The sequence below is a fragment of the Sander lucioperca genome, chromosome 2 (assembly GCF_008315115.2).
Source record: "Sander lucioperca isolate FBNREF2018 chromosome 2, SLUC_FBN_1.2, whole genome shotgun sequence".
NCBI lineage: Eukaryota > Metazoa > Chordata > Actinopteri > Perciformes > Percidae > Sander > Sander lucioperca.
Genome location: NC_050174.1, coordinates 37,402,253 through 37,624,861, shown reverse-complemented (window position 1 = coordinate 37,624,861; position 222,609 = coordinate 37,402,253). Strand labels below are relative to the sequence as shown.

General features: G+C 39.5%; 6 protein-coding genes and 1 long non-coding RNA gene across 14 annotated transcripts; 5 read left to right on the top strand and 2 right to left on the bottom strand.

Moving 5' to 3' along the window:
* Nucleotides 1-725: 725 nt before the first annotated feature.
* Nucleotides 726-62,570, top strand: znf608 (zinc finger protein 608). Of its 3 annotated transcripts, XM_035996956.1 has the most exons (10): nt 726-1,012; nt 2,099-3,101; nt 32,951-33,221; nt 45,654-45,741; nt 51,292-53,743; nt 54,735-55,173; nt 55,742-55,911; nt 56,701-56,848; nt 57,664-57,720; nt 59,965-62,570. In XM_035996956.1, exons 2-10 carry the CDS (start codon nt 2,190-2,192, stop codon nt 59,982-59,984), a joined length of 4,557 nt encoding a protein of 1,518 aa, XP_035852849.1. In that variant the 5' UTR covers nt 726-1,012; nt 2,099-2,189; the 3' UTR covers nt 59,985-62,570. The 3 variants fall into 3 exon arrangements, with proteins under 3 accessions (XP_035852849.1, XP_035852857.1, XP_031161282.1); XM_031305422.2 differs by lacking the exon at nt 726-1,012 and having other exon boundaries at nt 1,961-3,101; XM_035996964.1 differs by lacking the exons at nt 726-1,012; nt 57,664-57,720 and having other exon boundaries at nt 1,959-3,101.
* LOC116054091 lies at nt 31,900-40,849 on the bottom strand. The gene is made up of 3 exons (XR_004105997.1): nt 40,839-40,849; nt 33,826-33,831; nt 31,900-31,988 (listed from the first exon to the last, which is right to left on the bottom strand). It is a non-coding gene; the product is annotated as an uncharacterized LOC116054091 (long non-coding RNA).
* Nucleotides 62,571-64,288: 1,718 nt separating the features above from the next.
* Nucleotides 64,289-87,387, top strand: LOC116054208 (centrosomal protein of 120 kDa). Of its 2 annotated transcripts, XM_031305637.2 has the most exons (21): nt 64,291-64,376; nt 64,477-64,541; nt 65,713-65,869; nt 67,249-67,363; nt 67,477-67,621; nt 68,381-68,529; nt 68,943-69,140; nt 69,217-69,441; nt 70,242-70,467; nt 70,795-70,984; nt 71,243-71,392; nt 72,266-72,448; nt 72,530-72,626; nt 73,451-73,621; nt 73,955-74,044; nt 74,206-74,298; nt 74,789-74,950; nt 75,524-75,646; nt 75,765-75,863; nt 85,717-85,862; nt 86,069-87,387. In XM_031305637.2, the coding sequence occupies exons 2-21, from the start codon at nt 64,493-64,495 to the stop codon at nt 86,283-86,285; spliced, it is 2,985 nt and encodes a 994-aa protein (XP_031161497.1). In that variant the 5' UTR covers nt 64,291-64,376; nt 64,477-64,492; the 3' UTR covers nt 86,286-87,387. The 2 variants fall into 2 exon arrangements, with proteins under 2 accessions (XP_031161496.1, XP_031161497.1); XM_031305636.2 differs by having other exon boundaries at nt 64,289-64,541.
* Nucleotides 87,388-100,444: 13,057 nt separating this feature from the next.
* On the bottom strand, nt 100,445-207,722 carry prdm6 (PR domain containing 6). Its single transcript, XM_031305460.2, has 8 exons — nt 207,031-207,722; nt 197,220-197,368; nt 196,698-196,856; nt 169,657-169,784; nt 130,660-130,784; nt 121,714-122,086; nt 106,360-106,536; nt 100,445-101,465 (listed from the first exon to the last, which is right to left on the bottom strand). Exons 1-8 carry the CDS (start codon nt 207,710-207,712, stop codon nt 101,351-101,353), a joined length of 1,908 nt encoding a protein of 635 aa, XP_031161320.1. The 5' UTR covers nt 207,713-207,722; the 3' UTR covers nt 100,445-101,350.
* Nucleotides 135,076-140,695, top strand: LOC118494156 (GTPase IMAP family member 8-like). 2 transcript variants are annotated; one of them, XM_035996932.1, is made up of 3 exons: nt 135,076-135,307; nt 135,967-136,018; nt 137,755-140,695. In XM_035996932.1, exons 2-3 carry the CDS (start codon nt 136,009-136,011, stop codon nt 140,094-140,096), a joined length of 2,352 nt encoding a protein of 783 aa, XP_035852825.1. In that variant the 5' UTR covers nt 135,076-135,307; nt 135,967-136,008; the 3' UTR covers nt 140,097-140,695. The 2 variants fall into 2 exon arrangements, with proteins under 2 accessions (XP_035852825.1, XP_035852826.1); XM_035996933.1 differs by lacking the exon at nt 135,967-136,018 and having other exon boundaries at nt 135,083-135,307.
* LOC116054028 (trichohyalin-like) lies at nt 138,092-154,947 on the top strand. Of its 2 annotated transcripts, XM_035996938.1 has the most exons (5): nt 150,366-150,466; nt 150,587-150,667; nt 151,293-151,340; nt 152,067-152,086; nt 152,592-154,947. In XM_035996938.1, the coding sequence occupies exons 3-5, from the start codon at nt 151,335-151,337 to the stop codon at nt 154,405-154,407; spliced, it is 1,842 nt and encodes a 613-aa protein (XP_035852831.1). In that variant the 5' UTR covers nt 150,366-150,466; nt 150,587-150,667; nt 151,293-151,334; the 3' UTR covers nt 154,408-154,947. The 2 variants fall into 2 exon arrangements, with proteins under 2 accessions (XP_031161172.1, XP_035852831.1); XM_031305312.2 differs by lacking the exons at nt 150,366-150,466; nt 150,587-150,667; nt 151,293-151,340; nt 152,067-152,086 and adding an exon at nt 138,092-138,118 and having other exon boundaries at nt 152,606-154,947.
* LOC116054027 (GTPase IMAP family member 8-like) lies at nt 159,594-165,190 on the top strand. Of its 3 annotated transcripts, XM_031305309.2 has the most exons (4): nt 159,600-159,699; nt 159,830-159,932; nt 160,267-160,344; nt 162,318-165,190. In XM_031305309.2, exons 3-4 carry the CDS (start codon nt 160,326-160,328, stop codon nt 165,113-165,115), a joined length of 2,817 nt encoding a protein of 938 aa, XP_031161169.2. In that variant the 5' UTR covers nt 159,600-159,699; nt 159,830-159,932; nt 160,267-160,325; the 3' UTR covers nt 165,116-165,190. The 3 variants fall into 3 exon arrangements, with proteins under 3 accessions (XP_035852820.1, XP_031161169.2, XP_035852816.1); XM_035996927.1 differs by lacking the exon at nt 159,830-159,932 and having other exon boundaries at nt 159,594-159,695; XM_035996923.1 differs by lacking the exon at nt 159,830-159,932 and having other exon boundaries at nt 159,615-159,695; nt 160,259-160,344.
* Nucleotides 207,723-222,609: the final 14,887 nt, after the last annotated feature.

Genomic DNA, 222,609 nt, shown 5'->3' with positions numbered 1-222,609 from the left:
GAAGGTTTTTAGTTTCTATTCTGTGAAGATCAGAGCAGATGAATCCACATATTATCTTAGACGTGTCTACAGGTTTAATATTTATATTTTATGATCCATATTGACATACTGTTTGCATCTCCTTATAATATATGTATTACTACCTCTGGTTCTTTATAAATAGCATTGTTCGCCAATAACTGCTTCACTGTAATTGTTGTGCATATGACAATAAAGACACTTAAACTGGTATACTTTGTTTTTTGACATTGTGTATATTTTGGATTTGGACCTTATTGTTATTTTAATATTTTACATGTTCTCCCTTTCCTACTTTGTACTGCAACTGCTGCACATGTATGTCCCTTGGGATAATACAATTCTATCATATCTGTCATATGGGGCAAAGCGCCACTTGCTGGCAGCAGAAAAAAAGTGTGGTTTTAGTAGTACTGAGTAATTTAGAAATTAACATGATTCTGGATAAATGCATGTCGGAAAATCCTCATTATTATACAATGTAAAGGTGCTTTGAGGCTTCCAATGTCAAGTGCTTAGTGTGGGAAAACCATAATAGGGGAAAACCAAAACAAAAATAGACATGCTCAAAGCTGATTGGCTATGGTCCCCGCTGCATTGTGATTGGCTGTTTGCCAGGTAGAGTTTCCGTCATTGGCTGGTAGCTGTCAGAGGTTGTTTATAAAGTATTTTAAAGAAAAATTTAAAAAACACCTCAGTTCCTACTAGCCGCGGGATATGTTATAAACCAAACCTCTGATAAATTTCTCACATGTAACTTTGAGAAATTCTCCAGGACAAAGTGGCTAACTGCTAACGCTAGCTAGCTTTTAATTTGCTTCCCTGTTTTATTCGGATTCGGGATGGTAACGTAACCAGTCAAGAACTATATGGTTAAGAACAGACTATGGGAAACCTTAAACATGTTTCTGAGAGGATAGCCAAACATGAAAGCAGAAGGACAACTGGCAAAAATTGGCAAAACATAGCTAGCTAACGTTACCAGAAACAACAGGTAAGTTAACGTTAGCTAAGTGCTCTCAGTCAAATCATCACCTGTGTTATACTTTGTAAGAAATGTGAAATAGTGCATAATGTTAAACTGTGTCATTTTCTGGTAGTTGATGCTGCACCACTTTATTTCACCTAAAACTGCCACTGATTCTTATACTTTATTTTGAAAAGGATGTTCAGATAGGCTAAACTTAATTTCAAATGTTTGGATCTATTCTATTGATGTTTTTCTTCGTCATCTTTATAATTCATCTGAAACATGTTCAGAAGTGTTTTGGGGTAGTGACTGCACACTTAGCTCTCGAATGTATGTTTAATGATCTTTTATCAACATTCATCAGGCTCACAACAGCATTATTTCCTATAGTAATTTGTAAAAGTGTTGAAATAGGAGCAAATAAAGAATAGCCTGATTGCCGGTAGTATAATTTCCTGGATATTATTGTTTTACTAAAATTAAGAGTACTGATACTGATCACAGTAGGTGATTATAGGAATGTTGGAGACTACTAAAAATGTTCTCATTGTTTGATACTGAAAAATAATCAGTAGACAGATGTTATAGCTCCCCCTGTGACCAATCAGGGCCATTTCAAAGATTCAGAAAGGAGCAGCCGATTAGATGCATCAGTCCATTACATTTAGTGGACATCCAATAACAATAAAGCAAACGCTGCAGCGCTCCCTTGTGGCCAACCCCTGTAGGCCTACTTCTCTGACAGGAATCAGATTCATTTTCTTTCAAAATCAAATTTGTGCCTTTTGAGATATTTCTCAAGCTATAGTGACATAAAACATTGGATTCACTCTCTAAAATATTATTACAGAAAATAAACAATAAGAATACATTATATTGTCTTATTTGAAAACAGATATTGCAGTGTGATGGGATTTCTTTTGTTTTTGTGTTTCATTATTATGTTACATTTCTTTATTTTTATTTCAGATGGGACCTGGGGCTACATAATACCAAGCACCTCTTGTCTCTGTCAGAAATCCCCAGCTGTCATTCATCCTGTGTTGTAGTTTGTAATGGACCAGGCCTGATCCGGCAGCCTATAACAGACCTGCATGTGTCCACCTATAGCTCGGTGCTGTTTGCCACACTGCGGCGGGCTGACAATGACTTGAATGCTGATTATTGTGAAGATCGACAAAGGACACAAGGAAAGGAGGAGATGAACCGTTTCCTGAGAGCTGGGGAGAATGGAGGGCTGGTGACGGACTGCAGGGAGCTGTCACCCAACCACACCGCCTCCTCCTCCTCCACCGCCTCCTCCATCTCCATCACCTCCTCCTCCTCCTCCTCCTCCTCCTCCTCCAGCGCCGCTGGCTCAGCCAACAGACACGCGGCCCTGCCCTCGCTCCAGACCCGGGGACCTGTCGGCGGTGGCGGCAGCGGCGGGTCGGAGCCGAGGAGATCCGCGCTTAAACGCAGCCGAGCCGGCCGGGAGGGACGAGAGGAACCGGAGGCGGCGGCGGCGGATCTCTCAGCGGCTGCCGTTGCGGTGTGCGTCGGGGTCGGTAAGCAGCAGCAGCGTCGGGAGGCTCAAGGACGCAGCGTTGGTGGAGGTGGAGAAGGTCTGGAGATGATTTCAGCGGTCAGCAGAGACGCGGGCGGCGGCAGGAGCGATAGCAGCAACAACGGTGTCTCCGAAGTGACCACGGCCTCACCTGCGACATGCGCCAAAGGCAAGGAGGAGAGGAAGGGGAAAAACGTGATCCGGGGCTGGAAGAGGGAGAGAGACAGGGACTCCGCCGCTCCTCCTGTCCGGACGAGGAAGGAGAAGCCCGGCGATGGCTCGTCTCCTCCTCCCTCCCTCTTCCTCCCGTCGTCCGCCCTGCCTGAGCATCATCTGTGCCGCGACGGCCCCGGACACTGCCACTGCGCCGCGCCGGAATCTAGGATCATGGGAGATAATAGCAACATTAACAACGTAAACAATAACAATAATAGCGGGAGTAACGGCGGCGGTGCTGCCAATAAAACTGCGCTGGATTGTGGAGTTAAAAGCGGCGGCAGCGCTATTGTTGTCAGGCGGCAGCATGACGACACGCCGGCGGCCAAGAAACACAGAGGAGCCGAGAAGGTAAGCAGCTTTTATTGTCTGGAGGCCAATAATACAAATCAACAACACAAAAACAAACACATCAGATATCACCTCACACCTGCAGCTGCTTCATCTATATGTTAAACATCATGTTCACATTTAAAGGCGGAAACCATTCAAATAAAAGGGTAGAAATGAAATAGTTTTGATATTCAGAGCACACACAATCAGTCAGATGCAGGTGTGAAGGCCACAAAGACGCCTGTACAGCAGCAGACACACAGCAGGAATGTTTAAATGGATGGAGATTGAGGTGGAGGTGGAGGGATGACCGCCTGCCTCCCTGCCACATGATATTTATTTCCTATTGTTGTTGCCCAGCTGGTGTCATTGTTCCCAGTCTCCCTGTCTGTCTGCTGATATTTACCATGCTGATGTACAGAGATGAGATTTTTTATTGTTGTCTTTTTTTTTTTTCTTTTGGAGGGGAGATTAAGAGAGAAGGAGGAGAAGGGAGGCAGCCGCAGCAGTGTGTCCTCCATCTCCATCCTTCTCCTCCTCCTTTCAGTGCCATTTAATCTAGTCCTCCTTGTTTTTGCTGGAGATTAAAGGAGAGAGCAACTATTTACATGTGCAGCAGCAGCAACTCAACAAAGGCTTGAGGGAATAAGAATGTTCCTCTTCTGTAAATGCTCTTTTTTTTGTTACATCTGCACAGGCTTTGTTTGCTTATTTCATTTGGGAAAATACCCATCATGTCAAAATGGATCAGGTGTTAGAGTGCGGGTCAAAATGTTTTTAAATAAGACATAATTACTGCAGGGTGACAGGTTGCACTGCTGAGGTTTAACAAACCACTCTGAGCTCCATTTTCGAGTCGTTTTTAAGGGTCTTGCAGGGATGTTGCCCCTTGTGAAATCATTTTTGGGGGTTTTAATAAGTCATCCGCATGAAAGACAAAGATGGAGGAAGACGGGTGGAGAGGTGAAGTGGGTAAAGAGATGTTTGATAGAGAGGGAGGAAATGGACGTGACAGCAGAGGACATAGGCTGGAAGAGTCTAAAAGAGATAGGAAGAAAAAAAAAAGAAACCTATGAAGGATGTCCGGAAGGAGTTTTTTTTTGGTTGTTTTCTTTGTGTGAACGCAGGATGAGATGAGGCAGGAAAAACTGAAGCATCCTCCCTGCTGCTGGCAGATGCTGCTGACAGGAGGAACGCTGCCCCGGCTGCTTTGTTTATTTGTTGATCTGAAGGATTCCCATTTGGCTGTGAAACACACACACACACACACACACACACACACACACACACACACACACTCCCCCTGAGCTCTGTAGTGACTGTAATTCATTCTCTGTCAACAGTAATCTGGGCTGCACTGAAGAGTTTAGTGTCCTGTGATGGTTGCAGTGGAGCTTCAGAGGCAGTTACACCTTGAAACACTAAAATCTGACATTAAATTTGACATTAAAGGGATCATTTAAATCTTTTGAAGTGGGCTTGTATGAGCTACTTATCCATAGTCAGTGTATTACCTAGATGGCTGTCGGCACGCCCCCATTTTAGAGAAGCAGACAGGAGTACCGACACAGAAGCTAAGCAATGTGAGTTGAGCGATGTGAGTTTGCTCTGGCAGACGCATCTGCCAGAGCAAATAAAACACAAGCTCGCAGATTTGGTTGGTTCCCAGGCTATATCATTTTGGTATCAGTTCCAAAATTTTAATCGTGGGAGATACAAGCAACAAGACAGATACATACTACTTAGAGTTAAATTGCATTTTAGGGGTTTGGAAAAATGAAAGACTCGCCCTGTAAATTTTTTTTTAAATAAAAGACGGACTATTCATTATTCATTCATTTTTTGTCAAAGAGAGTGCTTGCAAAACTTGGGCAATTTTTTCTCTTCTTATAGACCCTCCTGATGGCAGACATTTTCCACCTGTCATGGAAAAAACTGTTCAGGTTCAACTAATGAATAGTTATAAGTTAGACCCACGTTGTAAAAATGTCAACTCAGGTTTGTTGTTGTCAGGAAATGTTTAAATGATATCTCCTTGGGAAAGGAGCCTTTTCAAGTCAACTGTCTGGTCAATGATTGGCAGTTCTCTCCGTCGCCCCTGCAAGCATCAACATGAACCCTTCCTACAACTGATTGGTTGAACGCACTGCTCGCTACACTGTCATCGTGGTCTTTGCTTCGGCTTTGAAAACCGCAAAAGTGTACGGCGGCTGAAAAAAACACAACATTTCTTTTCTTTTTAGTTAAACTCAATCCAGACTGCTGCCCACCTGCTCTGACATGCTCATGTCTGCACTCCTCTTCCTTTCCACATACAAACTGAGTTGCTGAGTTGCTGTTGATCGAGGCTGAAGTTCGTAAACGTCACTTCTCATTTCGCACCTTGGTGTGAGCAGCTGGATGTGTTTTAATTATTCTTAAAACACTTCCATTTCTGTTTCCATTTTTACAGTTTTAGAGCTGTAACACCTTGTAAGATTCAACTCAATCAACTCAAGAATGTGAGATTTGATGATGCATTTAATTTAAATTGAATGGAAATTGGATTAAATAGTTACACCCCTGCTGACAGGAACAGAAGCGCTGAATACATGATATAGTTGTACAAAGCCTGGATGTTACACAACGCTTACAATTGACATTCTAATTACTATACAGAACCATATATGAAATATATTTTACAGATAAGGCAGAGGTCCTTGTGTCCTCAGTTAAAAGTGATACCTTATAGCCTTTTTTGTGTCTACACAAATTAGGGCTGGGCAATATATCGATATCGATATATGAGGCTAGATATCGTCTTAAATTTTGGATATCGTAATATCCTGATATGACACAAGTGTTGTCTTTTCCTGGTTTTAAAGGCTGCATTACAGTAGAGTGATGTAATTTTCTGAACCCAACAGACTGTTCTAGCTGTTCCATTATTTGCCTTTACCCACATAGTTATTATATCAACATAACTGATGATTAGTTATCAAAAATGTCATTGTGTGCATATTTTGTGAAAGCACCAATTGTCAACCCTACAATATCGCCACAATATCGAGGTATTTGGTCAAAAACATGGGGATATTTGATTTTCTCCATATCGCCCAATATTGCTCTAACAAAAATGGCGTTTCAGCCACGTTTTTCAGTCTGTCTCATGCACATCTGATGGAATAGATCTGCTTATATTTTAAACCTACAGCTGTCTACACAGGCTGTGTAACGTATTTTTTAATCTTTAAGTCTATTTTCTGCTTCCCCTCCTTGCAAAATGCCAAATTCACTCCCCACTCCTCCCGGTACCTGCATAACGTGTTTTGGCTGTCCCGGGATACCCGGCTCCATGTCAGCGATGGATGGTTTCATTTCCCTCCATAAATGTTTTAATCTAACAACGTCATTGCTATGCGTCACTTCTATGCATAGATGTTTATCAATTTGCGGCACTAATGTATGGCTAAAAAAAAAACTATAACAGCCATAATTCATGTAAGTTACAGACATAACAGTGCCCGTCTGTGGGCAACACCAAAATTATGTTTCCTAACTATCTGTATTTAATGTTTTATTTGGCTATAATACTATCTGAGTGTGGTTTTGTCTAATTTTTTAATTAGGAACAACTGCTAGTAATATGGGAAGGTCCCGAATTTTTCCAGACGTCTGGTCACTCTAGGCGCAGCGATGCTTTGAGCTAAATGTTAGCATACTGACATGCTGAATATATAATGTTCACCATGTTCACCATTTTAGTTTAGTTAGTTTGTGATGTTAGTATTCTAACATTTGGTAATTAATTAGCAGTAAACACGAAATCCAGCTGAGGCCGATGGTAATGTCATTAGTTATGCAGGTATTTGGTAATAAACCAAAACTTATTGGACAAATCAAAATGTTGACCTGATGATGGCGCTAGATGAAAAGTCTGAGCATCACCAAAGTAATTACATTTCATCCTGAGGGGAAGATGAATGATGAGCCACGTCGTGTTTCATTCAATAAGCTGCTGAGACAATTCACTTAAAACCACAAAAGTAAACCTCATGATGGTGCTAGAGGAAAAGTCAGAGGATCACCAAAAAGTCAGTAGTCTTCAACCTCTGGGAACCATGAATGTCTGAACCAAATGTCATTACAATCCATCCAATAGTTGTTGAGATATTTCAGTCGGGGCCACCAGTGGTGGCATGACTGACCCTCATTGGAGTTGTGCTGCTAATGCTATCATGGCTAAAAATATACAAAGAAAAGATGTAAAGATCTTTAAAAACGACGGAAATTATCAAGCTTCCATTTAAAATCTGATGCAGCCTCGTTGGCAGAAATAAAAAGCAGTTCTTGTGCTGCTGAAACGCAGACTGCCATCTGCATGACAATAAGATGCACTTGGGTTGTTCGGTGAATGACAGCGGCTGCTCTGCTATCACTTCCTGTCTGTCAGCGTGGATCCCTGCAGGCGGGATGAGGATGAATCAACAAACACAAATCCTGCTTCTGTTGGATCCGATTGGTTTATCATAAATTCTGATCACTTCACAGGAGCGTTGACATGCACATCAATATCCGGTTATTCCTCAGGACTCTTAAGTGGTTTTAACATTGTATCCTGTTTACTGTAACTGCGGTGAGCTCGCCTGACGGCTGTGTTGAGATGTTGTGAAACCAGCATCTCATGAGTCGTCCCGTTTTCACCTGATGGGGCTTTTAACAGGTTTTGCACAGGCTGGGTTTCCATGGCGACTATGACAGTGTTTAGTTTATTCAGGGAGAGTTGCGACCAGGGTGTGATGTCGCATGTAAACAGTTGATCCCGAGTGAGCGAGCATCAGGACGGAGAGCGATGAGGAGAGGTGCGCATAGTGTTATAGCAGCATCACAGCTGTTATTATTCACCTCACCAGAACACAGAGGAGGAAGACGTACTAAAAGTAGCAATACAACAGTGTAGAAATACTCTGTTACAAGTAGACAGTTACAAGGCTGCACACTATATCGTTTGTTTATCGTCTTCGCAATATCAAGTGGCGCAATACACACATCGCGATAGGCTGTGACATATCCAGATAGACACTCACGAGATTTTTTGTGTTAGTTGAAGGAAAATATCGGTAGATAACTGCTCTGGAAAATGTAACTGTCGTTCTTTTTTAGTGGTGCCTTTTATGTTAATTTCAATGTTCAATTTGTTCAATAAAATAATTTTGTTTTAAATTCAACATGCAATTTGTTGTATTTTAGCAGAATATTGAAAGCAGCAGAAATGCAGAACTGAGTACACTTTAATATGTTTATTTATCGCAAGTAATATCGTAATTGCGATATTCAACAACGGTATCAGATATTGCACATTTTCCTCATATCGTGCAGCCCTAGTTACAAGCAGGGCTGTAGTACTCGAGTCCGGACTGAAGACGCTTTTCTGTTGTCTCGGACCCGTCTTGGAATTGTTGGTATTTGGCCTCGGACTTGCCTCGGACTTGGCCACTGGCCTCGCCAAATATTGTAGTTGGTCTTGACCGAGTCCAGCACTATTTTCTTTTGTTCTAAAGTAACTTCCTCCTTCAAAACAAATCCATTGATGAAGCGCGCTTGTTCAGAAAACCGATATTAGTTTAATTCAAAATCCATCTAGAACGGGCATCAAGACTGGTCGCCTGGCTGCATCATATACCTCAATCATCAGGTATCAATCATTTTCATTTTGGCCACAGACACAATGTCAGCGAGCACGTTGTACTATGAACAGTGGCGGTTTTTGGCACGGGCGAACCGGGCAGCCACCCGGGGCGGAATTTTTTCTCGCCCTGGGTGTAATTCAATGTAGAACCGCCCCTGACTATGAATTCTTCAGGACAAGTAATAACTTCCAGAATGGGAACAAACTTTTTTGGACTCGGTCTTGACTTGGATTTGAACCTCTTTGGACTCGGTCTCGACTAGTCCCGGTCTTGAATTTGTCTTGGACTTGACAAAGGTGGACTTGACTACAGCCCTGGGGTCTCATTTATAAAAGTGTGCGTAGGATCCTTACTAAAAGTGTACGTACACCCAAAAGCCAAAAATGGCGTACGCCAAAAAAAAATCAGATTTATAAAACCGTGCTTAGGCACACCTGTAAGCAATGCTCCCTTTATAAATCACAGATTACCTACAAGTGTGCGTATGTGAATCAGCCTCATATCCCGCCCTCCACACGGCCATTTTTAACCATAAATAGTCAATGCAAAGCTCCTCATAAATGCTGATAAGTATGTTAATGACCCTGGCTGTTGTTCTTTCGTCAGATGCTCGGGAATTGTGCAAATCGAATTATATTTTTGGTCTGTTCTCGCACAGTGTAGGGAAACCTGATCTATAGACTACCTATATTAATAATACCGTCCAAATTGGCAGGCATTACAGTACTCAGGGACAGCTCTGATATACCAGACCTATATGATAAGATTAAACAGAACTTTATATTATATCCAAACAAGCCTTAGTGATGAAGTTGAAGATTATATATTATATTTATAAAAAAACACTTAGCTGTCTGCCATTTCCCTCTGGAAACAGCCGGTTGCCCCCAGAGTGGCGGGGAGCTGTATTTGGACCGGGATGGCACGGTGCCGGCGCGTTGCCCTCTCTACTGGACCCAATTCAGTACATAGGTCATCGTCATGGTCCCTGAAGCCTCTTTCTCTCCTGATTCTTCAATTGGCGTAGTCCTCCAGCAGTGTCAGCAGTGCCATCATGCAGCGTGCATGATGTCAGTATGGATGAATATTAATTTGGTGACATGAAGCTGCCAAAGCTGCGCCACATGTAGAGTCGATTGTGATTTATAAAGGGAATCTGGCGTAGGACGTGCGTGGGAACGGTTTTATAAATCAGAATATTTCTGTGTGTACTCACATCCTATGTTTTGTCCGTATGCCACTTCTGACGCAAATTCGCCGCACAGTTTTATAAATGAGACCCCTCCATTCAAATTTTTACTTTAGTAGAAACACAAAAGTATGAACATCAAGATGTACTTGACAATGCATATCAGGTAATTAAAATGGTTTTGTCTTTGTGTTTGCAAGCTCATGTCAAGTCATGTCGGTGAACAACAGCCTGGAGCGACGCTTGCTGAGCAGTGATGTAACACAAATTATTTTGAGCCAAAGCTTCTCCCAATTTCACAGCTGAGGAAAGCAAGCTTTAATGTCTGCATGTAGTCAAAACATCAGATTCATATTCGTGAACACATTAAGAATAAATAAAAAAACATGCTCAGAAACACAGATATGTTCTTTATGCTGCAAATTTAAAATGATTATTTAAAGTTGTTGATTTGATGTTAAAATTCAGCGTCACCAGATCTTTCAGGTGATACTTTCAACACAGAGGTTCATTAACAATTCACCTTTCTCACGTTCACCACATTACACTTATGTGTTAATGATGCTAAAAAGACGAGAGAAAAAAATCCATGTTAATCACGCCTCTTAATTCAACATAGATTTACAGTGTGACAAAGACTGGTATGTTGTGAATTAAGTTTTTTTTTTGTTCTTTTGGCTCACAATATTCTTTATCCGGTAAATTATTTATTTAAAACGATTTAATTAGCACTTAATACCTAGTATGACATGAAAATAGGCATTTTAAAGAGAAAAATGCAACCATAAATCTTTATGTTTATTAGCAGTTGTCTTTTTCTGTAGCGTCTTATCATCAAACAAAAGTCGGCGGCCCTCAGCAGGATTCAAACTCACCCCACACGTGTCCAGTCTGCACCTGATAATCATCAGCACTTTGATGTTGTTTATCCTTTCATTTTCACAGAATATTGGCTGGAGCGAACGTCAGTCAGCGTCGTGCAGACAATTAGTCACATGTCTTTCAAAAACACTTTTTCTCAAGGCACAAAATGTCTGACTCCTGACTCTTGATCTGGATTTCTTAGCGGGGACAAACCCGCCGGGGATCTGACTCATGTCTGCTGAGACGTCAGATCTGTCATGTGTTAAGCTGTGAGTCATACCCATAGAATTTAACAAGGAGTGAGCATTTTATTTAAAAGGGTCTGTACCTCTCTGTGTAAAACGATGACAAATGTCAATCACAGCGGGCAACAGTGACTAAAGAATCACTCAATATGTGATCGTGCCAGACTAGAACATTGATATTAAAACATACAATATGTCATTCTCTGCCACTAGGGGTCTCTCAATCAAAACAATAACAAAAGTCGGAGTTTGCCAATTTCACATGGAAAAGCACGATCATACGATTAATTATCAAAGGTTGGCGTTTCATTTTCTGTCAATCTGCTAATTGATTAGTGATTCACGGTTTACCTCTAATACAAACTCTCTCTGTTCTGTATGAGGGAGGAAACCACAAACTAGTTGCATGTTGCAGAATCTGAACACTGTGCTCGACATCATGTTGTTCATCAGGATTTGGCTTCTTCAAAAGTCAATGCTTAATAATCCACGAGCCACGTCGCGACTCGTCCCAGAAGCGTGTGTGAAGCGTCTCTCCGCTTCGCTAAAGATACGCGCCAGGTCAATTTTCGCGCGAGCCGCGGGCCGTTCACACAGCTGGGCAGGAAGTGAAACAGCGAGAATATCCAGTCAATTTACCAGGTTAGTAATTCAAGTGATTTTGGAGCGTAGTCTGCTCTGCACAGCACGTAGAAGATGTATCTGGCTGAATAACTTCAGTATTAGAAACAAGAGGTGGCTCAATCATCAATTTTACCCCAGATTTGTACTTTGATTAGAATATTGTTGGAAGAGAGATGAACCTTTCAGCTGAGTTATTGATGGGAACTGCTTACCATGAGCTTTTGGGAGAATCCTGTATTGAATTCAAAAAACAGAATTAATGCTGCTTCTGACTTGACTCACAAATGAGCGAGCAGGATGTATTCAGGGTCATGCTTATTCCAGAGCGACTGAAGACCATTTTTTAATCCTTGAAGACGATTTTCTTGTATTTGACCTTGTTGGGAAATATTTTTCCGTCATTTTCTTTCTCTTGTTAAAGAAGGAAAGCATCAATTTAAAGCTCAGTGTAAAATCCAGCTTTAATGTCAGTGTTACAGCTAGGAGTGTAACGATACATTGATCTCAATCGATTCAAAGATCCACGATCCAATATCATTGATGCAAAGTGAAAATATTGGTACATATACATACATGCATACATGCCCCTTAATTTAGATTCCCACTTTATATTTACTCTTTATATTAAAAGTCCCATGGCATGAAAATGTCACTTTATGAGGTTTTTTAACATTAATATGTGTTCCCCCAGCCTGCCTATGGTCCCCCAGTGGCTAGAAATGGTGATAGGTGTAAACCGAGCCACGGGTATCCTGCTCTGCCTTTGAGAAAATGAAAGCTCAGATGGGCCGATCTGGAATCTTCCCTTTATGATGTCATAAGGGGAAAGGTTACCTCCCCTTTCTCTGCTTTGCCTGCCCAGAGAATTTGGCCGTCCATGAGAAAGAGCGGGACATCATGGCTTGCAAACGAGCAAAGCATGGCAGTTGGTCAAGGCCACACCCCCACCCTCCACCTTGCCCCCCCTCTCTCCTCCTCAATAGCATTTAAAGCTACAGACACAGAAATGGCACATACTAAGGAAAGCTCATTGTAGGACTGGCTCTAGTGGCTGTAATTCTGCACCAAGGCTGAATTTCAGGAAATAGACTTCAGATACAGTATTAGAGGACCACTAAGGTCTATATAAAAGATACTTCAGATACAGTATTAGGGGACCACTAAGGTCTATATAAAAGAGACTTCAGATACAGTATTAGAGGACCACTAAGGTCTATATAAAAGAGACTTCAGATACAGTAGTAGGGGACCACTAAGGTCTATATAAAAGATACTTCAGATACAGTATTAGGGACCACTAAGGCCTATATAAAAGAGACTTCAGATACAGTATTAGGGGACCACTAAGGTCTATATAAAAGAGACTTCAGATACAGTATTAGGGGACCACTAAGGTCTATATAAAAGAGACTTCAGATACAGTATTAGGGGACCACTAAGGTCTATATAAAAGAGACTTCAGATACAGTATTAGGGGACCACTAAGGCCTATATAAAAGAGACTTCAGATACAGTATTAGGGGACCACTAAGGTCTATATAAAAGAGACTTCAGATACAGTATTAGGGGACCACTAAGGTCTATATAAAAGAGACTTCAGATACAGTATTAGGGGACCACTAAGGTCTCTATAAAAGAGACTTCAGATACAGTATTAGAGGACCACTAAGGTCTATATAAAAGAGACTTCAGATACAGTATTAGGGGACCACTAAGGTCTATATAAAAGAGACTTCAGATACAGTATTAGAGGACCACTAAGGTCTATATAAAAGAGACTTCAGATACAGTATTAGGGGACCACTAAGGTCTATATAAAAGATACTTCAGATACAGTATTAGAGGACCACTAAGGTCTATATAAAAGATACTTCAGATACAGTATTAGGGGACCACTAAGGTCTATATAAAAGAGACTTCAGATACAGTATTAGGGGACCACTAAGGCCTATATAAAAGATACTTCAGATACAGTATTAGAGGACCACTAAGGTCTATATAAAAGATACTTCAGATACAGTATTAGGGGACCACTAAGGCCTATATAAAAGCATCCAAAAAGCAGCATGTCATAGGACCTTTAAAAAGAATAGTTTGTTTTGAATTTAAGTGTCTGGAAGAGCTTGGTAATAAAATTGTCAAATCATATTTTAGTTGCTTTTTTGTGTAACTGTGTTAAATGGGCATATGTATCGTCTCATATCAATCGCAGGCCCATATATTGACTCAAATCAAAATTGTATCGTAACAGACTTTAAGATATCGGCAGATTTCGTATCGTTGTCCAAAGAATCAATATAATAGCGTATCGTGATAAAACCTGTGATTTACACCCCTTGTTACAGCCCAGACTGTTGCTGGTGGAGGAGTTTTGCTTTGGTCTTGTGTGTCGGCTCCACTGTGCTGTGATTGACAGGAGATTATTGGTTGGAAACATGGAAATCAGACAGGCAGAAGGCAGAGGTAGCCCCCCCCTGGTGAATTTTAAAAGAAACCTGAAGCTTCAGAAGTTTAGCAAAATGAGCAGGTGACCTTGATGGTCTTTTTTTTCTTTTTTCTTTAACATCTCAGTATGCCTCAGTTCCTCTCGCCATCCTGAGGAGAACTTTATGATGGAGATATGCAGCAGAGGCGATTTCTTTAAGACTGCAAGGGAAGCTCAGCTTCCCTTAAACTGTCAAAAAATTAATGGTCAAATATGTACTATTGTGTTAACATTTTATTGACTAAAAATGCATTAGAACACATTCATCTCGAAGACGAGCTCGTTCAATATCAGCTACTTAAAGCAGGTCGACTGACTCAATTTCCTTCTCATACAGTCACAGTGCATTTCCCTGTTGAAGCCTAGCGTCCATTGACTTCAATGGGGCTGCTTTGAACAGTTTTTTTCAGTGCTTCGAAACTAGACGGTCATTGGATAAATGCTGCGATTATGTCCCGCCCACGTACGCTCAGCGTCTCTGGGGGTGAATGGAGCAGTGGGCTGGCCTGGACTCCGGGCTTCTGCGTGATGATTGGAGGGTCTGTCGAAAGAATGCATCTCCTTTTGATTGACTGCGATTTTGTACTATAAAAAGTCGCCGAAGCTATTCGAGCTCACAGCTCAGTCCCATCTAGCCAATTTTCATCATACATTTCATACAATTATACACCACATTCCTTGTTTCAGTTTAACCTAATTCCCACATTTCCTCCTCCGAGTTTAATAACGTTTTGTTAGATTGTTCGTTCATTCATTCAGACGGTAGGCTAGGCTAGTGTTGTAGGGGTGAACTAGCCAGCTAGTAAACAGCAGACAATGCTAATATTGTCGACCTGATTTTGGCAAAGCCATTTGAAAGTCTTCCTTACGAGGAGAAACTTAGAATTAAACAGCAGGGCAGATCAATACCTAAGATTGATTTAGTGCAAAAGATAGGGTAAAGTAACCGGTCTTTTCAGCTCTCCTGGTATGACAAAGTTAGCTGGCTGACTGGAAGTGCCGTGACAAAGAAAATGTACTGCTGGCCATGCCTCTTGATGAAACCATCTCATGGATATTATAAATCATTTTTATAATAATTATTATATATTATTATTATTATTATATAATATAAATTATATTATTATATATAGTATTATAAATAAATGGACAATTTTTATTATGTAGGCCGAAAATGAGCTTCCCCTCTTTGAAAGACCAGCAGCCGCCACTGATCTGCAGGCTTCTGTTCTTCTAGTTCGGAACAAAACCTGTTTCACCCCATTAACATGGTGGGGTTCATATGATGAATTTCAACAAACAATATGTTCAGAGTCAGTGAAGATGTTTACGTAATCAATTCCAATTAGATATAGTCTCGTCCTGTTGTAGCTTCAGTTTGCATTTTTTAATATATTTTGATTCTGATTCATATTACTGTTAAGGTGTGTTCAGACAGAAAGCAAAGCAAATGTGTTTGACCGTGTTGTGTCGCCAAAACAACCAGTGTAGACGGAGGCACCTACCGTGTCTGTGTTCAACCATGTCTCCCTAAAAATGATGTTCCCATACAACAAAACTGCATTCTCGATTAACGTTTTGAGGGTAACTAAATTTTCCAGCGACCAGCGCACGTTGTGAAACAGTCGCTGTTTAAAACACGTGCTTAGCGTTATGAATTGAAACAAACCTACTTGGTTAAGTTTAATAAAAGATCATAGTTTTGGTTTAGGACTTTGGCAGACTTTCATTAGATATGTTACTGAGAATACAGTTCTGTCGAACGGGAATGTAATTTTTAGACGATAGGGCTGCTGTGTCTGTGTTCAGCTCAGCTTCAGACTGATCTGAGACCTCAGCAGAAACTGCAGTTCCCTTTCAGTCAATCTTTTTTTTCCTAATGTCTGTGTTTCTTTTTAAAGTAGATTCATGGGGCGACCTCTAGCTCACCCAGTAAGAGCGTGCGGCCCATGTAGGCTGAGTCCTTTGCAGCGGTCCAGGTTTGAGTCCGACCTGTGGCCCTTTGCTGCGTGTCATCCCCCCATCTCTCTCGCACCTTTCCTGTATATCCACTGTCACTCTGAAATAAAGGGAAAAAGCCCCCCAATAAATTATCTTTAAAGTAGATTCATGAAGCACCACGATAAGTACACATTTTTTCTCTCAAGTTGAAACATTTTCAGCTTGCACAAATTGCCTTAGCATCAGTCCCTGGCAAATTTGCATGTATTGGTGCCCATCCACCAATTTCCATTGTGCAACGCGCTCTATCTGAGTGTGGCCAGAGTCTCTCCAGATAATGGGGCAGAGATTTGTCTGCCAATTGTCTGTCATAGGTTTTAATTCACTTGTCAAACCTGAATGCACCCAGATCAGGACCACCATGCTCAGCATGGCTTTGTGGACCAGCACAAACAGGAGACTCTGTTTCTGCTCTGGTGTTATTTACTTTTACCATCAGTTTAATGCTGTAAAGCTAGAGGCCTACAGCTTTCATAATACTGGAAACAAAATTAAACTGCAGTGTTGGCGCCAGATTGCAGCCAAATGAAAGTCATGTTAACTTTAAAAATACCAAATGTCTTCTGTCTCATAGTTAGCGTTGGATTGTCAACCTCACCCGTCTGAATCTTATTTATTCTTATGTTGGGACAGCTCAGTCGATTTATGGTAAGTAACCTATACGGTCTTTATATATAATATACTCAACAACTACGGACTAGATTCCTAATAAAATTGTTGTTGATATTCATGGTCCCCCGAGTGAGATCCCGAATGATTTTGGTGGCGCCCTGAACTTTCCTCTAGCAGCACCATCATGGTAAAAAAGGCCAGTTGGATATATATTTATTAGGGCTGTCAAAATAACGTGTTCATTTCGATTAATTAATCTGAGAAAAAATAACGCGTTAAAAAAAATAACGCAGATTAATCCATTCCATATTGACGTTTGATCCGGAGCCGTTCTAGCCACCATTGGACTGTAAAATGAAGGAGGGAGACGAGAATGTGCTGCCTGGATCATTGATTGGAACATTTACTTGTAAAAATCTTCTTCCTGCCAACCCTGGCTACCGAAATCTGGTGCCACTGATATGTCTGCACTTCTCTCTGATGCTCTGAAACAGACGGCAACACAAATACCGCTGCATGTGACGCTAGTTAACACTATACTCAACAGCAGCTAACGTTAGCCTACCGCTAGCTAGTTAACACTATACTCGACAGCAGCTAACGTTAGCCTACCGCTAGCTAGTAGCTGGATTAAACACGGTTAAAATGCTGACAGCTAACGCTAAACGGTGTAAAGTTTGACTGTGTTCAATGAAACTGGTAAACTACAGCCTCGTGGTGCATTTGAAGTTATTGTAAATTTCCTTTTCCTATCTGGTGGTTGTTTTTGTCGTTCAACAGCAATTTACTAGTGAAATAAGTTATTGTTATTGTTATACATTATTATTAAATCATTTAATTTTGACCATATGCAATAAACAAGCCTTTCTTTAATGTCATCAACTGTTGTTTAGCACCCTTTTTTTTCTTTTCTTTTTTTACTTTCTTAAAAAGTATCGGTTCAGGCACCGTTAATTATGTATGCGATTAATTTCGATTAATTAATCACAGAGAATGTAATTAATTAGACTACATTTTTTAATCGATTGACAGCCCTAATATTTATATAAGATAAAAAACAATGTTCAGATTGCCATGAAATGTAATTGTAACTCACATTCGTTATTTCTGCATGCCACAGTGAGGCTTTGCAAATGTTATGGAAAAATAAATGCCAAAAATTGTAGTTATTAGAAAAGCTTCATAACGAGGTGTAGTGTAACCAGTCAAAATGCTTAGTCCCACAATAAATAGGCTATGTGATCAATCATCTGCATCAGTAGAGCTACGTGGTTGAGACTAAAATGCCAATATTCGCTCAATATATTGGCATTTTGATTAATTGGCAAAAACATTTGACTTGGTAATTAGACAGACGCTCAAATACAATAGAAGAAGAACAAGTGTACGAGGATTAAAAGTCAGTGCTGACAGCATTGTTCTCTAATGGAGGCACAGAAGAGAAGTGTGTTTTCAGAGCAGTACAACAGGCCATGTGGAGGCTGAGAGTCCATTAAGTATCAATGCCAGCCGGTGTGAAAGGGCTTCATGGTACGATGTTACGCCCACGCGCTCGGCTCTGCGTTCATTCACCACAGCCTCCACTTCTGAAGGAAACACTGAAATACAGAAAACAGCCAGCATCTGTCGTTCTAGGAATCACCTCGTATCCTCCTCTCTGCTGCCTTTCATATTTTATTTAACTGCAGCTTTCCTAACATCTTGTTCCTTTCTACACACAGGGGGGTTCTAGTTCTCTCATCTAAAATCCGATTAAAGATTCTTTCATCTGAGTCGATCAGTGTGGTGAAAAATAACTGAGGAAATGTGGTTCAGTTGTGGCTAAAAGCTGCTAGTATGTGTTGTTGAAGCGTTCTTCACAGCACAAAGGAGAGTTTGTACATAAAACCTTAATTTTCTCAGGTCTAATATAATGTTTTTTTCCAGATGTTGAGCATCAATGGGCTACAAACATCTGTTTGTTCAAGGTGTAGCTGCATTACATTTTGTGCAAGTTTTTTTACTTTTACCAGAAATATTATGTTAAAAACAAATAAATACAACTCCAGGTTTGTGTGTTATGATTAGACACCACAGTCTGTAGACAACAGTCTGTTTTCTGTTTTTACGGGAAAACAGATTTAGATTTATGGATAAGATAATCACATCAAATAAATTATACATATAAAAAATATGTACATATAATTTAAAAGGCCTGCCAATCATATTATACCAAGGCTAAGCTGTTACTTACAGTATTTTAGGTGATTTGCCAAACTTATTGTAGATTTGTTCACCAAATGCTTTCTCCTGGGGGGAATTGTTAGGTCTATTTATTACGAGTGTGGTCTAGACCTAATTTATCTGTTTGTGTCCTGATATAACTTCTGTTATGATTTGACACTATAAACAAAATAAAAATAAATTGAATTGATATACCAGTGTCCTACATAGAGCTGACCACCAGGTATTAGATTTAGGGAACAAAAGCTCTTTTATTAAAGGTGCAATATGTAATACTGACAGCTAGTGTTTAAAATAGTTACTGCAGTACAAATTCAAAATACTGGAGAGAGTCGTCTCCCCCGCCCCCTCCTCCCCAGACTTGACGTTCACGGAGGTTGCCAGGCTGAGACCGCAGCGTCTACAACAATGTTGCTAGACGCTTGTCTCACATAGCCAGACATTACTTCACAGCACAGCGGAGTAGCTAACGTTATATGATGGCTATATTGACAGTCATAAAAGCTTGTGCTCACACTGAGCTCTGTACCCAACTGACAGGCACACTTTTTCAGTTTAGAATTAGGGTAGGACCCGCTAAAAACACAACAACCTCGCTGTCCTCTCCACCCGACGGACAGACACACTTCATCAGCTCAGCATTACGGTAGCAACTGCTAAAAACACAACAACCTCGCTGTCTTCTCCACCCGACGGACAGACACACTTCCTAGGCTTAGAATTGCGGTAGGAACCGCTAAAAACACAACGGCCTCGCTGTCTTCTCCACCCGACGGACAGACACACTTCCTAGGTGTAGAATTGCGGTAGGAGCCGCTAAAAACACAACAACCTCGCTGTCTTCTCCACCCGACGGACAGACACTTTTCCTCGGCTTAGAATTACGGTGAGAACCGCTAAACACACTGCAAACTCACGGTCCTCTCCTCCCTATTTACAGCCCCCCTCTCTTAGCTTAAAATAATTCACCGTTGTTGGCTACGGCCGCTGAAAAGGCTACATGTTGTAAACAGCCGTGGCCCGCTTGCCTGGTCCTCCGGTAGCGTTAGCTAGCAGTTAGCAGGGTTAGCATGGTGGCGTTAGCCAGGACCAGTCGGGATCACTTTACTGGCCGTGTCTCAATTGTTTTTGCGAGTAACCAACTTGGGTACTCTAGCTATATAATTCAATGTGAGTACACAAATGTTGAAATGACATTAAATGCCGTCCCTTGAAGCCGTGATAAATTAGTCTGAAGCTAATGCTTACCTGTTCAGGAGGAAATTAGCCAACTCATCATCCTTTTGGGCTGTAAGCTGTCTCCATCTTTCAAATACATCCCAATATTATTTATTTATTGTTACGTCTCTTGTCACGCAACTGTTAGAAACATGCCATTTTTTTTTTAGGTCGGGTAGAATCTATCTCTGTTGATCCTGTTCGTTTGTTTGCTGCTTTCATGGCTGTACTAACGTTACAGCTGTAGCGCGCTAGGTTTACGTGTTTACAGATATATGTATATCTGGCAACCCGGCCTGGCTGTCAAACTGGGTAGTTGATACCAACACACAGGCCAAAACACAAACAGAAATTCTGTCACGGAACGGAAATTTCAAAAGGAGAAAATAGATAGTATTTCAACTTAGCATGTTTCCTTAATATCTGATGACGCATTGGGGTCATTTTTGGATTTATTACAGTAATTATATTACATATTGGACCTTTAAGATTAGTAAAGTTTTTGTTAAATGTTAAAAAAATAAACTTGTGCTGTCTCAAATTACTTTAGAATATTTATATTATTTATTTATATACCAAGACCATGACGTTTCCCTAACCTAAACCAAGTGTCTAAATATTTATAAACTATATAGTTTAATTAACATTTTGCAACTTGGCAAATATGTTTAATTAACATGTCCTTATTGTTTTGATAGAAAACATAATCTGGGAGGCATTACGTTTCCTTCAAAACATATTTACTGTTGCATATTAGCTGGATATAAACACAATTTCTAGGAGACAGGATTAGCAGTCCAACATCTGGGAGCTAACAGTCATATCTGGGGTTGTTGTGTTATTAAAGATAATAGGTCTCAATAAGCATAAATTTGCTCTTTACTTGTACTGTATGTTGTAAGTATGATGTCAGTGGCAGTTATTGTGATTGACCAGTTCACTCTGCCATCTTACAGATTTCCCTGTAGTAACCTGATTGAGTCTCTTGTATATTAAAACAGTCTCTGGTGTTACATCAGCTGCCAGATTGAAAGCCTGTCTCAGTTCAGATGCTTTAAAATGATATTGTTATGAAACACTCACAACTCTGGGAGATTAATTTATGCAGAATTGGGGGGAACATAATTGTTAATGGTTGATTGTGCGGCGCTGGTGTTGGTAAAGGAAAGAAAGTGGTTGTTAGTTTTGCAGCAGCAGGAGTTATTATGGCAGTGAGTAATGTCATGCCATTAGAGCTTGTCATTCAATAGGAAGGTAAGTGGCGTGAATGTGTGTGCGTGCGTGTGTGCGTGTGTGTGTGTGCGTGCGTGTGTGCTCTTATAGTGATACTGTAGGAGGGGGAAAAGAGAGCAGAGAGATGAGGAAAAGCTGGAGAGACAAAATGGGAAAAAAAAAAAGATGGCTACCATTCGCAAAAAAACACAAAACACGTGCCACACAAACACACACTCAACAAAACACACACACACACACACACACACACACACACACACACTACAATACATCCTCTTTCAGCAGCCTGACAATAAAGACAGGGATGATTTCTGTCTGGGAAAAAAAGACTGTCAGTGTGGCTGCTTACTGGGGGATTTAATAGGAGGGGATGAGGACAAGAAGAAAGAAAGGGAGAGGGGGAATGATAGCATGGAGGAAAAGAGGCAAAAGAAGCAGAGGAGGTGGATTAAGAAACACGGTGGAGTGAGAGGAGGAGGAGGAAAGGAAAGACAAGCAGAGTGGTGAATAAAAGGAAGAAGAGAAAACGGTAAATGAAGGAGAAGGAGGAGTAGAGGATGGCGCATAGGTGGAAGAAGAGGAGAGGATGAGTAGAAAGAAGAAGAAGAGATAAATGCAGACAGCAATTTCTCATCAAACAAGTCGACACAGTTCAGTTTTGCAGCTTCTGTAAATACTCCAATCCATTGACTGCAATCCATTAACAGAGCTGGAAGAGAGGGGGCGGATGGATGAAAAGATAGATGGATGGATGGATAAAAAGATGGATGATGGATGAAAAGATAGATGGATGGATAATTGGATCATTGGTTTGATTAAAATTCTTCATTGGCATTTTAGAACACATACAACAGGATTTTATCTGTAGTCTCTGAGTCGCATTAAAATGTGTTTTTTTTTAAAGCATAAAACCCAAAGATAAAAAAAATGTCTTTGTTTAATTATAGATTTTAGAGGCAGAATTAATGGAAAACTCAGCTGGCTCCCCTGGTACAATCCCCCCTCCCCCGATACCCTCCTTTTCCTGATTAATTTGGGTAAATCCAGCTCTGTATCTGCCATTTGTGATTCAACATCAGCACAAAGCTCTGGTGAGTCGAAGGAAATATTGAAGTCAAATCTTCAAAGATTTTTCTGCAATGTGTTTTCCTCTCTCCGGCTGCATCCTCTGCCTCTTACCACTGAAGTGGATCAATGTAAACACACAGCTTTTTATCTAGATTTAAGTGTTGTGGAAACAGATTTTCGTTTTTTTAAGTTTTATCTAAATGTCTGAGGTAGCCTTGAACCTGAGAGGGGCCGTGGTTGCAGTTAAACCCTCACTAATAATAGTGGTAGATTTGTCACTTGAAATTTGTAAAAAGTACATTTTCAAGCAATGAGTCCATTTCTCTCCTTGTTTGTTTTTCTCCTTTTTCCTCCTTTTCCCCTCCTTTTTATTTGTCTTTTTCTATCTTCCCTCCCTTTTCCCCATTACAGACTCTTGTTCTCCGCTTACTCAAATGGGAAAGTGCTTTTTTTGTCCATCATAGACCAGAGCAGCTTCTCATTTTTTTACCCAGAGGTTGACAATTCTGCTGAAAGGACAACTGTCATGGCTTATAGTGAGCCAACGTGAATCTGGTTCTGTTTCACAAGTAAAAAAAAAAACCTCATTCAAAATCACATAGACTTTTTTAATATCCTAAATAACTAGAAATCCAGTCTTGGAACATAACCTGATGTACTGTGACTCACTCAATTTGTCTAGACAGAGATGGATTGAAAAACCCATCTAATATTGTTGTTTACTTAACATTTCTGTTTTTGGCAGCCTTGAATGAACATTATTTACCAGACTATCACGGCTTAAATGTCACAGCTCAATGAAAGAGAGAAGTCCATGGATAGGACGAGGAGTCGTGGCGACTTTAGACATGTTTGTAATAACCGCAGGACAAAGGGGAGTGATGTTTTTCAGCCTGGGGTGCCTTTCTGTAATTGTTTTCAATGCTAGTCAGGGCCTCAGGTTTTTGCAGATCGTCTGAATGCCTGAAGTTGAAAATACTTCAACTCAGAGTAGAAAAGCGCCTAGTCTATATCCACGACGTTTCACTTCCGGGATTGTTTAGGTAGCGCCGGAAATTCCGCCAGATGTCCATCTTTTCGGCCGGATGTCTGTCACCTTCTGCTTTCTTTGTGTTGTAATTCTAAACTCCTGTGGATTTATGAGGACTATGGGTAACTGCTCCTCAGATATCTGCAGGGTAAATCCAGACAGCTAGCTAGACTATCTGACCAATCTGAGTTTTCTGTTGCACGACTAAAACAACCTTTGACCGTACACATGTTCCACCAAAACAAGTTGCCTCCCGAAGCTATTTTGCAGAGGTGCAGTTGCTCAGCATCACCTGAGACGATTGTGATTGGTTTAAAGAAATGCCAATACACCAGAGCACGTTTTTGTCTCATCCAGGAATGTTGTGTGGACTCGCCAGACCCTCCTCCGCAGCGCTGAGGTAGGTCTGGCAATGCAAGACTAAAAAGCACCGATGTGATTTGCGTTTTGTTCCCATTGTCCAATCGGATGAATTGAGAGCCAGTCATTTGCGGTGGTTACCTCAAAAAAGGTGCAGCAAGCAGCTCTTTTTTTAAATTCTAGGCTCCAACAAAAAAGGCAGTGCAATGTGCCTGGTGTTTTGCAACCTGCAAAAACGTAAGGCGCTCAGCACATTACAACTGCAGCTTTTGGCACTTGCGCGTTCCGGAGGTTGCTGCTTGGGACCACCTGATAAGTTGACAAAGTCATCTTGGACAAAACCCCAAATAAATACAAAGCAGAGCTGCTAATGTTAAACTAGACTCTGATCCAGGACCAGCTCTTACACAGTGGTTTGTAAAGTTACCTATAATGCCATAAAATATTGTAATCAGCTAATGATATGCTAACTCTGGGCCTTGGAAGTAGTCTAAAAGTAGGTAATTAATGGCTTCCCATCATCTCAAGAAAATGTCATTATCTTTGGATAACAATGTGTTAACAATATGGTTAACAATATTTGTTTTTCTGAGATAATTACCTCGTTATTGTGAGGAAAAGCCGTTTTGTTCCCTTGCGATATTGATCATATTATCACGACAAAACAACTTTGTTATCCCAAGATAATGCAAACAGTTTTGGGACATTTATATCTGATTTTTGCAAGAGAGAATTGGAAATAAGAAATCCACTAAAACACCTTTTTTTTGTGTGGAATAAAACAGAGGTTTGGTAGTTCGTCTGGTGATTCTGTAACTGACTCAGGATGGGGGAGGATATTGTCTGAAACAAAGTGAGGAAGACAGATTCTGTTTGTGCACAGCTCCAGGGTCCATGCATATTTTAGTGTTATTTGGGTCTTTGTGTGCTCCGTGCTCTGTGTGGTTTAATGAAAGCAGTACTTGAGTTTCTTTTTCTTTCTTTGTTGCCCAGCCACAGATACTGAAGGGCTCACAAAACAAGATATTGGAGACACAACTGAAATCGATGATCACAGAAGCTTGAGGCGAGAACAGTGATGCAGAGTTTTAATCAGCATAAGTTCCTGGTAGAGCAAAACACCGAACAAGAAGTGAAAGACTAATACTGTAAACATCACCAATAACTCTGGGATTCACCACATGAACTCCTCATACCCAAACAAAAGAACAAGCCAACATTGATCATGTGATTAAGCTCCTAACTCATAAAATCAATGCGATCGAGAAAAACAATTATTTTGCACATTATGTTTTGCATGTAAACGCTTAGTAACTGTCTTGTGTTCTGAAGGGGAATTCAAAAGGTTCGACAGAAAAAAAAGTGTTAAGGGAAATTTCACAGTTCAAAGTGTTTTCATTGTTTTCTTAAGTTCAATAAATGCAACATCTTTCCAAAAGTCAATGACTAATCGTGTTAAATAATCGTGATTTCAATATTGATCAAAATAATCGTGATTATGATTTGTTTTCCATAATCAAACAGCCCTAAGTTACAGTATATACTTAGAATATAAACATGATCACTTACTGGATCATGTAATACAGATTTTTTGGCTCATGGGATGTTTGTTCACCACATGAAATACTGAAATATCTCAGTAGCTGCTCTTGAAAGGATTTCCCATTTTTACGGACGTTGATGGCCACCAGTCTGCTAGCTCTAGCTTCATATTCACGGTACAGACATTAAAGGGTGGCTACTGTTTTTTTCAACCCTATGTTCCTATGTTTTTGTGTCTAAGTGACTGATGGGAACAACAATCTTTGACATTGGTCCAGTATTAAGCAAGATCGCTGCAGTCGGCAGCGGCGAAACAAGTTACAATCTAAGTTAATAGGGCATTTGTCCAGCTTGCCACGCCCCCATGTCACGTCCGGTCGGCTTGTCAAGCGAAAAAAAACACGTGTTGAAGTGCTGTGAGTCAGTTAACCTCTAACTTAGCTACAGCCAGTCAAAAGTTAGCATGGTAACTACAGATGCAGAGACCCATTGACAGAACTTGAGCCTCCTCCTCTTTCACTGAAATGTGTGAAAGTGTGGAAGTATTTTGGATTTCCAGTGAGTTATGTTGGTAACGTTCGCGTTGTTGACAAAAAAGCCACAGTTTGCAAGCTTTGGTATGTGCATGTACCATATTCTGTGTGTTTACCTTTGCACATTAGCCCAGCAGCTAGCGGATATTCCTTCTGCTTATAGCTTTATCCCGACAAAACCGTACGGTTGAATTTCAGCCTGCATGCACATGCAGCTTATATTGGTTATATTAGAGAGAGCAACAAGTTAGCAGACTGCCGAGTCACCCTCTTTGCTATCGGTCTGCTCAGCTGCTGTGCTGGCTCGATGGTGTTTTAAGCCCCCAACTAAGCCTTCAAGGCAGCGCTGCGACCGTCTTCTTCAACCATAACCATAGACATATATATGTCTATGACCATAACCATTGCCTAATCCTAGTGCTTTCCAGGCAGCGCTGCCTGGAAGACGACGTTGGGGGCTTCAAACACCAAACTCCGTGTGCCCTCAGGATTGTTGGTAAACTTTTTTTTTCTTTTTACGTTATTGACAAATTGTCAAGTTTCCAATTGACTGACGACATGTTATTGTTACATTATGTTGTTAATACATATTTTTAATTTGACAATGTAATGTGGTACATTGCAAACAAAGGTCAGATATTATATTGCATAAAAGTCTAGTCTAAAATGGCATAGCAACCTGTGCTTAAAAAAAAATAATGTAAAAATCGAGAATCGAATCGAATGGTGACCTTAGAATCGAAAATGTAATCAAATTGAGGATTTGGAGAATTGTGACATCCCTAATAAACAGTAATTTGATCATCGTAAAATACACTTCATTCAAAGTCGAATGAAAGCTATGAAAAGCTGTTTTGGGTCGTCTTTCCACTTTTCCAACACAATAAGAAAACCACATAGTTTACCGATTTACATGTGAAAATATGTTGGCTCTTTACACACTAAAAGTATTGCCTTTTTAAATGGAGTCTGGTGGGTTTAGCGCCAGCGACTTCAGAGCTGTTTCTGGTTAAACAGAAAGGTCTCAAAGAGGTTTTAAAGATCTATCTCTGAAGGGATCCTTTCCATAATGTTGTTAGACACTTAAAATATTAATCTGAGCCTGTCAGTGGCAAAACGAGCACTTTTGTGAAGGTAAATACAAGCTGGACAATTGCTCTATTAACTTAAATTGTAGCTTGTTTCGCCGCTGCCGACTGCAGCGATCTTGCTTAATACTGGACCAATGTCAAAGATTGTTGTTCCCATCAGTCACTTAGACACAAAAACATAGGAAAATAGGGTCCAAGTTGAATAAATCAGTAGTTACCCTTTAAGAGTGGTATTAATCTATCTGCAAGAAAGCAAATAAGCATGTTTCCCTTCAAACTGTCAAACTCCTCCCTCAAGCATTATTAACATCATCATGTTTACATCGTCGCATATCTCCCACAACATTCACAGGCCGGCCTTTTGTCTTTAATGCTAAAGCTGCCTGCCGTTCTCTGTTATGTTGCTGTGTTTTTTCTGTGTGTTTTGTGGGATTTTTTTTTAATTAAGAAACAGTGTGAGTAAAGATGATTTGTTTGAAGCATTTAACACACGAGGGAGCAGGCTTGTGTTGTTATTGTTATTTCGCTGTGCGACAATAGCTGCTGTGTGGATTGCGATCGAGCGTTGTTATTCTGGGTGTCTGAGGGAGGAAAAGGCGCTAACGACAGAACAGAAATCACCGGGGATCTGGGCTCTTCTTTTGTAGTTAATTTGCTTTGTGATTTGGTAGATGAAGTCCTGTGTGGTCTTCGTCAGCAGCTGTGTGGGAGTTAACAGACGGTTTCAGGAAGCACAGAGGATCATCTGTCTTTTGTTTTATTGCTCTTTTGCATGATGAATTTGCATTGTTTATCAGGGTTTTAACATACAGTAAATGCAGTGCAGCTGAAACAAAGCTCGTAATACCTGGAGTACAGACTGTTACTGGACGCCCTAGAATAGAAACTAAACCCTGAGTATTGGTGGGCTCCCGCTACATATTGAGCCCCGCAGGGACCAGAGGATGGAAAAGTGATTGTTGTGTAAGTCGCAAACACACTGTAGCTGTAACTTAATATAGGGACACAGGGAAATACCACACCGAATAATTTCAAACAAATCATTTGTCACATTTCGAAAAACCGCCGCACAGCTGATCAATAAGATAATCATGGGGAAAATTTAATTAAACATTGTCGCAAGCATTGCAGTTCAGTAGGGATCCAATCTGAGATCATTTGAATTGAATATTTGCTGATATTCACTGGAGCTGCACTGTAACCTCGGCAGTAGCCTCTGCAGTTTATTAAGCTGCTGTAGAAGAAAAATAGCAGAGGGATTTTAAAGAAAAGCACAGAGCACCACTGAGTCTTTTTTTTCTCCCCAAAGAAGTGAGAAAAAAAACTATTTCTTGTCAGATTTAAGAGTGACCTTTTGAGAGTAACTGATTGATCATCATAATAACACAACAGAAGCACAATTCAACACAGAAGACCTCTGTGTTGGACTTGACAAAGCGTTGCTGTTTTTACAGACACAGGCTTTTTTTCTCTTTGAAACTGAGCCCCAAAGCCACTATGCATTACTCCCTCTTTCTGTTTCTGTTTTTTCTGTTCCATACAATGTGATGAAATTGATATATTGCACACACGTGCCACATTTGATTATAGAGAGACACTCCCACGGATGGGTAACTGTCCCACACCTGTGTACGCAGAATCGGCGGAGCATTACCTATTTAAGATCATTGGTGTAAGCACTGTGGTAAATACTCTCGATGAAGGTCCAGAGGGGTCGAAACGTTAGTATCATCAATACATTGGGTTGCTGAGCAAGAGCAGAGTGCGGGATCTTCCTTTTTGAAACTGGGAAATCACTCAAGAATATTGTGCAGTGAGATATATGTCAAGTATGTAAACTTTATTGAGTCAAAATGGCTAGAAAAATCCCTCATCTCAGATTGCTGCTGCTCTCTCAGTATAATTAATTCCCAGAGCTGTTGTAATTGGGACCATAGTAAGTGGTGGAGTGAGGCTTTTATAGGCACTGATGACTTAGTATTTGAGTATGTGTAACCATGGTGATGACAGTGGTTAAGATCACTTGCACGCTTTGAAAACTGAAACACCGTGTTCTTTGTTTTAATGAAATTGGAGACTCGAAGCAGAGTCCTTTCACCCGTCTGCAGTGAGTGTTTTTACACAGTGTCTGTACCGTCAGTTAGAAGTCTTTACAGACCTCATGTTGGAACCGATCTGCTTGTCTTTGGCCGTATTGGGACTGCCACTGGTAATCCTATCAGCTCTTACGTCAATCTACACACTAGTGCTGTCCTCGACTAAAGAAATTTGCAGTTGACTAACTCTTATTTTCCACTGGGCACGTCTGCGCTGCGTTCCGGGTGCGTGGTGTGCATAATCATAATCATGCATAATCCACCAGCTGCGCCACGGCGTGTCCCAGAACCGTGCGTGAAGCGGCTCTCCGCTCCGCTAAAGATACGCGCCAGGTCTATTTTCATGTGAGCAGCAGCCCGTTCGGACAGCTGGGCAGGAAGTGAAACAGCGAGAGTATCCAGTCAGTTTACCAAAACACACCCCCCACTATCATTTATATCTCCTTTACAACACCACGGAAGAGAGATTCATCTTGGAGCTTGGAAAACATAATACTACATCATAGATTTTTTTTGTTAAGGACAACACCAGAAAAGACAAGGCATGGAGTTTACAACATAACTGCTACAGACGTGCCCAGTGGAGAATCAGAGTTACACTCATATGATTTTGTCAACTAATCGATTAGTTGATCTAATCGACAGATCTGTAAAAAATGAGTTTCTCCACAGGTAATCGTGCAAAAGCACCACTATGAATTTTGTTTTTACCACAGATTTGCTGATGAATCATTCAGCACAGAAAAGGATAAAAAAAAAGACTAATTTGTCATAGTATTTTATATGTTTTCTCTATGACTATTGGTATTGATATGTGTGAGTAACGCAGACTCCAGCAAGAAAGACCTTGATTATGGCGAGGAGCGCAAGCTGCCTACAGCTTTGTGAAAAACAAAAGAGAAATGATCTGGACAACGTTTAGTCCAATTAAAAAAGTAAACATTGGAAACCCTTTTAGCTGTTGTGTGACATGGTTTCTGTTACATTGCAGTTTTTTTGGAAAGGTGTCAGAGACTCTTGGAGGTGGAGAGTAAAATGGTCAATGATTAACAAAAATATGAGAATAATGCTCAGGTTTCCCTTTAATGTCTTTACAAAGCTTTAGTTCACAGAAGGTAAAGTACCCAAAAATGTGGCCTTCCTCACCTGATTGAGGCCAAATTGTGGGCCGAAACGTTGTGTGTCTCGACTCTACTCGCCTCGACACACTGTGCGTCCGTTTTCCATTGCAGATTTTAGTACCGCCTCAGCGTGGCTGGTCGTCTGCCGGCTCGACGCACACACCAGCGCACAAGTATAACATCAGGCCACTTGAGCTTGTTTTATAGTTCTGTGGAGGCTCCACGCAGAGCTTTCACCGTAGCCTATGTAATATGTGGCCTGATGTATACATTTGTCAGCTGGTGTGTGCGTCGAGCCAGCATGTGTGTGTGTACGTAGGATGCGGCGAAAGCTCTGCCTGGACTGGAGCCTCCGCAGAACTGTAAACAAGCGGCGCCGCAGTAAACTGCCGTGACCTAACGCGACACACACACAGAACGTCGAAGGTGTGTGTTGTTGCCAGAAGACACATTTCATTTCAGAAGAAGCTGGAGGCAGCAAAAAAACAAACAGGTGGCTAAACTGTTTAAAAATAGTGGGTTTGTTCAGGACACCCCCGTCTGTCGCTTTCACGTCACCTTTTGGTATCGCCTCAGCTCGCTTGGAACCTCGACTGAGGAGGTACTAAAAAAAGTACCTGTTAGCAGATACCAGGGAGTTTTTTTCGTAATGGAAAACCAAAAAAGGCGAGTAGAGTCGAGGCGAGTCGAGCAGGTACCATGTAATGGAAAAGCGCCATTATTTGCACTATTAACCTATTTTTCCAGAGCATTAAGCTGTTGTGTGGACTTTACCTTCTTTGAACATTTATTTTTTTGTCCTGCACCAGCAACTACATGGATGTGCACAACATCGTTGTTTTTTAACTCTTTAGAGCTTTAGACCACAACAATCAATAATCTGCATACTGCTTTTTTAAGAGAAACTAATGCCCAACAGAAAAACTTAAACAGCAAACATAATCCATTTCCTGTGTCAACACAGAAACCATTTTTGTGTTGTAGTCTGTGACGGGGCGCATGGCGGCCGTCACGGTAGAGATGCGCTGCCTATTTTATCTCAATGACTGAGTGTAAAGGTTGGCTGTATAGGTTTGTTTAGCGTGTTAATATGTTCTGTTAATTACCACACACTGTTGTCAAATCATCTGTTAACCTAGTCATTCATCTAATTCCCCATAGTAATCCCGTAGCTATATCATATATTTAACATCTAATACTGCGGTGATTTATATTCTATAGCTACATCCATTATTACATTTTCTATTTTTTAAAACCATAAAGTTTATTTCACAAACATGTCCAGTTATAATAATCACGCAACACTTATGTCTTTGTTATCTAGTGTCTGTTTATTGAGTTTAAAAGCTAATAGAGGGTAACATTTAATCTGTTTTACCAGCATGTGCTCTTTGTTATAAAGGAAAGTTTGCCGCGATCCTCACGTTTAAATGACTCTGACTTCCGGGGTAACAGGAAGCAACATGAATTTTAAGTAATACATTTATTAGCCATCAAGATGTCTTGTAGCTTTGTGTAATGTGAATGTGAATTATGTAAATGATATTCTGTAAATGTCTAGCTTCATAGATACGTTAATTTTGGCTGTATGGAGCCTTTATTGTCTATTCACCTGAGCCGCCCCTGCATTGTATTATATTGTTGGTATGTTCCAATTTTAGGGGCGGGGCTTCAGGCTATATAGAGTAGCAGTAGTATTTGCTCGGGGGGGGAGAGCTGTCGGAACACCTGAGGGAGTAGGACGTAAGTGTTGGATACCCTAGTGACTTGATTTAAGGTCAATTAGGAAACAGTTGTATGTTTGCATTATGTGATTGTTTTGACTCTCAAGTCAGTTTACTTTTATTTTCTTGAAAGTATATATTTTTCTGCTTTCCTTAATTTTTGTTAATTTTTATACCATGATTTTGCCTCATTTGGCCTTAATTGGGGTAAACAATAAAAATCCCATCTTGTCAACTTCATCTCGACTCATCCCGAGTGTTTACACCTGCTCACGACTACTCTTCGACATCTACCTTAACATAGTCACACTGGATGAGCGCCAGTAATGTTGCCTTATTATACTGTTACAGACTTTTGCCAAATCGCTCTGTGCAGAAGTGGCAGCTAATTATAATGTGCAGCTTTGTAATGTATGTGTTGATTGGAAACATTCGTCCCAACAAGGGTGAAATCTTTGCCTCTTACAGACTCCACCAGTCATGATGGAGAGATGCAGATGAATTGATATTGATGGGGTGAAAAAAAATATGAATATAGTTGAGAGATAATTAGCTGCCACTCAGTATTAGGAAGTTAGTAACTGCAGACTACGGGTGGAGTAATGAATGGTATGACATTTGAAGAAAATGTCTCGTCTTCTAAAACGTCCTTCCATTATACAGCGGGATCCAACATTCAAATAATCAGATGTCAGTTGGATTCACATCAGTCATATTAAAATGACATTAATAAACTTTGTACTGTATTTTTGACTATCTCTCTCCTCTCTTCCTCCTCCACTTTTTTCCTGGACAAGTATTCAGCACAGCCATGGACCTACATTTCATTTCATTTAATGAAACGTAGCTGAATTGAACTGACTGGAAAGTGGAATTGAAGTAAAATGACATGTAAGCATGCATTTTGGTTTTTAATTAACCTTCTTGTTTTCTCTCCAGGTGGACCCCATGTTTATGGTACCAGCTCCTCCTGCTCCAGGCCACCCCGTGGCCCCCGGATCCTCTCTGCCCTCAGCCCCTTCCTTCTCCCCTCCGACCCTGCCTACCTCCAACCCCAAGCAGCTGGCGGTGAGGACACGGTCTGTAGGCACCAACACCCAGGATGGAGGTGTCTCCGGAGCACTGGAGGGCGACTCTGCCTGTCTGGGGCCCTGCCAGCCCGGGACCAGTGTCAACCTGGAGGGCATCGTGTGGCACGAGACTGAGGAGGGTAAGGAGTGTTTCTGAAAAGTAAACGGTGGGCCTTCACTAGTGAACGTTCTATTGGTAGCAAGTTTAAAGGGCTCGTATACCTGCTGTATATTTTTAGTGGTATTTATGTCGAGAGACTTTGAGATAGCCACTTCTGAGGTGAATGGAATATACTAACTACCAGTGTATTGCAAGCCTGGTGGCCCACCTGGCCGAAGTTACCCCCCACCAGGCCTAAACCACCGGGAATTATTTTTTAATGTATTTTTAAGAAGTTTTAAACTACAGTTACAGTGGGGTGGCTCAGTTGGAAACTTAGACATAGTCATAATGTATTTTTAAATAGCCAGTTAGCTTTTAGCACTGACTTAATGTAGAGCCTATTTGGAATTTGTGTTATAGCTTTTTTTAATTCTCGCGATTCTTTCCATGATTCTGTTATCACAGGCTCTACATTAATGCTACCATCAGTCTGTGACTGGCCCCGGCAGAGCCCTAGTCCAAAAAAAGACACTTGCCCCAGGGCTAACAGCAGTCTCATATGCCAAACTAGAGTAAATGAAATGTAGTCGAGCCTCAGTGAAAGCCAAGATGGTGGAAATGCATCAGCAGCTTTTCTGAACTGCAAGCTTGACTTGACTTCGACCAAATGACTCTTTTTTTTTTTTTTTTTCCTCAACGTGTGGAACCAATCACTGCACTATTTCCATTGTTTTCACATTTGAGGATTAGTGGTCGTCATTTAATCTGTGGCTCTAAACAGGCTGAAAGGCTGACGATCACAAACTTTTTTTACTGAACGCAGGCTGAGTGGAAGTGAGGTGTGAAAATTCAGGTGCGAGTTTCCAGCAAATGGTTTGTTTTGTTCCTCCTCATTAAAACTAAAGAACGTGTAGTTTGCATGAATACATTTAACAAGTGACGCTGTAATTGGAGACTCTTCATTTTTAGAAGCTGTGGAAGGAAAGCATCCAAATTTCTGACAGCTCCACGGGAACCGTCTGTCTGGACTATAGGTCTGGACTCAGAGCTGAGTAAATATTTCTGCCTCCTTAGGTGTTGCTTTTCAGGTTTACTGGACTGTTTTGTGCTTCCAAAATGAGACTGACTGACCAGAAAAACAACATCATTAGTCGATTGGTTGGTTGGTTGCAGCTTGTATCCACATCTCAAGGTGTTAATCAGTGGATGAAGTTGGTTCATTGTAATAATGTGACTTAAATATGGAATATTATCGCGAGATGTGATATATCGTTACATCCCTAGTCTATATGACATGTTGTGCCATGTGTGTTTGACTGACACAATGCTCTGTGACACTGCCAATGTGAATGACTGTCAGCAAAACCACACTTTGACACTCAGGACCACTGTTTGAATCCCGTCTCCCACCAACAGTGATGGTTTCTTTTAACCCCACCAAACCTTCTTTTCCCAACCTTAAACAAGTAGTTATTGCACCTAAACCTTACCAAACCTTAATTATAGAGGTGGCTGATCAGAAAACGCATCAATCATTTTTTAACAGTTTTGGAAGGCAGTAACGTTGTCACGCCGATTGCCCAAAGAACTCAGCAGAGGCAGTTTTACGTTGTGTTACATCTACTGTACTTCTGCCAGAACATCACCTTTCAATATTACCTATACCTATCACCTTTTACATATTACCTTTTTTTGTTGAGAAAATGTGGATTTTAAAAGCTGGACGTCAGTGGGTAGAGCAGGCGCACATATACTGAGAGGTTTATGCCTCGACGCAGAGGTCCAGGGTTCGAATCCGACCTGTGACGATTTCCTGCATGTCTTCCCCCCCCCCTCTCTCTCCTTTCTCACCAGCTGTCCTGTCAAAAATTTAAAGGTGGAAAAGCCCCAAAAAAAATCTTGGAAAAAAAAAAGCTGGACATTTCAATAGAGAAAGATCATGGATTTATCCTGTTTGGCCAAATGAAATTGGGTGTCGTTGCTATGTGGGTCTGAAAAACATATGCCAGAAGAACAAAGAGATGCTTATCTTTTTCATTCCAAATTAAAATAATCATAGTCGAGTTTATTTTTAAACATGTCTGGATATCCCCATAGGAGCAGTTTTGGTGTTGAGCTGCACATACTCACGAGTCCAAAACAAGAAGAAAAGTAGAACCAGAAACCCGTCCAACACTACAAAACGATACCACGGGAGTACCGGGCGGTGTATCCGCCGGCCTGATGATTCATCCGCCAATTTTGACGCCATCGCACTTTGATAGGCCGTTAACGAGGACAGCGCTTAGCACCGCAGCCTCTCAGTGGAGGTGTAATACCTTACTGCAGGCTGCTAATGAATAATCCCATCTCTCGTTGCCCATCTCGCTTTGCCAGCCGCGGGGCCTCTAAAGTGGAGTGTTGAGTTTGGCAGAGAGGCGTTTGTATCCCGGCCCAGTATTAATTAACTTTCAGTTTCTCACTCCGCCCAGGCAAAACTAAAAAAGAGGAGAAGAAGTAGAAAAAACAAACGCAACACATGGGAATATATCCTGGGTGAAGGGTGATGCTAAACAGGCCAGAGAGGAGAGAAGGAAAGAGAGACTGTGTTTGTATAGAAGAGATGGAGCGAGAGAGAACCAGAGGGGGGGTAAAACTTCAGTCAGCACAGTGAAAACATTGAAATGAAATTGAATTAAAATGTTTCCTTGCAGACCTTGACAATCTTAAACAGGTAAAAACAAACAAAAACATATAGATGATAAACGCCGAAATTATTAAAATGAAGCTTTAATACTAAAGCAAACATTTAAAATGAGAAACCAGAGATGAATTCAATAAAAAAAAGTAGTGCTGCTGAGGAATTAGTCAATCAGGAAATAAATCAACTACAATTACAAAGTCATTCAGCAAGAAAAAAGACATCTACAAATGATTCGAAAAAGAAAGTAATCACAGTTTCAAATACATTTTAAAATCAAAATACCCACCATGACGGACAATCATGGGGCACATGTGACGTATTTCCAATTGACACTAAATATGTTTAGTTATGAGAGGGATTTATTTCAAATCATTCAGATTTGATTGGCTCGCTAAAAAGTGGGTGACCTGCATTGTTTGATGGAGAAATGAATGAAATATAAACAAAGTTTATGCAGACTGAGATCCAAACACAGACCTCTGACCCATAATATCTCTATTCTTCACCCTATATCAGATTTCATTAGACACATATATGTATATTCCCCCAAGTTATGAGTCCTCAAAATCAGTGTGTGAAATTAAAGACCTCATTATGCTCATGTTTAGGTTCATAATTGTATTTAGAGGTTGTACCAGTATAGGTTTACATGGTTTAATTTTCAAAAAAAACATATTTTTGTTGTACTGCAGATTGCTGCAGCTCCTCTTTTCACCCTGTGTGTTGAGCTCTCTGTTTTAGCTACAGAGTGATACATCACACTTCTGTTCGATCTTTGTTGGGAGTCGTACATGAGCTGTACCTAGGTAGGGACTACCAGCCAGTCAGAAGCAGAGTAGGGCGGGGCCTGACAAAACAAACCCGCTTCAGCACATAGACAGCCGGTAACCATGGCTTCAGCTCAGTCGTACATGTTAGAACCCGACTCTGATCCCGAAACATAAGCAGAACAACATGAACCAGCTTCGCAACCTAGACCGGAGCAAGGCGTTTCAGAGGGGGATGTTATTTAAATGTTAACAAATTAGTCTTTCATACGTAACATTTTCATTCTGCACTGTCTCCTGGACATGGCGATACAACTATCTGAACCTTCAGGCCTCTGCTCCAACTAGCTTGGTTTGAGGGCGTGCCAAACTAGCAGCTAGGCAAGCATTATAACGTGTGTAACAAGGTGACGCAAAATGACTTGCGTTGTGTCACGGAAGTAAAGGCTGGACTGCAATAGAGCTGTTTGGAGCAGTTTGTGAACAGTGTTTTCTGTTGGAGATGGTAAGTCCCTTTGGGGTGGACTTTGGGCTTTTTCACTTTGTAAACCTAATACATGCACAAAAAAGATATATAACACAATAAAGGAAAGGGCAAAGCCAAAAAGCATAATATAAGGCACTTTACCGGCCAAAATATGAAATTGCGTTTTCTTTTTAACATCACAAAACTCTCTTGTTGGAGTTGTGAGTCCTGCTGGTTTATTCTCCATTTTCATTGACTGAAAACTGACCGAAAACACACGACTCAGCTTCACCAAAATGAAGACTGAGAAACATGACCTATTTTGGTACAAACATTTACCCGCACATGTGGTGCCAAGAAAAAAAATATATATACTGTTATTAGGGGTGTACAAAAAAATCAATTCACATTCAAATCGCGATTTCAAGCTCTACCGAGCAATTTTTTTAATTGTATGTCTACTGCAATCACATGGGAAAAGTAACTACATTTACATACTGGGAATCGTCTTTTGAATCGAGAATTGTTTCTGAATCGAAAATCGATTTTGAATGGAATCTTGAGTCTAAAAATCGATATTGAATCGTGACATTTTCTGAATCGTGCACCCCTATACTGTATATATATTTCAGTGTTTTACAGGCGGAGAAAGGAGAGGGATTTTACATATTTGATAGATAGCGAGAGATAACTGAACAGGTTTTGAACTGAATGTATTTTATATATCACTTTGGTAAATATTTATTGAAAGTTAAGTATTCGAACATTCAACTCTCTGCCTCTCTTCGATACAGAAATTCATTCAAATTATAGCCAATAATCCTCTTTAGCACCTATTGCCAATAAAAAGCTGTGAATGTATTTAGATGTAGATGGGTTAAGGGATTGGAAGGCTGCTGGCGTTACAAAACCGTCCGATATATTGTCCGATATATTGTGTATATAGTATATTGTTTTTCTCGTCTTCTTGCTCTCTTCAAAGCCACCAGCCTCTTTTGACAAGTCATTTTAGCTCGCAGAACACGGGAGTTGCAGGTCTACCGCTGCCTTGATCGGTTAGTTTGTGTTATTGTGTGACTTTGGTGTTTTAAAAGACTTAGGAACTAAGCAAAACATGGGACTATCCCTTTAATAGCCGTGGTCCATGAGGGAATAGTTAAAAATCTTCAATATTGCCCTCAATAACTCCTTTTAAAAATCCCTGGATTCACAGAGGAAACAAATGACTAGTTCTGTGGCCTGTTGCAGAACTTTCCACCAAATTTCCCTCAAATGTGTTCCTCCTAAGAAACAAGCAGACAAGCAGGCCTGAACACATCGCCTCCCTGGTGGAGGAAATAAATGTGAGCAGAAAACATCAAAGCTTTGTGTTTCCAGGTTTATGAGAGTAAACAAACTGCAGCAGCATCAGTAAAGTGAAGCAGAAGAACAGAATATTAAAATAACATGATACATCTGGAGTTCTACATATGCACAGAGAGATGTAATATACTACCAAATACTAATATGCAGACATACAGTATTTTATTTAGTATGCAGGGAGAGACTGAAGAGCAAGGACAAAGATGGATGGACTGAGGAGGGATAAAAGAGAGATAAATATGAGAAAAGGAGCGAGAACATGAATCCATTGCTCAGTCTGACAGAATGGATAGATGAGGAGGAGGAGGAGAAAGAAGTGAGGAGATGGACAGAATAGCAACAGAGGTTTTTGTCTATTTTTAAACCACCCGGGGGATGGAGAGGAATGTAAAGACAGATGGAAAGAAACTGATGAAGAGGGATCATTTCGATGGACAACGTCAAGAGTCAAAGAGAGGCGAAGAACGACGAAGAGAGACATGATAGAGCTTCTTTTTTCTTTTCTTTTTTCTCGTGTTTTTCATCCCGAGGCATCTTCCCTGCCGCACGGGGACTACTGTTCAGGAGGCGGAGGGATAGCTGGAGAGCCCCCTCCTCGTGACGGCGGAGGGATACGACGAGGGGAAGATGCCGGTTGCATGTTAATTAAGCAGAATACTAATTGGAAAGACGGAAAGGAAAAGAAGAACACGAGACCACCATTTCAGCTTCAGACCCTCCCAACCCCCCTCCACACACACACACACACACACACCCTCCTCCGCCCTGCAGGACACCAGTCTGATGAGCGCTAATCAGATGGTGATTGGCCCGACTATTAGCTGAGCTCCTAAGACTATCTCTGGCATCAAATCAGACAGACAGACAGAGAGACAAAGTCAATTACAATGATTATAAATAATTACTGTCTTGTAAACACATGTAAAATCCTCGCGCGTTATAAACACGGTAATGTAGCTGATTTATGTTATTTGCTCTTCAAGAAAAGTGCATACTGTAGGTTGGGGGAAATATATGTACTCACCATCTGTTGGAGAGTTAGATGAACAAAATCAATACCACTCTCATGTCTGTCTGTAAATATGAAGTTACAGCCAGCAGCCTGTTAGCTTAGCTTAGCATTAAGACTGGAAACTAGGGGGAAACAGCTAGCCTGGCTCTTTTCAAAATGTTACACCTACAACCAACTTTTAAATCTCACTGATTGAACATGTTTTAGCTCATTAGTCTATTCTGTACAAAAACCAAAGTGTAAAGATGAGAATTTACAGTTTTATGGGGGTTTTTGGCCGTACTATTTCTTTTTTTTTTTTTTTTTTGGCTCTGAGCAGTTGCCAGGCAACCAACGGAGACTCCAGACCCATCCAATCATTCCTTTTTCTGCCTTCTTCTAAAACACACCACCAAGCACAAAACCAACTTATTTATAAAGTAGAGAAGAAAATATGGGGCACGTACACCACAGCAACATGTATCCTGTAAAAGTTTTGACAAAAGAAACATCACATGTGGCTTCACGACATTTATATACAACTTATTTGCAACCGAAAATACAGAAATTGAAGGCAACGTGATGCCGACCGTTTTTTTACAAACAAAGAGGAAATGTTAACTAAAGCATCAGTAAAATGTTCACTGCTAACATATGTAATAGTTTTCTGCCAAAATATCCAATCTTACAATACAGTATCCACTTTTAGTGACCACAGCATTATTAAACATTTGTATGGTTACGTTTAGTCACTGGCAGCATGTGGTTAAGGTTAGAGAAAGAGCATGGTCTTGGTTTAATAAAAAGAAAGTAAGAAGTCACTTGAGACCCAACGTGTTTAACATTTAATCGAAACCACCATTTTCCCCTGACTTTAACCAAAGAGCTTTTGTTGCCTAAAGCTGACCAAAGATGGGAATCAGAATGTGAACCCAGGTCTCTGGTGTCACAGTCCTGCGCTTTGTACGCCCGCCATCAACCCTGACCACCTCCAGTCAGCCATTATGTTTGGCAGCGAGGCACTGAGGAGACAGTGGGTTGTAGATGTGTCCACAGCGCCTGCTACAGTGTCAGCAACTTATGCACAGATGAGAGTTTGAGCAAATGAATGAACAATAGTTGTTGCCGATAGCGCATACACACCTACTGAGAGCGTAACGCAAAGCAGAAACTATGACTGCGAAAAAGAGAGCAGTGGCTAAGATGGGCTCTGAGCTTAAATAGACCAGCACACTGAAACAGCGTGTTGGACAGTTGATGCAGAGAGTGGGGCAGGTCAGTTTAGCAGCGTTTGCGCTTTCTTTTTCTTAAATCTTAGTTTGAATAGCAGTTGCAAAATCAACAGATTAATACAAAAGAAATCAGCAGTCATATAGAGGCTATACAAACACAGCTTACAGTAGGAATGAATGTGAACTTTGAGGGAATGTTTTCATGAATCTGTTTTGTTATGTGCAGTACGGGAGGAGTCAGAGCAGACAAGGTAGAAAAAAAGAGAGAAAGAACCTTTTAGTTTTTCACTGAATCAGATGTGACAAACTGCTCAATCTAAGCCTGAAGAAGACTGCTTACTGGAACTTGTTTAGTCTGAGGGGCCAAACACTGAAGAACACACAGTGTATTTACATGCACACTCGTTATACTGGTTTTGATCATATTGGGGATATGATGTTTACATGGAATATGAGAAACCTGCAGCTTTCTTTATGATTCCAACATTAACCAGGTTTCTGATCAGTCTAAGTCAGTGCAGGTGTGTGTGTGTTGACCTACTGTACCTCCATGTTTGTGATGTAAACATCTTGGTTTAAAGATTAACTAAAATGTAGTTCCTTTGTCAAGGTTGTCATAAAATACAGTTGTTCTCTGCTGTTAGTCACAGTGGGCTGCCGACTCAATTCCAGTGCCACTTATGCAGATGGCAGACATTCAGCACAAAGCTGGGTATGATGTTTGCATTCTGCAGTATCCCAGTTTCTTTGCAGTTGGAGTACTCAAAAAAGCATATTCAACAAGGATATGATGTTTACTTCCGTATGTATTATGTAGAGTATTTCCATTTCCATCTGCAGCAAGAATGTGATCTTGGGTTTAAATATTTCAGTCAGTGAATATAGTGAAACCGAATATGAATGTGAGGTTGTCGTACAATGTAGAAAATATATTTCATCAAACATCAAAGCTACTTAAAGGGATAGTTTTGGATCCTTTGAAGTGTGGCTGTATGAGGTACTTCTGGCACGCCCCCAGTTTGGAGAAGCAGGCAGGATACCAACACGGAAGATAAGCAATCCGGGGGCAGCAGCTAAACCATGTTTTAGCCACCTAAAAAAAAATCTATATCAGTTTAAAAGGTGCCCTGCCACACAAAAACGTTTTTACTTGTATTTTTTGAAATACAGTACGTTAGGTCCATGTGTGTTTGTGTTATGTCGTGAATGTGAAAATGAACTGCTACCTCCTGTCAGCTCTAGCCACTGAAAAGAAATAAGTAGAGAAATCAGGCCAATTACAAAAGCTGGTCAGTCTGACGTGGTGCTGCCTGAGCTCATTGCTATTCATGAGCTCGCCCAAATGCGCTGGGTAAAGGATGCTGATATCCAGGCTCTCATTGGCTAGCTGTTAGCCAATCAGAGTCAAGCAGCTTAGCTCGTTGAATATTAATGACAACTGGCACAAATCGAGCTGAGTCTTCCTGCAGGCTTTCTATACCATGCTAGAATGGCTTGAAACAAGGTAACCAAGGCATTTATTTCCACAAAAAATGTTAGAGTCCATAGTAGAACAGCTTTACCTTGCTGTCAGACAGCCCTTTACGACAGGGAAACTGAAGCCGTTATCTGTGCTCTTTTCGAAGCCACCAGACTCCTTTTAAAAAAACAATCATTTTACCTTGCAGAACACAAGAGTTGCTGGTCTACCTCTGCCTCGATCAGTTCATTTTTTTGTGTTTTGTTAGTTTCTAACCCTTTTAAAGCACCAAAGTACACAATAACATGAACAAATTAACCAATCAAGGCAGTGATCAGCAACTCATGTGTTCTGCGAGGTAAAATTACTGGTTTTGTCTAAAGAGTCGTGTGACTTTGAAGAGTGAAGTAATCACTTCCGTTTCCTGTGGTAAAGGGCTATTTGACAGCAAGGTAAAGCGGTGAAAATATTCTAAATATAGCGTCCACTTAGACAGATATTGATATTGACGCAGAGGGGTCTGCGGGGGTACGCCGTTGATTCGACGCAGAAGCATAAAACGGCCTTAACACATGAGAAATATGGAGAAATAGCTCATACAACCCCACCTCAAAAGATCCAAACTATCCCTTTTAAGAGGGCATTTACAGAAAATATTGGGAATATTAAGTTGTTGACTAATGAAATCCATTCAGTTCATTAATTGGAGATTTAAAAAAACCAGGGGCGGATCTACCGGGGTGGCAAATGCCACCCTAAAAGAAAGCCTTGCCACCCCATTTGGCAGCAATGAATTAAAAGTTATGGCCAATTTGACAATTTATGAGCGCGAATCTCCAATGTCAGCGTCATCTCGAGCTGCATTCACTGCAGTCGGAACTGCAGTGAATGCAGCACGAGATGACGCCAGAGCGGCAAGAGCCTGATTTATTTGGAAAACTGAGTGGCGCGAAGCGAGGGAGCCAGGAGTCGTGAGGAAAGGAGACACAGGAGGAAAGAGGTCAAAACAGATTAACTATCTATCAAGAAATGAAATTATAATGAAAGCACAGTGCTAGCATAGTTGCGATGCTGATTTTGAGATGATAAAAATCAGGTTGAAGAATGTTATTTTGCTAACTATACATATAATGTTACTTAGGTCTGACGTTTGTTCTGTGTAAAGTAGGCTACAAAAGCTAATATTGATTCAACGTCTGTCAAGGAAAACATTGTAAAATTACTTTTAATCTTACAGAAATGAAGAGGAAAGGTAGCATATGTAGTTTTTTCTCACCAAAGAGAAAGGCGAGAGAAATAGAAAATGAACTGAGCAAGGTAGACGGAGAAGATGAGGTGGAAGGAGAGAGAAAAGAGGTGGAAGGAGAGAGAGAAGATGAAGATGAGGTGGAGAGAAAAGGGCAACAGAAACGTGACAGAGAGACTACGAGGCAGAGGCGACCAGGGACAGGAGGAGGTGGGAGAACACCACAGCAGTGAAGATATGGAGGGAGAGCATCACCGAGATGAGGAGGGAGAAAGCGAGAGACAAGATACCGTGCAGGGCTCAGACAGTGAAAGGGAAAGCAGAGTGCCTGGGGCATCACCAACGATCTCCAGTTGAGCTGGTCCACATGGTATGGAAACTGTTGCTGAATATATACTAAGTTACATATGAATAAGAACAACAAATGACAAAGATGGACATTTTTATAAAATTTAAGAGACATTGCTTACACATCAAATAAATATAAAAATTCATGTTTGCTTAAATATGAATAATTAGGGAAAGTTGTCAGTGTGAAAGTGTGATGAGATGGGGAGATGAGTTTTTATATTTTGTGTAGAATGTATTTTAGATCTATTGCTCAGATTAAATTAAAAAAATAAACAAATGAACGTAAAAATACTCTCCCAGGCTAACATGTTAGTGTGTGTTAACACAGTCTGATGGTTATAACTAATCAATGACAGTTCCTAATCTTGTACACATGCTGCCTGCAACGCTGCCTCTCTGACACAGTCCAAAACTGTTTGCTTCCCCTCTCACACATCTGCCACTCATCACCTGTGTCTTACCTTAATGCCTTTCCTGTGATAATGCCCCTTACTTCTATCATACTTCTATCTCCTATTAAGTGAGATCACATCGTATGGTCACTTATTCCTAATATGAACTGTTTCACATGAAAGCTCAAATGCAAGATATTGATTGCATGAGATGGCAGCCTGTGCCCTTTTGTAGTGTGTACATACTATTTCTCATCAAACTGTGATAAAATTCAGTATATATACGTCTGTCAAATGTTGCCACCCCTCAGAAATTCCTGCCCCCCTCTCGCCACCCCATAAATATTTTTCTAGATCCGCCCCTGAAAAAAACTAAAATCTGCCTCATCACCGTCCACCTTTTGTTAAACTGAGCGACACACTTGGCCGTGTTCCTCAGCTCTCATTTATCTGTGAGAGTGTTTTGTGATGGCGGCGGCTTAATTGAAGAGCAAGAAGTCGTGTGTTGCAGTCAAACCTCGTTTTGAAGCTGTAATGCATCCAGGATTTGATTTGCTCTGCGTTGCCGCTGGCGCATTACAAAACGGAGGTTAATGGTTTTTAAATGTCAGTCTGAGAGTGTGTGAGAGAGAAAGACGAAGAGAGAGACATTTATTTGAGATGGCTGAAGGGTCATCAATTCTCAGATTAAAGTTGAAACTATGAAGACTACATTTTCCTTACAACCAAAAACCTGACGGCAACGGAAGACTGTATTTTCCTCCTGATGTTGCTGACTGATATCAGTTGGAGCAATTTCACAGAGGCTGTAACAGACAATCTGAGCCTCTTTAAACTCAGTCCCGCTGCTGCTCTCAGACGTCTGCTCGTCGCCACATTGATTTTCCTTCCTTGGTGCAGTTGCAGTGTGCTCCTTTTTTTCATTTCTGCGCATATGTCTTCTATCAGAGTTTCATTAGTTTCTTCATTAGACACAAGTGAGAAGAAAGGAATGAGTAGTTCTGCAGAGCTACAATACATGCAACAAAAGAAGTGCTGCTCAGAAAGTCTGAAAAAGGTGAACAAAAGGTGAAGAGCTTCTTTCAGACAGTCAGACATGATATGTCATCCTCTGTTTCTACAAACCAATCACACCTTTGAACACAGCTGTATCACTGTTTGATTTTGTAATAATCAAATCTTTTTTTTTTCTGTGATATGAAAAATCCTCATAATGAATGTATTTTAAGACCTGTATTTCCTCTGTAAATGACTGAAATCTTATGTGATAAATTAGTGACAAAAACCAACGTTCATGTTTTAAGGAGATGTACATTTTAGGATAAAACTTTAAATGTCACAAAAGATAATTTTGTCATTGAAGGCTGTTATAATCTCAATCCAACTACCCAGATTTCCTCTTTAAGTCCTGTATCCTGTGTTGCTCTAAACTCTTCACCCTGTTACTGATGCAGGAGCCTCTTCTGGTCCCAGTAGATCCAGTACTAACCCTTTCTGTCTCTGTCCCGTGTGATTGACAGGTGTGCTGGTGGTGAACGTGACGTGGAGGAAGAGAACCTACGTGGGAACTCTGTTAGACTGCACCAAACACGACTGGGCTCCTCCAAGGTGATGCTACACTACACACACTTTCTTTTTCTTTCTCTTCCTCTGTTTCTTTACAGAGAACTTTAAAGGCAAGAGAAAGGTTCAACCTGAGGACACAGCATCTGTTTGTTGTTGCAACTCTGTTTAGGTTGCAAAAAATATATGCCAAAAAACTGCTAACCGTGCTAGTAGCACACGTTTCAGAGCCAGTTAGTGTTAAGTTTGATCATTTTTGTATAGTTTTTTTTCAGGTTAGGAAAAGATCATGGTCATGTTAAAATATAAATATAGGAAGCACTTCTGCTTCCTGTTGGCGGCTTATTACAGTTATAGTACTGTGATGTTTGCAAGTGCACACGTCTGATGAAAAGTTTGTAATCTGCTGCCCCAAAGCTTGATTTTGTCCAGTCAGATGTTTGAGAGGACTACTCTTTAGTTTTGAAAGGTCTTTGATGCTTTTAGGTTGTAGAAAGTCCTCTTTACAAATCAACGTTATTCAGTTTTGTACGTGGCAAACAAAAACGCTGTAGAATGGTTTAACAAGAATGACAAATGGAAGTGCAGAAAGAGACAAAGATCCCACTGAGCAACAGTAACAGTAAAAATAGAAGAAATCAACAGTCAGTAGCTAAGTTTCCATCCACTTGTCAATCGAATTATCTGAAGTTCGGTAAAAAAACTCGTGAATAAAGCTGGTGAAAGTGTTTCCATCCAACGGCTTTAAAGCGAATAAAAACCTGTGCGTAATGACGTCACATGCTGTTTTGCGATCAAATTGGTATATTGAATTGATTTTAGACATTTTAAGGTGTTTCCATTAATCGCACAACATTCAAGCTAACTTTTGCGAACAAAGTTTTGCTAGACAAAATGGATCATGCCATCTACCAACAAATGATCAGTATTGCACAAGTTGTAATAGTGCGTATGTGCCAGCTGATAGCGACATATGAAGCTATAATAAGAAAACAACAATGCTATCAACACATTGCTATGATGATGCAGATGCAGATGCACGTAAATGCCCGACGACAACGGAGGCGGCCTGTGGTGTGAGAACGACTCCAAACAGTTCCGGGAGATCGTGGTTCAGAGACACTTCACAGAAACCCTTTGGTTGAAGCATTTTCGGATGACCAAGACAACATTTGACTTGTTGTGTAATTTTATTGGCCCGTCCCTTTCCCCAGATGTCGCAAGCTATCGCCCTCCGGTTCCAACCGAGAAGCGTATCGCCATTGCGCTCTACAAACTGGCTACATGCGCAGAGTACAGAGTGGTAGGCGAAACGTTTGGAGTCAGCAAAACCACCGTGCACCGGTGTGTTTACGCCGTGTGCAATGCCATACGAACGAGGATGATGCGAAGGTATATATACCTACCTGGAGTGGATGAGGCGCATGATATCTCGCTCCGTAACTCCAGAGCACACCCTGTGCCACAGGTGTATGGCGCAATAGACGGGACTCACGTCCCGATTAGACCCCCTGCTGAAGGCTACAGGGATTTTGTCAATAGAAAGGGCTGGCCATCAATCGTACCACAGGTTGTGGTAGACGATCGTTGCATCATAAGGGACATTTGTGTCGGCATTCCCAGTAGTGCGTCTCCTTGTTCGTCCACTTACATCTGTCTTTGTTGACACCCGCCATGTGTGCAAACAGAGCGGAAATACTGGGCGGAAATGAACTAAAACTTCTTCTTCTTTGTTTTGTGGCGGGTTGCAACCATAAAATGACCTAAAACTTAATCGCAATTTATTATTTATTCGGCAAATAACGTTTCCATCAGCGTTTATCACATAAGCCGTATATTGATCAAGATAAAATCCGATGAGCCCGAACGTATTTCATTTGAGTCGATATTCATGAAATTCAATCGAATTTTACTGTTTTTATAAGGCATTTTTCATTCGATATCACTTAATTCGGATAAAAACGTGTGGATGGAAACATAGCTATTGATAAAAGAAACAGGATTTTTAGAGCCCAGTTGCGCTGTTGTGCTTCAATAATAATCAAGGGTCACTTATGCTTTTCTGGACTGGAAAACAAATTCAGCATCCAGGTTCCAACAGGATTCTCCCCGTCATGCAACACTGTGGGGACCTCCACTGGAATGGAAGTGTGAATCATTTCATTCTTTTTTTTAAGGCCAAAACTATTTCACATGTAAGTAAAACATTGTGTGTCTGAATTATACCATTTCTTTTAATCTCTGTTAAAGTAGTTATTATTGAAGGAAAGAAGACAAAAACATCACTATAACCGCTGATTCATCACTTTTCAACGGCAGTATATTTGTTCTCATGTACACACAGTTGCAGCTGCCTTTGACTTAAAATTTTAATTCTAAAAACAGCTCATAATTTGTGCTCCAGTTGGATTGTGATTGGCTTGACACATCGCCACAGGGGCAACACGGATGTAAAAAAAATTAGGACACTGTTCTATTTTTTGGCCACAAACGACAAAGCTGTATGACGAGTTGATGCTTAGCAGCGTGTTTCCATTGTAAAATGTCATTATGTCCAACAAATGGTTTCATCATCAACATCTAGTGAGGGTCTGGCTCTCAGACTGGTGAAAACAGGCCTACAATTATATTTAAAATCAATTCTTATTCTAATTGTAAACACATTATAAGGACAGGCCTTATATAATTATTCTGACTCACTTCTGCTTGGTGTATTGCCCTGTTCGATCTATCATGTTTAACCATTTTATTGTTATTCTTATTGGCTTTTATTTGCTGGTGATCGTTTATTTGATAAACTGAAAAGAGCACTTAGTTGTTTTTAAGTGCTCTGATGTTGCTGAAATGATAAAAAGGCTGTTAGCTGTTGTTCCATGATGAGCTTTAACAGAAACGCTCTCCATCCCAACTGTTATACAAATGAAGAGTGTTTTTTGTAATTGCTGAGTGGAAAATGTGACAGTCCCTCCTTGAGGTGCTAAAACCTCTCAATTATTGCTGCTGTATGTGAATGTTTGTTGTCATGGCAATTACAGCTTAATCTCAGACACCAGGGACTAAATTGCTTTTTTCATTTGGATTTGACGTCTGTCAGTGGTGGCTAAATGCTGTTTTATTATATAATTCAATGGAATAAAATGCTTCCTCTTTGATGATGCATTATCAGTCTCTGCATGAAACTGTAACAAAAAGATAAAATCATGCAAAAACTACTAATGAGCTTTAATTTTTCAGCTTTAGTAGACAATGTTTGAATTGTAGGAAATCACCCGGACTAGATCACTCTATTAAAATTGATAACATTTTAGTTTTCTTGTGGTTATGTCCCTTAAAATGATAATACTGACCTGTATCTGTGCGACGTTTGTCACTAGAGAGGTGTTTTCACATTTCTCTCTTGAATGATGCCTGTGTGAACGTCCCTAAAATCTGAAATTCAAACGCACTCCGGGCAAGCTATAGTTGGTACATCACAGATTTGAAGTCGCTTCGTTGTCTAATACGCAAAAGCTGTAAAAAAAAACCTGAAACTTCCAGCGCAGAGCGGACTGTCAGTACAGAGTGAAAACACACTATAATCGTAGCTGTCAGTCACTGCCAGTTATAAGCTAACAAGCTAACAAACAACAAACAAAATGAAAGATGCTAACTATACTTACCATTCTGATAAGTCTGCTGGTCGCCGATTTTGGTGCACAACAGACTCCTCATCTGAGTCTGGGTTTGACTGACGCCGGGTTTAGACATGACGCTAAACTATCGCTGCAGTTCCCGAGCAACTGCGGATCTTTGCACTGGCTTTGGGGCGCTTCCGCTTCCTGTCTGAACATGGCGTGAAACTCAAACATGTATGGCTAAATATCTCAGATTTTTTTCACCATCTTCTTGATGCACACTGCTCTTTCACCGGTCCACCTAGTGCAAACAGCTGTGGTGGTGGAGGACAGGTGCAAGGCCAGATCCAGAATTTCTCAATGAGGGAAGGAAAAATTTTCAGAGCTTTTCTTTGAACGTTTTACGTGGGTAAACCATGTTAAATAAAATATGAATCATAGCAGAGTTGTTTTTTTTTTTTTTACATACTTTAAAGCGTGTCAGGAGGGAGACTTTAAATAGAGGCATGAGAGTAACAAATATCCTTGAAATGCCAAAGAAAATCCATTAAATTTCAGCGGGACGTTCCAGCGGCTTCAGTGACATTCAGGGACACACTGATGTAAAAAAGCAATTACAAACATCACAAGAAATGTGAGATATCATCGTTTCGAAATCACAGAGGGCGACAACAAAGTCTAGTCTCAACGTGCTTTGCAGTTTCATCCATTAATAAGGTGATTAACACCCAAAACAGTCTTTCCAAGGTCAGAATATATCCATTGAGTCCTGCAATGTTGTGCCGTAATTAATGCACTAAAAGGCCAGCACATAGGGTCCAGTTTGGAAAATAGAGCCATACTCTGTAGATAAATCTAAAGCAACGCATTTTCCTTATCCAAGCAGACAGGTTTTAGATATAAATAACAATGTGTGAGGGTAGAGAAGCATTCGGTATTAAAATGTGAGGCTCTCTGGTAAACAGCATCAAAAGACTTCAAAGTAGAAAGGGATGACACGTGAATACAAAATGTCTCTATCAAATAGAAAGATAACTGGATTGTACAGGTTTTCATGTTATCAAAAAAGAAGCGGGCTTTGTACAGAACAAAATTATTTTTTATCCTTGACGTCTGGGTAAAGTGGTCCACATGAGCCTTGAATGATAATCTGTTATCTTTCAAGTGTTTTTTGTCTGATGGAACAAGAGTTCAATTTGGGTAACAATATGAACAAGTTGTTCTCGGGTTAAAACCTTTCAAGAACAACCGCATCAACAAGAAAAACAGCTTTGTTTTCAGTCTGACACAATACATTACGACGTGAAACGATACAGTGTAAAACAATATGAAGTAGGGGTGCAAGATATATCGACTCAATATCGTTATCGCAATATATCGAAAGTGTCGCAATAAGTATGCAATATTTTTTTTTATTTTATGGAGTAAACTAAACTGAACAAATCAGAGAAGAGAAAGAAAAGTTGTGTCCTGTTCTCTTTATTTATTTTATACTGTCTAACCAGTAAAACATGTCCTGTTCTGTAGACATGGTCCTTATTTATTTATTCATGTTGGACCAGTCCAATATGACTATCAGTTCAAATAAACCTTGTTGTAAGAAAACTTGTTTAATTTATGAATCTATTTTGATGCATTTTCTTGTAACTTTAAAAATATTGAAAGTAATATCGATATTGCAATATTCATAATCGATATCGCAATATCACATTTTGTCAATATCGTGCAACCCTAATATGAAGTGATACAATGTGAAACGATAAAATGCGATATGATAACAGCTGATACAATACGTTGTAAAACAATACAATCGCACTCGGAGAGCGCAGATATCCGCCAAGGCCATGCCCTGTCTCGCAGTATTAATGAAAGAAAGAAAAATAATTAGTGTATCCTCGCTGTGATTTGGATCCGCTCCAACGTAAGTGATTATTAAGAGGAATTGTCTTTAAATCCAGTGTTTTTCTCTTCCTCTGTCCAGGTTTTGTGAGTCTCCCTCCAGTGACCCTGAGTTGCCAGGTGGGCGTGGCCGGGGCAAACGGATGCGAATGGCCATGGCCGAGAGGCCCTGCGTTGATCCGGCCCCTGCTGCCAAAATCAGGGGTCTATCACAGCACAGGAGCCGTGGAGGTGGTGTGGCTGGAACCACTGCACCCATCCACAGCAAGGGGCGGAGAGGAAGCCTGAACCTCATCAACAGCAACTGCCGAACGCCTCCTTCTTTCTTCACTGTGGAGGAGGTGAAACCTGCCAACAGCACCTCCTCTCTCTCCTCCGGGAAGCGGAAGAACAAACCGCCAGCTGACCTGGACCTCAGTCTGGTCTCTTCGGACGAAATCAAAAACGGGAATGGGAAGAGGATCCGAGCCAAATCCCGCAGCGCCCCGTCCACGCCACTGGGCAAATCTGACCCTTCGTTCATGGATCCTGGAGGAGGTTGTGCCTCCTCACCACCTCCCCCACCCATCCTCATCGACTGCCCCCACCCCAACTGCACTAAACGCTACAAGCACATCAACGGCCTGCGCTACCACCAGACGCATGCACACCTGGAGGCTGAGGAGCAGAGGAAGCCTGAACTGGAGCCCATGAAGGATGGGGAGAGCGAGGAACGATTATCGGACTGTGAGGACACCATCGGCAACATGACATATGACCTCTCAGAGACAAACAGCACTAATGCCAACAGCTCCTCTAAGAAACCCGCTCCTCTATATAAGGTGACCACAGTGGGGTCTCCTAAGAACAGACGGCTTCTCCTCAGTACTGACCACAGTCCCTCAGCCAACCCCAAGACCAGAAGAACCTCACTGCTGAAAGATGGGCTGATTGATGACCTCAGCAATCTGCCCATCATCTCCAACATGACCGTGGTTCTGGAGAACTGCATGGTCCCAGACAGGAACTCCACGGTCGAGATGCCCAAGCTGGAAGCCGAAGGCTTGATCGACAAAAAGGGGGGTGCGTGCGACAAGGGCAAGAAGGCCAACGGGAAGGTTGAGAAGCCGTCCAAGTCACGGACCAATCGGCCGATCGCTCCCGCCCCTGCTCCCCCAAAGCTGATCGCCATACCCAACACAGCGTATCCGACCGCCACAGCAGATACTGCCCCCTCACAGCAGCCCTCACCCATAGCAGCCGTAGGCCTCACCAGTAAAAACCTTCCCCTGAAACCCATCAAACCAAAGCTGAGCATCGTTGTGGAGCCTAGCCTTGTCAAAGCCACCTTGGTTACCTGCAGCAAAGAGACCAGGAAGAAAGAGAAACGGAGGCTGAAGGACAAACACAACAAAGACGTGCAAACCAGGACACCTAATGGCGACGGTGGTGGAATCAAAATGGAAGATGTTGGTGGTTCCAAAATGGGCGTGAAGGAAATTTCTGGGAGCCTTCTGAAAGAGCACCTCAGTAAGCAGGATGTACTGAACGGGCTCACAGAGAGCCAGGAGAGCAGGATGGCCAGTATCCGAGCTGAGGCTGATAAGGTCTACACATTCACCGACAACGCCCCCAGTCCCTCCATCGGTGGTTCATCACGGCTTGACTCAAGTGGTAGTTGCCTGGCAACAGACAGCAAGAACAACAGCCCCGCCTACTCTGACATCTCAGATGCCGGGGACGACGGGGGATCTTCTGAATGTCGCTCGGATGGAATCAGATCCAAGTCAGCCTCCTCGGCCTCTTCAGAGGTGAGCTCTAACAGTAGCCATGGTAACTCTGGTAAAACCCCGCCCACAGCCTCTGCCCCGCCATCAAAAGATCCCCAATCCCCGTACTACCACAGCTACGAGCCCTACTACCTGCAGGGGTACATGCAGTCGGACAGGCAAAACAGCAGCAGCGTCGCTTTCCACAAAAGCTCTGGCCATGACGGCAAAGGGAAAGACAGAAAGGAAGAAGTGAAAGAGGACGATAAAAGCTCCTCCCACGAGTTCTCAGACTCAAAGAAAGGCGACGGGCCGCCTCAGTCGCAGCTGCAGCTGGCTATGAGTCAGACCCAGACCGCCTTGGCCCAGTCGCTGTACTACGGCCAGTACTCCAGAGGACTGTACATGGACCAGAAACTGTTACTGGCCTCCAAATGCTGTGACCAGACGCACAGCGCCAAGCAGAGGGGAGAGAGGGGACAGGGGGTGAGAGACAGTGAGGACGATAAACATGTGGTTGGGGGTTCAGCCAGTGGACCCATGCACGGTAAAGATGGCGCTAAAGGTTGCTGTCCCAAACCCGTCCTGTCCTACGTGGAGATGACTGAGAGGGGAGAAAGGGGACAGAGTCTGGGCGTAAAGGCGGTGCACGGTGGCATGGTGGAGCAGCACCAGGTCTTGATGAAAGACTGCGATGACATCAAGTCACCTTCCTCTTCCTCTTCTTCATCGCTCCACAACCCAAACAGTCAGACAGATCTGGACTCAAATGTTTCCTATTCCAGTGTAAGTTTCTCCCTCTGTCTATGACCTGCCGCCGCCGCTGATGGTGTTGTTGGTGTGCTTTAATGGCTGCTGTTGAGTGTCACAAAGAGATGAATCACACGGTGTGTACAGCTAAACCAATAGGTGCTAAAAACAAAGACCATGTGGCTTCTGTGGTGCTGTAGCTGTACTTTGACATGGTAGTTTCGGTTGAAATCAAAAATCGTGTGGTTTGATTTGATGGATGTTTTTAATGTTTAGAATCAATGGGGGAAATGTGTTATTCCAACTCTAGCTGTTAATGTAAAACACATAAAGGAACAAAAGAAACATTTCTAATACATACATTAAGTGTTGGTTTTTATATGAGCTGCTTTTTCAGAAAGCTTGTACAGATTTTTAACCATGTCATCTCACGATGCATTTTACCGCTATCTCTAGCCATGCTGGGTCATGTAAAAAAAGGTTGTATGAATTGAATGAAAGCCGTGTCCGGGAGGTTGTTTTTTCATTCAGTTTGGCCTAAATTCTGCAGTTGATCATGTGTGAGACGTGTCTTCATTCGTGTCATTGAGAGGGACACCACACTCCTCACATCCCACCTCTGAATGGCCGCCTGCTGTTGAAACGTCGTCATCTTTCATCAACATCACAACCAGAGCCAGTGATAGATGGTCTGTCTATGGTTCTGTTTACTCAAGTACACAGTGTTTCCTCTATAGTCATTCAGCAGCGGTGGGCCACCGCAGCAAGAAATTCTCCACCCCTGCTAAAAAGAAAATGTACAAATGAAAGTTATAAATTAGCCTAAACAAAAAAACACAAAAGAGACAAAATGCTAAAGGGCTAAGATTTAGTTTTAGCCCTGCAACCGGCCATATAAACAAAAACTGGGACAGAGACGTGGACCGAAGTTGAACTGACCCCAAAATGACTCCCACCCACCACTGTTAACAAAGAATTATAGGGGAAACACTGCAACTAGCACCAACACTTGTCCCCATCGATCTAGCCCTCAGACGGCCCGGCCTGGGCTCACTGCCTCGCTCACAGCAAATACTCAGAGCTACAACATGGGGAGGAGGCCGAGGAGGGTGAGGCAGACAGGGGAAAGGAATGGGGAGCTACCGTGGAGCCTGCCGGGGCCAAGATGACCTCAGGAGGAGGTGTGGGCGGAGATGCTAAAAAAGCCAGGGTCCACGATCTCCCGCCCGCCATCGACGTGGAGGATTCAGACAGGCTGGACGGGCTGGATGATCAAGGCCAGGAGCCAATGGGAGGGCTGGCTGAGGAGTCCCAGAGTGCCCGGGTGGCGGTGTCTCCTCCCATGACCCCCCAGCAGCCCTACATCCAGTACCAGCACTCCTCCTACCTGCCCTACCTGGCAATGTGTGAAAGTGGCGGGGGCTCTTACAGAGGGGTGTCCCCAACCCTGGTCCACAATTACCCAGGTAAGAGTCTTAAGTAAAGGTTTGGGTTTACTTTAAAGCAAGGCCGCGCAATTTGGGGCCAGCAGGCCTAGTTGGGCCCGAGCTCCCTTTGTTTTGGCCCTCCATAGCATTTGACATTCTCATGCTTATTCTGCTCTTAATTTGAAAGTGCTGTAAAATCCTAACTATAATAACTATGAAACGTACATTTTTTGCAGCTAAAAAAAAGCACGTAATCTGAGTTTTACGGCAATGTAAAGCACAGTGCTGGTAAACTTCCCTATTAAATTACATACGTAAGTTTTATCTACGAAGAATTACAAGAATTATGTTATTCTTCAACATCATTTATTTTTGGCCTGTGGCCTTTCATCCAGGCACATGTTGGCCCTTCATCTGAAAGAATTTGGGCACCTGAGAGGAATAGTTTGACATTTTGGGAAATACGTATTATTCCGTATCTTGCTGAGAGTTGGATGAGAAGATCAACACAAATCTCATGTTTTTTGTAACTCTTGTTTTAGATGGCCAAATCAAGTCACCGTTTGTATGTCATGCGTTTGTATGTTTCTTCGTCTGTGTCCACCAGGTTTCCACTACCCTCTGTACGGTAACACGGCAGGCAGGGAGGAGTCGGAGGTGACTCCACCCGGCAGAGGAGGAGCGGTGAGCAGCAAGCAGAGCGGCGACTCTACCTCGTCCTCAGCCATCGAGCTGCTGCAGCAGCAGAGCCATCAATACCACGGAAAATCACCCGCTGTGAGACACCGCTCACTTTACTGCCACATGCACACACTGCAGCTCACAGCGTCACACCTTTCATTCACACAACACAGATGTGATGTTTCCAAATGAACACACAGAAAAAGATTTGAATAAAGGAAGGTTAAAGACAAACACGGAAACCAGAAGTTGCTCGTAAACGTCAGAGGTTAAATAGTTGTAACTGCTGTAGTTGCACTCTTTGTCTCCGGACAAGTACATTTCTATTGAAATTAATTTATTCACTTTTCCTGGAGTAAAGAACACACATCACATACTGTACCTGTTACATTAACAAATCAATAAATACACATTTTTAAACCCCCGAAACAGATGCAAACAACAAACGAATGGACCGCACACAACGGAAACATAGGAAAACAATATTGCAAGTTCCAACAATGCTCATTAAATATGTATAAAAAGAAAAAAACATGCAAAGTAAAAAAGAGAACCTTAAAAAATAATGTGGAAATATAAAATATATATAATATAATATTTGTGGTAGACGGTAATTGCAAATGAATAAACTAATGTAAATAGAAATGTTGTAATGAATATGTGTAATGAGAAGTAATTATATACATATTACTACTTCTTTCAGTGCTCTTCAATGTCATCAAGCAAGTGTGAATACATGACATTTAAATGAACCATACTGAGGGCTGAAGATATTTCATGAACATGCTCAACACTTCAAAAAGAAACAATTAGTAAAGTGTGTGTGTGTGTGTGTGTGTGTGTGTGTGTGTGTGTGTGTGTGTGTGTGTGTGTGTGTGTGTGTAGCCCGGCGAGAAGGGTTCCCCCGAGGGGGAGAGAGAGACGGAACGAGAGAGGAACCACGTGTCATTCGCCCGACACCTCCACACACACCATCACACACACCTGGGTATGAGCTACAACCTGATGTCAGGACAGTACGACATCTACCAAGGTACGACCGCACACTGAGCCCAAAATGTGCCAAACTGACACCGGCTAATAAAGAACTGCATCATATGTGAAACTGAAGCTGAATTATATTTCACATCAATTGCTTAGTGAGGTGCTTAAAGGCCGTTGTAGTAATGCTAATGGTTTGAATTAACATGTTTAGCTGTCACATATGGCTGTAATGATCGGTCAGTTAGTGTTAGTTGTTGTTTGATGAACAGTAAGCAATAAGAAACATCTTTTCTTTTCTTTTTTACCCAACCTTTGGTCTTGACTTTTTCTCATGGTTTTCCTCAGTGCTGGAAGAAGTATTACATTTTACTGGAATTATACCTTGTATGATTTCATGTGACAAATAAAATTGATTGAAGTACTGAGATAGAAGTAGATGTAAACTGTAAAAAATACTCCATTACAAGTAAACGTGTTCTATGAAAATTTGTAAGTAAAAGTTTGTAAGTATAATCAGGACAATGTTCTTAAAGTATTCAAAGTAAAAGTACTCGTAAAATGTTCCCTTTGACTGTTATATTATTCTATGTATCTTTGTCAAATTGTTAATATAGATGTATTATTGTTTGAGCAGCAAACTGTTTGTTAAATACAAATTCAGAAATGCCGTCACAATTACCCAGAGCCCAAATTGAGTTACACCTTTACAATGTTTGTTTTGCCCAATCAACAGTTCAAACCTCAACGCTATTCAAAATAGATTCAAATATTTACAATAATTAAAAGAAAAAGCAGCAAATCCTCACATTTGTGAACACAAACAGTGTGAATGTGGTGCTGAGTTCTTACTGCTCTGTGTTGAAGGCTTGAGCTCCAGGTCGCTGGTCTCCAGTCAGCAGGTGTCAGGACACTCCTCTACTGGTAAGTCTGTGCTGTTAATACCAGAGTTCACATGAAAAAAGTGTAGAAGTATATTTAAAAAAAGGAAAAACATAGACAAGGACTGAGAGGAATCCATCAAAAAGTACATTTTCATTCCACAAGACTCCAATCTTGATGGAAAACTATTCATGGGATGTTTTATACAAAAGAAGATGAAGATTCTTAGCCTGTCAAGTTGGGTAATTATGAAACAAAAAGGTAAATCTATATTCTTATGTCGCTTTAAAGACAAATAAACAGGTTTGAAGAATATTTATGTAAAAAAAAAAAAGTAAACAGCTGCAATTTAAAAAGAGAGGTGCACTTCGTATATCAGCTTTGGAAAAAGTTGCAAATCTGATAAACTGTTTCTGCGGTGGCAATATTTTGTGTGCTCTCTGTGTGAATCACAGACTCATAGATCATCCACTGAATGTGCATCTTATGAAATAAATTGGCTATTTTGGTTCTTTTATGAAAAAATGCAAACTGGGTTGGGGAAGCCAATAAATCTGATATCTAAACTGCCTTGTTGCCTCAGTTATCATGCTGTAGATCATTACCCACTTTGCAGTGTTTTCTATATATATTTTTAGAGGTTATATTTATATATATTTAGAGATTATATATCGCTGCCTTTGTTTTGAATGTGTGAAATAATGCAGAGGGAACCTGTCAGGCTGTTAAACTGCGTAATGTGATGATTACCTTGCTGCTGCAGAGACTGCAGTTACCTATAAATGGTAATTGCTGTGAAATAGAAGAGATTAACAGGAGTGATGCTGACAGTGGAAGAGACACAGCAGCCCAGAAATGGAGAACACCAGCAGTTTTCTACAGAAACTAATTGTCAGGCCTGATATCTGAAGATCACTAATTGTCTTCTTATCTTGTGAACAAACTGTTTTCCTACAACCACAATGTAATTATGTCATTATCTCTAAACAAACACAATGGTAATATTAATTTGTGTGTAGGTCTGTTTATATTATCAGCTTGCATTCGAGGGTGTTATCACTTTATCTAAAGGCTTAAAGGAATGACATTTATGTTGTAGTCACAAAAAAGTTTTTATAGACAACAAATCCATTGGAGCAGTCGCTGGCAATGAAATTGTTGTTCACAGGCTCCCTCCAACAATGCTACTACAAAATGCATAAAACAAAAAAAAAAACATGCAGGTAAATACATACAAAATAAACAAGAAAATCATGTTTCACAATGTGAAAATCTGAAATCATTGCCATGTAGGCTTTCACATAAAAGGAATTTGTCGCTGCAAAAGTCAAGAGATATTAATATTTAAAAATGTACAAAAACAATTCTGAAAAAATAGTTCAAAATGTTTTTTTAAAGTGGAAAAGCTTAGTTGTTTGTCATTTTGTTAATGTTATCAGCAATCAATTAAAAAAATGATATAGCACTTTACGTCAACCAGCAGGTATCCATAGTACTTTACATCAAGAACCAAATGAAATCATTACAGTATGTTGTGAAATTGGGCTTAAAAGTTGAAAGTGAGTGCTATATAACTGGTAAAAAACAAACAAAAAAAAAAACATATACAGCTACGAAGAGCCAGGCAATAATTTACATACTTAGTTCCGATTGGTCATTTTCTCGTCTGACCGTCAAATTTCCGGAGAAATGTGTTCCCATGCAGAATATTTACGTAAAATCGAACCTTTCTCATCATTGGCATGTTGCCCCACTTTGAGTCTTTAGGGACTTTAAGCAGCAACGGTTGAAGGGACAGAAAACAAAAGTTCCACTTTGAGCGATTCTATGTCAACTCTTCCTGACATTGTAGCATAACGGTTTACTACGGGAGAGCGACTGGTTTGCCGTACCCAGCAATACGTGAAAGTGTTAGCAGCCAAAAGTGTTTGTTCATTTCAGATCACTATTAAAATCAGTTTGCAGAGACTTTAGACTTAATGCAATCATCCATCGCGGTGAACTTTTTGTAGCCTTCATTTATGTCGTCACACATTACATCATCTACATTCTAAAGATCTTGAATCTTTTTCCCTGAATTCCTCTGCTTTAGAGGTCTGGATGAAGTTTTTCCTCAAACATTTTCAACTTGTACGGATGCTCAAAGCGAAACCGTCAGCTCTTGTGTCTTTTGATTGCAATCGCACCACCTCTAGTCCGAACACACCTGAAGTCTTGACTCTAGTTCCTGAGATAAAAGGCCAATATATGACTAAAAGCCTGCGTTTTGTCCTCTTGTCTCCACAGAGAGCGAAGTGAAGAAGTAGGGCCATGTGAGAGACCAAGTCTCACATGAGGAACGGCAGAATTTATCAGACATCAATTCCATGGTGTTTAATAAGCTTCGCCTCGCTCAGAGGCAGAGAACTAAAATTAAAAAAACCTCTTTCATTTCTTACCACCTGTTTTATAACACATTGTCGAGGAGCAGACGGAGGGACAGGAAGCAGGATCAGCAGGAACTATCTGTACCAGTCCAGATCACTGACTTTTGAAGCTTCCAGTTTTGCAGGATTTTGACAGAAGCAGGGCGGCATGTATGAAACTTAACATCCCAGAGCGCTGCGCATCCGCCCAGCTACAGCTGTGGTGTTCACCTTTATAAAATGCACATTTATCGTAGTGTATTATGATGATGATGATATGACTGAATGTACTGAAGATGACTTACATTATCACAATAGTGTTGATCTTTTTTTTTTTTTTTTTTTTTTTTTTTACTATTGAGGAAACAGCATTAGGAAGCTAAAAAGTCTATTATTATCCTTATTATCCTTATTCTGATTATTGAAGTGGTCCTCCTCCCTCCATAGTGCTGACGCTACATTTGTATTACTAACCTGTACTTGAGCGTAACCATGTTGATTGTATTGTCTTTATGTGAGAGTAAACCTTCACATCGACCTGCCCAGTGCCATGTAGGAACCCAGTGGTGTATATATTCTGTACAGATTCATGGCGGAGCACTAACATGCTTTATTGTACTCTATGTTGATCTCCATCAGCCATGCAGGGGAGCAGCGGGCGGAGCGTGGAAAACCCGCAGGAAAAGAACCACTATTTCTTTATTAGCCAAGTTCAGTTCAACGGCAGCAGTTTGTCCTGTCGGCACACCAACCGACCGACCGCTCCACTGACGTAATGCACTGTATGTTGCACGTATGACACATCCTATTTGGTTAGAGCTAAGGATAAGTGTGTCATTTAGTGAGTGAGAGCCCCAGTTTGTGCCTCGTGGATTCAGTTTTCTTTCAGGTCACTGTTGATCTCCACATCTGACACTGCTATGGTTAACGGTTGGTCATTTTTCGGAACGAAAAACTACTTGGTGAGTGTTGGGAAAACTCAAAAGTTGGGTGAAAATCAACTATTTGGAAAACGTTTTTATTTGGCGAAACAAGCTCACCACAAGGTCCATTTAGCAGCTGTTCTGGAGCTTTCAATCGTACCCCATAATGCCATGAAATTGTAGTTGGACCACAAGGTCAATTCAGAGAATCTACTTTAATGCAAACACGGATAAAAAGTGCTCAAAAGGATGGGAGTTTGAATATCAACGCTTCCACGCTAACTGGAAAAACTCCCTCTGCTGAGGAAGATGGTGTGGTACGACAGAAAGCTCCAGATCAGCTGCTGAATGGACCTTATGGTCAGAGTGTTTTGCTGTACTAATGTTCACAGTTGGTAGTAGACAGGAAAGAAACAGTTTGTTGTCCCAAACAATGATGGCAATTCAGTGTACACCAGAGAAAATATAGAATTAAAGGGGAACAGGCTATGACTTCAAAAAGTGCTGTTGCGTTTGACTTATTTCAATTTATATCACTTGAACATAATCAACAATCAGCAGGGATTTGTAATGGAAAAATTATGCTTAAATGAGAGGTACAACCTGGGGTTAGGTGAATGAAATATTGAAGACGGATGCCAGTGAGTGCATGCTAGTTTATTTGAACATGAAAGCCATAATTGTGCCAATTATACTTTTAGTCACAGCACCTCTGAAAGACAATTCCAGTGTTAAAATGAGTTTTTGCTCATTTTCACCATTCCTTTATTATAACTTCTACAGCCGACACTATACTCAAAACTAAATAGAATTTGGTTTGTTTGCTCAGGTACAATACGTAGTGAGTTTATGACCAAAAATAAGCTTCAGGGTTAGCCAGTAAAAAAAAAAAAAAAAAAAATCAATTTACTTTGTATACGTCTTGTTTTTAGGAAATTACAAGTTGTGTAAATAAAAGCATTTGCTTGCAGCGGCATAGTCGACAGCAGATTGAGAACTGCTAAATTCAGTTTTGAGTATCGATCAGCGGCTCCAAATTAATGCTACATCTAAGTATAGTTAGTTATAATTTAACACAATGAAAGCTGGAAAACCATTCACAGTACAGCGATAGAAAACACTGGAATTGTCTTTTAAGTAAAATGAGATGCCAGTAGGGCTGTACATTTTGTCAGGAGTCCCACAATCCTTCACTCCGCCCCTGCTCCCATGCCTTCTACAAGCTAACTAGCTCACTGCAGAGCCTCTGATAGACAGAATGGTCAGGTTTTTATCAACTGCTGCCATATCTCTAGAACAAAGAACTGTCAAAGTGTTAGCAACAACAATTGGGCCGATTTCGGTGCTTGCCCAATGGAAAACAAACGTTCATGTTAGCCTGCTGGTTGTAATTCAGAGTTATCAGGAATTTACTATGATAGTCCCATTTTGGCTTAAAGAGATAGATAAGTATGAACAAAGTGGTATCAATTTGGCTGCAAACATCCAAATAATAATTGAAAGGAGCCTGATTAAAAATAAACTGCTACAAATATGACACAATAAAAATGGCTAATTTAGGCTTAAATTTATTTGTATCACTGTGACAACATGGCTAGTATTAGGGTTAGCTATCTTAAATTAATGTGAGAACATGTTTACCCATTCTGCCAACAAAGCGTAGAGAAACAATGTTCCACCTTTTATGTGGATGTCCAGTCAGTGTTGATGAAGAAGGTCCAGCACACTTCTGTCCAAGTGAGGAGTAAAAACTTCCATGGCTCTCTCGGGGATTGGCGTCGGAGACAGCATCCGACAAAAACTGCCCACGCTCACATTTATTGCAGCAGAATGATTCCGTTTCTGTTGGCATCGGAAGGCAATTTTAACAAAGTCACCAGCAGTAGTTTGCCTTCGGCAGCTCAGGTTCTGGAGAGTCCCTGTCGGCCATATCCTCCCCACTGCGGCCGCAGCCTTGGCCTCTCCCCGCTGCATTTCTTTTGCCGCATGGCTCGAGGAAACACAGCTGAAGTCAGCCAAAACATTGTAAAATCTATTCTCGTCCATAACATACTCTGCACTCATTTTGGGATGCCATTTTCACAGTTCGCAATACAAGCGAAGAGAACTGGAAGTTCTGTTTTTGAGTAGAATCTAGAGCACGCCCCCTGGCTACCCGGAGGAGAAATCTAAGCTGAAATAGCCTGAAGTTCTTCTTCGTCACTGTCACGTCACTGGATGCAGGAAGAACAACAGATTTTGCAGGTGAGAACTCAGCTTCCTCGGTCAATATAGCACTCGCTGGGAAATGTATTGCTTCAAACGGCTTGATTTACCATCAAAACTGATTGGACACCCACACAAAAAAGTGTCCCTTTAATGCAGCATAATGTAATGTTAAGGTCATGTGGGGTGGAAGTATTTACTAGTACAAATTGGAAAATTCCCAATCCCAATGGCCCGACCTTGTCTATCAGCGGCTCTGTTTCACTCAAACACAACACCTTACCTGCATAGTATCAGTGATCATTCTATTACTTGAATATAGTGCTATGAACTCTGTTTACAAAATGCTGTCATCTTTTGGGAGACACAGTGTTGTCTTATAAAGGCTGCTTGGTATATGTTCAGTTCATCCACCCGATGTATCCAGTAAATTACACACTGCAATCGTATAAACATGGAACCTGCTGTTGCTTTTTTATACTGTATATGCCTTAATTCATATGTTTGGCAATCATGATTAAAGGATGTTTATATATATTCTTTTGTCTGTGGAGTTTTCTCTTTATAAGTGACACTAAAAAACTAAAATATTTAGTTTTGTACATAAACCAGCATTCATTTACAAAAACAACCATAATATTACTACATGGAGTAATATATGGAGATTCCAATAAGGCAAAATGTATTTTTTTTTGACCTTGTAATGAACAAAAGGAGACATATTGTGGTACAATATTATTCCTTTATCAATTGAAGTTAGTTATTGGTCTCCTCTCTTCTTTGAATTTAAAAATGTATCATATATGTTTTGAAATAGTGTTGAATTATGACTGTCAAAAAAACGATTTAGCAAGTTAATTAATGAAGGCATACGAGTTTAGTATAAGTGGATTACTATTAATCATTATTATTGTGATGACTCATTTTCCCTTTTGGTGTGATAATGATTACTTGGACTGTAGTTGTAGTAGAAGCATAATATTAACAGTCTATGAGTAGAAGTAATGTAGTGTGCAGTGCCCTACACTTCCACCTCCGACCAGCAGGGGGCGCTGAATACGCTAGCGTCTTTGTCATCACTTCCGGTTTCAAAACAAAATGGGTGGCGCCAAAGCTTGACAACAAAGCGGCTGTTTGCTGCATTCAACGGACACTCAGCGTCCAAGTAAACAAACTCTGCTGTGTTTAAATGTTGTTTCCACATTAACTTTCTGAACTAAACGAAAGTGTAAAGAGGAGTTTGAATAAACAGTTTCCCGTTACAGTTGTACAAATGTCATCATGGCTTCGAAGACAGACCAACTTCTTATCGTTGTGTCCATCCTCGAAGGTAAGCACACAGCTATCTTTCAACGTTAAAAGTAAATTATACAATTAATATTACGTGAGACAATAGTATGTCTTTTAATACTGAATTCAGTTACGCGACTGTCATGTGTAACGTATTCAGCTGGCTAATAAGTAGCCTGTTACTGCTGGTCATGCTAGTTAGCTTTAGCAGTTAAATCCACCCTGACCTGAAGTGGCATCAACTATCCGAGAGCTGGAGGAAGTATTCAGATCCTTCTACAGTAAAGTTAAAAGTACTAATACCACGCTGTAAAAATACCTTGTTACAAGTAAAACTTTAGTAAAAGTATGTTAGTAGAATCAGGACAAAATACAAAATAAACTAAATGTACTTAAAGTATTAAAAGTAGAAAATGTCCCCTGCTAACAAGGTACTATTGTTATGTCAAGTACCTCAAATTTGTACGTAAGTAAAGTAACGTTACTTGTGTAAATGTACTTAGTTGACTGACATCAGTCATATTTTTTTTTTTTATAAAAAATGGTAAACGTTCTCTGATTCCAGCTTCTTAAATGTGAATATTTTCTAGTTTTTCCTCTCCTCGGTGATTGTAATCTGAATATCTTTGAGTTGTGGACCAAACGAACTATTTGAGGACGTCATGGTGAGCTTTGGGAAACACAGATTTTTTCACTGTTTTCTGACGTTCTATAGACCAAACAACTAAACGATTAATGGAGAAATTAATCAACGGATTAATCGTTAGTTGCAGCCTAAATACTGTACATCAGTATTGTGATGAGGGTCTGGATATTGTGATTTTGTGATGCTTAAATGTGTTGCTTTCCTCATCTTTAAGGTAAATGGATATCATTGTTAGGCCCACAGAGAAACAACAATAATTTAGAGAGTAGTTAGACTTTAAGGTAGACTTTTTTCTTTAACTCTACTTAGTTATTTACTGTTTTCATTGTCAAATCAAATAGAAAGTCACTCTCAGGGCAGGCTTACCACCTTTTTAGATTTATTATCTATCTAACTCATTGTATGCAGTAGATGAAACTCAAAATGGCAGTTTGCTTTGCTACGTTCCAGCCAAATCCTTGTGAGTGTGACTCGTCATCTTGACTGGTGGTAATTCACCAGGTGAACGTTTGTTTTGTACACAGGAGAAAAGTTTAGGAAAGTAAACCAATCTTTCCTTCCCCAGGTCGCCACTTCCCGAAGAGTGCCCGTCTCAGTCTGGTGGTCCAGGCGAGCTTCGATGGCGAGCAGCTGGCCACAGACCCGGTAGAGCACCGAGACCAGCCGCACTTCAGCACCGAGCTGGCCTGGGAGCTGGACCGCAGGACGCTGCACCAACACAGGTCTTACTTACATGCTTATTTGATAAACGACATTACAAAGAGACGCAAGAACAGTCGTGATTCCGTTAGCTAAGAAGTAAAAAGCCATTTTTCTCTCACATGACTCAATAATCAAATGTGTTTTTATCTCATCTGATCAGACAATACAACTGTTGTTATAGCCATAGTCACCGAAGGTTAACAGCTTAAGAATTACCATTAGATTTGGTTAGGCAGCAGGTTGAAAAGGTTGCAGTGAATAACTGTAGGGCTGCAACTAACATATTTTCATAATCATTAAATCTGCTATTTTTTTTTCTATATTAATCGATTAATTAATTGGTCTATAAAACACCAATCATCAACCACTGGTCCATTACAGTTATGTTAAGACAAGGAAAAGCAGCAAATTCTCACATTTTGAGAAGATGGAAACCAGTGTGTAACGTGTTTAGTTGTTCATTATCAAAATCTGTGTTGCCTGTTCACAGTCCTTTTCCATGAATATTTACCACCACCATCAATTCCAAGTATTTCTTTTGGCTTGAAATTTTACATTTGCATTCGCATGAACTGGGGTAGACGCTCCATATTCATGCGCCATCTTGAAATACGTTAGCCAGTAAGGGACATACAGGACATACTGCTCCACCTTTTGTGTTTTTGCTGTCACATGATAAACTCACAGGTGCTGCTAATGCTGCTAATGGGTATCGTAGCTTCCTGGCCCCGGCAAGTTTGAAGAAGGAAACATGGAGGACCACACGTATTCAGAATCCAAATTTCAGGAACAGGAGTGTTCTTCTTCACCCAGAAAACAGAAAAAGGAGATTGAAAAGGGCAAGAGACCGGCTTTTTGAAGTGTGAAGGCTACCGTAGCTGTAATACGTACTTTGAACTGCGTGGTGCGAGAGAGCTGATGATCTCAACGCTAGATGGGAGAAATTGATACACGTTAGGCCTTTAAACGATTAATCGCTTATTAAAATGACTACTGAATAATTTCCTCACATTTCAGTAATGGATTTATCAACTGTTGCAGCTCTAATTGACTAATTATAACACTGATATGTTATTATACAAACCAGTGTTGCTCGATGTTCAGAATCCCACAAGGAAATAAATATTATATTTATATTTGTTAATGATGATAATAATAACTTTATAACACCTTTCAAAACTACATTTTATGGTGCTTTACAGTAAAAATAAATAATAAAAATGAACTAAAAGATGTCAAACAAGATAAATAACTACAACAAATACCATCAGTTAATAAAAAGTTGTAAGATAAAAGTGAGTTTTAAGAAGAGGTGCAAAAGTTCCAAATGTTGACTAGCACTTGAGCTGATGAGTCAACACTAAACTATGTAATATGAATGCATCTTCTGTCCTCCCAGACTGCAGAGAACTCCCATCAAGCTTCAGTGTTTTGCTGTCGACTCTGTGAGTAAAAAGAGAGAGAGCGTCGGCTACATCGTCCTGGACCTCCGATCTGTACAAGACGTCCGACAGGTGAGCCTCGTCTCCTTCTGTCTGGGTGACATGTTGAAGTGTTACGATCAGTGATACCAAGCTGTTGTTCACTGAGACCAGACCAGTAAAAGTATATATTTTTTGCCTGTCAGGAGCCTCGCTGGTATCCGTTGCTGAGCAGTAAATACACCAAACAGAAACCAGCCCTCCTCCTCAGCATGGCGCTGGAGAACGACACCAAGCCCTCCGAGCCCTCTCCTGATAGGTTCAAAGCCAAGAAGGCCCCGCCCCGACAAGGTCAGCTGGTTCATCAATACTGTTCTTGCTGTTTTCACATTACTGTTATCTCTTGTATGTTACTTGTACACATGCAGCAGTAGAAGGTTAAAATTGGCAATTTGAGCTGTTCTGTGTTTATCTGATTGTTTATCAGTATGATGCTGGAAAATAACATGTTCAGCAATAATGTGTCTGACTAAAAACTGTATTTAAAAGACTGTTTGTTGGTAGTCTGTCTGCTCTATCAGTCTGGTAAGCTTTGTGATGTCTGCAACACTCTGCAGATATCCAGATCCCACAAATCTCACTCATGCGCAGTTTGTGAAGGAACAAATAAAGCATATAACTCCGATCCTTTTGGATCAGTGATAACACACAGGAAATGCAGCACAAAGTTCTTCACAATAAGAAAATTACATGACATAAATAAACACAGAATGATAACTAACTTTGCTTTGTATAACCAGAAACCAGAAGTTCTGTGTAAATTGGGCGCACAGATAGCTCAGTTGGTAGAGCGGGCGCCCATATATATAGAGGTTTACTCCCTGACGCAGCAGGCCCAGGTTCGACTCCGACCTGCAGCCCTTTGCTGCATGTCATTCCCCTCTCTCTCTCCCCTTTCATGTCTTCTGCTGTCCTGTCAAAATAAAGGCTGAAAATGGCCAAAAAAAAAATCTTTAAAAAAACATTCTGTGTAAATTAACTTTTTATATTCTGTTCTCTTTCCTCTTGTCCCTCTCTTGTTGTAACTCGTGTGCTGCTCTGCTGTTGTAGGTTCTCCTGCAGTAAGTGACCTGCTGCCAGACAAGCTGGAGGCCTCACTGATCCCAGATCAGGGTTACCATCAAGTCGGACCTGCAGATCACTGCTCTGACATGTTCATCCTGTCCGTCACTGTGGCTTTTGCTACCAAACTAGAACAGGTGAGAACAGTATGTTGACCTCCAAGTATGCAGTGTGGTATCGTTCAGTAGAACGCCTTACCAAAAAACTACTGGCCTGATTTTCATAAAACTTAGTGGTAGCATGGGCCAAGGGAAGAACCCATTACATTTTGGAGTGGATCTGAATCACAGGGCGGATACACACATTTTTCTCTCACTTTCGTTAATATGCTGCATTTGTGTGGTGTCGGAATAATCAGAGTTCCCGAATCCCCCAAATGCACACTGCATTAAAGCTATAGTGCGTAGTTTCTGTCTCCCCCATGAAGAATTCTAAGTAATGATAACAAAACTGTCGGCGCGTCCACATGATACAAGCCTTCCGTGATTGCGCAGTGGTCGAGTTTGAACCATCAAATTGGCTGAATAGGCTGTCTTGTTGTTCCCCACAGTTGATCCCCAGCACTATGAAACTGTCAGCGGAGGGGTCAGGGTTCTTCTTCTACTACTCTTTACTGGGGAACGACATCACCAGCGAGCCTTTCCACAACCTGCTGAGCCCCGACTTCGAGCCGGAGCGCGCCTCTGTTCGCATCCGCAGCAGCAAACAGATCCTGCAGACCTTCCTGTCTCAGCAACCTAGTTTACAGGTGAGCGTGGAGGATTTAACAGCTCATTACAACCTGTTACTGGCCATGTTTCATCAGAGGTTCCTGTCCTCTTCAGGTCCACCTGTGCTGTGGGAATCACTCTCTGGGCAGTACAGACGTCTCTCTCTCAGCCCTGGCTGCTGTGTCTGTGGATCTGGAGAACAAGGCAGCGACGGTGGAGGGAGCATTTATACTCCAACCTCCTAAACGCACCAAACAGGCACTGCCGGCTCTGCCCGCCGACCTGCAGCCAACTGTGGGGGTGGCTGTTACCCTGAGGAGGGAGGAGGTCACACCACAGGTACACACACCTAGGAAATGCGGACTCAAAACAAGCTCTCAAAGTGTTATATGCAAATTTGTGATTATATGTGGTTGTTTACTGTTACACGTCTCTACTGTCCCTCACTCTGCATCGTCTATGTCTGGTAAATCAAAAGAAGAAGAAAAACGTCAAAGAAAAGAACATTTTGGACTTGTTGCATGCAGCTGTGTCAGACAGATAGATGACAGTAGACGAAGAGAGTGATGATAGTAATTGTGCCGAAAGACGTGACCAGTTTTGTGGTGGCATTGGATCCTCGTCTATTTGTTGCTCTTGATGTTCTCTCTGCCTCATCTACGGTGGATTTTTCTCTTTTCTGTCTTTATATAGTCCGACTTGTCTTGACCTTATCGTATCTGTGCTTTACGCTACGACAGTTTAAAAAATGTCTGATTGTGTTGCTAGCTAATAGCTCAATAGGAAATGGGGTGCAGAAAGGAAGTCAAGTAAATTTTATTAATATAGCCCACTATCACAAATTTATCTTAAGGGGCATTACAATCTGTACAGCATACAATGTCCTCTGAAAAGGAAAAACTCCCCCAAAAAACCCTTGAACGTGGAAAAAGTGGAAGTGACTCCTGATATGTTTTCGTTTTAATATAGAGATCATTCGCTGCAGTAGCAGATATCTCCAACTGAAATAATCTTTAAAATAAAAACACCTAGTTTTAGATAGGTTGTTTTAGTTTGTGCATCCTTACGAGGGACAGAAAACGTCTTGTAGTGTGAGCGGCAGGATTTACTCGTCATATTTTCTTGTGTCCTTTCTCCAGTCTTTAGGGAAGAAAGAAGGAGGTGGAGCTCAGTCACACTCCAACCCTCCTCCGTCTGTTCCTCCTGCTGTACAGAGACCTCGAAGCTCTTCTCCGGTCCGAAAACCTCCCGACTTTTCTCCCCCTGGTCCTCCTCTTCCCCCTCCTTCCTCTCATACCGAGAGCGAAGCAGAGAGTCTGCTGGAGGAGCTTCGACGTGGTAAAGAGCAGGCAGGACTGCTGGCAGGTGAGGCTGGAAATAACCACAAGTCAGCTTCACACAAGAAGTTTCTAGAACTATTTTAATAATCATCCGTCTCTGATTCCAGCTTGTTAAATGTGAATATTTTTCTAGTTTCTTCTCTCCTCTGTGACAGTAAACTGAATTTGAGTTGTGGAAAACACTGATCAACATTTTCCCCCATTTCCTGACAATTTATTGACCAAACAACTTATTGATTAATCGAGGAAATAATCGACAGATTAATCGACAATAAAAATAATTGTTAGTTGCAGCCCTAGAAGTTTCAGTCAAACCAAGGAGGAGTAACATTGTGTTTGTTCATGTGTCCAGCTGCAGATTTGGAGTTTCCTGTGCTGCAGCAGAGTCAGACTGAAGCTACAGCAGAAGGTGGAGCATCATCCGTTAGTGTCTCTGCTCCCAAAGTGTCCATCCCCTCCTCCGCCCATCACTACTGCTTCTCTCTGGACCTCCGCAGCCTGGGAAACCTCAGCCTGACACACCCCATCGCTGCCACGCTCAGGTATGAGACTTTGCCTTAATCCCACCTCTCTCCAGAGAGGCCTGTTCATTATGATAGTATTTCACTCACAAGGTGTGAAGACACAGCGCTGCAATTATAACATACAGTTTGGGTATGAAATACACTATTATCATAGCAGATAAAAATAAAAGTTGCAATCATCTTATAAAAATTTTAAAACAGCTACATACCCAACCATTCAGTGCAGTGCAGCGGTCTAAATTGTTTAATGATGGTTGTGTGTTTGCTGTATTTCAGGTATTCGTATCCGTTCTTCGGCAGTGCAGCTCCCATCATGACCAACCCTCCTGTGGAGCTGCAGAGGAACATGGAGGCGTCGCTGCCTCAGTCCTACTGCGCCTTCGACTTTGCCACTCTGCCCCAACAACTGCAAGACACCTTCCTCCAGTAGGAACACACAAAAATACTTTACATACGTACTGTAACTTAATGCTTGCAGTGTACTGACCTGTTGGTAGAGTGAGGAAGGATTGTCAAGTATTGATGATCACGTCATTTCTCTTATACTGTTCATTCTTAACAACCGGTTAAATCAGTGTTTTTTTTATCAGATCTGTGTTTTATCTGATTCATCTGTATATGTTTTTAAGCTCCGTTTATTAGTAAGATAAGGTAAAACTTAATTTATCCAGAGGGAACTTTGTTTTGAAGCAGTTGCAGAACAAAGTGGGAAAGAGTGCAAATATATAAAGTGCAAAAATCAAATGTACACAATGCCAGACATGCAAACATTGACAGTAAAAAAAGGTTGACAATTAAAAATCTAACACACATGCCAAAAAGTAAACTATGTAAAATAAGGGTGAAACTTAAATTAGACAGTGCACTTGTGCCTATCTTTTTGTTCTTCTCTCTACAAAATCCAATAATTTTCAGATTAACTGTTTTTGAGTTTGCTATCTGATTTAGTACTGTTGCTAGGTGCTCGTCTCTGACTCATTAATATTTGAAAGGACGCACGCATCCAGGGGACGCACCTTATTTTTTCCCTCTGATAATTCTACATTGTGAACAAAAATGTGTTAAAATCACAGAACTAAACAAAAGAAACATTGCTGCTTTAGACTGTTTGTGATGCTTCCATAATAATATCCTCTTTATTGTCTGCTAAATCACATTTGGCCAGCAGGTGGAGCCACAGGAATGTGTTTTCACATAGTTTTTTGTCTCTGTGAACATTAATGATGGAGCTGCTGGACACCCTGCAGTGTAATGTATAATGTGTCTGGACTCATTGTGTGTATCTGTGTGGTGTTGTAGAGTTCCTCTGGTTGTGGAGGTTTGGCACAGAGACTCCACCAGCAGAGACCAGCTGATAGGACGAGCCTCCGTCCAGCTGTCTCACCTGCTGAGCTCCGAGAGGAGCAGAGTCCTGGCATCAACCGGGGAGCAGAGCTGGAGACAAACTCACCAAGACCGCATCCCTGTGCTCAATACACACCGGTAGGAACCAGACACTGACGCACAGACTGTTGACATGGTGCATGGTAACCACTGCTAAACCACTGCGTTTCCATCCTTCAGTCCCAGTGGGAAGGTGGCAGAGTTGAGCTATGTGACAACACTGGAGGACCTGGGGTTGGTCAGAGCCAGAGAGGTCATCGTGTCTGACTCTTCACAGGTGAGACAGGTGTGTGTGTGTGTGTGTTTTTGGTGAAATGGATCGGTTGAAATAAAATGGTTGTTTTTAGGGATGCCAATTTGGATTTTTTTTTATTTGGATTTTATAGCCGGCCCTTGTTAACCGATCATTAACCGTTAACTGACAACAGAGTCCCACTTCAACCGTCCAGGATGCTCAGACATACTTTCCGAGTTCTGCATCCACATACAGCCACGGTGTTCCGTGCGTTGTTGTGGACACATGCAGACACTTTCCTGGAACCACTTGCATGTACGTCTGAGCGACCGGTACAAGTCTGCAGCTGTCCACAGAGCCCGAACCTGTCTCCACTCCATCCACCTGCCACCGATCAGACTCTGCCTGGCATACACTGTTTAGGACGGCCAGTTTAACCCACCAGTCCTCATTTATATAGGGGCGTGTGTCATGTAGCTCTCCGCTGTGAGCGCCGTCCAGCAGAGAGCCACGAACTGAGCAGGAAAAAAGAGCAACTAGCAAACCAAAGTTGCACTGCTGCTAGTCAAGAAATAAATTGTAATGCCTGTTTTTCTTTTTAGAAACAAAAAAAAAAACGGTCTTTCATTACTTATTTATTTTTGTTTTAATAATATTGTTTTTAACTATTTTTTAAAAGAATTAATCGGACAAAATTCTTACTGTCGGTTAACGGTTAAATGATAATCATTAACATCCCAAGTTGTTGTATTAGATTGCATTTGATTTCACAGCTGTACCCGATAAAGTGGTCAGTCAGTGTGCAGACCTCTGTGTCAAGTTCTCTGGTAATATTTCACCTGTTTTTAATCCTCATATGTCATCAGAACGAAGCTGCAGTCCCCACACAGCCGTCCTCCCACCCTGCTGCTCCCAGCCTGAGCGTCGCCCCGCTGGGCCCCGTAGCTCCGACGGCCCCCAGAGACACCCAGGAGTACCGCACGGCCCTAGAGCTGGAGCTGTGGAAAGAGGAGCAGGAGGATCTGTTCGATGATCAGGTAAACACAGGACTGAAAGTAAATGTGATAAGACCAGATATAAAAAACAAGTATAATGATTAAATACAATGTTATAGATAAGGTAATGTAAACACAAAAGATGTAGTTTTTAATGTAAACGTGCTGCATCATTAAGCCACGGACGGGGATTATAGAAGATGTAGTTTTCATTTAGAAAAGCAAAAACTTTCCCACATCGCTCCTTTAGGATTGTTAACTACAGTGTTTTTGACCTCGTATAAACGGGTGTTTCACGTGTCGTTTTAATCCGTCATGTTGACTGTGTCGACGGAAATATTTACAATATATATTTTGTGTGTTTGTTTGTTTCAGTTGAGGAAGAAAGAGCTGAGCCACATGCAGGCTCTGGCAGAAGAGTGGAGGAAGAGAGACCGAGAGAGAGAAGCTCTGGTCAAGAAGAAGGTACACAAAAACGCACAATACTTGACACATTGCTGTATATGGTACACAAATACACACATTACTGTATATATATATATATATATGGGACACTTAAATCTGAATTTAAAAATGACTGCCTGTGTTTTTCTCGTGCTTCTCCCCAAATCTCTTTCTGCTCGCAGGAAGTGGAGTACAGTCTGTTGGAGGAGCAGCTTCAGAAGACTCTGTCTAATCTGGAGAAAAGAGAGAAACAGCTGGTTGAATCCGAGCTGGAGGTCAGACTCACCTCTGACACTTTAATATACACAGCAAATCCTCAGAATTCAACAGCTTAAACTAGTCAGTGCTTAGTATTTTCTTTGCTTCAAAAACGAAAAAGTAATAATCTGGAAGATCTACTACTAAGATCACTATCTATCACCAATGAGGTAACACAATGGTGATTGAGCCACTGATGAAAGCCCTTGCATTTGCAGTATTATGAACTGGGTGTCTGTGGCGACATTCCTGGGGAAATTCATTCATTTTTATGGCATTTTAATTTCTCTTGTGTAAAAGAGGGTTATGGGATCTGTTCTAAAAAATCTAAATGCGTCTGTGTGAACTGAAACTTAAATGTGTCCAATTGATACATCTACGCACATAAATATATTGATTAGACACTCAGAATGACAGTATTATCAACCTATTACTCCCATTTCTCAGCAAAAGGAACCACAGTGTTTAAAGTGTGTGTTTTGACAGTGATTCTGTTTGTGTGTTCAGACTCAGAGGCTGCAGAGGGAGCTGCGAGCTGAACATGATCTGACCCAGAGGGAGCTGCAGGAGAGCAGCAGGAGGCTGCAGCAGGACTGTGACCACCGGGTGGCGATGGAGAGAGACAAAGTCCGACTGATGGAGGAGGAGAGAGGCCGGCTGCTGCAGCAGGTAAAGACAGACAGACAGAGAGAGAGAGAGAGAGAGACAGAGAGTACTTTTGTCTGTGTCAGAGTGATAGTGCGTTCCATTTATAGTCGGAGGTCCAAATTTCGGAGGTCAACGTTGTAAACACGCACCCTGAACTCAAATTTCCAAGTTGGGAAGTCAGACAACCTCGCAGTACCCCAATCTGAAAATCCAACATGGCTGCTCCGTGCATCAACAGTTGTGAAAGCTGTAGTAACATACAGTTATTAGCACTTCTGTCTTATTTGTGTCTCACTAAATCAGTCGTACACACAGTCCTGTCCATCTTCTATCTGTGGACATTGTTCACACTGTTGTTACGCTGTTTGTATGCACAACAAATACATGGTAATGCGTTGTTATCCACTGGTATTGCTAACAATGGCTAACCTGGCTAATGCTAACACCAGAATGAAAAATCTGACTTGTAAATGGAATGCATTCAACTCGGGTGTGGCGTCATTCCCAGCTCCGACTTCCGATTTCCGAGGTAAATGGAACGCACTAGGAGTTTACCTAAAAATAATAACCTGTTTCTTTCTTTGTGTCATCCAGATTGCAGATGGTGAGTTTCGGTACAAACAGCTGGAGAAAGAGTTCCAGCTCTACAGAGAACAACAGAACATCAGACCAGAGTTCAGACTGCAGTCAGAGGTCAACCTACTGACTCTAGAGAAGGTAATCTACTAGTTTTTAACAGCATTACTACCAACTTGTCTCTCACATGTAAGCAGAAAAATCCAAGAAAAACCAAAAAAAAAACAAGTTGATGAAGTTTTGCTGTGTGGTTATTAAGGTGGAGCTGGAGAGGAAGCTGGAGTCCACCACCAAGTCCAAGCTGCACTACAAGCAGCAGTGGGGGCGCGCCTTAAAAGAGCTGGCCAGATTCAAACAGGTACCGTTCGTCTTGAGGGAGGGGCGTTTACAGTGAGGGACTCACCACTGTTTCATTAAAGATTCAGAGAGTTAACTTTTAAAAGACCTACAAAAAGTGGGGTCTCTGAGGTCAGTTTTTGCACCTTTGAAAAGATCTGGTTTGCATTTTAAAAATTGTCCATTCCTAACCCAAAGTAAGTGGATCCAAAGGCTTGTTAGTTTCCATGTGGAGTAGTATTGTTTTAGCTGCAGGAAGTTGTGAATAGGTACATAAAACTAAATGTAATTCTTTTCAAAATGAGCATCCAAAGTACCGAACACAAATGAGACAAACAGAGCTAGGATGGCAAATAGCGATCGATTTCATGATCACTTCATTTAGAGCTGGGCAATATATCGATATCGTGATATGAGACTAGATATCGTCTTAGATTTTGGAGATCGTAATATGGCATAAGTGTTGTCTTTTCTCGGTTTTAAAGGCTGCATTACAGTAAAGCGATGTCATTTTCTGAACTTACCAGACTGTTATAACTGTTCTATTATTTGCCTTTAACCACTTAATCATTATATCCACATTACTGATGATTATTTATCAAAAATCTAATTGTGTAAATATTTTGTGAACGCACCAATAGTCAATACTACAATATCGTTTCGATATCGAGGTATTTGGTCAAAAATATCGTGATATTTGATTTTCTCCATCTGCCCAGCCCTAACTTCATTTGCTCATTATTATCCCGATTATTCAATTTATTGTTTGGTCTATGAAATTTCAAAAATATAGGTTTAAAAAAGAACTAACTTCAAATGTCTTATTTTTGTCTAAGCAAAAGTCTGAAACCCAAAGATATTCAGTTTTCAGTCAGAAAACAAAGAAAAGCAGCAAATTCTCAAAATTATATCAGGTTATCAAAATAATTGACAGTTAACTTCTGTTGACTGATAATGTTAGAACAGATCAAATAAAATCAGGTCAGTTTTTCTCACGGGCAGACAGTTGAAGTTTGGGACCCTTAAATCTCAGATGTCGAAGCCTCCTTAAACCCACCAACAGAGAACATTTTACTTCTGGAAAGTGCATAGCGACGTGACAGTAATTGTAAAAAAAAAAATGGAACTGAAATCCATAAATGCATAGACGATAAAAAAATGCCTCTACAAGGCAAAGTCAAAGGACAAAAAAACAAACCAAAACAAAAAAAGCCACACCTTTGAGACAAACTTTACGGTGGAGAGCCGCGCTGAGGCTTCTCCGCCCTGACAGCGGTTATTTTTCACAGCAGATAATAGTAGTTTTTCTGTGTTGGGACGCCTGGCGGCTTCAAGACGCTGCAGGTTTTTTATCTGATGCTGGAGACGAGCTGGCAGTGTTAGGACATTTAACAGCTCTGTTTAAAGACACAGAGCAAGCGGAGGAAACAGCAGCGCCGTCATCTGTCAGCCGACATCTGTCAGCCGACATCACACCAAATACACAAGTACAGTATGTATGGGGCCGATGTGCATAAAGGCGAGAGACTCGAATAAAAGTTCCTTTAGCTAAGAACAACTTGCTGACAAACATTTCATTACGTATGATCTCTTCACAATACGTAATGACAATACGTTTGCCAGGGGAAAGCTTTTAATGGGAAGCAGCAACAGCAGGAGAAGTTGGGGTTGCTTTAGCATTAACTTAACATCGATGGACCGACTTTTAACATGTGTGCGTGTGTGTGTGCGTGTGTGTGTGCGCGCTAAACTGATGGCTCTCACACATTTCATTGTCTACCTCACCTCAGCTAAATATTTGGCTCTGGCGTAAAAACACACCTCTCTTTTTCTTTCTCACTCTTTCCTTTTTCCTACACACACACACACACACACACACACACACACACACACACACACACACACACACAGAAAGACACACACACACACACACACACACACACACACACAGCACTAAGTGGGGCTTCAGTCAGCCTAAGACTAATGTAAACACACATAGACCTTATCTGACAAACTAATAACTGTTACAGACATCAACCAGCTGGAAAACTGGACAGACAGTTTTTTTTCTCTTTTCTTTTTGCATCAATCTCTCTTCCTCTCGTTCTGTTTTTCTCCCCCATTTCTCCCTTTTTCTCTCCCTCTGTCCTTCTCTTCCTCCGTCACTCTATCGCTCGCAACCACTCTTATTCTTCCTCTTCATTTTCTGCCTCTCTCTCTCTGTCTCTCTCTCTCATTCCCATCTCTTCCATTCTTTTTTTACCTTCTTTTCCCCTCCTCTTTTAGTCTCTTTCTTTTATAGCTTCACTTTGTCTGACATTAACTTTCTCATATTTTTCTATTTTTCCACCTCACACTTTTTTCAGTTTATAACTTCCATTTCCCTCCTCCTTTTTGTTGTTGTCCTTTTGTTTTTAGTCTTTCTCTTCCCTTCCCGTCTTTTCCTTTCCTCTCTCTTCTTTTTGCATCAGTCTCTCTTCTTCCTCCCCATCTCTCCCTTCAGCCACTTCTCCTATCTCCCTGCCTCTTATCTCTCTTCGTCTTCTGCCTTTCCTCTCTACTTTCCATCTTTTCCTTTCTTTACCTGATTTTTCCACCTCTCTTATCCCTGTATTCACCTTCACACAACAGGTCCCTTCCCTTTCTTTCTCTCTGCCTCAACCCTCATTCCTTGTTCCCCCTCTCCTTCTTTTTCTAGCTCACACTTCATTTCTTTCTGTTCATAACTTCCTTATCTTTCCTCCTTTTTGTCATTTGTTTTTAGTCTGCTCCTGTCTTTTCTTTCTTTATACTCTCTTTCTCAGTCTCCCTCCTCCCATCCCTCCTTCCTCCCCTCTCTAAGTGCCACATCATCGTAAAGAAAACACGGTGTGATTTATGCAGCTCTAAAGGGGTTCGGCGCAGAGTGTCACCCCCCGCCTATTAATCATCCCTGGGATTGGGTTGAGGAATAAGCTAGCCAGGCGCTAACTATTCAAATGTCACACTCTCGCTTTTTATAAAATATCTGGCCTGTGTTTACACAACCATCCGTCTTGGCGCTCGGCGGTTTTTAAAGCCGGCTTTTGTTTGGTTTTTCTCGGCCTCTCCTCGCCTATTTATTCTCTCCTCTCAGCGCCTCGCATGGCGTGCTGTTTAGCTCAACTCGGATCATAAAAATTCTTGTCGGAGGAAGAATGTGCTTTTCAACTCAGGAGGTGTAGAGCAAGAATTAATGTCCAGACGGCTCCGAGGTATTAGATCAGAGAGTTAGCCTCCGTCTTTTTAAATTCAAAATATTGGGACAAGGAGCTTAAGTTGGTCTTTTCAAAGCAAAATATTGGGACAAAGAGATTAAAGTTCTGAGGCTGGAAGCTAAATTTGGTATTTTTACAGCCCAAGTGGAAGGTCGGGAAACTAAATTTGGTCATTTTTATAGGCCGTAACAAAAGAATATTTATATCTGTAAATCCAGCAGTAACATGAAACATCAGTGCAAACGTCCAGTTTACCAAAGTCTACTGTCTTTGTAGTTAATAATGTTTGGTAGATAATGTCCAGTGGACTTCAGGTGTTATCTGTTTAAAGCCTCAGTGATTAAAGTTGGCCTTTTGTTTAATGTGTTTTAATCTGTAGATCAGCCAGCAGATAACTTGGTCCAGTGCAAACAGACACCAGTGTTTCTACCACTGATCAGTGGAGTTTTGTTACAGACACTTAACAACCCTTACTGCCAAAAATATACTCGATACAGTTAAAAAAAAAAAAAAAAATCTAGTTAGACATTTTCTGCATTTTTTTTGTTGTCTGTTGTTTTTTGTTTTGAAGTGGATTTAAAACCAGACAAAATATTTTTTAGCACATGCTAAGTCCTCCGCCAAGGCATGCCCTATCTCACCATGTTAGCGCAGTGTGAATTTTCCCAGTCGGGAACTCATTTTTCCGATTACTCCGACACCACATGAATGCAGCACAAATGTCCTATCTCGCAATGTTAACGCAAGTGAAAAATGTATTGTGTATTCGCCCCGTGATTCGGATCCGCTTTCATGAAAATCGGGCCAGCAATTTTTTCGTAATACCGCTGACAAACAAACCGAACCAAAATCACCTTGGCGAAGGTAACAATCTCAATAGAGGAGGACGACTGAGAAAACAAGGGTTGGTGTTCCATCTTATTAAAGATTGACTTCAATAAAAAAAAAAAAAAAGACATCAAGGAGCTGCGCAGTTTACGAGGTTTGGGTTTCTGAGGAAACGGAAGCAGTGTGATATACAGATTTTAAATCTGGAGACAAAGAGAGCACTGAGAATCAAATGGATCTTAAATTAGCAAAATTACGATCAGAATTAAAATCGGACGGAAGGAAAAGTGAACAAGGCTAAAAGCCTAAACGCGCTCAGCGACACATTTCAGTGACAAAGTTGTAATGTTCGATACCCGGCCCTGTTTCATCATATCTTGGTTTCGGTCAGTCAAAGCACTCACGCTTTCAAAGTCTGGGGTTCAGTTCCCTCCCTCCGTGTCCGTCTTGACTAAAACTGACCTCTCTCATGAGTCTGTTTGTATAAAGCTGTCTGTCAAACAGCAGATGCAACATGTCCTCAGAGAGAATTTCAGTGATACTGGTCTCAGCGGAGACTCTCTGATGGTTCCCACTGAGCATTCCTGGAATATTATGGAGCTCCAGTATGAGGGGTGAGTTCCAGACAGGGAAGGTCAGGGAGGGTGATACGTTTTCTGGAGCTATTGAGGGATTCCATGGAATATTAATATGAAAATAACAGTGTGTTTAGATGGAAAAACCCAGACTGCAAAAACAACATCAGTTGTAGTTTCAAATAAAAAGTATTTAAATAGTCCGAGGGCCTCATTCTCATATTCTTATCCTAAATCTCTTCAACTTCTTTCTTCCAAGTTGCGTTCACCAAACTCTCTTAACTGCACAAAACACTTTCGTAGATCACTTGTTTCAGCCTGATAAATGCCAACTGTTCATGCGATTTCCATACATAACATAATTAACGCCCCCTAAAATTGTTCTGATTGATTATGTCATTTGGATTCCTAAATCAAGCAAGTGTTAAATGCCTGCTCATACTTAGGTTTACTTATGATTTGATCACATAGTTCCTGATTTAAATACCCATTTTGCAAAATTCTTAACAGTTTTATTTCTGTAATGTTCTTGCACGGCTGCTTGTGTTTAGGCAACGTTTGGCTTGTTTTGCTAAATTAATAAAACACGATTAATATATCCCTAAAAGTACGGTGCTAAAAAAAAGCATTGGCTTGGTATCGACACAATACCCAGTTGTAGTCAAAGAAAACTAAAGGAGTATATCAGTGTGCTCGGTGGTTTTAATCTGACCAGCAGCTTCTATCGCAGACAAACAGACCATGTTCTTAAACTCTGCTCCTGGGTCTCTTATCTCGTACTTATCGCTCCAAAAACCCACCAGAGCAGCCTGAACACACTGATCTTAACCCTTCAAACACTCCAAGATATATTACTGCTGGGGAGTTATTTAACCCTGTGTGGAGCGGAGCTCATCTGGGTTAGTTAAAGTCAGTTGTGTAGACTTCACTTTAATCTGTTTTGGCAATTCAACAATGAATAATAACATCAAATAATAATAAAATAAAAAAAAACATTTCACATTGTTTCCATTATTCATGCAGTCCTGTTGATGGATTCATTTTTGTACCTATGATGCTGTTTTGAGTCTTGTGTGGAGCTGAGACTACTAAAAGTAATAATAAAATGTATTACTTTATTAACTTTTCTTTATTTATGGATACCCTTTTCAGTCAAAAGATGTAGCTCCAAGTGATTTACAACAAAAGAAAACGCAACACATTAAAACGACTCTAAGGCCGGCTACACACTGGCTGCGTGGCGTGAGCGTGTCAGCTGCGTGGCGTGTCCGTTTTTATTTCGGCTCCCATGTTAACAGGTTAGAGCTTGCACACTGCCTGCGTGACACGCACGTCTCAGAAAATGCATGCAAATGCGTGCATGCTAGAAATAGAACAGACGCCTATTTTTCACGCGACACACAAGCGTGTTGGAAGCGTTTCCAGGAAAAATAGAATACAAAAAGATGTTTGTATGTCATCTTGACACAAATACATATTAATAAATGACATGTTGATGTTTAAAAGTCTCTAGGTTTTGATATAAATGCAGATATGTAGTTAAAAAAAAAAAATCGATTTTCTAATATTACACCTGTCAATACAGAACGAAATATTCTGTAGTCTATTTTGCCATCAATACTGCTGACGTTGTCTTGTTGTAATCAAATCAGTATATATTTATGTTTAACATGGTATTTCATTTTATCAATGGGAAACATACATGTGTACAGACAAGGCTAGCAGCAGCAGCGCCGCCGACACGTTTCTGGTGTGTAAAGACAGAAAAATCCACGCAGCTGAAACGCCACGCTCACGCCACGCAGGCAGTGTGTAGCCGGCCTTAGAGGCAATGATATAAGACGATAATAAGATACGAGAAAGTTAATTAATCAATAGGTCGGTTGCCAGAAAAACCATTGGCAACTTTTTTTTATTTTTTTCAAGCAAAAATGTCAAGCAATCGCTACTTCCAGCTTTTATTTGTGAGCATTTGCAGCTTTTCTTTCTCTCGGAATGGTTGAACACATGTTCACTTTGGGCTTTAGGGAATCGTGATTGGCATTTTAACTATTTTCTGACAAAATATTCCATACTTATCACACTCTTGATATAATAATGCACAACAGGATATTGCGATAACGATATTGAGTCGCTTTTCTTTATTTGATATATTATGTATATCTATAATCTAAATATGTTGGGGGTTTGGGCTGTTGGTCAGACTAAGCAAGACATATAAAAGGAGTCTCTTTGAGGTCTGCGACATTTTAAAGGAATTTTTTCACTATTTTCACTATGAAGAATATAATAATATTCAAGTGAGGACTATGAGTCATTACATCAGTCCTGGGTTCTTTTGCCTTTTCAAATGATGTTATATGTAAATGATAACCTCCCCCTGAACCCCCTCAGGTATGGAGCCAGCTCCGCTTCAGTCGCTCAGCTCTTTACACAGAGCAGACATTTTATATTTATCCATATTTTTCTGTGATTTCAGCCGTTTTGTGATCCTCATTTGTCTCTAATGCAAGTCCCAGTCGTTCTCCTTTTCGTGTTTTATTCATCACGTCCCCAAAAACCCTCAGTGAAAGACTCTCCCCGAACTCCCACAGGTGGAGAGCTGCTCAGAAAACTACATCTGAGCTGAGAAAAGTGTCCACATGTGTTTGTACGAGCCGTCCTCCCCCAGCTGCTCGCGACTGTTGACCTCTGAACATGGGGGCGAGTAATGGAGGGAAGACAGAGGGGAACCTGGGGGAGGAGAAGTCAATCTCTGGTCATCTATCCCAAATATCATATCTCCCCCCCCCCCCAAAACTGTTTGAAACCTGGATCCTGCTCTCCTGGACTTCCTCTCTGAGCTCTCAGTCCCCCTGCTGCGTACAGCTTGTCTACACTTTAACATCAGTTGGCCTGTTTGAACTATTTTAGGGCCTCTGTGTTGAGCTGCATGATACACATATCATGTTTCTTGTGCGATCTGATGTGAAGAAGAAAGTCCTCTTCATTTATTTTTTCACTTTCATTTGATTATTTTTAGATTTGTAACAATGGTGGGCAAGAACCAGATTTCTTTTTGAGGTTCATTTCACAATGAATGGCATCCTGTCGCGTTTCCAGAGTTCAAATAACTAAATTCAGTATGAATAGACTTTTCTTCAGATCGTTCAGATGTTTTACTTTTATGTTGTGGTAAATATTTTATCCTCCTGTTAAGAGTAAGGTTGATTTCCGATCCAGTGTGCAAGCTTAAACCTGTTTGATTTCATGCAGACGGGCTGAACTGGTCACTAGGACACGCTCTGCAAATTCAAAAAAAGTCGCCTACATGAACAACCTGTGCCAACTGCGCTAAATCCCAACTGGTATGCATTAGTAATAAGCGATGTGACGAGAGCGACTTTTTGTTGCATTTGCACCTTTCCATCCAGTATCTGCACGGAGCTCGTGCTCAGCTGTAGCTGCTGGGAGGATTCATGACGTAATAACTGTAAATTATCTGCTTCACGGTCCTGAGTTTTAGTAGCTTTTCTCCTTCGCCCCGCTCCCCGTCGCTGCCGAGGCCTCAGTATCCCCTCGTCCTCTAATTGTTTCAGGGCTCGGCCTCAGATTGTCCTTGGCAGCGAGCACTAGAGAAAATGTTTAGCGTGTTTGTTTTTCTAGTAATTAGCCTTAAAACTGCCGTAATACAGACTGCTAATGGTCCACAGAGAGCTGAGCCTGTGTCAACATACCACCGCCTGTGTGTGTGTGTGTGATGTTTTCATGAGAGATTGTGTGTGTTTTTTTTCTGTTAGGAGGTGAGGTGATCAGGCATGTGAAAAGTGGTCGGCTGGGCTGTAATGTGAAAATGTTAGTTTTCCCATCCAGAATCAGCCGGCTGGTCGTTCTGCTCTGTATCACCAGAACACACAGACAGATTCCAGCTCCTCAAATCACCTCCAGTCTGCTGCTCGCCATGTTTTCCACGTTTATCTGCCCCGTTAGCAGAGCGGCTAGTCGGTCGGTCTGTTAAAAAGATATTTAACCCTTGTGTGGTGTTCGGGTCTGTGGGACCCGTTTTCAATGTTTGCTAAAAGAAAAATGATGCTATTTATTATTTCTTCTAACTCAAATTCATTGGCCTTGGCTCATTTTCTGTGAAGAACATAAAAAAATAACTTATTTTAAATAAATAAAATATGAGGTGTTGTATTTAATTGTAGGTGCTATGAAACTATGTTGTCTTTATGCACCTGCTATTCCCAAAATGGTTACATTTCAAGCACTTTCACCTGTTCTGATTAAGTTCTAAGAAATAAGCACCAATAATGATCAAAGATCTACCTTTTTTATAATTGAATTTACTTGTTTTCTCACAAAAAACAAAAATGATCGTAAATGTGATCTCACAGGGGTAAATGGCAAATGTGAACCATAAATTATGTCTATATCATTGGTAATTGAGCTAAAGTTAACATCTGTTAAGTATTTTTACATAAATTGTTATGGCTGTATTGATTTAAAAGCCTAATAATGTGGTGGGTCCACCAGACCCGGGAACATTGGCTGTGTAACAAAAATATGAACACCACACAAGGGTTAAATAACGGCTGAATTGGTATAAATTTACATTTGGTGAGGATATCTAGTGTTTCCCAGCAGGTTGTTGGATGTAAACCTGCAAACTTTGAATCCCTTTTGATTGATTGATCAGAGCTCTGACACAATATGCATGCTCTTGTTTCCCCTGCGCAGACTGTTTGCCTGATTTATTAACGTCCAGCTGTAAGCCAGTAGACAGAGCCCAGATTAGTATTATGGGTAATTTTGGGAAGTCTGAGCTGGAGGCCGGAGCAGCTGAAAGAAATATGACTTTTTAGACGTTTTTATTAAGTTTTCTCATCGTGTTCGTGTGAATTCTTCCAAGTCCTGCAACATTTTTCTCAGGGAGGTTTTATGAAAATGTGAAACCAGACAAATGTATCACCGACCCTCTGTGTAATTAGGAAAAACAGTTCCCTGGCATCCAAACACACACATTTCAGCACCGAGGTCAGAGGTTTATTTTGAAATGTTCTCAGTTCAGATTTGACCTTTAGACCACTGCAGGACGTCACGACTCAAGCTGTGAATGTGGAACATGTTTGAAAACATTGTGACGGTCCTGAAGTGAACCAAGTTAAAGTATCCTTCACTATAAACAGACCAAAACAAATGCGCCACGTTTAGTTTTAAGCGTCATGGTTTTGTTTTTTTGTCTGTTTGTTTGCAGCGGGAGCAGGAAAACGCCATGACGCGTCTGAAGAAGCAGCAGGCGGAGCTCGAGGCCATGAGGCTGCGTTACCTAGCAACGGAGCAGAAGGAGGCGGTCCACCAGGACAGAAAGGAGCTGGACGACATCAGGAACGAACTCAACAGGTCAGATCATCACGTTTTTATGAATGCATTTTCATGTGGAGACAAATCATTCAGGTTTCAAGTTCTTTGTCATAAATGTTAACAGTGAAGTTTTGAACTAGTTTATATTGTATGTAAATGTATCTATGTGCACTATATACTGCCCTCTATGGTTATTATCTAACTTATATGTAATTAAGAGAAGTTTTTGATATTTTCTTGGCCAGATTAAAGCAGCAGGAGGACAGGTTGGGCCCCGCCTCGTCCCCGTCTGGCCCCGCCCCCACTCAGAGTGTTAATGAGAGCGCTGACGAACATCTGAGCCGCCTGTTGGAGGAGAGAGACACTCTGCTGAGGACCGGCGTCTACACGCACGAAGACAGAATCATCGCCGAGCTCAACAGACAGATACAGGACGCCATGAGGGACAGAGGAAATCTCTGACGTCCAATCAAGGGACAGGGTCACATCTGAGACTGCAGGTCAACCATCCACTCTTACTGTGTGTTAACGTGTTACTTTAACCAGACAATGTAAACGTTGCCTTAAATCAGAAGTACAATACTTAAATAACATCACACGTTCATGTACGAGTGTAAATGTGCCTGAGTGTAAATGAGTGTTTGTAATCAGTTGTTGTACAGTCCATCTTAGGATCTTAGGAATGATTACAGCAAAAACAAAATCGGTGTAATTATGAGTATGTGAGTATTGTATTAAGATGGACTTGAAAAAAATGTGAACCTGTCCTTTAAAGGATCATTCCACTAGTTTTGCATGTCTAAACCTTTAAGACTAGAATTTTTTCCAACCGTATTATATCTAGCCTTTTAGATATTCTGCTTTCTTCATGCAGAAAACAGTTTCAGTTTTCAGTTTCTTGTGAGCTGCTGATGCATTCAAGGACGTTCAGACATCTTAGAACCTGCATGAACCTTTTCACAATGTTTACGGGAGCTGAAAGGATTATTCCATTTATTTGTTAATTTTCAATTATTTATTAATTAACAATATTGACATCTTGTGCTTGGAAAGATTTGTGATGGACACTTCAGAAACTTAACGATTGATCCATCAGAAAATAATTGGCAAATGAATCCACATTTCCCAAACAAATCTAAACATTGACTGTGCTGAATTATCTCTTAAGATAATTTACACAGAAATGAAGTGAAGGAAATTAAAAGCTAAATACTGATTTCTGAATTAGTTAAATATTTACATGATAAGTAGTTAGTGGACTAAAACATGAAAAACCAGCGGTCTGTTCCTTTTTAAATATGAACGTTTGAGCATCAGAGGGTTAAAATCTGAAGCATTATTGAACCTGAAATATGTGTTAAGTTATTAGAGAATGATGAGTTTGTGTTCAGTATCGATGTTTGTTCTGATGAGGTTTTTATGTGACAGCAGGTGGCGCTGCAGCCTCAGAAACTAACACTCCTCTGACCTGCAGACGCTGTGAAACATTAATTTATTTTTTATCATCACAACAGAAATGACTGTGACTTCTGTGTTTGTCTGCAATAAATTATTTTGGGATAAAGTCTGCTGTGTAAATGTGTTTTTGTTATTTTCTAATAAAGATTTTTAATATAATTCTGTTTTATTAAAGAGCAGAGAGCCACGGGAGCAATGTTTACACTGTTAAACAAATAAAGATCATTATGAATTATTTTCTAATCCTTTGTTGTCAATTTTTTTTTTGTAAATACTGATGCATTTTGATTTACCATATTTGTTCCAAGTAGATGTACAAATATGAAGTGATTAAATATTGAATTAAAACATTGATTTAACAGCTCCGAAATGGAATGTTTGATAATTTATTTTAGTACTTTCAGTTCACTTTTAAAAGACAGATGAATTTTAAAGTAATTAAAATCTTGATGATTTTTTTATGACATACTATATGATCACTTTTTATTGTTTTTGTCATAAAGATGTCATAGTATATCATAAAAAAGTAATCGTACAGTATGTCAAAAAGTCATAGTATAGTATGTCATTAAAAGTCATAGTATAGTATGTTGAAAAAATGTCATAAAAAGTTGCATGTAATAAAAACTCATAAAAAGTCAAAGTATAGTATTTTGAAAAAAGTCATATAGTATGTCAAACAAATGTCATAAAAAGTCATACTATAGTATGTCAAAAAGTTATAGAATATAAAATCTCATAAAAAGTCATAGTATAGTATGTCGTAAAAAGTCAGTATGGCAAAAAAAAAAAGCCATAAAAAGTCATAGTATAGTATGTCAAAAAAAAGTCATAGTATAGTATGTTGAAAAAATGCCATAGAAGTCGCATGTCATAGAAAGTTATAGTATAGTATGTCGAAAACAATGTCAAAAAGTCGTAGTATAGTATGTCGTAAAAAGTCATAACAAATGTCATATTACAGAATGTCAAAAAATACCATAAAAAGTTGCATGTCATAAAAAGTCATAGTATAGTATGTCATAAAAAGTCATAGTTTAGATGTCATAAAATCTCATAAAAAGTCATAAAAAAATGTGATAAAAAATCGTATAGTATATATTAATAGTATAGTATGTTGAAAAAAGGCTATAAAAAGTTATACTATATTTAAAGTTATAGTAAGTCAAAAAAATGCCATGAAAAGTCGTAAGTCATAAAACATAGAATAGCATGCCAAAAAAGTCATATTATAGTATGTTGAAAAAATTTCACAAAAAGTCATAGTATAGTATGTTGAAAAAAAATATCAAAAAGTCATAGTATGTCGAAAAAATGGCATGAAAAGTCATAAAAAAATCATAGTACAGTATGTAGTAAAAAGTCATAGTATTGTTTGTCATAAAAATGTAATTAAAAGTCATAGTATAGTACTGTATGTCATAAAAATGTCATAAAAGTCATAGTATAGTATGTTGAAAAAATGCCATAAAAAGTTGCATATCATAAAAAGTTATAGTATAGTATGTCGAAAAAAATGTAAAAAGTCATAGTATAGTATGTCATGAAATCTCATAAAAAGTCATAGCATAGAATGTCGTAAAAAAGTCATAGTATAGTATGTCAAAAAAATGCCATAAAAAGTCACAGTATAGTATGTCATAAAAAGTCATAGTATAGTATGTTGAAAAAATGTCATAAAAAGTTATAGTATAGTATGTCGAAAAAAAGTTATAGCACAGTATGTCAAAAAAAAATCATAGTATATCGTAAAAAGTCATAGTATAGTATGTCATCAAATCTCATAAAAAGTCATAGCATATAGAATGTCGTAAAAAGTCATGTCACAAAAAAATGCCATAAAAAGCCATAGTATAGTATGTCACAAAAAAATGTCATAAAGTCATAGTATAGTACTGTGTCATAAAAAAGTCATAAAAAGTCATAGTATAGTATGTTGTAAAAATGTCATAAAAAGTCATAGGATAGTATGTCGAAAAATGTATGACATACTATACTATGCATTTTTATTGTTTATTGTATTATTGTATTTGGTGTGTAAAATGTGTAACCAGTAACTGGTAGAACGATAAAGTATAAGTAGCATAAACTGTAAATACTCAGGTAAAGTACAAATAGTTTAAAGTGTGACTTACCTAAGTACAGTTGAGTGAATGAACCTTCATTTTTTGAGCTGTCTGATGCGTGCAAGGATGCTCCGGCATCTTAGAATTCACACAATCCTTTATCACTGTGATCACTGGAGATAAAAGGGTTAAGTCAGTTCTTCAATGTGTTACTCTATGTCAGAACACTGATCAACGACTAATTCATTTTAAAAACGGTTTGTTGTTTTTTAATTGATTAATTGTTACCTAGTTATATATTCCAAAACTGCACATTTCCACACTCAAATAGCTAAATGTATGTAGTAAATGCAACATAATTTAAAATAAATACAACATAAAGTAATAAATCATTGAAAAGAAGTTGTAAATGTAAAGTGAAAACAGAACCAGCTGGAGGTTGACAGACGACACGTGTTATCATATGTGAAACATGTTAAGACACACACACACACACACACACACACACACACACACACGTGGGCCCTTATTGCTGACGGTGAGCAGATGTTCCCAAGTCATCCATCTACTGGAAGGAGGAGGAGACTGAAGAGGAAGATAACAAGAGATGGAAAGAGCAAAATAAAGAAACAGTGTTGTTTAAAGTGAAATCCTCCTCTAATATCTTATATTATGAAACTTGTTTTGACTGATACCTGACAAACACACACACACACACACACACACACACACACACACACACACACACACACACACACACACACACACACACATGGTTATACTCAGGAAGGATCCATCAAGTCGTGATTTAAAAAAAAGAAGAAAAAGGTTTAAATCAAACCAAAGTGAACTGGCACCTCACCTGAATCTCACCTGAAGGTCCAATAAGCAGCTGTTCTGGAGCTTTTGATCGCATTACTTGATCTTCTTACTCAGTTGTTGTTGAACTGCAGACATTACGATACACTGTACACCACTTGTGTAAACACACACTTTAGGCTGTGAGCTACAGCTTGTTTAATTGACAAATACACACACACACACACACACACACACACACACACAGCCAGATTCAGTGTTTATCAGAGTGGCAGGTACATCTGTAATTTTAATTTAATTGGTGGGTTTTAACTCTATATTTTAACCGGATGAAGGATTTTAGTCATCGGACATCTAGATCTTAAGTTATCAGAGAAACAAGCTGAAAAACAGCATTGGAGAAAAAATAATTTTGAACCATTTTCACCGGTTTTAGTTAGCCGTGCCGTTTGTATAGAAGAGAGGGAGACCTCTGCGGATAAGTCTGCTCCCGGTTAAAACCTCCTGAGCAATAAACACTGAAGGAATCCTAAAGGGGAGAATCTGACTCTGCAATGACGCCAATGGTGGTGAAGACAACAACTCCCATGATCCCACACTACTTCACAACGTCATCAAATTCCCATCTTTTGTCTTTGTTTTGATTGAGTGTCCCAGCGACAGAAAATGGCATGTGGTAAGTCTTCAGCGTTCACACTATTTAAACAGACGTCTTCACCTGGAAAATGACAACAACGAAAAAACAGAAGATCATACAAAAACAAACCTATTAAGCTACATATCAACAAACACATCGCATTAATAATCAGGCCTATCAACCTGGGGACATACTTAGAAACAGGACGTCACACACACACACACACACACACACACAAACATTTTTACCCTTGGTCAAATTAACAGCAGACAGATTTTCTCACAGTGAAACTTTCCAACATGTTTCCAATTTAAAGAAAAAAACCTCCACAGCTTCATGTCTAATTGGTTTTGAAAGTGTGACCTCTCGTCTGCTTAATATTTTCCCTCCTGACAGGAAATTCCACCCAAAAGCAAACCATTACAACCATTAAACACACACACACACACACACACACACACACACACACACACACACACACACACACACACACACACACACACACACACACACACACAAACAAACAAACACAAATGAAGTGGTAAAGCCAATGAACTTTACTGATACCTGACTAACTCTAATTGTTCTGTTTTTCTTCGTCTCTTTTAGCTGTCGCAGTTGATACAAACATCAGACCTCCCAACAGTCAGAGAGTAAGACATTTTTCAGTATTTAGTATTTCTATTTTGGAAGAATTTTCCCTACATCACATTTTAGTAAGAAATACTTAATTCATTTTTTTTACTTTTAACCAACAGCTGAAGTTACAAGTTGCTTCTTAGATTCAACATAGACTCCCACCACTGTCACTTTATCTTTTACTTCAAATCTACCAATGTTGTATGGTTTGTATTTTTAGTCTATTCTTATTTTAATTTTATATACCTCTTATTATTTATTTATTATACTATACTATTTATCTGTATTATTTCTGTCCTTGTGTTGCTGCAACAACCAAATTCCACCGCTGGCATCAGTAAACGTTTATGTTATCTAATCTTATCTTATGTTCAAAATGAGAAAGTTATGATTGTTGCTGACTAAAAATCTTTTATCTAAATAAAGTCAACTTCAATGAATTTTGCTTGTTTTTACAGAATAGAGTGTAGGGAAGAAGGTAATCCTTTCATTTAAATCTGATAACTGAAAGCATACAATTCTGCAAATTGTAAAAAAGTTCATTATTTCAACATTTAAAGCTACTCCTATAATGAATAGTCTCTGTTAATCACCCGACTACAGTTCCCCTCCGCTCTACGAAGCTACTTTTGGCCTCTTCTAGCTTTGTTTTGGTTTCCTGGCCTGCAACTTTTTACTGTTTTGGTTCACTCTTATTCACTTTAAAAACCACCTGCTCAGCAGCAACGAGCAGACAGACACAGACAGAGACTAGCTGGTGAACATAGTGGAGCACTTAGCGGCTAAAGAGACATACATTTCCCTCAGGAGTTGGTGGAGACCAAAAACAGAGCCAAAAGAGAACTCCTAATGAATCATCATGTTGCTCTGTAACTGCTGGATGTGGAAATAAGCAACTGTTTGCTGACAAGTTCAACGTATCAACTTAAAATGTGAAGATATATCACCAGCCGCAGCTAGTTTCTGCTGCCTACAAGTGGCTCGAAAAAATTAATTATTGCAGTTTTATTTGGTAGACTTTCATCATTCTAAACACTCCAAAAGGGAATACTTCACAATGTGTATTTGTGCTTTAGATGCATGAGTACAATTTATGGATATTTTAATTTAGATTTTTTTCACATTAGGCACATTTTTAAACGCAAGTTTTCCCTAAAATGTCATTTAGTAAGTTTGTTAGTGTTGGGTTACAGAAACCTTCTGTAGTTCTATTATTTAAAATCTGATTTCATTCAACATCCCTGCTGTCAGATGTCAGTCCTTGTTTTCTATGATTAGCAACAATTTATTCTGTTTCACTGCTTCAACCTGGTTTCCAAGTGTTTTCTTTGTCACATAATCTTTCACATTGTGAATATGTTTTACATTATTTAGGTGGTTATGAGTCAGCCAATCGTGGGGATTTCCCTCTTCTTGCACTGTTGTCTTTTCTCATAACAGTTAAAAACATTTTTTTCTCTTGAGTCTTGTTTCTCAGTCAGAAGTTTGTTTTTCTTCTCCTTCACAATAACTGCTTCTAATTAAAATGACCACTTCCATAATCTCATTACATGTAATCTAATCTGGATTCATTCACATTTGTCAGACAAAAAAAAAAAAAAAATAAGAAAAGAAAAAGACATGAAACTTTTGGTTGTGTGATCATTTGTTTGGCCTCAGGGTTAGGATCCGGTTCCCACGGTAAAAAAAAAGACCTGTGATTGATGTTTGAAAGCTCTGACTGTGTTTGTTTTGGTGAATTTGTCGAATCCTCGCAGGAATAATCTCTGAAATCAGCTGCAAAGTGGAAAGTCCAGTTTGTGTTTGCAGACTGACGGAGCTGAGGTCAAGGCGGGGCTGTGTGTGTGTGTGTGTGTGTGTGTGTGTGTGTGTGTGTGTTACAGATTATTAGCAGTAAGTAGAGGCAGCTGTTGATCGGCCACTAAACATCCAGTGTGGCAGTTTATAAAAAGCTTAAGTATTGGTTGAGCTCGAAAGACATTTAAGTGATAATCTCAGGTGATTTGAAGCCACACCGCTTTTCTCAATGCTCCAATCACAGTTGAGCAAGAGCAACGACTGACACTTTTCTTAAAGTAAGTCATTTTTTTATTTAATTAGGATTAGAACAGAATATGGCCTGCCTTGACGTCTTATGTGTGAAATGTTGTTGACCTGAAGTCACAGGTTTCACTGAGCACTTCATCCGATCATCAGATGAAATGTTACATAATGTACAGTATGAGTCAATAACCAGCTGTGTTTTTCTCTTGAAACGTTAGGACTTTTTTCTCGTAGTTTTCGATTTAACTGGTGAAAATCATTTGAAAAGTTAAAGCACTTTTCACTTCCTATTTCTGTTTTTTTTTTTTTTCATCAAAAAAATTCTTATTAAAAGTTTTTGTTTTTCTTTGCAAACATAAAATGATCATCAGTGGTTGTGTGTCGTGGATAAACACTGTAGAACAATAAAACCACAGAGAGAATTACTGATAAGCATTGAAACTGGATTTCAGCTTTATTTCCTACGGAACAACGTCATTTTGGTTTTTGATCTCATTTTGTCATTCATTTTAAAAAAAAGGGGGGGGGGGGGGGGAGTCAGAGAAATCATGCAAACAAGATTGTGTCAAAATGGATTCATAAGAGTCTTTCTGTTTGGCATGACTGTTTTTCTTTTCCATCAGATTCTGTCAGTCATATTACAGAAGAAATGATTATCATCATCAGAAGGTCAGAGCAAGATTCAGTTTGCGTTCAGCTGATCCGAGAGGTTGATTTCATCAATTAATGTCATTTCACTATTTCCAATTAATATGTGACATCGAATTTGGGTTTGAGATTTAATTTGTCACTTTTAAAGAATAGACAACAGTCAAGTTAACAGACTTATTTTCAACGTGGTCCTTGATGGAGGATTGGTGTTAAAAATGATACTTTTTAAACCCAAGTTCCCTCAATCTACTTTCTTCACTTCTACTTCAGACAGAGAAAACTAAAGATAAGTATTTCATTCTTAAACATTTTCTTCCACTGTAGCTTGTAGGAATATTCAAACATGTCATCAGGTGTGTTTGGCCAGTAATGTAGGGTGTGTTCTTATTTTAAATAAATGGCAGCTGAAGGACTTTTTGTCTCTCTTCAGTTGTTCTTGAAGTCGATCCTCTGGATCCGAACAGCAAGTGGATTTGCTCAGAGCTCTGGTTCATATTCACATTTGTGTTTTAGTCAAATTTATTTCACTTCATTCCCATTGATCCATTATATAAAAATCCCATAGTTTACATTTTTTCTATATATACAGCATTGGATTAATCTGCATTCTGAATAAAGAGATGTATCACTCGGGCGCAAAACAGTTTTTACTTTTGGTAACACAAACACGTCTGTAGGAGTTTGAAGAGCAGTTGGTTCAGCTTCAACATGTCAGACCATCAGGATTTGTTATCACATCACAGAGTTGATAAGAGGTTTACTTAGATAAACCATCTGAAATAAAGGAATACTTTTATTATTTTTTTTAACACGTGATGATCTGAGGCTTATATATATCAAGTCATTGGGCCCTATCTTGCATGGTGACTTTGTACACCGACGCATATATCATTCCTATTTTACACCCGACGCACAGCTGACTTTTCCCTCCACAGACTCACGTCGGTAAATTAGGGAATGAACTTGCGCTTCTGGGGGCAGTTCAGCAAAAAGAGGAGGCGTGTTCCGGCGCAAACGTTCCCTAGTGCTATTTTGCAGTTTCAGAAAACAGTTCCGCCACAGACCAGGAAAAACCTAGTCTAAAGTCAGTGGCGCGTTATTCAGATGCTATTTTAGGGGCGCATGCTTGGCCGTAATGTAGAGTGTGCACACCGCGCGTGCACTTTGCTTCTCTCATCGCACGGACCCAAGGAAAAATATGACCTTGTTTTACACAACATTCCCATGAATCATGGATGCGTTGATGACATAAATAAGGAAATATTAGAGGACGATCACGAGGAGATGTGATGTTGAACTGCATGTGCTGATGCCACTTAACCCAAATGCCCCAGCAGCAGCACGGGAGAGGAGAGACAGAAGAGCTGCATCGTCTATGGTGAGGTAATCTCGGTCTAATGTTAGACTACATCGCAAAAATATCACCATGCATTCATAACCTCGTGATTCAGTGAGAGTGAGCCCAAAACATCGGAAAGTATGTTTTTGTGACATTTCTTTATTTACATTTTGACAAAAAGAAAAATCAATAGCAAACGGTCTCCTCGGCTGGGAACCGCTCCTGGAGTGCACCCATGGATGTATGAAGAGCGTACGCCTAGCAAATCTGCCATTATAATAGCAATCCACCATGGAACAAGCGCGCCTGCTTTTAAAGGGAATGTGAGATAACGCTCTGATTGGTTTATTGCACGTTACGCCCAAACCACACCTATGAGTAATGTAGCTACTTCAGACCAACCCATTTTAGAATTGCGTCGGGTGCAAGAGTCATTTATCCCGCCGGTATAATAGCAACAGCGCCTGAGATCCGCCCACAAAGCTACTAATGCATTTGGCGTTTGATACTTGCATTTCAGATTGTTAAAATAGGGCCCATTGTGTTCATAGCTCAGTGGAAAACATGGAAAACATAAGTTACAAGTAGGTCATTTTCATGTGTATTAATTGATATAATTTTTCTTTTAACTTAAAACCTTAACCTGTGTCATCAGATATTTCTCTCTCTTCATCACAATAGCAATAATAATGTGAAGTTTTCATTTTGTTGCTTTGAACTGCTGATTTGGGGAGATTTGGTATCATTTTTGGCAGGTGGTGATGTTCGCCAAATATTTTTTTCATCTGCAAAACTTTAAAGGTTGGCAGATAGTTCCAACTGTGAAAAAGTATTGCCACAGCTACAAGTGTACTAACATAATATAACTTTACAAAATTAGACAGAAGGTATGAAAAGTAGTCGAATAGTCTAGAAAAAATAGAAAAAAATAAGGAAATTGATAATGCAGATGTTCTGTAGGACAAGCAGCTCCTGAACATGCAAGACGCTGATGCTGATTGGAGCGTCAGTGTCTAAGCAACCACTCAAAAGGCTGAAGGCTTTGCAAACAGCCAATCATAAAAGTAGAGCAACTACAGCAAGAGCAGACAAAAGCTGCTTTTCCACTGCATGGTACAGTTTGACTCGAATCACTCTTTTTTTGGTATTCCATTAGCAAAAGTTCTAAGTACGTTTTTTGCTTCCACCTTAGTCGAGGTTCCAAGCGAGCTAAGCCGATACTATAAGGTGGAGTTTAAACACTGCAGACCACTGATTGGTCTGTTGAGAGAATTGTCACTAGAGAAACAGGGTACATCCTGCACAAACACCGCTATTGTTTCATTCATTTGACCCAGATTTTGAAAAATGGCAGACCACAAAACTACGCCGTACACTACGCTGTGCACAACGCCATATGGTTTCTGATGAAAGGATTCAGTGAGAGGCACATTGAAGATAATCCCATGGCAGTTTTATGAGGCTCAATCAGCTGACAATCCTGCCTACACTGAGGGGGTACTATATGCAGTGGAAACAACAAGGGTATTGGTACCAAAAAAGTAAGACGAGTCGAGTCGAGCAGAGCCGTACCATACAGTAGAAACCCTGGTACTGACTGGGCTCACTCTAAAGACCAAAGACTACCCTCCAAATATGGGCTAAAAGCGGCAAACTGCAGCTAAATCTCAGCACCCCTAATACAAATCCAGCAGCCATATATTAGTCAGATTTAGTACTTGTTTGACTTAGCTCACATTTGGAACTGGATTTCCGTCATTTAGCTACAATCGGCCTGAATTGTGATGCTTCTGTTCAGCATGGCTCTTTAAAGTCTTTAGAGATTTCCAATGTTTGCAGTTCGTAGTCTATAAATAGACTACGAACTGCAAATTTAATATAAATAAATAAATGAAAAAATAGTCAGGATCAATCTTTTGATACTGTCAATGATTAAAGGTGCTCTAAGTGATGTTGGGTGACGGCACTTCTTGCTGACGTTCGAAGTATATTCAAACAAAACGAGGCTAGCTCGCCCCTCCCTCCTCATCCCATCCCCTCTGCCTCCCTTCCGTGCTTCCACGCACTAACCCCCCAACCCCCACCCCCAAATCCTTTTTGTCGGTTATTGGCCGGAACGCTGGAAGACTGTTTGTTATGTTTGGTGGTGCAGGTTGGCACAGTTTGTTTTTGATGGCGTTTGTGGAGCCTGGCGCTGTCTACAGAGACCGCATTTTTTACAGTGTGTTCAGGGGACAGGCAGCTAGCGGATAGTGAGATGTTGCTGTATGTGACAAAAAAATGTTGTAGTCTAAAAAACGCGTGGCATCGCTTAGAGCACCTTTAAAGCTGCTCATGAACTCTTACAGACGTTTCTGTGATTGAAGTAAAAGGTGTTTCACCTGCAGTGAAACATCTCTTTGAGTTTTTGGTTTGACTTTGGTTACAGATTATTATCATTATTAAAGCTTTTTTTTTAACTATCAGGCACAAAACAGCTATTTGGTGTTCATGTAATAACTGTGCTTTTACCCTCACTCATTTTCATACAAAGTGTATTGTAATGACACAAGGACTATTTACACATCTGAGATTGCTTGTGAATGGATTTAAACTTGCATTGTGTAGCAAATATACTCTATGAGACAAACCAATATTAGGAGAGATGAGAAAGTATTTTTCAGACCAGAGACATTTTCCCTTTTTGGATTTTATACCTCAGATGATGAGATGTCATCTTTATACTCATCTGAAATTAAAAAAGAAGAAATGTTGACCCTGATAATGTTTTGAATGCCAAGATGAGAAAAAACATTAGCCCAAATACATTTTAAAACACATGCTGTGTCAACTTCATATTTAACACATTTCCTTATAAACTGTGGGATTATTTCTATAAGAAATTACGTCCATTATCTCTTCAGTATTTCCCTCCTTTCTCCACTATCTTTACATTGCCAACATCAAAAGTTAAATTATCAATATTTTCAAACAAAAGTGCCCGAAGCATGATATGAGCAAGAAGATAAATATAATTTATGTTTGTTTTGTCCTTTGTTTTTCTTTTCTTTTGTTCTTTTTTTTTTTTTACAATACATACTCCATGTCATTTTATTTTATTCATTTTGTGATGTAGAACGTCCTCGAACGTTCGTGTTGTTGCTCGTTGTGCATTCTCAGTCTGTTTGCTTTGGTCACGGCCTCCTTTGGCATCGCTTTTGCAAAAAAGAAAAGAAAAAAACCGAGAAGTAAAGCTACAGACAATCAGTCTGAATTTTTTGGTATTTCTTGTTTTTGTCCCGGTTTCAAGAAAGAGTTTTCTTTGGAGGGAAACCTGACAGGATTCCCAAAAAGTCTCCAATAAATATCCTCGTCCAAAAAACTTAAAAGTTCGTTAGTCCGACCGCTTCGTCTAAAAGTTCTTCTTCTCTGCTGGAAGAAAAAAAGGATCTTTGGTTTGGTTGAATCAGGATTCTCTCCAACAGGATGTGTTCACACCAAGACGGCTAAATCTGAAAACGCTCTTAATGAACAACGTCCATTTTCAGGTCGTTTCCCTAAAGATCTCCGTCCACACTGAAACGCCAGGACAATTTCAATCATGTGTTTCAATACAGACCATTTTATAGTTTTGTCGTTCTCATTAACACATCTTTTGTTTGTACTGTCATACAATCAAACAAGTATATAATAGAGAATACCACAATGAAAATACTCTACAAGTGAAAGTCTTGCATTAACCCTTACTTAAGTAAAGTATCAGCAAAACGTAATTAAAGTACTTAAAGTTAAAGTATGTATTGTGCAGTAAAATGTTCCCTGCCAGTGTGTTCCTATTAAATCTGATGTTTCTGGATTAATATCCCTGCTGCATTAATGTCTATGTTGCATTTTACTGCTGTAGATGTTTAAGGTTGTGCTCATTTTAACCCCTTCATATAGACCCTTTGCACGTGACGTCACGCTCCACTCGCGCGAATTATGAACGCCATGAAGGACAGAGGAAGAGCTATGCTGTAGATGGACGGCAAGCTAAACACGTACATTTTCGTTCATGTTTGTGTTCTCACATTCACAATCTGCAGAGTAATCCTCCGCGAATATAATCACAGATAAGAAGATGGCTAGATGTTACAATTATGTGTGGTTACTACTGATCATAGACACTCCGTGATTTACTGCATGGATTAACGTGTGATAGACAATTAATGACTGCACTTCCCAGAGTGGGGACGCGTTCAGGCATCCATTAGATAGTTGCATTGGCACGCCCAGTAAACAACGGTATGTGTGTAGCCACGACCGACCATGTCCTCTAAAAACATAGGCTACGTGTTACATAAATCTTTACTTAAGTAAAGAATAGATATTAATACAAAATAAACGCTAGATTGATGTCTTATCTTTGCCATTATGAGGTACCTCCCCCCGCCGTTAGCGTAGCATCGCGTACCTGTAACCCAGCCAGCTACAAAGAACTAGTTAGCATCCAGACTTTTAAAAGCTTTGAGATCAGCACCAGTATATGGGGATACCCCGTTTACCACATGGTACAGATCGTGTGGACTGAAGTCGGGCAGACTCGGTGATTTAATGAGGTCCGTGAAAACAAAGGGAGGAAGAATTAAGGGTCGGTATCCAATCCTGCTATCTCCAACTTCTCCAAATACTGCTCTTTGTGAGCACCTACCAGATGCCCTACCTCGACCGATTACGGCACTACAACTTGTTGTTCAATAGAAGAAGCCATATAGTCATAAATACTGTTTATTTAGTGTTACGTATTTCAAAGTGATTGAAACTATGAAACTTTCCGCTCGTCTACTACTGTTTAGCCTGTGCTTCCGCCGTCCATCATGGCGTCGTCACGTGGTTGTAGTCACATGTTTGCAAAGGGTCTATACTGTTGGGTAGTTTACTCTACAGCAATGCATCATATTTTATAAGATCATCATATGTTTGTAGCGTCGCTGTGCTGTGAGAACCACGTATCTCTAAAAAGTTTTAAAACTTTTCATAGTGTCAGAAAAAAAGCCCTGTTTTCAGCTTTGTGACGATGCATTGTCCAGCTGATCTATGAGGCTTTTAAAGACTTTGTTTAGGTTAAGAAGTAAGATAATTTTCTCAACACATAAAGGAACACTTCATCCTTCAGTTTACACAAACATTCAACATTAACACATCTGGAGATATGTGGTTTTCACTGGACAGGAAGGGGAGGAAAAACTCATCTGAAAAGAGTCTAAAGACAGACAAATGTAGTGGAGTACAAGTACAATATTTACCTCTGAGATGTAGGGGAGTATAAGAATGAAGTAGCAGGGAATGGAAATACTCAAGTAAAGTACAAGTACCTTGAATTTGTTCTTAAGTACAGTACTTGAGAAAATATACGGAATATAAGTACATTCCACCACTGGTTACTGCTCAGTGAAGTTAATCTCCACATACAGCTGTTCAAATCACAGAAACCACCCACTGTCTATATGTTGTGAACTCATTAACTATAGGTATTGATCAAGGCCTCCAATTCTACTGTGAGCTTTCTGGTTTCACTATAGGCATGTTATATTGGGCCGGGAAATAAAATCAATTAATCAATGCGTAAAAACGATGCAGTTTTTATTCCTGTATACTTGCCTTGGAGCCTACTGTAAAACTATTTATGTTGGTTTAATTTCTGATATAAGTCAGCCTGGTGAAGACAGTGTCTTCTTGTTGACCTCTTCCTGGGACAGTGACGGCCAAATGGAAGTCTGAGTTGTCATTTTCGGGTGAGAAAAGCCCTGGCTTTGTGTGGACGGAGAGCCAAAAAGAAAAGAAAATGAAGCGTTTCCATATTTAGCTGACTTAATGTGGAAGTGGTCTCAGTCAGGACACAGTCGGGGGGGGGGGGTTAATCCACCTCAATGGACTCGCTGCTCTCATTCACGGGTTTACACTCGTTGGGAAGTCGCTGGTGGCGGCTGAGCTGAGTGGCTTGTGTGAAGCTGCGGTCACAACGCTCACACCTGACACAGAAACACACACACACACACACACACACACACACACACACACACACACACAAAAACACACATACAGAAAGAGAAACACAAAAAAGATGGATAGATTAGTTTAAGCATGTAGAAAAGGTCTGAAAAATACAACACTGTTGAAGACAGAGACCTTAAACCGCACGCGCGCTCCCTGTTAAGTCTAATATCCAGTGACAGTATAAAGTGTGTGTGTGAGGCCCAGCAGAGCAGCACGCTTTAATTGTTGCCTGATCTTCACAACCTGACTGACAAATTACACACACACACACACACACACACACACACACACACACACACACACACACACACACACACACACACACACACAGTCCACCTGTCGATAATCTATCTAGTGGGTTGGGGAGGGTATTCCCATCACACACACACACACACACACACACACACACACACACATATCCAGGCCTGATAAAGCCTGTCACTTTCAATAGAAAGAAAGAAGAGAGGGAGCTTTTAGTCGGACCTGCAGAGAGGTTATGGGGCAGTTAAATGTATATAAATGTGTGTGTCTGTGTGTGTGTGTGTGTGTGTGTGTGTGTGTGTGTGTGTGTGGGGCGGCGCTTCAAAGAGAAAGCTGTGTTGAGGTATTGGACTTAGCAGCCCTGAAACAAGACTAACATGCTGTTAGACTGATAGGAGGAGGGGAAGGGAGGACAGTGTTCGTTAGATAAGGTAGCAGAGACACATTTTTTGTATTGCAGGCTAGTGCAATAGAAGCTCTTTCACTTTTACTTGTAGTTTTGCTCATTTAACCTCATAAGCACATTATTAATCAACAGTCAGTGTTTATAATTTGGTTAATGTCGACTTTCTTAGGAACTTAAGTTTGTCCAAACTATAGACTTTATTAAAGCTAAAGTGCGTAGTTTCTTTCTCCCCCATGAGGAATTCTAAGTAATGACAACAACACTGTTGTTGCACCCACATGACACAAGCCTTCTGTGATTGCGCGGAACACCTGTGTGGGTGTCCAGGACCTTTAAAGCCCTTCTAATGAACCAAAACATATTCAGTATACAAACTAGATGTCTAACTCTATCTCTTTCAAATAACAAATTTCCAATACAAGTATTTTGAATACATTTTGTACACACAATTTTGGTTTTGCTTCACCAAAATCAGGATGAGATAACCTACAAGATCTTGCCATTATACAACAGATTTTAGTGAATGTTACAACCTTGCATGAATGCATCTGATCAAAAAGATGAGTATTTTTACATGACAGAAAAGTATTGCAGTTTTTTAGTCAGTGTATTTGAACCTGTGCGTGAGGCATCCTACAGACTTGTAAACAGCAGTATTTATGAAGAAGACTTTTAGCAGATGGATCTTCCATTTCTCATTTTCTAAATTTTCTTACAGTGCAGGAAAAACAAAGCAGACCCCTAACTGAACTGCTCTGCCCTCAGGGTGGACGTTCCTGCTCTAATTCGTCTGTAAATTTACAAAACCAGCTACCGACATCAAAGCTCCTCTGAAGCTCCTCTGTCACAGCGACTTATCCACCAGGACAGACACGAAGACAGTTCTTCTGCAGAACAAAGAGCGGAGCTGAAAACAAGGCGGCTGCAGTCCGCTGGCTATTGACCAGCCGCCTGTTACCGTTGCCTCCTTCTTCTTTTCTCAGCAGGGAAAAATAACGTTGAGCGGTTTTGTCCTGACAAAATGACAGAGGCAGCTTTAATCACTTTCCCCTCAAGGATCAGTGAAGCTTCAGCTCACCTCTTATCTTAATCTCTTCTATAAAATGGGACAGAATGGGAAGTAAACAAGTACAGATTGTGTTAAGTTACAGATTGATAGGACGGATGGGACCAGAAAGAGGCAAAGAGACAAGTACAAGAAGTCTCCATTAACAGCATTGCTTGATTTACTGTTGGAGCATCCAGTCAGCAGTTTAGACAAAACTCAATCATGAAAAAACACACAAACTTCTACCCAAGAGTTTTTGTGATCAACCTGACATTAGACTTATTTGAAGGTCAACTGGGTGAATATTTTTGACTTTAATGTGAAAGTGCCGCTCATAGTATTGAATCTTTTGAGTCTCCACAGCACCAAGCAGCAGACACATCTACAACTAGCTGTACTGTCACTGCTGGATGTTTGCGGACATACTAGCCTTAAAACGTCATAAAATAATGATAAATTTCGGAGCCGTGTTTGATTTGTAGTACACTGAAAAAACTTGTTAATGAAGCTATATGAGAACACAGTAAGTAAACATACGGCAGCTTGCCAAGAAGTTAGAAAATGTGTCTTCATCTCCCGGTTTTTGTCGCAGCTCCGGGTTGATGTTTAGAAACCCAACTGTGAACTGTGTTAGTCTCAAAACATCAACAGTGACATCAGGGGAACATTTGGGATTTGGAGGTGCTGTTGCAAGATACTGATAAAGAAAGTGTCGATATACTGGACTTTGATGGAAAATAATGTTAAATTATGTTTTGAACAAAATGAGATCTCTCACTGACTTACAGACTTAAAATATAACTGGACAGAGCATAAAAGGTCACAACAGAATCCTGACCTAAACAAAAGAAAAGCGAAGAAAAGAAAAAAACAAAAAACAAAAAACAGGAACATCTCATTACATGTCTTACTTTTGCTTCCTTCAGTCCCCAGGAGGATACTTAAAGTTGAGACTGAATAGAATACAGTAGAACAATAGAACAGCAGCAGCCGTTTGACAGGCTCCACAGTCCAGCGAGTATCAGTGCTGAAAAGCTGCCGACCACACAGAATCCCTGCCTCCGTCTCCTCAGCGGGGAAAATAAAGTTGAGCATTTTCCTCCTGACAAAGTGACAGTGGCAGCTTTAATCTATTTGCAGCACCATCCGAAAGGAGATAAGTCCCAGAGGCCATCGATCTGCTAAAGATTTCTGACGCCCGTCCATGATTGTCTTTGTCCCGCTCTGCCTCCACCGAGACTCTGAAGTGCTGATGAAAAGGTTCGGGGGTTTCCTCCGATTGCTTATTAAGAACGCTGATTTGCTTTAACTGGATTTTTCACCGCTGCTTGTCGTTTCACTTTTTACACAGTGATCTCTTGTTCCTCTAAGCTCTTTCTCCCTCTCGTTTTCTCACTCATTCTTTTCGCCCTTTCGCTCTCCACATCAATGACAAGTTTGGATTTCTCTGATTGCTTATTAAGGACATTAATTTGTTTCCCCCTTCTTTCCCCTGATACCTATCCTTTAGATTTCCCACAACTCAAACCCCTTATTTAGCTTTCTTCACTTTTTTTAATACCTCTTACTCTTTCCCCTCTGTCGCCCTCCTGCCCTCTCCCTGAATGCTGACCTCTGGGTCCACAGGGGTAATCTTTATTGTCCACCACCCTCTGACAAGATGACAGCGTGACAACAGCAGCTTTCAGAAAACCCTAATTGCAGTGTGGCCTGCCCTCTAATTATATTAGTCTTCACTGAGTAAAATAAAAATGGAAATGAGCAGTCTCAGTGTGCAGAGATTCATTACCAGGCGGCCAACTGCTGTGATCGAGCTGCTTTTGTATTTACACTGAAAGTTGAGTGCATTTAACTGATGTTCTGATTCACAGTGATTTACAATGATCAAAACACAAGAACAAGGGGAGATTTTCCTCGATGGCCAACATCACAGGAAGTCATTGAATAAGGAAAGCAAAGGTCAGAGGTCACAGCAGCCATGACAGCAGATGTAACAAAATATTCACGTCCACTGAGGGATCATCAATCATGGAAAAGAGCTACAAGACGAAACAAGGTTTAGACTTTATATTGACCCTAAGCAGACAGAAGTATGGCCCCTACCCTCAACTCGTTTGCATTGCGGAACCAAAATGTCTAGAAAAAAAACTAGTTTTGGTCTAGTATTTGTTCAGTTGTAGCATGCAAAGTTGCGGCAAGGTAACTGAACACTGTCTGAGAAAAAAAAAAAACAGTCAAAAATATTTAAGTTCTTTGAAAGAGATGAACACTATCAATCTGGTTGCCGAGGCGATGCAGAAACATCAGACCCTGCCTGACAAGCACAGGGACTGCCCGAGTAAACGACTGCGGTCAAGCTAACCCGTCTCTCACATTTCTGTGTTGAAGCCTTGCGTCTCTGTCAAACCCGCTCCTGCTAGAGTTGGAGTGCACCCGTATTCTGACCTTTATGGTAAATGCACTGAAACGGCCCAGGATATGACTATGTCTGCTTTTGAAAATAAGATGTTAACACAAGAGTATATACACAATACATATATGGAAATAAGATTAATTAGATTATATTCACAGGAAGTATAAAACGTTACCTGTGTCCCTTATATATTAAGAGATCCTACTAAAGTGTGAGGGAAATTAATTTATTCTTTGATTTTAGGCTGCTGGGGGGAAAATCCAGACAATGACTCATACATTTCAATTAAGGACAACTCTGACTACATACACTCAAAAAAACATAGACTCAAAATCAAGTATTTTTACTGTGTCAATTTAGATAATTTGTAGAAATTTGTACCTTGAAATAGACTTGAGGTGTTAACCCTTACCTAAACGAGTCAGTTCTACAACATAGTTTAAGGTGAGGTTGCGTTGGTTGTATTCAAATCAATCAAAACAAATGACGTGTTTGTTCAATTAAAACATGTTTTTTTTAGGAAAAGTGACATCCCTAGTAGCTAGGATGCCAGCATGTGATCACTAGGGTGTCAGGAAGCAGTAATGAGGGTGTCAATAGGCAGTTAGGAGGATGTCAGTAGGTGTTAGCTGGGTGTCATATCTAAGTGAAACTGGTTAGCCCAGCTGGAGCCTGCAGCAGGCGGGGGGGAGCAGAGGGTCGGGTGGGTTGGATGGGTGGGGGGTACTCACTGTTACTTACTTGAACGGCTTCTCCCCGGTGTGCGTGCGGATGTGGTTGTTGAGCGTTGTGGCACCAGCGAACGCACGGCCGCAGTAGCCACATTTGAAAGGTCGGTCGCTCGAGTGCGTCACCACGTGGTTCCTCAAATCTGATGGCTGGGAGAAGGACTGGGAGCAGTGGCCACACTGGTATGGTCTGAGAGAAAGGAAAGAGAGACGGGGGAGAAGATAAGAGTGAGTGTGTGTGTGTGTGTGTGTGTGTGTAAGTCTTTGCTCTTTCCAGGTCTTTAAGTTTAGAGCTGGTGTTATAATCAAAGTTTTGGCGGCACCTGGAAGTTGCTCGAAGATAATTTGCATATTTAGTTTTTATAATTATTCCTCTGTGGTACATTGTAATGCTGCTACCAGCTCTGTTTTTTCAGTTCTTGGTTATTTTTTCGAATCCTCTTATTGTGAATTTGTGATTACGTTTTGTTGGAAGACTGATTTAATGAAAAGACTGTGAAATTAATACTTTGTCAGATAATCTGTGCAATGCATGGCCACTTTGAAAAAAATCTCTTTTCTGTTGTTTAGGATTATGCACAATATGAGGTATGCAACAAATAACAGTTTTTCTTTGGAACATGACTGAGAACTACTGAAAGTCTTAATCTATATGTGGTATTATGTTGTGAAGATGGGTCGTTTCAATGGTATGACACGGAAATCATTCATTCATTCCTAGTACTTCGTAGCGATGGTACTTGGTAGATCTTGGTAGAATATTTATTATTATGATATATGCTGTGGTTCTGTTTCTCCAACTTTTGTCAGTAGTTAGTTAGTTAGTAGATTCTCTTTGAGTTTTTCACTTTCCAAATCGCGGGTGTCAGGATAGCAAGTGTCTTATGTTGTATAGATGTTTAAAGTTCCAGAGACAAACTTGTGATTTCTGCTTTAAAAGTTGATTTTACAGATAAATACGACAATGAATGAATGACACCTGTGATGGCAGTAGCAATACTACAGTGTAAAATACTCTGTTACAAGTAAAAATACTGACTAAAATACAATTACCTCAACATTGTACTTAAGTATAGTACTTGAGTAAATTCCACCACTGATGAACAAATACAGACACACATAGGCTCATAACATGCAATGCAGACAAATAAATATTAAGACTGCAAACAAAGAGACACACAAGCAAACACAGAAAGACAAACATTACAATTACTACTAAAGAAAACACAAAAACACACATAAGAGCACACAAACACACATTAAGACACAGAAACAAATAGAGAGAAATGAGGCAAGTAACCACAATGTAAGGTCTGTAAACACAGATAGCCTACACAGATAGCCCACACACACACACACACACACACACACAGGGCAGGGGGAGTGGGACACTGCTCCGGTAACCATGGCAGCATGACCCTCATCAACAATGCAGGCCGAGATCACGACTGAACCATTTATCACTGTGTGTGTGTGTGTAGTTAGAGACAGTAACAGAACAAGAAAAGAAGATAGAGATAGATATAAAGAGATTTTGTGTGTTTGTGTGTGTGTGTGTGTGTGTGTGTGAGTTGGGCCCATAGGGAGCTCACAGTGGGAGTGAATCAGACTGAAACAAACGACCAAACAATAGCTGTGTGTCTGCTAATAGAGTGTCCAGCTTTCATACGGCAGCAGATCTAATCTTACACTGTTTCTATTTATTGAGCTGAACACACACACCGTCTGCTGCTAACATTAGTTATTTGGTTTTAACTTACAGGACACTTCAAGTGTAATCACAGCCTCTCTGCTGATATCTCTGCATCCCCCTCGCTGTTTTCCATTATCATTCTTCCAGCTTCATTCCCATTTACAGAATGTCATTCATTTCATTTTTTTGAAACATCACAATCATCAATGCACTTTTCTATATTATTGTAAGCAGTAACCACCCATCAATCAGCAGCAGCTGCAGTGTTGCAAAAAAAAACTAAACTTGTTAAATTACTGTCACACTTTTCCCTAATTAGGAAGATTTGACAACAATTATGGAGCGAAATGAAAAAATGCAGTAAAAAGTTACCAGTTAGATAAACTGGAAAAGTAATGCATTAAATGTAATTTAAGTACTTCTTATATTACATTTTTGGGGACTACCATCATCATCACCATCACTACACTTGCCCTTATCTTAATTTTCTATAATTAAAAACATGACACAACCGTTGTTTTGCTGTTGAGTTGAAATGATGTCTGGCGTTTTTCCCGCTTTGAGTTAAAAAAAAAAAAAAAATTATTACAATTACAAAAAGCTGTACCAGGATGCTTAAATGTGCTCTGTTAATCATGGCTTACATGAGCTTTAATCTTTATCCCTCAAATTCCACAAAATTTAATTCAGTTTTTTTTTTTAAAGATTATTGTTTGGGCTTTTCCACCTTTATTTGACAGGACAACTAGGTGAGAAAGGGGGGAGACATGCGTCGCATGCGACATCGTCACAGGTCGGATTCGAACCCTGGACTTCTGCATTGAGGTATAAACCTCTAAGTATATGTGCGCCTGCTCTACCCACTGAGCCAACCCAGCCCCAAAATTTAACTCAGTTTTAACAATTATTTTTAAACTTTTTTTGTCCTGGATGGATGAAGGTAACAAAACATTACGTTTATGATGTTAAATAATTTGTACATCCCTATGTTCTAATCTCCATATTCCACATGGTGTAGGTAGGAATGTATACTATGTACTGTGCTTATATATCACTTTGAGACATATATACACACATATACATGCCTTTCACTGTACCTTGTTTATTATCACTGTGTTAGTTGTTAAAATGTCTCTGCAGCGGTGAATTCGGGACAAATTCCTGTGTGCTGCCTGTAGTCGCAAATTGAAGCGATTCCTATTCTGAAACCAACAAGACAAAACTCTGACATCAGTACCTTACAAATAGGTAAACACCCCAGAACTAGAATAAAACAAATAGACCAACATCTTCACCCCTCCAATAAATCTAAAACACCTACAGTACCCTGAGAGGATGTAGAAACACACATGCACGCACATGCGCGCACACACACACACACACACACACACACACACACACACACACACACACACAGGGAAGTAATAAGAGTAAAATAGTGTAATATAAAATCGAAAAATTCTCACTTGCAGTTTTCCACATAAAAGGCGTCTCGCCGTGGGGGTCGGTTCATTTATCAGCCGGCTGGTCTATAAGTTCACGCCTCAGTGGGCCGCACCTCTATTTATTAGGTGGGTTTTCTATGAAGAGCTGCATTGATTGTGAATAGTTTAAGTTGATGAATGTGTGGATATTATTTATTAAGGCAGCAGGCCGGGAGATTAATGCCCGGTTATTGTTTATTACAGCGGAGAGAGTAGGAGGAGGAGGTGAAGCACAAACACCCCCATCACACACACACACACACACACACACACACACACACACACACACACACACACACACTTACAGGTATGTGTATATGCAACTAAAATATTTGCACACACAAGCACATGCAAATATGTTATTGTGCACAAATGAATACACTTTTGCACACAATCACACATATGCATGAATTACCACACACATAGTTTGGGTATTTATACCGTGTTGTAGCTGAGCATGAACCTCATACAATCAGCAGCCGAAAATACCCAAATCACCCAAAATACAGCAAAAAGAGGAGCTACAAGTTAAACACAAGACTAATATTTGCATTATTTCTATTAACAATAAAATGTCTGAAAATAGAGGAAAATGCCCATTATAATTTCCCTGAGCACAAGGCGATGTCTACAATTGTCTTTTTTTGGCCAACCAACAGACCAAAATCCAAATTTACAATCATATAAAACAGAGAAAAGAAGCACATTATCACACTGTAGAAGCTGCAACAGCTAATGTTTGCCATTAATCCTTGAAGGAAAGATGAATCAATTATCAAAATATTATCAATTATTATCAACTTACCCGTGTTTCTTTTACTGATATTTCAGGAGATTCAGCAACTGTTTATTATTGTGTTGCTAATTTCCATTATCAACAATCATGCTCTCTCTTTAGGGGTGTGCAAAAATAAATCGATTCATATTTGAATCGTGATTCAAGCTCTACAGATTCAAAATCGATTCATAGAATTCCAAAAATCAATTCATATTTATATATATATAAAAAAAAATAACAATATATATATATATATATATATATATATATATATATATATATATATATATATATATATATATATATATATTAGGGCTGTCAATCGATTAAAAAATGTAATCTAATTAATTACATACTCTGTGATTAATTAATCGAAATTAATCGCATACATAATTAACGGTGCCTGAACCGATACTTTTTAAGAAAGTAAAAAAAGAAAAGAAAAAAAAGGGTACTAAACAACAGCTCGTGACATTAAAGAACGGCTTGTTTATTGCTAAGGCCATATGGTCAAAATTAAATGATTTAATAATAATGTATAACAATAACGATAACTTATTTCACTAGTAAATTGCTGTTGAACGACAAAAACAACCACCAGATGGGAAATGGACATTTACAATAACTTCAAATGCACCACAAGTCTGTAGTTTACCAGTTTCATTGAACGCACCGTCTGTGTTGTTTCTCCGACAGCAGCTGTAGATTGTTACATACCGGTGTTGAATCCTCTACAGTAAAACACAGTCAAACTTTACACCGTTTAGCGTTAGCTGTCAGCATTTTAACCGTGTTTAATCCAGCTACTAGCTAGCGGTAGGCTAACGTTAGCTGCTGTTGAGTATAGTGTTAACTAGCGTCATGTGCAGCGGTGTTTGTGTTGCCTGTATCGTCTTCAGAGCACCAGAGAGAAGCGCAGACATATCAGTGGCACCAGATTTCGGTAGCCAGGGTTGGCAGGAAGAAGATTTTTACAAGTAAATGTTCCAATTAATGATCCAGGCAGCACATTCTTGTCTCCCTCCTTCATTTTACAGTCCAATGGTGGCTAGAACAAGCGTCAATATGGAATAGATTAATCTGCGTTATTTTTTTTAACGCGTTATTTTTTCTCAGATTAATTCATCGAAATGAACGCGTTATTTTGACAGCCCTAATATATATATATATATATATATATATTTTTTTTTTTTTTTTTTTTTTTTTTTTTTTGTATGTATACTGCAATCACATGGGAAAAGTAACTACATTTACATACTGTGAATCGTTTTTTTTTAATCGAGAATCGTTTTTGAATCGAAAATCGATTTTGGATCGAATCGTGACCCTAAAAATCAAATCGAATCGTGACATTTTCTGAATCGTGCACCCCTACTTCTCTTGTTGTACTTCTATTTTGCAGCTAACTAAGAAGGATCTCTTGGTGGCTGTTAGCATCACACAGTTATTCAGTGTGACGTTGTTACAGTCTGTTGACAGCACACAGACAGCCAAGTATGTTCAGAGTCAACACCACGACAGGCTAAGAAAAACACAAAATAGACGCTTCGATTTGGTTCACAGGCAAACTAATAATACTTGGTTTGGACGGGCGATGAGAGTAGAACTGGCTGCCATGTTGTTCCCACTTAGCCTTGCCTCCCTGTGTGTGTGTGTGTGTGTGTGTGTGTGTGTGTGTGAGATCTATTCATTTTCAACACGTCTGTGAAACAGGGTTCAGGACAATAAACCTTGTGTTGCCTTTCAACACAACATATGGTAACAACAACAGAGTCAGTGTCAACGTGTCACAGTGTCTACACCTTTAACACATGAGCTGATGACAGAGACAGAATGTGTGTGTGGGACCCAAAAACTGCATGCCAACAAGCTCCTCACTGGTCCAACTATTAAGACTACATGGATATAAAGTTTCTTGGCACACATACATGTTTTTATTTCATCAGAGAGATCAGAGGTCACGGAGGTGGTCAGGAGCAATGAAAGCAGGGCAGGACAACGCTTCATATTCTGCAACATTTTAAAACAGAAAACTACACCAACAAGTGGAATACTGTGTCCAACAACTCTATCAGATCATTACACAGGAAGGCAGGCTTCATAATAAAAAGCCTCTATAAATGAAGCCCAAACACAGGAAATATGGGAATAGAGAGATATGCGTCTTAGCCCCTTAGCCACTGTGATAATCTTTCAACATCGTATTTTGTCTGAAATCTGATTAAATCTTATTCTATTAAAACATGTGAAAAGACAATTATGTTTCAAACACAAATCAACTTGTTAGATGAACTTTGTAGAATCAACTGTCATTTTCTTAATAAAAGTGATTTGACTGACACACATTTCTGGCTAAGGATAAAGCTGATGTTATTTTTTCTAATCAACCAAACCAATAAATACAATAATAATTCCACAAATAGATACCCACAATTGTAATTTATCCTACTACCAAATATTGTTTGTGCCTGACATAATGTATGACTTTGTGCAACACAACACTGTCATTAAAATCTAATATCTCATTATAACCTCTAAGGTAACAGATAAATAATAATTTCTAGATGAGGATAAAATCTAGTCTATTAGGACTCCAAACCTTTTTGAACTGATGTGCCACATAATCCAAAAAAAGGAGTAGAAATGGTTGTTGGGACCGTCCAGGAGTGAGTTAAACATTATCTTGTCAAACAAAGGATTTCCAGCTAACATGTGCTCAGAGACAATGGGCCTGAGACAAAGAAGGCCTACTTGGAAAATTCCGATCCAGGTCTCCTCAGGAAAGATGGTTCATCACCCATTTTCTAACAACGGCCTGCATGCAGACCTTGCAGCCTAAAAGTCGCACCTAGGTGTTACTGCACAAAATGGCCGAAACACCAGGAGGTCCTGCATTCCCATTGGTTCAGAGGTACCATAAAACCAGCATGGAGCCAGGTCTGGTGGCCTGAGCTATAAAACTCCATGTCACCCCCCACTTCTCGTCTTTTGCCCTGTGACTTTGGTCACTACAGCATGACACACAGAAACAAATGCTTTCCACCTCAACTCCAGTTGACGACAGGTCAGCACTACAAGTTTGTGCTAAAACTTCCATTTTTGAAACTAAGTGGACTTAATTTCGGTGCTGGGAGCACCGTGGATCCTCTGAAACCACTCGCCAGTGTTTTCATATCTGCAGGAGAAGGAAACAACGTTTTTCGTCTCAAGTCGACTCTAGCTCCCTTCTTTCTGCCCTTTTTGGAAGGAGAGCTTCCTCTGATCTGCTGACGAGTAGACACGGACCCCCGTTTCTTTCGTGGAAACCTACGATCAAACGGACTGAACACACAGTAAGAAGGCTTACGTCTGGGCAGAGATAAATAGTGTGTTTTATTAATGAGTAATTTGCTATTGCTGCTACTTTGTGTTACCATTAATGTGATCTGATTAATACAGCGCTACTGCTGCGCATGTAATGTATTAATCTAGGATTGTGACCGCTGAGTCAAATCTATTCTGTGAATGTACTCTGATCACGGTGCATTGTTGATATGTTGTGTTGAATATGTAGCTAGCTTGTTCAGGCTGTAAATGCTACTTTCTGCTTCTCCCACTGCTGAGGAGTTTTAGGTACTGTTAGATCCAAGTATATATATATATCTTTCTTTCCTACTTCTCTAACCTTTCTCTCACACACACATATATGAACACATAGCTAGTTACACACACGCGCTAAGGTGAACAGCTGGCCAACCAGCGAGTCACATAAACTGCAGACCGCTCCACAGTTCTGCGCTCCTGTGTCTCCCTCTTGTCAACCACACGTGTGCAGACACGTTAGCTTAGCAGCTAGCCTATTGTTGGTAGCACATAGCTTAGCCTGAATGAGCTAACGGCTAATCTTAGGCCTAGCCTATCAATACCGCCCTCTTGGGGTGAAACAGTTTTGTGCAGCTCATAAGAGTAGCCATTTTTGTAGTCTTTGGCTAGACTACACCTCGTCACCCCCTACTCTTTCACACTCACTCTCTCACACACACACACACACACACACACACACACACACACACACACACACACACACACACACACAGAGGGTCTCCCCACATGCTGTTTTGTTTTTGCTTTGTTTTGTTGTACTTAGAAGAAACGTATATTGGTTTTAATTAATCAAAGGATTATTGATTGGCCATTGATAATTTTGAAGTTAATAAATTTACTATACTTTAATTAGCAGTTGTTTGTGATTATTTGTGTATTATTGTATTAATTGCTGGTTAAACACAGGTCAGTGCTCGGATTTCACCCTTCCACTGACAAATGAGACTATTCCACAGTTCAATATTGGCCCCTGAAGTTTCAGGGTGGTGCCCCGTTTTGATTGTTTGTTGAATTGATAAAGTTTTAATAACCATATTCATAACTTTATTAATATTGATAAACATCTTTGATAATATGCCAATAATCTGATCTGTACCCCTACGTGTACCCAACATGGTTAAACGAAACTGACTAAAACAGAAAACAAAACAAGAACACTGACCACAAAATAACGACAATAACCATCACAGTACAGTAATGTGTTCAGGAGGTAAAAAAATATTCTTTTTGGTTTTTGATCTTCAAAGTTGTTTTTGGATTCGACCTCTGTGACTAAATGAAACTGTGTGTGTGTGTGTGTGTGTGTGTGTGTGTGTGTGTGTGTGTGTGTAAGTCTTTGCTCTTTCCAGGTCTTTAAGTTTAGAGCTGGTGTTATAATCAAAGTCTTGGCGGCACCTGGAAGTTGCTCGAAGATAATTGTGTGTGTGTGTGTGTGTGTGTGTGATTGCAGCATGCAGTGATGCAGAGTGAAGTGTGTTGATTAACCCGTACGTATAGAGTCGGTCTAATCTATACGGAGTTATATCTGCGCTGTGAGGACAACTCGTCTGTCCGCCTATGTATGAAGACATTATTCCCCCCCGAGACCAGCAGCTATAAATCACCGCTCCCGCCTCGTCAATACGCAATCAATGGCTCTCTGAATACGCACACTCACACAGAAGACATCCAAGCACAAATAAAATCACTGGTAGACCCCCATACAAACACACCAAACTCCCTTTCCTTCATCTACTTTTCTCTCTGTCTTTTCCACCAAACATCCATCTATCTTTTTGTGTGTTTGTTTGTTTGTTCCTTCCTATCTCTCTCTCTCTCTCTCTCTCTCTCTCTCTCTGTATTGACCAACCTATTAAAGCAGAAAGCTCACATAATGCCCTCTCATCAACCAGTTGTTCTCATCAAATGAGCCTAGAACAAAAACCAAGCAAAAAAGCCAATATCATGTCATCACAGAGACTGCCTTGAGGTGTTTTGGGGATTATGGGTAGTGTAGTTTAGGAGGAAATTAGTAGTCATTAAGGAGAGCTGTAAACCTTTTCATCCATTGACGTATGACAAAAGAACACAGGACACTTCTTCTATCTTCCACTATCTTACCACTGCTTGTCTTTGTTTTAATGGTCTGAACAGTTGTAATCAACCTCTGCAGTGTTTCCAACTTGTCTATTTAATTTTAACATGTCTGCTTTGGCCCTCTACAAGAAGGGCCAAAGCCGGCTCTACTTCCTGCGGAAACTCTGAGGCTTCTACGCATGCGACAGGATGCTGCAGACGTCTGTGGTGGCCAGCTTCTATGCTGCTATATGCTGGGGGGCGGATCGTGAGGGCGCGAGGCGTTCAACAAGCCAACTGTCCACGACATGCTGGTTGAGACGAGCATCTTCAGCCCAAGACTTATAATAACACAGAGGTGTTCCACCGAGTGGCTCAGGAGGTCATTCCTGCCAAACATTTTTAACTCGTCCCCACTCCATCGCAGTCTGGGCATCAGTGGACTGGGAGGCTGCTGAGGTCTTTCTGGACTAACAATTACAATCTGCAAACTCTGGCAAAGCGCAATACATCTTTTGTACATATAACTCATAATAACATCCATTTTGCACACCCAACGCACAGCAAAATCTGCACACTTTTAATTTAACTCATATTATATTAGTACTTGTGTTTTTGATATTTGAGTCCCTGCACTATTGTTTGCTCTGTGTGGTTTCGTTCGTGTACTGCTGCTGTGACTTTCCATACATCCATCCAGATGTAGGAAAATAAAATGAAAGACAAACATGGATATACAGATTATATCTGCCAGCAGCTTCTCATGCTTTAAACATGTAAGTGCAACAAAGTTAAAACTTTTTTTTTAAATAGAACAGAAAGGATGTGAAATTTACCACCAGAACACAGACCTTTGCTTTAACATTTTAAAATCCACTCTTATGTAGATGCAACACAAAGTAGGGTTTTCATGTTAGTGGCAAACATGACAGATAAAAATAGACTTTAAAGGAATTTCTACAAGCCCGTCCATCACAGTGATGGATCATTATAAGTTACTACTGCGGCTACACGCTGAAAAAAAAAGAATAAAGTAATTTTTCAACACATCTGTGTGTCCAGCAGGGACAACACACATCTGTGTTAGTGTTTAATGCAAATATGTCCTCACTGTTGCATGATAATACATCTTCTAAATGTCAACAGTCTTGTTTTAGCCTGACATGCAAACATTACAATTTTGTTATTGTGAATTTTCTAAGCTCACACAGCAGCAAGTGAGCCTTCAACTAATGTTGCATTTTAACATCAATAAATCATTTATATTTTGAGACCTCACTTTGATTACTACAAAACAATTATGAGCACCACTAGACCATCATTTTCTTTGGGGTGTGCGACACATTTTTAAGCGTGTAGTTACAGTGCAGTCCTTAAGAAGGTTAGTATTTCATTTAACTTCATGTGGACACAGCCAGAAGGTATTGATACTATTGATTACCCACAATGCTTCCTCACCTCAAAGCTACCAGTGAGCTGAGCAGATAGCCGAGCAGAGATGTCTTAACTACATATATTTAGATTCCAACTCTCCTATTTTCTAAAATCTAGAGTTAATCCAGTCAGTTAACAGGTTTAATATTTTAGCCAACAAGTTTTAATATATGTGACAGCCAACACTTTTGTAACGGCAAATGTATGTGTGTAAATCAAGCTTAAAATATCATACACGAAAGTAGATCATTAGAGTTGATCACTGAAGGTTAACTGGACTCAACAGACGGCCTTCGGCACCAGCTCATTGACAGATAATGTCTGTAGAGACACAATGATGAAGGTCAAATTTAGACGTTACTGCTTTTATCTCCTTCAACAGACAAAATGTAACAACAAATAGATAATTAGTGATCATTTAAAGTTAAATTAGGCTAATTAGAGTGTAATAGTAATTGTAGAGTTGTACTGTGAGTGTTAATTAGCAGGTCAGATGCCAGTCTGAAGTCCCAAAGGTCTAAGTGGAAAATAGCAACCTCAACACTAAACGTCCTAAAACTGCTGGTATTCTGGAGAAACCTCATGGCCTCAATGGTTTGCAGCTTTTAATATTTATAGTCCCAGTGGATAAGAGCATAAGATACACCAAACATAAAAATGGTTAAGACAATTTAAACCTCCATTAAGTGAAAATATCACCATGAATTCATTGACGTGTAAATGCTGGACACATCCAAACCAAAAGCTTTTTCAGGTTCATATTTGGGGAAGCGTCTTGCCTTGTCAGTTATCTCAGCTTGGGCTTCTTCAGTTATACAGTTTAACCTTAAACATGCTCCATTACTTATGTGAGATTATTGGAGTATTTAGTAATAAAGAATGTTTAACTGTATCACTGGAAACACTGAAGAACCCAGAGCTGATGCCAAGTCATTGACAAGGCATTGCTAGATGGTAAAAACAAATGACAAAATGAACATTTAATTCCTCCATAAAGTAAACTCTGTATGATACACACTTTCAATCAGATGTAAACTTTCTGTCCTTTGATATACAAGCATGATATATTTATATCATGTGGATATATCCATATACAAATACATGCTTTATTCATAAACAACGTGAACCACCAGAATTAAATCTGAATTGTGAACACTGGAGATCAAAGTGCTTAGCAACAATAGCCCATTTTTTAGTAAAGTACTAATGGCTCTTTTAAACACCAGTGCAGTAAACACATCAATCATAAAAGCCGTGGTTATTAATTTCATTCATTGCAGTGGTTTATACTGCATTGCTTTGGTAATATGTCAAATCTGTAAGTGGAAACGCCGTCCATTTATGTTCTTATTTGTTTTTCTAATTCATCACTCATCGTCATCACAAAACTTTAACAGTATCCTACATCCCAACAACAGTTTAAAACTGAATCGAAAGCACTTCCAAGGCCTCATTGACATAAACAAACTGCACCTCTGATGATGGATTTTGTTGAAATGACACACGGGGGGGGGGGGATATGACACAGAAGACGAAAAAGTTCAGAAAAGAAACAGTCAGCAGAAAGAAAAAAAAACTGAAAGAGATGGAGCTGGGAGGAGGTGTGTGGTGTGTTTTTTTTTAAAGCTGATATAAAGAGCCATCAGTCTTCAGCTCCAAATGTTCCCATCAAGTAAACATCAATAAATATGTATGAAGGTAGAGGGAGAGGGGGGGAATGAGAGGGGGAGAGAAGCGTTAAGAAATCAAGTAGGGAAAGGAAAGCCAGGCTCCTTTATTCACAGAGCAGCCACACTGGTTTAATGTCTAAAGACTGAAACCTGTCTCTTCAAAGATAATACAGATATGTGACTAATAAAGTACAAACCAACATAGTGTTAGTATGGTTACAGCTTTAATGTTCAACCATCTAAAAGACCCCTTAAACTTCTTTACGGTCCAAAACCACCTAAAGGAAATCTAGAAACAACACAGTGACCACAAAAACACTGAAGGACCCTAAGAGTGTCCTCAATTCATGTTAGAACTAGGGCAGCACGATAGTGAAAACAAATTACATTACAATACTTTCTTTCCTGCAATATATTTTGCGATATTAAATAATAGCCTGACAGGGACTTTCCGAGACTGACAGGGAGGCCAGTTGGTTTTACTTTACTTGAGGTCAAGGGAATAATTCATGACACCGTTAAAAAAGCATTTGACAGTGTAATCAAACTTTATGACATCTTTATGACCAAGTCATAAAGATGTCAAGTCCAAGTTGTTTCACTTTACTTGAGGTCAAGGAAAATATTCATTCCACAATTATAATGGTCTCATGTCATGGTTATGACAGTGTCATGTCATGCTTATGCACACCCCTTTAAATAAAGGGTTACACTTTACTTGAAGGTATCTACATAAGAGTGACATGACACTGTCATGAACGTGTCATAAATATTATAAACAAGTCATAAACATTTATGACATAACGCTTCTTTTAGTAAGTGTCATTCGGTTTTTGTCATGACAAGTTATGGTTAGGGTTAGGGTTAGAGTTAGGGTTCATGTGTCCTGACTGTGTCATGACAGTGTCACATGTTCATGACAGCGTTATGTCACTCTTATGTAGATACCTTCAAGTAAAGTGTTACCCTTTTACCTTTGCTTTTTTTACTCCTGAGCTGCTGTAACAAGTGAATTTCCTATGGTGTGGGATCAATAAAGTTCTTATCTTATCTAAATGGTGATGACAGCAAAAAAATTTAACACCAGCAAAGCATGGCAAATGAAGTGTCAGTGTTTCAAGGCCTCCTCAGTGACCACAATAACCTTTTAACCACCACTAGAACCACCTACAGGACTGCCACACACTGGCCTATAGGACCTCTTTAGGGGCCAGCGGAACCACCTACAGGACCAATAACCTCCTTAATTACCACTGTAACCACCTATAGGTTGTAGAAAACTTCCTCAATGACCACTATAACCACCTATAGGTTGTAAGATGAGACAAGATAAGATTGTATTATCCCGAAGGAAATTTGTCTTGGACAAAAAAACAATAACTGCTCTTTAAAGTATTCAACACAACATAGTGCATACATACATAAAGTACACAGACACAGATTGCTGCATCACTCTACATGGACATGCTCTTGTTGCATGCAGAGACTGCCACTAGCCAACAAAATTGCACACTGCCCGTTGTACGACACATCATACTAGTAGTCATTATATGTGCCGTTAAGTGTAAGCCGCCTTATCAACATAAAATCCTGATGTATGTCTGATGCTCTGACTGACAACATGAGGTTTGAGTCAGATGAGCTTCAAGTGTGAATTTAAATCATCAACATTCAGATAGAAGCTCTAGAAAATAGGCTGTCTGAAGCTACAGGAGGTGAGCTTGAATAAGGGGGCAGGACTTTGGGCAGTGATGCTGTGATGGGCATGCTGGTCTAATCCCAGTCCACATGAGTGTGAGGCACAGTGAGGCCATGGAGCTCCAGGACTCAGGCCTGTTTGGCTTGTTCAGCTGAATTTTATCTGCTCCTCTGTTCCATAAAACCTTCCTATTGACAGGCAGCTCCACATCGACCCTCCTTCCCCCCCTCCATATCCAGCCCACATTTTTCTTCCCTATGAGTATTAGTTTATTGAATAAGTGGCATCTGTTTTCCTGGCCCCGTCACCGTAAGGCGAGGTATTTCTCACTGACGCACAGCGTTGATTTATATACCGCTCTGACTCTCCCTGCAAAAAATAAAGCTAAGCAAAAAATTTCCAATACATCCTCCGTCTCCCCGACACACATACACAAATACAAACACACACATCACATCTCCTCTTCCTCCCTCCACACTGTATATAATTAGGTTGGCAGATGTTATACACACTCAGACAATTTGACACTCTCTTCACTCCTATCCACAAACTCCCACTTTCTGTCACACACAAACGGTGTGATGATGAGACAACCAAAGTAATAAATTACTAAACTAAATGTCTGGTTTGCCGGCTTCCTCTGAAAAACTGCAACGACAGGTTTTAACTTGAATGCTGTGTTGTGTTCATCAAGTTAATGCAAAAACAAGTGTTTCTGGCTATATTACAAAAGACATACAAACACTGATGTTGTATCAGTGTCATTCTATTCCCCTCCCAAAAAGGAAATGAATGGAAAATTCAAAATGTATTCTTTTTTAAGCCATCAGAAGTTACAGGAAACAATCTTGAAACGAGCCAGTCTTGATTTGAAATAAACTATTTGGAAATCTCAGGACTGTAACAGCGGCTATCAAAGTTGGAGAGGTCATTCTCACACTCACACTGGAGAGGGCACTTCAGCATCTTGGTACACAACAATTCATGTAATCAATACAGTTTACTGTTCTTACGCTTACAAATTCTGTTTTATATTGAATTGCTTGTGGTGGGAAGAGATGGATGAAAAACATCAGGACAACAATCTTTATCCAGCATTAACATTCATACAGAGATAACATTATCTCAAACTTTTAAATTAATAAAGACATTTGAACTCAAGACCAAACATCTTTATAGATGCCTGCTTACCTGTCTGGATTCTGTGGACAGACGTGCATCTGCAGCAGGATCCTCTGGGTGAAGGTTTTGAAGCACTGGCCACACTTCCACAGGTGCCAGTCGCTGAAGTCACTGCTTAGCTGGCTGGTGGAGGTCGGGCTCGCCAGGACTCGCTGGTTCTTTGAACCCAACTGGCTGAAACTGGAGTCGGACTGAATCCCAACCCCAACCTTGTCCAACAGGGAGAAATTTCTAGGGCAGGGAGAATGGGGGAAGACCATGGAGCGCATGAGGGTGGTGGAGGGAGTGGAAGAGGAGGAAGACGAGGGTTTGCCGTTTTTGCTGAAGGATTGGAGTGATTCCTGCCTAGTCATTGCCTCCATCACCGTGGTTGGGACGTTTACTGCAGACAAAAAAAAAAGAAGACAGAAATTATTTGGTTATGCAGGTGTATTGGTTATACATTTGGTGGTTTCAAGAGAATGAGTTTTGAGACTTTCACAATAAAAATCCCCTAAAGTTAAGGAAAACAAAATCACAGTGCTTTCTTACACTGCTTACGACTGATCTGTGGTTTATGCCAAACTACTATAATTACTAGCCACTAGTAACTAAGGCAGACTAGTTCACTTTTAACCAGGAACTCAAAACAGTTTACATCACCTGTGTGCAAGATCAGATCCTCTTATTAGCGCATTTCTAATTACTTGTGAATTCACCTTTACACCTTTATTTGAACTCATAATGTTTTCCTTTGAGGTAAAGGAAAGGTTAAGAACAAAAACAGGTCACAATATTATGGGTCATCAGTCCTTTACCTGCCACCCCAGGTGAAGCACACTGAACCCATAAATCTGTCCTGGACTCCACCAGTCTGAGGCTGAAGGCGAAGCTCTTTATTTATCACTAAATGCCTGTGGACGTATTCTGGACACATCCAACTGGGGGGGGAGTCCGTTGAGGCAGTCCCACAACATACTGGAGGGATTACATATCTGACATGGCTTTGGAGAGTCCAGGATCCCAAGAGGGGCTGGAGGACATGGCTGGGGACAAGGCCAGCTAGGTTAACTTGGCCTTCTGAAATCTTTAGAGCGACAGCACACTAAATGCTATAAATATACTTATAACTTGAGTTTTATCCATCATCTGGACAAATTCTCATGTGTGCTGTGTTTGATGAATAAAATCAATTCAGATTTTTGCTGTTGTGACAGAAACAGAAAGCCAGCCACATTGTCCTAACTGAGGCCAGATCCGCCTGGCTAGCCCAGGGCAAACATGCAGCTCCTGGTTCCAGTGAATGGAATTATGGGTCTAGTTAGGCTGGTTGGAGTCTGTTCGTTAGTACAGTTACAGTGACATGTTGTTCCTTCCTCTGACCGCAGAAATGTTTCTCAAACTATGGCTGAGGGCCCAAACAGGGAATCCAGCCTGTTTCTGGTGGGTTACCACATGATGGCAGTCCTGGTGAGTTTTCATTTACTTGGATAATCCCACTACAACTGAGGCTCAGGAGGTAGAGCTACCACTATACTACAACTGGTATTTTTACAAATACTCCCACAGCTAGTATGGCAAACGCTACTTCTACTGATTCTATAAGAACATTAAATTACAGTCTTTCTTTACATTAAACTTCATCTGTATTTTATTTCAAATAGTTTTAATTATTATTATAAATTATAGTGCATTCATCCTTTGTGTAATGTATTATTAAAGATTTGTATGTGTTTTATGTTTTATATTAGGCACTTTGTTTGTCTGTTTTGATAAGAGCTTTGTATCAAAAAATCTGAACTTAGAAGCTGGCAAGATAGATGAATGAGGCAGATAAATTGGACAGCTTTACAGTAGGATACATATATAAGTGTTGCTGGTCAAGTACAATGGCATTAACAGGAAAAAATACATTACGTAAAAGTGTGTAAATTAGATTTTGGGTGAACCAGCTGGTGCCAGCTGTCCTCACTTGACCAAGAATTCAGCAATGTTCCTTTTCTGTGGTCTGACCAACTGACAGACCTGGACTCCATAACCCTTCATTATGTGTCACATTGAAATGACATTAAAAGGGCTTGTCTTACTTTAACTCACTGTGGATGGTTTTACTTTTCATTCTGTAAAACCAGTTTGTTTGGAAAAACTTGGCATGATCAACTGGTAGAAAATCCAATCAACTGACTTCCTCTCTCTGACACCAGAGAGTCATTTGTGCCAACAGTGAATGTGAGTTGAACCACGACAATGATTTTTCCCAAACATTAACTAAGTAATTTTATTTCCCTAAATTTAACCAGATATTAAAGATGGTGGCCGATGCAAATTACCGGTACTTATTTTGTTGTTTAGGTAGGAAGACATGTGGGAGTTAATTGTGAGGGGCCAGCATTAAAGAGTTATTGTATTTCTTCTTTTCTTTTTACCTCTGCCAAGGAGGTTATGTTTTCAGTTTAGTTTGTCTGTTTGTTGTTTTTTTTCTCGGTCAGCATGATTACGGAAAAACTACTGGCCCGATTTTCATGAAACTTGATGGAAGGGTGTAGCATGGGCCAAGGATGAACTCATCACATTTTGGAGCAGATCAAAATCATGGGACGGATGCAAGGATTATTTTGAAAATAAGTTCCAAATTGGGAAAATTCACACTGCGTTAACATTGTGAAATAGGGCACGCCTTGGCGGAGGTCTGCGCTCTCCGAGTGCCCTTCCACTTTAGCCATGTTATACCAGTCCACCATCTCTTTGGGATCATTTTCCTTCTCAAGCATCCACAGTACATCTGAATCAGAATCAGGTAAATTGCCAAGTAGGTTTTCACATACAAGGAATTTGCCTTGGTATTTTGGTGCATAACAATAAACATATTACGAGAAAAGATAAAGATAAAATTCTACATTCAAATTCTAAATCAACATCGTCTTTTTGTTTTGTTTAAAGCCCTTATTTCAGCACAGTTGCAGATCAAGATTAGGCTACCCTAATTAGTATTACTATTTGTAGAATTACATTCCAGTAGCACTGTTTCCGACTCATGAGATCCAAACATTTCCAATGACAAAATATTCAGCTTCAATCCATATTTGTTGGCGTTTAGCCTTTTAAAAACAAAACAACACAGGGAGGCACGGACCTGTATTAACCGAGTAGACTAGCAGCAATCTAACAAAACCATAATTACATTTATATAACCAAATTAGGATTTTGTATTTTTTTGTGACGTTCGTATGACGTTTATGTCATAAAATATGATGACAGACATTTTAAGCTTCATTCTAAACCCTTAATTGAAGCTTTCAATGTAAAAAAGGCATTTGGTAGAGCCCTACAAGAAACATAAAATATAAAAAAAAATGTTATAAAAAATATGTACAATACACTGGTTTTAAAATGAAAAGAAATGTACAGTTCCTGAACATATTATCACTAATCCAAGAGGATCATGTGTCTTTTTTCCTCCTCTCTGTAACATTGCTGTGCTGCCCCTCCGCAGTCAGGTCATCATAACCATTTTCCATCCTTCATCAGCTCACCTCTGTCATCAGGCCACCAGGCTCCATTGATCCTCTAATAACCTTATGAGGAGATAATTACACCATTTGTAAGTTGCCCGACGGCACTATTGACGCCTGCGTTACGTGCCGCTTAATTCATTTTGCTACAAACATCGCATATACAGAAAATGCTAGTCAATACGGTTTAGGGTGCGCATGAAATGCATCATCAAAATGGGAGAATTATGCAGATGCAGTTTGCAACACTGCAGAGTCTGTCTTTTCTTTCTTCATAAAGGGGTGTGTTCTCTTCCAGAGGGGCGAGACGTGAGTACAAACTGATTACAGATCTCAATGACGGAGCAGAGTGCAAAGTTTTAAAAGCAACTTAAAAGCAAAAGGAGGGAAGAATACGGGATAAGTATCACCTTCTGTCTCTGTATCAGTCTTCCTGTTCATCTATCAGTTCCAGCCTCTTCCTTCTCTTTCTCTTCTTCATTATGAGAACCATATGACAAGCCCTCCCAGTCATCATGTTTTTTAATTTTCTGTTCATATCTCGTTCTCTTTGTCTTTCAGTTTGACAGTATGTACATTACATTCAACAGCATGCAGAAAAAAGTCTAACTAAAAAAAATTTATCCACAAAAAATTTTAGGAATGTGGGATGAAACCACAGACCCCCAAAAACATCTGTGCATCCAGACTGGGGAATATGAACAACGATCTAGAATGCAAATTCTGAGCTTAACTCAAATGATCTTAATTAATTACGACGACAATGACTTAGGTATGTTACATAAAGAAAATGACAGAAAATGTTGGAACACAATCACTTTGTTTAGTAATCTATTATATATAGATAGATATAATAGTATTTTTGTGCTGACAAAATGATATTGCACACTGAATATTGTTTTACCGAAGGCTGAATACATTTTATATTTCTATTATTGTTAATATATCCCATGAACTTCTTTCTACTTTTCAGCTCAAAGCTCATTGGTTCCCATTGGACATACAGTATATTTTCAAAAACACATCACAAATACATAGTTTCATTTTTAAAAAGGCTCAGTAATTTCCTAAGATAGCTGGACATTGTAGATTTTAGCAAACATTACACATAAAGGAGGAAATAGTGCACTTGTTGTTTCTATTTCTATTTCTATTTTCCGCTGGGGAATAATCCCCATTTGCTGCTTTGTTAGTATTTGGGGCAGCAAGGGGGTGTATGTTTACCCTGTAAGAGTGCTGGATTCTGATGAAATCACATATCACACGAAAGTCCAACTTGTCAGGCTTCAGGTATTGCGTTTGTGTCTAAACTACTGAACCAATAAGCATCCGGTAAGGAGCTACTGGCAGGTACTGCCGTGGCTTACGGTAGGTGTGTGTGATGGCTGTGACTTTTACTACTTGTCAGTAGATACACTAACTGTTGGTTTCACTCTGCACATGGGACTTTCAAATTATATATGTTTTGTCATATTGACGTTGATAAAATGTAACTAACTAAATGGGAGAAAGTTTGATTTTGACTCCAGAGACTCCCCTGTTGGTATCTTTGCTTCATCTAAGTGTCTATCTGTCTTCCTCTCTTTACTGGTATGAAGTACAGTTCAGATTGTGTTGCCAAAGCTTTGTTAGCAATCAATAATGATAAGTTACCAGATATATTAAAGTCTTATAACATCAATAGAGGCAATTATCATTGTGGTAATAATAATATGTCATATTAAGAAGAGATGTGAATATAAAGTACAAAGGAATTTACTGCAGAGGTGGAGGGAATAGAAAACACCTCCACTTTCTTCATTTCTTCTGTCCTACCTTTGCAAATCTTTTTACTGTATCTCTCTCAATTCTCTACTGAGCTCTTCATCCCTCTCTTTCTATTACCTTGAACCATACTCTTCTTCTCTTCTCACTTCTATCTTCCCTTCACACATATTATTGATTCTCTTTTTCTATCATCCCCTTCTCCTCTACCATCCTCTCCTCTACTTCTACTTTTCCTCTTTTCTCCTATCCTTGCCTAAAAAATGTGTGTTACAGAGAAGGAGCAGATAAAAGAAGAGGAGAAGGAGTAAGAGAAGCAGAGGAAGAAAAAGACAATGACAAGTCCCTGTGAAGTGATTTTTCCTTCTCCGTCGAGGCACATGTTGTTGTTGTTAGGCGGCGGCCGGGCTGTGGAGCGTCAAGCCGACAGGCTGTGATTGGATGGAACGTGCATGAGTAAACAACCACAGGGTGTGTGTGTGCTTGTATAGTGTGACGAGTGTGTGTTCGGAGGGTGTGTGTGTTCTTTGTTGTGTATTGCTGTGCGGTTTGTGTGTGAGTGATCATGTTTCTTGAGTGTATGTGTGTGTGTGTGTGTGTGTGTGTGTGTGCGCTCAATTTTTCTACAACTATTATTTCTTTATCTTGGCTTACATTGTCACAAAACGGTTTTCACTGATACACTAATTTGTGGATTCTGACAGCTTACATTTCCTTAACTGAAAGATTGCACATTGCAGTAACTAATTACAGAAGTTAGATACAGAGATACAGGGAACTGTGGCTGTACTGGCGAGGTCCCAGTCTAAATGTGCTTCACCGGCGCTCTCTGCAATAATAAAGGTCCAAACTTTAAATGTCTGTTCCACTGAGGACACAAAGTCACAGTCCTGCTGTCTCCAGTGCAGAGTTTTGACGTCACATTCATCCTTTGTGGGCAGCAGATAACGATGCCATGGAAAGCCCAAATGCAGTTAGTAGCAAACTGTCTTTAATTCAGAGCAGAGTTGCTGTCTTTCAGTTTGTACAAAAGAAGCGTAATCTAATTTCACGTCATTTGGATGTGAACAAACTTTTTTCACTGCAGGGTGGAACAAAAGCAAATCCTGCTGTCTTTGTTTGCCCTCTGCCAGTGTGTATGTTGGTACACAATGTATCTGTGTGTTATGTACTTCTGAGGACCAAATATGTTCACATGGATAGAGACAATTTAATTAATCTGAAATCTTGAGTTTTTGCTAAGCACAGGACTTTATTTTTTATTTGATTTTTAGTTCAGATTTCTGTTCTGAAAATGTATACAAATGCCTCATTTGCCTACTTATTTAAACATACAATTTCAGAAAACTTATAATACAAACAAATGTAGTGTCTTAATGTTAGTAGTATCAACTGGGTAGGTTTCTTGGTGATATCTTTGAGTGAACATGTTTACCCTATTCACTAGATGAAAGGTCAGAGGATCACCAAAGTCGTTGACCATGAACTGTCATTATTAGATTATTAGTTATTAGATTTCATGTCAATCCAGTGATTGTCAAGATATTTTGCTTTTGGGCTAACATGTTGCACCATTGAACAGACATGACGATCACTTCATACAAACAGCTAATACGGTTTTAAAAAGTTATATATTATTTTTGTTAAAATCAATAAAAAAGGAAGGAATATACACGCAAAACAGGTCCTCATAAACACAGTAATACAAATGTGTATATGTGACTGTGTAGAAGCTGCCACAGTCCTGTCATGATGAACGATGGCATGTAAAACAAACCAGTTTGTGGCCAAACGTCTGTAATTTGCAATCAGCGCGATCTCATTTAACTGCGACTATGTGAAAGATGAGCTCCTAATTTAATTCATTTCAATTTGGATTCCACAGATTAAAACTCCTTATTCATGTTTTGTTTTTTTGCTCTATAATTGTGTAAAAGAAAATGAAAAAAAGAAATGTCAAAGTTTGTTTTCCCCCTGCAGGGTAAAGTTACTCTGTCAAATCCACAGGAAAAAAAAAGGGAAAATATATAAACATGCTGACTGAGCAGAAAACTGGAGGGGATGTAAACAAAAATAAATTGATGACAGAGAAAAAGAGAGGATAGATGGAAGAGAGACAGAGGGAGAAGGGAAAGAGGTGGACACTGAGAGTGAAGGTGGAGGAAGGAAGAAAGAGACAAAAGCCAGGAGAGGCAGAAAGAAAGTAGAAAAAAAGAAAACAGCCAGCATTCTAATATGTAAATACACAATAGTTATGCTTTTTAAATGAGAATGGTTTGTTGAGGACATGGACGTCACATCCTAGTTTGTCAAAAACATTTCAACCAGCTGAAATCACGAAAATGTCAACTTTGTTGTGACTTTCACCAAACAACCTTACTTCGTGCGTCATGCTCATCTGTTTAGCTTTTTAACCACAATGCTTACCATAAAACATTTTAAGTTTGTTTTACAAACAAAGAAAAGGAAATTAAGTCTGATTAGTGAGAACAGTGATTTATATAAAATGTTACAGGAAACATTATGCATTCATGGGTTTTTACACGGTATAAAACTTTCTGTCTGTTTTGTCAAAGAGCAACACATTTTCACTCCCAACTCATCACACACGGCAGCTTGGTCATGACCCTTTTTGGTGTTTTTAAGGCTCTGGGTACCCTTTTGGTGTCATTTTTCAATATGCAGGGTATGGTTGGGTTTCGGAAAAAAAACGATTGTTGAATGGGTTAAAATAAATGTTTGTTACATAACTTCCGTCGGTTATGTACGTAACGTAAGTGTAAATAAGTCAACGTAGACTTTTGGTTGAAGAATCCTGGATAAAAGATTCAGAAATGTGTATATTTGTGTTTGCAGAAAGAAGATAAAACGTTTTGATGGAAAATGTGTCTTTTCTTTAAAAAAGTGTTAAAAACTAGTGTGGCTTCAAGAAGAGTTACCAGGGAGAGAGAGAGGCAGCGGGTCGACACAAGGCCACAGAGTGCCTACATTTTAGCAAATAAAAGACTTCTTCCAGTCTTGTTTTGACTGGCTCAGTTTGTCAGACAAATAAATCAGAAAGCAGCAAGTTTGTAAAAAAATAAAAAAAAACTGTGTTCACTGCATTGTTTTAGTGGCGGGCCAAAAGCTTTCTTCCAGTCTAAGAGTTGAAATACTGTCGGTAATAAAATTAGAGTGACATCCAAAGAAAACTGCTGTTTTATTTCCTGCAGACAGAGCCGTCGCAGAGCCAAGAGGTTTGGCTTAAGTTTGGAGCATTTAGATGTTACAGTCACATTTATATGTGAAACATTTAGCTGATGATTGTATCATCTTTATAGCGAGGCAGCTGAGGGAACCTAAACCTGTCTCCTTCTAGTTAGAGGATATTCAGCTAGTGTGACTATTTTACTTTCTTGCTTTAAGGACACTTCCTTGGACAAGGACAGCAGTAATCTGTTCTGGGAATCAAACTTGTGACCTGAAGAGTTTTAGAAGAGACAATGTATTATTACAACAGTAAATGTCTTTTTTTGTCTTAAAATCCAGGATTATTTCTAGAGATGTGATTTTAAAACTGAAGTTCATCAAACATACAGCAAGAATCCAGCATAGAGGAGGCCGAGAGACAAAGATAAAAGAACAGTAAAAAAGAAAGAAAGAAGGAAAGAAAGAAAGAAAGAAAGAAAGAAAGAAAGAAAGGCAAGTAGTGTTCTCTCACAGTTTTCGTCCTGAGCGATGCACTGCAGCGGGATGCCGAAGAAGGAAGTGTAGGAGTCATTGTACCAAACCAGCAGCTCTGTTCCTCTGGGGATATCCATACACGCTCTGTAGAAGATACAGGACCTGCAATAAAACACAGACACAATTTAATTTAAAAAGTGGCACACAAATAGGGTTTTAATCTTGTTAAAATCTTCTGGATATCATCAAAGTGCAGCATCCTGAAAATAATCTGAAAAGAAAACCAAATATCAAGTCATTTCAGTGTGAAGATGCAGAACAGGAGTGATGGGGGTCCAGTTTAGAGTCTAAGGGCCCTATCTTGCACCCGGCGCAGCACAAAGCCTGACGCAAGTGTCTTTGCTAGTTTAAGACCAACGCAGTTGTCAATTTCCTGTCCAGTGCCCACGTTGTTTAAATAGCAAATGCACCTGCACCCATCTTTGCGCCCATGGGCGTGCTGGTCTTAAAGGGAGGTGTGTTCAGATGCATTCTGGGTGTATTGCTATCTTTAAGCAGTGGGAAGTGATCGTGCCAGTGACCAACAAAAACCTGGTCCAAAGTCAATAGCGCAGCATTTCATTGTTATTTTAACTAGCAAATTAGTAAAATGCGCCTAGGCTTATGCACAGCACGCGCACACACACACTATGCTTGTTACACACACACAGGGAAGCACAGCAGCACACAAACATGCAAACGATTACAAATAAAAATATTAGGGTGCAAATCTGCCATCATAATAGCAATGGGCCAAGGTACAAACACGCCTGGCTTTTAAAAGGATTGGGAGATGACACTCCCATGACACACCTATGAATTATTTAAGACACTAAGTACAACCCTTTTGAACCATGCTCCCGGCGCACTGACCCTTTAGCAAAAGTGGATTTGGGCATGCCCTAAACGCACCTGCGCCATGCGCTTCACGCCGTGTGCATAGATCGTTAAAATAGGGCCCAGTATGTGTTGCTTAACTCTTCAGGAATCCAGTTACAGTTCTTTGAATTCCAGATTATCGACAGAGATGCTAGGTAAAAACCTAGATTTTGTCAGAAAAATAGTTAAACTGACCTGCAGACGGGATAGTGTTACTGGTCAGTGACTCTGTCCAGGTCTGATTTTGGAAATGTTTCCCATCTGATAACAGCTAGATTTCATAGCTGACCAAACCCAAATGATTTATGGGTAATACCTGGTGTCTCTCACTCTGTTCGGACCAACTAATCGCAGTGATGTTGTTCAAACACACAGCCAGTGAGCTGGCTGGTTAGGGTTCCACCCAAAAACATCATTCCAACAACATGAACAAACTCCGCGTTCAAAAGCACATTTTCATATCCAGCCCAGACTATTTTAAAACTATTTCCCATGTTTTTTTCTCCTACCAAGGCGGTGAGGTGTCAGACAGACCAGATTGTAACTGAGAGGTCACTGGTTCAACTCCCACACGACTCCCATGTTTTCCTGCCAAAGTGCCTTCAAGCCAGAAGACTAATTACTTTTTGCAAACAGCTTGAGACAACCACTTAAAGTGAAAATAAATGATATTCAATCCAAAACCATAACTGCTTTTTAATATCCAGTTAATTCAAAGCACATTGAGTTTCCCTAATGTGAGAAACGTTCAACTAATGAAGTTTGACTTGACGTCACTAAAACGCCTCTTGATGCAGTCAAAAGCCCCATTTAACCATCGGACTGTTAAAATTTGTCCAAAAGCAGCTCTGTAAAGAAATGCACAAATATAAACAACCACACTGGAGATTTTTTTTTTTTTTAACATTAAGCCCATTACTTAAAAATCATACTGACATTACTGCTGATCATTTTCTAAATAAAAATTATTTAAGATTGGATATATATATATATATATATCTCAGCCTTTACGGTTTACCTAGTCACGTAAGGTTCAGTTTTTGCTTAGGATGTTCACTCATCTTGATGTACGGAAAGTAGGGATCACAGGTGTGCAGGTATACCAGTTCTACTGTGTACGGAGGGGAATCATACTGCTGGTGACAGTACCAGCAACAGCAATATACAGTCAGACTGACAGAACTTGCATCACCTAGGGCTGCTCGATTATGGAAAAAAAAATCATAATTCCAATTATTTTGGTCAATATTGAAATCATGATTATTTAACACAATTACTTAATGACTTTTGGAATTTAAAAAAATAGTAAAACAGTTTTAAAAAATCGACAGTGAAAAAACCTAGAACTATGAAATTTCCTGTTTGAACTTTTCCATTCAGAACACAAGACAAAATAAGAGTTTACTTGCAAAACGTAATGTGTAAAATAATCATTGTTCTCGATTACTCGGTTTTTGTGATCGTTAAGAGCCGGAATCGTAATCACGATTAAAAATTTGATTAATTGCACAGCCCTATCATCACCCAACAAGAAGAGGACAACTAGACCAACATTACATTTGTTGCATGGTAGTAATGCATCATAGTGCAGAGCAGCAGTTTAGATTTTTTGTTCCAAAGTCCTTAAGTATTATGCTCTCTGCAAATTTGCAAACATTTTGTCTTTAAAAAAATACTTTGACCATTAACAAGGACAAGAAATCCGAGCATTAATTAAAACATGCTTGTGTTTATGTTGTTTTTTTAGTTGCATTATACATGAATGTTTTTGCAAAGTCCAACAAGGTAACAGTGTATAAATCCAAAGCAAAAACATGGTGTTAAGTAATTTAATAGTATTTCAGCTATGTTTGATGAAAACCGCGACAATACCGTTTGTAGTATACAGTATTAGTTTTGGCCACAATAATCGTAGTGTGAAAATTGAATACCGGCACTAACTTACAATTGTGGAATCATGCATTTTTCCTGGGAATAAGAGTGAGTGAAAGTACTGATAAAGATCAGAAATATTTGAGGAGAGCAGTTAGTACAGCCAGACAAGTCGAACTGAGCCTGCTGAAGATGTGTTTATGAGAGAGAGAGAGAGAGAGTGTGTGTGTGTGTGTGTGTGTGTGTGTGTGTGTGTGTGTGTGTTTTATTAATTCTTTCCACACCGGGGGAGAGGTGGGGTGGGGCTGGATCCATGTGAAAACACAGCCAGGAGGGACCAGGCTATAAATCAAACATACCCCAATGACCTCCCAGGATAAAAAGAGAAAATATGAGTCCACAAACATGCGGCGGCTTGTATGCATTTAAAACAAATGTATGTGTTTAATACACACACGCTGCTACATTCAGGCGGGGCTGTGTTATAAATCAAACACATCCAACAGGCTCTCAGGTATGAAAAATAAAGACCCCTGCTGCGTTACAGCAGCATGGTTGAGTTTAAAATTGTTCGTCTGGCAGATCAGTGAGACCCAGTATCGTCAGCTCTCTGATCTTTCTTCGGTTCTCTGTTTTCATACAAAGCAAAAAAAAGCTTTATGATCAGCTTTTAAATAATAACATACATACCAACGGTGTGAGGTAATAAATCAAGGTGTAATAATGTGTCTACATGCGTCCAAACATGTTTATCTAAAACATTCATGCTGACAAAGTGTCACAAAGCCAGTCCACAATTTCAGTGTGGTGTGGCCCAACTCAGCAGTCATTTTCTGGGTTTTGGAATGTCTACGACCAAAATGACGTTACAAGCAATATAAACCACTACCAACATTTAATAGAAGAAACACATCTCCTTCAGTCCATTCTTCAGTTTCAAACTGATCTTTGAAGTTTTTCACCAACGTTGCTTTTTGGACAAATTTAAAAACATTTCTAGCCCAAAGGAGAAGAAAAATAAACCAGAATACAATAAAGCTACAGAAAAGGCTGGAGTTTGAAGGGGTACCTGTCACTTCTGTGAACGGGAAACTTGATGTTCATTATCTGTACTGATAAAGGAAGCAGAAGTTCAGAATTTCTTTGTTTTTCTTAAGTCTAAAGACTAAAGACTAATAAGTTGCACTTCAACTAAAGAGGTAACAACCTGACCCTCTTTGAAAGGGGCAGGACATTAATGTTCATCAACACTTTCCTGGGGCTACATCCTTGTCTGAACAAGTCTTACCAGTTTTTCTAAGCCTTGATCGGAAATCACGTACAGTCATACACCTGTTACTGTCTTCAGGGAAATTCTAAATTCCACACTTTGCAGGTACAACTTTGTAGCACAACTACTCTCCAAGTAACTTGACATTTTAGCATCACAAATCTGATCCTGGTTAAAACACTAAAATGTTTTAGTCAAGATTGTTTTGTTGTAAATTTAAGCCAAACCCCACCACCGTTGACACTAGATCGAATGTTCTATCTAGAATAAGCTGTGTCTGCCAAACACTAGCAGGGCTGTTTCATTTCTTTCATACTTGTCATTGACAACACCAACATGTTTTCAGCCTCCATTGGTTCTTGGGTTTGTGGGCCCTGCCCATTTATAGTTGTCACACCTAAATCTGCTCGCAAAAAAGGATTTGAGTGCAGAGTGGCACAGCAAGAATTGTAACTAGTTAGTGGATTAAACAGATAATACATGTAACTAATAACCAAATAGATTCATAGATTCATTAATCAAAAAAAGTTTATTGATAATTCTCAGGTGTTGACTGTTCAGAATGGTCTGGCCTGATCTGTCGGACCAAAAATATGATTCAATGCAATAAAAGATACAACTTCAGGTAAGTGCAGTAGTTTTGACTGTGAAGATTAAATACTGAAGAGAATAGAAATGGTGCAATGATTTTATTATTGTAAAGTTGGCCTTAGCTATGAAAACTAAAACAAATTATTTTTTCTGTTTAGAATTCAGCTCAAATGATTTAAATTTTATATTATTTAATTATTTTAATTATGTATTATGTAATTACGTATTATGGCACAAAGTTATTTATATCTATATGTCTACAGCATATTTAGTATATTTAAGGCACTTTCATGTATTCAGATGTGTTAAACTTAAGCCACCTAAAATCAACTCACTGTGTTAAAGGCTGTAAGTGACTTACTTATTAGACTTAGTCTAATATTCTTTTTATGTATTTTACTTTTGGCTACTTAAATAGTACACTATTATATATAAATATCTCATAGTATACACTATATTTTAAATGCACTTTATATACTTATCAAGCGATCTAATTTTTATATTTTCTATGAAATACTTGCCAAGTCACCTAACAACAACCCTTATTATTTAGATATCTCCAAAGTGTGGCTATAATTGTAAAACTATGCCAGCAACATTGTTGACTGATTGTGAATTCAAACCATTGTTTTTGGAAAGTACAGTGCTTGACTTATGGGGTTTATTTACTTTATCGTTTTTTCAAACCAACAGGTACCAAGTTTAACTTCTGAGGTGGAATTTACCTAACACAAAATGGCATCCGGTAAGTCAAGCAAGGCTTCATATCATAATATTTTCTGTCAGTTAGGAGAAAAACTTAAATGAAATGCAAGACAAGATCAGAAATAAAGTCACATGACACAAAAGAATGAAGGTAGTGGGCCAAATCTATAATAAGACAGTTGCGGGATGAGAGAAAGTTGAAAACCTTAAAGTTACTATGTATAACATTTTAATGTGATAATATCATCTTTCAAATTATTCTGATGGCGTAAAACTTTGCTTGTAGAAAATGTAAACTGTCCCAGTCTAAACTGGTGCAGTCTATGTGCTGCATTGTTCATCTCAGTGTCCTAGTGTCGAATGTGTGGGTGTCAATGTCATTCTTGATACTACCACAATGCAATTCTTAATACTGCCCCCAAATGGCTGCAAAATAAGGACTGTTGAAATCCTACACAATTTATTTTTTCATATATACTTTTTTTTTTTTTTACGTCAAACAGTGTTTGTGTGAAAATTTGAGATTTTTTTTTGGGGCTTTTCCCTTTATTGACCAGAAAGGGGGAGAGAGATAGGGGACGACACGCAGCAAAGGGCAGCAGGTCGGATTTGAACTCTGCACCGCTGCAAACGCTCTTACTGGGTGAGCTAGAGGCTGCCCCGAAAATTTGAGATTTACCCAACTGACAATTAGGGCCTTTTGTTTACCCATAGATTGGCTAAGGAGGTCACCTTAAATAGGACCTCCTTGTACTCAAGCCAAAGTGGCCTTAGTATTCATGTTTCCCACGACAACAAACAGAGAGAAAAGACAAGTGAAGAAAATGGTCAGTGTAGTAACAAGTAGTATTAATTGTAATGTCATCTGGCGATAGCAATGTACTTTCCTACGCTGTGAAAAGAGTGTGTGGATGAAGCATTAAGTTGTTAAATTTGACTAATCAAGCGCTTGGTTCTGTGTGCCTTGTAACGTTACTACTCCACTGCATTTTCGGCCGTTGCTGGAAAATCTCACCTTCGCGACTTACATTTGTCAGTTTAAATGGAAGTTAGTCCGTTGCATGGCAACGTCACAAATAAAAATGGCTGCCTCCCCGACTATTCTACTACGTTGATTTGAACTGGTATATCCTTTGTATCCATTTTATTTCTATGGCTGTAACATATTGTACTATGAATATGTACTAAAACCTGCACTTAAGAATTAATCAATATTTTCAATATTGACACTGACTCAAATGGATCTATGTAATTTAAAAGGGGTGAATGTTTCAATTGTGAGTGTTGCAATTTAAGTATTATAATGAGTACTGCGACTTTACAGAACAAACTCTGTTTCCAGAAGCAGCAGGCTGCTGTTTTCAGCAAACACTCACTGTACACTACCTGTCCAGCATTAAACAGCAGTCAAAGTCAGTGACAAGTTAATAAAGTAAGCTAATAGTCAAGAGTTCTGATGTAGCAAGGTTGATCTTATTAACGGAAAAGAGACTAAAATGTCGTACAATCTCAAGGGCAGCAGGTAGAGATTTCTGAATTTGGGACAAATGGCACATCATCATCTGATAAGGACATTTAATTAAATATCCATCCATCCATCTTCGTCCACTTATACTATATTAATTAAATATAGTTCTAAAATTCATACGCTTAACTTCATCATGACTTCATATAACTTATGTAAGTAGCTCAGGGGATAGAATAACGGGAGCAACCTTGGTGGGTTCCTCTCTCCGATTAATAACACGTAATGCTTTTGTTCTCATTGTTTTACAGCATCTGAACTCAGGGTTGTGATGTTTGGAAAAAGCCAGAATGAAAAGACGACACTAACTAACTTACTCACTGGAAAACAAGATTGTTCTCATCCAAGAATGCGTGCACAATTTGCACATTTGCAAAGAAAACCCTTCACAGTAGTTAAAACACCAGACGTCTTCAGTCTGCCTGTGCAAAGAGTGAAACACGAGATGAAGAAGTGTGTGGCTCAATGTCCTCCTGGACCAAATGTTCTGCTGCTGTTAGTGAATCCTTGTGATTTCAATGAAGAAGACAGACAAAATATTAAGACAATCATAAACTTCTTTGGACAAGATGCTTTTAAATCCTCAATGGTCATCATAACACAAAATGATAGGGTTGGGAATTCCTCAGTTTATCAACTCATCCAAGACTGCAGACAAAGGAAGCATAGAATGAACTTTGATGAACAAGATTTTCCTGACAATAATTTTCAAGAGTTGATTGAGAAAATGGAGAACATAGTGGGTGAAAACAGGGGACAATATTTGACCTTCACTGAAGAGACTGATTGCAAGGGTGGACCTGAATATGCAAAATCCACTCTTACAAGACGTGGATCAGAAGCTTATCAATATCAGAGTAAAGGATTTCACAGGATGGTGCCGGGTACGGCATCTCTCAGGGTGCCGAAAAAAGAGCCTCCCAGGATAGTGGCGAGAAAAAAGTATCCCAGGATAGTGCCGAAAAGAGAGTTTACGGTGATGAGTAGAGAGTCTCCAAGGATGGTGCAGAGTAGAGAGTGTCTCAGGATGTTGCTGATTGGAAAGACTGGTTGTGGAAAGAGTGCCACTGGAAACACCATTTTGGGCAAAGAATGCTTCAAATCTAAATCCAGCCCAAAGTCAGTGACTGAGTTTTGCCAGAAAGCAACAGGAGAGATTGATGGGCGACGTGTCGTCATAGTAGACACCCCTGGCTTGTACGACACGACTCTGACCAATGATAAAGTTCAACAGGAGCTTGTGAACTGCGTCAGCTTGTTGGCTCCAGGACCTCATGTGTTCTTACTGGTGCTGCCGATCGGTCGCTTTACACGAGAGGAAAAAGAAACTGTGGAACTGATCAGGGACTTTTTTGGCAAGAAGTCAGAAGACTTCATCATTGTCGTATTCACCAGAGGAGATGATCTTAATAAAAACCAGACGATTGAGAGTTATATAGAAGAAGACACTGAGGGATCCTTAAAAAAACTGATAACTGAATGTGGAGGAAGATACCATGTCTTCAATAACAATGATCAGGAGAATCATTCTCAAGTTAGCCAGCTGCTGACCAAGGTTGAGGCAATGGTGAAGGAAAATGGCGGTGACTACTACACCTCAGATTGGTTTCAAGCAGCTGAGGCAGCCATACAAAAAGAAAAAGAGTTCATGATGGTGAAGGAACAAGAGATACAGAGGAACCAGAGGGATCTTGAAAGAAAACATCAAGAAGAAATGCGAGCGAAGGAAAGAGAATTGGCAGAGCTAACATCTAAACTTGATCAAGGCAGAGAGGAGAGAGCCAACAGAAAGGAGGAATACACCAAGACGCAGCAAGAGGAGAGGAAGAGAAGAAGAGAAAAGAGACAAGAGGAGGAAAAGAACAAGAAAAGGCAGGATGAATTCCAACGACACGAGTGGGAACAAAAATATGAAGCTTGGGAGGAAAATCTCAAATATGTATCGGAAAGAAGTGCTGTCACTGACTGGGTGTTAATATTGAAGGCTCGAGAAGACATAAGAAAAGAACGAGAGGCTTGGGAGCAGGAAAGAAAGGAATGGTGGAACATACGATATCAAGAAGATCAACAGGAACGAGAGGAGCAAAAACAACTTGAAAAGCTCAGAAAAGAGCAGGAATTTGAAAGATACGAAAACAAAAGAAAAGAAAAAGAAGAGAGGATCAAAAGAGAATATGAGGAAGAAGATCTCTATCAGAACATTGATGAAATAAGGAGGAAATATGAAGAGGAGGTCAGAAAGCAAGCTGAACAATGCCATGAATTCAGACACATGTATACAGAGGAAGTTTTAGCTGAGATGGAAAAGTATGGAAAGGAGATGGAGGATCTGAAGCAGAGGCAACAAAACCAAAATGCCTCAATGATAAAACAGTTGTGCAGATACAAGGTATACCAGAAAGACTTCAATAAATTGAAGACAAAACAAGAACAAGAAATGAATGAGCTGAAATTGACACTTTTAAACCTTGAGAAACAAAATCAGGGCAATGAAATCCATGAGCTAGAGAAAATGCATGAGGAGGAAATACATAAGTGGATACAGGAACATGTGAAGAAAGCCAGCAAAAACAAGGCTTGTCGCATTTTATGAGAGGTTTTGTTTTTTTCTCACAGCGGCACAGTTTCACCTACAAAATTGTGAGCTTTCGTTTGGAGACTTTAAATATTTTGTTTTTTGAGTTTTTTCTCATGTTGACTGGTGTATATAGTTAGCGTATATACAGTTGTTCAGGTACCATTAGTATATTCAACCAATGTCTGACATTGAAATAACAATATGATAAATGATGTTGTATAGTTGTTTAAGTGCAAATGTCTGTGAACAGATAACAATTGTAGTAGCCAGTGCACTGCAGCACATCATTTGTTTAACTTATGTTAACTTTAAGAGCTGATTAAGTTTAAACTGATGCATGTTCAATAGCTGTAAAGTTAAGTGTATCTGTGTAACTGTCTAACTGCATGTTAGTAAACATGTATTATCAGCTGCAGCCTGTATTGTCATTTAATATGACTTTTTCTTTTTGCACAAGTTAACAACTAACAATTAAACTATTTTACTTTAAGACAGGTAAGAGATATTACAGCAAATGTTAAGACTAAACCTCACAAATAAATGAATGTGAAAAAGATAATTACATATCTGTTTTTGTTTTACAAGGAATGTCTATAAAACGTGTATATAAGAGATGAATAAAATGTTTAAATGGTTGCACTTTGTTTTCCTCGTAGATAGGGCTGCAACTAACGATTATTTTCATGGTCGATTAATCTGTCGATTATTTTCTCGATTAATCGATTAGTTGTTTGATCTATAAAAATGTCAAAACATGGTGAAAAATGTGGATCAGTGTTTCCCAAAGCCTAAGGTGACGTCCTCAAATGTCTTGTTTTGTCCAAAACTCAAAGATATTCAGTTTACTGTCACAAAGGAGAGAAGAAACTAGAAGATATTCACATTTAACAAGCTGGAATCAGAGAAATCTTATTTTTTTTAATAAAAAAATGACTCAAACGATTATCAAAATAGTTGGCGATTAATTTAATAGTTGACAACTAATCGATTAATCGACTAATCGTTGCACCTCTATTCGTAGAGCTATATGTTTAAATTGACACGCATGTTCTACTGTGGCAATGTTGGGAGCCTACGATCCACTGAAACAATAGTCTGCAACGTGAAAATATTTTTCAGATTCAATGATTGATGTTTTAAACCATATTTAACATGTATTTCTAATTATATATACAGAGGGTAATGAATATCTACTTGTGCATTATTTAACAACATAATATTTGCTGTTACTGTAGACTTTACTACAAAGTGTCAGATTTCATCTTTATGTGAACGGGCTGAACATCTGAACAACCTGCTGTGGACAAGTTTAACCCGTTTCCTTATTTACAGTTAACGCTGTACAGCACAGCAGACTTTGCTTAGTTGCAACCTTTTGTCTTGTGATTGTAGTTTCTACACTATTGTACTTTCACATTAAAGATTAAAGATCCGTCTGTAACAACAGAGGGGGTAAAAACTTATTTGGGTCTAATATAGCATTATATGCAGTTTCTCATTACAGCATAATTTAGGTAGGCCTAAATGGTGTATGATTAGGGTACAACTGTCTAATAAAGACCACGTTATTTATAGGTATTTGTGTCATTGCAGTGTGGTTTAATAGATGAACGGTGTCTCCATTGCACTTAAGGTTAACTTACATGGTAAAACTACATAACCTTAACGAAAATAAGAGTACTTACAGTGTGCTCCAAATGTACCTTTTATTTACATTCATTTACCTCACTGTATTTACCTTACTTTTTAGGTCAAACCAGACCTTTTTTATTTATTTTTTGGCATTTTAGGCCTTTATTTGATAGGACAGTTTAGACATGAAAGGGGAGAGAAAGGGGGAACGACGTGCAGCAAAGGGCCGCAGGTCGCAATTGAACCTGCAGCAGCTGCGCCAAGGACTAAGCCTCTGTACATGGGGTGCACGCCCTACCAGGCGCCCAAATCAGACCTTCCTAACAGGCTCCCAAGGAGAGCAGCTTGCTGCCTGCCTGACGGTCTCCATGAATGGGTAGAGCCCAGAGGAATTTAACTACAAGAGGGCATTAGAACTGTTCTTCTCAAAGCCCATGAACAATAAATGTCCAAATTCAGGGTGCAAAGTTTGTCAATAGGGATGTAGGAAGAGTTACAGTAGAATATATCATTAGTGAGTTGATCAATAACCTGTCCAAACCTGTAATAAATAGAAAATAAAGCAGTTCAACACGGGTAACCACTTTTGCTTAAATTAATTTGATGACTCAAATGTATGCTCTAGTGGATTTTGTGTTTTGACCATTTGTAAATTAAACCCTGTCTCATTTACCATTCTTTGTGGGTGTGATTTTTTTTGCAATGTCATCACCATTCATTTCTTAACATGTGTTAATGATTACCTTGCTTACAAGAACACAGCATTGTTCAAAAGAACACAGATTGTTCATAGATATATTTGCCTTTTAATTTTGCTTTTTTTTTTAAACTTTAAAATGTACACATTGTTCTTCCTTGGATTAAGCGTTAGCTAATGAATGTAATGTAATGTAACAAGTTTTGCCAGTTTTTCTAAACCTTGATCGGAAATCACTTGTTATCAGACACCTGTTACCGTCTTCAGGGGAATTCAGAATTTTGCAAGTTGGGTTTTTTTTCTCTGGTCATGCACTTTGAAGCACAACTGCTCTCTGTCACTTGATCTAATAGCATCACAAACCTGATCCTAGTAAAAGCACTAGATGTTTAAATCTTGCAGAGTGAAGTTATAGTCAAGATTGTTTTGTGTCCACATTTAAGCCAAAACCCACCACAGTTGACACTGGATCTAATGATTTATTTAGAACTAGCTTTAACAGAGATTAAAAATTGTCAAGTCATGAGCACTTAATTTGTCTGCCAAACTCTGGTAGGCTGTTTAATTTTGTCATACTTGTGCAATGACAACATTGTGTTTTCAGCCAATGAGTTCTTGGTGTGTGGGCCCTGCCCTTCATTGCTGTTACACCTTACTCTGCTGGCAAAAGAATCTTGGATGAGTTCACTTTATTTTAGAGCTAGTACTTAATTTAATATACGCTTTTAAGAAAGAGTGGCACAGCAAGAATTGTATCTAGTGAGTATATAGAATGTAGCCTCAAACCTTATTTTAATGAATCAAAGGAGTCTATTAATAATTATCAGGTGTTGACTGTTCAGAATGGTCTGGCCTGATCTGAGGGACCAAAAAATGATTCAACTGCAATAAAAGATACGATTTCAGGTAAGGGGAAAAACATGTGAAAATAATAGAAATGTAGGAAGCATTTTATTTTTGTAAAGTCAGCTATGAAACTAAAACAAAGTAACAAGTTTCACTACTAAAGTGGAATTGCCCTAAAACGAAATGGAATCCGGTAAGTCTAGTAAGACTTCATATCATAAATATTTTCTGTTAGTGAGGAAAAAGACTTTAATGAAATGTAAGACAAGATCTGCAATTAAGTCCCATGATACAAAAGAATTAAGGCAATGGGCCAAACTTATTATAGAAAGTTGACCTAAAAAATACTCAGGAATCGACTGTTCAGACTGGTCTTGCCTGATCTGACAGACAAACATTTTTTAATTAATATGATGGGGGGTGGCTGTGGCTCACGTGTTAGAGCAGTCATACTGCAGTCGAAGTGTCCTTGAAGCCACTGAAGAAAACTGACGATTCCCTGATGGAATTGTGGAAATTTATAATGCTTTTGTTCTCATTGTTTTACAGCATCTGAACTCAGGGTTGTGATGTTTGGAAAAAGCCAGAATGAAAAGACGACACTAACTAACTTACTCACAGGAAAACAAGATTGTTCTCATCCAAGAATACCCGCGCAATTTGCACATTTACACATAAAACCCTTTACAATAGTGAAAACACCAGACATCTTCAGTCTGCCTGTGCAAAGAGTGGAACACGAGATGAAGAAGTGTGTGGCTCAATGTCCTCCTGGACCAAATGTTCTGCTGCTGTTAGTGAATCCTTGTGATTTCAATGAAGAAGACAGACAAAACATTAAGACAATCATAAACTTCTTTGGACAAGATGCTTTTAAATCCTCAATGGTCATCATAAGACAAAATGATAGGGTTGGGAATTCCTCAGTTTATCAACTCATCCAAGACTGCAGACAAAGGCAGCATAGAATGAACTTTGATGAACAAGATTTTCCTGACAATGATTATCAAGAATTGATGGAGGAAATGGAAAACATAGTGGATGAAAACAAGGGACAATATTTGACCTTCACTGAAGAGACTGAGACCATGGGGAAACCTAAATGTGCAAAACCCACTCTTACAAGACGTGGACCCTCAACGTGGGGGGTAGATTTTAAATATCAGAGTAAAGAGTTTCACAGGATGGGACCAGGTAGAGCATCTCTCAGATGTCCAAGAAGAGAGCCTCCCAGGATGGTGATGAGAAGCGAGTCTGCCAGTTTGGTGCAGAGTAGAGAGTGTCTCAGGATGGTGCTGATTGGAATGACTGGTAGTGGAAAGAGTGCCACTGGAAACACCATTTTGGGCACAGAAATCTTTCATTCTGAAGTGTGTCAAATGTCAGTGACCAAGCTTTGCAAGAAAGCAACAGGAGAGATTGATGGGCGGCCTGTCGTCATAGTAGACACCCCTGGCTTGTACGACACAACTCTGACTAACGAAGAAGTTAAACAGGAGCTTGTGAACTGCGTCAGCTTGTTGGCTCCAGGACCTCATGTGTTCTTACTGGTGCTGCCGATCGGTCGCTTTACACGAGAGGAAGAAGAAACTGTGGAACTGATCAGGGACTTTTTTGGCAAGAAGTCAGAAGACTTCATCATTGTCGTATTCACCAGAGGAGATGATCTTAATAAAAACCAAACGATTGAGAGTTATATAGAAGAAGACACTGAGGGATCCTTAAAAAAACTGATAACTGAATGTGGAGGAAGATACCATGTCTTCAATAACAATGATCAGGAGAATCATTCTCAAGTCAGCCAGCTGCTGACCAAGGTTGAGGCAATGGTGAAGGAAAATGGCGGTGACTACTACACCTCAGATTGGTTCCAAGAAACTGAAGCAGCCATACAAAAAGAAAAAGAGTTCATGATGGTGAAGGAACAAGAGATACAGAGCAAACAGAGGGACCTTGAAAGAAAACACCAAGAAGATATGCAAAAGATAGAAAGAAAATAGAGCTAACATCTAAACTTGATCAAGAAAGAGAAGAGAGAGCCAAAGAAAAGGAGGAAAACATCAAGAAGCAGGAGGAGAGAAAGAGAAGAAGAAAAAAGAGAGAAAAGGAAAGAACCAAAAAAAGGCAGAAGCAATTGCAACAACACAAGTGGAAACAAAAAATTAAAACTCTGGAGGAAAAACTTAAATATGTATCAGTAAGAAATGCTGACTGGGAGTTATTATTACGGGCTAGAGAAGACATGAGAGAAGAACAAGAGGCTTGGGAGAAGGAAAGAAAGGAATGGTGGGACAAACGATACCAAGAAGATCAACAGAGACGAGAGGAGCAAAAACGACTTGAAAATCTCAGACATGAGCAAGAATTTGAAAGACACGAAAACAAAAGAGAAGAAGATGATGCAATCAGAAGAGAATATGAAGAAAGAGAATGTAAAGAACTACAACAACTCTATCTATCTAAGAAGAAATTAGAGGAAATGAAGAAAAATGAAGAGGAGGCCAAAAAGCAAGCTGATGAAGTCAATGAATTCAGAGAGTTATACGATACCATGGATGTTTCAGCTGAGATGAAAAAGTCTGGAAAGAAAATGCTTAGACACAAAGTATACCAGAAAGACTTTGATGAATTGAGGAAACAAAAAGTAGAAGAAATGAATGAGCTGAAATTGAGACTTGACAACAGCGAAAATCTGAACCAAAAAAACAATGAGCTGGAGAAAAAACACGAGGAGGAAATACATAGCTGGATACAGGAACATGTGAAGAAAGCCAGCAAACACAGGGCTTGCCACATTTTATGAGATTTTTTTTGTTTGTCTACAAGCAGCACAGTTTCAGTAGCAAAACTGTGAGCTTTTGTTTACAGACTTAAAATATTAAGTGAAATTGCTTCATGTTGAACTGGTATGTATAGCTGGCCGTATCTAGTATGCAGATACCATTACTTTATTTAACCATTGTCTGACATAAAAATTACAATATGATAAATTAAAGCTACAAGAAGCGTTGGATGAGCACTCGCACCTCTGCGCACGTCGGGGTCTACGCGGCCATGCATTCGTCCGTCGGACACCCCGCGCACAAGTTAGACCCTATTTCCTGCGTGGAGTGTGCAACGTTGGAAATTATGTATTGTAAATGTTGTACCAAGAATAGGGGGTGTTTAAACCGTCAACAATAAAAAAGGAACTCTCTGCCGAGTGCAATGACACATCACACAGGAGTCTACGTCAAACGGTTCAAAAGTTATGAAAGTGGGCGTGGCTAAAGCATACGGGGCAGGGCAACTAGTCACCAATGAAAAAGGGTATCTGCTGAGTTCAAGGATACCTTACACAGGAGTAGGGCTGAACGATTTTTGAAAATAATCTAATTGCGATTTTTTTCAAAAATATTGCGATTTAACATGCGATTATTTTTTAAGCTCTTTGTCTTCTGTATTATTCAACAAAGACAAGCAATAAATCATTGTATAGTATGAACAACACAAGATTAGGCCAGGCCTGTATGTGATGATGAAATTAGGTGATGCATGAATTTATATGAATGACATCTTTTGTTGAACTACTTCAATCACAGTAGTATATTGAGCACTGACCAAGCCTGGTGTAAACATTCATATGAAAGTCAGAAACAAATCACACACTAAAGTGCAGATTGCAGAAATATAAAAACAAATGTGGCTTTAGCACACTTAGTAGTATTTAGATTATTTAATTGATTGTACATTTTAAACACTGTCTTTGAACTTTACTAGACAGTTAAATAAGTAAAAAATATATATACAACGGTGTATTTTTTACAGCGCACACAGTCAATGCGCGCGTCAATGTTGCACTTGCTCAGAGAGGCTATCGTTACGTTAGTAGTAGCATGCTGCTGCTGGTCTTTTCGTGGGATTAACTGTACTAATAAAACCGTTGAAACAACGCGGCCACGAGGCTGTGAAAGCTCCCCGAACGTCATTTATCAGAGTGTGGTTGTTACCCCTCTCCGCGGCAGTCTCCTCCACTCCATATATTTATAATGGAGCTAGCTAACTGGAGCTAACCGCTAATCAGAGCTAATCGTTGCTAACCGAGCCTTCAGTTCTGTGTGCCTGTATCCACAACTGCATGTATGGACTAAAACTCTTCATTTTATTAAAATGGCTGTAAAAGTTTTAAACTACAACTCAGAGTTGTTTGAATGACAGAAATCTGCTCAAGGTACGGTGTAGCGTAAGCGTGCCAAGTTGATGCTTTCTCTGCGGAGTGCAGACTCTCGAGAGTCACGTGACCAAATCGCAGCCTTTGCGATTAGGAAATTGCATTTTAACATGTCGCAATATTATTGCAAATGCAATTAATCGTTCAGCCCTACACAGGAGTCTACGTGAAATGGTTAATGGGTTATGAAAGGGGCGTGGCTTAAGTATAGTGGGTTGCTCAATATCAAGTGTAGACCACACTTGATTTCCTGTTGTCAGCAGGGGGCGCTATGACTATGAGTCAATATTGGCATGTAGATGTCCTCAGGCCTAGACCCCTGTCAATTATGAGAAACTTTGGGCAGACAACGTACACTCGAGCGAAACGCACAAAATGGCCACCACGCCACGCTGTTAAATGAAAACTCATGCTTTAAATAACTTTTCATCTTTAAGATCTTAAGATGAGGCGGAGCTGTAGTGACAGCATATGCTGTCCAACTGCAAAAAAACTGCAAAAAAAACAACATATAAACATCAGCCAGTTCCCTGCCAGTTATTTGCCCGCAGTAGGCAGTCAACAACGAGAATATCGGCCGATACCAATGTTCTGCCGATAAATCTATACATCCCTATTTACCATTGTCTTTTCTTCTTTTTTTGGCTAGTGAATGAAGCAAATCTACTAGCCACTTGTACTTTACCATCATTTGGGTAGTAAACAATGTTAATTTTGACGTTTATAGTCTGCTCAGCTCGTAGAACCCTTCAGCTCAGCTACGAGCCAGAAAGCTAACGCTATGCTAGCAAGATCCAAAGTCAATAACATAGTGTAGAGTTGGCAATCAGTAAAAATAATTTGACAGTATGTTGAACAGCAAGACCAGCTAGCTATCCAGCCATGTCATTTTCCCCAAAACAGTATAACGATTTTACGAACAATTTTATCCGCAATGTGTAACGTTGCTGTAGGCCGCAGCCTGAAGTAGCGACCTGAATAGTGAACGGGATGTGAGATAACGTTATTCGCTGTGAAACAAAGTAAGTCCTGAGGGGCAGTGCAACGTACTTCCTGCAGCTTGTGTGTTAGCGCCATCCTGTGGTGTTAAGAGGATGAGGCACTAAAGCACCACACAGTGAGGGAAATAACAGATTCACATTTCTTTTTTCTTTAATGCATGTTCATCAGTTGTAAAGATCATCAAGCTGTAAGAGATATTACAGTGAATGTTGAGTAAACTAGTAAAAACTGACACAAATAAACAAATGTGTAAAAAATAATTACGTAAGTTTTTGTTTTACAAGGAATGTCTTTTATTTATATAATAATTGCAGTCATAAAATATAACTAAACATTCACATTGACATATTGTAAATTGTATTTGTTATTCTTCTGTTCAGTTGTGTTATAATTACAGAAGGTTAATACTGTATTTATCATCACATTTTTGAAAAGATGCCTTAATTAGTCATTTAGAGTATTTCTCTTCTGCACAATCTGCAATGTTCTCTTGTTTATTGTAAACACTTTTCAAACACACTTCACTATTTAAAAAATTGTATATAGATGAATAAAATGTTTGATTGGTTACACTATTTTTCCTCATAGAGCTGACTTATGAAAATTGATAAGCATGTTGTACTGTGACAATGTTGGGAGCCTACGATCTACTAAACAATGGTCTCTAATGTCTTGTTCTGATTTTTCTAGACAAAACATGTAAAATAATTATCAGATTTAATTGATATTTTAAACCTTATTTAACATTTTCTTTAATTATACAGTATATACAGAGGGTAATGATTTATAATGTGATTTATAATGATGACAAAAATGACTTTTGTCTTGTGGTTGTGTTATCTACACGGCATTGTACTTTGATATTAAAGTGGCTATATGTAACTTTCAGTTTGGTGGTATCATATAGTGGGATTTGCAGAAGAAGGAAGGCATCTCCTACAGTCCATTTTTGGCATATTTAAAAACATTGGAGAAGAGGCCCAAATACCGATTTCTAGCCCAAAAGGAGAAAGAAATAAACCAAAACTCAATACAATGCAGCTACAGGACATGCTGGAGTTTGAATAACTGTCACTGTTTTAAGAGGAAAATTATCTGTACTGATAAAGGAAGCTGAAGTCTAGAAGTCCTGTGTTTTGTTTTTTCAAGTCTGAAGATTAAAGACTAATCAGTTGCAGTTCAACTGAAAAGGACAAGGACACTGAACAACATGACCGTTTTTGGAAGAGGCTGAACATTTATATTCATCAACACAAAATTAATGTATTTCATGACTTTGCTGGAATAAATCAGAATTTACATTTACATTTACCAGAATGTAAAATTTCTACAAATTTTCCATACAGGAAATAATAATACGGGTTGGATAACTTTGTTTGTGGCTACATCCTGGTATGGACAAGTTTCACCAGTTTTTCTTAGCCTTGATCGGAACTCACACACCTGTTTCAGTCTTTAGGGGAGTTTCAAATTCCAAATGCAGTTTAAGCTGTCTCTACGGGAAGGAAGTCCCATTTCTCTGAAGGAAAATTATTATAATACACGGACATACCCCTTTGTTTTTGGAAGTGTGCTTGTTCTGGTCATGCACTTTGTAGCACAACTGCTCTCCATGTCACTTGACATTTTAGCATCAAAAACCTGATCCTGCTAAAAACATTAGATGTTCAAAGGTTTTAGGCAGGATTGTTTTGTAGCCACATTTAAGCCAAACCCCACCACAGTTGACACTAGATCTAATGATCTATTTATAACTACCTTTAACAAAGACTAAAATGTTCAAGTCATGAGCATTTATGTTGTCAGCCAAACACTAGGGGCTGTTTCATTTTTGTCATACTTGTGCAATGACAACATCGTGTTTTCAACCAATGAGTTCTTCATCGGTGTGTGGGCCCTGCCCTTCATTGTTGTCATACCTGACTTGAGTTCACTTTATTTTAGAGCTGGTACTTAATTTAATACACGCTTTCATTGGCGCAGCAAGAACTGTATCTAGTAAGTAGATCCAACACATAATAAATGCAAATAATAACCATAAAGATAGAGAATATAATGTGTTTACATAGCCTCAAACCTTAATTGTATTCATCAAAGAAGTCTATTGATAATTCTCAGGTATTAACTGTTCAGAATGGTCTGGACTGAACTGAAGGACCAAAAAGCATGATTCAACTGCAATAAAAGATGCAACTTCAGGTAAGTGCAGTAGTTTTGAAAATAATAGTAATGTAACAGCCATTTTATTTTAGCAAAGATAGCTATGGAAACAAAAACAAATATATTTTTGCTGTTTAAAATTCAGTTCAAATTATTTTAATTATGTTCACTGAAACAAAGTTATTTATGCATGTAAACTAAGTTAAAAACCAAATTAAGTACATTTTACATTTCATACAGTTTTTTAAGAATATAACATATTTAGCTAATTTAAGGCACTTTATATATCTGTGTATTGAAGGCTATAACTCAATTTTTCTCTTCATGCATTATTATTGTTACTTTTGGCTACTAAAATAGTATTTTTATATTATCTCATACTAAAATATATATTATATATATTTTGAATGCACTTTATATGATTGCCATTCATTTTAATATTTGACATTTTCTAGTAAATACTTGCCAAGTCACCTAACAACCGCTCATATTATATTGGTATCTGCAAGTGTAGCAATAATTGCAAAACTATGTCAGCAACACGTTGGACTGATTGTGAAATTATGCAGAGTAACCTGAACATTGTTTCTGGAAAGTACAGTGCTTGACTTATGGGGTTTTATTTACCTTTTGGAATTTTGCCTTGTTTCCTTAAACCCAACAGGCAGCAACTTCAGCTACTAAAGTGGAGTTTACCTAACAGACAATGGCGTTCGGTAAGTCTAGTAAGACTTCATATGATAAATATGTTCTGTCAGTGAGGGGAAAGACTTTAATGAAATGCAAGACAAGATCAGAAGTCACATTACAAAGAAGAATGACGGCAGTGGGCCACACCTATTATAAGACAGTTGCAGGGAGAATGAAAGGTTGACAACCTTAAGTTGTATATCATTTTATAGTGATAAAATCATCTTTTAAATTATTCTGATGGCATAACATTTTGTGTGTAGCAAATTTAAACGATTCCAGTCTAAACTGGTGCAGTCTATGTGCTGCCAGGGCTCAAAATACTTTTTTCTGTGTACATCTACTGGTGCGTGTAACTCTCTTACCAGAACAAGATTTTCATCCAGACAGATAGCTACATGTAACATGATAGTAACATGATTTCACCAAACTAAACCGACAACAAGACTTAAATTGATCTTTGTAATTTGAAAGGAGTGACTTTTTGTGTTTCAATTAAATAATTATCATCAGTTCTGCAACTCTACAGACCAATCTCTGTGACCAGCAGCAGCAGGCAGTTGTTTCTAGCAAACAAGCTTTGATAAACCCACTGTACACTGTATTATTGTGTAATTGAATTTGTGTATTGTATTCTCATTATGTATTGTGTTCAAAGCTTTGTACTCAACTTTTTAAACATGTATTTACAAGTTTATTTTATCTTCTATTATTTTAGGTCTTGTATTTTGTTGTATGCCCTGTAAAGCACTTTGTGGCTGATGTCTATGAAAAGCGCCTTAGAAATACATTTTATTTACTTTCTTACACTACCTGCCCAGCATCAAACAGCAAAGTGACAAGTTGATGAAGACAGCTAATAGTAAAGAAACGAGAGTTCTGATGTAGCCAGTTTGATCTTATAAACTGAAAAGAGACTAAAATGTGGTACAATCTCAAGGTCTCTAACTGTTTTTGAAAAGAATCATTGTCTGACATTTAATGACATTAATTAAAAGAGGATAGTTCTTCATGAAATTATGGGAATGTGTAATGACTTTGTTCTCATTGTTTTTTAGCATCCAAACTCAGGATTGCAATCTTTGGAAAAAGCAAGAATGAAAAGACGACACTAACTAACATCCTCCTGGACCAAATGTTCTGCTGCTGTTAGTGAATCCTTGTGATTTCAATGAAGAGGACAGACAACAAATTAAGTCAATAAGTAACTTCTTTGGACAAGATGCTTTTAAATCCTCAACGGTCATAATAACACAAAATGGGTTGGGAATTCCTCAGTTTTTCAACTCATCCAAGACTGCAGACAAAGGCAGCATAGAATGAACTTTGATGAACAAGATTTTCCTGACAGTGATGTTCAAGAATTGATTGAGAAAATGGAGAACATAGTGGGTGAAAACAGGGGACAATATGTAACCTTCACTGAAGAGACTGAGACCATGGTTGAACCTGAATGTGCAAATCCATCTTTTACAAGACGTGGATCAGAAGCTTATGAATGTAAGAGTAGAGAGCCTCCCAGGATAGTGCCGAGAAAAAAGTCTGCCAGTTTGGTGCAGAGTAGAGAGTGTCTCAGGATGGTGCTGATTGGAAAGACTGGTAGTGGAAAGAGTGCTACTGGAAACACCATTATGGGCAAAGAATGCTTTAATTCTAAAATTTGTCAAACATCAGTGACCAAGCTTTGCCAGAAAGCAACAGGAGAGATTGATGGGCGACGTGTCGTCATAGTAGACACCCCTGGCTTGTACGACACAACTCTGACTAACGAAGAAGTTAAACAGGAGCTTGTGAACTGCGTCAGCTTGTTGGCTCCAGGACCTCATGTGTTCTTACTGGTGCTGCCGATCGGTCGCTTTACACGAGAGGAAGAAGAAACTGTGGAACTGATCAGGGACTATTTTGGCAAGAAGTCAGAAGACTTCATCATTGTCGTATTCACCAGAGGAGATGATCTTGAAGACCAAACGATTGAGAGTTATATAGAAGAAGACACTGAGGGATCCTTAAAAAAACTGATAACTGAATGTGGAGGAAGATACCATGTCTTCAATAACAATGATCAGGAGAATCGTTCTCAAGTCAGCCAGCTGCTGACCAAGGTTGAGGCAATGGTGAAGAAAAATGGCGGTGGCTACTACACCTCAGATTGGTTCCAAGAAACTGAAGCAGCCATACAAAAAGAAAAAGAGTTCATGATGGTGAAGGAACAAGAGATACAGAGCAAACAGAGGGACCTTGAAAGAAAACACCAAGAAGATATGCAAAAGATAGAAAGAAAATTGGCAGAGCTAACATCTAAACTTGATCAAGAAAGAGAAGAGAGAGACAAAGAAAATGAGGAAAACATCAAGAAGCAGGAGGAATTCCAACGACAAGAGTGGAAACAGAAACTTAAAACTCTGGAGGAAAAACTACAATATGTATCCGCACTAAGTGCTGTCTGGGTGTTATTAATACGGGCTAGAGAAGACATGAGAAAAGAACAAGAGGCTTGGGAGAAGGAAAGAAAGGAATGGTGGGACAAACGATACCAAGAAGATCAACAGAGACGAGAGGAGCAAAAACGACTTGAAAATCTCAGAAAAGAGCAGGAATTTAAAAGATTTCAAAAGAAAAGAATAGAAGATGATGCAATCAGAAGAGAATATGAAGAAAGAGAATGTAAAGAACTACAACAACTCTATCTGTCTAAGAAGAAATTAGAGGAAATGAAGAAAAATGAAGAGGAGGCCAAAAAGCAAGCTGATGAAGTCAATGAATTCAGCAATATATATACCGAGGTTCTTTCAGCTGAGATGGAAAAGAATGAAATGGAAATGGAGGATCCTAAGCAGACAGAACAAAACCAAAATCCCTCAGTGATAAAACAGTTGTGCAGACACAAGGCATACCAGAAAGACTTCAATAAATTGAAGAAAAAACAAGAACAAGAAATGAATGAGCTGAAATTGACACTTGACAACAAAAAAGAATATCTGAACCAAGAAATCAATGAGCTGGAGAAAAAACATAAGGAGGAAATACATAGCTGGATACAGGAACATGTGAAGAAAGCCAGCGAAAACAAGGCTTGTCACATTTTATGAGATGTTTTGTTTTTTCAACACCCGCACAGTTTCAGCTGAAAAACTGTGAGCTTTTGTTTGAAAACTTAAACTATAAAGGGATTTTTTTTTTCATGTTGAACTGGTGTAGCCTATAACGCTGGCCTATGTCAGGTTGTTCAGATACTATACCTTTATTTAACCTATGTCTGACTAAAAATGTAACAATATAATACATTATGTTCTATAGTTGTAAGTGCAAATGTCTGTGAACAGATAACAATATTAGTGGCCAGTGCACTGTAGCACATCATTTGTTAACTTAATACCTTTAAGAGCTGATTACATTTTAATTTTACATTTATTTTATACTTTTTATTGATCCCCAGTGGGGAAATTACAATTACAATGTATGCATGTTCAGTAGCTGTAAAGTTCAATGTATCTGTGTAACAGACTGCATGTTAGTAAACATGTCTTATCAGCTGCAGCCTGTATTGTCATTTAATGACTTTGTCTTTTTGCAAGTCAAGAAAATGAGAGACAATACAGCGAATGTTAAGTAAGGTAGTGAAAACTGTTTTACAAGGAAACTCTTTTATATTTACATGTACATAATAATTGCAGTCATAAAATGTTACTAAACGTCCACGCCCACACTGAAAATATGTTGCATTCTTCTGTTCAGTTGTGTTATAATTACAAAATGTTAATACTGCATTTGTTACACATTAGGAAAGTTAAGATGGCTTAATTAGTCATTCAGAATATTTCTCCTCTGCACAAACTGCAAATATGTTCTCTTATTTCTTGTAAACACACTTTTTAAAAACAATTCACTATTTTACAAATGGATATAGATGAATGAAATGGTTGAATCTTTTTTACTCTTTTTTCCTTTTACAGCTGATATATGAAAAACGATAAGCATGTTCTACTGTGACGATGTTGGGAGCCTACGATTCATTGGCCTTTAAACAATGGTCTGCAATGTGTTGTTCTGATTTTGCTAGACAAAAATAAGCGCAACAGACTTTGCATGGTTGTAGCATCAACCTTATAAATTGTGTTTTTTACACTGCATTGTACTTTGACATTAAAGATCCGTCAGTAACAATAGATTGGATGGTTTGACGGTTTTTTAAGAGTGTGTGTGTGTTTCTGTGGTTTTATACAAAGTGTAAAGATGAAACGAGAGAGTATATCTTTTGCAACAATAGAAATAAGTATTATTAGTGGTAAGTATTTTAGGATAGTGCACAAAGTGACATTTTAACAAATGCTTGTGTAATAGACGTCCGACACTACCTGCTTCAGCCTCCAGATTTTGGTGAGAAGTAATGTATTTGATCATAAGCAGTCAATGGCAATTTAATTATTTGTTCTCAGGCTCTCTCCAACAATACTCTAGAACTGTACTTTAGAACACTTCCATTTTTTTCCGTTGTTTAATTTTTCAGTTTTTGGTGACCTAAACTTTTCTTTTTATCTTGGGCAGATTACCACGTATCTTTGTACAATTTAAGGTTATTCACTGGACTTGACCTGCTTAAATTTAAATAAAAAGGAAAAATTAGGTTTTCTAAAACGTTTGATCAGTAGTGTAAATACGTTGTATGAGCATAACTTTGCTCCAGGGCAAAGTAGGTTAACACCCATCATTAAACTTGGCTGCTGGTAAACAAAACTCTGAACTCTGCTTTTGAGAAGGTGTAGCATTTCTTTTCATACTGTACATTCGTGGTTTACAACTAATGTGATTAGGGCTGCAACTAACGATTATTTTAATAATCGATTAATCTGTCGATTATTTTTTCGATTAATCGATGAATCGGATAAAAAAAACAAAAAAAACATTAATTTACATCAACTCAATACATACTTACATACATGTTGTTTTAGTTAATAGTTGTGTAAAGGTAAGTAACCCAAAGAGCAGATACAGACCACACACACACACACACACACACACACACACACACACACACACACACACACACACACACAGACACACACATTATTCATTAAATTATTACCATCATTGTAGTAAGTGCAAGTTAAGTTCATTTGTACACCACATTTAAACACAGCTTAAGATGACCAAGTGCTATAAAAGAACTTTAAAATGAAATTAAAAAGCACAACATGCACAAATATATACGTCAACAATAACTGATATGGGACAAAGCACAGAACATATATATGACAATAGATTGAAAAAGTAATGGGCCAAAAAAGGCGAGTGAATAAAAACGTGTCTTTAGTCCTGCTTACCTACTGTTATTAACGAGCTAATGCTAGCTTGTCATGCTAGTCAGCTGGATAACGAGTAAACACCACACCAGCACCAGAAGAGGGGACGTTACGTTCCTTACTTCAAAACGGAACAAAAGTAGGATTGTGTAGTGACTTTACCCTGCTGTTGAACTCCCTTCCTCCTCATCAAGGACTCCAACATGTTGACGTTTTAGGTGCTGAATCGTCACCGTGGTGCGCCCGTGCCATGCCGTGTCGCTTTTGCTTATCTTGCAATTAACACGTTTTCGATTTATTTAGTGTGAAATGCTCCCACACGTTGGATGACTTAGGTCGTACTGATTTCTCTGCCTCCGCCATGTGTTTCAGAACAACGTTACGGGTCTCTCCGGTCTCTCTCCGTATTTCCTCTACCCCCGCTCTGCTCTTTTTTTTTTCTTTCGCTCCGCGCCGCTCGGCACTCAACTCAATTGCTTTTATCCCCGCGACTGAGTGGCGTGTCGCGCGACACAACGAATCGATAATGAAATTCGTTGCCAACTTTTTTTAATAATCAAATTTTATCAATTTTATCGATTCGTTGTTGCAGCCCTAAATGTGATTCTGCTCCAACAGCTAGCACACACCTGCCCCCTGGATTTTTTTTATTCTGTATTATGTTGATTGAAGCCAAATTGGGCCCACATGACCGATATGGCATTTTTCTTGTGTACCAGCTACTTCTCATCTGCAACCGCCCCAGCTACATTTCTCCACCATCTGAGAGGTTTTGACTTTTCTAGTTAGCCTGGAACCGCGTGGATAATGTTGACTCAACTTATAAAATGAACCCACACAGCAAACTCTGGCAGTGTACTTAAACCTATAGAGTTAGATTTCTTGCTGTACTTCCACGGTGTAGGCAGCAGTGTGTGAAGGAATGAATTCATTGAACAAACTAATGTGATGTAGATTAGGCTAGGTTGGTTAGAAAGTCACAATATCAGTTTGTACATGTACTTACAGGAAAAAATATACGAAGAGGCTCCGATGATGTGCTTTGATGATTTATTTATCGCAACATGTAAACAGGCATGAAAACGGGTCAGGGGTGAAAAAGGTGAGAAGGATATTACCCCTCTAGGGAGAAAATTTTAAATATTCCATATTTTAAAGCATCAATCTGATGCATTTTGAGATGCATTTTTTGCCAACCAACAGTGTAATATTTCAGTATGCACTCATTAAAGTTAATTTGACTGGCAAAACAGTTAAAGTCCTTCTGACATTACACAATAATAAAAGTCATAATATTTTAAAACTAAAAAGTTTTGGATCAATTTTTACTTCTTCCAACCATATGTTAAATAAAGAGTACACATTTACATATTGCAATAATATCATAATCCTACAATGAATCATTGTGAAAACTAAACTTTACTACTTTGGCCAGGTCATCATCAAAAAAGAGAATTAGTACATTCATTGATATTCGTTGATATTAGCTGCTTTATTTACATTTATTAAAAACGTTGCATTGTTTATCTTTTCATATAGCTAGACGTCTAAACTCTGGGACGTAAATACCTGCCATGCTAATTCCAAACAGACAGCGTCAGGGCAGTTTGGGATTCAGATCGCTTTTACACAGTGGCCATCGTTAATGACAAATCGTGTTCCTCTATGAACGTGCACACACGTATTGTTTGTATCACGGTCGGTCAGTAAAGGAAGTGTCGCAGTGGTAGCGGTAGCTGTCGTTGCCGGTAACTTACTCGTATGACAGAGTGCACGGACCGAAGCTTTGTGACTAGCAGCACTTTCTTACCGCTGCTGCCGTACAGTATCTTCCTTCAACATACGCTGCAGAAGCACCCGGCTCCCTCAATCTGAGGCACCAAGTGCTAAACGGCTTCCCATCTCCACCCGTTTCCTCTTGTCCTCTATTCATACCCAGCGCCTTTTGTTTTAACTACTTTCTCAACTAAAGCTGCCTGTATCTACATGCTCCTAGCCGCGTTACCACGGAGACCACACCGGCACTGCACTCTTACATTTCGGCAAAGACCCGCCCTACTTTGCATCTGATTGGCTAGAACTCATTTCATTGGTAGGTGGAAGTTCGATGATTGGTTAAATCCAGCGCATCAAAACAAATCCCATGTGGACTTCTTAATTTATTTATTTTTCTAAAATAGTCATATGCCAGAAACCGAGTACTTAACCCCCCCCCCCTTAAACATTTTCTCATTGAATCTACACGATTCACGTAGGTCACCTATTTTGGTTTCAAAACGGCGAATTTCGCCGAAAGGTGAGTGATTTTCATGTCTGTGTAAATGTCAGTTTCGTCATATTGCACTAATAACATATTGATCTTTGGTTCCATCCTGCTGTGGACAAGTTTCACTTTTGATTTCCCTTTATGGGAAAGCCCACACCTATTTCATTCTTCTGGGAAATTCCAATCGGCAGACAATAGACCCAATCACAATGTTTGTTTACAATAATTTCCAGGTAGAAAACCCCTGCATCTAGTACATACAATTTAACGAAGCTAAGCAAACGGGGACGAGGGAACAACTAGATTTTCAAAGATGCTAGCGAAGCAACATAGTACAGAAAATAAGCACGTCAGAAACAGACAGGTTGGACCATGTGTTTAAGTACCGTAAATATCTTTAAATGTTACAATTACAGCTAAAAAAATGATAACAGAAATAAACACCAATTTCACATATTTTTGCAATTCAAATCAACTGCCATTTTTCTACCTGAAAGCGTGGTTTGAAAGGGTTAACCGGACTCGCCTTCACGACCCAGAGGCCGGACGTGGGTTGAATTCCTAAGCACTCTAAAAACCCAGGGAAAACACTGCCCTTCTGGCCATAAATCACTCATCACGTCTGTAAAAAAAAAAAAAAAAAAAAAATTCAGTTACAGTTCTGGTTTTACTGGGTTGCTTCATTGTTGTAGGTGGGGCCCCGCCCTGGCAACTCTGGTAACAAAAAGGTTGTGCTGGGTGATTTAATCTCATAATGGAGCGGCTACTTCGACGTGCTTTGATGAAAATTTACACAACAGAAATTTGACTGGTAAGTAGACAATCCAAAAATAAATGCAAAAAAATTAAGATGTGTATAAAACATGTACAGGATGTATACATGTATTGCAGAAAATACTTAATCTTTCAATAGACTAATTAAAGCAGTTTATTAATAATTCTCAGGACTATTCTGTTAAGAGATAGCCCAGAACTAAAGTTTGAGAGATTAGCAAAAACTACAATAAGAGATAAACTACAATAAAAAAGCAACAGAAAAAAACCTAAGGTAAGTGCAGAATGTTTAGTATGTGAAGAGGAAATAGAGAAAATAAATGACACCTAACAGCCAGCAAGAAACCTGATTTTATTTTTTAAAAGTTTGCCTAAAAGCTGTCAAATTAAACAAATATTTGTTCAGAGCAGTTTTACTTGAGTTAGACTTTAAAACATTAAACGCATTAACACTTTCACTAAACTATGACTCAAATTAGATGAAGATGAAGTCTACTTTTTATACATTTACGCAGACTACACTTACAACATTCTGACTTATTGTGTTTGTTTACTTTATCACTGTATCTCATTATTGTAATTTTGTTTTGTGTCCTAAAACCTAACAGACACCATAAAGCTTCCCCATTTGAATTTCTCTCCCACAGGTTTGCGGCAAAGTGACAAAATGGCAGGATCAGCATTCGGTAAGTATGGTCTGTTAGCGGAAGGAATGTGTTCACTGAAACCCATCATGACAACATAAATTAGGTCAACCACACTAAGAGGAAGTGTATAAGATGGCCAAGGGCCAACAGAATGGGGCGTGTTCTTGACACAGATTTGATAGCTAAACTGTTTAGTTTCAGTTGGCTCATACACATAAAAATGTTGGCACTGAACACGCAAAAGTTTGCGAGGTGTTGTGATCCATATATACTGTATAGGGCTTTGACTTTTGCCCAAAAATCATATTCGAAGTTCGTTTGTTTATTAATATTAATATTCGAATATATTCGAATATTTATTAATAATATTTGACCATTAAATGCCTTCAGTAAGGCTTATATTGGTATCAAACTTCGTATATGTTCTGTCCACCAGCGGGCAGTGTATCAGTCAGTAGGCGTGCAATGATGTTGTCAGAAGAAGAACATACTGCCACCAGTTTTATTAAAAGTCAGACCCTGCGACATCTGGATTAAACACAAACAGTATGCTTTCAACAGGAAGGTCGGATATTTCACCGTGGCCTACGTAAGTGGTCTGATGTTTATACTTTTGCGCTGGTGTGTGCGTCGAGCCGCGTGTGTGTGTGTGTGTGGGGAGTGTGTGTTGTGAGAGAGTGACTGTGATTACCGGTAGCTTCAGAGCGAGTAGCGACTCTAGAGTCATAGAGAGAGAAACAAATCGTCTCCCCTGTGTTTTCTGACCACGGTGAGACATCCGGAGCAGGAGAAGTTAACCCTCTCCTTGATTTTACGTGTTTACATTTTGAAATGCGTGAAAAAGCCTTGGAATCTGAATTGAAAAGAAGGTTTACAAGCAAACACATTTACAAAAAAATAATGCCCATAACAGGTTTGAAATTCGAATATTAAGGGCTGCCTAATATTCGTTCGAATATCAATATTTTCTATTATATTCGAATATCGAAGTTCGGAGTCAAAGCCTTAATACTGTATGCATCTGCTTTGAATGTTTTCAGCTGATTGAATGAGCATTATTAGTTATCGCTACCATAGATATGAGGTGGTCATCCTCTACCTCCAAGTTGACTCCCCATTATAACAGCCTTCTAAACCTACTACTCTGTGTAGCAGGCCCCTTCTAACCCATATATATGAGGCTGATAACCACTGATAACGCACCTTTAATGGCATAATAACATGAAAATGGGGGGGTATATGCTGAGCAAAGTATAGAAAGACCCAGACATTTTTCTAAGGGGTTGAGCCCAATCCAAACCAGAACTAAAGTCAAAGAGCCAAACGTCAGATCACATCTGCCAAAGTGGCCTGGTGTCTGATAGAGACGTAACAAGTAGTTAATTAAAACAGTACTGATAACATTGTAGCCAGTGGTAAGTGGCTGTATATCTGTCATGTTGTTTTGGTGTTGACGATGTTCTGCCCCTCTTAAAGCAAAATATTGATTAATGTAGCTTTATGTTCAAATTTTGATTGATTCTTTTTTTAATTGAGGACCAAAGACAAACATCCCTCCCCTGTGTACCCAAATAAAACAATCTTAAAACTAGATGTATAAGATTGTATAACCTCAAGAATAGGAGGTATTAAGATGTCCAGATTTAAAACAGTAAAATTTGCATATAACTGAATTTTATAGACCCTAAATATTATTATATCATTATACTTTTTATAGCTTCTGCAAATTACTCAATACCAAGAGCAAACATTGATGGAGATGATATTTTTTTATAAAATCCATGCTTTTTTTGTCAATAAATGAACATATTCTTATTATCCAGAAGTAGCCAACTTAGTGGAAAGAGAATTTAAAATTTGATTGAAAAAATATTTATTTTTCAATATTTATTATTTAACCCATTAATTCTGAGTCTACGTCTACAAATACCTTTCATATATTGATGTATAAACCACTGAAAAAATGGAAAAGGGACAATAATTGTAATGCTTTGGCTTTTGTTTTTTTACAGCATCTGAACTCAGGATTCTGGTGTTTGGAAAGCGACGAAATGAAAAGACAATACTAAGTAACTTCATCACAAGGGAACAATACGTTTCTGATATAAAAATACCAAAGCAATGTAGGCCTACAGTCATATATAAAGAATGGAGGGGGAAAAAATTAACAGTAGTAAAAACCTCAGATGTCTTCAGTCTGCCTGAGGACAAAGTGAGACACGAGATGAAAAAGTGCGTGGCTCTTTGCCCCCCTGGACCAAATGTAATCCTGCTGTTACTGAAGCCTACTGATTTCAATGAAGAGGACAGACAGAAATTCAAGTTCATCCTGAGTTTCTTTGGTCAAGATGCTTTTAAATACTCAATGGTCATCAAAACACAAAATGGGGAAGTCCAGAATTCTTCAGTGAACCAAGTCACCAGAGACTGCAGACAAAGGCAGCACAGCATTAACTTTGATAAGAAAGATCTTTCCCAACATGATTATCAAGAACTGATTGATCAGATGGAGAACATAGTGACTGACAACAAAGGAGGACATCTAAACTGTACTGAAGAGACTGATCCAATGACTTCCAAACCTCCTCTGAACTTAGTGTTGTGTGGGAGATTAGAAACCTGGAAGATGTCAGCAGCCAATGCCATTCTGGGAGAAAGAAAGTGTGGTCCATTTGCCATGTCATCAGAGTGTGTTAAAAAGCAGGGAGAGGTGTGTGGACGTTGGGTTTCCCTGGTGGAGCTGCCTGCCTTGTATGGAAAACCTCAGAAGGCAGTAATGGAGGAATTATCCAGGTGTATCACCCTCTTTGATCCTGAGGGCATCCATGCTTTTATCCTAGTCTTACCTGTGGGTCCCCTCACCGATGAAGACAAGAAAGAGTTGGAGACCATCCAGGACACATTGAGCTCTCGAGTCAATGACTTCACCATGATTCTCGTCCCTGTGGAGTCAGATCGTAATTCTCCAGCTGTTGTAAGATTTCTTAAGGAGAATATGCACATACAGGAGCTCCTTCAGAGCTGTGGAGAACGATATATTGTCTTTGACCTTAGAGACAAGCAGCAGGTCTTTGATGTGTTGCATGCTGTGGAAAAGATGAGCGCGGGTGAATCCAGAGGTTTCACAAAGAAAATGCTGGTCAATCCACGGGTGAAAAACGCTGCAAAACAAAAATCTGTACTCGAAATGGCTAATCATCATCAGAATAGAGAGTGTCTCAGGATGGTGCTGATTGGGAAGACTGGTTGTGGAAAGAGTGCAACAGCAAACACTATTTTGGGCAAACAATGCTTCAAATCTAAAGCCTGCCCAAAGTCAGTGACCGAGTTTTGCCGGAAAGAAACAGGAGAGATTGATGGCCGGACTGCCATCATAGTCGACACCCCTGGCTTGTTTGACACGACTCTGACCAACGAAGAAGTTAAACGGGAGCTTGTGAAATGTGTCAGCTTGTTGGCTCCAGGACCTCATGTGTTCTTATTAGTGCTAAAGATCGGCCGCTTTACACAAGAGGAGAAAGATACTGTGGAACTGATCAAGGAGTTCTTTGGCAAGAATTCAGGAGACTACATCATTCTCATATTCACAAGAGGAGATGATCTGAGAAATCAAACATTTGAGAATTACATACAGGATGGCTTTGTTGAAAAACTGATAGAGGACTGTGGAGGAAGATACCAGGTCTTCAATAACAGAAGTTCAGAAGATCAGAAACGTGCTCAAGCCAGAGAGCTACTGCGCAGTGTTGAATCAATGGTGAACAGAAATGGTGGGGGCTGCTACACCTCCGAGATGTTTCAAGAAGCTGAGGCAGCCATACAAAAGGAAGTGAAGAGAATCCTGAAGGAAAAGGAAGAAGACATACAGAGAGAGATGATGGACGTTGAAAATAAACATAAAAAAGAAATCCAGGCAAAGAAAAAAGAATTGGCAGAACAAATAACCAAAACTGAACGAGAAAAAGAACTGAAAGCCAAACTAATTAAGAAAGAGGAGGAAATCAATAAGGAGCAGGAAAAGATGAAGAGAGAAGAAGAAAAGAGAGAAGCAGAGGAAAGGAAGACAAAAATGCAGGATGAAATTGAACAAAGGCAGTGGGAACAAAGTCTTGAAGCTATGGGGGAAAAAATAAATCAAGAAACTGAAAAAAAGGAAACTGCTGACAAAACATGGATAGAAAACAAAGAGGCGTTAAGAATAGGACAAGAGACTTGGAATAAGGATCGAAGGGAAAAGTGGGAGAACCAATATCGAGAAGATCAACAGAGACGAGAGGAGGAGCAAAAACGACTTGAAAAACTCAGAGAAGAATATGAACAAGAAAAAAAAGAATATGAAAACCAAAGAAAACAAGATGAAATCAGAAAACAACAAGAGGAGAAAGAATTAATGAAACTACAAGAAACCCTTTTGAAAAATCTGGCTGTAATCAAGAACAAACATGATCAAGAGGCCAGAAAGCAAGCTGAAGAATTCAATGATTTCAGACAGAGATACACCGAGGACTTTGCAGCTGTGGCGGAAAAGCATGACAAGGAAATGGAGAATCTGAAGGAGAAGCAACAAATACACAATGACTTGATCGTACGCCAACTGACCAAACACAAAGCATATCAGAAAGACTTTGATAGATTGATGAAAAAACAAGAACAAGAAATGAATGACCTGACAGGGACACTTAAATCGCCAAACAATGAAAATCTGAACAAAAAAATCAATGAACTAAAGACAAAACATGAGGACGAAAGAAATAACTGGATACAAGAACATGTAAAGAAAGCCAGAGAAAAGACCTGTTCCATTTTATGAGCTGTTGTGTTGCCTGTAAGGCCCTCAGTTGCAAAATGACATCATCACTTATAGCCTAAAAGCATACAAGGGGGGGGGGGGCATATTCAATAGGTCCTACTGTCGTTTTACTATGATAATTAGAGAGTATAACAGGCTAGCCCGGCAGCATTGTGTGAATTTAGTGGAATCTGTAAATAGGATTATTAAATAATTTGGGCTTTATAGGGTTTACTGATTTTACAACAGCAGCGCAATTACAGCAGCACAGTTTCAAACTGTGAAACTAAGATATTAGGATTTCATTTTGTTTGTTTTTCCTTTAACATACATACATCACTGTTTTTACAAAAGCAGATATTGTTTTATTTTGTATATTCTGTTATCTTTGAAATTGAATGGCATGCATCATTAGTCCCTGCTAACGTGTCTCCACCTATATTTGTGAAATCCTATTGATTCATTACGCAGTAAGGAGAAATGAGGAGCGGTAAGGGGAGAGTTGTACTTTGCAAACACTAAAATATAAAAAATATAAATATAAAAAATATATATAAATATAAATAATTTAAAAACACGTAAATCTTGCCCTCAGATTTTTGAGGGAACTCTAGTGACTGTAGCTGGATATGCATCAGATGAAACGTGTGTTATTATGTCAGTTTACTGTTCAGGCTTTTAGACAAATATTTACAAGGATCAACTGTCTGAGCTGTTTACATTTTATACCATAAATCACTGAACATAATAACTGATGAAACTGTAACTGTGTCTATACTTTAGCTATAAAGTTCAGTACAGCCGATTGCTTTTTGGAAGCTGTATGTTGCTGTCCACTGCTCCTAATGCTTAGGATGGGTTAAATGTGAGATGGAATGGAATTTCACTACATTGTACTGTATTGTATGTGACGAATAATACAATAATAATAGTTTCTTCATCTTATTGAAGGAAGGTTTCCTTAGCTGCAAAGTCTGTTCTGTCATTTGAAAAAAAGTTTTTTAACCTTCAAACTGACAACAAGTATTAATCACATTCATTTTATTTTAAAATGTAATGTATATTTTCCTCATTTACATTAATAAAGTGCAGTAATACAATTCAATTGTACATCTAGTATCCAAAGGTAAATGTGTTTTTTTTGTTCAGTTGTGCTAATAATTACAGAAGGTTAATACTATATTTGTTATGTTTAAGATTTTGTAACATATTTTGACAGTAAGGTGGTATGCTTGAGTTAGCCATTTAGAATTGTTCTCATTTGCGCATCGGAAACTGTATTCTTGTTTTCTGGTGATAAAAATAAACTATACACCATTAATAAGAATTTTCTTGTGTGTATTTATTCATTAGAAGCGGTGTGGACTTAGTGACTGTTCCTAGAGATCTACTATAAATGTCAAACTACATATGACAATGCAATGTGTCCCAATGTCATGAAATAATATATACGTTGAATTATGTGCCTGTACTAGTGGCCCACAAGTATCCATGTATCAAACAAGATATGTTGTACCAAGCATAACAACAAACATAATTCTACATGATAGAAATCTGAATAAAAAAGACAACTTCCTTTTTTTTCTTGTTTAACCATCCAGTTGGTTGAAAGTCAACTGCTTTTCTATAAAAAAAAAAAAAAAATGTATATTTAGCATTAAGTAAGATATTACAATAGCAGCACTGATATTTCAACTTAAGGTTATAATAACAAACTGCTGGTATACAACATCTGACAGTGTTTTGGCATCTAAATGATGACACCTAATGTTACTGCTGACAGTTATGCACTTTAGCTACTTGTGTAAGTTTAACATAGTAACAGGAGGACCTTTCCAATCCAACTTTGAGATGCTTAAAAGTTTATGTTGATGCTAAATTGTTTATGTAGAGAAAGACCCATCACTCTGTATTTCTTTTAACAGCATACTGTAAATATACAGTTTTCAAACATCTTAATGAAGTGAAGTTACTTACATACTTATCTTTGGCCGGGCGTAAATAGTACAGACATCGACTGATGAAGCCATAGGCGGTAATAAAATTCCAACAACAAATCCCTTTGCCAGTTCTACCTGTGCCAAGACCGTCCTTACTGTGTATGTATTTTTATGTGTTAATGCATGCGAGTGTGTGCATATATCGTTATATATAGTCTGAGGAATGTGTACTTGTTTGTGTGCATGTCTATAAAGAAATGTGTGCAGAATGTGTGTGTGGCAGTTGGTCCGTCTCGACTTACAAAGATGAAACACATTTTTCGAGTAACGTGATAACATTCCATCTCTACTGACAAAATGCAGTTTGTTCAGTAACGAGACAGACAGAGAGGGAGGGAGAGAACAAGTTAAGATAAAGAGAAGGGAAAAGGTGAATGTAAAAGGAAGGTATGATGCAAGTAACTCATCTTTAACTAGTACCAAACCACAAAAACAAAAAATCATCTGACTGGTTTCAGACTGAAAAATGTATCCTCGGCAATAACGACCTCGTCCTCTATTTTCTGTGTCAATCACTACATGATTTATCGTCATATCTTTTGTTTTACATACCAACTGTGCTAAATGACTCGCGTTGAGGACACACCTGTGCAGACAGCAGACAGTAGTGATCAGAGACCTTGATAAGGTTTTCACATGCCACAATCTGCTGATTTCTGAGTAGTCCACCAGTAGTCCACTGGTTTCTTAAAACAAGGACAACTAACTAATTCAGATTTCTGAAACCATGCAAACACATGACCAACGTACTCCAAAAACCTTATAACTGGAGGATACTATAGTGCACGTACCACACTTATTGTTTCCAATCATATTTAAGCTCAAACTAACCACAGTTGATCCCACAGTTTTAACTATATTTGCTGTCTGTAAGACAGCAGATAAAATGAGATACTATGCATCATAGTAATATCATAATAGTTACCTTGCACGGCAACTGGATTCTCGCAATATCACAAGATCATGCGAAAATCGCAGGATCACATATCACACAAAAATCCATCTTGTCAGGATTCAAGTAAAGTGTTTGTGACCGAACAGCAGCGAACTAAACCAATCAGCATCCAATGAGCTACGCCGTGGTTTAGGTGCGTATGACAGCTGTGACTGTTCATTCAATAGTCTATGATTCAAAAAAACAATACCGGTCATGATTGACAGATGGTTCATCCAATCACCTGCCATGTATTTTTTTGAAAGTGCCTACCCTTTTCCAAACAGTTTCCAATGACAGGTTCTCAGATGGTTCTGTGTAACAAACCATCTGGTTATGATAATAGAGCATTCAGCATGGTAAAACCGTGAGGTAGGGCGCGCAGCAGAGAGGCAAAGCGCAGTGCAGGTATATGTTCTGGAATTAGTTGCGCAACGAGGTCCAAGTTTAAATAATTTTAACTTTGAGCGCAGCGCTCGGCAGCAATTCCAAGGGTGCGCCACGCCAATTGCTCTCCCCATAGGAAAACATTGAATGGCCAGTGCAGAGAGTCTTCTCTCATCTGCCATGTCTATGATTATGATCCAATAGGGGGTGGTACAAAAATATATGCAATTCTTATATTCAACAATTATGAGTTGTTTCACAGAATTCAAAAGGCAATTTTTGTATGTTGTTAAAGCTATAGTGCGTAGTTTCTGTCGCCCCCATGTTATATAAGACAACAAAAACGTACGTCTTAATTAGCTTTGTAGCAAGTAATTTGGCAAAGGCTTTAATGTGACGTTCATTAATATCAAAACTTTACGCACTAAAGCTTTAATAACATTATGTTGACTAAATAAAGAAAAAGGTGGAACTCTAGCCTGTGGACAATCACTTCATACACTACTCCCACTACACCTTTCTCTCGTACAGTGTATGTGTTGTGTTTTAATTTACTGCTTTTATAATTTTTATTACTTAACTGTCCCCACATAACAAGACACACTGCAAGTGCTTCTCATTATTTCTAAATGCTCTCACAAAAACATATTAAAGATGTGTAAAATAAATATTCTAAGCTCAAGGTCCACGTGCAAGCTTTTCTGAGCCTTCAACCACATATCACAATTGAAATTAACCTACTCCAAAGCCGAGTCACAACAGAGAACATGCAACAGGAAAAATGTGGGGAAAATGTCCCGAAAAAAACTAAGGATCTAATGCAAGAACAAGAACAATAATGATGCAATATTTGCCAGAGTCACCAGAGTCTGACATGTAATTGTACAGTATGTTATTATGAGCAATTGAACAATATACAAATAGCGTACCATATTTGGTGGAAAGAAGTTGATAACTATAAAATAACTCAATTTTAGATACCTGACATACTTATAAATTCATAAAGAGAAGATAGAAACTTTTGATAACTGCTTTATGTGCTCTGAAATAGTTTTGTATTGGGTGTCCATCCTGGGACTGTGAACACATGTTCCCACTGGAGCCTAGTATGCTGGAATATGTACATTTTCATGGTATTACATGGTATTGGTATACATTACCTGTATTCTTACACATTCCTGTTGACTATTGGATGACAAAACCCCACCAAATGTCATTTATAGAATTAGACATGTTCTTACCTGTATTGTACAACCATCATGTTCTGCTCCCCACAGTGTCTGGCACAGCGGATATACCTCATCCAACTGGATTTACTGGGATCATTACCATCAATAAAGTGCTGTAACGTCCCCTCTGCATCGTAGATCTGGAATACACATATATACAGAGTCAGAACTGAAAGAAATAGGCCTACATATACAGAAAGACGTGCTCTGCCCATTATTTAAATAATAAAGTACTGTAATTACCTCAAAGCCCTGCGTAGCTGTATTTCTGTACACTTTCTAATCTATAAAGAGCAGTAACATTAGATGCAATTACATCTCGTGATAAGAGCTAAAAGTATCATCACAATCATTTTCATTATCAATTAATCTGTCACTTATTGCATTTGATTAAAATTCATTGTGCTTGTTATGATAAACTGACAAAATATGGTAAAGAAAATGCTCATCAAGATTTCCCAGTGCCCCAAGGTGATGTCTATAGATATTTCCTTTACCAGCAAATCTTCACATTTGAGAAGCTGGAACTAGAAATTAATGGCAAGGTTTTCACATAACGTTACGAAGAAGTTGCCTTATGGTTCTGGTGCATAACAATAAACAGTAAAATTAAATAAAAGGTTAATTCCTGCTTACATCAACCAGTCAGTAAATAGATTTTTTTTTTTTTACATCAAAATAAAGTTAATTGTTTATCCAAATACGAACAGTATTACTTCAGTTGACTTGTACTAGTTTACAGATGAACATGTAGTAAAAAAAAAAAAATACTTTTGTTACCAGGTAACGTGAGCCTGCTTGGAATGGATGCAAATCAGCACTTAGCCTGCATGCTAACATGTCACAAAAATGCTGTGGTAATGTTAGTTAGAATAAGGCCGTTGAGCGTTGTAGTTCATATTAACATATTATGAGTTAATATTGACATATTGTGAGCAGTGTGCCGAAACCACTAGCTAAGTTACATTAAGAAAACTGGAACACACATTAATTTAATGAAGCTTGCTAATGTCGAGCTAACATTAACGTTACTTTACGTTAGCTAACATTTATTTGAGTAGGTGGAGTTTCCCAGTACTTTATAGCACTGTGATAGACATTAAACATCTATATGTGACAAGCGAATAGGACAGTACCTCCCTGTACAATAAGCTGTAATTATTTTAATCACATATGGGCACTTTTCAAGGTTACAAACCTGAGGAATACAGCGACAAATTAACGTTAGACGAGCAACAAGCTGTTAACCAACCTAGCTAGCTAGCTAGCTAATCTTCTGTCAACTTGCGCCATTACCAGGAAAGCACTGCCATCTTGCGGTGAACATTTAAGCTCACCTTTAACCAGTAATTTTCGAAACTGGAGCAGTATTAACACGTCAACAAGTATTATTGAACATATAGCGTTAACTAGTTTGAGTATTACAACAAATGTCGGGCTTGAGATAAAGCAAACAAAAGCCCAACTTAACTTAACAGTCCGCCTTAAACTTAAACAAGAAATCCGCGGCCAAACTACACTTCACTCATGTATCACTCCGCCACACTACATTACAGAAACATGCGATGTAGAGTTAAGTAGTTCCTCCCATTAAAACATTAAAATAAGGAAATTGTAAATGTAATATATAGAATGATTGTGTTTAATTGATGTCCATTATCAGTAAATAAATAAATGTAATTTGATTAATATATAAAAAAAATCTCAATTTACAAAAATCTAATTTTATGCTAAGTAGATAGACAGTATTATTACTATCGAGGACAACTTTTCTTTTTTTCTGCTAATCAATGATTATTTTCCATGTCAAATTAGTAAAATAATAACATTAAGATAATTCACACTGGTAACATATTGTTTTTCAATTCCACCCAACTAAGGGGCCTGGGCATACAACACAAAAAAGGCGGCTTTTGGGACTGGAATCAAATATTTAAAAAATAATATAAAATGGAGAGTTTACCTATGTAGTTTGAAAACAGTTAAGCAATAACGAACAGTGCATTAAAGTGACATTATGTCATTGTTCCTGGGAATGCTCTTGCTATATTTCATTTGTAACTTAAAAAACAAGATGGTAGGCTATATTTCTGTCATCTTCATGTCAATTTTAGAATTGAAAAAGGACTGTTAAGTTCCCTTTCTGTGGGAAAAGTAACATTTGTGATAAAGGGAAACTACATGGATGAAAAAGAGGAAAAGAAGAGGGGTTCATTTATGGTCTTCCTGAAAAAGAATTCAGATTAATTAGATTTTTGGGCGGGAAGTTTTCATATAAGTATATTTTCTCTTTTATAATTATGTGTGTGACTTCAATATGAAAACAGACAGAATATTAAAGCATTAGGATGCAAATCTAAAAAACAGTCAGAAGTTTAAATTATACGACGAGCTAACCGGTCAGGATGTGCAGTCTGGGATGAAGGCCGTGCAGACATTTCACACCTGATATTATACATATACTCCTACAATATTTATGTCCATGTTTAGAACATATTTCATGACAGCAGCAGTTACACTTTTAAGTGTGAATGGAAAGTCTCACTTCAAGAAATGTTGAGGAAAGAGAAGATTTACAAAGCAGTTTATGTCAAGGAGCTGAAAATATACAACTTCCAGTTAAATAAGAATTTATACCTACAGAAGAGTTTAAGTGTCTAACTGTAAAACTGTAGGTGGTATAGGAATATGTATGGTTACGCCAAGTATCTGTATATCTTTTAGAGATTCATCACATAATTGTGTGATCGTGTTTCCGGGTTTTCTTAAGAACAAACCTTTGCAACCGAAAATGATTACGAGTCCTGCACTCGCAGCTCAAACAAAAAGAAATAACTCCAGTTAATTTGAAATGTTTAAAACAAGCCCCGGCAACAAATCATTAGGCTCTTATCTGTAGTCATGCTAAAGCTGTGATTATTACAGGTCTGCTGGGTGTTAAACGTTAAACAAACCTGATTTACACCTGCTTAAAAGCCTCACTGCTCCGCCTGCCAACGCCTTAGCCATAAAAACAAGTCAAAATGCTTTTGAAACAAGATACATGAACATGAAACATAAACCAAATAAGTCTCCATTTAGAAAAAGAAGATGGAAATACTCAAGTAAAGTACGAGTCGAAATTGTACTGTACAGTACTTGAGTAAATTGTAATATAAAAATGAGAAGAAATCAGACTTTTACACCTGGAATTTACCACAAAAATAAAACAATTAAAAACTTGGATTCACAGCTACACAATAGGCAGTTAAAAGGAGTCGATGTCCCCTCGGCCTCTGTGTGTGTTCATTATTAATCCATCCCTCCATCCATCCGTGGTGATGCCGTGTGACTGTATTGAGGAGGCGTTCAGTGCGTTTATAAGGTGATGACCTGAGCCAATAGCCGGCCTCTCTGCTGTCCATACAGCCAACAAACAATCAATGCTGTAAATGACTGTGAGAATCAAAGGAAACTCTCATTTATTATTCTCTGCATGTAAGCACTTTAACGTATGTCTCTGTCTGTCTGTCTGCAGATTTCCCTGCCTTTATCTGAATCTTTGTCTAACATCTGTGTACACTTTATACACACATACTTTTCATGACTTTCTAGTGTTAATGTATATGAAACCAGTCTCACTCACAGCTCGTCAAATACAGCAGCTTGGTCAGTAGCCAACAGTGTCCCTTTAGCGTCTGTATGAAACGCACCTGGATTGCACACAGGAAAAGTTAGCCTTCAGGGCTTTCTGCCAGAAAGGGTTTATTTTAACCTAGTCTATATCCACGATGTTCCACTTCCGGGATTGCTCCATTGCTGCCTGAAATTCAGGATGTCACTCTTTTAGGCCGGATGTCCGTTTCCTTACGCTTTCTTTGTGTTGGCATTCTAAACTCCGGTCGATTTATGAGCATTATGGTTAACTGCTCCTCAGATCTCTGCAGGGTAAATCCAGACAGACAGCTAGACTATCTGTCCAATCTGAGTTTTCTCTTGCACGACTAAAACAACTTTTGAATGTACATGTACATGTACATGTACAAGTTCCAATAAAACATGTTCCTTCCCGAGCACCCCCCAAGACGATTGTGAGTGGTTTAAAGACATGCCAATAAACCAGAGCACGTTTTTCTCCCATCACGTTTTTCTCCCATCCCCGGAATGCTGTGTGGACTAGCCAGACCTTCCTCCGCAGCGCTGTGGAGGAAGGTCTGGCAAAGCGAGACTAATATTAACTCAAACCACTACCTTTTCCTAAACTTAACCAAGTAGTTTTGTTGCTTAAACCTAGAAAGATGAAGAGCAACAAAGTCCGCGTATGGGAGCAGATCTGGTAACCTGACGAACCAGATGGTTTGTTACACAGAAACATCTGAGAAGCCATCAGTGGCAACTGTTTAGAAAAGGGCAGGCACTTTCAAAAAATGCCTGGCAGGTCATCTATCATGTCAGCCATTGATGTTTTCAATTATCAGTCACGGCAGTCACACACGCCTAAATCACGCCCGTAGCTGCCAGAAGCTCCTCACAGGACGTTGATTGTTCTGTAAGATTCAGACACAGGGGTGGTGATGGCGCAGTGGATATGACCCATGCCTTTGGTGTGGGAGACCTGGGTTTGATTCCCACTGCGATACATCAACCAATGTGTCCCTGAGCAAGACACTTAACCCATAGCTGCTCCAGAGGTGTGTGATCTCTGACATATATAGCAATTGTAAGTCGCTTTGGATGAAAGCGTCAGCTAAATAACGTGTAATGTAATGTAACAAACAAACACAGGACTTTCACCCAGGAGACCGCTGTTCGTGTGAAACCAAATAGGAACAAGAACGACAAATTGTGTTATTTAACCATGGAAACTGTACACAACAACACAGTTGTAGCCTCGAAATGCTTAGGAGACAGAAGCAATAAAAATGCACGACTAAAATGAGAATAAACCCTACAAAATAAGGGACTAAATTTGACTAAAACTTTTACATCTTGGTCTATAACGTCTGCCAGAAAAACAACCTTAGGCACTGCGATACCATGCAGAGCAGTATGAAGGACAGGAAGGGGAAACCCAAACTGTTCAGCTTTGTGTACATACAAGGAGGCAACAGGGATGATGGGAAATGTGGTCCTACTTTGGAGACACATGAGGACTTATTCTCATGCTGTCCTTTGTTTAAAATAATTTTACAGATGAAACAAAAAAAGTCTTTAATGTATTCCGCTGCCTGCAGCACTTTCCTTCACCCCTCCGCCTCTGTTTAGGGCAACACATCCTCCTGTATTTGTATATTTATGAGGACCAATGTGAAAACTCCAGAGTGAGGCCTTTTTGTCTGGGCCTGGGTGTTTAAAAAAAGGGTTGGTTTTAGGGTTAAGGTTAGAATGAAGTTTGTTTTGGGTTAATGGACTAAAAGGGGAATTCTTGCATCACAGAGGGTCCTCATAGCAGTACGAACATGTGTGTGATGTCTTATGTTCCCTGCAGCCTGTAATGAAACTCCTGCACTCTGCTGTTGTTTAAAGCTTTTACTTTAAACAACAGCAGCCGTTACTCGCAGCCATTTGTCACTGACGTCTATTTAAACAAATCACAGTACGTTTAACAGCCTCCTGCGTCGTCCTGCTCCACTTCACTCTGCTTTCCAGAAACCAGGGTGCGAGCACCCAAGGGTGGCCTGATGCAGTAAAGTTGCCTCTTTACTGTGTTTTTTAGATATTGTAATACATCTCTTTGCTTTATGTAAAGCATTTGGGATTGCCTAGGTGCTGTACAAGAAACGACCCTTGCAGTGCTTTAAAAAAAAAATGAATAAGGGTTAATAATTTCAAACATAATGCATAAATGTATTAAATATTAAACATATCTATATAACTATTGAATACAGGCCTAAGTATTGTGAATTTGAATGTTGTCATGATGCCTGTGGTTTGAAATTTGTCCCGTTATGTTTTGTTTTTGATGATTTGTTTCACGGTCAGTTTCAAACTGTGTTTCTATAACCTGCTGTAATATTTTGAATGTAACTCTGATCATTTGTTCCATCATGTCTTCATTAACAGAACCACCTGTGTGCCCCTCTGCTTGACTGCACAGTGAAGCTGCACTCAACTCGTGCCTCTGGGTCCTAGCTTGATGCTGTTCTGTCAAAGACATTTTGGCCGCGAGTGTTTATCGAATCCATCACTGTAAAATTCCATCTGCAAGACAAACGGCCAAATATAACATGTTGTTTAGTTCCACAGCTAGAAAATGCTGCAAACACTGCCAGGCTTACGGCTTCACTTCACAGCTCCGGCTGTCATTTTTCCATCTGAGCACAACAATCCTGACAAAATGTTTTTTTTGTTACAGCTTTGGTTTCTTAAAGCTCAATAACTTATCGTTGTCCAAAATATCCTCAGTTTGTGTGGGACAGATGACCCTTTCATCACCGCGCTGCTTTATATTCACACACTGAGACCACACATCATACGAGCTGCAGCTCCTGGAGGAGCAGCTGAGGCTTCAGTGTTCAAAAGAACTTCAGCAGTGTGTTTTTACATGTTTAAATCTTCCCTATAGGGCTGCAACTGATGATTATTTGCATTTATGAATTAATCTTCCAGTTATTTTCTCAGGTGAATTTTCTGTAAAATGTTTGGGAAAATATAGAGTAAAAATCACAATTTCTTAAAGTCAAATTCGTTGTCTTGTTTTGTTCGAGCAATAGTCCAAAAAGCAAAGACATTCAGTTTAGGAAAGCTGCAAATTGTCACAACATTGGAGAAGCTGGAACCAGTGAAACCAGTTTGCCATTTGGGCTTGAAAAATGACTTCAACTAATCAGTTCTCAAAATAGTTGCTGATTAATTTTCCTCTTGTTTCAGCTCCAATCTCCACCAAACCTCATTTCATTTTCAACCTGTCAATCAGTCTTTCTGGTCACAAACAACATTTTCTAGTGTCTTTTAAAAGTGTAAAATATTTGCAGAGTGTTAAGAGGCTTCTTGTCAATAATAATACTTTCCCTCTCTTCTGAGCTCTGCAGAATTGTCTGATGTGTGCAACATTAAAAACTCTTGCTGTGCTCACAAACTTTTTTCAAAAATGTCTGAAATGTATTTTTAATTCTTGTGCAGATCCAAAGTTTCCAAAGACACAAAATGGAAAAAAGGCATTTCTTCATAAATGCGTCAAATTCTAAGAATTCTTAAATTGACATGTTAGAGGGGAAATCAGCATCCAATATGCACATTTAAGAAGTCCTTCCATACATGTTAAAGGGTAACTACCGTTTTTTTCAACCTATTTTCCTATGTTTTTGTGTCTAAGTGACTGATGGGAACAACAATCTTTGACATTGGTCCAGTATTAAGCAAGATCGCTGCAGTCGGCAGCGGCAAAACAAGCTACAATTTAAGTTAATAGGACAATAGTCCAGCTTGTATTTACAAAAGTGCTTGTTTTGCCACTGACAGGCTCAGATTAATATTCTAAGTGTCTAACAACATTATGGAAAGGATGTCTAAGGAGGTCGACCTTTCTGTTAACCCGCTTGTTGTCCTCGGGTCAAATTTGACCCATTTTCAAAAAGTTTCTATATCAGAAATGTGGGTTTTCTTTCAACCAAATTGTCAACAAAAAAAATAACCTGGATGATTCCATACAACGCTCCTCACAGGTAAAATAAATGATCAGTTCACTACAACTAAGTTGGGTGTTTTATTAAATTATATAGAATCTAAAAAAGCACTGATACAAGAACGTTGAAAAAAGTGACCAAAATATTGGAAAAAGTTTTAAAAATGTAGGAAAACAAAAAAACAAGCACAGAAAAAAAATCAACAAAAATTTCGAAAAAAAGTGATAAAAACACCTGGAAAGCTTCCAAAACATTGGGAAAAATGACAAAAATGAAAAAAAAAAAAAAAATAAAAAAGTGACAAAAGCATTGGGAAAAGCAACAAAAGTGTCAAAAAAGATGACCAAAACTGGGAAAAATGTTTTTATTTCAAATTTTGACCCAGAAAAACAAAAAGTTGCATGGTCGACGGGAAGGCAACACAAGCGTTAAAGAGTAAGATCCTTTTTTTTAAACATAAAAACATCCGCGAAATTGCGTTCGCTAAACCCACCAGACTCCATGTGAATAAACAGTAATTTTAGCATCGTAAAATACACTTCATTCAAAGTCGACAGAAACTAAATAAAACTACGAAAAGCCATTTTGGGTCGTCTTTCCACTTTTCCAACCATCACAACTCTAGTTTTGCCGACTGCGGCGATCTCGCCTAATACCGGACCAATGTCAAAGAATGTTGTTCCCGTCAGTCGCTTAGACACAAAAACATAGGAATCTAGGGTCCAGGTTGAAAAAACGGTAGTTACCCTTTAATGTAATTAACATATCGCTTACAGATTTTTTTTCTTTTTAAGGTTATTTTTTGGGGGCATTTTCCCTTTCCCCTATTGGACAGTTGACGGTGAATAGGCAGACAGGAAACAAGGTGAGAGAGAGGGGGGTGTCACACGCAACAAGGGAACTTGCTATAATTTTAATACAGTAAGATAGTCTGAAAATCAAAATTATTTTAGTTAACTTCAGGTCTAACAAAGAAGTCACAGAGTGACAGGAAGTAGAATGAAACTGATAGTTTACTTTAAGCTTTTCAGTGAAACTGAAGTGGAGGATGTCTAATCTGTCTGTCTCTGCCTCTTTACATTTACAAGAACCAGAAGACTGAAGGTAAGAGGGGAGGATTAAAACACACACACACACACACACACACACACACACACGCACACACACACACACACACACACACACACACACACACACACACACACACACACACACACACACACGTTTTAAAGAGGGTGGATTACAGCTCGCTCTCTCAGTCATCGATCTCTGCTGTCAGTGCTTCACTTACTGCTCTGTCACTGTCCACACGCATGCCCGCATTTACACTTCACTGAAACCTGAAAGAAATCTTAAACAAAAAAAAAGATCTTACTTTACGCCAGCCAAGACGTTTGTATTTGTTACTCTTCTGCATTATGAAACATTAAAGATGCAGCTAAATGTTAACTAACTAATCAGTCTGTGCTCATATGTGTGTAAGGAAAAATGTGGACACATAAAAAAATAAAACAGGGCCGTTACATTAGCATCTAACATTTGAAAAACAGCAATTATATAAGAAAATATGTTTTTTTAAAGAGGAAAAGAGGATCCATTGCTTGATACACTGACAAGACAGAAAAAAAAAAACTTTCCTAAACCACTCTTGCAGAATAATCCACCTCTCCTCTGTTCATTTTCAAATACTGTTCAAACCAAAATATGAGTAAACACTGGTTCAATTTTAAATCTCGCTGTTTATCTTTGTTGTACACAACTATGTGTGCTTATGTTGGCCATGAGCAACAAACAGAGCCATTTAGCAAGGCTACAGAGCGTTGTGTTTGATATTTAAAGGAATAGTTGGCGCTTATTCCTTTCTGGTGGAGAGGGAGAGAGATGAAAAGACTTATAGCTCTTATGTTTGTGTGGTTAATATGAAGCTACAGCCATTAGATGGTTAGCTTAGCTTGGCATAAAGACTCAACTAATCAACTCAACTAGCCTGGCCATGCAAAGCACCTTTAAAGCTTATTAATTTACATGCACAAACTCCAGAAAGTTACTGGTTGCTAGGGATGCACCGAATGCAGATTTTTGGGGTTTGGCCGAATACCGAATTCACAGGTTAAGTTTCTGCCGAATCCGAAACTGAATACCGAACCCTACTCCCAGTTTTTAGCTGTGAATGTTCTTCCTTTGCTGTACCTGAAGTTGCTGCATTTTGGCTGCTGTCTGCAGATTCCTTCATGCACAACTCGTATTCTTTCGGATGTTTCAAACGCAAATGTTTTAACAGCGGTGATGTTGTGTATTGTTTAGGGTCCTCGCCACCACGAGACAAATCAGCATTGTAAATTGAACATGTAGCTGGACTTTAATCACCTTCTTTTGACTGAAAGTACTGCCAAACTACACTTTTTCTGCTCACAAGTTCCATTTTCACTTTCTCACAGCCTGCTGCATTGAACGCTCCACCTATGTAAACACCTTCCCGTAATCAACGGCAGCGTCATTACGTCGACCAGTGTAGCGCGCGTAGTGCAAGCGTAGGGTTCGGTGGAAAAAAATTCTAAGGTTCGGCAGAAACTGAACCCCGTCAAAAAGCCCAATATTCGGCCGAATCCGAAGCCGAATCCTGGATTTGGTGCATCCCTACTGGTCGCACCCCAGATATATATAGTCTATATATAGTCACATAGGCCAACGCATTCTCATGAACAGGTCCGTATGATATCGTACGAAAATGTACGCACACCAAAGCGTATGATATCCTACGAAATTAGGAGACCGCCGGCTGGTCACGTGACGCCAGCTGGCTACGAGCTCCATGACGCCAAGCGGCAGTTTCTAGTTGTTTAAGCCGCTACAGAGCTACGAGACGCTGGCTACAGACCTCCGTTGTATCAGCAGTAGCTGGTGGTTCAGTTACCTGAAACTTTGGGCCGGGTACAAAGCACCGCGAGCTGACGGTCGTTTCGACGGACATTACGGTTAAATTTAGTCCACAAAATATGAGTGTTTTGCCGTGACGAAAGTTAAGATTAGGCACCAAAACGATTAGATTAGGAAAAAGATCCTGGTTTGGATTAAAACACTCCAGAGGAACACGCATGGGTGAAAGGCTTTAGTTTTCCCCGGGAAGCGAATTCCACTCTCTGGCTTGAAAGCCCTGTATGTTAACGCCCACCCATCCATCCCAACCTCCTCCCTACGCAGCCAGCCGCGTTCTTATACAGCGGCCGTCAATTTAGTGAATACAGCAAAAAAACGTGAAATGCTTACGAATTACAGTGCTTAACTTTTTGTAGCTTTTTGAACGATTGGGTCATGAGAACAGGCTGCACAGGCATGTAACCCTCTGTAAAATGGTGAATTGTTTTTTTTTTATGTTCTGATTTTTGTGCTGATTGAAGAGCGGTGAAACCTTTAATTGAGTATTTACATTTTCTGCTATTTTATACTTCTACTCCGCTACATCATAGCGCTAAATATTGGACTTTTTTACTCATTTGTTTGATTGTGGCTTTAGTTATATTTCAGATTAAGACTTTAGACAAAAAAGCTTACACAATACAACAAGGTAAAGATTGCCAATGTTCATAACCTTTTGAGTTTGTGTCCCTGTAGAAAAAAGTGGTGTCTACTTGGGGATCTTTGCAATGTTTCAGATGTCTATGAGTTGTTAGCATTTTCACCAAACAGACATTTCTTCTGTCAACTTCTCATGGTTTCATTATAATAACAGATTTGCCAGAATGACTTTTCTTCTTCTTCTCTCCTATTACTGTAATCATCTCACGACCCCTCAGATTTATCTGGTGACCCTTTGACTGGGCCTACCCCTAGGTTGGGAACCACTGGACTAAACTAGGGAACTTTAAAACTAGCTCCACCTCAAGCAACTACAACATTCTGCTCTAACATCGATGCTTCAGTACTATTAATCTAATACAAATTGAATCTGTTTTCTGCAGAACGAGTAGCCATTTACTGCAAGTACATTTTGCTGATAGTACTTGTATTTAAGCAGGATTTTAAATGCAGGACATTTTTTTGTATTTAGTGTTTTTTAATCTTGTTGTATTGGTACTGAATACAACAAAAAAATACTTTAGTCCCTACACTTCAGAGTGTCTGAAATTTAGAGCTCTGAAATGAGAATATTTGGTAGTTTTGAATTTTTGCACTGAACACACATATTTCTGAGTGACAGCTGTTGGGGAGCGATCTGCAAAACCTCAACCAACAGCTGTGTGTGTGTGTGTGTGTGTGTGTGTGTGTGTGTGTGTGTGTGTGTGTGTGTGTGTGTGTGTGTGTGTGCGAGATACAGAAAGTGTGTCTGAAATACAGAGTTTTAACCTTCTGACCTTATTACAGAGAGTAAAATCTTCTCTCCTTGTCTGGACCGAGCAGACGCCACAGAGATACAGTGTGTGTGTGTGTGTGTGTGTGTGTGTGTGTGTGTGTGTGTGTGTGTGTGTGTAAGTGAGAGAGAAAGTGTCGTAACACCTTCAGACATGATAACTCACTGCTGCATTAGTGACTTTTTGACACACACACATCATCCTTTGATGGTAAAGCAGCCATTTACATGCCAGTGTTGCTTCAGAGCTGCAGTTAAGTGTTTTTAACTGATAACTGAACCACATTCCTGTCTGAAAATGCATACAGACACACACACACACACACACACACACACACACACACACACACACACACACACACACACACACACACACACACACACACACACACAATGCTTTTCTGGTCATATTCAGGTCAAGATTCAGGATTTTTTTTTCTTATTTTAAGACTCCCAAGCAAAGAAGGTAAATAAGTGCATTGACAAAACAATGTTTCCCCAAGAAGTAGAATTTATTTTGTGAGGTCATGATTAGCTGGTTCTAAGATGCTAGCAGTGCACACAGCGACTGCTTCAAAGAGCATTTCAAGCAAAACTTCTTGGTGTGTTTTGAGGATTCTCCTCTGAGAAACTTTACGTATTGTGCCAAAAAACAAAATATTATAAAATAACCCAACTGTAAGAGAGGAACAAATGCAGGCGCACCCTGTTAAAGGCAACCTTCCTAGAAATAAGATATGGGAGTCGGCTGAGATGCAAATTGTACAAAATATTCACTTTACACATTATGGAGTGTTAGTTCCAACCTCTGATTGTTCTTAAACCCACATCTATATCCATCTTTTAACCCAAGTGATTTATGGACGATGTTCTCTAATAGGACGTAGTTGTTTTGGCTGACAATTTGTTGCTTCTTGCAGGGCGTCACACACACTACTGATACAAAGTACATGTCGCAGTGCTACAGCAGCTGCAGTTGTGGCATTTTAGAGCAGATAAACTGAGGATTTAGATGTCTAGATTAGCCAGTCCGAGTCAGAGTCAATTTACCTGTGAGCAGTTTTCCTAATGAGGAATTTAACACCAAACTAAGGGTTTCACTGACCTCTACTGGATGAAAACCCAGGGCAACATTTTCCAAAATTATCTTAAAATGGTGTCTATATCTGATCTCTGAGGTTTGAGGATTGAGAGTCAACTTTTCTGTTTACCACTGCCTTTTCCGAGGTCATTCAAAGATGTTACAATCTTATACTTCTGCGTTTCTTAAATCCTTGAAATCTGTTGTATTTTTCTTAATTTAAATAAAATATAAATTCTCTTATTTTCTGTTATGTTTTATATAGTCTCCCATTGCCAGACCTTCCTCCACAGCGCTGCGGAGGAGGGTCTGACTAGTCCACACAGCATTCCGGGATGGGAGAAAAATGCTCTGATTTATTGGCATTCCTTTAAACCAATCACAATCGTCTTGGGCGGTGCTAAGCGCCGGACGGAGCCACGGTGCCTTTGCAAAATAGCCTCAGGAAGGAACTTGTTTTGGTGGAACGTGTACGTAGGGAGGCGAGCTCTGGAATTAAAGCGTAACTCTCACCAAAATGCAACCTAGGGTCTTTTTGTGAATGTACCCGAGTCAAACTTTTGTTTAAAAGCATATTTAGGACAGAAGCACCACTTTTAAGATGTACCGTATTTTCGTTTTTCCGTCAAATGCTAGCCTCAAAATAGCTATTTTTAAAACACTTTGGCAATTTGGCAAGAGTTACGCTTTAAAATGGCTGTCGAGTGTGTGATGACAATTTTAATTGTCAATTGTGATGACAATTTTAATGTAAAACAAAAAGATAAATGTAATTTGATTGTCGGTTCTAGCTCGGAGATGTTTCGACCGGAGTTTAGAATGCCAACACAAAGAAAGCGGAAGCTAAGGGACATCTGGCCGAAAATGAGGGACATCCGGCGGAACCTCTGGCGTCTCCGGAACGATCACGTAAATTAAACGTCTCATTTTATAAAAAGCACTTTGAATTGCCTTTGTGTCTAAAATGTGCTATATATGTCAATAAACTTGCCATGCTGAAAAGCGCTGCATTCAAGAGTCACTGTATGGGGTCTGAAAATAAAATACCTAGAACTAATAATAAGCAAACATGGATGCTTTAAAAAGGTTAATGCATATTTAGGATGTTTTTGCAATAAAAAAAGGTCTCTGTTAAGCAATCAACTCTCAAATGTCAGATGTCGGAGCTTCACACCAGCACATGAATGCAGCACTTCAAGTGTTTTACCATCCAACAGTATCAGCTTTGACAAATAAAAGTGAGAAATAGGTAGGCTAGGTGAGTAGAGATATAGGATGGTGTGTCGTAGTTCCTCAACCTGACCAATCAGCTGTTTCAGTATCAAATCAGTATCTGCAGACAGCATCAGAAAAGGTTCTTCTTCTCTTTCTCTACACAACACACGATTGTCTACTTCTTCTGCTTTTCCAGTCCAAATCTTGTAAAACTGTTCCTGAGAGCCGATCAATGCTCGTACGCTTCTGTTCTACAGCTAATCAATGAAACTCCACTAATTCTGTAATCTGCTCTCTTCTTCGGCCTCCTCCTCCTTATCTCACCATGTCTCCGCTTCACTCCCTCCACTTTCTATCTTCCTCCTTTTTCCTAATCTTAGCATGTCTCGTCCTCCTCCCACAGGTGATGGACTAATTAGTGTGAACACTTCATAAAAAAGGACTTCTTTATCTTTTGGGCTTTACCGCCTTTATTCGATAGGACAGCTAGGTGAGAAAGGGGACAGAGAGAGGGGAAGACATGCAGGAAATCGCCACAGGTCGGATTCAAACCCTGGACCTCTGCGTCGAGGCATAAACCTCCAAGTATATGTGCGCTTGCTCTACCCGCTGAGCCAACCCGGCCACGTAAAAAAAGGACTTTAACTCTGATGTAACTGACTCTGCAACAAAGGTGGGTTATTTCATGCCGCGTTCTATTTACCTCGCAACTCGTTTTTTACGAGGTCAAAGTCATAAACACGAACTCTGACCTCGTATTTACGAACTCGGAACTCGTACAACCTCGCAGTAGCGCGAGTTCAAAATCCAACATGGCTGCCCCCTGTATCAACAGTTGTGAAAGCTGCAGTAACATAAAGTTATAAGTACTTATGTCTTATTTGTGTCTCACTAAATCAGTCGTTCACACAGGCATGTCCAACTTCTATCTGTGGACATGTTGTTACGTTGTTTGCATGCACAAAAAACGGCATAATGCGTTGTTATCAACTGGTTGCTAACAATAGCTAACTGGGCTAGAGCTAATGAAAACAATGAAAATCCGACTTTTAAATAGAACGCATTCAACTCGGGTATGACGTCATTCCCAGTTGCGGCTTCCGAGTTCCGAGGTAAATAGAACGCAGCATCAGGCTGAATGCTAATCATCTGAGACTTATAAAAGTTCTTTGTAAACAGCACTTTTATGGCGTCAGGATGATGTCATATCTCGCGAGCGCGATAAAAAACACGCTCACTAGTCTAAGCTTAAATGGCTATTGTTTAGCCTGGCCAGCCAGCCTGATTAATCCATAACAGAAATTTAGGGCCAACTAAGCAAACAGTTCTTATTTTTGCCATGTTAACTTATTAGTATAACGCGATCACACATTAACGTTAACGTTACATCATACACCACGTCATAAAACTTCATTTCTGTTTCTGGAATACTCCGACTGGCTGGCCAGGCTCACAGCCATGTTAGCTAAGGCTAAGTGGGGTGTTGAGTCGTCGCCCGCTCCTCATTTGCATAAAGTTGAATCCAGCCAACTTTATGCAAATGAGGAGCAGCTGGCTCGGCTCGTTGCCTCTCAAAAGCTGACTGTCGGTTTTGAAATTCGGGAGCAACCTACGTGACGCGTTCATCCAATCAGCAGCCGCCATTGCAGTTGTAGGAGGGTGGAGACTGTTTTCTGTGCTTGTCAGTGATCATTGAAGAAAAACTGGTTGGGGCCAGCCCACTAGCGTCCAATGCTTCGAAGTGGGGTGATCCCATCCGTGAAAATAACGTGTATATGGACACGTACTATAAGGAGGTCTGTGGGTGAGATCACCTTGTAAGTGACTAATCAAAGGAAGGCCAGTGCCTCCCTTGGTTTCCGCCCCCACAATGTCAAAAGTCAGTTTCATTTGAGCAAGCAGAAATCAACTTCGAGAGCAGAGTTTACCTGCGAGAAGGTGTATGCCCTCCAGCGCTCGCACAGCAGACACTCGCGGGCGCGTGGTCACTGCTCTATGCGCTTGCTGCTTAGTTTTATACGTGCAGGTGCCATTCTTCCCCTCTCCCTATGTTTTGTTTCACGCTCGCAGTTGGCGGTACATCTCTCGATTGTTGAATCGATTTTATCGCGCTCGAGAGATATGACATAAACCTGTTGCCATGCACTTTAGCTAATATACTAACCGGGTCGTGGACATGATTTTTGAAATACTGAGGTTATGAGTTTTCCGAACACCGCTAACTTAAAAAAAAGTTTTACATTTTGGGGGGATCATTATATTTATAAAGAATCTAAATATAAACTCAATATAATCAACTAAACTCCAACTAAAATACCTTTGTCTCTAGTGGGAAATTATTAGGAAATTGTTGACCAGTAAAATAACAGCAGCAACGTGACTAAAAACCCCTAAAATCACGGAATAACACACACGCACGCACGCGCATGTGCGCACGAGCACGCGCACGCGCGCACACACACACACACACACACACACACACACACACACACACACACACACACACACACACACACACACACACACACACACACACACACTTTGTGGGGACCCGTCATTGACATAATGCATTCCCTAGCCCCTTACCCTAACCTTAACCATCACAACTAAATGCCTAACCTTAACCCTTACCCTAACCCTAACCATAACCTAATTCTAACCCTAATCCTAAAACCAAGTCTTAACCCTCAAACAGCCCTTTAACCTTAACCATCACAACTAAATGCCTAACCTTAACCCTTACCCTCACCCTAACCATAACCTAATTCTAACCCTAATCCTACAACCAAGTTTTAACCCTCAAACAGCCCTTTAAAGTTGTGGGGTCCAGCAATTTGGCCCCATAAAGCTGTCCGGACCCCACAAGTACACTGTATTCCCGGTTTTTGGACCCCACAAATATAGTTAAACAAGAACACACATATGCACACACACACACACACACACACACACACACACACACACACACACACACACACACACACACACACACTTGACCTTCCGGCCAAATTTCAGCCTCCTGGGGAGAATACTGTGGCCGCCAAAGCGTGGGGAATTTCCTTGTGGACCGACCGACAGAGTGAACTATAGAGCTGCTGGTTGCACAAGACATACAGTAATACTGTATCCTTTTTAGGTCTTCATAGGAACCAATGGGCTCGGAGCTGAGAGCTACAGACAGGAAGTCAGAATGTTCAAACATGTTGTTGGTTTTGGTCTTTTTATGGGATTTGCTGATGATAAGAAAAAACATAGAATAGCACCAGCCTTATCCTTTAAACCGCTCAGAATCATCAGGGGGAACATATGTGTTTAAAATCTCTTCAAATCCTCCTGGCCTGCTTTAAGTTCAATCCAAATGTCAAGCTTTATCTCCTTTTTTTCTCCCCTCAGTGTCTTAACAGAGAGAAAGCCCTCTCTCCACATCCATCTGATGTTAAATCTTCGCTAACCACATAATGTGTTCAAAGCCGACTTGCAAGGTGAAATGAAGGTTAAATAAAACCAAAATAAAGACTGACCGCTCCTCATTCAGTGGTATTTAGTCCACCAAATCTTTCATTTTTCTTAATCACAGTCTGTCATTTTCAGCAGTAAGCCTCATAAACCTGCTGCCATCACCGCCGCCATCGTGCCCAAGAGCAACAGTCTGGACCTCCACACATCCAGAGAGAACCTCGTCACCATGTGAAACTGTGTTTTCAGCGAGCAGAGAGCCGACTCATAAATCAGAGGGTAATAATCGTTCAGAGAAATGGATAATATTTAGATAACCAACCCTGATTCACCTCAGAGTCAACAGTCTGAAGCTGCTGCTTTCTCACACAGCGAGGAGAGGCAGCAGAGCGTCGAGCACCCAGACTGAGGTACCAACTCCTACAGGACTGAGGTATCAACTCCTACAGGACTGAGGTACCAACTCCTACAGGACTGAGGTACCAACTCCTACAGGACTGAGGTACCAACTTCTACAGGACTGAAGTATCAACTCCTACAGGACTGAGGTACCAACTCCTACAGGACTGAGGTTCCAACTCCTACAGGACTGAGGTACCAACTCCTACAGGACTGAGGTACCAACTTCTACAGGACTGAAGTATCAACTCCTACAGGACTGAGGTACCAACTCCTACAGGACTGAGGTTCCAACTCCTACAGGACTGAGGTATCAACTCCTACAGGACTGAGGTACCAACTTCTACAGGACTGAGGTTCCAACTCCTACAGGACTGAGGTACCAACTCCTACAGGACTGAGGTACCAACTCCTACAGGACTGAGTTTACTGTCACAGAGGAGAGAAGAAACTAGAAAAATGTTCACATTTAAGAAGCTGGAATTAGAGAAGTTGTACTTCTTTTTCATAAAAAATGACCCTGAACCGAATAATCGATTATTTAAATAGTTGGTGATTACTTTAATAATTAACAACTAATGGATTAATCTTTGCAGCTCTACAGAGAAGGTTTCAAAGCTCAGACATGAAGAGAACGTTAACAGTTCATACTGCAGCTCATCGCAACGTATGAAGCCTCAACAGACAGCGACACAGGAGAGGAAACAATCAGCGGCTCTAACACTGTGTGAAAACACACTGACTTATGAAGAGACTACACACTTATACACAAACACACTCTGTTATTCCAACATGAAGGTCCTGAGGGAAACCCCCAGTCTTTGTTCTTGAACCTCCCGTGGTTACCATGCCTACAGGGTAATGTCACACAGAGTGGAGAAATGAACTGAGTTAACCTGACTCAGCGAGTGGGTTTAACCAAACAGCGGCGTCGGTGAGTGGTGGTTTATGGTGGCTGAAGTCCGAACTTAAAGTTACATGATCTCCTGGAAGCCAGAAAGAGTTTTTTTATTTAAACCCCAGAACAGGGTCTCTGGTTCACCTTGGTTCCAGTTCTGGTCCAACTATAGTTCTGATCTGTGTGTTTAGATTGGATTAAACAGATGCACATAGTCAGATAACGTGGGTTGGAATGGTTAACCCATAACCCTAATTGTACGTGTCCATTGTCAACGTCATTTCCACGCTTCCCATTAATTTCTATGGGAGCAGCCGTGCAATGCATTCTGGTAGCGTCGCGGGAACTTTGGAGAAGCGGGGCGTCGAGTCACCTGCTCCTCATTTGCATAAAGTTGAATACAGCCAACTTTATGCAAATGAGGAGCGGCTGGCTCGGCTCGTCGCCTCTCAAAAGCTGACGAAAATCTTTTAAACTGACCGTTGTCGATCTGAAATGAGGACAGATTCAGCAACTGCATGGCCTATTTCTCGCTTAAAATGTTTTCAAAAACACGTTTCGGTGAACTGTTTTCGCAAAATAAGAGATCGTATTCCAAACAAGCCGCCATTATGGAGGTTTTGAAATCCGGGAGCAGACAGACCCACATGACGCGTGCGTCCAATCAGCTGCAGCCATCACGGTTCTTTGCTCAGTGAAGAGAAACTGACAGCTGCTGCTGGCGAGCCCACTAGTGTGCAATGCTGGGAAGCAGGACGATCCCTTCCGTGAAAACAACGCCTATATGGACATGTACCATAACCCTAACTGCATGTGTCAGACGACAGAGATAGGAGTTTCATGTTGGCCACTGACATTTTCTTTAACTTAGGCAACATCTACACTACTACTACTTTTGCTTTAAAAATGAATATATTTTGCTACATTTACGCCTCAAGTCCGCACTACTCTGGCATTTCCGAGCCCCTAAAACGGAGCCATTTGGAAACACTGCTGCCCCCCTTTTGGTCTGAAAATTATGAGTTTGTTTTGTAGTCTAGACGCCGGGTACAAACTTGAGACCTTTGGAAAACAATGACGCACGTCAGTCGGTCTTACCGGTTAGGTAGGCTTGCGTTCAGTAACAGTTCCACCTAGTCGTCGATCTAAATCCCTGGTGAAGGGTCATGTAATATGCATTGTCAGTTAATATCTCAAATAATCTTTGAACCTATAACTGTTTGGACTCAATGACATCCCTATAATCTGCAACTTTGTGACAGAAATCGTTTTGTTGCAATCACTTTCATCACTACATCGTAGAAATGACAGGACTTTTTATCACTGTATCATGAGCCGTGAGCTCTCAAGACTGAACTAAACTGCTGCAGTATATCAGTGCGGTCGTCCCTGCTTTCATTCCAAAATTCCATCGATAAAAACTCAAACGCCTCACTGCAATCAAAGCAACAGGCAACCAAATCATATAATTCTACATAAAAACCATTGATAATCAAACTGATGATGTCAGTGGCCCTTTAATAAAACCCAAAATACAGACAGTTACACAAACATTAAATAATGACATCAGTCGAAAAACATTACAGAGTTTTTACTGGACGCTGTGACCACAAACCACTGAAAACACAAAGTCAATGGGAATTCTGCGGGGAATACGGCGGGAATATGATGATGGACAGACAGACAAACACAAACGGACCGACCGACAGCCGAGTTAAGACGGACAACAGTGATTACTTACAAGAAACAGACAAAGAAAATACATTTTAAGATGTAAAAAGCCAAGACACCAACAGGGATTTGGGAATTTTCTGAATCCTCAGGAGTCCCATCACACTAACAAAATATTTAGCCTCAAACTGTGCAGCTGAAGTTTTCCTTTCTTTCTGATGTTTGGGTCTGTTTTCACTGACTCTGCGCTGACAGCTCGTCCCGTCTCATATCTGTCCAAAAGAAAACTCCCGTAAAAAAAAAAATACACTCAGAGGACGAGGTCAGAGCTGTGACTTCAGGATGTTTCTCCTGTTTGTACTGCACATTCTTTTCAATAAGGACGGCCTCGAGGTTCGGACCGGGAGGTCACCAGTTTCAATACTCGGGAAACTGCCTTCCTTTCCCTCAGCGAGTACGGTCAGACACAAGTGGAAATATTCCCTGTAATGTGACTCAACAACAACAATTCTCAGGTTCTGGTACTTAACTGGAGGGCAGCATTTTCCCTTTGGGAGACTTTCTTTCGAACACATTCTCACTCCCATCACATAAAATACAGACGCTTGGTCAGGTGCCTTTGGCGTTGTTACTGACGCTAAAAGTCTCCATTAGCTTCATATCCAAACAACACGTGTTAGAGGGAAATATTACATATCTTATTTTATTTATCTCATGGCTAGAGTTACTGGTTGCTATGAAAATTTAGTTTTCATATTCAAGACAAGATAAGATCATTATTAGACTGGATTACCATTTTGTCTCTTTGACATCCTGCTGGCCACTCGCAACAGCTCAATCTGCCGGCGATTTGATTTCGCCCTGCAGCTCAGGCTGGAAACCTGTACGTTTATCTATCCTGCTTCCGTTACAAATTTGCGGGAACCAATCACAAACTGGCTTATCCATCTGGCGCGCTATTGGCGGGTTTAACACGATGACAATAGAGAAGCGACCAAGCAGCCAATGTCGCTGCTACGTCACCCGGATCGTTGGTCTGATTGGTTGAAGGACTATACAATTGCGTACAGAGTCATTTGAACTATGCCCGTTGATCACGCATCTTGTGCAGTAGAAAATACAGAGCAGACTCCCCAGACTAATGTTCAATCTTAAAAGATTGAGCTTGGTCTGTTGATAGCCAGACTAGAAGAGCTGTGCACTGTGATTTAACTTGAAACAGACATTTTTCTGTACAACAAAACAGGATCTATTTGAGTTACTAAAAATGTGGGTGGTAAGTCACACTAATTCAGACTTTGGAATCAAACTTTTCCAAGTCAAACAAGTTTCTGGTACTTTAAATGAGATTGATTGGTTACTTGGCAGATTCACATTTCACATTGAAAATGTAAAATGGTCGTAAACCATCACTAAGAGGGTAAGATACCTTCTACTTTTCTTCCTTCCTTTTTTCTTCCCATTCTTTCTTGCATTGTTTACGTCTTTTGTCCTTCTGTCTTTCCAGTTTTTCTTTCTCTTATTTTTTGCCTTTGATGCTTTCCTTTACTCCCCCTGTTTCCTTCTTTAACTGATCTGAAAGCACAAACACGTTCTATACTTTCTTTTTGATAGTTGAGTACATTTAATTGCACATTCAAACAACTTAATTTAGGAGCAGAAGTATTTTTAATTGTGGGTTTTTACTACTTTTATATACGTTTTTATGTTTTATTTTTTAGATGATTTGTTTGGGCTTTTATTGCCTTTAATTTATAGGATAGCTTGAAGACAGGAAAGGGGATGACACGCAGCAAAGGTCCGCGGGTTGGATTCGAACCCGGGCCACTGCCAAGGACTTAGCCTACATGGGGCGCACACTCTACTGGGTGAGCTAGAGGTTGCCCCTGCTTTTATATAAGTTTAAGTTAATAAACCTAATGTAAATAACCTCTTTCCGTCATTGCTTCTCTTTTTGTAATGTTTGACTGCACATTCGTATTATACTTAAAGCTATAGTGCGTAGTTTCTGTCTCCCCCATGAGGAATATTAAGTAATGACAACAAAACTGCCGGCGCGTCCACATGATGCAAATTTTCCGTGATCGCGCAGTAAGCTAGTAGCCAAGGAGGACACGGAGGAATAAAAAAACATGATGGACTCTTCAGAAAAGGTAAGTATCTTCACTCCAGTTTCCGGACGACACAATCTTCTGAACACAGCCATACTAAGAAATACAGAGAGAGTTGTGTGGAGCTGATAGTCTTAATTAGCTTTGTAGCAACTCATTTGTAGCTTGAATGTAACGGACGTTCATTAATATCAAAAGGTTATGCACTAAAGCTTTAAGTAAAACATTTAATACAGGAGAGTAAACAAAGAAAGTAACTATGCAGGTTGCAACTAGCAAATATTTCCATTATCAATAATATGTTTAAGTAAAGTAAATGTTTTAGTGTATTAAATGGCAGAAAACAGTGAAAAACAGCCAGACAGCCCAGACATCTGGTTGTATCCAAAATACAAATATATTTAGTTTACAATGATATAAATCAGAGAAAAGCATAAAAATCTCCACTTTAGAGAAACTGGAACCAGAAAAAGAATAAGACATTTCTGTCCATTAATTTCCTGCCAATTGATTAACTGATTAATCATCTAATTGATTTAGCACTAAACTAAACTTTATCTATAAAGCAAGCTACTGAAAATGTGCTTTAAAGGATGCTTTCTCCACTGTCCTACATCAGACCTCATGTATGAGGTTAAAAATCACAAAACATATTATATATATATATATAGATATTAAAATAATATCAAGTGTCAACATCTCTTTGTCACGAGTACAGAAACAGTGAGTGATGAAGCTCCAGGTCCGAGTGTTAAAGAATTATTCCTCCGTAAACTCAAACACTGAGCTCGGCCTCGCAGGAGATCAATGTGTTGGGGCGTAATATACTGCAGCACCAGAAAATCCTCCTCTGTTCCACCCAGACGTAACGGCAAGTGTCTTAATTAAAACTGGCCCTTCCCAGACACCATAGACAACATGACACAAGCTCTCTGATTGGCTATAGGACAAATATCTCTTCCTGTTTTGGGGAGCGTCAATAAGCGAGTTTAACAACCAGTGAGTTTTAATGGGATCTGCGTGTAAAGCTTCTTCATCAATAGGCCTAATGACCGGTTTAAGCCCGGCAGCCGATAATCTGCCGATGGTTAGAGCCGGGTTATCGGATCAGCAACACTGAGCTATAGAAAACCTTAATGTGGCCAATTCACTTTACCTTCTTCCTCCTCTTTCCTCTGGTTTTTACTGCCTATCCAGGAATACTTGGTATTTTAAACCTCCACACATTTATCCAGTAGTGTTTTCAGTCTTATGAGATGTATTTTTACACTCTGTACCTGTATATATATTGTATTGTATATCACTTTTCATTTTTCGTCATTTTTCCTGACCTGAATGAAGGTTTGATTACCGTAATCGTATAGGAACATGACATTTCTTTAAATTACATTTTTTTTTAAATTATTAAAGGACGGAAACGTCACTTTATCACTCAAGCAGCAAGTCAAAATAGGTGAAACAAAAAAAAAGAAAAAAACACAATTATATTTTAGTCAAGAAATGAATAGTCTGGCTAATGCACAGAATGCCAATGGTTGGATATTCACACTATAAATCTAACACATAATGACTGATGATTCTCCACCCGAAAACAGAGATTTCAAGAAAACATGTTGGGTGAAAAGTAAAATATTGCAAAAACAAAGTCATAACTTTATAAAAATAAAGATGTAATTTTTAGCGATGCATGATATGGATTATTTTTAGCCGATATCAATAATAATAATAATTACCTGCTTCTCATGGCGGGTACCAATAAAATAACCCATCGTTTCACATTTCACTTGAAGTTCATAACCTGTAGTTTATGCACACCTGAGGGTAAGAAAGGCTAAGATGTAGTGAGCAAAGAAGAATGATTAATTATTCCATAGCTCTGACCTAAATAAATAAACAGTTTCCACTCTTCAAATGTTAATTTCTTTCTTCTAGTAAAGTACATCACACAGACATACGTTGGCTTTTATAGAGCATTTAGCAAGAATTTCAAATTGCTTTGACAAAATCTGTCGAATCAGACATGTCAACAGATGAAATAATCAATACAAAACAAAAGCTTTATTATCAGCTCTATTTATTGGCTATAATTTCATTATCGGAATAATACCATAGACCGTACATAATAATATAAATTTAACCCATTATTGTACGATAATGTATTGACCCAATTCATATTGTGCATCCCACGTTATTTTAGATTATGAAGTCATAATTTTAGGTTGTAATATTAAAAAATGAAAAAAAAGTTTCACTCTCAAAAGTTGAAAAAGTGTTTGAGTGGAGGATCACTTTTAACATCATCTGTCAGTATCAGTTACTGTCAGTAAAGACACTCTAACAGCTGCATACTGACTGTAGAAGTCTTTGTACTGAGTCTGCATCAGATCAAATAATTAAGAAGAGTAAAATCCTGTTGTCATTGAACTCAACTCATTCTCTGTTTGAAGCACAAATCCTGACGTGACGAGCTCCTTGCTCCTGCTGGACTTGGCCTATGATATCTTTGCCTACCCACACCCCCCTGACCTCTGACCCATTGTAGGACGCCCCCAACCCCCCACACACACACACACACACCCCAACCCACCCACCCCCACCCCTCCTGATGTGCTGCTGCGGTTAACAGCAGAGAGACTGATGTCCGATCAACCGGCGTCTGACTGACCTTTACCAGCTCGGCCGCAAGGGACTCATCTATCTCTCTGTCTCCCAGCATCCTTCACTCCCTCTCTCTTTCTCTCCCCCCTCTCTCTCTAATGCTAATGCAGCTGTTTATAACTGCCACATTGACTTTCTCCTGCCACTGTATGTAAATACAATCTGCTCTGATCAATGGACTGAGAGGTGACATGACGCTGACCACAAGCACACGCATGCACGCACTCACGCACTCACGCACTCACACACACACACACACACACACACACACACACACACACACACACACACACACAAAACTTAAACATGTACTATATGCACACAAGATCACTGAGTAAAATGTAAGACTTTTTAACAATTTTATAGCGGCTTCAAGAGTATAAAGGAAAACCAGCAGGGACGATACATCTTTTTGAGTACTTTCTAGCTATAACAATCATTTCTAATGATAAAAGCAATGGAATTAATGTGATCTGGCATTAAACGCATGAAAGGTTTACCAATTTTAAAATGATTAATTAATTTTAGGTTCTTGCTAAAATCTTCACTCCACTGATGATCTTCCTGCTGCTGTAGCTGACAGTGGGGACGATGTTTGACTGAAACTCCACAAAAAAAAGGACTGAATCATTGAACTGCCTCCTGCAGCAACAATCCACTATCACAACAATTCCACTTTCAGTTTAGAGGTGTAGAACATCTTTCTGACGCCCTGCAGCCATCTACACATAAATCTGCCTGCAGAGACAATATTTAATACTTGTAAATAAAATGTAAGAATTTTGAATACCTTCGAAGACCTGCAGTAATGTGCCACTAAATGGTCAAGTCAGGTTTAAAGGTCTCAAAAAAAAAATAAATAACAATAAGAATGTCTATCTCCACTCTTGGTCAAGTGATACTCAACACATTTCAGTCACGTCCATGTTGTCCATCTTTAAAAAGAGAAATATTGTTTTTTCATGTTAAAATTATTGATAGGCGGACTAACTCTTTTCACAGAACTGGTTCCTTTGAGATGATACATGAAAATGTATCGAACCTTTTGAGTTTTAATACTTTTTGTTGTTGTCCACCCCCACAAAACTTCTCTTCAATGCATTTACCAGTCATCCTGAGTTTGCACACGTAATAAAGATATATATATATATATATATATATATATATATATATATATATATATATATTAATGCACCACTGAGGCCTAAAGCTCATGAACACACAATAGTCAGAGGGATGACCATCCAAGGAGCTTATAAATGCACCATTAACCTTCCATGCTGCCGTCTGTCGGGGATTCATGAGCACTGGTACGTTTGAACGGTTTGACAGGCTGACTCGGTACATACCAGACAAAGAGTCATTCAAAAAGAGTTGTTCGTTCATTTCGTGTGATTTTGTACGCATTTTTTTTTCAAACACACATTCTCCATCACCTGTTATCCTCCTCACAGGGATTCGCCTCCTGTGCATGAAGGCATTAACACTGGACAGTTCACTTCCCACTCATCGTAATCTTGAACAATACTGTGAGACAGTTTGGACGTGAGTGATCAACATGTCCACTATAGTACCCATAAGTCCACACCCTTTCCCTCACAGCCTTTCTTACCTCCCAAAGGTGTCTGCTGTTTCTGACCGCTCCAGAATGCAGTTTGTCCAGCAGCAGATGGACTCCCTGAAACGGGCCGATCCAGGTTCCCTGAGGGATCCTCTGAGACGCACAGATCCCGTATCCCAGACCAGGAACAGTACTGGTGCACAGACACACCTGCACACACACACACACACACACACACACACACACACACACACACAACCACACACACACACACACACACACACACACACACAGAGATAGGTCAATAAAACAACTCTGCTCAGAGCAGATAGTTCTATTAATACAATTTATTTCTATGCATTGGGCAGCTGTTCAGGATCAGAGAAGACTCCCACAGGACAGCTGGGGCAAAAGTCAGTGGTGGATTGGAACCAAGTACATTTACTCAAGTAATGTACTTACTGTAAGTACAAAGTTGAGGTACTTACATACTTTACTTGAGTATTTCCATTCCATTTTAAAACATTGTATAACACAAAACAGACAGACAGACAGACAGACGGGAAGTCTCACCTCTCTGGGCAGATCTCTGAGCCAATCAGGGACGTCCGGCAGGGTGACAGGAGCCGCCGTGCTGCTGGTGCCGACGAGTCGACGCAGAGAGTGAAGAGGGCCGTGCATCGGACACTCGCCGTTCCTGTTATCTGCACACATGTCACAACCTGGGGACACAAGAGGAGATTCTACTGAATATTACCTTTTACAACCAGCAGACAAACAACATACACTTGATTAAACCATATATACATTACATTTACATTTCTTACATATCTAAATGCTGAGTTTAGGCCCTGAATCCAGTCTATGATTTTAATACTTTGTGTGTTTTAACAGTGAATTTGAATTTTTTTGGTACTCGCAGACGCTCAGAGGTGAACTTTTTGTCCTATCGCACAGATGCTTTATTCTATCATTTTAATTTGTCATGACTTTGGCAATCAATTTGTTACTAATGACGTTCATATCATAAGGAAAATTAAAAAAAAAAATCTAAATTTGAATTACATTTAATCAACCCTTGTTTTGACAGGGGGTCATATCTATCTACTTTTATCTATTGAAAGACCAATAAAATGAATAGTGTTGACGTTAAATTATTTTATTTTGGGGTCAAAGTGACCGTGGTTGGTTTCACCATACTGTCAAAATATAACAAACATAATATGTACCTGACATTACTATATACTGAATGATACCAGTATCAAAGGCTGGTAAATAAGTAAGTAAGTAAATATTTTTAATATGGATTGTACTTTGGATAAAAGCTGCAATTTGCATAGTTGTAGAAGTGTATAATATATATATATATATATACTATTTTTTTTTAAGATTATTGTTTTGGGCCATTTAGGCCTTTATTCATATAGGACAGCTGAAGACATGAAAGGGGAGAGAGAGGGGGGAATGACATGCAGCAAAGGGCCACAGGTCGGAGCTGAACCTGAATTAATAACATAACTAATAATGTTTTGAAAAGAAATCATTTTATTTTTTGATTTTGCTATAATGGTTGTTTCTGACAGTAGTTGATTTGGTTGTCTGTGTACAGCATTGTTATGTATTTTAATCTTTTAAAGACTAGTTTGTCCTTTGGTCGTATAAAATAACCATCTCACAAAGTGAAAAACTGAAAGGGAAGAAAAAGGGAAGAGGAAAAAAAAGGATTGTGGTGTTTGAAACTCTCCTAAAAAAAAAGGAAAAACTCCTAAAAAGTGCTCTCTGCTCTCTGCAGTGTTTTTCCAGGTTAAATGTGGCAAGAGCATTGCTGGGAATTAGCGAGTGTCAACATTTACTCAGAGATGCAGTCTGACAGTAATGGATGTTAATTGACTGTAGCAACATAATGAGAGATTATTATCTGGACACAAAACTCCCACAGAGCCACACAGAGCAGAGCGGGCTGAGAGGAACAGGATGTTAATGTTGCTTTTTTTCAGTTTTTCCCAAAATTAAATATCCGCAGTTTGAGAGGCTGACAGCTACTTTTACACCATGATTGATAGAAGTAAATTAAACCATATTACGGTCGTTTATAAACCACAGAATGAGACACAGGTTCACGGTTGAGTAAATGGGAAAAATGTTACAGGCTGAATTCTCCTCGATCCTCCACTTTATCTGGAAACCTATCAAACCAGTTCAAGTAGTCTTCACCAATGAGAACACTGTGTTTAATAGGATACTGTATGTCACCCTGTGTACCTGACAACTGTGTTCATTTGTCTAGATATTGAAAGAAAGTCCAGGGCACATCTGGTAGCTCACCTGGTAGAGCGTGCGCCCCATGTACCAAGGCTCAATCCATAACGCAGCGGCCCAGGGTTCGATTCCAACCTGCGGCCTTTTGCTGCATGTCTTCCCCCTCTCTCTCCCCCCTTACTGTCTACAACTGGCCTATCAATCACAGGCCAAAATGCCCAAAAAATAAGCTTGGCTGAACTGAAACTAAGAGTATTAAAAGTGGAAACCCCAACATAGTATTAAATATATTAAAGGTCCTATGATATGCTGCTTTTTGGATGCTTTTATATAGGCCTTAATGGTCCCCTAATACTGTATCTTAAGTATCTTTTATATAGGCCTTAGTGGTCCCCTAATACTGTATCTGAAGTCTCTTTTATATAGACCTTAGTGGTCTCCTAATACTGTATCTGAAGTCTCTTTATAGGCTTAGTGGTCTCCTAATACTGTATCTGAAGTCTTTTTATAGCCTTAGTGGTCTCCTATACGTATCTGAAGTCTCTTTCCCGAAATTCAGCCTTGGTGCAGAATTACAGCCACTAGAGCCAGTCCCACAATGAGCTTTCCTTAGGATGTGCCATTTCTGTGTCTGTAGCTTTAAATGCTATTGAGGAGGAGAGAGGGGGGGGCAAGGTGGAGGGTGGGGGTGTGGCCTAGACCAGCTTGCGGCCACGGTTGTAGCTCTATTTCCTCATGGGCGGCCAATTTCTCTGGGCAGCTGTGGGCGGCAGGCAAAGCAGAGAAAGGGGAGGTAACCTTTCCCCTTATGACGCCATAAAGGGAAGATTCCAGATTGGCCCATCTCAGCTTTCATTTTCTCAAAGGTAGAGCAGGATACCCAGGGCTCGGTTTACACCTATCACCATTTCTAGCCACTGGGGGACCATAGGCAAGCTAGTGGAATATTCATTCATATTCATATTCATATTAATGTTAAAAAAAACTCATAAAGTGAATTTTTCATGCCATGGGACCTTTAAAGGAAGAGTTTACCCTTTATGGGGAGACTTCAAAAAACTTCTTTTTGCATTTCTGTAGTTGTTCAGATGAAACAAGTGATGCATAACATGTTAATCAGTGAACTTTAGAGGTGCTGGTATTTTTACACTTTGGAGAGAGCCAGGCTAACTGTTTGCATCTGCTTTCAGTCTTCATGCTAAGCTAGGCTAACCCCATCCTGACTCCAATGTTGTACTTATACTTAATGCATGAACATGAGAGAGGTGATCGTCCATCCACAGTGAAGCACACTTATTTTCACAGCTTCGTTAGAAAGTTCACAGTGCAGATAGACGACAGAGGAGACGACAAAGGAGATGATGAAGAGGAGACTCAGACTCAAACTGTTGATGACATGAAAACTCACCAGACGAGCCGAGCCGCTGATCTGCTGCTGAGTTTCACTCTGAGCTCTGCGAGCTTTGATTTGTATATTTTCTTTAGCAGAACAACACTGGAGCTCTGATACACTAAGTACTGCAGCTGCTACAACAAACTGACACAAATACACACACAGACCTACTGCAGGTACGTAGGTATGTAGTTCAGTGCAAGGTAATTTTGTTTGATCAAACAGTTTCTGATATAAACCATATTTTCGCCAATTTTAGACTATTTGTTAAAAAAAACTGAAACTAACCCTAATCCTAACCCTAACCCTAACCCTGAAACACACTGAACTTAAGAGACAAGTAAAAACAAGTAAATATCAACATGTATGTTAATTAAAGAAGACTAAACTACTTGCCTGTAGTTTCCCACACTACTGCTCTAGACTAATCGCTGATTTACTGTTTTGGTTGCTTTTAAAATGTTCGTGTTTTACCTGTTACTAGAAATGTTGCCCTTTTCTTTGGCCATTGTATATTATAACAAGGGGGTCTTTAAAGGTATCATGGCATGAAAATTTCACTTTATGAGGTTTTTTAACATTAATATGAGTTCCCCTAACCTGCCTATTGTCCCCCAGTGGCTAGAAATGGTGATAGGTGTAAACCGAGCCCTGGGTATCCTGCTCCACCTTTGAGAAAATGAAAGCTCAGATGGGCCAATCTGGAATCTTCCCTTTATGATGTCATAAGGGGAAAGGTTACCTCCCCTTTCTCTGCTTTGCCCGCCCAGAGAATTGGCCCGCCCATGAGAAAGAGAGAGACATCATGGCTTGCAAACGAGTGAATCATGGCAGTTGGTCAAGGCCACACCCCCACCCTCCACCTTGCCCCCCCCCTCTCCTCCTCAATAGCATTTAAAGCTACAGACACAGAAATGGCACATCCTAAGGAAAGCTCATTGTGGGACTGGCTCTAGTGGCTGTAATTCTGCACCAAGGCTGAAAGAAAAGAGACTTCAGATACAGTATTAGAGGACCACTAAGGCCTATATAAAAGAGACTTCAGATACAGTATTAGAGGACCACTAAGGCCTATATAAAAGAGACTTCAGATACAGTATTAGAGGACCACTAAGGCCTATATAAAAGAGACTTCAGATACAGTATTAGGGGACCACTAAGGCCTATATAAAAGAGACTTCAGATACAGTATTAGAGGACCACTAAGGCCTATATAAAAGAGACTTCAGATACAGTATTAGGGGACCACTAAGGCCTATATAAAAGAGACTTCAGATACAGTATTAGGGGACCACTAAGGCCTATATAAAAGAGACTTCAGATAGAGTATTAGGAGACCACTAAGGCCTATATAAAAGCATCCAAAAAGCAGCATGTCATAGGACCTTTAAAAGTCTAGGGCTGGCCCTGAAAAATCTGACAGGTTTCATGTGATGTGAAATATCTTAAAAACACATGGATTTAACATGTAATGTCATTTATGTAATGGTAAACTACTAAGAATAAACACAAACACTACTAATACAGTCAAAGTTAAAGCTGTAAATGGGTCGTCTTCTCTCCAGAAAACCTTTCTTCTCTTCCTCCTCTTCCTCTCTCTCAGACTGATGAACTGGCTGTGAACTTGTTATGGCGTTCTCTCCTCGCTGCCCATCATTCAAAGTCAGTATTCCGTTACATCCATCGCCAGTGTTTAGACAGCTCCGCTCTGCCTCTGATCTCTGAGCGCCGGACCCCGTTTCCACTGACAACATCTGCGGGCACTTCTTATTATTTTGTTTCCACAAAACGACAATTTCTTTGTAAATGTATCTATTTTTAAAATCTTGATTTCAAACATTTTTATCCAGTTAAAACACATCTATTTTAAAAGTGCATGTATTTAAATGCCTCATTAACATATAAGTAACCTACATTTTCCTAAATTTGCATTAATCTGACTGAATGCAATTAATTGTAAGGGTAAAATAGAGTCACATCACAAGCAACAAAGGTTAAGGATCCGTAAAAAAAAAAAAAACTCCTGGACTCATCGTCAACAAAACATCACACTTCCTAGAGACTATCGATGCTAATAGCTGTGTTTGTTTCCAACACAGCTGTGAGTCAAGATGAAGACGGACCACACAGTGAGGCTTCACTATTACTCCGTAGACCCTCACGGAACAGACCTCTACAGAGAATCTGAGCCTGGTTTAGCTCCTAGTTTTGGTTTTATGGCTCTTTTATGGTCTGGTTCATCAAACAAACTCTTATAAGCTCTCTCTCTCTCATTGGTTATTGTGAAGGTAATCATGTTTGGGTTAAAAAAACAAAAAAAACAGTGTAAATATGGGATAACTGACCATTTAAGGATCCATCTGTAACCTAAACTGATGTCACTCCCAAATTGAATGACAGCTCTTTTAATTCGCAGATTAAAATCTGATTGTCATTGTGTTCAGGGCCATAACCAAATTCATCCAACGCAAACCCACCCACCTTAAGAAATGTAGCCACCAACCAAACTCTGTGCAATTTTATGAGTATTTCAAGGAGCACTTTCACGCACACACACACACACACACACACACACACACACACACACACACACACACACACACACACACACACACACACACAACACACACACACGCACACAAGTACTACTCAGTCTGTAACAGTGCTTCTGTGTCTCTAGAGAAGTTTTGTCAAGTCTGAAAAAGCAATGAACCCCGATGATGTCATAGTGATGTCATCAGGGTTATCTCAGCTTGGTGTTGGAGACTACAACTTTCTAAAAGAAAGCCTGTGTTACAAACTGGAGGTGCGGTGTGTGAAAGAGATGGACATTCCCCACAGAGAGAGGGCCCTAATGAAAAGGTGCTATCCAATGGCATTATGGGAAATGTAGGATCCAGTGTTTTTGAAGTTTGACCCATATTAGAGACTAAAAGACAGTATATGTGGAGTTCTATCATTCTTTTTTAAATAAAAACGTTATGGAAGTGGAACTTTAAGTCACTGAGAGAGTGAGAGCCCCTTTACTGTAAAAAAGAAAAGTCACAACATTTTACATTTGATTTATTCCTTAAACTGTATAATTATATGGTCCAGGTTGTTGTTCTTAAACCTTCTCAACCCTAAAATAAGCCAAGTCAATTCCAAAATCACACATTTGCTTTAAAAGTCTTTACATTTCATGTGCTTCTGCAGACAATAGATCACTTTTATTTAAATCTATCTTTTTTTGTTGTCACATACAGTAGTCTAAAATGTATGTGGATCATATGTAACGTGTGTAAATTGAAGAATGTAAATTGCTCCTAAAGTCGTTAATCTGCCCAGATTTTCTCCATCATAACAAGAGCAAAGAATTTACTAGAAATAATGTAGGCTACGTGTTAGCAATATATTTGAACAGTCATCTTACAGGAAGCAGAATAATAATTTATAATGAATGCAAAGATTATGATAACAAAAAAAATTATCACAAAAAAGTCTGATGACACACATATGACTCTTTGACCATTTGTTCTTCTTCTTATTGTTGCTATCATTATTGGTGTAATTAATAATCGAGGTCAGGAGTGTGTGTGTGTGTGTGTGTGTGTGTGTGTGACTGCTTTATCTACCCAACACACACACACACACACACACACACACACACACACACACACACACACACACACACACACACCCCAGAGACCTCAATATGGCCGTGTTGGGATGATAAATAGCGGCCGGTGGCCGGTGGATCGATCCCCCTCCTCTCTCTCTCTCTCTCTCTCTCTCTCTCTCTCTCTCTCTCTCTCTCTCTCTCTCTCTCTCTCTCTCCAAACACAAAACTATATACGGCAATTAATTCCTGCTTGTCCCTCCATCCCTCATCGGCCCTGCCGGCGCGTATCGACGCAGATTACTGCTGATGGTCCGTTTTATCACCGCGGAATATACAGCGAGGAGCGCTCATAGACACACACACACACACACACACACACACACACACACACACACACACACACACACACACACACACACACACACACACACACACACACACACAACGCCTGAAACCAAAAACTGTGACAGTCACTTAATAAACTCTAAAGTTACGATACAGACGTCACAGCGTGAACCTACGACCTGACATTATGGCATTATGAAAGGAGTATTTTAAGCTGTAGCAGGATAAAAGCATGACAAAAATACAAATATTGTAAAGATACGTTTGGGCTGTATTTGTCGCACTAGATTAAATAAACCTGAAGTATAACATAATATCTTTAGAAATATATTCTAAAGATATTACAATGAATACCATAACGTTTTACAATATGTTAGGCACAGCAGACACACTGAACTAAAAACGTATTAGCCTATTTTTTCTTCAAGTTCAGACATAGCCTATTATAAGAATATTAAAAGAAATCGTGATTATGGTAGAAAATAAATAAACAGTGAATTCGCTAAATACGTAAAGAAATCTTACGGATTTATAACAATCTATTAGGCTAGATTATGTTAAAACGGGAATTTAAAAAAACATTAGAGCCCATGAGATGAGCCACTGAGCACTCACACCTAATTAGTAATTATCAGCAATAGGCTATTACAGGAAGTTTATGTTGATCTTCTTTAAAAAAAAAAAAAAGAAAATGCATAGGCCTATTATAGCCTATTGATAACCGAATATTGTGAAAGAAATAGCCTATATTATTTATAAGTGATGTGTTAAGAAAAATACATGAAATGAAATCGAGCACAGAAAAATAAAAAATATAACCTGCTAAAACGCCAAATTTCCAACTTATGTCCAAACTAACAGACACGAGATCTCACTTTGATCTCCACGTGCGCAGCGGGAAGCGGAGCGGCGGACTGTGACTTCAGCTCAGACCGGGGTGTTTGGTGTGGCGATAATAAAACAAACGGGCCGCTGAGCTGCTACTCGGAGTGTGTGGAGACTTCGTTTTTATGTGTGTAACGGGACACGCTGACTTTTGGATGAAACGCACCTCTGTGCCACAGATTTTTAACAAGACAGCGGTGTGTGTGTGTGTGTGTGTGTGTGTGTGTGTGTGTGTGTGTGTGTGTGTGTGTGTGAGTGTGTGTGTGTGTGTGTGAGTGTGTGTGTGTGTGTGTGTGTGTGGCCTACTCTATGTGTGGAGAGATATTGACAGAGGGCCGTCATGCGTAAAAGACACACGCACACACACACACACACACACACACACACACACACACACACACACGGACTCACAGCAGATATCGAAGTAATGATCATTTCTCGCGGAATAAAAACGTGTTTTTATTCGTTGATTGCGGAGTTAAAAACTGCAAATATCAGGATTAAAAAAATAGTCCGAATAATAATTTAGTTCTGAGGAGAGAACTAAACGCTTCTGAGGAGCCGTTTGATTTTTTTTAAACTGCCCCTGAAATAAAACTAATATGCAATTAATCGATCGCTTTGATCAGAGTTTAAGTGAGATTAATCATTAGCGCGCACACAGGCCTAAAATAAAACCAAAATGAGCGTGTGAGGGCAGACAGGTGTAAACCCCAATGCTTATTTCCATAAAATCTGAATGGAGTCTGGTTAATATTAACTCTGAGCGGCAGGCCTACTGCTGCTGTCTGAGTGTTTGAACCCCGGCCAGGCTTCTGACCTTTGACCTCTGACCTCCCCCCCCCCCATCGCAGCTCCTACTGTCCAACACTGCAGCTGTCAGACCAACTGTAACATCTCACAACCGCACACATAAAACTACATTTTAATGACCAAATACATCTCCTATATAATACTTTGAATTTCAAAGTATTTTTTTTTATATTTTAAACTGGTGGAAAAAAATCCTAAAAATGAAATTTTAAATGGGAACAATCTACTTAAATTATAATTCATGTATTTCTGACCGTTTTTTTTTTTTTTTACATTGCTCATTTTCAGTGACTGTTTAGCTGCAATTAAGGCCTAATTCTGTGAGGCTTTAATTAGATAGAAATATTATACAAAGCACCATTAATGCTTAATGAAAAACAAAAAAAATATTTTGGATTGCAGTGACTCAAGGGAATGTAAAAATATATAAAGTAGGCCTGAATTAACAGCTGCTTAGCCAATAACACCACATTCCTGTTTGAATATTAGGCTAAAATAGTATAGAAAGAAGTCAGAATTTCCTTATGATATTTACAAAATATTTTTTTAACACTACAAGAGATTAATTACAGTGCAATTAAGCATAACAAACTAATTATTATTATTGCACACACAATAGTCTTGCAGAAAGATTATGGAGATATATGCAGCAACAAAGTTCCTATAAACTTTCTACTGAGTATCAGAAAAACACTTTAAGTCCCTGTAGGACACCACAACAACACTATAGATTACTACTAATTATTATTATTGGAATATTGTAGAAATATATTCCTAAACTTTAGAATACATTCATATCATTTTGCACACTTAAATAAAATTAAAAGACCACAGGGTGACAACTCACTACTGACCACTGACAATTTCAATGTGTGGAAATATCATATCTTATATATTATATATCAGAGGAAATTTAGCAGATTAAACATTGTGAGGTCCAAAGTCAGCTCTGAGCACCAGAGACACAATCAAAGACTCTTTAGGAATATTATAGAGTCAACACAACTCAAATAAACTCCAGTGACAGTGACCGGCCTGAGGTGTGCGAGAGAGAGAGAGTGTGTGTGTGTGTGTGTGTATGTACGTACGGTTGTTGACCTCTCCCGTGTGGTTGCTCAGTGGGATGATCTCCATCCTCTGCTGTCCGTACAGGTAGTAGTCCAGCTCCTCCGACGTCAGCTTGAACCTGCCCGACGCTCCTTTGCCGCCCTCCTCTCCTCCTCCTCCGCTGCTCTTCACGCTGGATGACACCACGCCGACCCCCCCACAGCTCTGCTCTTTGGCCTGATGGAGAAGCCCCGCTGCTGGGTTGTGACCATGCTGGTTCTCCGGGGGCACGACCACCATCAGATCTCCTCCTCCTCCTCCCCCTGGTCCTCCTGGCCCGGCACACACCGGGGCCAACGCCTGCCCAAAGAGTGCGATCTGCTGGGGGACGGGCAGCTGGGAGATCCCTGTCGAGGTGGAGATGGAGATGGAGGAGGATGGGGTTAGAGCTGCTGCTGCTGCTGCTGCTGCTGCGGAAGAAGAAGAAGCGGAGGAAGATGTAGATGAAGACGAGGAGGTGCAGTGTGTGGAGGCCAGGAGGTGGCTGTGCAGGCGGGATGGGCGCAGGTTGTCCATGGGGATGGAGAGGCGGTCAGGCAGAGGCGGTGGTGGGGCCAGAGGAGCCTTCAGCTGCGACTGGGGGAAGAGCTGCTGCCAGTGCTGCAGGTAGGACGGGTCCACCTTCAAGAAGGCCGAGCCGCTTGCGTCGCCCGGTTTCAGCATGGCTGCCCGCCGGCTGCTGAGGGGAGAGATCAGAGAGAAGGAGGCGTCAATCATCAGCATCATTCAAGAGGTCCGGGCAGGATGTAGACATGCAGCGAGGTTAAACCCAAACACAAGACGCACGACTGTGTCAAGTTCACTATACGAACACACGTGGGATGCAGAAAAATTACAATCTGGATGCCAAGACACATGTAGGACACGTTTTATTACTTTAGATTTACATGTGAGAGATTTATCACATATAAGAGACAAACACACTTAAACATGTCCCATTAAGTACTGTGTTTCCACATTAAAATCACTTTTCAGCCATTTAACTGAGATTTAGGATTCAAAACATGAACGTATATCAAAGTGTGCGGCACTAAATTTACTGTAAAGGTGTGAAACTTAGAATTCAGCCTCATCATTCACTTTCATTTTTCCCAGTGTTTAGCTGGGCCAGGCTGCACCTGATCTCCACCTGATTTACAGGTCTTTACTCTGGGTTTACATTTGAGGTGTTAACGCAGAAAAAGGCAGCACTTCTGCCTTTTTGTTGTTTGTGTTAAATTTAACACACGAGACGCAGAAACTTAACCTCATCCTGCACCTTACGTCCACATGTTTCTACTTCAAATTTTCAATTGTAGTTTATTTGGTGGACCATAAAAATTGTAAATAGACGTAAATGATACAAATGTACAATATGTACAATATGTCAAACTGTTAATTGCATTGAAATTATGTTTAAGGTGTTGAAAGGAGCAAATTAAATCTAAATTTCAAAATTAAAGCCTCAAAGGAAGCACATCCGGTGTTTAAATTCTTATGTGAAGTGATACTTTTTTTTAATCCTAATTACAATTTTTGTCTTTATCTTTAATGAATTTACATTGAAAGCATTTAGCTGAGTCTGATTCCACATAGTTCCTCTCCTCAATCACCTTGACTTCATATTTTAGGCTTAAAACTGAGCTTATAATGATAAAATGAGACTCCGATTTCCTACTTTAAAATCCTAATCTACATGTGTGATGATTAGAAATAAGAGAATTAGAAGTAGTATGTTTCAGGTGATCCTGGTCAGTTTGTTTAGTCTGTTACGCTTCTCTGTTTCAGCCTGCAGGGTTTCAAAAATACTGATTTTACTCTGGAAACAAAGTTGAACATAAAGTCTCACGTGTTTCTGTTTAAAATAAATAGACAGATAACAGATAGTCTGGAGATTAGTTCAACAAACAGTTTTTTTTGTTTAAGATGTATGGACAGGTTGTTTTCTGTTTTCACCAGCATCAGTTTTTTTTTAACTCTCCACAATGAATAAATACATCTATATTATATCTCTAAAAGCTGTGCAAATGGGGTACATTTAAAAAAATGTAAGGCATCAGAGTCACAAACACAGACATCTCAGAACAAGTATCATCTTGTTCCTTTTCAGCCTCTAATCTTATAACTTTCTCATCTCATCATGTTATAACATGAGTCTATTTACTTTAATTTTACATCCTAACGTATTTTTCTTCTATTGTTTCTTCTAATCTTGCTGAGCAGTAAGGTTTATTTTTGCAAATAAGAAACGTGTCTGAACGCCATTTCTGAGACATAAAATACGTAAAAACTCTAAAGCCTATAAAACACTGACTGACTTTAGCCTGGTTGACCCTCCGCTTCAGCCCTGCTCTGGTCCGCTGTCTCGGTCTCGGATGGTTGTTTTTGCACGGATTTTACGCACGCCAAGCGCAAAATAACCGCACCAAATAAAAGCAATAAAACCAAGCGCGCAGAGTTTGGATTAGTTTAGTATGTAAACCAGGCAGTGAGTAAAAGTGTCATCACAATAAATAAATAGGTCCGGTTAAGTCCAAGTCAGATCGGCGGTCCTGCGTTTTCTCCGTGGCCGAACAGAGGCGTCGGTGGATGGGTAGAGACGCGGGGACGCTCCGCTTGGTTCTCCTGGAGTTTCCCCGGGATGTTTTTTTGTCTTTTGTTTTAATGTGAAAGTTGTTGAAGCGCAGGAGAGGCTTACTGCTGTCAGAGTGTGTGCGGGTCCTGGGCGATAATTTCCGGGCAGCGGTGGAAGGTTTGTCCCTCCTCCGGACTGCGGTGAACCATCGATGGGAGCCGGGATAGTTCGCTGCGTCCTGCGCGTCTCCAGAGCCAAAACTACCAGAGCGGCTGCTGCGCGAGCCTTTCTCTCTCTCTATCTCTCTCTCTCTACCATTCACTTGCCCTCTTCCCTTCTCTCTCTCTCTCTCTCTCTCTCTCTCTCTCTCTCTCTCTCTCTCTCTTATCTCCTACAGTCTCTCTCCCCCCCTCTAATTCACACGTATTATTTCTCTCTCAGCCTGTTTCAATGCTCACTTTCCTTTCTCCTCCTTTTCTTTTTCTCCATCCTCCTCTTCAAACTCTTTTTCTGTTTTTCCCTCTCTCAACCTTTGGCTTTACTGTCTTTTCTTTTTTCTCCAGATTCAGCACACAGACTGTAAAAATAAGATTCAGCTCAGTTCAATTCAATTTAGATGATCTTTATTGACTCTAAGTACAAATCTTCATACGTCAGAGGAAAATAGGCTAAATAAATTTCTCTCTGTGTCTCTCTATCCACAGCTGAAAATCTAAAGGTTGACCCGACTGTAAAGTGTACATGAACTGTGTTATCTTTATGTGTTTATCTCTTTTATTGATCTATGCATGCATAGCCAAAGAAATAGAAGCAATGTCTCTCCACACTATCCTGATGAATTTACATGTAAACAGACGCTAACGCAACATTTAGTAACATTTATTACTGTGCCATTTGTGTATTTAAGTCTAAAACACAAATGAGAAAACATTCTTTATATTGCATTAAAACCTCAGAAACCTTTTAATAGCAAATGTTAGTCTTGCCTATGCTGACAGAAGATGCTACCAACAAGTTCTCCAACTTAAATAATAAACCATAGGGAGTTTGTAGTTCTTCCCATCAGACAGTTTTCTGATCAGCCACCACTGTGGTCAGGGTTGGAAACAAGGAAAGCTATGTAAAGATTGGCTCCCCTGAAAGAAACATGAGCTCCCCAGAAAGCCTCATTGGAGAAATGTAGGCCAAGCTCTAAAATATCCTAATTTTTCTATGTATACATTTATATTTTCCTATATGTTTAGGTAAACATATAAAAAAAGGTTTGAAAAGTGAAGCCAATGCTGAAGTGCCTTAAACCCGCATCCTCTCTAATTTCCAGCAGGGGGCGACTTCACTTGCTCCTAAAATCTGTTCCTATAGAAGTCTATGGAAAAATAGTCTTACATTGCCAGACCCTCCTCCACAGCGATGTGGAGGAGGGTCTGGCTAGTCCACACAGCATTCTGGGATGGGAGAAAAACTTGCTCTGGTTTATTGGCATTTCTTCACACCGATCACAATCGTCTTGGGTGGTGCTAAGAGCCGGACGGAGCCACGGTGCTGCTGCAAAATAGCCTCGGGAAATAACTTGTTTTGGTGGAACGTGTACGTTCAAAGATTGTTTTAGTCATACAACAGAAAACTCAGACTGGACAGATAGTCTAGCTAGCTGTCTGGATTTACCATGCAGAGATCTGAGGAGCAGTTAACCATAGTCCTCAGAAATCCACCAGAGTTTAAAATGCTAACACAAAGAAAGCGGAAGGTAATGGACATTCGGCCGAAAAGAGTGACATCCGGCGGAATTTTGGGCGGCAACGGAGCAATCCTGGAAGCGGAACATCGTGGGTATAGACTAATGGGAAAATGACCCTACCACTACCTTGATTAATTACCTTGGTAAATATTTTCATAATGAGTTCATGGACTAGTTTCAAGTCTTCTTCAATGCAGCATGATGTTCACTTTATGAATCTATTTATGATCTATTTATTTTAAAATTGATGATAAAGCAGAGGATGCTTTAGGGCGTGGCTACCTTGTGCTTGACAAGTTGCTACCACAGTGCCATGCATCATTTCCTCTGGTTCTCAGTCAGATCCACCCGACACTCCTCCCCAGCTCCACCCTCTCGTCTGAATATGGTCACGGTCACTTTTGGCTCCAAAAAAACAAAAGATGGCGACTCCCAAAATGCCAAACATGAGGCTTCAAATAAATAGTCCACAAACCATTGGGGAACGTCACGTTGGCTGCGTCCACTTCTTTTGTACAGTCTATTAGTTGAGTTTGAGTTTACTTTGAGTTAGTCCCGCATTGCCAGAATTCGAGTGAATCCGCTGTTCGCAGCGATTCCAATAATATGACTTTGGCTTCTCGTCCAGTTTTAGGTCGTTAAAACAGATATTTATAAAAAACGCCTTAAGACGCAGATTTCTTTGTATTTGTGTCGAAACAATTACATCACCCCCTCAATTCACGCATTCACCCATTGTTGCTCTCTGTAATGAGCATGCGCCTGAAACAATAACAAAGGTGAACTACCGGTTTGTTCAAGTTTAGTTTGGGCCGCGTGCCACAAAGGTGTTACAGTAAATATATAAAGGTAGAAGAGAGGTGTCAAATCACTCCAAATTAATAGCTAGCTATTTTTTGTTTTAACCAAAGGAAAATAATCTCACTATTATGCTCGGAATGTTCCTGGTATTTGACGTATCGTTGACGTAGACTTTATCGCCACCTATTAGAGATGCTTACAAGTCTTTGAGCTAGAGTCTAATGGCCCTGACACACCAACCCGTTTTTCGGCCGTCTGACAGTCTGGCGAGGTCGGTGACTCGAGTCTGTTCGGTGTGTTCCATGCCGTCATCAGTTGTCGGAGCCGTCGGCCTTCATTTTGGCCGACCTGACATGCTGGGTCGGAAGGCGGGCAGTCGGACTCAATGACCAATCTGATTGGTGGAGTGCTAACCCGGAAATGACGAGCGGGGTGAGCCTGACGAACTCCTCTCAAAATCTGACGTAAATCTTTCAAACTGACCTTTGTCGATCTGAAATGAAGACAGATTCAGCAACTGCATGGCCTAGTTCTCGCTTAAAATGTTTTCAGAAACACATTTCGGTGAACTATCTTTGTAAAATATGAGATCGTATTCCGAACGAAGCCGCCATTTTGCCTGGTTGTAAAATCTGGGAGCAGCCAGACCCACGTGACGCATTCGTCCAATCAGCTGCCGGTTTTCATTTTTTGGGCTGTTATGGAGATGTATTACGTCTTGCGCGCGCGCAGAACGTACGCTCAAGTTGGCATCGCTTTGGTGTGTTCCGAGGCACTTTTTTGACCAACTTTCTGCTGACGGTCGGCCGTCAGGTTGGTGTGTCAGAGCCTTAAGTCAAGTCTCAAGTCTTTGAGCCAGGCGCGTACTAACCCACTTTACTTACTGGCCTGTCTAGCCAAGTTTGATCAAAATATGTTTTGTTATGAAAAATATTCAAATATATGTAAAAAAAAAAAAAAAAAAGAAATAGTAGCAGAAGTAGTTGTGTGTGTTTAAAGTGTCTTCTCTTCTGATAAAACAAAACATTGTTTAAACAATAAGAAAGCCTCAGGAAAGTAGTTGGTTACTATGGTTACAACAGGCTGACTTTCTGGGCTGCTTTCAGCAGCTAGCTAGCTGGCTTTTCAGACAATGTACTGTTAAAAGTTACCGCAACAACAGTGGCTTCTCTTTAAAGTGTTGTGTAAAGTGTTAAGCTGCTTTCCATTATATCTTTCTTACTTCAAACAATGCTTGGCTGGAAATTTTCATTAGCTGCTGATTTGTGTAAACAGCTGGTAGCACATTTGCTGCTTGTGTTCTGACCATATACTGAAGCAACAATGCCATGTCATGAATGCACAAGGGATATGTTACGTGTTTGATTTCTGTCTGATGTATGCTATGTCATGCAGTATGTTAACACATTCTCTGCTGTTTGGGTTTATGTTTAGTTGCCACTTTGTGCAACAAAATGGTTGGGAAAAGATGGCACACTTACTTTTGTAATGGTCCGCCCAAAATACAATTCATGCCTAGGCTTTAGAGCTTAAGTCCAAGTCAAGTCTCAGGCCTCTTGTGGTTATAATGAGTGTTGTATCACCTGCTGCGCTCCATCCAGGCTGCTTAGAACACTGCAAACCCTAATTCATCTTTTCCTAACATCTAGCGAACGACAGTCGGAGTTAACCTCCCGTAGGTCGTAGCTAAAGCAAGAAGTAAGCTAACGTTAGGTGGCCAATGCTGAGCTAAACATGTTTGCTGACCTATCAGGGTACATTTTCAGGTGCCTGATGAAATTAGATTAGTTTGAGCCAGAATCCTTTATCCTAATACCACATATTTTGCGTTCAGCGCTTCTTTTGTTTGGGCCTTGTTGTATGAAGATTTTAAAGCCAAAGCTTCTGATGAATGGCACAGCAGCTGCCGGTGCGGTCGACATGTTGGTTGTCATCTCTCATGTGTAGCCACGTGCAGCAGATGCAATACCTATTACATTACATTACATTACATAGGTTATAGTTTACGCAGGGACGGGAATAACCATAGACATATATAGCACTCTAGTCACTCTATATGTCTATGGGATTAACATTCAGCTCATCAGACATTTCCTTAAAAAATGTTTGAGTCCGAGTCGAGTATAAAGTTACTATTATTATTATTATTATGTCAGCTCACTTCAGCTGCTTTATTAACCTCTCACTTCAATTGAGCAGATAAAACAGATTACAGCCGAGCTCATTGTGTTTCTGGGTCTGTCTTGTTATCCACGACCCCAAGCTTTCCCACCCATCTGCTGCTCTCTCTCACACACACACACACACACACACACACACACACACACACACACATACACACACACACACACACACACAGAGCCAGGCATGTGAAGCATACAGTATGTGTGTACATCAGTCATTGTAAGCTGCTGTGGATAAGAACATCAGCTAAATGCCTGAAAACGTAAATGTGTGAGTGTGTGTGTGTGTGTGTGTGTGTGTGTGTGTGTTGTTTTGACTGGCGTAGCCCTGACAGGCCCCATTTGTCATCCTCGGGACCTCTGGTGGATTGATAACGAACAAAAACACAAACATAAGCGTCTGAAAATGAACTCTTGTCGGTTTAGAGCGACTTTTTCAGCGCAGAGGAATGTGGAGGAACAACAGGCCGTCTGATTGGCTAAAGCACAAGTTCAGGGTCGACGGTAGCCAATGGGGAATTTACAAGGTTGGGGGCTTGAATCCTGGCTCCTATAGGTTAATTAAGCTTTATTGTTTTCACCTGAAAGACTGTAAGTTAGTTTGATGTGAATCTAAAGTTTCCTGTAAAGGATATTTATACTTACTTACAAAGATAGTGTCAAATTGGACCAGTTTCATGATTTGTAGGAAACCTTCATGACAAAACAGAGATGATTGATGTTTTTTGGCATTAAGGGAGGTCGAACGAGATCTCAGTCCACTTACATGTCTTTAGTGTGTTTTTCTAGTCATTGTTGTGGAGTTTTTCTGAAGAATTAGCAGTAAGTCATCAAAATAACTCACTTCAAATCACTTCATTAGATTTGAATATTTCTGCACGACTATATTCATATGTGGCAGGAGATAACACTAAAGACACTTTTTCTTATGAACTACTAATAAATGCTTTAACTCCAACTGTTTTTCAGCTATTGAGAACAACCTGAACACAAACTCAAACCCCAAAAAAACTTTTTTTTGATGACTGATTAAATTTCTAATAATGTTGTGGGAAAACAAGAGCAGTTGCATTTTGCAGGATAATATATGAAAATGTTCCGTAGGACTGCACACAAAACCTTTGTGAGAATAAACTCAAATCCCTCTGTCCTTCAGTCTTTGATTTGGATCTGATGTAATATACTAATGTAGTGATAATAATAACAATACTAATACATCTTTATTTATAAAGCACTTTTCAATCAGACAAAGAGCTTTACAATAAGATTTCGCTGAATAAAGCAGCAGGAATCGACAGAGGGTATAGGAGAGGAAATGAGAGGAGATGTTTTGTAGTGATCATACAGTAAACTTGACATAATAAGTTATGTGCTCAAGATATTTCAGTACTGGACCAAAGAGGCATGTCACTAGCACGGCTACATTAAGGATATTCCTACACACTGCTCTTACATTCAACGCATTTATTGAATCAGCAAGTTTCGTTCCCTGCAGACCTTCTTTACAGTACGACTTCTCTTTTGACTTATCGTAACCCTTGTGTCGTCTTTGGGTCGAATTTGACCCGTTTTCTAAATTTCTATATCACAAATATGGGTTTCTTTTTAACCCTCGTGTTGTCTTCCCGTAGACCATGCAACGTTTAGTTTTTTTGGGTCAAAATTTTGTAAAGTAAAAACCTCCAGACACTTTTGTTGATTTTTTGGGGCATTTTTGTTGTTGTTTTGACCACGTTTTTGAAGCTTTCTCCGACATTTTTTGTCACTTTTTGACGTTTTCTCATTTTTCCCCGAAGTTCTTTGTCACTTTTTCGATTTGGGCAGTTTTTTTGGGACGTTTTTGTTGTTTTTTTTCCCCTACATTTCTGTCACTTTTTTCAGTGTTTTTTAATCCATTTTCTTCAAATGCTATCAAATTAAATAAAACACCCAAATTCAATGAAAATAGTGAACTGATCAGTTATTTAATTTGTGAAGAGCGTTGTATGGAACCATCCACAATTAGACTTTTGACAATTTGGTTGAAAAAAACCAAATTTCTTATATAAAAACTTCTTGAAAATGGGTCAAATTTGACCCGAGGACAACATGAGGTTTAAAATATATTGAGCTCCTCTCAGATGCTCTTGGCATGTAGTATAGTTAATGCGCTCGCAAGAACAAAAACACAGCACAGGCATAGACAAACGCACAGAAAGTCACAATAACAAGCGGTTATCAAATTGCCTGAGTATAACGTTTGGAAGTCTTCAAAAGGATTAACAACTCTTTTTAAAGTTTTGTGTAACTTATTCAATTTTTTTTTTTAAGTAGAATAGAATGAAAAACTTTTTTTTTCAAACTCAGTTTCAACATGTAACACAGCTGAACTTAAAATGCCGTTATAATCACTGTAATTCTAGACGTGACCAGTGATTAGACGAAGCATAAATCAGCAGAAGTTGATGATAAAAAACATGTCCATTGTTAAATGTGATTAGTTTCCTTTACATGAATGTTTTGGAGACATGAAAAACTCAAAATGTAAACTTCATTTAAAGGAAAACGATTTCTATTTGTTGAGGAGAAAAGCTTTATGTAATATATGTGACTGACGAATGAATTGACCTTTTTTTACCCATTTTATTTCTTAATATTTAGGGGTTGTATCACCGTAACTCCCCATAAAGGTAATTCATGTTGATGTGACAGTTTGATCATATTAACTGTTAAATTTAGTTTTGAACAGATTTTTTATGTATGGACCAAGTTGTTCTGAATCTACATACACTATTATTTTTCCTCTTCATCATCACCATTAGTCCATAATTACAGTTCTTTTCCATAGTGTGGCTGTTGGAGACAAGAAAGCAAAGAAAAAAGGAAAAAGCAGAGCAGGAGGAGAATAAGGTGTTTTCATCCATTGATTAATGGCTTTCTAAAGCAAAGCACATCGGAGGAGCCAGCCGATCGATAAATTAACTGCCCAAATTCATCATTTTCTACAACAAAAGCTAATTATTTAGACGGCTGCAGGAAAAGAAAAAACACAATATTAACCAGAGTTCATTTAGCAAAGCGCTGTATTCCTGCATGTGAGAGCACTGCAGAGCTGTGGGTCAGATTCAACATGAACATGGAGGGATTTAAACTGAGATTACCGAAACAGATTTAGAGTTGAACTCAGCTGTAGGGTTGGATGTACGGCTCCGCAGAACGCCTCATTTGAGAAACTTAGGGGGAGTTCTAAAATATCTTACCTTTTACTGTATAAATGTATATTTTCCTGTATATTTCTAATACTGCTATCTAATAGTAAAGCACTTATAACAAGTTCCTGCTGTGGACATCCATGCGTGGGGGTGTAACTATGAACTCAACACACGTCAGACACCGTACGTTATTGTTGGCAATGTAATTATTTGTTCTCTGGCTCCCTCCAACAATGCTCTTTAACCCTTGTGTTGTCTTTGGGTCAAATTTGACCCTTTTTTCAACATTTATATATCAGAAATATGGGTTTCTTTTTAACTACCTAATTTTGATTACCCAAAAATAACATGGATGATTCCACACAACGGCTTCCCAAGTACAACAAAATATTGGATCTCCACTTTCATTGACTTTTAGGGTGTTTTATTTCATTTTTTAGCATTTGAAAAAAAAAATGGAAATGTTTCTAAACAGTATCCCAACTGAACATTGACATATACCCTTCTGTGATTATTCTTCCTTTAATATTAGTCTAAATAATTCATTATTTCTGCTTTTGTAACTAACTAATAACTAACTGTAATTTTCTATAAATGAGGTTTATTGACCATGAATTCCAAAAATAAGTGTAAAACTAGTGGTGATAAGTTGGTGTTAGTGGTGTTTATACATGGTAGTGAAATGAAGCGTTAAACGTCGAAAAATGCACCAAAAACATTTTTAAAAAAGTGCCAAAAATAAAAAGACTAAAACATCAGAAAAAGTGTTGATTTCCAATTTTCAACCTGCAAATGCATGGTTGAATGGAAGACAACACAAGGATTAAATATGTATAAAAGACTCATAATATAAGTAGAAATGAGAATCTAAGAATTAAAATAAGTTGAAATGTATATTTGTGACCCAACCCACTATGCCCCAAACCTACGTCGATGTTGTACGATTCCACACCTCACAATTTACATCCAGCATCAGTGCAGGAAGCATTGTGTCCTGATGCAGCGTCCTCGGGTCAAGTCCAGCAGGGGACATTAGTTGCATGTCAATAAAGCCTGGCATCAGCAAATGACTTAATGGCATATGAATAGCATGTCAATTTCTTTAGCAGCGTGTCATTTCGCATTGTTTGCTGTCTCTACTAGTCTCGCATTGCCAGACCTTCCTCCACAGCACTGCGGAGGAGGGTCTGGCTAGTCCACACAGCATTCCGGGATGGGAGAAAAACGTGATGGGAGAAAAACGTGCTAGGGTTTATTGGCATTTCTTTAAACCAATCACAATCGTCTTGGGCGGCGGAGCCACGGTGACTCTGCCAAATAGCCTTGGGAAGGAACTTGTTTTGGTGGAACGTGTGTACGTTCAAAAGTTGTTTTGGTCGTGCAACAGAAAACTCAGATTGGACAGATAGTCTAGCTAGCTGTCTGGATTTACCCTGCAGAGATCTGAGGAGCAGTCAACCATAGTCCTCATAAATCCACCGGAGTTTAAAATGCCAACACAAAGAAAGCGGAAGGAAACGGACATCGGCGGAATTTCTGTAACTTATATTGTGACGTGTTATAAAGAGCGACAAAGTCCGCGTAGGGTGGAAGTCGGGGTGGATGGATGGGTCAAACAAACGCAGGATTTTCATCGAGGAGAACGCGGTTCGTGTCCCGTGTGAAACTAAAAGTCAACGTTTTGTCAACTTAACTTATGTACGTAACTTATATTTACATCAGACTAAACTTGTTTTAACCAAAACCACGGTCATTTCCTAAACTAAACCAAGTAGTTTGGTTTGAATTCACAGAGTTAACCACATGCTTACAACTGACAAGTTGGGAAAGAGAACAAGCGTTAAATGGCACGCAAAAATGCATTGAGATGACATGCCAAATGTCGTTGCGTGCTATTTATACGCCTTCCCATGAGATCACATTGGTCAAACCTCATCTCTCTCTACAATCATTTCCTGTCATCTCTCTATGGTTGATCTAAAAAATGACACAAAATACCCCAAAAATACTTTTTACAAAAATGGTTCTGCCGATACAATGAAACAGTCATAATGATGGAGCATTTAAGGGACAACTTGAGGTTTAAAGGGTGTAAACTTGAGGTTTTAATGAGGCCTGCTGGTGTAAATCCCTGAGGGTTCGTTAGCACACAACTGATGGGAATTCAATTAAAAAAGGTTTGCGTGTCCCCTTTTTTACACACACACACACACACACACACACACACACACACACACAGAAACACACACACACACACACACACACACACAAACACAGACACAGACACAGACACACACACACACACACACACACACACACACAGGTAACCTTACGTATGTGTGTGTGTGTGTGTGTGTGTGTGTGTGTGTGTGTGTGTGTGTACATATTAGAGAGAGAGGGAGAGAGGGAAAGAGAGGGGAGAGAGGTTTAAAGCGATGTCACTTTCATTTACATAGCAGCATGTTGTTAAGGTCCTGCTTTGACATTCAATTAAAACGTTTACATTTCTGCTTAATTAATTCGCCGGATGGCGGGAAGAAAAGACGAATGGACGGGCCGCTTTGACAGGAGACCGATAACCGCGCGCGTGTGTGTGTGTGTGTGTGTGTGTGTGTGTGTGTGTGTGTGTTAAGGTCATGGCAGGCTGACTATTATAATTCATCTCTATAGACATGTATTCAGCAGGGACGTATATTCTCTTTTTCAGCTTTATTTCCTGCAGCTGAAGCCGAGCCGAGCGGAGCTGTTGTTAATGCAGTGAAGTGTTTTAAAGCTGTTAAACACGTCTGTATGGACTTTATTATCCCTTGGTTTATTGTTAAAAACTAAATGCTGCAGCTCATTATTGATCTCTGTATGCTGGAAAATGCATTTGTTCGTCAACGAAGAAGAACATTTTTAAATCCACACAGCTGAAGGAGCATTTTTTTCCTGTTTTGATTTTACATTTTATATCACAGGCCTATATCTAGTATTTATACATGAAATAACAACCCATTCATGTGATATCCTATGAAATTAGCCGGGTACGTGACAACTGGTCACATGACAGATACGTTTAGCATTCTTTACAGTTAACTTTAGTAGACAAAAGGTTACTGGGAGCGGGTTTCAGAGCATTGTGAGCTGCTGGTTGTTTCAGCGGCTGTTAGAGTTAAATTTATCCAACTTAATGTGAGCGTCATGCGGCGCAGACTGTTAAGTTTAGGCACCAAAATTCTAGTTAAAGCTACATTGTGTAAGAATTTCTCCCATCTAGCGGTGAAATTGTATATGACAACCAACTGAATATTACTTTCTAGCCCCTCCCATTCCGAGCGCGTTGTAACTCCTACGGTGGCCGTATTATTCCAGGAAGTACGACTTGGTCCGTGAGTGTTCCTTCCAGTGTAATAATAGTTTTACGTCATTTTGGTACCATTTCATTGCTAACATCAGCTATCAGCTATATGCAAGCTAATGTTAGCAAAGTATCAGTGCTATTGTTATTCTGTATATTGTAAGAGATTAATAGTGTAAGGCAATGTTTACAGCGTAGGAGAGAAGCAACGGAGGTTTGTGTTTTTAATATATTTCTCTGAGCAGTATGAACAATGTCAATGAAACCGAAATTAGCTCTTAGTATCTCCATCGTTTACACACTGCTGTTCTAGCTGTAGCTAGTCTGTGTTACAACTGCATGATGTGAGTTGTCTGGCAGGGAAATCACCACACATATGATTACGTTTATGTTACAAGGTAGACAATCCTTTTTCATCATTGATGCGAGGAAAAGTATCCTAGACGTCGTTCTAGCATTATGCACAACCATGCTATTAGTTAGTTATTTGGGAAATAACAAAGGGGTTTTTGCTAAGAATCAACTCAAAAAATTACATAATGGAGCTTTAAGATTAGAAAAAAAATTTTGGTTTGTGTCACTACCCGATGTGAGTTGAGTGCAGATGAGTTGCGCATGCGTCACTTTGCGACAGACGCAGACACGTGCGACTGTTAGCCACAGAATAATGAGATAGGTATATTACATAGCAGTAATTTATTATTTAGCGTAAGGCATCACATTTTCACGGCATGATCCCTGATGTCAGTTCTAGATTAGAGGCTGAAGTAGCCTACAAGAACCTGCTAACGAGAGACTTCTGTAATGTCATTAATATAAAAATGGACCTACATAACGAAGTTTGTTCACTGCTGGCTACAAGTTAGCAATCAAACACAACAAAGGCTGTCACTTGAATTGCGTTTTGTGCTAACGTTAGCAATCAAACAATCATAGATAGCTAAAACGTTTTTGAAATAATTTCCATCTTCTGTTATTGTTTGTAATGAGAAATGTTTATTATTTTATGGATTTCACAATGCAGCCGGATCCGGATCCCTTGGCGTTATGCCGTAAACCGTTTAAATCTGAGTATGCGCAATTTACATCTGCACTCGACTCGACATCGTGTAGTGACAGTTTGGATTAAAACAATTCTGAGACATGAACACGCACTTCCTGGGTGAAAACTTGTGTTTAACCTGGGAGGCAAACTCTGCTCCCCAGGTTGACGCCCTATGTTTTATGTTTTCCTCCACAGCAGAATATGGAGCGCTCCGAAACAACATTTAGATCATTATGTTGGCAAATATATTGATACAACTTAAAAATAATAATGCCATTTCCTAATACTTTTCTAGGAAGTTTCCTGAAAGTAAATAATAATCTGGGAAAACAGAGACAACATTCTGAGACAGTTATTTAGAGTTGTGTTAGCTGTGTTGAGTTTGTATAAACAGTATAAACAATTGTTCACTCCCAAAAGGTTTTCTTGAAACTTCACGTCAGTTAACTCATTTTTACATGATGTAAGATTTTTCATAGAAAGTTAAAAAAATAATCACAAATATGTCTTCCACATATTTGTGATTTTTGTGTAGCAGTGTGACTTCTTCAAGGTAAAAGCATTAATACGTCCCGCTGCCATAAAACATAAAATAAAATGCATTTTCCAAGATCTGTTTATCTAAAAGAGAAAAAAATGTGTCTATTGAGAGAGAAAATGTAACACAATACTCAAAGTAATAGTGTAGTAATCACTGAAAGTAAAAAA

Bases quoted from the DNA above. Each gene is read 5' to 3' on its own strand.
- prdm6 (XM_031305460.2), bottom strand. From the start codon at position 207,712: ATGCTGAAACCGGGCGACGCAAGCGGCTCGGCCTTCTTGAAGGTGGAC. The intron at 196,857-197,219 runs GTGAGACTTCCC...GTGTGTGTGCAG, and splicing joins TCAGAGATCTGCCCAGAGAG to GTGTGTCTGTGCACCAGTAC. The intron at 101,466-106,359 runs GTAAGTAACAGT...TTTCTGTGTCAG, and splicing joins ACCGGGGAGAAGCCGTTCAA to GTGTGAGCGTTGTGACCGCA.
- znf608 (XM_035996956.1), top strand. From the start codon at position 2,190: ATGAACCGTTTCCTGAGAGCTGGGGAGAATGGAGGGCTGGTGACGGAC. The intron at 45,742-51,291 runs GTGATGCTACAC...TCCTCTGTCCAG, and splicing joins CACGACTGGGCTCCTCCAAG to GTTTTGTGAGTCTCCCTCCA. The intron at 55,174-55,741 runs GTAAGAGTCTTA...TGTGTCCACCAG, and splicing joins CCTGGTCCACAATTACCCAG to GTTTCCACTACCCTCTGTAC.
- LOC116054028 (XM_035996938.1), top strand. The intron at 152,087-152,591 runs TGAAAAGCGCCT...GGTTGGGAATTC, and splicing joins CACTTTGTGGCTGATGTCTA to CTCAGTTTTTCAACTCATCC.
- LOC116054208 (XM_031305636.2), top strand. From the start codon at position 64,493: ATGGCTTCGAAGACAGACCAACTTCTTATCGTTGTGTCCATCCTCGAA. The intron at 72,449-72,529 runs GTAGGAACCAGA...TCCATCCTTCAG, and splicing joins CCTGTGCTCAATACACACCG to TCCCAGTGGGAAGGTGGCAG. The intron at 85,863-86,068 runs GTCAGATCATCA...TTTCTTGGCCAG, and splicing joins ATCAGGAACGAACTCAACAG to ATTAAAGCAGCAGGAGGACA.